Source organism: Pan troglodytes, chromosome 21, assembly GCF_028858775.2.
Source record: "Pan troglodytes isolate AG18354 chromosome 21, NHGRI_mPanTro3-v2.0_pri, whole genome shotgun sequence".
NCBI classification, from domain to species: domain Eukaryota; kingdom Metazoa; phylum Chordata; class Mammalia; order Primates; family Hominidae; genus Pan; species Pan troglodytes.
In genome coordinates this window covers 55,583,686-55,872,043 of record NC_072419.2, presented here as the reverse complement: position 1 = coordinate 55,872,043, position 288,358 = coordinate 55,583,686, and the positions used below count along the sequence as shown (strand labels likewise).

Genomic DNA, 288,358 nt, shown 5'->3' with positions numbered 1-288,358 from the left:
AAATAAATTATTTTGTTTTGTTTTCTCCTTGAGCCTCCATACCGGGGCCCATGATATATGTCCCTGGATGTATATGTGTCCTTGTGAAACAAGCAGAATTATTTTATGATGAATGTTCTGATTTGCAGAGTTCTCCTGTTCCTCACTTGCTTTCCCCGGCATTCTGTTTCCCAGATCTCTGCCTGTAGCTGTGCGTGGCCAAGTGTCTCTCCCCATGCTGAAAAGCCACTTACTTCATTTCTCTTTCTTTCTGGGTGAGCTGTTGCTCATGTGGAACATTTTTGGGGTGGAACATTTTTCAGTCATGAGGAAACTTGGACCCTCAGTCGGTTTCCTTTGAAGCCAGGGAGACACGTGGGGCTGGAGGGAGGGCACCCCAGCTTTCCTGTGACTCATCTGGGTTCTGCTGGGCCACACAGGCAGTTCCCACATGGCAGGACCACGCCTGGGCAGCCCCCTGCAGGCACTGCTGGCCTAGCCTTGGGAGGGGAGCTTGTAGGGGTTGTGAGGGGCGCTCAGAGAGAGGGCTCATGGCCAGGACTATCCCCTTTAAAGCTGCCAGACTTCAGGCCTTCTCTTTGGGGCTCCCCGACACAGCCCAGGGCCCACCCCTCTTTGTGGGCACAGGATGGGTGTGGAAGGGTAGGGGCTAAGTCACAGCTCTTCAGCCCTCAGCATCTCAGCTCTCCCTGAGTTCTCCTCATCAGTAAGACGGGGAGGACCACTGGGGTAGCTGAGTCACCTTTCCTGCCTCCCTTTCCTTTGGCGGCCACAACATTCTACTCCAGCACCCCCGCAGTCACCAAGGGTCTACTGAGCACCTGCTATGCACCAGGCACTGGGCATACATAAAGCAGCAAACCACGTGCCTTCCTGGAGCCAACGCCTGGTGTGTTTGGTGTGTGTGGTCAGCAGACTCATGCGCCCTTCCCCAAGACGTCCTCATCCCTGGAACCCGTGAATGTACAAGGTTACACGGCCAAGGGGAATGGAGGCTGCTGAGCAGTCTCCTTCAGCTGGGGGAGACGACCCTGGATTACCCAGATGATGACATCGTGACCCAGTGTCATCACAAGGGGCTTAGTGCAGGAGGGAAGCAGAGGTGTTGCAGGCGGAGGGATGCAGCATGGGAAAGATGGCCTCGCCGTTGCTGGCTTTGAAGATGGAGGTTGGAGCCGTGAGCCCAGGAATACAGGTGGCCTTGAGAAGCTGGAGGAACGGATTCTCCCTGTGAGCCTCTAGAAGGAACGTGGTCCTGCCCACACCTTGATTTTAGCCTGCTGAGACCCACTGTGGGCTTCAGCCCTCCAGAACTGTAAGCTCACACATTCATGTTATTTCCAGCTCCCAAGTTCATGGCGATTTGTTACAGCAGCAACAGGAAAGGGAAACACAAATAAACACGTGTAACATATGTGTCCCACCATCCTAAGCACAGCAGGGTCAAAGGAAGCCAGATGGAGGCTAAGGACTGTGGGGGATGTTTGCATTTTTAAACAGAGTGAACAGGTAGGGAGGGCCTCACAGAGAAGGTGACATTCAAGTAGAGGTCTACAATAAGCCATCTGCATAATGGGTGAAGTGAACCAGGCAGAGGGAACAGCGTGTGCAAAGGCCCTGAGGTGGGAGCAGGGCTGCTGTGTTCAGGGCTGAGCAGGCACCATTGTGCCTGGGTAGAGAGATCAAGAGGGGACAGAGGGAGGAGAGGCCATGGAGGTTGTGGGGATGCGGGTCAGATGAGGGCCTGGTGTATAGAAGCTGCTGGACAAATGCATTCCAAGGTCCTACGAGCCATGCGGGGACAGAGCTCCCAGCCTCCAATGGCAGAGCATGTTTCTCCAGAAGCAGGGCTTGATCCGCCCTGTTCCCAGCTCTGCGCAGGCCTGCTGAAGGGGTTCGCACATCCCTGAAGTAAGGAAGGGGTGTGCCCACCCCCTCTCTGCCACCAGCTCTTACCTCCTAGGCCAGCCCATTGCTTGGAATGTTTTCTTCATCCCAGTGCCTGATACAGCCTGGTCCTGGCAGGAAGCGGAGGCTACAGTGCACCCAAACAGAGATATCGTGACCTTCCTCTCACCCTGGAACTGCCAGGCCTAGAGGAGAAGGCGGCACTGCCTCCCTTGGGATCAGGGCTCAGGGGTTGCCCTGAGCTTGGGCAACAGGGCTGCAGCCGAAGGAGAAAGGTCACTGTTTCCTCTTCACTTCCTGTGCTCTGTGACCTGGGGCTGGTGGCTCACCCTCTCTGGGCTTTGATCTCATCTGTGCCACGAGCAGTTAGATGAATCATGAGTTGCAAAGAAACGGCCTGCAGCCACATCCCGTCCACAGATGTGTTTAAATGTTTTAAATTAGTTGCCAATACTTAGAAATTGGGAAACTTCTTGTAAATCTCTAGATTTCTGGTTTTTCTTGAGAAACCAGATATGGCAGTGCTTGTGACTAGAGCTGAGTAGCAGCTGCCTCCGTCCCCACCCAGCTCCCTTGGTGGTTTCTGGCTCCTGCCTGGCTTTTGGAGTCTATGAGTTTGCAACCCTGGGCTCTAGAGGCCCTTCCAGCTCAGATTTCACTAATTCATGCAACAGAAATCCTTTGAGTGTTTAACATGTGTAGGACTCAGAGATAAGTCTGTTTTACAGATGATGGAAGGGAGGCTCAGAGAGGGGTTGTGACCTGCCAGAGTCACACAGTCAGTGGCGGGGGCTGCATCTGAGCCACACTGGCAATAGAAGATCGATCCAAAAGGGCTTTAGCCAAAATTCATTGAATACTGACTATGTGCCCAGTGCCAGACCACAGCCCCTAACCAGACAGACAAGATCCTGACTTCCTGGGCCGATATGGCAGTCCCTGGAGCCGAGTGATCAACAGATAAATATGTAATGACACCTGGGCTAGCTGGGAAGGTGCAGATACAACCTGGGGTGGTCACAGGGAGGGAGGGGGCAACGTTAGCGCAGTTTCCTAAGGAATGAGGGTTTGAGGCCAGACTCGGTGTGGACTCCCTTCCTCCTCTCATGTCTAGTATGGATCCTTTGGCAAGGGCCAGGAGACTGAAAGGGGAATCCCTCCTTGTGGCCGATTTTCCACTAAGACGGTGGTGACACGTGGCTCAGGAGCCAGGCTGCCCGCCAGGGTGTCTGCTGCTCATCCACCATGCGACCTCAGACGGGGACTTAATCTCTCTGCACCTCAGTCTCCAAATCTGTAAAATGGAGTCAATTTGAGTGTCTAGCTCACAGGGGCGTGGTGGCAGGATGAAGTGAATTACAAATTCTAGTAAGTGAGTCACCTGGGACATTGGGCTGTGATCTACAGTGAGGTGTGATCCCTGAGGAGAGAAAGAGAGGCTACAAAGATCAGAGTGTGTCCATCCTCTGAAGGACTGGTCAGGGATTAAAGGACTGTGGGAGACGTGGGACACGTGGTAGGTAAAAAAAAGCGGCCGTGTGTGCTGTGTAGTCCGATCTCATGGACAACGGTGGGACTCGAACCACTGCTGACTCTACCTGCAGGAATTTTCCACCTCAGTGGAGGGTGGGACTAACCTCCACAGGAGGCTGGGATTAGTATGTGGTCATCTATCCTCTGGTGAACCCAGCCAGCCTGGGGGCACCTGGGCAAGGGTTTGAGGAGGAGGGAGGAAAGTGGAAGGGAGGGAAGACGGTTGTGCCTGGAGGCGCAGAACCCTGTGTCTCCTGGCAGGGAGGAGCTGGGGTTCTTGGCCAGTTCTGAGCAAACAATAATGTCTTCCCAATACATTGCAGGCTCACCACTGCCATTCTCTGTGTGCCTGACAGAGACAGAGATGCACAGGCCTTTCTCCCTCCACCTCCTCTCTCTCTCACACACACACACGCACACACACCCCACCCGGATGCATCTTCACCTCTGACCCCCTTTTAATGTCCCAGGAGTCCAGCCCCAGCTCAGCTTGCTAGTTCAATGCAGGAAGAAAAACCACAAGTTTCCATTTTGTCCATACAGAGAAGGGACTGGGGCCTCAGTAGAGAGGCAGTGCCGAAGCCCCAACCCCTCACCCCACCACCTTTTGCTCCCCATCATCCTTGGATCTCCCAGGAGAGGAATTATCCCAGATCAGAAGAAGATGGAAGCAGGAATGAGGGAGGGTAGAGGCTGAGAGGGGCCTGTACAGTCCTGCTCTGTCCCTCACCTGAACCTTGCAGGCAGGTAGTGAGCCTTCAGTAAATGTTACATGGATGGATGGATGGATGGATGGACTGGTGGATGAATGGGGGTAGATGGGAGAATAGATGAATGGGTGAGTGAATGAGTATATGGGTGAGTGGGTGGATGAATACATGGGTGGATGGAAGAATAGGTGAAATGAGTGGGTAAATGAGTAGATGGGTGGATGGATGGATGGATGGGTGGATGGATGGATGCATGGGTAGATGGATGGATGGATGGATGGTGGGTGAGTGGATGAATGGGTGGATGGGAGAATAGATGAATGAGTGAGTAAATGAGTGGATGGGTGAGTGGATTGATGGACAGATGAATGGGTGGGTGGGTGAATGGATGGCTGGATAAATGGATGAATGGATGGATTGATAGGTGAGTGGATAGATAGATGGATAGATGGGTGGATGGAAGAATGTACGAAATGGGTGGGTAAATAAGTGGATGTGTGGGTGGGTGGGTGGATGGATGGGTGAATGGGAGAATAGGTGAATGAGTAAATGAATGGATGGGTGAGTGGATGAATGGATGGATGGATGGATGGATGGATGCATAGATGGATGGACAGCTGGATGAATGGGTGGGTGAGTAGATGAATGGATGGATGGATGGATAGATGGATGGACAGATGGATGGATGAGTGGGTGAGTGGGTAGATGGATGATTAGGACTTAATCCTGAGAATACTGGACTTGGAGGAAAATTACTGGGTCATTAGGATCCTGACCACAGAGTCATCCAGGCCAACTTCACCTCCTCTCCTCCTGGTTCCCTCAAGCCCAAGGATCTCCAGGGAGAGGAATCTCCTCAGAGCAGGAGGATAGTAGTGCAAGGTACAAAGGGAGCAGGTAAGGGATGAGAGGACCTGTGGGAACATGGGTCTGGACGAACAATAATCCCAGCCTCTGTGGTATCTGGCTTTGTACAGCTCTGGAGTCAGGCAGCCGGGGTTCAAATCCCAGCTCTATTGCCTTCTTGCTGTTTGACCTTGGACAAGTTACTTCACCTTCCTGGGCCTCTGCTTTTTCATTGGCCAAATAGGGTAAAAATAGTACTTCCATGAGCTAAAGGTTGTTATGAAGACTCTGTGGGAGGACGTGAGGCATTTTGCACTGGGTGTGACATGCTGTTAGTCTCAGTAAACATCAGTGACTATTATTTCATGCTTGTCATTGTTCCATGTGCTTTCTATAAATGAGCTCATTTGATTCTCTTAATCTATGAGGTGTGGGCTAGTATTTTTTCCATTCCACAGATAAGGGCTGGGGAGGAGTCCTTGGATGGCTCAACTGGAAGGAAATCTCCCCAGACAGCTGCTGTTAGCAGGAAGGGAGTTTGGATCTGGGGCCTTCCACAGGGTCTGCGGCAAGTGGGTGTCAGGATGAATTGGAGAAAGATCATTGAGAAAGCCTCGGGTTGGAGTTAACTTGTCTTGAACACCTCTCTGACACCTGCCAATCTCCTTTTTAAGAAAGGCACAACAGCCTCAGGCTTAAATTTTTTTTTTCAAGAGAGTATCGATTTTCTAAAGCCTCAGGCTTAGAAACTACAGTAGCAATCGTATCCTGTGAGAATTTGATAACTTTTTCACGTCTTCATGGAATTTATATGTATAGGGTTTTCCTTTCTTTCTTTCTCTCTCTTTCTTTCTTTTCTTTTCTTTTTTTTTTTTTTTTTTTTTTGCTATTTATAGCAAGTATGTGCTGATACTGGCTTTCTGTTTCTAGTGATATTGTCAAGATTCCTTTAAATGAGTTTCTTTACATAAAAAGAAAAATGCTAAGTTGTAATAGAACAGAGGGTATAAAGATGTGGCAAAAACCAAACTGAACACACACACACACACACACATACACACACAAAACCCCAGAGATCATGGAAAACAGTTTACTTAGCACGTGCACGCAGTCATCCAAATCACGCTGGCTCTCATTCATTCATTCATTTACATGTTTGTTCAACAAGTACTTACGGAGCACCTACTATGTGTTTGTACACAGAGAACAAGATAAGGTCCTCTTCTTATGGAGCTGACAACAACCCGGCAAAGAATCAAACAGAATCATTTCATCAAGTCACAGGTACAATGAAGGAAACTATGAGTCTGTTCTTGCACTGCTATAAAGAAATACCTGAGGCTGGGTCATTTATAAAGAGAAGAGGTATAATTGGCTCATAGCTCTGCTGACTCTACAGGAAGCATGGTGGCATCTGCTTCCGGGGAGGCCTCGGGGAGCTTTTACTCATGGCGGAAGTTGAAGGGGAAACAGGCATCTTCGCATGGCTGATGCAGGAGGAAGAAAGAGAGAGGGGAAGTGCCGCACACTTTCAAACAAGTAGATCGCATGAGAACTCACTATTGCGATGACAGCTCCAAGGGGGATGGTGTGAAACCATGAGAAACTGCCCTCATGATACAATCACCTCCCACCAGGCCCCATCTCCAACATTGGGGATTACAGTTGAACAGGAGATTCGGGCAGGGACACAGATTCAAACTGTAACAGAAACACACATGTGAGAGAGACGTGTAAGGAGATTTGGAGAAAAGGCCTCCTTTGGCTGGGGTGGTCGGGGATGTCCTCTCTGCGGAGGCGACATGTCAGCTGGGACTTGGTTGATAAGAAGCTGGCTGTGGGGAGACCATGGGGAAAGCCTTGGCATTAGGAACAGCAAGTGCAAAGACCCAGTGGCAGGACCCAGTCTGAACGTTTGAGGAGCAGAAAGAAAGTCAGTGTGGCTGGAGCTGAGTGAGTTGGGGGAGAGTGGGAGGAGAAAAAGTCAGAGAGGGAGCAGGGACCGGAAACCTAGGGCCTCGAGAAACATGGGGAATTTTTTTTACAGGGATGTTAGACATTACTACTATCTTTTAACAATGGGCTGGAGGAACCCACACGGGTGGAGAAAGGGTGCCTCAGGGGCACACCACGAGATCTTGGGATGGGGGTGCAGCTCCATGCAAGTGCAGCTGAGGGTACCTGTTGAGGAGTTTATTGTCCTAAGCAACGGGATTTGAAGGAAGGAATGGGGGGTTGAGGCCAGCTGCTGCCCAGGCACCCGGGTTCAGCCCCTTGAAAGATCTCCTTGCTTCAGGGAGCCAGGCTGGGACTGGCTCAGCCCATCCATCTTAAAAAATATATATTTTTTGAGATAAGGTCTCTCTCTGTCGCCCAGGCTGGAGTGCAGTGTCACCATCATGGCTCACTGCAGCCTCCACCTCCCAGGCTCAAGTGATCCTCCCACCTCAGCCTCCCATGTACCTGGAACTACAGATGTGCACCACCACGTCTGGCTAATTAAAAAAAAGATTTTGTAGAGAAGGGTCTTGCTGTGTTGCCCAGGATGGTCTTGAACTCCTAGGCTCAAGTAATAAAAAAATTTTAAATCATCCAAATAACTCATGGAGATATTCTCCTTTTAATACATTAAAACATCATACGTGAGGCTCTGAAGTCCCCACCTGGGCCCCAGCACTCCCAGCTCCCCTCGTCCTACTTTCTCCCATAGTTTTTAGCACATCTTCTGTACTGATGTCTTACGTGTTTGTTTCATGTCTGTCTCCCCAGGGAGAATGGCAGAGCCACAGTGGCAAGGATATTGGCTTGTTTTCTTCCCTGCTGCATCCCTAGCACCTGGCATGGTGTCTGGAACATGGCAGGTGCTTAATAAATATGTATGAAATGGATGAATGAATGAAGTCATAAAGAATGAGAACTCTCTATCCCCATTCCAGTCCTTCCTTATGCCCCAGGAAGTAACTCATCTTACCTCTTTGGAATTTGCTCTTCTACATCTTATCCCCATGGTTCTCAACCAGGGCAGCTTTGCCTCTCAGGACACGTTTAGCAATGTCTGATGACATTTTGGTTGTCACAACTGATGGGGGCGAGGGGTGCTACTGGAATCGTGCCGGTGGGATGTTGCTAACCATTCTGTAATGCATAGGACAGCCCCTTAGCAAAGAATTGTCCAGCCGTAAATGTCAGTAATGTCAAGGCTGTTGTTTAGATCCTGGAATGTTGTACTGCTGTTAATGGGGAGGTTTTTCTCTGCTGACCTAAAAAACCTCCAAGATTGGTTACTAAGAGAGAAAAACAGGCACAGAATGACGCATACAATATGATACCATTTATATTTTAAAACACACCAAAAAAAAGAAAGCCCTTTGTATTTTCCACAAGTCTATATAAACGTGTGTGGGTTGAGTTGGGTTTTTAGCTCTTGCCACAAAAGCAACTGGGAACTGAAGAGAGTTGGACGGGATGGTCTCCAGCATCTCTCCAGCCCGGATGTTCCCTGAATCCTTAAGTGGAGCAAACACTTGCTAAAGGAAGCGCCATCTCTAAGAAGGCAGGGAGACCAGGGCGAGACTTAGCAGCGGGAGGGAAGAGCAGGGATGGCAGGAGGTGTCCAGAGGCAGGGACACACACTGTGTGCTAAGGCCCCGCCACTCCCAGGCATGGCTCCCAGACTGGCGGCTGCTGCGTTGCCTGGGAGTGCATTGGAGAAGTAGCATCCCAGGCTTCACCCCAGACCTACTGAGTCAGAATCTGCTTTCCCACAAGCCCTCCTGGTGAAGAATGGCTTTTGGCTTAAAAACACCCAGAGACACTTTTGTTTTTTTGTTTTGTTTTGTTTTGAGACGGAGTCTTGCTCTGTCGCCCAGGCTAGAGTGCAGATCTCGGCTCACTGCAAGCTCCGCCTCCTGGGTTCAGCCATTCTCCTGCCTCAGCCTCCGGAGTAGCTGGGACTACAGGCGCCCGCCACCACGCCCGGCTAATCCTTTGTATTTTTAGTAGAGATGGGGTTTAATTTCACCGTGTTAGCCAGGATGGTCTCGATCTCCTGACCTCGTGATTCGCCCACCTCAGCCTCCCAAAGTGCTGGGATTACAGGCGTGAGCCACCGCGCCCTGCCCAGAGACACATTTTTTATCTTACACGAGAGAAGAGTGGATAAAACTGCATTTCTCTCTGTTTTCACATCTCTCTTAAACATCTAACACTTTTTCTGCTTTAGTGGAGGAACAAAGAAGGAAAAGAAAATGTAAACACACAAGTGCGTGCGTGCACCCACACACACACACACACCCACACACACACACACACACGCAACATCAACGATGTCATGTACAATCCAAGTGATGGCTAACAGGCACGTATTTCTTTAATGAGCACCATTTCCGATGAAAAACATACCTCATGCTCCGTGCAATTCTTCCACCAAGATTTGCAAGCTCTGGGGTCATCGTAACCTAGAGGTTAGACGTGATGCTTTGGACACATGAACAACAGTCTTGGCAGTAAAACCGTTTGACAGCGTGATGCCCTTATGAGTTCCATCATCTGGAGCAGAATCCATCAGATGGAGCAGAGCCTGTCATTTTTGACAGGGAGCGGAGCCTGCTGCAGCTTAACCTGGCAGGACCTTGACTTTGATTACTGAGCTCATTCAGGGGCTACCTTCCCCATAAATCCATCTTCTTTATCGGCACAAAGTCAGGCCTTTTATAGCAACCATCTGTATAAACAAAGTATTCTTGTGTCTAAAAAAATGACTTCTTCTCTGGATAAGATTTTTTTTTTTTTTTGAGACAGAGTTTTGCTCTTGTTGCCCAGGCTGGAGTGCAGTGGTGCAATCTTGACTCACTGCAGCCTCTGCCTCCCAGGTTCAAGCGATTCTCCTGTCTCAGCCTCCTGAGTAGCCGGGACTACAGGTGTGCGCCACTACATCCGGCTAGTTTTGTATTTTTAGTAGAGAGAAGTTTTCACCATGTTGTCCAGGCTGGTCTCAAACTCCTGATCCGCCCTCCTCAGGCTCCCAAAGTGCTGGGATTACAGGCATGAGCCACTGCGCCCAGCCTTTTTTTTTTTAAACAGAGTCTCGCTCTGTCACCCAGGCTGGAGTACAGTGGCTCAATCTCAGCTCACTGCAGCCTCCACCTCCCGGGTTCAAGCAATTCTCTTGCCTCAGCCTCCTGAGTAGCTGGGATTACAGGTGCCCGCCACCACACCCGGCTAATTTTTATATTTTTAGTAGTGATGGGGTTTCACCATGTTGGCCAGGCTGGTCTCGAACTCCTGACCTCTGGCAATCTGCCCGCCTTGGCCTCCCAAAGTGCTGGGATTATAGGTGTGAGCTACCACACCTGTCCTCTGGGTAAGATTTTTTGACTTAATTTTCCCTTCACCTCCAACTCCCTTGCTTAAAAATATCAAGACTGTGCCGGGCATGGTGGTTCATGCCTGTAATCCCAGCACTTTGGGTGACCGAGGTGGGCAGATCATTTGAGGTCAGGAGTTAAAGACCAGCCTGGCCAAGATGATGAAACCTTGTCTCTACTAAAAATACAAAAATTAGCCAGGCATGGTGGTGGGTGGCTGTAATCCCAGCTACTGAGGAGACCGAGGCACAAGAATTGCTTGAACCCAGGAGGCGGAGGTTGCAGTGAGCTGAGATCGCGCCACTGCACTCCAACTTAGGCAACAGAGTGAGACTCTGTCTCAAAAAAGAAAAAAAAAAAAAGACTGGACCAAAAAAAAACTGTAATTTTATTCCCCATGTCTCTTAAGAAAACAAAAACATATTTTGAATTCTACGCCTCCCCGAGGGAGATGGCTGTGGTGGCAGTGGAGCTCACTCTGGAACGCTTTAGATGCCAGGATGAATGTTTATTCCTGGCCTCTGACTACTTTCTCCTGACCTCTGACCTCTGGCCTGCCCCCTTCCTCTTTCTCTGGATTCTGTCTCCCCAAATTTCTTGGACCCACCTCTAAAGCCCCACTCCCCATGCACGGAGGAAAAGAGCATTCACAGGATAAATATTTAGCCCAAAGGTCTTGAAGAGTGTTTTTGGGAGGCTCCTGGCAGTGGGGCTCCAGGCATAGCTGACCTCACCCAGCTTCTCCTAACAGTGCCACCTTGGTCCTTCTTGCCTGCCCTCCACGTCCCATCTCCCTCAGCCCCTCTGTCCAGGGCAAATGGTGGTAGCCTCTGGAGGGGGATTTGGCTCTCTTATAATCCCCATCATCGCTTCTACAACCACCCCCAACAAACGCTCACGCAGCCCATCTGCTTAGCAGGTGTTTCCAGCTGCCCCTTCGGAAAAGACCACTGTCCCCAAGACCCCCATATAGACCATCTGGGCCTGCCACTGCATAGATGTGGCCTCCTTCACGGCAAAGGTTAACATCCGGGGCTCTGAGTCAGACCTGAGTTCAAATCCGGCCACTTCTTAGCTGGGAGATTGTGGGCAAAGGGCTTTGGCTCTCTGAGCCTTCAATTCCCTCCTTGTAAAAGGAGAATAAAGCACTGGTTCTTAACTAGGGGTGATTTTGCCTCCCGGGAAACCTCTGGTAATGTCTGGAGACAGTTTTGGTTGTCATAACTGGAAGGCGGGAGTGTTAATGGCATCTAGTGGGTAGAGTCCAGGGGTGTTGCTAAATATTTGACAGTGCACAGCACAGCCCCTTAATTAAGGAATTATCCAGTACAAGTGTCACTAGTGTCGGGGTTAACAACCCCTGATGAAGTGCTACCCACACTGTTGGGTGGTTGTGAGGATGAAGATCAGGAAGCAGCTAACACGGGGCCTGGCCCACGCTAAGCACCCAGTCCGTGACTGCGAATATGGGTTTTATGATCAACCTCTTTTGGTTTTTTTGCTCATCCTCTTCTCTCCTGCCCTAGACCAACTCCAGAGAACTTCTTTCGCAATCGAGCATACAAGATCGGCACCACCTGGCACGGTGCAAAGGAGCCACCCCACCCGTCACCATGTCCACACCCTAGCCACAGACCTCTCCCCGGAGTCCCACTGCTGCCTCCTCACTGGCCTCCCTGCCTCCATGCCTGCTCTCCTCCATTGCTTTCTCCCCACTGCTGCCCAAGGGAATCTCTAAAAACCAGTGTTTTTGAGCACTAGGAGGGCTCTGGATCTATGTAGAGCACTTTACCTACATTATCTTATTGAATCCTTAGAACAAACCTTTGAGGCAAATGCTAAGATTGTTTCATTATGGAGGAGAGAAAACAGGCTCAGAGAGGTGCCGTAACTGACCTAAAATCACAGAGCAAGTAAGTGGCAGAGCTGGGATTTGAAACCAGGTTTGTCTGAGATTAGACCTTATAAGTGGGATGTTAGCTGCGTCTCCTACTCACTAAAACAGTGGGTGTGCTTCAGAATCCCCTCAGAGGGGGCCTGCTACAATGGGGAGCCACATCTAGGGTGGACCCCGGGAACCCACATTTTGACAACCTCCCCCAGCTCCTGTCGTAGGCGATTCTGATGCTGGTGGTCTATAAGCGCTTGGAAAAAGCCTCTCAGATCCTGTTGCTCTTCTTCCTAAAACCATCCATGGTTCCCTTTTATTCTCTGAATTGAGTCCAAAGTCCTGGACACGTGGCCTTTTCTCCCATTCACTCTAGTGTTTGAGCTTGCATCTGGTCTTTCACCCCTGAGCATTTGCTCAGGCACGCTCCCTGCCTGTGACACGCTGCCAGCCTTCCTTCTCCCTGGGCCTGGTGGGTTCCCACAGGTGCTGGGCTGGGAGTTAGGACTTCTGGGTTTTAGCTTCATGGGATAGCAGTCTCCCAGCATAACCCTGGACGACACATCCTTCACTCTCTTTGGGCCTTAGTTTCTCCACTGGAGCCACAGAGATTTGACTGGATGCTGGCTGTGTGAACAGAGACGGCAAAGGCAGGCTCTTGCTGCCAAGCCAGGCATCTGGGCCTCCCCATCTGTTTGCAGGTCAGCAGCCTGTGTTCCTGGCAGGTGCTAAACACTCACTCATGTTGCTGAGAAGATCCAGGGAGGTCTGGCTCCAGCACCGTGACTGCAGTTGCTTGGGCCAAATCAATGTTTCCACATCTTATCTCTAACTGGCTCAGTCACAATATTTAGACACTTGGCCTCAAGTTGAGAAATTTGGTGACTCAGGGAGATAGCAGCTGTGGCCGGCTCCTGACCCCTGAACCCTTTACCCCTGATGGGGACACACCCTCCCAGAAAGAGGAATGGACTTTCCCTACAAGAAGCTCTTCGTGAAGGGAGAAGGAAACTGAGGACCAGAGAGGAGAAACAACTTGCTTGAAGCCACACAGCTACATAGTGGCATGTGTGTATTTAATATTTACTGAGCACCTACTATGTGCAAGTCTCCATGGTGGGTGCTATGAAGACAGGCGCGAGCAAACAGGACAGAGAAGGGATTTGTTCTTGTGGGAATTTTAGTCACAGTCAAATCTTATTATTATTATTGTTTTAGAGACAGAGTCTCTCTCTGCCCCCCAGGCTGGAATGCAGTGGTGCAAACTCAGCTCACTGCAGCCTCAACCTCCCGGGTTCAAGAGATTCTTGTGCCTCAGCCCCCTCAAGTAGCTGGGACTACAGGCACATGCCACCACGCCTGGCTAAGTTTTTTGTTTTTGTTTTTGTTTTTGTAGAGACTGGGTTTTGTCATGTTGCCCAGGCTGGTCTCAAATTCCTGGGCTCAAGCGATCTTCCCACCTCTGCCTCCCAAAGTGCTAGAATTACAGGTGTGATCCACCGCGCCCGACCGACCCTTGATATTATAGAAGGTTAACATTTACAAAGCTTTTATCATGTGCTGGTCACCATTCTAAGTACTTATTAAATCTTCATAATTACCCAGTGAGGTGGCTGCTGTCATTTTACAGATAAGGAAACTGAGGACAGTGAGGTTGACACTCACTTGGAGCCACATGCTAGTACAGTGGGATGAATGGTGGACCTCTAAGAAATCAGGTTCTCCTAATCCCAGGAGCCTGTGAATGTTGCCTTATATGGTAAAGTCTTTGCAAATATGATCAAATTAAGGATTTTGTGATGAGGATATTATCTGGGATTATCTTGCTGGGCTCTAAATGTTATCACATGTATTAAAAGCATGCATGTCATATGCTTCGTAAGAGGAAGACCAAGGGAGGGTGGACAGACACACAGAAAAGAAGACAACGTGAAGACCAAGGCAGAGATGGCGGTGATGTGGCTACAAGCAAAGGAATGCTGGCAGCCACCAGCAGCTGGAAGAGGTATGGAGTGATTTGTCCCCCAGAGCCTCTGTGGGAGCATGGCCCTGCTGACACCTTGACTTCAGCTGCGTGAAACTGATGTTCACCCTCTGGCCTCCAGAACTGTGTGAGAATAAACTTCTGTTGTTTTGAGCCATCGAGTTTGTGGCAATTTGTTATAACAGCCACAGGAAACTAAGCCTAATAGCTAGGGAATGGCCATGCCAGGATTCGAACCCTAGCAGCCTTCCAATTTCTAGCTTTACAGATGTGCCTTAACTCTTTTTTTTTTTTTTTTTTTTTGTCATCTGTCAATCCTAGTCCTGCAAGAAGGTAGATAAGATTGCTTAAAAAACAAACTCTGACAGGTCAGCTGGCTGTTGCGCTGTTAGTCTTTGCTGGGGGACCAGGCTCTCCTTAAGATGGTTTCTCCTCCTGCAGCTGGCTAGCCCAGGTTTGTTCTCATGGTGGCTATCCAGAGTTCCAACAGAGAGGGGAGAAGTGAAGAAGACTCTTGAAGCCTAGGTTGGAAGCAGGCACAGCATCACTTCCCTTGGATTCCAGTGGTCAGAGCAAGTCTCAAGGCCAAGCCCAGATTCAGATCATGTGGAAATAAACTCACACTGCAAAGGGCTCGGATGCAGGAAGGTCATTAATTAGGGCATCAATGTGAGAAAACTACCCTAGTCTCTACCTCCAGATCTAGAAGTGGGAAGGCGACGCAGGCCTGACCGATATGAGCTAGAGAAAGAAGTAAAGGGATTTGCATCTGACCTTAATAAGGCCAACCAGAGTTAGTCCCAGAGTCTCCTTCTGCTGGCATCACCAAGCTGCCAGGGCATAAGGACTGCTAAGGCTATCTTGATACAAAACAGGGAGAGGCTGCCTGAGGGAGAAGCCAATACAAAGGAAAGCATTGCTTAGAGAGAGAAGTGAGTCCTGGCAACATCCATGGAGCCCCCGGATCCTGCCATTCCTGAAGCTGTTTTTCTTCCCAGTTCCCTGAAGCCAGGATTTCCCACCACTGGACTTTCCCTGCTTGAGCCATTAAATTATTGTTATTATTATTGTCAATCAGGTAGAGAGAGAGAGAAAGAGTTTTTCCTTTTGGGATCAAGCGCCATGGTCAATTGGAGCACAGATGCCTCTGAATCTTGCCTTATGACCAGGAATGGGAATACACAGTTAATAGGAGCAGAGAAAAGGCAGGCCTCCAAGTTGAACATCCTGGAATCTAATGCTGCCTCCGTTACTTGCAAGCTCCACAATGTTGGTTAAGGGAGTCCTGATTCTTTCCATCCAGAATGGTTATGAGGATTCAAGGAGCTTGCGTACCTATACGGCTTTGTGCAGAAGGGACACTCACTAAATGACATTTCCTAACCTTGACCTCTCTCCTCGGAGCTCAGTTTCCCTGTTACCAAAGTGGTGTTCAGGCAGAAGCTTCTTGAAGAGGAGCAGAGGAAGGTGGGAAACTGATCAATGGAGTTTGTCCCTGAAATACCCCAGGGGAAGCCTGTCTTGCCTAAATAGACAGTTTAAATGATTAGCCTGGCTTAAGATTTTGTATTTCTTCCAGTGTGAGGGCTCATGACCAACATCATACCATGGACACAGAGCAGTAGCAGGGACTTTTGTGGTTTTTATTAAATGCCACACCCGTGTGTACATATGTCCCTTAAAGGAAACTGAGACTCAGAGAAGTTAAGTGACCTGCCTGAGGTCACATAGTGGCAAAGCCAAGATGTAAACCCAGGTTCTCTGGCTCCAGCATGTCTCTTGCTCCTAATCACTGAACTAGATGACATCCATGGAAAATGTAAAAGGCTCATTTTTCTTTGCATATCTGAGTTCAGAGTAAGGAAAAGTTCAACTCCAACACACTAGCATATCTATGTAAACAGACCCTTAATTTTTGTGTGCAGGAAGGAGCATTCCAGGACTTATAAACTAGCTATGCTTGGGCTGCTTCCAGGTCTGGACATATTTTATTTGGTCCACACAGTGTCTTACATATCGGAAAAAATGCACATTGGAAAAATAAGCCTTTCCCCCACTAGCTTCTTTTAAAAACCATAGGGCTGGAGCTGAGCAGTGAGGTTGGATTTGAAGGGGGAGTCTGGCCACTGTAGGGGGAGGGTGGGGAGGAGGCTTCGACCCCTGAATACAGCTCAGTCTGAGGCAGTTTCCTGCGCCCTGGGGTGACCCCATCCGGGTCCTGGGTTTCCCAGGAGGTGGCCATTCACTCCAACAGGGAGAACAATGCCCTCCTGTTCCCCTGCCAGCCTGGAGTCCTGGGAGTGAAGAGAGGCAGCCTGGGCCTCTGACTGGAGCCCAGACTCCACCATTCCCGGTTCTGTGGCCTTGCCTTCTGTCTGGGCTTCCCATTCCTCATCTGTAAAATGGGCACACAGCCGTCCCTGCCCAGCTTTCAACCCTCCCACCCCACTTTCTGACCCGCCTTTGGGGGATCATCCTTCCCACCTTGTTTGGTTGACCATCAAGGTCTGTGGGCAGGCACATGACCCAAACATGGCCAATCAGACTTTCTCGTGGGAGAATCAGAAACTGAAGCGGAATGAATGCTGAGATTGGAAACAGCTGGAGCCCCGAAGACCTGGCCACTGGTTCCTGCTCCCCACACCCCTGGCTCCTGCTCCCCGCGTTCCCGGAGCTGCTTGTTCCTGTCCTTTCCAAGTCCCAGCTGGTCAACTTTTCCTTCCAATACCTCGTCCCCACCTTTTCTTTTTCTTAAATTAGCCAGGGTTGGTTTCTGAGGCTTGAACAAACCCAAGTACTCTGCCTGATGCCAGCATGACAATTTCTGCTTCTAAAGCTGCTATGAGGGTCAAATGCTATGCACTAGAGTATAAACTGTGAAGTGCCATCCACATATGAGGAATTGTCCAGGCACTGGCACACCGCAGTTATGAACTTGGGCCTCAGAATCAGAATTTGATTCCCAGCTCCACCCCTTTCTTGCTGTGTGACCTTGGGCTGCTTGCTTCCCCTCTTTGAGCTTCAGTTTCCTCACCTGGAAAGTGGAGATGATACTGGTATTAAGACCAGCTATATACTTTGTGGGTACCAGAGTAAAGTAAAATCATGGGGACCCTTGTTCAAAAATAATTAAGAATTTCAAGCTGGTGACAGGAGAGCGCTAAGCCGAGCATGAGGCCATTCTGGGTGCAGGGGCCTATGTGAGCACCCAGGTTGCATGTCCATGAAGCTGGACCTGACTGCATAGAGCTTGCTGCGAATGGGGCATCTTATCCAGGCTGGGCAAGGAGTGGAAAGCTGTGTCACTCTAATTCATATCTGGTTGCCTCCCAGAAAGCCCTGGAGAAGGTTTACGAAATGAGAATGTAATAAGGTTTCATCCATTAAGCACCAGGTATGAAACAAGTACTTCACATACTACTTTATTCAGCTTCAGAATGGAGAACTTTCTTCTATTGCAAGTGACAGAAACTCAACCCAAATTGGCTCAAACAAGCAAACAAAAATAATTTAATGGTTCATGTGGTCAGGAGCATTCTGGCTTCAGGCATGGCTGAATCCGAGGGTTCAAATGATATCTCAAGAAACTGTATTTCCCTATCTCTTGGTTCTGCTGCCCTGTAAGTCGGTTTCATTCTCAGACATGCTATCTCCAGGCAGAGGCAAAAGTGGTCCCCCAGTATCCTGCCAGGTCAGAAATCACAGGCAGAAGGTCCTTCTGATCACCAAATAAATGGTTAGGGAGACAGAGAACTCTCTCCAGCGTGTCTGGTATTAGTGGAGGGAGGTTGGGAGGCTATGAAAATAATGCTAATAGCCCACAGTTATCCAAGGCTTTCCATACTTCCAGAGATTAACTCTTTTCATCCTCACAACCAACTCCATTTGACACCTGGGGAAACAAAGGCACAGATAAGCAATATGCCTGAGGCCTTTTAAGTGGGGGGGCGGGTGCCAGGCTTTGAGTTCACATAGTCTGGCCGTGGAGCCCAGGCTCTCTCACTCTAGCCCTCTGCGGACATGCAGGACATGTAGACATTTGGGCTATGTGATTGCCTGTGCATCAGAGTTTGGAGCTGTGAACCATGAGCATGGCTGAACATCCACCAAAGATTTCTATTTTTTTTTTAAAGCAGTGAAATGTTTGTGTGTTTGAGATGAGATTTTTTTTTAGACAGCATCTCACTCTGTTGCCCAGGCTGGAGTTCAGTGGCGCGACCTTAGCTCACAACCTCCGCCTCCCAGTTCAAGCGATTCTCCTGCCTCAGCCTCCCAAGTAGCTGGGATTACAGGTGCCTGCCACAATGCTCAGCTAATTTTTGTACTTTTAGTAGAGATGGGGTTTCACCATGTAGGCCAGGCTGGTCTTGAACTCCTGACCTCAGGTGATCCACCTGCCTCGGCCTCTGAAAGTGCTGGGATTACAGGCGTGAGCCACCGCGTCTGGCCAAGATGAGATCTAACATGATCTAACATGGAACAGACACAGGAGCTGATGCCTGGTGAAGTGGGGCTGGGGGATTATTGCCCTCTGGGGAGGTGCTGGGGTGGGAGGGAGAGGAATGGAGGTCACACAGGCTTGTTGCATTGCGATCTGAGACTATTGTACTTTTATTCTGCTTTTAAAAAAATTATTGCCGTGTTCTTTGTGGCTTACTAGGTAGCCAGTGTTTGTGGTTCACTATGTTATTTTGAATTTCTATTTCCTTTTTTTTTTTCCCTTGGTATTTCAAGAGCTGAGAGAAGTGACTTAAAATGTCCTTGCTCTGTAACTATCTGTTGCTGTGTTATGTGGTGCATGGATGCTCACACCTTTTATTTATTTATTTATTTATTTTTTGAGACAGAGTTTTGCTCTGTCGCCCAGGCTAGAGTGCAGTGGCGCAATCTCGGGTCACTGCAACTTCTGTCTCTGGGGTTCAAGTGATTCTCGTGCCTCAGCCTCCCGAGTAGCTGGGATTACAGGTGTGTGCCACCATGCCCGGCTAATTTTTGTACTTTTAATAGAGATGGGGTTTCGCTATGTTGGCCAGGGTGGTCTTGAACTCCTGACTTCAAGTGATCTGCCTGCCTCGGCCTCCCAAAGTGCTGGGATTACAGGCATAAGCCACAGCACCCAGCCAATTTTCTTTCTAGTCTTTCTAATGTTTTCTTTATTTTTTTCCTCTTTTTCCATTTCTGTTAACCATGTCCTTGCTGTATTTTCTGCAGAGCCTATTTCCTTCCCCTCCAATTTTGTCTTCATTTCTGATATTTTTTTTTCTCTCTACTTCTTTCCTGAGTGCTAACCCTTCATGTTCATTACCTCCTTTTGCCTGCCTTCTTTTTGAGTTCTTCAGTTTCCTTATTGTCCTCCTTCATAGAGGTAGTTGCTCCATTCAGTTCTCCTAAGATGTTTCTTTCTTTCTTTCTTTCTTTCTTTAAATTTGAGACGGAGTTTCACTAGTTGCCCAGGCTGGAGTGCAATGTCGTGATCTCAGCTCACTGCAACCTCTGCCTCCCACATTCAAGCGATCTCCTGCCTCAGCCTCGAGAGTATCATGTTGACCAGGCTGGCCTTGAACTCCTGACTTCAGGTGATCCACCTGCCTCGGCCTCCCAAAGTGCTGGGATTACAGGCGTGAGCCACCACACCCAGCCTCCATTCAATTCTTTTTTGAATTTATGCCAATATGATTTGGACGTAATTTTCATCCATTTTGTGTTAACACTTTCATCTATTGGTGGATTTTTCTGCTCTTCATAATTTATCATAATATCTTTGTATCAAGGCTTTTACACTTTTTCAAAAGCTTGTCATTGGAAGGGCTTGGTTTTCCTGGGTCAGGTATTTTGCTGATTGCTCCTATGGGTGTAAGGAAGAATTAGGGTAGCTTCATGGGCTCTGTAACTGTGGCTCTCCTCTGCTGCCATAGAGACAGACTGCTTCCTGCAAATATGTCTTCTCTCTGTAATTCTTCGCTATACCTCCTCTGTTTCTCTGAACCAAACGAGATCCAGGAGAGCTTCTGCTGCTAATCGTATTCACCCAAGCTTCTACATTCATTTTTATAAAGAAGGAACATAACTTTCATCTCATGGCAAGCCCTCATCCCCAGGAAGTGTAGTTTTGCTGATGCTTTCTGAGATTTGCTATCACTGAGCCCACTCACCACTCCCATGTGGCTTCTGCCCTGTCTTAGCTGCTTCACATGTACTCTGAAGCCGATGAATTATATGTCTCTCCTGGCTTTGCTAAAAATGGAGTTTGTGGTTTGGTTTTGTATATTTGTTTTTCCATTATTCTTGATGCTCTGGTATAATTTCTAGAAGGAGAGGGTAAATGTGGCCTTAGGCAGCCATTTTTCTACCCCCAATATCTAACTGGATCCTCTTTAGTAACTCCGAGACATAATAAGCAAAGCAGCTATGACTGCCGTCCCATTTTCAAGATGAGAAGCCAGAAGTTCTGAGGTTCTTGGGGTGCTTCAGGGTGGCAGGAGCATCAGCACTCAGGGTCTGTCTGGGTGACAGATCAACATGGGTCTCTTTTCTCCTTGCCTTCCATGCTAGGCTGGCTCTCAGGCAGGACAGCAGGGAGTTGAGGAGACTGAGGTCTGACTTCATCATTTTTTCCACTACAAAGTGCCAAGGCAGCTGGTTGGGAGCCGTAAGGCCACCTGTCCCCCGTCCTGGGAAAACCAAAGGATGAGAAGCTTGCTGGAGTCCCTTTCATGTAGCACCCACCACCTCTGGCAGATAGCCTGGGAAGAGGGGCAAGACCACTCCAGAACATCCTCTCACAGGCTAAGACAAGGTCTAGGTGGAATTAGCCTGGGAACGCTGAACGAAAGGCCGCCTAGCCCAGCCATGTTTGCATCTGGGTAGCTGCCCCACCTCTGGGCTCTTAGCCAAGCACATTCCCTACATAATCCTGGCTCTCCTGGGGAAGGATGCTGGAGGATGGCTCCCCTGCAGCTGACATCCTTGCGCTTTAGAGACCTTCAAATCTCCAAAGGCCCAGGCCTGTGCAAATTCTTAGAGACAGTCAGCAGCAAGGCCTGGATGGCAGAAAAGAGGTCATTTCTTCCAACCCTCTGCCTCTGATTCAGACCTGCTTTCTCTTCATGTATAAAAAGACCAAGTGAAAGGTTTTCTGTCTTTCATTTCTTCGGTAAAATTCTTGATAAAGAGGCCTGCACAGTGCTGGCAAATAAATACTTGGTAATATGTGCTGAAAGAATTATGCTTCATCTCTTTGGTTGTTGTTGCTGTTGCTGCTGCTGCTGTGTTGTTGTTGTTGCTAAGACAGGGTCTCACTCCGTCGCCCAGGCTGGAGTGCAGTGGCACAATCTCGGCTCACTGCAACCTCTACCTCCCGGGTTCAAGCAATCCTCCCACCTCAGCCTCCTGAGTAGCTGGAATTACAGGCGCACACCACCATTCCTGGCTAATTTTTGTATTTTTAGTAGAGACGGGGTTTCACCATGTTGGCCAGGCTGGTCTTGAACTCCTGACCTCAAGTGATCCACCCATCTCAGCCTCCCAAAGTGCTGGGATTACAGGCGTGAGCCACTGAGCCCAGCCTTGCTTCATCTCTCTTTCTTTTCTTTTTTTTTTTTTTTTGAGACAGAGTTTCACTCTTTTGCCCAGGCTGAAGTGCAGTGGCGCGATCAATCCCCACCCTTCTGGTTTCACATCATTTTCTGGCCTCAGCCTCCTGAGTAGCTGGGATTACAGGTGCCCACTACTACACCCAGCTAATTTTTGTATTTTTTAGTAGAGACGGGGTTTCACCATGTTGGCCAGGCTGGTCTCGAACTCCTGACCTCATGATCCTCCTGCCTCAGCCTCCCAAAGTGTTGGGATTACAGGCGTGAGCCACTGCAGCCGGCCTAGCATCATCTCTTTTATTAAGTGCCTACTGCATGCACTAGACACAAGATCTTCTTGAATTCGTCCAACCACCGTGGGAGGGGGGCCTTGTCATCATCATCCTCTTGTACAGATGTACCAAGGCTCCAGGAGTAGAAAGCAGCCTATTCTAATTTAACTGGTACAAAGAACATTCAACGAAAAGGATTCTAAAAAGTTCAGAGATAAAGTATACATTAGTCAATTCTTGTTGCTTAAGATCTCAAAATCTCCATGACTTGTAACAACACGTACATTTTTCTTCTTCGGACCTCTGCAGGTCAGCTAGGGGTTCTCTACTTCAGGCTGCAGGTTGAGCTCAGGTTTGCCCTGTGGGTCATGGCTCAAGGCAGAAACCAAGGTCAAGTGGAAATATGTGATTCCTCGTGAAACCTCTGCTCAGAACTGGCAACTGGTCATTTCTTCATCCTCCACTGATCAAATTGAGTCACAGGCCCGAGTCCACCATCACTGAGTCAGGGAGTTACTATTCTTTGCCCATAGTGGGAGGCACCGCAACCCTGCAGCCAAGGGCGTGAATGTCTAATTCTGATATAGGGAGTGGGTAAAAATTGGAGACTATGATCTAATCTACTGCAGCACAGTTCCAGGGGTGGCTAATTAATTGTGTGACTTAGCAAAGATTCTCCTCAGGCTCCAAGGTGGCTGCCACAGCTCTGACCCAATCTCTGGCCACTCACACGCTACGCTGAGGTGCGGTGATAGCGTGACCAACCTTCCTGGTTTACCCAGGACCGAGAGGTTTCCCAGGATGTGGGGCTCTCAGTGCTAAAACTGGGAAAGTCTGGGCAAACCAGGATGCGTGGGTCACTTGACGTGTGTAGCAGATTATTTCTGAATGTTTGGGGGTAACTGGGGCAACATGTGAGTGTGTGTGTGAGAGTAGTGCATGTGTGTGTGTGAGTGTGTATGTATATGAGTGTATGTGTGGTGTTATTCCACAGCCCAAGACAGCAAACAACTAAACACTCAGTATGACACATCACCAATAGAAATGGTCATTTATTGGCTCCTAATTCCACGGAGGATGTCACACTGGGACAGGCCCCCAATCTGTGCTCATGTCGGCCTGGTCTTTGCCCCCTCTTTCAGGCTGCCCCCTAAAACTCTGTTGTCCTTCCTTAATTCTACAGAGCAATTTTGTTCAACATCCCAACTCCAAACCTATTTTGCACACCCCAAATGTTTAAACCACTGGCCCTTGGCACAACTAGACTGCAGGGCTAAAAATTTGGGGGCAGGTGTGTGCTGTTGGTCTATGCAGCGTTTTAAAATAATTGGAGCCATTATTTCTGGCTTCTCTTGAGTCTAAAGATCTGGCCACACTAGGCATGTATTTCTACGTGACTTTAGTTGGCTGGTACTGCCAGAAGCTGCTTCCTTTTGGATGGGGCAGCCCTCTCCAGTTTTCCACTGTTCCCATCCCTCCCTGTTGCCTTCCTGATATGACTGGCTCACTTCATTCATTTGCAATACTTGCTCGAAGACTTGAGTTTACCACTCTCTCTTTAGCAGCACAAAAACACCAGAAACGTTGCAGTTTGGGTCTCTCCTTCCCCTCCACCTCTCAACCTCGTTTAGCTTCTATAAGTGGAAGAATTTATTCTTGCATTGTTCCAATTTTAGATGGCAGCTGTGCTTCCTTTTGTGGCTGCAGCAGCCATGAAAACACACCTCTCGGACCTCCCTTGGTGGAGTCTGATTGACAGATATGCCATGCTTCCCAGGGTTTGCTCCTAGCCAATCACTGGGGGAAGCAGACTTGTTCTTGGGAGACACAGGGCTCCTCAGGAGGCTCAAGGACAACCCGTTAGCCTTGAACTAACTTACTTACTTTCTTTTTCTTTTCGACAGAGTCGCTCTGTCACCCAGGCTGGAGTGCAGTGGTGCGGTCTCGGCTCACTGCAACCTCTGCCTCCTGGGTTCAAGCAATTCTCCTGCCTCAGCCTCCCAAGTAGCTGGGATTATAGGTGCCAGCCACCACGCCTGGCTAATTTTTTGTATTTTTAATAGAGACGGGGTTTTCACCTTGTTGCCCAGGCTGGTCTTGAACTTCTGACCTCAAGTGATCCACCCACCTCAGCCTCCCAAAGTGCTGGGATTACAGACATGAGCCACTGTGCCCGGCCAGACTTGACCTTTCTAAGAATGCACTGCAGCCCACGGTCCCTTCTTTCCTCTGTCCCTTCCTTCTATTTGTCCTCCTTTCTGTCCCTTTCTCCCAGCCCTCTCTGGCTCCCTCTTCATTTTACTCCCTGGCACTCCCTCAATAAGCCTTTAGTATATCTCATCTCATCTTGGCTCTCCTGGAGGACCTGCTCATAACAGATTTGGAAAAATCAAAAGGTAGAGAAAGAGAGGGCTTCCAGGCAGGTACACAGCATGAGCAAAGGTGTGGAGGTGGGAAGGCCCAGGGTGTGTTTGCAGCACCAGGGAGTAAGTTAGCTTGTCCTAAGAACCCATCAAATTCCCATGCTCTAGCTTATCAAAGGAAGTACTACGCGACCTTGGGTGAAGTGACTCTTTCTGGACCTTGATTCCACCATCTGCGAATTCGGAATAATTTTACTACCCATTTTATAGGTTCTTTGTGGGGAATAAATAAATTATTATGAAAAAGTGTTTCAGATGGCTTAAGTTACTAACTAAAGTTAGAACTATCGTTACAAAAAAATATTTAAAACTGCCCCTCTCTGTTGGGACTGGTTTTTAGCCTTGAAGAAGGCAATACACATAATATTTTCCTTTCCGGACACAGTTTATTTGTAGCCTTTAGGATGCAGACATGAATCAGACCTGATCCTTGGAAGAGAGAAAGCAGGGGTGTAGGGTAGAAGGGCTCCCTTTCCCAGGCAAAATTCCCTGTGTTCTAATTGGGTTGGGTCTTGACATTACTCTCACAACCCCACAGTGGCCACGGAAGAGAGCAGAGGCTTGGTGAGATGGGAGAGTTGCCTAGATGTCTTGTTTCTACTGGACAGTGAACATCTGAGCACACTGAGGCTCCTACAGGGAAATGTCTGGATGTTCGTCCCTGGGAGAATAAATATTCCCGGGGGTCCAGTTTCCCTTCCCCAGAGGAGCTTCCCTTCCCCAGAGGAGGGCTTAGATGGCACACTTGGAAGCTCTCTCGGTGGTTCCCTGCTATCACCACTACCAGCAACATGCCCATTGCACAAGTAAAGTAGTTGAGGCTCACAGATTAAGCGACTTGCTTAGGTTTATATGGAAAGCAAAACTTGCTTTTCAAATTCTTGCGTATTCCAGCCCTTTTGCCATGGGCTAGAGGGGTCTTCCTTGGGATGGTCTTCCCTCATCTTCATTCCGAGGCCATATCAGCTCTGTCCTCAGCAGGGTCCTTTCAGTCCTCCCGGGGCAGGGGAATTCTGAATTTCTGCTATTTTTCAAGGCCTGCCTGTTCCTCCAAGATGCCATAGCCAGAGGGTTGGATGTCCTGTCAGCCTGATAAACATAGAAAGCTTACACAGTAAGCAAAGTAAAAATAATAAAACAAAGCAACACTTTTGAATTCTCGCATGGGCCAGTCCTGCAGAGGTGCTCCGGATGCATCATTGCCTCATTTGGTCCTCCCTTCAGCCATATCTAGAAGGCGTCTCAGTTGGGAATGTCTTTGGCTGCAAGTATTAGAAAAATCTGCCTCATGGTGTCCTAGCACAGACGTGTGGTTAGCTCATTAAATGAGAAATCTATAGGCAGGTGGTTCCAGGGATGGTGATTCCGCAGCTCTGGTTTGGGGCTCTGCAGTTTTCTTGGCCTTCCCTCATAACACTACAGCCCCCCTCAGCTCCCCCACTAATCACATTCCCACACAATTGCCCCCAAAGCAGAAGAGAAGGCAAATAGGAAGGAAACACATTTTTCTAGAAGCCCGCAACAGATATCTGGAAGGTGCCCACCTCAGGACAAATCACTAGCAAAGGTGGATTTCCTGGACCAGCTCAGACCCATGGCGGGTCATTCTCTGGGAAGGGGGCCTGGCCACCTTCCTAAACATATGCCGACTGCTGAACAAATCCAGGAAGAACCAGAGGCTCCCATTCATCTCCCTTTGGTGTGTGAGCAGCTGCCTCTCCTTCCCTGGGAGGATTTTGTCTATGGGTCGAGAAGGGAAGAGAGTATCTGGAAGAGATATTTGTATTGAGGTGATATTGGTCTGCACTGAAGCCAGGGGTAGGGAGTAGAAGAACTAATAGTTATTGAGCACCTATTGTATACCAGACCCTGTGCTGGGTGATTTCATTCTCTTTTCATTTAATTCAGTTCTCAAAGCAGCCCCATGAGGAAGGAACTGTTCTTCCCATTTTTCAGATGGGAAAATTGAGACCAAGCCTGATCACAGATAATGGAGAGGAGTGGAACTGGTATAAGCGCTAATTGCGGTTAACTTTCCCTGATGCTCATGGTGTGACAGGCACTCACATAGGTGTGCCCCGTGGACTAGGTCGTTTGTTCCTGACCTCAACTCCATGAGGTTCTCTTTTCCCCATTCTGTCAGTGAGGAACCTCAGCTTAGGGAGGTGGAGCAGTCTGCCTGGGGTCACAAAGCTGAGGATCGGCCAAGCCCAGCTGTGAACCCCACTGCTAGCAGACAGCCCTTTGGAGCTCCCCAAATTTGGAGAAAATCCTCTGGACCCATTCTATGGCCTTCTTGGGATTGTTGGCTTCTCTGGCAGATAAGCTGGAAAAATAAACAAGAGGATCAGAAAACTCCTTTTGCCTCCTGCTGTTCTGAATCTGCTGAGGCCACAAGGGGGTCATCCAGCTGCCTCGACAGCCAACATTAAGCAGGCAAATGAATGAATCTTGAGTATGATAGCAAGACATGTGAAGTACTGCCAGAAAAAAAAAACTATCAAAAAAACAAACAAACAAAAATCAGTAAGAGGAGATGACTGTTTTAGACCAAGTGGCCAAAGACAGCTTCTCTGCAGTGACAGCTGAGCAGAGACAGAGGGACCGGGGACATGGTGGAAAGAGCAGGCTGTGCGAAGAATGCTCTGAACAGAGGGAACAGCACGTGCAAAGGCCCTGCAGTGGGACCTCTAGGGAAAGATGGGGAGATCAGTGTGCCTGGAGCAGAGTGGGTGAGGGAGAGAGTCGGGGGCATGGGGTCAGGGAGGTAAAGGTGAGAAGGGGCGGATCATGCTGGTTCTCGAAGGGCCTTGTCAGGACCCTGGCTGATAAGGATGGAAGCCAGGAGACCAGGAGGAGCAACAGCTTCTCCAGAGCTCTGCTGGGACTATGGAATGAAACGTGCCTAAGCTCACCCGGCACTGAACGGATGGATACAGGACTAGAACAAGACCTCCTGGGTCTTACCTCCAGGTTCAGCCCATGGTTTCATAAAACTTAGTGTGCCAAGCACTCAACAGTTTGTGATTCCTTTTAGTGTCAGGCTCTCATCACTTCCTCACAACGGCCCCAGAGGTAAGCACAACTCTGCCCTCCCTGTTTCCAGATAATGAGGTGAGCTCAGAGAGGTTGAGCTACCTGCCCAAGGCTTCCCAGGGTGGGAATGGGGATGGTGGGGGCAGGGGCGTGGAGTGAGGCTGGATAGACCCCCAGTTCTCATCAGCACCCTGGGGTGGTACCTTGCAGAGCCGCGGGCACAGGGGGCTGGCACCCCAAGCACCAGGTAGCGATGACAATAGCCACCACATCCGGAGGCCCTAACGTGCACCAGGTAGAGGGTGCATACTTCACGGGCACTATCTGTCCCCAAAGCAGGTGAGGATGAGGGGACTCCCTGAGACACCCTTGTACCCCCTGCCCAGTAGTTACTGAAGATACTATAGGGTGCGATATAATCCAGACCAGCCCTCCCAGCCCAGACCACAGAATGGAAAACTCCAGGTCCCCAGCATGCCTGGGGTGGGGGATGAGGTGAGGAGGAGCCTTGGGGGGTTTCCTCTGTCTAGGTGGAATGTGGAATATGGTGGGAAAGCTCCTCCTGACCCCCTTACACTCCTCCTCCATGTTCGTCCCCTCTCACCACATTTTCTCCTCCCACTGTGCCCCCTCCTCCCCATACCTTCTTGGCTGTTTCCCCATCGTCCCTCCGTCTTCCCACATTCCCTCCTCTTCCCTTCCCCAAAAGTCCTCTCCCATCTTCCCCATCCCTCTTCCCTCCCCACATATAATCTCTCCCTTCCTGTACATCCTCTCCCTCTCCCCTCCCTTCCATCACCCCCCAGTCCACCACATCCCACTCAGTCCCCCATCTATCTCCTTTCCCCTTGATCACTCCCCAGCCCACCACATCCTTTCCGCCCCCTCCCCCTTCCCCTCCTTCTCCCCTCCCCTCCCTCCCACATTTTCCATCCAGGCCTGAGCTGCGGGGAGCAGGGGTTCTCCCAGAGCGCCCCGGGCCGACCCCTGCGGACCTCGGAGGGCCCCATCCCCCACCCCCCCCCCCACCCCGCCCCAAAGCGGGCTGGGGTGGGCGGAGTGGGAGGGGCGCGGCGGGTGGGGGCGGGGAACTTTACCTGGGAGTGGGCCAGGCCGCCAGCCCCGCCAGCCCCGCCAGCCCCGCCAGCCCCGCCAGCCCCGCCAGCCCCGCCAGCCCCGCCAGCCCCGCGATGGCTTGGGCCGCGCTCCTCGGCCTCCTGGCCGCACTGTTGCTGCTGCTGCTACTGAGCCGCCGCCGCACGCGGTGAGTGTCCTGCTCCGCTCGGCCCCGCCAGACAAAGGGGGCGGCTCCCGCCCGGGCTGCAGCCCAAGGGTCTCGGAGCCCGCGGCCGGCCCGGCCCGAGTCCCGCTCCAGTATCCCGGGCAAGGCGAGACCCTCGGAGGCGGGAGTCCCGGGGCCCCGCACCTGGGTGAGGGGGCCAGGCAGTGCTCCCCTGCCAAGAAGGTGCAAGGTGGGAAGGTGCGGGGTCCGGTAGGTCCCCCGGGGCGAATCGCCCACCGCGACAAGTCCGAGTCTGGCCCTTAGCGCGGCGGCAGGGACCTAGGAGGGGGTTTCAGGTGAGGGCCGAGGGTTTGGGGGTGGGGAGCCGTGCGGGGACAGCCTCTGCGTGGCCCGGGTGGAAGAAGCGCTCTCCACTCTCCAGCCTCTGCCTGCACCCGGCACCCACCTACGCGCTGTCAAACCCTGCCTTGCTTTCGGCAGTCCTATAGGGGTAGCCTCGCTCCTCAACCCATTACACAGATGGGAGTGTTGAGCCAGCGGAGTGTAGAGCCCCTGGGGGATGTCTTGATCATGCCCTGGAACCACCCATCCCGGGATTCCCCGTCTGGAAGAGGGGGGTCGGTGGGCTTAGTAATTTCATTTGCCAGGGAGAAACTGAGGCCTATGAAGTCTCTCCCTTCCCCTGAGGTCCCACAGCCTGGACAGAACGGAGCCAGGGTCAGATGTCACAGCCTCCTGGTCCCAAAGGTTTTCCAGCTCCATTGAGCATCTGTGATTTAGGAGAAAAAGTAAAGACAGCTTCAAATCAAGGAGATAGCTGTAGCTCTCCTTTTCATAAAATATTTTTTAAGTTAACTTGAATTGCATAAGGAATAGCTGAATACATTCGACTTAACACAAATATTTATCCTGTTATAGGTAAGACCGAAGCCCCTTAACCCTCCCCCAGCCCCTGAAGTCTAGTCCTCTCTCCCTCTCTGGGCCTCTCCTGTTGCTCAGTCTGGGTAGAACCTTCCATATTTAAAAATATATACTTTTTATTTTAGACTAGTTTGGGATTTACAGAAAGTTGCAAAGATAGTACAAAAAGTTCCTGTATTTCTCTCACCCCGTTTTCCCTATTGTTAACATCTTACATTGTTATGGGACATTTGTCGCCACTAAAAACCAACACTGGTCCGTTAGTCTTAACTAAACTTCAGACTTCACGGGATTTTATCCAGTTTCCCATTACTGTCCTCTTTTGTTCCAGGATCCGGCCCCAAGTTACCACATTGCCTTTAGTTTTCATACCTCCTCAGTCTCCCAGATGTTTTAAAAATTACTCTTACATAAAAATTACTCTTACATACATAGACATGAGCTTGTAGCTAATACAGAGCCACGTAAGAGAGAGTTAGTTTACATTCGTGTCTGAAAATTCCGGAAACCTTGGGAACTTTTTGATTTTTAAACAATATGGTAGTTGAATTTTCAAACAATAAGCTCACTGTATTTTTCTTCAACCTCCAGACATCTTTTCAGCTGAAATTTACAACTGTGTAGTCAATCATTTGCCTTAAAACAAGAAAAGAAAAAGACAGTGAATAAATGTCTCAGGGAAGAAATGAATTATTTTTCCTGTCAGGCTTTCTCAATACACCGTATAGAAATGTTTTCAGACATTATGTTGCTTGCTCTTTTCACTCCAGATTTTAGTTTTGACATCTGTTCTTTTTGCTACAAGCAGATCTTTTTGCTACAAGGAGATCGAATCCATTCTTTTGATCCTCTCTGGAGTCTTCCATCATGTGAATACGTTATGGCCTCTTTTGTTTGTTTGTTTGTTTGTTTGAGATGGATCTTCCCTCTTGTTGCCCAGGCTGGAGTGCAATGGCACGATCTCGGCTCACCGCAACCTCTGCTTCCCGGGTTCAAGTGATTCTCCTGCCTCAGCCTCCCCAGTAGCTGGGATTACAGGCATGTGCCACCATGCCCAGCTAATTTTTGTATTTTTAGTAGAGACAGGATTTCTCCATGTTGGCCAGGCTGGTCTCGAACTCCTGACCTCAGGTGATCTGCCCGCCTCGGCCTCCCAAGGTGCTGAGATTACAGGCGTGAGTCACCGCGCCCTGCTGAGCCTTTGATTTTTATACCTGTGGGCACCTTGGAAGGGTCAACAGTGGGTAGTGGGGAGAAGTGTGGGAATGAGGGTCACTGGCAGCTTGAGGGTAGGTGCATGGACCCTGGGGACCCCAGTTTAGATCCCCAATCTCACTTTCTCCTTCCAGCTCAGCTAGGGACACTCTGGTTATCTCCATTTTACAGAGGAGGAAACAGGCTCAGAAAGGCTAAGCAACTTGCTCAAGGTCTGTCTGGATTAAAACTCTGGGCTATAAGAATTTTTAGCTTTTACTTTTAGTGATAGGATCTCACATTGTGGCCCAGGCTGGAGTGCAGTGTACAATTATAGCTTACTGGAGCCTTGAACTCCTGGGCTCAGGTGATCCTCTCATCTTAGCCTCCTGAGTAGCTGGGACTACAGGTGTGTGCCACCATGCCCAGTTAATTTTAAAAATTTTGTAGAGATGGCATCTTGCTATGTTGTCCAGGATGGTCTCAAACTCAGCTCAAGCGATCCTCCCACCGCAGCCTCCCAAAGTGCTGGAATTACCGGTGTGAACCACCACGCCTGGCTTTGCAAGAATTTTTAATTCACAGGAAGAATGAATTCTCATTCTTCCCACACATTATACTGGTAATCTGAACACTCAAAAGTCTTAGAACCATGTGACTTTTAGATACTAAGAGATGCAACTACAAGCAAAAAATTCTTAAAGAAGGACAATGGCCGGGAGGGCGGATCACGAGGTCAGGAGATCGAGACCATTCTGGCTAACAAGGTGAAACCTCATCGCTGCTAAAAAAAAAAAATACAAAAATAATTAGCCGGGCGTGGTGGCAGGCGCCTGTAGTCTCAGCTACTCAGGAGACTGAGGCAGGAGAATGGCGTGAAGCCGGGAGATGGAGGTTGCAGTGAGCTGAGATCCTGCCACTGCACTCCAGCCTGGGCGACAGAGCGACTCCGTCTCAAAAAAAAAAAAAAAAAGGGGCAAACAAGTGAAACAAGTGGGTGACCCTGATGCCGTCTGAATGGTGATCCAGTTTGGGTTAAAATAAGCAAGGCTCTCCAGCTCCCTTGTCTCATTTCTTTATCCTGACCAAGCCTTGAGGTAATTTCCATCACCCTTATCATACAGCTGAGGTTTAAAAAGATGAAGTGACTTTCCCAAGGTCATACAAAAATTATACTCCACATCTAGGCCCCTCCAAAATTCATGCTTATCCCAGTAAGACACCACTACTTCTGGGAGTGAGCAACTCCGTCTTTACCTTTAGAATTTAATTTAAAACTTTTAAATTAGGAAACATTTCAACTATACAGAAAAAGAAAAAGAATACGGTAAGAAGCCCCATGTACCCATACCTTGATTTGACAGTCATTAACATTGTTTAAAAAATATTAGACATAGGCTGGGCACGGTGGCTCACGCCTATAATTCCAGCACTTTGGGAGGCTGAGGCGGGCCGATCACGAGGTCAGGAGATCGAGACCATCCTGGCTAACACGATGAAACCCCGTCTCTACTAAAAATACAGAAAATTAGCCGGGCGTGGTGGCAGGCACCTGTAGTCCCAGCTACTCAGGAGGCTGAGGCAGGAGAATGGCATGAACCCAGGAGGCAGAGCTTGCAGTGAGCGGAGCTTGCACCATTGCACTCCAGCCTGGGCAACAGAGCGAGACTCCATCTCAAAAAAAAAAAAAAATTGGATATCATGATATTCCACTCTTGAATATTTCAGAATGCATATAAAACTGACAACTACAATTCTATTTTCTTGCCCGAGAATATAAAAAGATAATTCTTAATGTCATGTAGTTCCCAGTTCAAATTCAAATTTCTGCAATTACAGCAAGAATTTTCAAGCCCCATTCAGTGAACATGAGGGTGGTGAGCTGAGAGTTAGGAGTATGGCTTGTGGGCCCCTTGAAACTAATTGATTTGCCTTGTGAGTATCAGAAGCATTCTTCCTGCTTCCCAGGCCTCAGTTTATCTGTACTTCGAGGTGGCTCATGGAGGTGGTCTCTCAAGCCCCAGCCATATCACCAGGCTACTGCATCTCTTCCTTTGGGCTTGTGTGACCACCACAGGGAGCACTGAGAGAGATCTCTTGGTTGGGAGGCTCCTTTTCTGGGGGTCCGGAAGGCATAGTGGCATCAAGCGAGGGTCCCTGTGGCCCAGTGGCTGGTCTGGGCCCTTGCAGGACGCAGAATTTGTAGGCACAAATAAATCTGTCTCATTGTAACATGCACTGACCAGAGGTCACCCAACAGTGGTCCGTGACTGGATTCAGCCCTGGATGGGCTGGGTTTGTGCTGTGTGGGACAAGGGGAGAAAATTGGGGGATTCCATACACAAAAATCTAGATTTCCAACTTCTTCTGAAAAATGGGAAGACCTAGCAATACTTTCCTGGGACTCAGTGGTAGCACCCTCTCTAAACCTTGCCACAGTCCCCACTACTCCCTATTGCCTCTCCAGCATGCAGCTTCTCTAGTTACCACTGTACTTCCTCTGCTGTTTTTTCCTGTGTTGAGAAATAATTCTGTGAATTTGTGTCCATTTCAAAAACCAGAAAACAAAAACTAGGGCAAGGCCACGTGCTTTTTCTGCACAGTGGTAGCAGTGCAGGGCAGGTATGGAAGAGCATCTGGGAAACCCTGTTAATGGCAGACTGAAAACCCTGGAGGCCTGTGGGTGAGCCCTGGGGGAAGAATGGGTTAAGCAGGTTAAACAGAATTTGGGGTTGCTCCAGCTCAGCTGTGCAACTAAGCCCCCTTTTGTTCCCCATCAAATCCTCCCAGAGCTTAAGGCCCTGCATTGAGTTGAAATGATTGAACAGAGAGGTTGGGCAGTCTACCCAACATTGCACAGCTGAACCATGCCAGCCTCTGCTCTGGACAATCTAGAAGATGGACTCTGTGTCAAGTGCTTAACCTGCACTGGCTTTCTTAACCCTCTCAGCAACTCTGGGAGGCAGGTGCTGCCCATTGAGCACCGACTGCATACATGATTCATTCAGACCAGCCACTGTTCTGAGTGCTGGAGTGAACAACACGCCCTCCCTTCATGGCTCTTCCATCTAGTGAAGATGCGATACGTCAGGGGGCATGGAGGCGGGTGACATCCCATCCTTGACTCCTTTCCCTGGTTCACAAAGGGTCAAGTGGGAGAGAGATCCAGGGCAGGCGACAGGGGTCAGTGAGTGAGGAATAGGCCGTTTTTAGAGGAACCCATGGGATGGGGCTCCGGTCGGGAATCAGAAAAGATGCCTTGGGATCTGACCCAGGGTGGGCAGGAAACCGGCTGTGTGGGCAGGAGCCGGGGATGGAAAGGTCAGGGCCCACCGCCCTGCCCGCCAGGGCCTGGCAGTACCTAAAAAAAAGTGAGAGTGTCCGTGGGTGGGGCTAGAGCCCACAGTCCCCAAAACAGAGCCTCCTTCGCCCCCGCTGGCTGCAGGCTGAGTCACCCTGGAATGTGGCCACGGCCTGAGTTGGATTGAGGGCCCAAGGCTGGAGGAGCCAACATCAGGGATCAGGCGCCTGGGCTCCGGGCTTCCTGCCTTTGTCTGCGCCTCCTTGGGACTTTTCTGGGGAAAGAGGAAAGCTGCCAGGAATAACACCTGGCTCGCTGGGGAGCTCCGGCCACAGCCAGGAGAAAGGCAGGGAAAGAAAGCCTGCTCCCGCCTGCAAAGATGTTTTAGGAGAAAATTTCAGGGCCTGCATTTGAGTAGGTCTCTGGAATATCTCTGCAAAATGGAGGTGAAAATGCCCACTTAGGGTGACTGGGGGCCAGGGTAGTGTCAAGAGGGTGGGCACTGCAGCCAGATCTGTCTGGATTAGAAACCCAAGTCCTCTATGTTGGACCCTCTGGCATGTGACTTAGCCCTCTGCACCTCAGTTTCCTCCTCTGTAAAATGGGCCTGGCAGTAATAATTGCTTCCTCATAAGGTTAGGGGGAGGATTCATTGAGTCACTGGGATAAAGTCCTCAGTGTGGTGTCTCCCACACCATCAGGGTTCATTAAATGTTAGCCATTATTTCCAAACAAGGAAACGTTTGGAAAATGCCAAGTATAGCTCCTGATGTGTAGTTGGCACTAGGTAAATGGTGCCCAGGAATCTTACTGCTCCTGCTTCTCAGCTGCTCCCCAGCTACTAGGTGCCAGGTGCTCTGTAACTCCTCTCGTCCTTGGCACAGCCCAATGCAGTCAGTAGCATTATTGCTTCCATTTTACAGATGAGGAAATAGAGGCATGGAGAAGCTAAGTCACACAGCCAGCAAGAAGCGTGGCTGGGATTTGAAGCCAGGAAGTATGGTGCTAAAGTTTGGGCTCATGATGACCATGCCCTCCTGCCTCTTATGCAAAAATCACTGCTTCTGGGTCCAGTCTGCCAGGCTCTGACCTGGGCCGGAAGGGGGCTGCCATGAACCAGTTATTCCAAGGCTACTTGGGCAGCACGACATGTGGAGACTTCAGGAGAAGTGGCCTTAGCCCAGGGGCTCACAAAAAGATGAGGCGCAAGGAAAGGCCCTGCACCTCCTTGGACTCACAGAGCTCAAATTTGCAAGTCTCCTCTTTGACTAGAGAAGCCGGGATGGGCTGGGGAGAGGAGGGAATGGTTGGGACAGGCACTTCCTAGGCCCTCAAATTTCATCTTTGGTTCTGCTCCCATCTTTCCCAGCCTTGGCCCTCAAATCTGGCCATTTGCTCCTGTCCACCACCTGTCCCACCCTTTGGGTTATACTGGGGGCAGCCAGGTAGAGGGAAAAAGGGAGCAGGAGACAGGGGCAGAGGGAGGTAGAGAGGGAGGGGGAAAGGAGGAAGAGAAGTGGCTGCTTCCCTGAACTGCTGGGTGTGGAACAAAAGGCCCTGTGCTGAAAGTGGGAGACTCAGATGTGACGTCTGGCCCCCCGGGAACCACGGCCATTGCTTCCACCACATTGCTCTCCTGGGGGGGTCACGGTAGTTCCCTGACACATCTCCTTCCTTCCTCTTGTCTTTGTCTGGTATGACCCTTTAAAGGTGTGGTCACATCACTTACTGGCTCCTGCTGGAAACCCTCCAGTGGATCCCTGCCACACGTGGCACAGGAGCCGGACTCCTACCTTGGCCTTGGCCCTCGTGGTCCACAAAGTCATCTCCAGCATCATCGCCTACGTCTCGCCCCCACATTCTCCACTCCAGCCACGCTGGCTCCTGCTGTCTTGAAAACCTCACCGAGCATGCTCCCACCCCAGTACCTTTGCACTTGCTGTTGCCTCTGCCTGTAACACTCTTCTCCCTGCCCCTCCCAGAGCACTCCCTTCACATCCTTCTGGTCTTTACTCACGTGGCATCTCCTGAGGAGGCCCTCCTTGACCACCTTCTGTAAACTAACCCCCCTCACTGTCTCACACCACCCTGTTTTCTTTTTTCTTTAATGGAATATAATTCATATCCCATTAAGTTCACCCTTTTGGGCTGGGCATAGTGGCTCATGCCTGTAATCCCAGCACTATGGGAGGCTGAGACAGGGAGTGCTTGAGCCCAAGAATTAAGATCAACCTAGGCAACACATCAAGACCCTGTCTCTATAAAAAAATAGAAAAACAAAGTCAGGTGTGATGGCATGTGCCTATACATAGTGCCAGCTACTCGGGAGGCTGAGGCTGGAGGATTGCGTGAGTCCAAACGTTTCAGGTTATAGTCAACTATGATCATGCCACGGCCCTCCAGCTCCCCTTTTAAAGTGTATAATTCGGCCAGGCATGGTGGCTCACGCCTGTAATCCCAGCACTTTGGGAGGCTGAGGCAGATGGATCACAAGGTCAGGAGTTCAAGACCAGCCTGGCCAAGATGGTGAAACCCATCTCTACTAAAAATACAAAAAATTGGCCGGGCGTGGTGGCGGGTGCCTGTAATCCCAGCTACTCGGCAGGCTGAGGCAGAGAATTGCTTGAACCCGGGAGGTGCAGGTTGCAGTGAGCCAAGTTCGCACCATTGCACTCCAGCCTTGGCGACAGACCAAGACTCCGTCTCGAAAAAAAAAAAAAAGTGTATAATTCAATAGTTTCTAGTATATCCACCGGGTTGTGCAATCATCACCATCATCTAATTCCAGAATATTTTCATCACCCCTAAAAGAAACCATGTACCCATTAGCAGTCACTCCCCATTTCCCCCTCCTCCAGCCCCGGGCAACCGCTAATGTACTTTCTGTCTCTATTGATTTCCCAATTCTGGACAGTTCATATAAATGAATCAATACAATATGTGGCCTTTTGTGTCTGGCTTCTTTCACTGGGCTTAATGTTTTTAAGGTTCACTCACATCGTAGCATGAATCAGTACTTCATTCCTTTTTGTGGCTGAGTAACGTTTCGTGGCATTGATACACCACATTCTGTTTATCCGTTCGTCACTCAACGAACACTTGAGTTGCTTTCACTTTTCAGCTATTACGAATAATGCTGCTGTCACCCGAAAGCGGTCCTGATCCAGACCCCAAGAGAGGGTTCTTGGATCTCAGGCAAGAAATAATTTAGAGTGAGTTCACAGAGTAACGTGAAAGCAAGTTTATTAAGAAGGTAAAGGAATGAAAGAGTGGCCACACCATAGACAGACCAGGGCGTTTCCGAAGGCAAGAGGAGGAATGTGTCTGCCTTAGTTACAATTCTTCTTGTTTATATAGAAGATAAAAATCATGGGAGAGGTGTGCTCTTCTACCACAAGGGCTGGGGACAAAGGATTGTTACCTAACAATCTTCCATAAGAATCTATATTATTATCTTTAAAGCAAAACTTATTCTTAAACTAAGAAGGCTTTTGTTCATAAAATATCGGGACATCAGGGTGTTTCCTGGATCTGTTAAGTCTTGGGTCTGTTGGGTAAGCATTATTTAACGTGTTCCCTTGATCGTAAACATCCTGCGCTTAAGAATGCCTAGCTTCCTGGCCCAGCATGGTGGTTCACGCCTCTAATCCCAGCACTTGGTGAAGCGGAGGCAGGTGGATCACCTGAGATCAGGAGTTCGAGACCAGCCTGACCAACATGATGAAATCCTGTCTCTACTAAAAATACAAAACTAGCCGGGCATGGTTGTTCATTCCTGTAATCCCAGCTACTTGGGAGGCTGAGGCAGGAGAATCACTTGAACCTGGGAGGCGGAGGTTGCAGTGAGCTGAGATCGCGCCATTGCACTCCAGCCTGGGCAATAAGAGCAAAACTCCATCTCAAAAAAAAAAAAAAAAAAAATTGCCTGACTTCTTCTTGGGATTGCAGCCCAGCAGGTCTCAGCCTCATTTTACCCAGCTCCTATTCAACATGGAGTCACTCTGGTTTGAACACCTCTGACACTGCTTACGAATAATAGTGTATACATTTGTATAAGATCCAACGTTTTCAGTTCTTTGGGGTACATTGCTGGGTCTTGTAGTAAGTCTATGCTTGACGTTTTGAGGAACTGCCAGACTGCATTCCAAAGCAGCTGCACGATTTTACATTCCCACCAGCAATGTATGAGGGTTCTCACTTCTCCACATCCTTGCTAACACTTATTTTCTTCCCTTTTTTGGTGGTGGGAACAGGGTCTCGTTCTCTTGCTTAGGTTGTAGTCCAGTGGCACAGTCACAGCTCATTATAGCTTCCACCTCCCAGGCTCAAGTGATCCCCCAAACTCAGCCTCCTGAGTAGCTGGGACTACAGGTGCACACCACCACACCTGGCTAATTTTTGTATTTTTTGTAGAGACAGGGTCTCACCATGTTGCCCAGGCTGGTCTTGAACTCCTAGGATCAAGAGATCCTCCCACTTTGGCCTCCCAGAGTGTTGGGATTATAGGCATGAGACACCATGCCCAGCCTTATTTTCCTTTTTTAAAATTTTTGTTTTTATTATGGCCATCCTGGTGGGTGAAGTGGTACCTGTAAACCAAAAAGTGTCTGAGACAGGTCTCAATCAATTTAGATGTTTCTTTTTCCAAGGTTAAGGACATGCCCAGTAGAGAGGTCTGTGCCTTTCTCCAAAGACGACTTTGAGGGTTTCAATACTTAAAGGGGGGAAAGGTGGGCTGTAAGAGAAAGAGGGAAGGTATGGTAATCCACATGTCACAAGAGAAAAGGAGCGGGTAGGGCGATAGTCAATGATGTATTTCTCTCATGCACAGTAAATCAGCACTTTACATAAAATAAGGTGATCATAGAGTAGCTGCCTATGGAGATACTGAAACTTTTATCTGTAGCTATCTGCTTAGGAACAGTAGGAAAGGCAGCTTCTTGCATGACTCAGCTTTCAGTTTAATTTTTTCCTCATGGCAGAGTGAATTGGTGTCCTGAGTTTTTATTTTCCTTTCTCCCTGGTTTTCTTTTCTTTTCTTCTTTTTTTTTTCTTTTCTTTCTTCCTACATGTTTTTTGCTCTGCAGCCTCAACCTTCCAGACTCAAGCGATCTTCCTGTCTCAGCCTCCCTAGTAGCTGGGACTACAGGCATGTGCTACCATGCTGGGCTAATTTTTTTAATTTTTAGTAGAGACGGGGTCTCACTCTGTTTCCCAGGCTGGTCTTGAACTCCTAGGCTCAAGTGATCCTCCTGTCTCAGCCTCCCAAAGTGCTGGGATTACAGGCATGAACCACCATGTATGCCTGCCCCCCTTTTCTATTTAAGATCTTTTGGAGAAAGCATTTTAGAAGAAAATGAATCTCCGGTCTCAGGTTTTGTCTGATCTCTCATGTCTAGGATGGTTTATTTCTAGACGAATAGGTCCCACATTGTTAGGAAAGCTCAGTTTTAGTAGGTTGTGAAGTCTCACGTCGCACAAAGAAAATAAGAGAGAAAGAAAACAGGAAAAAAGGAGGAAATAAGCAGATAAACAAAAAAGAAAGAACGAACCTGGAAAACTGATAGAGGCCATATTACTCTCAAGTCCATATATCAGTAGGCAGGTATGAAAATGATTTATGCATATAAAGAGATTGCTTTTATTTTCTTCCAAAGTTTAAGTTCAGTTTATAGGGCTTTAAGAAAAGCACAGCTTAACTTTTAGTGATTTCACATCAGGAAAAATGAGGGGAGGAAAAAAAAAAGAAGGGAAAACATTGAAAACATTCTTTTGGAGACTTGTAGCCAGGAGAATTTTTAGAATTCAGTCCAAATTGTAGAAAATAATAAAAATGGAAAAACATTAGACAAGTCTAGACTCTAATAACAGGTGTACTATAGTTAATTTTGAAACATGACTTTTCTCTCTCCAATTCCCCAATTTTATTAAAGACAAAATCATAGTAGGACCAACTGATTTGTAAAATAAGTTTTAGTTCTATTATACTTGGCTTGATTATTTTCATAAAATGCAGCAAGACTGATCATTTGCCATGTGAGCTCTCTCTTTTTAAAATTGGCTTTGCTGGAAGCTTTTCCATAAGGAATCTAAGTTTAGACCTTTTTAAAAGCCTCACACCCAGCCAAGGATTTAGCTGTGCCTGCAGATACCTGTATGAATTGAGTGAATTCAGAAAGTGACATTCTTTGCTTTCCACAGGTCAGGACCCTGTAAACGATAGGGTATATGAAGCCAGTTTTTCCAAGGTGCTTTTATTAGCTCTATAGTTCAGCCTTATTTTCTCAAAGTAGTCTGAAAATATGTCATTCCAGTTAAAGCCTTGGTAAAATAACCAGTGTCTCCAATTATGCCCTGTTATAAAAGAAAAAAGATACTTATGCAAATAACTACATTGCCATAAATTAAGAATACTCACAAATAGTTTCCAAGTTTTGGAAAAAATAGGTAAAGAGAAAGAAATTCTGTTTTAAATTTTTCTCATGAGAGTATACTTTACTGAATTGTTAAAAGCTATAAATAGCTTAAAAGAAGAGAAAGTTTTCTTGACTCTGTAAAACAAAACAAAAAGAATCAACAAATGTTTTAAACAAAAACTCATAAAAGATTATTTCAATCTCCTGTTAGTTCAGTTCATGCAATTAACTCCTGTTCTGCTCAAGATTGGATTAGCAATCCTCATGAATACATCAGTTCTCCATGACAGTCCTGGAAGTTTTTCTCTCTATTCCAATGGCACAATCTCTAAGGTTGTCAGAAGCCCATATTTAAGAGTACCCCTCAGAGTTCTATAGCTGATTATAAATCACCTATAAAAAGATCAAACTAAAACAACTGTGGATGACAAAAGTCTTAGAACAGCCATAGTTAAAGACATAATTGACAAGGAAATTTGGTTACTTCTGTGGTATTCAATAGTTTTACATAATAATCATAATTACTACTGATGATGTATACTAAGTCATATCAGAATCACAGGAACCTCATACAATTTTGGAATGCATACTCATTTATATAAGCAACTCATTTATATAAATATAATCCAAAGAAGATTAAACACCATTTCATATTTGACAATGCTTCCTGTATGATTTTATTTTACCAAATAAGCCAAATATGTCTCTTTTGGACTTCAGAGGACCTAATGCCAAAAAATTAATGAGGTCAAAAGGACTGAATTGACTATTTTATTTTGGAAAGTTTGTCAAATATAGAAAGTTTAAAACACTTGACATCACAAAATAGAATCACAAGTTATTGTAAAATAAGTCATTCATTTAGCCAAATGTATAACTCAGAGATTTCAGAAAAAAGGCAAAAACCTTTATTCTTTTTTTTTTCAAGACACTCTCACTTTGTCGCCCAGGTTGGAGTGCAGTGGTGCAATCTTGGCTCACTGCAACCTCCACCTCCCAGGTTCAAGCAATTCTTGTGCCTCAGACTCCCGACTAGCTGGGATTATAGGCACCTGCCACCACACCCAGCCAATTTTTTTGTATTTTTAGTAGAAACGGGGTTTCACCATGTTGGCCAGGCTGGTCTTGAACTCCTGACCTCAAGTGATCCACCCGCTTCAGCTTCCCAAAGTGCTGGGATTACAGGCATAAGCCACCACACCTGGCCTAAAAACCTTTATTCTTTGAGAGAGGAGACTTAATTTTCCAAATAATAAGCTCTAATAAAGACAGCATGAGGCCAATTAAATCCTGTTTCTCAAATCTTATAAACAAATCTATTAAATTTTAATCATCTTGACCCTAAGATGTAATTTCCATAAACCATTTTCTAAACTTTTATAATTTTTTAAAGGGTGGGATAATGCTTCAAGAAAACCTTGTTAATCTGATACAGGAGCCCAGATGCTGGTCTTGCATCAGTGTGCCTTTGATGTTAATGTTTAATTAATAGAGAAACTCTGAACTAATTTAATCTCTCAGAATCAGCCCTTACAATCTCATATGCCCACCTCTTCCATGATAGTCCCTGGGCCTAGAGAGGTTGAATAGTTTTCATTTCTGGCTCCATGTCTCACAAATGCAGCTTATTTTGAATGTCATCTCCTCCTAGGTCTGAAGATGATGCTTTAACTGCTGTCAGTGTTTAAGATTTAGCAGGACTCAGTGTCCTTTTTAGACCCAGGAGTCAAAGCCCTGTAACTAAGCAGCACCAGGACTTTAAAAACATTACAGAAAGTTACATGGATGTAATAACCTTCATTAAAAATTTTTTTATATCAGCTTTCCTAGGCAAATCAAAACACAGAACAATTTAGACATATTAAGAAATGCCAGGAGCACAGAATGTTATATTGGATGAAAACATTTCCTTTAGACCTTTATGATAAAGCATTTTTAGCATCAGGCTACAACAGTTAGGACCTGAGGGAAAAAATTTATATGAACTGACAAAAATGTTGATGGAGAGAATTATTCTCTCAGTCCTTCTCAAAGAGGAGAGAAAGCTGAAAATAGCAAGATGCAATAAAAGTTGAACTTTTGAGTTAAAAAAATTAAAATCTCATGTAATGTTATTAACAGTAAAACAACACCTTAAGAAAATTTTGTTCTAACCAATTCTTTAGTGTATTAGTGCATTTTTAATATCAAAACCCAATCTCTAGAAAGACTATTATAAATAATTTCCTTTTAATTATAGTCAACTTGATCACATAAAATTTTTTTCATAAGTTCTCTTTTTATAAACCTTATTATGACTTACACAGACCATTTACAACATGCTTCCTGTTTTATCCTAAACATCTCTCTTTCGTAAATGATCAATCATTTTATTTTAGGACAAAAAATTTTTACAGGATTCTTTCCATATACAATTATTTTTCTTTTAACCTTTCTTGCCAAAGATACCCCTTTATAATTTTCTTTACATGTCTCTTATTTACTTATTCTTTTTACCTTGTTTAATAAACAACCTTTGAATTAGACAAAACTATTTCCTTTTAATAAGAACACTTTTTTAAGAAAAATGTTTTTCTGTAACTTTTTAAGGAAAAATTGGAAATGACCCAGACATTTAATGGGTATCTATTATTTAATTTAATATCACTTTAGATTCTGAATTATATGACTTTTTTATAAGCATTTATTTCATTACATTTACCTAATTAATTTTTTAAAATAGTTTACCTAGATTACTTATGAAAACTGTGATAGTCACTATTTAAAGTTATTTCCCTGTTAATCATTTTTATAGCTGTGAATTTCAGATGTTTACTTAAGTAAGAACCTTAAAGTTAAATACATGTGTGTTTTTTGTTTTTTTGCCAATAACCCAGGATTTAACTGTTTTCATTAAATGAACAATATTAAATGCCTTATTTATCAAAAAGTTACACAATGATAATTCTCTTTTGGGCTGGATTTATAGCTTCATAATCCTTATGCCAAATTTTGTCACCTTATAATATCTAGCAGAGATAAATATATAACCCCTTGACTAATAAATATAAAACAATAATGTATATTGACAATTCTGAAACCATTTCTAATTTTATTTTACCAATAATTTTAAAACCAGCTTATTTGTTAAAGATTTACTTAAGTCATGTGAGCTTGAAAAACCATTTGGGCTTAAAGTTTCTATTTTTCTGATAAAGTATTTGATTTTTTCTTTAAGCCAATTTATTAGACCTCTTATGTATTTTTTTGTAGTGAAACATTATATACAGGACATATAAATACATAGACATATTAGACAGGCAGCAGTAGATCTGATAAGATTCATAAGACCCCTTTTTTTCTCCTATTATAAAGCTCCTGGCTTTTCTTAATATGTCTAAGTTGTTTTATGTTTTTATTTGCCTAGGAAAGCTGATATAAAACAATTTTAAATAAAAGTTATTACATCCATGTAACTTTCTGTATCGTTTTTAAGTCCTGGTGCTGTTAAGTTATAGGTGTTTGACTCCTGGGTCTAAAAAAGACAACTATCTTAGACTTCCAATTTCTTGATAACCTGTTTCATTACCCTAGGCAATTGTCAGCCAAACTTGCGTACTAAAGGAACAACTCTTGGGTGAAAATCAGATAGGGAAATGTATATCTCTAAAGAGAGAGAGAGACAGAGAGAGAGAGAGAAAGAAAGAAAGAGGGAGAGAGAGACTGGGTGTGTTAGAGGGAGATTAAAAATGGATGCCAAGCCACAAGCCAAACATAAAATTATAGAAATCTACTGTAGGATTTTATGAGGAGACAAACTTTATTTAGATAGGTAGTTTTAAATTTAGTCTCTGTCTTTTAACTGGACCTCTGAGCTCTGGGCAGAGTCCACACTGAATCCTGGGTCTCCAAAAGGAGAGAGATATCATGAGACTAAGCCATGTAATGCTTTTACAGTGCACTTTGTTACAAAAGCATTTCTCTAAGTGTTTTAACCACTCCCTCTCTTAAACACACAAGAGTAGTTCCTGCAGTAATAGCTATTTTAGTTAATAAAAAAAAAAAGAAATCAGATAACGCAATACAAAAACAATCAGTTTAAAATCTGAGAGGAACTTGTCTTTTTACACTCTTAGGGTTTCATAAGGAAAAACAGAGGTTTCTCCCCAGAAGGAGTCTGGCACCTTCTCTGTTTTCTTTAAGGAATCCCAGGCTGTTAGAAATTATTTTAGGTCCCTTATGCAGCAGAGGGCGGCAAGACGAAGGAGAGACAGGCAGAAGTAAATGGAGAAAACAGAATTCAGTCGACTGGGAAGAAAAAATCTTTTTCTCAAAAAACAAGAACCTAGGAGAGAAAAAAGAAAGCATAAAGGCATACACACACACACACACACACAAACATACACACGCATACACACACATACACACGCATACACACACACACATACATAAACACTGCTGACAAAAAGAGTTAAACTCTGTAAAATATTTGAGGAGATTTATTCTGAGCCAAATATGAGTGACCATGGCCTACGACACAGCCTCAGGAGATCCTGATGACATGTGCCCAACGTGGCCAAGGCACAGCTTGGTTTGTACATTTTAGGGAGACAGGAGATATCAAATACATTGACAATATACATTGGTCCAGTCCAGAAAGACAGGACAACTTGATGTGGGGGGTGCTTCCAGGTTATAGGTGGATTTTAAAACTTTCTGATTGGCAATTGGTTGCAAGAGTTATTGTCAATAGAAATAAATGTCTGGGTTATAATAAGAGGTTGTGAAGACCAAAGTTTTCTCATGCAGATGAAGCCTCCAGGTAGCAGGCTTCAGAGCGAATAGATGTAAAGGTTTCTTATCAGACTTAAGGTCTGTGTTGATATGAATGCTGGAGGGTATAATGAGTCATGTCTGACCCCCACTTCCCACCACAGCCTGAACCAGTCTTTCAGGTTAAATTTTATTTTATTTTTTTTTTTGAGATGGAGTCTTGCTTTGTCGCCCAGGCTGCAGTGCAATGGAGCAATCTCAGCTCACTGCAACCTCCTCCTCCTGGGTTCAAGCGATTCTCCTGCCTCAGCCTCCCGAGTAACTGGGACTACAGGCGTGCACCACCACCATGCCTGGCTAATTTTTGTATTTTCAGTAGAGATGACGTTTCACCATGATGGCCGGGCCGGTCTTCAGCTCCTGGCCTCAAGTGATCCACCTGCCTTGGCCTCCCAAAGTGCTGGGATTACAGGTGTCAGCCACTGTGCCTGGCCTGCACTTTACCATCTACAAAGCAGGAAAAAAAACTTCAAACTTGCCTTCCTTGTTGGAAGTGAGTTGAAACTCCAGAATGGAGTTACCTGCTCTCCACCGTCATGGAAGCAGGAAAACTTGCCTTCCTTGTTGGAAGCAAGTAATACTCCAGAAAAGGAGTTGTACAGCAAAATAAAACTTAGCTTTCAAATTGTAGCTGTCTTAGATCTCAAATTTTCAGAGATTCGGGATTCTCTGCAGCGGGGAGCTCCCAGCCCTACTGGTTTGACCAATGAAGACAGATACCAAGCTGTTACCAAACACCAACAGGAGATTTGTCAAAGGCCAGGGCCACCTCCATGGAGTCCCTTCATGGTCGCCAATTTGTAAACTAAAAAGTATCTAAGCTAGGCCTCAATCAATTTAGATGTTTATTTTACCAAGGTTAAGGACAATGCCAGGGAGAAGAAAAACCACAGAATCACAGAAACAGTCTGTGGTCTGTGCCTTTCTTCAAAGATGACTCTGAGGGTTTCAGTATTTAAAGGGGGGAAAAGTGGGCTGGAGGGGAAAGAGGGAGGGAGTGGTCATCCACATGTTACAAGAGAAAAGGAGCAGGTGAGGCAATAGTCCCCGAGTGCTCCATTCAGATTACCTCCCCGACTGCTCCATTCAAAAACACACGCTGCAACCTACACTCTTTATGCCCTTCCTTGCCTTATCAAATGGTGACAAGTGCCATGGCTTCTGTAGGCGACCTGGTGAGCCTCCCCTGGACCTGGGCAGCATCCCTTGGTTGGGCTATGCCTTGGACTTTGGAAAAGATGCCGCCAGCTTCCTCACGAGGATGAAGGAGAAGCACGGTGACATCTTTACTGTAAGTGCCTCTTGTGCCTCGGGAGGGATGGGGATGAGCAGCTGGGCCTCATATCTGGTTTCTGTTGATTCCTTCAACATATGTCCCTATGCCAACCCCCCCACCCCACCATCCAGCATCCATCTGAGTGGTCGAGCCAACTTTCTATCCAGCTGCCTGTCCAGCTGCACACTCAACGCTGACCTAACATCATCCCTTCAGTCTCCCTCTTGCTCTTCCCAGCGTGGAGTTATGCAGTCACTCAATATCTATCCAATACTTGTATATCCATGCAGCTGACCTCCATCTATCCATTCCATTTCCATCCGTTCAACATCCATCTTCCCATCCCATTCTTCTGCCTGTCCACCTGGTGTCTACTACACATCCTTCCATCCTTATATCTACTCAGCATTCATTCGTCAACCTCCGTCTATCCACTCACCCATCAGTTTTTCCATAGATTCACCCGACATCTGTCAATTCATTTATCCATCTTCTATCCCTTCATGTGTCTGCCCAGATCTACCCAGAGTTCTTCCACTCATGGATCCAACGTTCATCCAACTTTCATCTGTACACAGTTGGCCCCCTGTATCCATGGGTGGGTTCCATATCTCTGGATTCAACCAGCCATGAATTGAAAATATTTGGGGGAAAATGTGTTGGTACTAAACTTTTTTAGACTTTTTTGTTGTAATTCTTCCCTAAAAAAATAGTTTAACAACTATTTATTTAGCATTTACATTGTGTTAGGTATTATAAGTAATCTAGAGATGACTTAAAGTATATGGGAGGATGCATGTAGGTTATTTGCAAATATTATGCCATTTTAAATCAAGGACTTGAGCATCCATAGATTTTGGTATCTGCAGGAGGTCCTGGAACCAATCCTCCATGGATACTGAGGGATAACTGGTCAGTTTCCACCAACTTTCATTTTTCTGTTTATCTACGCATCTTTCTGTTCATCTGCCACTATCCACCCAACACTCAGCTATATTCAGTATTCAATGTCTCTCCACTGGATATACATCTATTTATATCTCATCCATCCATCCTTACAACATCTATTCAAATGACCACCACCCACCCACCTTCCATGTATCCTTCCAACTTCCATCCAATCAACATTCATCCTTCACTTTACCCAGTATCCACCTAGCATTCTCTCATCCATGTACCCAACATTTATTGGTACATTTGGTTTCCAACCAGCCTCTAGCTGCCCTTCCATCCATCTTTCCATCCAACATAGATTCATTGATCTATCCTTCCATTTATCCATCTATCTAACATTCTATCCACAAGTATTTACCCAGCAATTTCCTTCCTTCCTTCCTTCCTCCCTTCCTTCCTTCCTTCCATTCATTTATCCATTCACCAATCCATCCATCTGCCCATTTACTCTTCTACAATCCACCCACTGGAATTTACCCAACAGCATCCATCCATCCATCCATCTATTCATCCATGTATCCATTCATTCTTCCTTCCATCCATCCATCCATTCTTTCATCCATCCGTCCATCCACCCATCCATTCATCCATCTACTTATCCATCCATCCTTCCTTCCACCCATCCATCCATCCATTCTTCCATCCATCCATCCATTCATCCATCCATCCATCCATCCATCCATCCATCCATCCATCCATCCATTCTTCCATCCATCCATCCATCCATCCATCCAACCATCCATCCATCCATCCATCCATCCATCCATCCATCCATCCATCCATGATGTGCACAGGATCCATCTGCCGCCTTCTCTCCTGGCTACTGGAGATATGGCAATAACCAAGATAATCATGGCAGGTGCTTAAGAGTGAGGTGGTAGAGAACACAGTCTTTGATTTTAAAAAGGTTCAATATTCCCAAATTCCAGTCCTAGCCCTGCCACTTCTCAGCTATGAGATCTTGGGCACATTTCATCTCCTTTCTAAGCCTCACTTTTTCAGCTATAAATGGGTGAGTGATAGTCCCTACCTCACAGGGTGGTAGGTGGTAGTGAGGCATAGATAAGAGAACATAGTGTGTTACTGTCCAGTGGGGCAGTGCCTGGCACATAGTAAGGCCCTGACCACTGAGAGCGGCTGCTGTTCACAGTGACACTCCTCACTCTATCCCTGGGAACTTCCCACAGATACTGGTTGGGGGCAGGTATATCACCGTTCTCCTGGACCCACACTCCTACGACGCGGTGGTGTGGGAGCCTCGCACCAGGCTCGACTTCCATGCCTATGCCATCTTCCTCATGGAGAGGATTTTTGATGTGCAGCTTCCACATTACAGCCCCAGTGATGAAAAGGCCAGGATGAAACCGTGAGTGGCTGGAGATGGCACCTGTGGGAGGGCCAGGGTGGGCGACTCATTTCTACTCATGTGGCCCAAGTTATTCTTGGTTCCAAAGCAAGTGTTCAGTAAAGACATTTTGTCTTGAGAACACAAACAGAAACAAAACAAAAAACAACCCAAAAGAATTGGGTGGAAGAAGAACTCTTTGTCTCTCATCTCTGGCGGTGTTTGTTTGTTTGTTTGTTTGTTTGTTTGTTTGGAGGCAGCCCTGATTTTAGTAGGAGGAGACCAGGGTTTGGGTCAGCCACACCTAAATTCAAATCCCAGCCCCATCACTCCCTAGCTTTGTGACTTTGGACAAACCTCTTTCCCTCTCTGAGCCTCTGTTTCCTCCTCTGTAAAATGAAGGAGAGAGGTGGAATGATGAATATTTCTGAGTCCATACTCTGCCAGGCAGCATGCATTATCTCATTAGTCTTCACAACAATGCTGGAGGCTAAGTAACTTACAGCCCCATTTCATAGATGCAGCCACTGGATCTCAGAGAAGTGACTTGTCTCAGGCCACAAAGCCAGAAGTGGTACAGCTCCTGAAACATATGGAGGAATCATTTTATTTTATTTATTTATTTTTGAGACAGAGTCTCTCTCTGTTGCCCAGGCCAGAGTGCAGTGGCATAATCTTGGCTCACTGTAGCCTCCGCCTCCCGGGTTCAGGCGATTCTCCTGCCTCAGCCTCCCAGGTAGCTGGGATTACAGGCACGTGCCACCACACCTGGCTAATTTTTGTATTTTTAGTAGAGACAGGATTTCATCATGTTGTCCAGGCAGGTCTCGAACTCCTGACCTCAGGTGGTCTGCCCGCCTCAGCTTCCCAAAGCGCTGGGTTTACAGGCATGAGCCACCATGCCCAGCCACATATGGAGTCATCATATCAATAAGAGAACAGATGAACATGTTGGCTCTGCATTCATTCAGCAGACATCTGAGGACCCATTGTACCCTGGTCATTGCCCTGGATGTAGGGTGTGCAGAACGGTGCCAACCACCATTTGAAGGCAGCTATTATAGGCCAGGTGTCTGATAGGCTCACTTTCATATCTGTGCATTAGCCTAAAGAGGTGGGCATTTTTATCCTTATTTTACAGATGAGGACACTGAGCCTCAGAGAGGTGAAGTGACTTGCTCAAAGTCTACTGCTAGTAAGTGGCAGGACTGGGATTTGAACCCAGGTCCACTGACTTCACAGCGCATTCTCCTTCATCTAAGATACCAAGGCTGATAAGTCCGCCCCTGCAGAGTTCATACAGTCCAATGGCGATCTTCAGTGATCTGTCTCCAGGAGGAATACCCTCTGGAGGTTAGGAAGAGCATCTAGGAAACTGTGTTTTGCAAGACGGTTAAGGCTGAAGCAAGGCCAGCATGATGAAGTGGATGTTGATGAGACATGATGCCTCCTCTGAACCTTGGCCTGGGGGCAGCTGCTTGGAGCCTGAGTGTCCTGGGTCCTGACATTCCAGGGGGACCCTGGGGGTCCCATTAGCAATAGGAATCCACAGCTCACTGAATCTGCCCCTGCTACCCAGGGAGGATCCCAGTTTCCTTCAGTGTTTGCCTCAGGAATTTTCTGGAATTTCTTACAAGCTGGCGTGATGTCTTCTGGGCACAGCAGCCACATCTGTTGAGGGCTTGTCTCTGCTGAGGACCAGCGCTTGGAGTGGGGTGGGGAGAAGAGCTGGGTCAGGGTCCATTGAAGGCCAGATCCCATGTATTGAGCACTTACAATGTGCCAGGCACCGTGCGGAACCCTTCACATGCATTGTCATACATGAGTCATGAGTCATGTCTGTCGTTTTTCCCACTATGTTCCAACTTGAACATCCCAAACCTTTTCATACCCAGGAGTTCATGGACGCCCTGTGCAAACCCTGCCCTGGTGGATTACCCAGGCACTTCTGGCTTACTCAGTCTAAAGGTGTCCATCCTACTTCCCAAACAGCAGGCATGACAGATCAGGGCCCTGATTGGCACTCTCCCACTGTTCTTGTTGCTGCCACTAGGTGTTGCTGTTGACCATGGGCTGTGCACCGCCCATGGACACCCCAGTTCACTTGCTGTAAGGATATCCTTTTTGGTCCAGATCCTACACAAGGAGCAGAGAGGCCTTAGACTTAGATGCAAGATACCCCTTTCTTGGCTTCTAATCATATCCTCAGTCATGGCTCAGTGTAGACTCCATATCATGGAGGCTCAGTATAGGGGAGCTTCCAGCTTCTGCCACACTCTTCCAGACGGGGCCTCTCCTCACTCTGTGCAGGTCCACACAATGAGACCAGATCTCCAGCCCACATCCCTTTTTCCTTGTGTCACTCTCATGTGAGATCATGTCTTTTTTTTTGTTTGTTTTTTCTTTTTTTAAGACACAGAGTCTCACTCTGTTGCCTAGGCTGGAGTGCAGTGGTGTGATCATAGCTCACCGCAGCTTCAAACTCCTGGGCTCAAGCAATCCTCCCCACCTCAGCCTCCTGAGTAGCTGGGACTACAGGCACCTGCTACACATCTGGCTAGTGATTCTTTGTGTATTTATTCTATTTTTGTAAAGGCAGAATCTCACTATGTTGCCCAGGCTGGTCTTGAACTCTTAGACTCAGGCGATCCTCCCACCTCAGCTTCTCGAGTAGCTGAGACTACAGGTGTGAGCCACCACCCCTGGCTAATATTTTATTTTTTGTTGAGATGGAGTCTCACTATGTTGCCCAGGCTGGTCTTGAACTCATGGACTTAAGTGATTCTCCCACCTCGGCCTCCCAGAGTGCTGGGATTACAGGTGGGAGCCACCATGCCTGGCCAGGGTCACATCTTATTGGCAGTCCTGAGTCAGGGAACACCACAGCTATTCCAACAGATCTTCCTATCTTTAGATTTCAGGGAGAGATGAGTTGCTTTTCAGTTCCTTCTCTTCCAGAACGCTATGGGTCCCTTATCCAAGCTGCGTGCCTTAGGGAGGGAAAGACTCTCCTGGTTAAGAATTCAGACACTGGAGTTGGGCAGACCAGGATTTCAGTCCCGTTTTGGCTGTGTGACCTTGGGCAAGTCACTTTCCTCTCTGTTCCTGAGTTTCTCCATCTGTAAAATGGGTGTCATAATAGTAACTCTTATTCCCAGGTTTGTCTGAAGATGAAATGAGATTAGGCTCAGTACAACAGATGGGAACTATTGTTGACAGTGACAGTCATAATAATATCCTCTTATTTAAGCTACTCTTCCGCAGGACCTCTTTGCCAATGGGGAGCTTGAGCTCTGGGACCCTTAGGTTTGGGGAGGGAGGTGCCTGTAGGTGTGTATTTCCCTTTGGAAGCCAAATTTTCATGCTTTTGTTTCCTGCCTCAGGACTCTCCTCCACAGAGAGCTCCAGGCACTCACAGAAGCCATGTATACCAACCTCCACACAGTGCTGTTGGGCGATGCTACAGAAGCAGGCAGTGGCTGGCACGAGATGGGTCTCCTCGACTTCTCCTACAGCTTCCTGCTCAGGTGAGGCTGTGCAGCCCCCACCCTCCTGCTGGGGCCCGGCACTTTGACCTGTGTCAGCCATGAGCAGTGGCCAAGGGAACCGTGAGGACTCTGTGGGTGGGGGAAGCAATTTGAGACACCCAAAGCAAAGACTGTAGGAAAGACGCCATGCACCAGGGCCCCGGCTGTTCATCTGACCTAGCTCATGAACTGTAAAAGGAGACACTGGCTGGAAATGGGATCTTACAGGTCATTCAGAGAGGAAGTCACAGAGCAAGACTTCAGAGGTCATCTTGTCCTGTGGCTTCCAGACTTTGGGATTTCACAGAACAGAAAACAAAATGTTTGGGAGATCAACTTGGGACCTTAACCTTTTATCCGGTCTTGTAAATGTATGTTAAAAACTGCACGACCGAACGTTCCTTCCTTCAGCAGTGCTGGGCACTAATCCAGGCTCTGGGGATACAGCAGGGAACAGGACAGATGAAGTCCCCAAATTCACATGGCTGACACTCCAGTGGGGGAGGCCGAATTGAGTTATGTCAGAGAGTGATAAACACGATGACAGAGATCCACGGGTGGGGTGACAGCATCTGGGGGGCTTTCTTAGGCCGACTGACGAGGCAGGGTCATGCTCTGGGGGTCTGGCTTCTAAGCCAAGACCTAACTGCAAAGTGCCCACCACGCCAACACTCTAGGCAGGGGAAACAGCAGGTGCAAAGGCCCAGAGGTGGGAGGAAGCTCAGAGAGAGGGCCAGTGTGGCTACAGCATAAAGAGCCAAGGAGGGAAGGTGTACAGGAGGTCAGAGAAGTGGGCAGAAGCAGACCTCAGGCAGTCGGGAGGTCAGGGAAGGCTTTGGAAATTATGCTGAGTAAGATCGGGTGACATCAGGGGTTTGCACAGGGGCAGGACATGATCTAACTTAGTTTGAAAGCCCCCTCTGGCTGCTGGATGGAGGATGGACTGTAGGGGTAAGGAGGGGTGGAGAGGGAGGCAGGAGGACCTAGCAGGAGGCTGCCAGGTGTCACCAAGGTGAGAGAATGGTGGTGGCCCAGGGAGGTGGTGAGAATTTGGGTAGCTTTTGGAGATAGAGTTCACTGGCTCTGCCGGAAGATTTGACTGGGGCAGCGGTGGGGATGGGGGAGCGTGGGCGTGAGTGAGAGGGATAGAGTGGTGTTAAGGACAGCTCCCTGATTTTAGTGATGCCCTTAACCAACCAGAATTTAATTTAATTTAAATTAAATTTAAAAAAGGACATTTCAACCCCTCCAAGAAATTAGAGCAACATAGTTCTAGGATAAAGGGCAGTCATTCGTTGACACATATGGGCATGTGGGTATATTTATGACATGTGTGTGCATATGTGTAGACTCGGTGTGTCTCAGCTCTTTTAATGCTCACAATCGCTCTAGGAGGCTAGGACTTTACATATTCCATTTGACAGATGAGAAAACTGAGACCTGGAGAGCCTGAGTCATTTGCCCAGAGGCCTGTGTTGGGGTCAGGACAGGGCTGGTCCCAGAGTCTGCACTCTCAGCCACAGCTCTCTGCACACGAACAGTCCCCATTCTTTTTGTTTTGCCCTGGGGTGGTGCAAACAGTGTCAAGGGCTGTAATTGGCGTGGGTGATGCTGGTCTGGTCCACCCTGTCATTGTATGATGGGGACTGAGGTCCAGAGAGGGCCAGCTGAAACCACCCAGCAAGTTCACAGTAGTGATCCTCCCAGGTCTCCTGGCTCCTGGGTCCCTGTGCAGACAAAGAAGTCAGAGAGAGATAGGCTGGGGGGAGGCAGGCTGGGGGGCAGCTGGGTCTGTCTAGGCTCCATGGTACAGCGGCAGGCACAGGGGAATCAGCTCAGGGGGAATCAGACGTAAATCCATACCTGTAACCCGGTAACTGTGTCTTCAGGGCCTGAGGCCTGGGCTGGAGCTCCTGCCCCCTGGCTTGGCAGCTGTAGGCCTTTCCACTGCCATCAATCAGCAGCCCCTGAAATAGAAAGAGAATGGGCCAGTTGGATGGCAGGGACACAGAGGTGAAAGGGGTGCCGGTTCAGGCAGCCCGAACTGTGAGGTGCCACCTCTCACACCCACCAGCCTGGCCTGTGTTGGCCCTGGCCTCACTGAGTCACACCCAAAGTTCTCCTCTGTCCTCACCTTGTAGCCCTGGCCTCCCCTCCTCCCACCTACCTCTCTGCTGCCCCTTGAGCAGGTCAGGCACGCTCTCTCTTTGTGGCCTTCGCTGTTTCTGTTCCCTTGCCTGGGAATGCTGTTCCCCACATGTCTGCGTGGCTCCCACCCCACTTCGTTTAAGCCTTATCGCGAGCGCCACCTGCTCAGAGAGGTCTTTCTTGAGTCCCATTTTCGTGATGGCTGCCTCCCGTGACCCAGCTTGGTTCAGCTTTATTTTTCTTTGTGGCTCTAGCGCCGCCTGTGGGTCATGTGTGTATTTACATATGGGATTATCCTGTCTGCAGCCGTGCTGTTTTGATATGGAGCTGCCGGCTTCGCTTCCACAGAGCAAAACCTTGTGGTCCTCTGGGTTTACTTTTTCTTTTTGTTTTCTTTTCCTTTATTTTATTTTATTTTATTTTATTTTATTTTATTTTATTTTATTTTAAAGACAAAGTTTCGCTCTTTCGCCCAGGCTGGAGTGCAATAATGGCGTGATCTCTGCTCGCTGCAACCTCCGCCTCCCAGATTCAAGCGATTCTCTCGCCTCAGCCTCCTGAGTAGCTGGGACTACAGGTGCCTCCCACCATGCCCAGCTAATTTTTGTATTTTTAGTAGAGAGAGGGTTTCACCATGTTGGCCAAGCTGGTCTCGAACTCCTGACCTCAGGTGATATACCCACCTCGGCATCCTAAAGTGCTAGGATTACAGGCGTGAGCCACCTCTCCCGGCTGGTTTACTTTTCTGGTTTATTTTTCATTGCCTGTTTTGGTAGAAATATATGTACAGGGAAATGGTTCTCTGAGTTAGCAAAAAACAACAGTGCAAGTGTGATGATAAATGATGACCAGTGTCAACTGCAGTGTCACCGAGACCACAGGGCCTTGGGAGTACCGCAGTGGCCTGGCAAGCACGTGTCTGTCTAAAAGGGGCGGCTGCAACTCTGCTCCTGCTAGGTTTCCAGGTGGGACCGCAGGTCAGCCAGATTCCTTTTTCAAGATGAGATGAGCAGGAAATCCGGATTTTGTGTGAGTTTCCCCAAATGTTTGAAGGAAGGTTTACTTTGTTTTTAGGAACTCCCTTGATAAAACACATTTGTGGACTGAATCCAGTGTGTGGGCTGCACCTTTACAACTTCTGCCACCACTGTGCAGGTGAGGGACAGAGCAGGGACCACGCAGGCCTCTCTCGGCCCCCACCCACCCTCATTCCTGCTTCCATTCTCTCTTCATCTGGGAAAACCCCTCTCCTGAGAGATCCTGGTCTCTGGTCTTTGTCTGCATAGGGACCCAGGAGCTCAAGGGGAGGGTGAGAGGGTGAGGCCCCGGGGCTTTGGTTGCGTCTCTTTGTTGTGACTCTCTGCTGAGGCAGAGATGACAAAATGAAAGCCTGCAGTTTCCCTCCCAGGACTGAGGTCAGCCCGCTGGGCTGGGGCCGGACTCCTGGGGCATTTAAAGGGGGCTGGAGGTGAAGGCGCGTCCTCTGAGCGTGGTCCTGTGTGTGTGCGTGTGCGTGTGCGTAAGTGTGCCTCAGTGAGAGCACATGAGAGCTCATGCTAGCTCCCATGTCTTACCCTTTTTCACACTTGACGAGGCCCTGACCTCCTTCTCGGGCCTCCCAGAGCCCCTCAGATCAAGCACAACCTTCTCACTGCTGCAAATGCCTGCCTTGCGTGGCCAGCCCTGACAGCCCAGGCCCTCCCATCCTCTGCCTCACACCCCGGCTCCAGTGCCTGCACCAGCCACAGCTGGCACCTCTCCCACCAGGCACGGTTGCACTCTCAGCTCTGGGCCTTTGCACAGGCTGTGCCTGTTGCCTGAACACGTTCCTCTTCTGCTTCCCCCGATCATCCTGCAGATCTCAGCTCAGACCCTCCCTTCTCTAGGAAGCCTTCCCTAAATCCCTCCCTGGGAGCAGGCATCTCCTCCCCTTCTCTGTGCCCCCATCTCAGCACCGTCCCCTCGAGCTCTCTGCTGCAGCCTCATCAGCCTCCTTGCTGCTCCCCAGCACCGGGCTCCCTCCTGCCCCAGGACATCACACCTGGTGCTTGCTCTGCTTCCTACCCCTCCCTCTGCTCTGCCCACGGCTGACTCCTTCTCAGCCTTCAGCTGTCAGCTTAACACCAGTCCCTCCCTCACCTGGCACCTGACACCACAGCCCCCACCCTCCCATCCTGCTACCCAGCTTTGTGTCTGACAGTGCCGTGGGGCACCAGCTGGCGCATTATTCATTTTACTCATCCTCTCGTCTGTTGTCTGTCTCCCTGTGCTGAGAGGTCAGCTCCTTGAGGACAGGGATTTTTGTTTTTTTCACTGCCGACTGTTCAGTGCCCAGAATGGTCTTTGGCGCACAGTAGGATTAGTAGTTGCTCACTGGGTGTATGAATGAAGCTCTTGTGAGTAGCTGTGGCCACACACGAGTGTCCCAGGAGGACCCCTGACCCTCTGTCTGCCGCCCCCAGAGCCGGCTACCTGACTCTTTACGGAATTGAGGCGCTGCCACGCACCCATGAAAGCCAGGCCCAGGACCGTGTCCACTCAGCTGACGTCTTCCACACCTTTCGCCAGCTTGACCGGCTGCTCCCCAAACTGGCCCGTGGCTCCCTGTCAGTGGGTAAGCACCATGGGGGCCCCAGTGGGTGGGGGGGAGGATGGAAAGACCCAGAGGGGGAGCCCAACTCAAGGTAGAGGACCAGAGGCAACACAGGCAGAAAGACATCCAATGCCCAGGGAGGCAGTTAAGATCCCCATCACTGGGGGTATGCAAGAGCGCAATGGTGGGGAGCCAGGGCTTGGACCAGAGCTTGGGTTCCTGGTGGAAATTCTGATTCAGCACATTTAGAGTGGGGCTGGAGAATCTCTCTGTGTGTGTGTGTTCCTTTTTTTGTTTTAAGGTTTGAGTTGCTTTAAAAGTTTTTACAAGTAGTTCATGCTGATTATAAAAAATTCAAGCCATATAGAATAATTTACAGGGAAGAATAAAAGAGCGCTCCACTTTATCCCCAGCCTCAGCCCACCACTTCGCTCTACAGAGGCAACCACCATCACTAGCTTGGAGTACATCCTGGGAGCACTTTCTCTAAACAGACACACAGATGTGTGTTATTTTTATTTTTATTTTTATTTTTGAAGCTTTTAACTTCTTGTTTTTTACTGAGGTATAATTTATATACAGGAAAGCACACACATCTAAATGCACTGAGAGGCCAGGTGCAGTGGCTCACACCTGTAATCCCAGCACTTTGGGAGGCTGAGGTGGGCGGATCACTTCAAGTCAGGAGTTCGAGATCAGCTTGGTCAACATGGTGAAACCCCACCTCTACTAAAAATACAAAAATTAGCCAGGCATGGTGGTGGGTGCCTGCATTCCTGGCTACTTGGGAAGCTGAGGCAGAATAGCTTGAACCTGGGAGTTGGAGGTTGCAGTGAGCTGTGATCACGCCACTGCACTCCAGCCTGAGTGACAGAGCCAGACTCTGTCTCAAATAAATAAATAAATAAATAAATAAATAAATAAATAAATGCACTGAGAAGTAGATTTAAACATTTTGTGCTCTTTCCCAGCCAGTATTCACCCCCCGAGGTAGCCACTGTACTGGTTTCTTTTACCTCCAATTAGTTTTGCCTATTCTTCAACTTCCTAGAAATGGAATCACACAGTATGTGCCCTTTTATGCCTGGCTTCTTTCATTCAATTTGATGTTGGGAGATTCATCCAGGTTGTTGTATGGATCAATAGTCCAGTTTTTATTTATTTTTTGTTTTTTGTCTTAAAAACAATTTTTTTGAGATGGAGTCTTGCTGTGTTACCTATACTGGTCTTGAACTCCTGGGCTCAAGCGATCCTCCTGCCTTGGCCTCCCAAAGTGCTGAGATTATGGGAGTGAGCCAGCATGCCTTTTTTTTTTTTTTTTTTTTTTTTTTTTCTGAACCAGGGTCTCACTCTGTCACCCAGGCTGGAGTGCAGTGGTGCAATCTTGGCTCACTGCAGCCTCAATCTCCTGGGATCAAGTGATCCTTCCCCCTCAGCTTCTTGAGTAGCTGGGACTACAGGCATGTGCCACTAGGCTTGGCTAATTTTTAAATTTTTTTGTAGAGATGAGGTTTCACTATGTTTCCCAGACTGGTCTCCAACTCCTGGGCTCAAGCAATCCTCCCACGTTGGTCTCCCAAAGTGTTGGGATTACAGACGTGAGCCACTGTGCCTGGCCAACAGCTTGTTCTTTTTATTGCTGTATAGTATTTCATTAAAGAAATATACCACAATTTGTTTATCCATTCCTGGTTGATAGACATTTGAGTAGTCCCCCATTTGGAGCTGTTAGGAAGAGGTTGTTGTGAACATTCTTGTACATGTCTTTCAGTGCACACGTGCATTTCTCTTAGCTGTTGGCCTGTTTTTTGTTTTGTTTTTGTTTTTGTTTTTTTGAGACAGAGTCTTGCCCTGTTGCCCAGGCTGGAATGCAGCGGCACAATCTCGGCTCGCTGCAACCTCTGCTTCCCGGGGTCAAGCAATTCTCCTGCCTCAGCCTCCTGAGTAGCTGGGATTACAGGCACGCACCACCAGGCCTGGTTATTTTTTGTATTTTTAGTAGAGACGGTGTTTCGCCATGTTGGCCAGGCTGGTCTTAAACTCCTGACCTCAGGAGATCTGCCTGCCTCGGCCTCCCAAAGTGTTGGGATTACGGGCATGAGCCACCACGCCCTGCCTGGCCTGTACTTTTATAACTTAGATATATCACACTAGAAGAATTGTTGTACCGCTTACAGCTTTCACTCAACTCCCTGTCTACAGTATTTCCACAACGATTTGTAAAAATCTACCTCATCTGTTTTTGTGGCTGCAGAGCGTACTCAGTGTTGGTTGAGTGTCCTGGCTGATTCCGTGTGCAGGGGCCGTAGGAACCACTGGGCGGCGCCATTCTCTGGGCCATGTGCCCCCAATTTCCCTGATGAGCAGAATCCTCTCAGGCCCTTCTTCATAACGTAGGTCCCTCAGCCCCATCCAGGTCCATAGGAATCCAGGTCTCCAGGGGAGAGCTTGGAAAACTGCATGTCTGACAAGTGTCCTTAGAAGGTTGGGAAGTGCTGTGTGTGCTGGGCTCAGAGACTTGCAGCAGAGGCCTGGATTTGAATTCCTGCGCTGCTGCTTCCTTGCTGGTGACTCGGAGCCAAGTTACTTCTACTTGCCCCAGTTCCTTTCTCTGGAGGGACCGTGGAGGGGAGTGGCTAAGACAGAGTCTGGGCTCTGACGGCTTGAAGAGCTTTACCAGCTCCCCCTCCCAGCATCTGTGTGTTTTCTCTGTGCCTCAGCGATCTCATCTGTAAAATGGGGGGAACAGCAGGATCTTCCTAGAGGGCAGCTGTTAGAATTGGCTGAGCTAACAAGAAAAAGCACTGTGGCCGGGCGCGGAGGCTCATGCCTGTAATCCCAGCACTTTGGGAGGCCGTGACGGGTGGATCACCTAAGGTGAGGAGTTCAAGACCAGCCTGAACAACATGGCGGAACCCTGTCTCTACTAAAAATACAAAAAAATTAGCTGGGCGTGGTGGTGGGCGCCTGTAATCTCAGCTACCCGGGAAGCTGAGATAGGAGAATTGCTAGAACCCTGCGGGTGGAGGTTGCACTGAGCCGAGATTGTGCCACTGCACTCCAGCCTGGGCGACAGAGCGAGACTCCGTCTCAAAAAAAAAAAAAAAAAAAAAGAAGAAAGAAAGAAAAGAAAAAAAGAAAAAGCACTGTTTGCTGAGCACTTACTATGTGCCAGATACGAGGTTAAGCATTGTCATAGTCAGTGCTCAAACACTTCATCACCCATTTCCTTTTGCTTATATATTTTTAAAAAGCCAAACTTTAATGCATTATTGATTTTGTTTACATTATGAGAGAATCATAATCTTGTGGTTAACAATTCAGAGTTACAGGTTGTATAAAATATAATACCCCTTCTTCCAAGCCCAGCATCCTGTGAAGCCAATGTTAGCATGGTGGTATTATCCCTTCATGGTATTTTGTATGTTCTCACAACTAGAGACAAATATGCACATCTACAGTGTCTCTGTGTTTACAAAGAAAAATTGTATCTGTTATTTACAACCTGTTTTTAACCTAACAATATAGCTGTACATTCTTCTCTGTTGATATAAACATCTTTTAGAGATATTAGCTGATGCAATTAAACAAGAGAAACCAATTACAGACATCAGAATGGGTAAAGAAGTAAAACTATTCCTATTTGCAGATTATCTGATATTGTACCTGGAGAACCCCAGAAAATCAATAATAAAACAAACTCCAGCAATAAATGAATCCAGCAAAGTAGAAGGATATGAAATTAACATTAAAAATACAAGACATCTGGCCGAGGATGGTGGCTCATGCCTGTAATCTTAGCACTTTGGGAGGCTGAGACAGGTAGATCACTTGAGGTCAGGAGTTTGCGACCGGCCTGGCCAACATGGCGAAACCCCATCTCTACCAAAAATACAAAAAATTAGCCGTTCATGGTGGCAAGCGCCTGTAATCCCACCTACTTGGGAGGCTGAGGTGGGAGGATCACTTGAGCCTGGTGAGACAGAGGTTACAGTGAGCCAAGATCACACCACTGCACTCCAGCCTGGGTGACAGAGCAAGACTCCGTCTCAAAACAAAAACAAAAACAAAAAACCAATACATTTTTTTAGCCCTCACATGGCTGTTTCAGTAGTTAGCCATTTCCCTCTGATAGATGTCAATGTTCTATCTTTCTTTCTTTTTGCTTTTATACCATTTCATTGTACTTGTATCTGTTCTACCATCTGGTTATTTCATTTCTCTCTGCCCACTTCTTAGAAGTGGTTTTGCCAGGTCAAAGGCCCTATACATTAAAATTTGTATCTGCTTCTGCCACATCATTTCCAAAACCACAGAGCAATTCATCCGCCTACCTAAAGGGAAGAAATCTGCTCCACCAGATGCCATCAATCTTTCCATTTGTTTGCTAATCTGATGGGCAGAGGTGGGTAACTTATTGTTTTAATTTGCATGTTACCACAACCTTGCCAACATGCAGTTATCAGCCTTTAAATAATTGCCAATCTGATGGAAAAAAGGACATCTGGCTCTATGTGGCATATCACTGACTACTGTGATGAAACATCTCTGGGTGTGTGTGGTTTTTTTGTTGTTTTGAAACAGAGTCTTGCTCTGTCACCCAGACTGGAGTGCAGTAGCGAGACCTCGGCTCACTGCAATCTTGACCTCCCAGGCTCAAGCGATACTCCCAACTCAGCCTCCCAAGTAGCTGGGACTACAGGCACGTGCCACTGAGCCTGGTTAATTTTTGTATTTTTTTGTGTTTCAGTAGCCATTTGCATTTCCTGTTTATGAGCCGGCTGTTTGTGTCCTTTATTATCATTTTAGAGGAACTCATTTGAGCTTATCAAATCTTGCCATCCATGCTGGAAGGTTGTTATTCACATACCCATGTTGCAGATAAGGAAACTGAGGCTCAGAGAGGTGAGATCACTTGTCATAGACATGCAGCTGGTAGGTGGAAACTTGGTCTGTCTGTCTGCAAAAATCCTGTGCATAAAGCACCTGCCACATCCTAGCACTGATTGCTTCCCCAGGAAAAATTGGGTTTCTCCATTACCATTTCCTCCACACAGATGCTCCAGAGGAGTCTGATTAGACGCAGAGGAACTCCCCCTATCACTCTGGGAGCAGCCCTGGGCTGGCTATAGGAAGGATGCATTTCTCAATATGAGCAGCAGGTGGCAATGTGGGACGGCGATTTCTCATCTTAACTGGGACCAGAGGCATGTGGGCAAAGCAGCCCCCGAACCTTGCTGTGGGGTGCTTGAAGCATTGCAGCCTCTTTTGGCAGAACCTGCTGAAACATAAAATAAAATGCACATTCCTTTGATCCTGTACTTCCACTTCTAGGAATTTATCCTACATAAATGCTTGCACATGTCTACAGATACACAAACATATTCATTGTCACATTGCTTATAATTGCAAATGCTAGAAACAATTTAAAGTCCATCAGTAAGGGCTGATTAAATAAATTATGCATTCATCTAAAGACCATCTATGCATCTAAAACAGAGTGGGACATACTGGTAGTGAATGAAATCTACTGTTACAAAAAAGAGCAAGCTGCAGGCAGAGGGTATACTGTGTCACTATATATACATACATACATATATACATATATATACATACATACATATATACATATATACATACATACATATATACATATATATACACATATATATATATACACATATATATGTATGTTTTTGTTTTTGAGACAGAGTCTTGCTCTGTTGCCCAGGTTGGAGTGCAGTGGCACGATCTCTGCCTCCCAGGTTCAAGCAATTCTCCTGCCTCAGCCCCCCGAGTAGCTGGGATTACAGGCACGTACCACCACACCTGGATAATGTGTTTGTACTTTTTTAGTAGAGCTGGGGTTTCATCACATTGGCCAGGCTGGTCTTGAACTCCTGACCTCAAGTGATCTGCCTGCTTCAGCCTCCCAAAGTGCTAGGATTACAGGTGTGAGCCACCACACCTGGCCATTTTTTAAAATGTGGGAGTATGTATGGATTTTTGCCTTTGGGAAGGCCGAGAAGGGGTGGAGAGAAAATCATTTTTTACAAGATGTGGATTTGAACTCTTAGATTCTATATTTTTCTCCTTTTTTTCTGTATGCATACATTATTCTTCCTTCACTTTTTAAAGTATAAATATATTTTAAAAGAAAGTTAATCCTTTGAGAACCCTTAGGCCATTGAGTCTGGTGTTTCTCATACAGTAGGGAGTTGGGGGCAGGGGACAGTTAAACAGACCCCCTAGCTAAGCATAGTGCTTCTGTCTGGAACATTTATTTTACTGGATTGTTTTGGGGGGCTGTTTATTTGAACATTGTTTTGGGGAAAAAGGCATTCTTATATCAAAGAATCACAGAGTCTGATGCAAAACTCTGATGCATTTCAAAGGTAAAACACAAGACTTTAAAGACATGTGTCTTCTGGGGGCCTCTCTGTACTATGCCCCCAAATCTAGAGGGCCTAGAGGGCTTTCCCAGAAAAAACTTAAGAAGTACTCAAGTCTGGGTCCTCATTTTTTGGATGAGGAGACTGAGGTCCAGAGATGGGAAGGGGCTCAGCTGAGGCTACATAGCATGGGGACTCTGGGATTTAAACCAGATACACCAATCTGGTTTAAATTGGTGGGCTGCCAATCACCGTGGGCCTGGCAGCCCTCATTCATGGCATCCAGTTATCACACCAATAAGAAATACCTCGTAATAATGGAGAGAATGTAGCAAGTAGCATTTTACAAACTTCTACCGATACCAAGTGTGTTCTGTGTGTGATCTTTCTGAATCCTCCTGACCATCCTATGAGCTAGATGGCCCTCATTTTACACATGGGGGAAACTGAGGCTCAGAGATGCAAAGTGACTTGGCCAAGGTCATCTTGTTAGAAAGGGAAGAGCTGGGATTTCAATGCTCTCTGTCTTCAAACTTTGTGCTCTGTATTTCACAAGTTATTATTGTTTCTTAATTAAAGAAGCAATTCATGAACATGTTCTCCTTGGGCTAATAATTTGCTAACATTCAGTAAGATTTGTTATTTAATAATATAGCGTTTATTAGGTCTGTGTCAGTCATCTCTGTGCTTTAGATGTTAATAACGCATTCGATCTGTATATAACCCTCTGTGGTGGGTACTTTTATTATCCCAATTTACAGGCAAGAAAACTGAGATGCTGAGATGTGAGGTGACTTGTTCAAGGTCAGGCACTCTGCTACAGCACTGGGCCTCTTAACTGGGCTCCTCTGACTTTTGTTTAAAAAAATCAAATATTTCAAAAAGGAAAATTCTCTTTTGACCACATTCCCTCTAAATCTATCCCCAGGTAACTATTGCTATCAGTTTGGTGTTATCCTTCTAGAACAGTGCTGTACATAGACAAATAATGGGAATCACATTTGTAATTTAAAATTTTCTATTAGACACACTAAAAAAGAAAAATAGAAGTGAAATCGATTTTAATAATACATTTTATTTAAGCCAATACATCTAAAATATTATTAGCATTTTAGCATGTAACCAATGTTAAAATTATTGATAAGATATTTTACATTTTGTTTCTCATGCTGACTCTGGAATCCAGTGTCTCCCCTACCCTACATTAAACATGGCTGCATTCGAGCCAGCCCCATTTCAAATGCTCCATAACTCCCTGGGGCTTGCAGCTACTCTGTTGCCCAGAACAACACTTGGCCTTTATGCAGACATTAAAATACAGCATGAGGCTGCGCACAGTGGCTCACACCTGTAATCCAGCACTTTGGGAGGCCAAGGCAGGAGAATCACTTTCGTTCAGGAGTTTGAGGCCAGCCTGGGCAATATAGACAGACCTTGTCTCTACAAAATATAATAATAATAATTAGCCAGTTGTGGTGGCTCACACCTGTAGTCTCAACTACTCAGGAAGCTGAGGTGGGAGGATCACTTGAGCCCAGGAGGTTGAGGGTGCAGTGAGCCACACTACGCCATTGCACTCCAGCCTGAGTGACAGAGCAAGACCTTGTCTCAAAAGAAAAAAAACAACAAAACAGCAAATCGTACTGGAATCCCAAGTAGACAGCAAGCCTCTGTTTTCCCAGTGGGAAGATTTTTAAAATTTTATCTTTTTTTGATTTTTGGGGCAACCTAAATATTGAAATAATTAGGAATGGAAGTAAATAGTTGCATTTCTCCTTATCTGTTTTGTTGAACGTCTGTAGTGAATTGTATAAATCTGCTGTAACCATTTCGAACATTTGCTTTCTTCCCACGACCACATTTCAGGAGGGGGCTTTATGCAGACTCTCCCTTTAACTACACAGCTTTGCTCATCTGCAGGGCCCCAGGTTGAGCCACCAAGCTCGGTTTTCCAGAATCTTCTCTTCCTCACTCCCATATGCACTGAATTCCTTGAATCTCTACAGTATATGATGTTTCACTGGAAATTATTTTTGGGGGGTTTGCCAGATTTTCTATTATTTTATTTTCAAAATTATTTCACGTGGTTTAAACATTAAAAATATAAAGTAGATTACAAACCACATACCCGATATGGGGTTAACATCCAAAATAGATAAGGAACTCATACAACTCAATACCAAAAATTCCAAATAACAGCTGGGAGTGGTGGCTCACACCTGTAATCCCAACACTTTGGGAGGCCGAGGTGGGCAGATCATGAGGTCAAGAGATCGAGACCATCCTGGCCAATATGGTGAGACCATGTCTCTACTAAAAAATACAAAAATTAGCTGGGCGTGGTGGTGTGCGCCTGTAGTCCCAGCTACTCGGGAGGCTGAGGCAGGAGAATTGCTTGAACCCGGGAGGTGGAAGTCGCAGTGAGCCGAGATCACGCCACTGCACTCCAGCCTGGCGACAGAGCGAGACTCTGCCTCAAAAAACACAAAAATCCAAATAACCTGACTGCAAAATGGACAAAGGACCAGAATAGGCATTTTTCCCAAAGAAGACGTACAAATGGCAGCAGGTATGAAAAGGTGTTCAACATCACTACTCATTGGGGAAATGCAAATCAAAACCACAAGGAGATATCACCACACACCCGTTAGAAATGTCAAAAGATGACAAATATTGGCAAGGATGTGGAGAAAAGAGAACTCTTTCGCACTGTTGGTGGGAATTTAAATTGGTATAGCCATCATGGAGAACAGTACGGAGGTTCCTAAAAAATCAAAAATAGAGCTACCACATGATCCAGCAATCCCTCTTCTAGGTATATATTCAAAGGAAATGAAATCACTGTCTTGAAGAGATATCTGCACCTCCACTTCACTGCAGCGTTATTCACAACAGCTGAGACATGGAAACAAACTAAGTGTCCATCAGTGCATGAACAGATACAGAGATAGTGGTACAACGGCCCCCTCTTAACCTCAGGGGATATGTTCCAAGACCCCCAGTGGATGCCAGGAACCACGGGTGGTACTGAACCCTGTATATATTGTTTTATCTTATACATACATAACTATGACAGAGTTTAATTTTTTTTTTTTTTTTTTTTTTTTTTTGAGGCAGAGTTTCGCTCTTGTCTCCCAGGCTGGAATGCAATGGTGCAATCTTGGCTCACCACAACCTCCGCCTCCCAGGTTCAAGCGATTCTCCTGCCTCAGCCTCCTGAGTAGCTGGGATTACAGGCATGCGCCACCACACCCGGCTAATTTTGTATTTTTAGTAGAGACAGGGTTTCTCTGTGTTGGTCATACTGGCCTCGAACTCCCCACCTCAGGTGATCCGCCCACGTCGGCCTTCCAAAGTGCTGGGATTACAGGCGTGAGCCACCATGCCTGGCCTGATAAAGTTTAATTTATAAATGAGGCACAGTAAGAGATTAACAACATAATAAAATGAAACCAATGATAACAATATACTGTAATAAAAACAAAATAAGGGTTACTTGAACACAAGTACTACCATACCATGACAGTTGACGTGATAACTGAGACAGTGGCTCCTAAGTGACTAATGGGCAGGTGTGGTCTACAGTGTGGATACACCAGACAGAGGGATGATTCACGTCCCAGGCAAGATGGAGCAGGATGGCACAAGAGTTCATCATGCTACTCAGAATGGTGTGCGATTTCAAACTTAGGGATTGTTTATGTCTGGAGTTTTTCATTTAATATTCTTGGACCATGGTTGACCATGGGTGATGGAAACCTTGGAAAGTGAAACTGGATAAGACAGGACTGCTGCGTATGTAAATCCACAAAAGAATGTTATTCAGCCATAAAAAGGGAGAAATCCTGCCATTTGTAACAATATAGATGAACTTGGAAGACAATATTGTAAGTGAAATAAGCCAGACACAGAAAATCAAATACTGCATTATGTCATTTATATGTGGGAGCTAAAAAAGTTGAATTCAGAGGAACAGTAGAACAGTGGTTACCAGGGCTCAGGAGGTGGGGAAATGGGGGTGTGTTGGTTGAGGGTATAAACTTTGAGTTATAAAATGAAAAAGTTCTGGAGACTTAATATACAAGTATACAATGTATTGTATACTTGAAATTTGCTAAGAGAGTGGATCTTAAGTGTTCTCACCATGCATGCATGTGTGAGTGTGCACCTATGTAAGGTGATGGATATGCTAATTAGCTTGATTGCAGCAATCATTTCACACCATATTTGTGTATCAAAACATCATGTTGTACAACTTAAATAAGAATTTTCCTTTGTCAATTATACCTCAGCAAGGCTGGAAAAAAATTAAGTAATAACAGTGGTAAGTCTCCTTCCTTTTCTTGTCACACCCCCTTCCTCCAATTCCCACTGCTCATAATTGATTAGTTTTATTAGTTTCAAATGGATCCTTCTAGAGTTCCTTCACACAAGTGCAAGTGAATGTGACTATATTCTTATTTTTCTTTTTTTCCACAAATGCATACTCAACACGTGGTTGCTGGCACTTTGCTTTGTGCTAACAATATATCACAGCAATAGATAACTCTTGGGTAAGGTTTAGTGTGTCCTCTACACTGCTCTAAGGGATATACAAATGTAAACTGATTTGATCCATGATCCAATCACTGCTATATTTTTTTTTGTTTGTTTTTGAGACAGAGTCTTGCTTGCTCTGTTGTCCAGCCTGGAGTGCAGTGGTGCAATCTCCGCTCACTGCAACCTCTGCCTCCTGGGTTCAAGCGATTCTCCTGCCCCAGCCTCCTGAGTAGCTGGGACTACAGGCGCCCACCACCATGCTTGGCTAATTTTTGTATTTTTGTATTTTTGTTAGAGATGGGGTTTCACCATGTTGGCCAGGCTGGTCTCGAACTCCTGACCTCAGGTGATCTGCCCGTCTCGGCCTCCCCAAGTGCTGGGATTACAGGAGTGAGCCACTGCACCCAGCCCACTGCTATATTTTTATCCTGTGTTTTTTGCCAGGCAGGACAGAGCAGGATGGCACAAGATTTCAACACACTACTCAGAACAGCATGTAATTTAAAACTTATGACTGCTTATGTCCGGAATTTTTCATTTAATATTTTTGGACCATGGTTGACCATGGGTAACTGAAACCTTGGAATTCAAATTCTTTTGTGTTTTGAGTATCACTCTGTCACCCAGGCTGGAGTGCAGTGGCTCCATCTCAGCTCACTGCAACCTCCACCTCCCGGGTTCAAGTGATTCTGCTGCCTCAGCCTCCCAAGTAACTGGGATTACAGGTGCCTGCCACCACCCCCAGCTTATCCTTTTTTTGTATTTTTAGTAGAGACAGGGTTTCACCATGTTGGTCAGGCTGGCTTCAAACTCCTGAACTCAAGTGATCTGCCCACCTTGGCCTCCCAAAGTGTTGGGATTACATGCGTGAGCCACTGCACCCGCCCAGAATGCAAATTCTTTGTTACACAACACTATCTTTGACTCATTTTTGCCAAATGACCTTCATATGCCTTTTTAAAAAATTGTGGTAAAATAATATATAACATAAAATATACTATTTTAACCATTTTAATTGTACAATTCAGTGGCAGTAAAAACATTCACAATGTTGTATAACCATGCCGTTATCTATTTCCAGAAACTTTTCATGATTCTAAACAAAAGCTTTGTGCCCATTAAACAATAATTCCCCACCTGCCTTTCCTCCCAGCCCGACATATCTTCTATTCTACTTTCTGTCTCTTCTATTCTACTTTCTGTCGAATAGTATACTTCTATTGTACTTTCTGTCTCTGAATTTCCTGTTCTAGGATTCTCATTATATGAGATTTTGGAGACAGAGTCTCTGTCGCCCAGGCTGGAGTGCAGTGTCGCCATCTCAGCTGACTACAATCTCCGCCTCCCGGGTTCAAGCTATTCTTGTGCCTCAGCCTCCTGAGTAGCTGGGATTACAGGTACACACCACCATGCCTGGCTATTTTTTTTTTTTTTTTTTTTTGTATTTTAGTAGAGACAGGGTTTCACCATGTTGCCCATGCTGGTACTCCAACTCCTGAGCCCAGGAAATCTGCCCACCTTGGCCTCCCAAGGTGCTAGGATTGCAGGCATGAGCCACCATGCCTGGCATATATGTCAGAATTTCATTCCTTTTTAAGAGTGAATACATTGTGTGTATATACTGCATTCTATTTATCCATTCACCTATCAACCAACATTTGGGTTGTTTCTGCCTTTTGGCTACTGTGAATAATGCTGCTATGAACACTGGTGCACGAGTATCTGTTTGAGTCTCTGGTTTCAGTTCTTTGGGCTATATACCTAGAACTAGAATTACTGGATCATATGGTAATTCTTTAACTTTCTGAGGAACTGCTAAACTCTTTTTCACAGCAACTGCAGTATTTTACATTCCCACCAGCAATGCATAAGGGTTCCAATTTCTCCACGTCCTCACCATCACTTGTTTCCTGTGTTTTAAATAGTAGCCATCCTCATGGTTGTGAATGGTATCACACTGTGGTTTTGATATGCATTTTCTAATGACTAATGGTGTTGAGCATTGTTTCATGTGTTTATCAGCCATTTGTATCTCTTCTTTGGAGAAATATCTATTCAAGTCCTTTGCCAATTTTCGAATCAGGTTGTTTGTTTTTTATTGTTGTTGAGTCGTAGGAGTTCTTTTATATATTTTGGGTGTTAGACCCTTAGCAGATATATTATTTACAAATATTTTCTCACTTTCTGTCAGCTGTCTTTTCATATTGCATTACCTTTTTTGCTTAATTATTCATTGATTGTGCAAATATCGAGTGCCTCCTATGTACTCAGAACTGCTGTAGGCACAGGGGAAAAGTGGAGAATGGTCCTGCCTTGCTTTTTAAAGTCATCTGTAAACGCCGTGTTTACAGTGATATTCAAGATTGCAGTTGTGTGGTCAGACTTCAAAGAATGCCAGTTATTTCTAAAGCTGTGTTAAATTTCTTTGCCTCTTTTTTTAGCCATCCCATCAGATGATGCTTAGAAGTATCCAGAGTTGGCATCAACTGAGGTGGTTTCAACACTGCCCGCGCCCTGCAGGCCTAAACCTCTGGATGCCCAGTTCCCACGCACGTGATTTTGACATGATCAATCTGGGGTTGGCACCTGGGCATCCAGAGATTTAAGAGCTCCCAGGTAATTCTTCAGAGAGCCTGAAAAGTGGAGAAACATAGGAAGATAATGTATTTCAGTTGAACACTTAAGCTCATTGCTTTACATTGAAATGTCACCCGAAATGGTGACATTCATTTCAATGTAAAACAATGAGCTCAAGTTGAAGTCTGAAAGTTAAACATATTCAGCATATTATTTGAAAATGAAGCCAACATACTTAAAAAAAAAAAAACATAGCCTACATTTTCGACCCTTTCAAACGCCCTGTGAGGTGCAGCCAGGTTTAGAATCGCAGTGGGGCGAGTCTTCCTGAAACACGGCTTGTGGTTCAGAAGAGTCAGTGAGGGAGTTTCCAATACTTTGAAACTTCAGAGCAATCCAAAATGACTCTAACTTTTCCAAGGGGTGATTTCGGAGGAAACCAAATTTTATATTTTATATTTTTGTTTTAAACTTTATATTTGTGCATATAAATAGCATTACCATGGAGCTTTGAAACAATGTATATTAAGGCTCATGTATGGTTCATGAAAATTTTTTTTTTTAAAAAAAAGAAGTAGAAAAGAAAACAATATCTAAATAGTGTCATTCTTCAGTGCCCGGCTTTATCCCCTTACCAGTCTGCCCTTGGGAACTCTCTGTGTCTGTATGTAAAATGTACTAATTCACTTTCACTGTTGTATGTTTCCAGAACATAAACACACCATTGTCTGTTTAATGGTGATTGCACGCTAGTGATCTGTGGGCCAAAGTTGACCTTCAGAGATGCTTCTGTGGTCTGAACAGTGATTAAAAACTTTTTACTTGGATGCTAACCTTAAAAAACATCAGAAGTTTATACATAATTGTCTGGATTATCAGCTTCCTTTGAAAGCACAGGCCCTCTGGCCACGCTGGGGTGTTTCTCTCTCCTGCCGAGGGTTGGTCGGTGGGCTAAGTGCCATGGCCCCTTTCTGGCCCCTCTCTCTTTTATTTGGCCTGCCTTCTCTGGAGTGAGTTGAGTTTGAGACTCCAGCCCAATCTGCCAGTTAGGTTGTTGCTGATGTCTTTCTGTGATTGCTGCTGTGCTGAGCCTGCTCACAGTGGCCTCCTACTCATGCACATGGGCTGGCATTGCTCTGGGGTTGGACCCTGGGGAGGGAGAATGCTGCTCAGTGTTTAGTGTTCCTTCTCCTGCTCTGGAAAGAACTACCATTTATTTAATGCATGATATAGTTTTGCTGTGTCCCCACCCAAATCTCATCTTGAACTGTAGCTCCCATAATTCTCATGTGTTGTGGGAGGGACCCAGTGGGAGATAATTGAATCATGGGGGTGGTTTCCCCCATACTGTTCTCCTTGTAGTGAATAAGTCTCATGAGATCTGATGGTTTTGTAAATGGTTTCTCCTTTTGCTTGGCTTTCATTTTCTCTTGCTTGCCGCCATGTAAGACGTGCCTTTCACCTTCCACCATGATTATGAGGCCTCCCCAGCCACATGGAACTGTGAGTCCATTAAACCTCTTTTTTAAAAAAAAAATAAATAAATAAATTACCCAGTCTCAAGTATGTCTTTGTCAGCAGCATGAAAACAGACTAATACAATGCATATTTATTGAGCACCTGCTATGGGCCGGGTGATGGGGACATAGAGGTGATTGAAATAGATCAGGCTCCCACCTGCAGGAGACAAGACCCCTTGCTTCTTTTTACTGGGGGTAAGACAGATAATAAGCAATTTGGTATTGAAAGGGCTTCCCGCTGTGGGCCTGTCCTGCAGCTTCTTTCCCACAGGAACTCCCCACCCTCAACGAGTGACATTCAGAAGACCCTTGGCCTCATGGGAGGTCATGCCTGGCCAGCCCTGGGTGTGGGATGGTGAATCTGTAACCCCTACTCTCTGTGCTCTGTCCCTGCAGGGGACAAGGACCACATGTGCAGTGTCAAAAGTCGCCTGTGGAAGCTGCTGTCCCCAGCCAGGCTGGCCACGCGGGCCCACCGGAGCAAATGGCTGGAGAGTTACCTGCTGCACCTGGAGGAGATGGGTGTGTCAGAGGAGATGCAGGCACGGGCCCTGGTGCTGCAGCTGTGGGCCACACAGGTGGGTGTGAATGTGCAAGTGGGTGTGTGCAGGTGTGCATGTGTGGTTGCGATATGAACGCGTGTGTGTGTGCATGTCTGTGCACCTGTGCAGGTGTGCACATGACTATGCCTGTGTGTGCATGTGTATGTAGGTGTGCATTTGTGAGTGTGTGCTGATGTGAGTGTGGGTGTGTGCACACATACCCACTGCCCAAACCAGTTCCCTGACTTCCTTTACTGTCAAACAGCATAATGAACAGAAACATTCATTCAGTATTCTTTTCTTTTTTTTTCTTTTGAGACAGAGTCTTGCTCTGTTGCCCAGGCTGGAGTGCAGTGGCTCGATCTCGGCTCACTGCAACCTCCGCCTCCCAGGTTCAAGTGATTCTCATGCCTCAGCCTCCCGAGTAGCTGAGACCACAGTTGCCTGCCACCATGCCTGGCTAATTTTTGTATTTTTAGTAGAAATGGGGTTTCACTATGTTGGCCAGGCTGGTCTCAAACTCCACCTCAAGTGATCTGCCTGCCTCCGCCTCTGGAAGTGCTGGGATTACAGGTGTGAGCCACCATGCCCAGCTTCTTTTTGTTTTTGTTTTTGTTTTTGTTTTTAATTTGGAAAAATGTTAAATTTATAGAAAAGTTTAATAAATAGTTTAATGAACTCCTATATATGCCTCACCTTGATTCCCCAGTTTTAAACATTTTACCACCTTTGCTTTCTCTCTCTCTGTCTCTCTCTCTCTTATGCTTTCTTTTCCCCACTGGGTTTATTTTATTGAAATAATTTGGGAATAAGTTGCAGATATCATGCTTTTTTATCCCTAATTGCTTGAGTGTAAGCAAGAACATCTCCTGCATGACCACAGTACAATAACCAATTTCAGGATAATGAGCCCAAATACATGATCATTATCTAATAAACAATCTGTATTCCAGTTTTGCCAGTTGTCTCAATAATGTCCTTTTTGGTTCAACTTGGTCCAGCATCCAATCCAGAATCACACGTTGCATTTAGTCATTCTGACTCTTCTGTTTTCTTTTCTTTTAATTTTTTTATTTTTTTGAGATGGAGTCTTGCTCTGTCGCCAGGCTGGAGTGCAGTGGCATAATCTCGGCTCACGGCAACCTCTGCCTCCTGAGTTCAAGCGATTCTCCTGCCTCAGCCTCCTGAATAGCTGGGACTACAGGCGCATGCCACCACGTCCAGCTAATTTTTTGTATTTTTAGTACAGATGGGAGTTCACCATGTTGGCCAGGATGGTTTTGATCTTTTAACCTTGTGATCCACCAGCCTCAGCCTCCCAAGGTGCTGAGATTACAGGCATGAGCCACTGCACCCGACCCATTTTCTTTAATCTGGCACAGTTTCTGTGCGTTTCATTGTTTCTCATGACATTTACATTTTTTGAAGTGTGCAGACCAGTTATTTTGAAGAATTGTTTAGAAGTTCCATTGAGACACTGGGCATGGTAGTGTGCACCTGTAGTCCCAGCTAGTCGGGAGGGTGAGGCAAGAGGATTGCTTGAGCCCAGGAGTTTGAGACCAGCCTGGGCAACATAGTGAGATTCCACCTCTCAAAAAAAATCCTTTGAGTACTTACCATAGACCTCAAAGATTCTGTGTTGTGTCGATTACCATTTGGGGGGTCAGGGGGACAGGGGGCAGAGAGTCAAGGAAACATATACAAGGTGATTTTAGATGATGATATGTAGAGTATGAAACAGGGCTGTGAATAGAGAGACTTTCGGGTCTGCTCTAGCTGGGGTGGTCAGGGAGGCCTCCCTGAGATATTTGAGATGAGCCCTGGATGATAAGAAAGCTAGATTCAGAGACTTGGAGAAGATGTGGGGATAGAAGGTTCCAAATAAGGGAAGCAGCAAGTGCAAAGGCCCTGGGGTTGGATCTTGCAGAGTAGAGTTGGATCACACAGCTGAAGCAGAGTGAGGGAGGGGGCGTGAGACTGAGGGAAGAGGTCACTGAGAGCCTTGTGGGTCCTCATAAATGAGGACTTGGGATTTTTCTCTGGGAGAGATGGGGGCCTAGAAGAGTTCTGAGCAGAGGAGGGACAGGATCTTGGGGGCAAAAGCAAAAACAGGGCAACAAGGAGGAAACTGTGATGGCAGGGTCAGGTGGTGGCCATGGAGGTGATGAGGACGTGGATAGATTTTGGAAATTTCAGGAAGACAGAGTCAGTGGACTTGGTCATGGACCAGATATTGGAGTGAGAGAAAGATGGTAGCCTTCGATGCTGCACAACTCCAGGCCTGGTTCCTGCCCTCTCTCCTGATCCCCAAGCCCCATCTTTCTCTTGGCCCCACTTCGACAGTGACAGTTGCACAGGCTGACATTTCTGGGTAATTCCTCTCCCATCGACTTGCAGCTTATTTTTAGTTTCCTCAGAGCCATTAACTGTCCTTGCAGGCAGAGACTGGCAAGGGGTGGGGCCTGGGATCAATTGGCAGTTGTCCCCCACATCAGTGCCTAATAACATATTTATGTGCAGAGATGACTTGGAGCTCCAAAGTGTCTCCAGAACCCTCGTGGGAATGACCGGTGTCAGCAAAACTGGATGCTGGCTGAGGGGTTTGAGTGGCAGAAAGTCCAGGGAACATCCTTTGGCAGGGCCAGGAGAGCTGGGCAGGAGCTGGGGACAAGATGTCCTCTGAGGTTGAGTCGTTGACAGCGTCCAGAATTCAGGCAGGTGGGAAAACTTTTCAAGGGCCTTTTGGGAGCGGAGCCAAGAGGGTACTTGGCCTAGGAGTTTCTGGCACAGGCTCTGTGACCTCCCAGCCTGAGTTTGAATCCTGACCTTGACACTTCCTGGCAAGTCAGTCACTTAACCTCTGAGCACCTCGGTTTACTCATCTGTAAAATGGAGATGGTAGCACCCATTTCAAGACGTGGTTGTGAAGATGAAAGGAGGCAGGAATACATGTGCAATTTTGTAACTGTGCCTTGCAGATAACAAGTGCTCAAGAAACATCTTCAACAAATATTTAGAGCACCTACCGTGGGCCAGGCCCCATTCTAGAAGCTGGGGATAGAGCGGTGAGCAAAACAGACAAAAATCCCTGCCCTTAGGGAGCTGGCATTCTGGTGGGAGAAGATAGACAATTAATAAACACATAAGCTGTCATCACAGTGCTTTGGGAAGTTAGAGAGGAACATCATTTGAGGCCTAGAGTTCAAGACCAGCCTGGGCAACATAGCAAGACCCCATCTCTGCAAAAAATACCTTATTTTTTTTGTAGAAAAGCTGGGCGTGATGGTGCTCACCTGTAGTCCCAGCTACTTGGGAGGCTGAGGCAGGAGCATTGCTTGAGCCTAGGAGGTCAAGGCTGCAATGAGCCATGATTGTGCCACTGCACTCCAGCTTGGGTGACATAGTGAGACCCTGTCTCAAAAATAAATAAATAAATAAACAAACAAGTAAGCATCTAAAATGTATTAGAAGTCAGGCGCAGTGGCTCACGCCTGTAATCCCAGCACTTTGAGAGGCCAAGGCAGGCAGATAACTTGAGATCAGGAGTTTGAGACCAGCCTGGCCAACATGATGAAACCCTGACTCTACTAAAAATACAAAAATTAGCCAGGCATGGTCGCACAGGCCCGTAATCCCAGCTACTCAGGAGGCTGAGACATGAGAATCACTTGAACCCAGGAGGTGGAGGTTGCAGTGAGCCGAGATGGCACCACTGCACTCCAGCCTGGGCAACAGAGTGAGACTCCATCTCAAAAAAAAAAAAAAAAGTATTAGAGGGAATGTGTTCTATGGAGAAGAGATGCAGCAGGAAGGCAGGCCCAGGAAGGCCTCACTGAAAGGTGACATCTGAGCAGAGACTGAAGGAAGTGAGGGGTGAACCATGTAAATATATAGAGTGAAGGTTCCCAGGCAGGGAGCAGCAAGTGCAAAGGCCCTGAGGCAGGACTAAGGGTGACATGGTGGGGAGGCAGAGCTGCCGGACCACACAGGTCCCTGTAGGCCATGGGGAGGGCTTTGGCTTTTACTGTGAGTGAGACAGGTGCCTGCTGAGGGCTCTGAGCAGAGGAAAAACCTGGCCTGTCTTTCACTTTAGAGGGATCATTGTGGCTGCAGCGCTGACAAGAGACTGTAGGGGGTGGGGAAGCAGAGGCAGGGAGAGCAGAGAGGAGGCCATTGCAGGATCCAGACAAGAGAGGGTGCTGCTGGGCCAGGGTCAGGGGTGGTTAGATTCTGAACATATTCCAAAGTAAAGCCAACAGGATCCGCTGTTGGATGGGACCCTGGGGGAGGCCATCAAGGATGAATCCAGGTTTGGGCCTGAGTGACAGGAGGGATGGCAGAGCCAAGGGCAGAAGAGGAAGATGGCGGGAGGAGGAAGTTTCAGGGAGAAGATCGGGGGTTGGGCTTTGGGTATGTTGAATTTGAGATGCAGATGGGGGAGTGGACACCTGGAGAAGAAAGTCTGGAGTTCAAGTTTGAGGTCCAGGCTTGGGAGTTGTCAGCATAGAGGAGTTTAAATCCTCAGGACTGGAGGAGATACTGCAGGCGAGGGTGGGTGAAGAAGGGGGCATCCCTGGGGCTCTCCAATGGTGGGAAGGGTGAGGAGGAGGGGCCAGGAAGGTGGGAGGAGAGCCGGGAGTGGGAAGCTGGGTCAGATGCTGCAGAGAGGCTGAAAAATGGTAGCTGTGATTGCTGCTGTCAGGTTGGAGATGATGAGTCAGGAATAATAATCTCAAAAGATACTGAGCACTTACCCTGGGCCAAGCATCCTGTTGAGCACTTTGCAACCACCATCTCATAGGATCCTCACAACAGCTTCCTGAATCCAGAACCCCTGAACCTGGAATCGAGAGTGATGGAAGGGGCAGTGGGAGTCTCAGGCATCCAGGGAGGACCCTGTGGGCCGAGACCTGAGGTCCAGGCAAGGGGAAGAGGAGGCTGTAAGGGAAGGTGGGGTGGGGTGGTGGGGGGCAGACGGAGGAGAGTTTCCAAACACAGGTCAGGCTTCCCTGCCAGCTCTGAGCCCACTGATGCTGGTAATGCCAGGACTGAAACCATTGATTGACATGATGTCCCTCAGCCCCAACCATCACATCTGATCCTTCTCTTCCTTCCCGATATCTGGCTTGGCCTTCACCCCATCACATCCTCAGCAGCCACAGCCACACATTCCTGGAAATTCCTGGGTGGTCCTGAGAGGTAGGGGAGGGGGCCACGGGAGCTGCTGGGCCTGCACATAGCTCCGCTGAGATAGTGATCATCGAGAAGAATCCTTGAGGCATCTGACAACGGAGTAGAAAGCAAAACCACAGTATTGAGAGTCAGACAGACTCGGGTGGAATCTCACCTCTGCCACTAAACTAGTTATGTGACCTCAAACAAGTCACTTTTCTGGGCTTAAGTTTCACCATCTGTAAAGAGGGTTGGTTTTTTTTTTTTTTTTTTTTTTTTGTCTTCAGTAGTTTTATCTTGAAATAATTTTAGATTATAAAAGAGTTGCAAAGATAGTACAGGAGTTCCCAAATACCCTTCACCCAGCTTTCCCTAATGTTACATAACCACAATACATTCATCAAGACTAAGAAATTCACATTGGGACATTGCTAGTAACTAAAGTCTATACTTTATTCACATTGCCCCAGTTTTTCTACTAATATCCTTTCTCTCTTCCAGGAGCCAATCCACAATCCCACATTGCACTTAGGGCTTTTGTTTGTTTGTTTTAAATAGACTCTATTTTTACAGCAGGTTTAGGTTCACAACAAAATTGAAGGAAAGGTGCAGGGATCTCCCTTAGCCCCCTTCTCCCAATGCCTCGCCTCTCCGTCGCTGGTGTCCCTCAGCAGAGTGGCACATTTGTTACAATTTATGACCTACACTAACACATCATTATCACACTTGGGATATTCTTTTATTCCGTTGGACTCTTCTAAATCATAAAAATTAAAAGAAACACAATCTGTGACCCCCATCCCTCAGGTCTCCCTTCTTCTGCCAGGCTGCATCCTCAGAGGGTCTCCCCCTGGGGGATGACTACAATGGCCTCCAGTAGCTCTAGGCAATTTAGCAATCCCATGGAGGAGGGCTTCCCTTCCCCTAAATTCTAGCACAGCTCCCAAGCCTGATACTCACTGGCCCAGCCCACGTCATATGCCCCACTCTGCGTGGATCACTCAGTGCCTCCACCTGGGTCCCATGCCCACACTTGAAGTCTGGAAGGATGGGTCAGTCCTGGATGGCCCACATGGACTTAGACTTAAGAGGAGGTGGTTCTTTGAAGGAAAGTGGGGTGCTGTTACCAACGACAAGGAAGCGGATGCAGGCAGGTGCGGGCAGCGGAAGTCCCCTACTTCCACTGATGGGCCATGTTGTCAGGAGGCAACAAGAAGGAGCACGTGAATCGCCAAGGGTGTGGTCTGGCCCGCAGTCAGTGCCTCCCAGAGGTCAGCCACTGCCATTCACAGGAAAGCTAGAACAGGGGTGGCACTGCTTTTGGGTCATGGCCTTTGGCTGCAGTAGGAGGGAATGAGGACAAACAAGAAGTGTCTTCCTGAGTAAACGGAGGCAAGGCTCCGTGGGTGAAAGCTCAAATTCCAGGGTGGCAAATTCAGGATCTCTTATGGTTGTGTGTACACACACACACACACACTCACACATCTGTGCAGTTGGGTAAAAGGTGGTCTTGGTCACCTCCCTAACTTGCCACAGCTTTTTCCTGCAGGCAGAGATAGCCAAGCGCCCATGTGTTCCACTCCTGCTTGGTAATTAATGAGCGGTGGCCCCCATCTAACCATCTGGGCCAGATAAAATGGCCTTGGCGCTGAGCTAAGCCAGTGTTGAATTATTTATCATCCGCATTTGCCTGGCTATTTAAGTGATGGACAGCAAGTGACCTTGCTGTGTCAGCTGGACCTGAGGTGCTGGCGGAACTCTCAGAAAGGGCCAGAGGCCCCCCTGACTTGTTTTCAAATCCAGGGGAGGGGCCAGTGGGGGAGGAGTAACCACTTCTGAGCACCTACTGTGGGCGCAGCACGTGTGGGATTGCTTGCATTCAGCCTCACTGGACCCTTGCGGCCACCCAGGAGGTGGCAATGTTACCCCCAGTGTTGAGACCCAAAGGGGGACGTGACTTGCCCACAGTCACAGAAAGTGGGGAGCTGGGATTTGAACCCACCTCTACCTGGTCTCAGTCCAGGGATCTTCCAGCCCACCTCCCAGGCTGTCTTGGAGCTCCACCTCTAATCCAAAGGGACGCAGATGTTTATTTGACAAATATCAGTGAGCCTCCACTATATGCTGGGCAGTGGGTAGTGACCAGGGAGTACTTCGTTTTCCTTTTCAGTAAAAGGCCTAATAATGGCACCTGTGTGATGGAAGTATTGAGCAGAGGAGTGTGGTTCCTCCTGGCCTCACGGCCTCACGGGCACTAAAGAGGAAGGCAAAATCTATCTCACCATCACTAATGCTATGGTGCATTTCTTTCCAGCCTTTCCCCATAGGTTTTTCTTCTGTGGTTAAGATCATGCAGCTATTTTAATCTAACCTTCTATTTGGTTTAATATTGTAACATGAGCATCTCTCATGACATTGTACATCACTATAGAAATGATTTGGATACAGCCTGGGAAACACAGTGAGACCTCATCTTTACAAAAAATAGAAAGATTAGCCGGGCATGGTGGTGCATGCTTGTATCAGCTACTTGGGAGGCTGAAGTAGGAGGATCACTTGAGCCCAGGAGGTGGAGGTTGCAGTGAGCCACGATCATGCCATTGCACTCCAGCCTGGGTGGCTTCTGTTTCACTTAAAATTAGTGTGTCCATTAAAAAATTTTGAACAGTTTAAAAGGTATTTGCAAGGAAAGTCAGCCTCCTTCCTCCCTATCCTCTTGTCTTCCCAGCTTCTGTCCCAAGGTAACCTCAGTTACCCGTTTCTGGTGTCTCTTAGAGATGGTCTGTGCTTCTTTGGGAGGCTGTGGCCGGAGGACTGCTCGAGGCCAGGAGTTTGAGATCAGCCTGGGAAACACAGGGAGACCTCCATCTCTACCAAAAAAAAAAAAAACCTAGCTGGGTAGCACATGCCTGTGGCCCCAGCTCCTTGGGAGGCTAAGGCAGAAGGATCACTTGAGCCTAGGAGGTCGAGGCTGCAGTGAGCTATGATTGTGCCACCGCATTCCACCCTGGGTGACAGAGCAAGACCCTGTCTCAAAAAAAAAAAAAAAAAAAAGAGATGGTCTGTACTTCTTCATGTATATTTCTCTTTAAACAAACACACAAATGGCAGCATGCTGAGCCACCACCCTGCACCTTGCGTTTGCATGCTTCTGTGTGTCTTGGCTACAGTCCCACATCAGTACACACAGAGCCAGCTTCTTTTTAATGACTTCCTGCATCATCATCCAATGGATGGATCTTCATTTATCTCATTGATCTCTTATTGATAGACATGAGGTTGTTTCCAGCATTTTTCTATTACATGAGCACTGCAATAATTATCTTTGTGCATATGTCCTTTTGCCCATGTGCAATTATGTCTGTAATGAAATTAGTGGGTAAACATGATATTTAATGATGATTTAATATTCCATTATTATGATTGAATAGGATAGTCACGGCAGACAAAAACCTTCCCCCAAATTGAGATTAGTCGGTATTCTTCCCATATCTGGATCACTAAAGGGTGCCATATACACATTTTAGCCACATACCAAAGAGCTGAGGCTAAAATGTGTATGAAAATGTTCAGCTAAGACTGAAGCCTTGAAGCAAGAAATTCCACTCATTTTCCTAAGTGTTTATCTATTGGGAAGTTTAAATAATTTTTATTCATAGCTTTCAGTCATCAATGATGATTGCGGCTTTGTTTTATACGTACACAACACACACACATTTATTCTTCAAGTGACTGATAGAATTTTAAGATACAAAGCATATAGGGAATTTTTGCTTCCCAAACTACATCAAGAATGATTATATTTGGAAGCAAATCTTTAGATATTGCACCAGTTAGCTATTGTTGCATAACAAACATCCACAACAACTCATCAGCGGCATACACCCAGCAGCATTTATTTAACTCACGGGTCTGTGGGTCTGGCTCATTGGGGCAGCTCAGCTCTGTCCATGAGTCTCTCATCCTCCTCTTGGGATCAGTGGGCTTGCCGAGCAAGTGGAAACACAAAGTCTCTCGCGGCTTAGGCGTAGAGTGGCTGTTCCTTCAATTCCACCTCAATCTATTGGCCAAAGCAAGTCCACGGCTGAGCATAAATTCAAAGGGCAGGGAAAATACGCTCTGGTTCTTGAATAGGAGGAACAGCAAATTCACATGGTAAGGAGCGTGGATTCTGGGATTGGGGAAGAATTGGGGCCAACAATGTGATCATTCTCAGATGTGAACAGTCTTAACTGATACACCCTGCTCCTATTACTGACACTGTTTTGCTGATTAGCTATGAAGATTACCTGTGTGACCTAGGATTAGTGACTTTGCACACAGTCAGGGATGCCACGAGTGGCCTTGAAGTAGGTATTTTGGGCCACAGGGCAGTTTTGGCCATGTCCTGAGGCTGGAGATAGACACTGGTCATGCCTGGGTGTTTGGCAGCAGTGGGAGCCCAGGCCTACTGGCCCCTCTGTCTTGGCCCGAGCTGTGTCCCTGGCAGAGACGAGTCAGCTCTGCCCTCATAATGGCATAACAGGGGCCCTTCTCCTTGCAGGGGAACATGGGTCCCGCTGCCTTCTGGCTCCTGCTCTTCCTTCTCAAGAATCCTGAAGCCCTGGCTGCTGTCCGCGGAGAGCTCGAGAGTATCCTTTGGCAAGCGGAGCAGCCTGTCTCGCAGACGACCACTCTCCCACAGAAGGTTCTAGACAGCACACCTGTGCTTGGTGAGATTGTCAGACCCTCCAAGATAGCCCCTAAGACTGCGTCGTCATGGACCCCCAAAGCCCTCCCCAACATGGGCTCCTGTCTTCCAGGGTCCATCAGTGTCCTCCGACCTAGGGTCTCCCTAAGCCTCCTATCTTCACACACCTGGCATCTCCATACTCTAGCCTCAGCTAGGGGTCAAGTGACAGAAAACCTAACTTCAGTTGACTAAGGTGAAAAGGTACTTTGAGACATGTCACTAAAAAGCCCAGAGGATTGGCTTCAGGCACAGGTGGATCCATGCACTTTAACAATGTCGTCAGGACTACTCAGTTCCTCTCCACCTCTCAGCCCTGTTTCCCACTGGGTTGGCTCCATTCTCAGGCTGGCAGTAGCTGTTGGCAGCTCAAGGCTGACTTCCTCCTGGCTCTGTGAGACTCTGAATCTCTTACAATGTTCCCACCAAGAGTCCCAAGACTGTGTCTCATTGGCTTTCTTTGGGTCATGTGTCCATACTGAACCAATCACAGGGCTCAGAGGGATGCTCTGATTGGCCAGTCACAGCCCCATCCCAGGAGTTGAGCATAGAATCAGCAGTCTAACTCCTGAGAATGAGAGAGGAGGGGTGGACCCTAGAGGAAAATCAGAGGCCCGTTTCCAGAAGAGAAATATATGCCGGGCAGACAGGAACAGAGATTGATGGCCCTACTCTGTCCCCAGCCTTCTGATATCTCCCTAGCTCCCACCTTCCCTCACAACTTCTCTTGGGGTCAGACCTGGATAACCTCATGTTCAAGGGTCTCTGAGGGACCACAGAGACCACATGTCATCATGTGTCCTTTTTCACCTTGCTATGTGACTGTGTGTGTGAGGCAGGCACCCTCTCTGAGCCTCTTCATCTTCCTCTGTAAAATAAGAGCTGGGGTTGGCATATGAGCAGGTGAAGGGATAGCCTGCTGACCCTTCCTTGCACCTGCCCCATGCAGATAGCGTGCTGAGTGAGAGCCTCAGGCTTACAGCTGCCCCCTTCATCACCCGCGAGGTTGTGGTGGACCTGGCCATGCCCATGGCAGACGGGCGAGAATTCAACCTGCGACGTGGTGACCGCCTCCTCCTCTTCCCCTTCCTGAGCCCCCAGAGAGACCCAGAAATCTACGCAGACCCAGAGGTAAATGGCAGGGGCACCTGGTCATATGGGGTCTGTGGGAGAACAATCAGTGACTTTGGGATGAACCAGATCTGAGTGGCAGCCTGGCTCTGCTCTTTGTTTGCTATGTGACATTGCCCAGATTGCTTCACCTCTCTGTGTTTGCTTCCTCACCTGTGAAATGGACCTCATAATAGCACCTGCCTCATGAGATTGATAGGAAGATTAAATGGGATCATGCATAAGCAGATATTGATGGCCCCAGTCTCTCCCCAGCCTTCTGATATCTCTTTGGCTCCTACCTTTTTTCACAGCTTCTCTTGGAGTCAGACCCAGATCCCTTCATGTTCAAGGGTCTCTGAGGAACCCTAGAACATGAGGGGATGTTCATTCACACTGAGTGCTTTGTGATAGCTCAGCCATTTTCCTTATTTCAGAATGTTATAATGTCAGTTTCTCAACACTTTTCCCTTGCCCCAGACTTTGAGAAGAAGTAAACTTTCACAATTGCTAACAGATTGGGTGCTTACTGTGTGTCAGACCCTAAACTACATGCTCATCTGTCCATCCATTCATTCATCTGCCCATCTACTCATGCATCTGTCTATTCATGTATTCATCCATCCATCCACACACTCACCTATCTACCTATCCATTCATCTATCCATCCACCCATCCATTCATCCATCCACCCACCAGTTTACCCTTTCATCCACCCATCTACCCATTCATTTATCCATCCAGCCACCAATCCACTCATCTATCCATCCATCCACTCATCTACCCATGCATCCATCTGTCCATTCATCCATTCACAAACTCACCCATCCATCCATTAATCTATCCATCCACCCATGCATCCATGCATCCATCCATCTGTCCATCCATCCACATACTCACCCATCTACCCATCCATTAATCTATCCATCCACCCATCCATCCATCCATCCACCCATGAAGCTACCCTTTCATCCACCCACCTACCCATGAATCCATCCATCTATCCATCTGTCTGTCCATTCAATCATCTACTCATTTATCCATCCATCCACCCACCCATTTATCTACCCACTCACTCATATGTCCATCCACCCATTCTACTTATCCACCCATCCATCCATCTATCCACCCATCTACTCATCCATCCATCCATTTGTCCATTCATCCATTTATTCATCCATCCACCCATCAATCTACCCATTCATTCACCCATCTACCCATCCATCCATCCACCCCATCTACCCATCCATCCATCTATCCATCCCTCCATTCATCCATCTTTCCATCCACATTTCCATCTCTTAGTCTATCCACTGGTTCATTCACCTATCCTTCCACCCATCTTTCAGTCGGCAGCTACTCCATGCCAAGCTCTGTGCTCAGCTACAACCCTTGCCTTACCACTGTGCAGTGTAACCAAAGGAAATTGGCATTTTCTTTTTAAAAAATATTTTAATTTCTTTTATTTTACATTACAAAAGTAATATATATCATAGAATATAAAGAAATACAGAGAAATATATACTTAAATGTAAGAAATATGTATTTCCCTTCTTCTCCAGTTCTACAGAGTTCTCTGACCAAGGTTTGGAGTGTGCCTTGCGAATTGTTTTCATGGCTTTACAGGCATACACACAACACATTCACATGCCATGAAAAGATTGGTGTGTGTATAGGATCATGCAATATATACTATTCTGAAACTTGCTTTTTTCCCTCAACAACCAATTGTAGAAATTCTTTCCATGTCAGTACACACAAACCTTTTGCCATAATTTTTTAACCAATCCCCTATCAATTGACCTGTATATGGTTTCCAGTTTTTCCCTCTTATAAACATGACTGTCATGAACATCCTCATACATTTTTCTTGGTGTGGGCTTGTTCTGGGAATGGGGTCAGAAAAGGACCTTCTTCCTATTTCAGGTATTTAAATACAACCGATTCCTGAACCCTGACGGATCAGAGAAGAAAGACTTTTACAAGGATGGGAAACGGCTGAAGAATTACAACATGCCCTGGGGGGCGGGGCACAATCACTGCCTGGGGAGAAGTTATGCCGTCAACAGCATCAAACAGTGAGTGGGGGGCCAGGGCAGGGCCAGGGTGGCTCCTGATCCCCTGGTTGGCAGGCGCCCTTCTCTCCTGGGACTGAGGGCTCAGCCAGGAGAATCGTTTGGCAGAGGCTTCACATGGACAGCCCGTGAGCCATCTCTTATTTGTGGTTTTACAACTGTGTGCTTTTATAAATCAGAAGAACTCGTGTAAAAAAGCCAGATTTCGGATTTCTTTTGAAATAATCAGATCTGGCAGCAGGTTCTTCCCTCCAAGACTGGTGTCCAGATTCCAAATACTGGACATTCCTTTCAGCTGACCGTAGCTACCCGTCTGCAGCTGCTGCCGCATGTTCAGAACTTCATGTTAGGAACTGGCCGAACTTCACTGTTCCCACTTGGTTATTTTAATGCCTGTGGGGCCAAGAGCCTCATAAATTATCTCCCTTGAACCCCAGGAGCTTTGGCCACCAGGATCACAAACAGATTGGACCAGGGGTTATGACATCTGCCCTGTCCTCCTGTCCAACCCCTGTGCAATCATAGGCTGGGTTACCTTCTGAGCCTCTGTTCCCTCAACTGTAAAATGAGGGTTCTGATTATAACTACACCCCAGGAGTGTCAGGATAAATGAACTGGATCTTTCTAAGTTCTTAACCCACTGCCTGGCTCACTGTAGGCATTTGAAAAATGTTAATTATTACCATAATTATTAATATCATTATTGTGCATGCATTATGCTGAGTGGGCACGTTACATAAACTTTTAGCCTCAGTTTCCTCAAGAAAATGGAGTCAATTATGAACATAATACAGCTCATATGCATTCCTTAAAATCATCTTGCTGTGTGAAATCATGCAACAAAAACTGCAGGGATTCACGCCTGTAATCCCAGCACCTTGGGAGGCCGAGTTGGGCAGATCATTTGAGGCCAGGAGTTTGAGACCAGCCTAGCCAACATGGTGAAACCCCGTCTCTACTAAAAATGCAAAAATTGGCCGGGTGTGGTGGAGCGTGCCTGTAATCCCAACTACTCAGGAGGCTGAGGCAGGAGAATCTCTTGAACCCAGGAGGCGGAGATTGCAGTGAGCCAAGATCACGCTGCTGCACTCCAGCCTGGGCGACAGAGTGAGACTCTGTCTCCAAAAAAAAAAAAAAGAAAGAAGAAAGAAAGAAAAAACTGCAGGGATTGAGGGAAAAGGGGGACTGGGGCCCAACACTCAAAAACCTCATCAGTGACATAATAAAAAAAAAAAAAGAGAGAGAAGAACCCAGTAAAAAAAATGGTAGTAAAGTTTTATACATGTTACCTGGCTAAGAACTATGTAAGTGCTGTAATAACTGTGGCTATAGATCGATGCTTAGTTGTGTGCATGTGTATATTTTATGGATTTCTGCACACCCAGGTTCAGCTGGGTGCAGTCTTTCGTATTCACCTCATGTTTCTCACAAGTGAAATTGCACGTGAGCAAATGTGAAACTTGCATTATATTCAAATGGTGCCCTAATATATCAATCCTATTGGAACAAATTCACCTGTTCAAACAAGTGTTAGAGCAGAACCGACTGGCATTCCTACCTCATCAAGTTTTTGGACAGATAAAAAGAGATAGCGGGTACTAAATGCTTAGATGGTGCCTAGCGCACAGTGTTCCAATAAATTAGCTAATTTGTTGTTATTTTTATCTCACTGAATTGTCATGACAACCCTGCTGGTTCATCTAAAACCGAGTCTAGACAGGTCAGATCATTTGCCGTGTTCCCAGGAAGTGGAGGTGCAGGAGTTCAAATCCAGGGGTGGGCACAAAACCGCCATCCCTTAGAAACTCACCCTCTAGTTTCCTACAGCCTCAGAGCTGGAAGAGACTCAACCTGCCTTTCCCCTCTTTGACCAGATGGGAGAACTGAGACCCAAGTGGGTAAGAACTTGGCGAGGGCCACATTCCCATAAGTGGCACAGCCCAGATCTGTCCAGAGTGTTAACTCCCCTCTCTCCTCATCTGCCCTCTTCTTCACTCCTTCAGTGAGACAAAAGAATCCCCACCATGTGCTCAGTGCTGCATCGGGCGCCTGGGTTGGGGTAGGGAATAGTGGTGGGAAAAGAGTCATAAGATATTCTCCTGACCCTTACGAACATGGGCATTGGTAAGATGAGGCAGGGAGGCAGCAACCGTTGACATCCCCCGTAGGGCTGCCTCCACATTTATGGGGGCACTGATTACATCATAGGCATGGCAGCTGCGAATAGTTATTATGACAGTTTTCCCAGAAGATGGCAGTAGAGAGTGCTTGTTCTTGCAAAGTTGGTCTATTTAGGACAATTTTCTCAGAGATGGCAGTAAAATGTCTTGAGAGCGATGCCTGTTTCTAATCTCACAAAGACACCTAAGGGTTAGCAGCAGCCCTGGCCAAGATAGACAGTGAGGGTTCCAGGAGTGTGGAGAAAGGCGGGGAAGTGTGTGGGCTGGAGGATCCAGAGGAGTCGCCGTATTAATCAGCACAGGCTCAGCTCTGCACCTGCCGAGTCTCGGTGGCTTTTACCAACAGAGGTGTAGTTCCACTCACACGGTATCAGCTGTGGGATTGGAGGGCTTCCCCACTCTGTGCACAGACTCGGGCCAGGCTCTTTCCCTCTTTCGGCTCCACCGTCTCAATGTGAAGCCTGCATGGCTGCCAGGCAGGAGGGACAGCTGGAGAGCCACACACTGGCTCACGAATGCTTTGACACAGGAGTGACACAGGCCACTTCTGCACACAGCCCATTCACCAGAACTCATCCACGGGCCTGCCTAACCTTACAGGGGGCTGGCAAATGTGGTGAGCAGCAAATGCGTTTCTTCTACTTCCTCACTCCTCTCCTCACTTTACTCAAAGTTGGAGTCAGACTTAGGAGGCAGCCATGGCTCCCCTGCCTTGTTCCCGATAACCCCTTGCCCTACTCCTCTCCTTCACACCTTCCATGCCATCTCTCTGCAGATTTGTGTTCCTCGTGCTGGTGCACTTGGACTTGGAGCTGATCAACGCAGATGTGGAGATCCCTGAGTTTGACCTCAGCAGGTACGGCTTCGGTCTGATGCAGCCGGAACACGACGTGCCCGTCCGCTACCGCATCCGCCCATGACACAGGGAGCAGATGGATCCACGTGCTCGCCTCTGCCCAGCCTGCCCCAGCCTGCCCCAGCCTCCCAGCTTTCTGTGTGCACGGTTGGCCTGGGTGCAGGTGCTAGCATTACCACTTCCCTGCTTTTCTCCCAGAAGGCTGGGTCCAGGGGAGGGAAAAGCTAAGAGGGTGAACAAAGAAAAGACATTGAAAGCTCTATGGATTATCCACTGCAAAGTTTTCTTTCCAAAATCAGGCTTTGTCTGCTCCCAGTTCACCTCGTTACTCTCACCTCGTGATATCCACAAATGCTATTCAGATAAGGCAGAACTAGGAGTCTTCACTGCTCTGCCCCCAACTCCCGGAGGCGTCACCTTCCTAATTCTTATGAGCTAGCATGGCCCGGGCCTTATCCAGTCAAAGCGGATGCTGGCCACAGAAAGGCCACTCAGGATGTCCTTTGTGTCCATTGATGTCATTCAGCAGTCAGTCCCCCAATAATCCTTAAACTAGCTAAAACCAAAGGAGTCCCTTAGAAGATCTGCTTCCCTGGGGCCCCATTTGCCAGATTGCCCCATTGCTCACACTACTTGAGAAAATGCAGGAGAGCTTCCCCCAAGGCTGATGCATTCCCGGTGCAGAACAGGGGCACCCTCCAAACACTGGGCTCTGAGGAGTGGAGTTCTCTGTTCTAGAGTGACAGGCACCAGATGGGATGGGCTGTCTCAGTGTCAGCACTCAGGTAGGGAGCTAAGGAAGACACAGCCCAGGCAAGATGGCTGGAAGGAGCCAGCCAGGACTCCTTAGACTGATCAAGCCAAAAAAGAAGGTGCCGATTTCATGCATTCTAGTGCAGAAGCCCCAACTGTGATCACGATCCAGTCTGCAGACGTGTTTTGTTTGGACTTCACTTTAAAAAATGCCTTAGTTGTTATCATCTTTGGGAGAGTTCATTCAAAATGTCCAGCTTCTCTTGAAAACTTGGTATATCTGGCCACACTGGGCTCACATTCCCAAGGGTAACTCTTGGCCAGAGCTGAGGGGCAGCCGCCTCCCTTATGCAGGACATGTGCTCTCGGCTTCACCAGGGTTCTGACCGGGTCTGCTTCTGCATTCACAGCGCCTCCTGGACCTGAAGGCATCTGAGTGTGAGACCCTGTTCTAACTCTTAGAAGTGACATTGTAAGAGGTGGTGGGGACCAGCTAATTGGTCCAACCCAGCCTGAGTGCACCACCCTTTGAACAAATGTATCAGTGATGAAAATTTGCCTTTGCCCCGGCTTGCCTGTAATCCCAGCACTTTGGGAGGCCGAGGTGGGCGGATCACTTGAGGTCGGGAGTTCAAGACCAGCCTGGCCAACATGGCGAAACCCCGTCTCTACTAAACATACAAAAATTAGTCAGGTGTGGCGGTGCGTGCCTGTAATCCCAGCTACTCAGGAGGCTGAGGCACCAGAATTGCTTGAACCCAGGAGGTGGAGGTTGCAGTGAGCTGAGACTGTGCCACGGCACTCCAGCCTGGGCGACAGAGCAAGACTCTGTCTCAATAAATAAATAATTAATTAAAATAAAAAACAGCTTAAAGAGAAAAATGGCCTGCAAACCTTTTTTATGATGCTATTTTTATTAATATAAAGTCCTGTTTATTGAGACCCTTTAAATGCCTGCGAGAGACCCTACAGACAGTATGTCTACTCCTCACAGCATCTCTGTGAAGAGAAGGAGGGTTGTGCCCACTTCATAGATGAGAAAACTGAGAGGTGAGGTGACTTGCCTGGGGCCACATAGTTCATGAGCTGTAGAACTCTGCAGGCAGATTTACTGTCCCAGGAGCAAATGCTGGATGAGCAACTCCTGTTCTTTGGGCTCAAGGGGACTGGTGATGGGACAATTCTTCTCGACTTCAGGAGCTGACAGAGCCAGAGGCACCTAAACATGGGTACATCTTGTAAGACACATAATGAGGTCCCTCTAGCTTTAGCTGGAGGGAGATAAAAGAACCCCAGACCTCTGAATGTCCCAGAGGCTAGTCTCTTCTCAGAGCAGCACTGGGGTTTGGGGGCTTCCCTGGGCCTCAGCCTCCAGGCACCCCCAGGATTCCCAGAGAGACGCTGTGATTGGCAGGAGGCAGGATATCCCCAGGGAAACCCATCTTCACGCCTGGGTGACCCCCACTGCCGCCTCCTTCTTAACTCTGCAGGAAATCAGAGCTGGCAGCCTCCAGTGGGAGGACAGAGCCGGTTTCCGTGGCAACCCTCAGCTGCCTCATCGTGGCTGGGAAGGGAAGGAAGCAAGCCGGCAGAAATAGCTATGGAAGGTCTTGCGCAGGCTGCAACCCTGGTGTGCTGGGGGAAAACCCTTATGACTCCCCCTTCCAAATCAGGCTGGGTTGTCACTGAGACTAGATTCTCACCTGCCTTCAAAGAAGGGCCAATTCCCTTTAAAGGTCGCACCTCCTTGGAACCACAGTCATTAGTGAATTACACTCAAGGAAAAGACGTGCTCCCACCAGGCAGCTCCAGCTGTTACCTGAGATACTGAAGTGCAGCTCAGGAGACGATTATTTAAACCTGCCCTTGTTTTAATCGTTATTTTTCTCTTTGAAAAAAAAAAGAAGCTATAAAGAAAAGAGGGAGAGATGAGTGGGTTAGCTACCTGCTATGCGCTAGTTAGGAAGTTACCTGGATGCCATTGTATTTCTTCATCCCTTGCTTAAGAATCAAAATTGCTGGACATATGTTAGGAATACTCTTTCTTTCTTTCTTTCTTTTTAAGCTCAGTGGCAAGAATGAAATACTCTTTTTTTTTTTTTTTTGAGATGGAGTCTCGCTCTGCTGCCCAGGCTAGAGTGCAGTGGCGCCATCTTGGCTCACTGCAAGCTCTGCCTCCCGTGTTCACACCATTCTCCTGCCTCAGCCTCCCGAGTAGCTGGGACTACAGGCGACCGCCACCACACCCAGCTAATTTTTGGATTTTTAGTAGAGATGGAGTTTCACCGTATTAGCCAGGATGGTCTTGATCTCCTGAGCTCGTGATCTGCCCGCCTCTGCCTCCCAAAGTGCTGGGATTACAGGTGTGAGCCACCGTGCCCAGCCAAGAATAAAATACTCTTAAGTTGATCTAATGAAGTGTTTCCTTACCATTGTGATTATTGTTACTATTATTTGCTATATTTTAATATTGTTGTTTACCAAATATTCTCCTTTAAACAGACTCGCTTTTTAAACTTTTTTTTTTTTTTTTGAGATGGAGTTTTGCTCTTATTGCCCAGGCTGGAGTGCAGTGGCACGATCTCAGCTCACCACAACCTCCACCTCCTGGGTTCAAGCAGTGCTCCTGCCTCAGCTTCCCAAGTAGCTGAGATTACAGACGCACACCACCACGCCCAGCTGATTTTTTTATTTTTAGTAGAGACGGGGTTTCACCATGTTGGTCAGGCTGGTCTCGAACTCCTGACCTCGTGATTTTCCCGCCTCGGCCTCCCAAAGTGCTAGGATTACAGGCATGAGCCACCATGCCCGGCCTAAACTTTTTTTTTTTAATGAACTTTTTTCCCCCCAATTGCTGCCAATAGTGGAAAACATGTATCACTCACTGCCAAAAATAGAAAGTGACCATGAAAAATAAATTCGCTGGGGAGGGGGGCTCCATGCTGGTGTGGCCAAGGCTGAGAGCTCTCTCTTCTCTGTTACAAAACGAGATAAGCAAGTGTTAGCATTGCCTTAAGGCCACACTGGCATCTCCCTGAGCTTCTCCAGGGACAGAAGCAGCAGTAAGTTTCTCATCCCATGGGCGACCAGGGCCATCTCCTCCCACCAGTGGCCCCCACTCACAGGGAGCTGGCAATGCCCTACCTGCCTGTTCTCCAGATGGAGAAACAGGCTCTGAGAGTTCACAGGTCTTGCCCAAAGTCATTGATTTTGATGATTAAAAAGAATAAACACAGTGTTTCCTGAGTAGCAGTGATTGTTATGCCTTGCTATTTTAATAAAGATTCTATTTTCGTATAACATTGTCAAGTGGAAACATGCTGAAATCTATTAAACCATCTTTGTTTGTGGAACTGCCTCTGAGTGTGATTCTGATGGAGGGCATTGGCCGTGCCTGGAATGGTGAGGTCAGCTCTTGGGACAGGAGAGCACAGAGCATCTACTCTGTCCCTTGCTGTGGGCCCAGGCCTCTCACAGACAGAACTGAGTCACACCTTTACCTACCCTCCAAGGCATAGATGAGTATCCCCGTTTTTACAGAGAAAGAAACTGAGGGTCAGAGAGGTGAAGTGGTTTGCCCAAGAACGTGTGGCTAAGAGGTAATAGACCTGGAATTCAAATGCAGGCCCCTCTGCTGCCTGAGACAGCGTTCAGGATCTTTCTTTCAGTGATCCTCCGGCTGGCAGCAGAGGGACTGGGTACCCATTAGAGCAGGGGTCCACAACCCCTGGGCCACGGATCAGTATAGGTCCTTGGCCTATTAGGAAATGGGCTGCACAACAGGAGGTGAATGGCGAGTGAGTGAGCAAAGCTTCATCTATATTTACAGCCACTCCCCATCACTCACATTACTGCCTGAGCTCCACCTCCTGTCAGATCAGTGGCGCCATTAGATTCGCATAGGAGGGCGAACCCTATTGTGAACTGCACAGGCAAGGAATCTAGGTTTCGCACTCCTTATGAGAATCTAATGCCTGGTCATCTATCACTGTCTCCCATCACCCCCAGATGGGACCATCTAGCTGAAGGAAAACAAGCTCAGGGCTCCCACTGATTCTACATTATGGTGAGTTGTATAATTATCTCACTATTTCAAACAATGTAATAATAATATAAATAAAGTGCACAATAAACGTAATGCACTTGAACCATCCTGAAACCATACCCCCCACCCCCACCCCTGGGTCGCTGGAAGAATTGTCTTCTATGAAATCAGTCCCTGGTGCCAAAAAGGTTGGGGACCGCTGCATTAGAGGACTTTGGGGCAGACCCTGGTAACAAGCAGACAACACAAAAGCTCTCTTTAAAATTCACCGGATGCTGTCCATCCTTCGCCAGAATGCATGCATTCATGTTAAAATAAAAAAGAAGGGGTGAAATGGATTAAATAAGCCTTGGGAGAAATAAAAAGGGAAATTTGGTTTTTTCTCTCAAATCTTTGTATAGAAATAATATCCCAGGGCAGATGTGCCTCACGTCAGTTTCCTCATCTGTGAGGAGGTCATGGAGGCACATCAGGTGGGATGGGATTTGGCAGTGAGTGACAGACTTCTCAAAGTAACATAGCAACATGTTATATATTAAGATGCTTTCATTCAATACCGCAGGCTTTTTTTTTTTTTTTTTTTTTTTTTTGAGATGGAGTCTTGCTCTGTCTCCCAGGCTAGAGTGCAGTGGTGAGATCTCAGCTCACTGCAACCTCCGCCTCCCGGATTCAAGGGATTCTCCTACCTCAGCCTCCTGAGTAGCTGGGATTATGGGCATGTGCCACTACACCCAGCTAATTTTTGTATTTTTAGTAGAGACGGGGTTTCACCATGTTGGCCAGGCTGGTCTTGAATTCCTGACCTCAGGTGATCTGCCCACCTTGGCCTCCGAAAGTGCTGGGATTACAGGCATGAGCCACCATGCATGGCCACATTTTTTTTTCTCTTTCAAGCAGATACAGGAGGCCAGAGGTGGTGTGACATCTCCACAATCATGAGGTTCCCTCCTTTCTGGACCCTCTAGCATCTGTAACCAGTGGTTTCCACCTCAGGGGCCGTTATGGCTGCTTAAGCTCCAGCCATTTTGTCCACATTCCACCCAGCAGGAAAGAGGGTGAAGCAAAGAAGAGAAAAACCCCTGCGTTCATCCCATTGGTCAGAACTCAATCACATGACCACATCTTGCTGGACAGATAGGAGGCTGGGAAATGTAGTCTTTCTCTTCAGGACATCAGTATGTGCCCTCAGAGGGGTACCATACCCCAGTTTGAGAAGTGCTGTGTTATGCTGTCTTGTTTACCAGTCATGGTCTGAACCACATGGCAGGGCCAGAGGGATAGGGTTTGGCTTCTCTGAGCCACTGACCTAGACTTTGTTATAGCCCAGGTCCTAGTGATCTGCAGCTCCAAGACGTTGGCCTTTCATACCCTTGTACCATTAAAGTCAACAGAAAGACCCAGTGTTTTATTTTTCCAGGTAAGGACATTAAGAAATATATTTACTCCTACTGTCAGCTTATGAAAGGATATTTTAATACCCCTAAAGCAGAAAGGTAGGTTTTATATTGGAATTAACACAACCACTCACTCAAAAGTCTATATTGAATAGCCCAAAAGGTGGAAACAATCCAGATGTCCACCAACTGATAAATGGATAAGCAAAATGTGATGTATCCCCCATTCCAATGGAATAATATTTGTCAATAAAAAGGAATCAAGTACTGACATATGCTACAACACAAATGAGCCTTGAAAATATTATGCTAAGAGAAAGAAGCCAGTCACGAAAGGCCACTTATTATAGGACTGAATGTATATGAAATGTCCAGAATAGGCAAATCTATAGAGACATGAAGTGGGCTAGTGGTTTCCAGGGATGGGGAAATAGGGAGAAGTAGGGAGTGACCACTAATGAAACCTACTAAAATGGATCACTGTGATGGTCGTGAAACTCTGTGAATGTACTAGTAAATGGGCAATTTTTTTTTTTTGAGACAGGGGTCACACTTTGTCACCCAGGCTGGAGTGCAGTGGTGTGATTTCAGCTCACTGCAACCTCTGCCTCTCAGGCTCTAGCTATCCTCCCACCTCAGCCTCCTGAGTAGCTGGGACTACAGGCCTGAGCCACCATGCCTGCCTGGCTAATTTTTGTTTTTGTATATTTTTGTAGAGGGGGGTTTTGCCATGTTGCCCAGGCTGATCTCAAACTCCTGGGCTCAAATGATCCTCCCTCCTCAGCCTCGCAAAGTGCTAGGATTATAGGTGTGAGCTGCTGTTCCTGGTCATGTGGGCAAATTTTATGATATATGAATTATACCTCAAGAAAGCTGTTATGCACTCTTTAAGTAAATATTTTGAGCACCTCTCATTGTACCAGGCACTGTTCTAGACAACAGGACCCGGCAGTGAGTAACACAGACCAAAAAAATGATATATCCCTGTCTTCACGGCGCTGACATTCTCATGGGAGAAACTGTAAGAAATGAGGCAAATAAGTAAAATATAAAGCAGTTCAAATGGAAATAAGTGCTTTGGAGAAGAATAAAGGAGTCAGGAGATGGGAAGTGAGATTTGAAAGAGAGTGAGCAGGAATGGCCTCCCTGGGGGAGCTTTGAACAGAAACTCGATGGAAATGAGAGGAGCAAACCATTGGGGCATCTGAGGAAAGAATGTTCTGGAGAGATGCAATGGCAAATGTGAAGATGGGAAGCTCTGGGGCAGGTTCTAGGAGCAGGAGGGAGGCAGTGTGGCCAGTAGCCACGGAAGGCTCTGGGCAGAGAAGGGCCATGTTTTAACTTGTATTCTAGCAGGATCCATCTCACCGTGCATGCTGAGGGCTGGGAAGCTGGAGACCAGGGAGGAAGGGACTGCACTAGTCCGGGCAAGGTCTCTGCCCTCATAGATTTCACATTTGGGCAGCAGAGGCCATCCAGTAAAGAAACAAATCAGCATAAATACAGTGACAGATGCTGAGGACAAGCAAACAGCAGGAGGTGATGGATGCTGACATGGAGGTGGATGTGCCTGTGGCCTTGGAGGCAGTCAGGAAAAGTCTCCAGGCAGGTGGCGATAGGAGTTGAGATCAAGATGAGAGATAGCAGCTTTGTAAAGAACTAGGGGAAGAACATTCCAGGAGAAAGAGACTACAAATCCAAAGAACTCTAAAGAGGCAAGGGGTTTGGTGTGCTGGAGAGAGCATCCCAGGAAGGCTGTGGCTGAGTGAGGGGGTGGCAGGAGCCACTCTGGGAGCAGACCTTGTCAGGAAGAGGAGGCTGGGCTTTATGCTAAGTGCCCTGGGAAGCCATGAGAGAGTTTAAGTAGGAAAGTAAATCACCATCATCCTTTAAATGGAATCAATTTAGCTTTATACAAATCTCATTCCATTGTCCCTATTTTTTCTCATTCATTTCATGATGGACCAGTGAAAATGCAAACACGTTATTGGTCTGGCATTTGGGAGTCATGGCCGTTTGAGACATGGTTCAGAGTGTGTGTCTGCAAGGATGGGAGGGTGATGAGTTGGGGAAGAGCTGGCAGTGTGCTATCTTATTGCCCCAGGACCTTCCGTGGAGCTTCACAGTGGCCTGGGAGAGACAAGGCAGGTGCACCCATGCTATAGTTAGGATGTTTGACCTTTGCAAACCTCATGTTGAAATTTGATTCCCAATGTTGGAGGTGTGGTCTAATGGGAGGGGTTTGGGTCATGGGAGTTGATCCCTCATGAAAGGCCTGGTGCCCTCCCCATGGTAAGAAGTGAGTTCTCACTCTAGTAGTTCCTGCAAGAGCTGGTTGTTGAAAAGAGCCAGTGCCTCCCTTGCCTCTTTCTTGCTTCCTCTCTTGCCATGAGGTCTCTGCACACACGGGCTGCCCTTCCCCTTTCAGCATGAGTGGAAGCAGCCTGAGGCCCTCACCAGAAGCAGATGCCAGTGCCACATCTTGTATAGCCTACAGAACATTGAGCCAAATAAGCCTCTTTTCTCTATAAATTATGCAGCCTTAGGTATTCCTTTATAGCAACACAAATGGACTAAGACAACTCACATTATGCAAATCTGGGAGATTGACCTTTGGGACATCTGGATCCTTGGGATGAACAGGGTCTGTATGTGACTTTATTTCAGGTGTTCTAAGAGCTGACCACTGCAGAAGAGACACTAATTGATTGGCCAACTTCCTCACTAGAAGAAACCCTGGCTTTCTTCAGATATTAGGCAGCCTTGTGCTCAAGAAAATGGGCCCAACCTCCAAATCAAGACAGGGCCAAGCCAAACATGGATATCAGGTTCCCCTTGCCAGTAACTGGGCTAGTGGTGGTCATGTGATCCAGTACTGACCAATGAGATGGCTGGGAAAATCAGTGGGGAGCTTCTGAAATATGGGAGATGTTCCTTCTTCCTCCCTCCCTGGGAGTTGTCATGTGAGGCTGAGCATGGCAGCCGTTTTGTGATGATGTGGACAAGAGACTCTCACAGAAATCAAACAAGGACCCTGAGACAGCTAGGCTGCTGCTGGGACCGGTCCTGGCATCACCTACTTCTGGATTTTGTGTTAAATGAGACCAATAAATGTCATACCTTTTTCATACTTTACAAAGAAGCCACAGTGGACAAGAGCTTGGGTTCTGAGTGGGCTTAAATCTCTGCTGAGCCACTTAATACCAGGGTGATTTGGGGGCATTTCTCTGTGCCCCAGCTTCTTCACCTGTAAAATAGGATAATGGATAATAATACCGTCTCCCTCATAGGGTTCTTGTGAGCATTACATGAGTAAATATTGTCATTCATAGCCAGTGGAAGAAACGGAAAAATGAGTATTGTAGGTTAGTCTCATACAGTTTCCCAGAGGAAAGAGACATTAACTCAGACTATGGGAGGCAGGGAAGGTGATGCTGAATATGGGCTCTGAAAGGTGAATAGGAGTTCACCATGTGGGGTAAAGAAGATGGCTGGGGTTGGAGAAACATTCTAAGCTGCGGAAATAGCAGGAGCAAGGCCCCTGTATCAGATATCTCGTGCTGTGTAACAAGCAACTCCAAGATGTAGTGACTTAACACAAAACTATTTTATTATTTCTCATGGCTTTGTGGATTGGCGCTTTTGGTTTGTGTTTTGAGATGGAGTCTCACTCTGTTGCCCAGGCTGGAGTGTAGCAGCATGATCTTGGCTCACTGCAACCTCCACCTCCTGGGTTAAAGCAATTCTCCTGCCTCAGCCTCCTGAGTAGCTGGAATTACAGGTGCCTGCCAACACGCTTGGCTAATTTTTGTAATTTTTTTAGTAGAGATGGGGTTTCACCATGTTGGTCAGGCTGGTCTCAAACTCCTGACCTCAGGTGATCCACCAATCTTAGCCTCCCAAAGTGCTGGGATTACAGGCGTGAACCACAGTGCCCAGCCAGGTTGGCACTTTCTAAAAAGCTCATGAGAATGAATAGCTCTCATAAGAACTAATAGAAAGAGAATGGGGCTTATAGCTGGATGGTTCTGCTGCTGCTCTCACTTGGGGGTCTCTCATGCAGCTGCAGTCAAATGTTAGGTGAGGCTGGGACGTCCACGATGACTTCATTCATATGCCTGGTGCCTTGGTAGGGATGGCTGGAAGGCTGCATTCAGCTGTAACATTGGGAGGGCTGAGCCTCTGTCTCTTTCCATGTAATTGCAGGGCTTCTCACTTTCCATGTGGTTTTTCCACATGGTCCCTTCCAGCAGGGTAGCCTGGCTGCCTACACAGTGGTTCAGAGCTCCCAAGAGCACAAAAGCAGAAGCTTCCTGACCCTTTCAAGGCTTAGGCCTGGAACTGGCATTACTGCCACCACATTCCACTGGTAAATGCAAGTCACAAGGCCAAGCCCAGAGTCAATGTGGAAGTGAGCTGAGCAAAGCATGGATACTGACAGCAGGTTCCCTAGGGACTGGCTATCACTAAGCCAGAGGTTGGAAAGTTTTTGCTGAAATGCAGGAATGTGGAAAGGAGTGGTGGGTAAGGAAGCTGGAGAAACAGGGCAAGGGTCAGAAACTCGTTTCTGTGTCCTACCATCCCCAAGCTTGTGAGAGAGGAGAGGCACTGAGGAAATCTGTGTTAAATAAATGAACGGCCTTTGCCTTATCTTGGGAGTTTGCCCTTTGTCTCAGGCAATGAGTGGTGAAGACTTATAAATAGGGAGTGACATGGTCAGACTTGTGCCTTTAAAAGTCTACCCTAGTAGCTGGGGGGAGGTTGGATTGGAGGAGGGATAAGACTTGGGGAAAGATCAGAGCGGAGGCAGATGAGATCAGGAATGGGTGGAAAAGGGCAATGGAGAGGCAGTAGGAGAAATATCAGTCCCCACAGGGCAGAAGAACTGGATTTTAATGAAACATTATCTTAGGAGGATCAGTTAATTAGCTCTTGATCTCTGTGGCTTTGATTTCCTCCTTTTGCTGACTCGCCTCCTTTCCATCGCGTCTTGGAGTTCCCAGGCTCCTCTGTGGGAAAGAGATATTAGTTTACCTCTAATTGCTCTGCTGGAAGCATGTGCCTCCATCCATCTCCACCCTATGGTGGAGTGGCTTGGTAGGGATGCCTGGAATGCTGCATTCAGCTGTAACATTGGGAGGGCTGAGCCTCTGTCTCTTTCCATGTAATTGCAGGGCTTCTCATTTTCCATGTGCATTTCATCATTGTTTGGCCACAGACCCTGGAAGTCAGTGGCTTTGAAGGTCCAGGCCACAAAGAGGCTCACTGGCTTATCTGTCTTCCTCTGTGGGGACCCTCTGATGGCACTCACCTTTCCTCCCAGGGAGGGAGCCCAAAACAACAAGCTAGGGATTAGCACAGAGCTTTACTGCAAATGTTAGGTGGTAGATGGGTGGAGATGGCTGGGTGGGCAGATAGATACATGGATAGATTAGAAGGGTGGACAGATGGATGACTGGCGAGTGAGTGGTGGATAGATGCATGAATATTTGGGGTGGATGAGGGAGTAGTTGTGTGGGTGGGTGAATGGGCAGATAGATGGATGGGTGGAAAGACAGATGGTGTATGGATGGGTGGATAGATGGATAAATGGATAGGTAGGTGGATGAGGAGGTAGCAAGATGGATAATGGATAGAATATATGAATGAATGGAAAGAAAGATGGATGAGTAAGTGGGTGAGTGAACGAATAGATGAGTGAGTGGGTATGTAGTTGAATAATTTGGTTGCTGAGTATATAGATGGATGAGGGGATGATTAGGTTGATGGATAGGTGATAGGCAAAAGAAAGGAAGGAGAGATGGGTAAATGTTTGGGTTGGTCAGAAAACCAGGCTCAGTCAGGCACACTGGGTATGTGCCTATAATTCCAGATACTTGAGAGGCAGAGGTGGGAGGATCCTTTGAACCCAAGAGTGCAAGGCCAGCCTGGGCAACATAGACTCCAACTCTAAAACAAATTTTATTTAATTTAGAAAATGAAAATGAAGAAAGAAAAGAAAACCAAGTTCATCCACTTATCAGGAACTTGGGCCAGGAAACCCAGGGCTTAATAAAGACAATCAGGCTAGGGGAAAATAGAACAGGCACTAGAATCAGACATCTGTTCACTCAAGTATCATCTAACATTTAATAGGTCTTGTTTATATCAGAATATTCAGCCTGAGAGTGAAAGAGCTGGAAAGAATCTTAAATGAGATCAGACGCATGCAAAGCATTTAGAACAGGGCCTGGTATACAGGAAGTGCTCAATCAATGTTAGCTGATACTGTCATTGTTAGCATTGCTACTACTCTTCCCTTAATGAGTACTTACTACTTTTAGGCAAGGTGTGAAACACTTTATTTGCATTATCTTTTTACTTCTTTCAGCAACCCTGAGAGGAAGATTCCACCATTATCCTGTTTTTAATTATGATTATGATTATTATTTTGGGGTGTGACAAAAAAGAGATGGGTGAGAAGACTGGAGTCCAAGCTGATGGAAAAATCCCTCAGGCTGCTGGTGCTTTGTCTGGGCAGGGCCACAGCAAAGACCCGTTGTCCTGAGTGACATCCACTCAGAGATGTAATGATTTTCCTTGAAGCTTCGGGTACCCCTATAACCACCCTCATAAAGCAATTATTCTTACCCAGGAATTCATGGGGGAAGGGGGATTAATTAGCCTTGCTCAGTGCCCGGATGTGCCAAAAAACCTGAGTAGGATACTCAGTGGGATTATAAATAAATGATGACAGGTATTATGGAGTCCAAGAGAAAGAAAAAAGCTTGACTTCAAGTGAACACGTCTCTTGCCAGCACCTTTTAAAGGCTATATCACTTGTATTTACATGGACGAATTGGGTTGACTTGGCCTCACTCAGCCTCTGAGAAAAATCTGAACACTTCTCAGCAGAAGATGTCTGCAGAGAGGATTGAGCAGAAAACATTTTCAGAGGGCCTTGGCCTAGAAGTCGGGTGCTCGGGTGTTGGTACTTGCCTCCCCACTCACTGGCTGACCACTGGGATCCTGTTCCCCTAAATCAGCTTTTTATTTCCCTATCTTTAAATGAGATGGCTGTACTTGAGATATTTTATTTTATTTTATTTTTATTTTTTTGAGACAGAGTCTTGTTCTGTCACCCAGGCAGGAGTACAGTGGTGCAATCTCCGCTCACTGCAATCTCAGCCTCCTGGGCTCAAGCAATCCTCCCACCTCAGCCTTCCAAGTAGCTGGGACTACAGGTGCACACCACCACACCTGACTAATTTCTGATTTTTTGTAGAGATGGTGTTTCACCATATTGCCCAGGGCTTAATAAAAAGTGGGCTCAGCCATCCGCCCACTTTGGCCTCCCAAAGTGTTGGGATTACAGATGTGTGCCACCACAACTGACCTGTACTTAAGTTCTCATTGGGATGGTGTGTCCCTTCTCTATAGAATATTCTGCTTTTTATTACTCTTTTTGCCTTGTTTCCTATAAGTATATATAAGTATATATAGGGCTCAAGTAGATTACAACTGCAGTGGCTCATGCCTGCAATCTCAGCACTTTGGGAAGCTGAGGTGAGCAGATTTCTTGAGCCCAGGAGTTTAAGACCAACCTGGGCAATATGGTGAAACTGCATCTCTATTATTATAAAAATACAAAAATTTTCCAGGCATAGTGGTGTATGCCTGTGATCCCAGCTACTCAGGAGGCTGAGGTGGGAGGATTGCTTGAGCCCAGGAGGTCAAGGCTGCAGTGAGCCGTGATGATGTCACTGTACTCCAGCCTGGGTGACAGAGTGAAACCTTGTCTCAGAAAAAAAAAAGTAGATTATGACCTTCTCGTCAGTGGAAAGAGGATTATATCAGTTGAGCTCTTTTGGATGTAGATGACACAATGACAACTCAACTTGGCTTAGGTAAAAAGAATTTATGAGCTCACATAACTGGAAAATCCAGGGGCACCCAACTTTCCCCTCTAATGGCTTTATTTCTAGGTAGTCTCTCCTTTTATGATGGCAGAAAATTGTTAGAAATGAAGGCTATGTGCCTTCAAATAACTTACAGTCTTTTCATTCAGAAAGTGAAAATTCTAAATCATGCACTGTGCAGAGTCTGGGGAAACAGAGAGAGGCAAGACAACCTCTTTGGAGTCCCTTGGTCTTTGCATGCAAGAAGCACAGACTCACATTTATACCAGGACCAGGCAGGTAACATAAATAAAAAGAGTGAGGCCGGGCACAGTGGCTCACGCCTGTAATCCCAGCACTTTGGGAGACCAAGGAGGGTGGATCACTTGAGGTCAGGAGTTTGAGAACAGCCTGGCCAACATGGTAAAACCCTGTCTCTACTAAAAATACAAAATTAGCCAGGCTTGGTGGCATGTGCCTGTAATCCCAGCTACTTGGGAGGATAAGACAGGAGAATCACTTGAGCCCAGGAGGTGGATGTTGCAGTGAGCTGAGATCACACCACTGCACTCCAGCCTGGGTGACAGAATAAGACTCCGTCTCAAAAAAAAAAAAAAAGAAGTGACTTGAGTGAGGGGCTTTAGGGAAAGGTGGAGACTGTAGCAAACAGGAGAGCATGTCCTGCTTTAAAGGAGCAGCTGTGACTCAAGGGCAGCCACAACTCTGTGCCAGCCATAATTGCCATGCCATGCAAGAATGTGGTTCCAGTGTTAATCAGATCCTTTAATTTTTCAAGTGACGCTGCAAATCCATATTTTATGTAAACTCTTCTGATGTTTCACTGTTGATTACAATTTTAAAAAATACTCTCATGGCCAAACAACACAAGTCCACAGTCCACCAGCTCATGCCCTCTGCTATTTGGAATAGGGATTGCCTAGAGGGCTGGAACACTGCTTACGTACCAGCCATTTCTGGTTTTTTTCCCCCCCAGTAACTTTTGCAGAATAGCCATTCTTTTTTTTTTTTTTTAAGATATATACAAATGTCAGTTGAGATACTGAGATCTTAAATGATCTCAGGGGGTTTCCTCATCAAAGCCTTGGAGATGGGGAGGGGCCAATAAGAGAGATCATTGTCGAATTTATTTCTGTATACCTTATCCCAACGAATAGAACTGGATACCCTTGAGATCAGAGATGTGTCTTATTCATAAGCTTCTTCATTTGTTTTATTTTTAATTTTTGTGGGTACATAGTAGGTGTATGTATTTATGGAGTACATGAGATGTTTTGATAGAGGCATGCAAAGTGAAATGAGCACATTATGGAGGGTAGGGCATCCATCCCCTCAAGCATTTAGCTTTTGAGTTACAATCCAACTGCATTCTTTATTTTAAAATGTTCACTTAAGTTATTATTGACTATAGTCATCCTCTTGTGCTATCAAATAGTAGGTCTTATTCGTTCTTTCTATATTTTTATCCATTAACCATCCCGACCTCCCCCTCCCCAAGCCCTCACTACCCTTCCCAGCCTCTGGCAACCATCCTTCTACTCTCTCTGTCCATGAGTTCAATTGTTTTGATGTTTAAATCCCACCAATAAGTGAGAACATGTGATGTTTGCCTTTCTGTACCTGCTTATTTCACTTAACATAATGCTCTCCAGTTCCACCCATGTTGTTGCAAATGACAGGATCTCATTCTTTTTTATGGCTGAATAGTACTCCATTGTGTATATGTACTACATTGTCTTTATTCATTCATCTGTTGATGGATGCTTAGGTTACTTCCAAATCTTAGCCATTGTAAACAGTGCTGCAATAAATATAAGAGTGTATATTTCTTTGATATACTAATTTCCCTTTTTGGGAAGTATATATCCAGCAATGGTATTGCTAGGTCATATGGTAGCTCAATTTTTAGTTTCTTGAGAAACCTCCAAACCGTTCCATAAGCTTCTTATATGCCCTCAAATAAGAGGGTTTATTTATTCATTCAAAAACATTTGTCAAACGTTACTTTGTAATAGGGATTGTGCTGGCCACTGGTGAACAGTATGGCGGACACTGTTGCTGCCCACCCAACTTCTGTCTTAATTTCTTCCTTATTAAAGGAACTTGAATTTTGTTAATACCATAATAATCTCACCCTATGGGGTGAATCCTGTTCCCTTTGCTAGTGATCAGCCTAGGGGTGGCTATATGACCCGGTTCTGGCCAATGAGATGGTAGGGGAAGTTGATAGTGGGTGGCAGGATTACAAAAAAAGAGAGAGAGAGTGAGAGAAGCGAGAGTTATTTTGGCCATCCTTGTCACCTCCTCCTTCCTGCCTTTGAATATGATTTTATGAAGATTGATGCCTGGCATAACAGCAGCCATTTTGTAGCGATGAGGCAGTAAGCCTGGGCATGAAAAGCCCATACATATAGGGAGGCAGAACAAAAGGGTGGAAGAAACCTGGGTCCTTAATAACAGGGTTGAGCTGCTGAATCAACTTTCATGCCACCCTCCTCTTAACTTTTTATGTGAGATAAGTAAGTATCTGTATTCTTTAAGTCTCTATTATTTAAGCATTCTGTTATATGAGATGAGCAAGACAGACCAGCTCCTGCCCTTAGGTAACCTGCAGTTACCAGACAATGAGAGCTGGTGATGACTGAGTGCTTTCTACAAACTCCTTATAATAACCCAATAAAGCTCTTTTTATTACCACCCTGTATTTCAGATGAGAAAATTGAGGCTCAGAGAGGTTAGGGCACTTGCCCAAGGTCACTGCAAGTAAGTAATAGCACCATTCTGACTCCAGAATCCTTCCTCTGAGCCACAGGTCACACTGCCATCTGAGTCATTTTGCACTGAATCCTTGTTGAGTAAATAAATGGACAAGTAGTCACAACAGGGCTGTTAGCTGAAAAGTGACAGAGTCATTCCCACTGCCTGCACTTGCAAGCTCCGGGCGTACCCAGATGTTCTTTATCTGAATCTGGAGCCACACTTTGTAAATATCGGGCCACTAGTGGGGAAGAATCTGAGTGATGTGGAATATCTAGCACTGGCCTTGGGCTTGGGGACCTTTGCCTTCCATTTAATTAATCTAAGGTTTCTCAATCTTGCCACTATTGACATTTGGGCTGGAATTTTTTTTTTTTTTTTTTTTTTTTTTGAGACAGAGTCTTGCTCTGTCGCCCAGACTGGAGTGCAGTGGCGCAATCTTGGTTCACTGCAGCCTCCACTTCCCAGGTTCAAGGAATTCTCCTGCCTCAGCCTCCTGAATAGCTGGGACTACAGGCATGCGCCACCACACCTGGCTATTTGTATTTTTAGTAGAGACAGGGTTTCACCATGTTGGCCAGGTTAGTCTCAAACTCCTGACCTCAGATGATCTGCCCGCCTCAGCCTCCCAAAGTGCTGGGATTACAGGCATGAGCCACCATGCCCGGCCAAGAATTCTTTATAGTGGGGGGCTGTGCTGAGCATTGCATGGTGTTTAGCAGCATCCCTGGCCCCCACCCACTAGATACCAGTCTCCCATCAGAGACTTGTGGCTGTGAAATTGCCCAGCCATCCTTGCCACTATCATCGAGTCCAAATCTCATTACCTTTGCCCTGGACAATTGGAGAAATCTTATCGTGGGTTTTCCTGCCACCATTTTTTATCCTCAAATACTTCATAGTGCACACCAGCAGCTGGAGCCATCGCCTCAGAACATATCAGTGCATGGGACTTCTTTGCTTAAAACACTACCATGGCTTCCCATCACAATTAGAAAAAACTCAAACTCCTCCCTTAACCTTGAGAATAAAATCCCAACCAGGCACTGCATGGCTTGGTCTTGGCATCCATCTGTTCTTAGAACACACCAAGCTCATTCCCACCTTAGGACCCTTGCTTGTGCTGTTCCCTTGCCTGTACCTCCTTCCTCAGAACTTCACATGGTTGGCTTTTCCTACCCACAGGTTCTCAGCTTAGACATATTGCCTCCTCCAGGAAGCCTTCCCTGACTACTCTATCTAAAGTTGCTGATGTCTCTCTCAGTTAGGCTCTATCGCTTCCATTTACTTTTTTTCATTGCATTTATCACAAGCAGAATGACTTATTTACTTGATTATTAACTGTATCTCCCACAAGAATATAAGTCCATGAGCGCAGTACTGTCTGTTTTATTTACACTGTAGCTACAGTGTCAAGAGTAATGCTTGGTACATAGTAGGTGTTTATTAATGGTTGGTTGAAGAATGGCATTTCCAGACTGGGAAACACCTTTGCCTTCCATCTAACTCATGCAGGGTTTCACAATCTTGCCACTGTTGAGATTTGGGGCAGGAGAATTCTTTACAGTTGGGGCTGTCCTGGGCCATGCATGGTGCTTAGCACCACCCCTGGCCTCTACCCACTAGATGCCAGGACAACCACTCTCCCTCTCCCCTGGAGTTATGACAATCAAAAATATCTCCAGACATTGTAACATATCCCGTTTGTTTAACAAACAAACAAACAAACATAATAACATCAAAATATCTGTCTCACTCATTTTTGTGGGGAAATTGCTTTCCTTGGCTTTCCAGCTGATTGGAAGATTGGCCCCAGGTTTCTTTCCAGGGACCTGTCTGTCCACATTTGTATTAGTCAGGGTTCCTCAGGGGGACAGAACTAATAGGATAGAGGTATATATGAAAGGGAGTTTATTAAGGAGAATTGACTCACACAATCACAGGGTGAAGTCCCACAACAGGCTGTCTGCAAATTGAGGAGGAAGGAAGCCAGTAGTGGCTCAGTCCAAGTCCCAAAACCTCAAACGTAGAGTAGCTTACAGTGCAGGCTTCAGTCTGTGGCCAAATACCTGAGAGCCACTGCTGTAAGCCCAAGAGTCCAAAAGCCAAAGAACTTGGAGTCCGATGTTCCAGGGCAGGAAGTATCCAGCATGGAAGAAAGATGGAGGCCAGAAGACTCAGCAAGTCAGCTTCTCCCACCTTCTTCTGCCTGCTCTATTTCAGCCACACTGGTGGTTGATTGGATGGTGCCCACCCACATTGAGGGTGGGTCTGCTTCTCCCAGTCCACTGACTCAATTGTTAATCTCCTTTGGCAACACCCTCACAGTCACACCCAGGAGCAATACTTTGCATCCTTCAGTCCAATCAAGTTGACACTTAGTATTAACCATGGCAACATTCCTCAGGGGTTTCACTGGGTAGAGGAGCTGTGGGTAGGCTTTGGTGGCAAACTGGTGATCAGGATTAGGAAATGAGTGCAAGGAAAGAGAAACTGTCCCATAACAAACTTACTAAAAAGTTTGTAGAGAGGATTAAAGGTCCACAAATAGCCAAGTGTGCCCTAAAAAAGAACAAAGAAGAGAGACAAGGGCTACAGGCACTAAAGCACACTATAAAGCCACACTAATAAAAACAGGACCACAGTGACATAAGCACAAGAAGCCCAATGGAGCAGAGTGGGGAGTGCAAGAGGCTTCATATGACAAAGGTGGCCCACAGATCAGCTGGGGAAAGGACAAGTTATTTCATAGGTAGTTTTCAGAAAACTAGCCAACTATAGGGAATGAATGAAGTTGGCTCCCTACCAAATCACACACACACACACAATTGGTTAAAGACCTAAAGTAAAAAATAAAAATATAAAATTAATAAACAAAACTGTTTGCAACTTAGGGGCAGGGGAGGACTCAAACAAAAACTTTAAAAGCACAAACTATACAGCCAAAAATAGATTATCTTGATCACTTTAAAAAGATTTCTGCTTAATAAAGGACACCGTAGGCAAAGTTAACAGGTAGGTGACAATGCAGAAGAAGATATTTGCAATGTCTAAAATCCACAAGGGACTTAAAATCTGCATTATACAAAGGAATCCTGCAAATCATCAAGAAAAAACCAGGAATCCTGATAGAAAAATGGGCCACTATGTGCACAGGCGATATTTATTCAACAGAACAATAAGCATAAGAAGAGAGTCTCAGACTCATTAGTAATCAGAGAAATGCAAATTTAAATATACTGAGATGTTACCTTGTACGTGTTAGACTGTCAAAACCTACATATCTCGATAATACCAAATGCTGGCTGGGATGTGGAGCTGTAGGAACTCTCAAGCACTGCTGGTGAGATGCAGCCTGGAACAGACATCTGTAGAGAGACTTGGGTGTGCTTAGTTAAATTAAGTGCATACATACTCTGTGATGTGTCAATTCTGAACCTGCAGGAAATGTTTTTTTAAAAAATCATCACACTGGCTCATAAGCAGACACGTGGGAGGATGCCCGTGGATGCATTCATTGTGGTGGTGGGAGTTGGAGGTCTTCTGGGTGACCACATAGCGGGTGGACAGTGGAAAGGGGACATGTGTCATCGTGAACAACTGTGCAGCTATTACGAGCAGCAGGCTGGGTGTACCCACAGCAACGTGGATGGATCTTAGAGAAAAATAAATAGAATGTGATGTATAACACAAACCATATATGCAAGTTTTAAAGTGCACACAAAACACCAAACACAGTTTTCAAGAACTCATATAAACAAAGCAATATACAGGCCGGGCGCGGTGGCTCACACCTGTAATCCCAACATTTTGGGAGGCCGAGGCAGAAGGTTCACTTGAGCCCAGGAGTTTTAGGTTGCAATGAGCCATGATCATGCCACTGCACTCCAACCTGGATGACAGAGTGAGTCCCGATCTCTAAAAGCAAAAGCAAAAACAATCCCAAACAAAACAATATACGGTTGACACATGACAACAATTTCCTATGGGCTAGTGGGAGGGGAATGCAGATAAAAGGGAATTTAAAAATGAAAAAAACAATACAGAAGAAAAACAAGTAACAAGGTTTTCTGTCTGTTCCTGGCCTTGGCAAGAGAGGTGTGTGGCTCCACGAGGACAGGGACCATATAAATTACTCACCCTCAATTCCCAGCACCAACACCCATGCTGAGGCACACAGTAGATGCTCAGTAAACATCTGGAATGATTCCATTAATCAATAAATGAACTGATGGAGAAAGGACTTTGCAGAGAGGCTGCTCTGGTATTTGGATAGCCCGTTGATTTTGGAGTCAAACAAAAGATTCCCATATCTGGTTGTGCCAGCACTTGCCAGCAAGATATTGGGCAAGACACCTTCTCTCGGAGCTTTAGCTTCCACATCTATAAATAACCTCATCTCTTATTTACAGATGTGGAAGCTGATGGATGTTATACCTTCAGAGGACTACTTGTAGTAGGTGCCCAACAAACATGCATCTCCACTCCTTGGTTATATGGAGTAGAGAAGAACCGCACTTCTAGGTGTTATTTTAGCTGTACCTGGAAGGCACCGTAATGCCTGCAGTAATGCCTGGAAATTTCACCATTATAGAGTCATTTTTTCCCTCTCATCAGGAAGGATTTATTGCTTTCTGAAACCTCCTGTGGGAATGCCCAGATCTCTGGAGAAAAGTTGCCTTCAACAGATTAGGCTTACAGAGGGGCCAGCTGAGAACCCTTTCTGACCCTAGGAACACCAGACTGAAGCAGGAGGGAATGTGATTGTTCACTGTCTCTCACACCCCAGGTCATTTGCACTTGCTGTTTCCTCCACCTGGAATGCCTTTCCCTCATTCTCCCCATGGCTAGTCCCTTCTTATCTTTCAAGTCTCTATTAATCTCCTCTGAGACACCCTTCCTGACCACCCTGTGTAACACTAGCAGCTTGGTCTCTCTCTTTCCACCCCATCATGATGTTCCATTTCCTTTATAACAATCACCGTAGCCTGAAACTCTCTCTTTAAAAATTTACTTTTTTAGTTACCTGTCTTCCTCCACTGGTCTACAAGCTCAGAAAGGGGGGCAGGGCTGAATTAGGGCAATAGGTCAGAAGTTTAGGTTTTAGTCTAAAGCAAGGGAAAGTCTTGGGAAGGTTTTAAGCAGATGAGAAACATGGTCCAACATTTCATGGTCCATGAAATGTAGCAGTTGTTTTGGTGGCCATGGGGAGAATGAACTGTAGGAGGCCAAGATGGGAGCCAGGCATGGGAGCCAGGGATGAGGCCAAGATGGGAGCCAAGTTGCAGGGAGGTTGCAGGGAGACAAGACGATGGTACCTTGGACAAGGGTCATGATGGTGGAGATGATAAGTGGACAAGTAAAAAATATATAATAATATTATGTGCAACTCTATGGAAATTATGGAAATGAACCCCTTAATTTTAGAAAGGAAGAAAAGGGCCAGAGAGGAACCTGTGTTGGAACACTGTGTCTTGTTCAGTTTTTGTCCTCCAGGGCGGGGGAGCTCACTGCTGTACCCATCCCCGGCACTTTTTTTTTTCTCTTTTTTTTTTTGCAACAGGGTCTCACTCTGTTATCCAGGCTGAAATGCAGAGGTGCAATCACAGCTTATTGTGGCTTTGACCTCCTGGGCTCAAGTGATCCTCCTGCCTCAGCCTCCTGAGTAGCTGAGACCACAGGTACGCAGCACCATGCCCAGCTAATTTTTTATTTTTTGGCAGAGACGGGGTCTCACTATGTTGCCCAGGCTGGTCTCCAACTCCTGGGCTCAAGCCATCCTCCCGCCTCAGTCTCCCAAAGTGCTGAGATTACAGGCATGAGCCACTGTGCCCGGCCCCTGACACCTAGTTACTTATCATGCAGTAAGTGAATATTTGAAAGAATAAATGAGTAAACACAAGGCCCATCTGTGGCATCCTTAGAGAACCCTTGCCTGCCTCTCCAGGTACCTCCTCCAGTTTTCATTTCTGGGATTATGTGATGGGTTTTGCCTCCCCCACTGGATGGGGAGCTCCAGGGGGAAGACTTTCCCTTCACGGAGCCTGGCATTCTGCTTGCACATAGGAAGCTGTCAATAACCAGATGTCCAACTTAACATGAATAAATGAATGAATGAATGAATGAATCACCAGACTATATAAACCAGCTCACTCTTCACCCTCTCTTCCCCATACCTCGCTTTATTTTTCTTCTTAGCGGTTATCACCACCTGCCACATTGCATATGTACTGATGTGTTCATTGTCCGCCTCCGTCCCCCACCCCCGACCCCCCGCTAAAATCTAGAATGGAAGCTCATGAAAGCAAGGGCTATTTACAGTTCCGATCTGCCCCCTCCCACCCTCTGACCCTTCCTCCTGTTTCATTATTTCCCCCAGCGCTTGTCACCGCCTCATATATCCTTTCGCTTTTTTGTTTATGATCTGTTTCCAACCAGCTCCACGAGGGCCGGATGTTTGTGTTTGATTCACAGCTGTATCTCAGACGCCTGTCACCGTGCCCTGCACCGCGGCTCGCGCACAGGAGGCGTTCAACCCACGTTGTTGACGGGACGAAGGAAGGCGGGATCGCGAGGCCAGGGGTGCAGGTGGCCTGGGTGGAGAGGGATGCACGGCCACGCGCGTCTCCTTGGCCCGATCCCGGAGCCCGCCCCCGGCCTCCCCGGCAGGCTGGGCCGGGCAGGCAGGAGTTAAGCCGCGCGCGCTTCCGACCCGCAGGTGGCGCCGTCCCGCCTTGGTGCCCGGCTCCGGGCGCTCCGAAGTGCGGGACAGAATAGCAGCGAGCGCGGAGCCGAAGCTCAGCCCAGACTTGTTGATCTCGCCCAGGCAGCCGCCGCCGCCGCCGCCGCGGGAGCAGGAGGAGGAGGAGGTGGAGGAGGTGCCGCGCGGCCGCGGTCCTGCCCCCGCGCCCCCGGCGCCCGCCCGCGCCCCCCGCCTCGGAGAGCGCGCCCCGGCCCCGCGGCGCCTGCAGCCCGGGCGCGTTGCCTGCCCGGCCGGGGTAGGCCCGGCTCAGCCCGGCCCCGGGACCGCCGCTGCCCACGGGCGGGGGCGCCCGGGCGGCCGGGACGATGCGCGGTCCCTGGCCCCAGGAGGCGGCCGCCCTGGGGGTGAGTGTTGGGGCGTACGGCCTTCCGTGGGGGTGCATGGGGACACGGACAGGGGGTTTGCCTGCCGCAGCTCGGCCTGTTGGTCTGCTCGGGCTCCGCAGCTCCAGGCTGGAGGGGAGCGGGGTGGGAGGCAGGCAAGGGCTGAGGCCTGAGGGGGCGCGCAATCCCCATTCTGGGGCTAAGGCGTGAGCCCTACATGCAGGGGGTGCTCAGGGGAACCCCCCGAAATCACCAGTGCGCGGTAGGAGGATGGCACCTTTTGAAAAGGCCAGAAAATTTAGCTCATTTCCCCGCCTCCCACCTCCCCCACCCCTTCCCTTCCAAGCCCGGGGAAAGGCGCAGAACCCGGAGTTATAAAAAGCCATCGCAGGAGAGGAACGAGGAGGAGGAGGAGGAGAAGGAGGAGGAGGGGGAGGAGGAAGAGGAGGGGGAGGAGGAGGAGGAGAAGGGGGCGGGGAAGGAGCGAGGGGAGGACGGAGCAGGCGGATCCCGAGGACTCTGCCCGCCCCTCCTGCGGTAGGGTTGGGGGCTCAGAGGGAGAGGCGAGAGCGGGCTTTTCCTCCTCGCGGCTCACCTTGTCGCTGAAGCAATCTCAGGAGATGCTCCAGTGTTTGGGAAGAGGGGTCGCTCCAGGACAGAGGGGCTGTTGTGCACACCCCGTCTGTTGTGACCTCGGACAGGTGGGCACCTGGAACCCCCGGAATTCCCCCAAATCTTTTAAGATTTGGAAAAAAGCCCGCTGCCATTCCCCCACCCCCAAAATCTTGATTATCTCGAGCAGGGGAAGGAAAAGAAGAGAACTCGTTAAAAAAAAAAAAAAAAAAGGAAAGAAGAAGAAGAAAGAAAGAAAAAGATAAAGAAAGAAAGTTTTCATGCAGCTCCCCCTCTCTCCCCATGGCGGGGCCAGGTTCGGGACTCGATCGGGAGACCCATAATGAAGAGAGTTTCAGCACTCTAAGGGGCGGACAGCGCCCCGGGCGGCTGGGTCGCGCCTGGGCCGCAGAAGCCCAGGGTGGGGCCTCCCGGGCTCCAGGGGCATCTCTTGGGGCCCTCTCCCCGCCCCGAGGGGCGGCCCCTCCCTCCATCCATGGGGTGCGGCGGACTTCAGCACCGGCGGGAGGGACAGCGACCATCCGTCCTACCCCACTGAGCCGCTTAAGCGCGGGGGAAGGTCAAGGCCGGCTGGGAGCCTGGTGGAGAGGTGGGGGGCGGGGGGACAGCATGCCCAGCTCACCGTTTGCTGACCCGCGTCCACTTTCGCTTTCTGCCTCGCAGCCGTCGGGATGGAGGTGAGAAGACGGCCGTGACGCGCGCCCGCGGGGCCCCCTGCACCCCCAGCAGCCCACAGCGCTCCCTGCCCCCCTCCCCCGCAGCAGCGGGCCTTGCCGTCGAGTGACAGCGGCCTGGGGGGGCAGGGGGGGCGGGGGCGGCCGGATCAGCGATGCCGGCGGGCATGACGAAGCATGGCTCCCGCTCCACCAGCTCGCTGCCGCCCGAGCCCATGGAGATCGTGCGCAGCAAGGCGTGCTCTCGGCGGGTCCGCCTCAACGTCGGGGGGCTGGCGCACGAGGTACTCTGGCGTACCCTGGACCGCCTGCCCCGCACGCGGCTGGGCAAGCTCCGCGACTGCAACACGCACGACTCGCTGCTCGAGGTGTGCGATGACTACAGCCTCGACGACAACGAGTACTTCTTTGACCGCCACCCGGGCGCCTTCACCTCCATCCTCAACTTCTACCGCACTGGGCGACTGCACATGATGGAGGAGATGTGCGCGCTCAGCTTCAGCCAAGAGCTCGACTACTGGGGCATCGACGAGATCTACCTGGAGTCCTGCTGCCAGGCCCGCTACCACCAGAAGAAAGAGCAGATGAACGAGGAGCTCAAGCGTGAGGCCGAGACCCTACGGGAGCGGGAAGGCGAGGAGTTCGATAACACGTGCTGCGCAGAGAAGAGGAAAAAACTCTGGGACCTACTGGAGAAGCCCAATTCCTCTGTGGCTGCCAAGGTGAGTCTGGGATCTGGGGGCTGCTGGTCTGCGGGGATCTGCTTGCATCCCCATATTGAGGACCACTGCTGGAGGACTCTGGCTTTGTTCCCAACGATGAAGATTAGTAACGGGGAGGGGCTAGGACTGAGTCCCCAGAGGTGAGGACCAACCCCCTCAGACTTTTCCCATGTGGCACTGGTCACTCCATCTTTTTATTATCCAAGACATTATACCCCTACTTTGTTGGAGAGGTTTCACAGGGACCCATAAAAAGCCACAGCAAGAAGATGCACACTGACAAATAAGAGAGAGAGCACAGAGAGACAACAGTGGCTTGCTGGGGTGGAGTAGGGTTTGCTTCCCTGTGAAGTCCCAGACCTAGGCTGGATTGGGTCACCCTGTGATTTTAATATCTCCATATTTATAACCTCACTCTGCCCCAGCAAGGGAATAAAAGCAGCTTACAGACATGCTTACAGGACATTGAGATACTGTCAGATAGTTTAAACATAAGTAAGAAGGGACCCCGAGGGGTGGGTGTGGACCCACATGACACTTGCAGTTGGTTGTGGATGCTTGCGGGTGAGGGGTCACCCCCTGGTTACTTATTTATTTGGTGAGTTTATTTCCAGAATGGTTTGGTGCAGCTTGTAAAGATGCTTCGGCTCTTGGAACAAGATGTAAATTTCAAAATAGGAGAGAAAAATGAGGCAATGTGAAAAATAAAGGAGGAGGAGGAGGAGGCAGGAATGAGTTTGAACACAAAGAGTGGGCCAGAGAGTCTTTGGTGCTGCTGGGTAATGGCAGGGGCTGTAGGGGACTGAGGAAGGCTTGGGGTGGGAGCCAAGGCAGGGCAGGAGGGCACTGGTTGATCAGCAACTTCTCTACGTCAGGCTGGGATTCGGGGTTGCCTGGGAAAGATGGGGCCTGTCTTCATGTGCCTGAAGTGCTGGGTGCTGGGAGCAAATGACAAAACAGTGTGTGCAAGGCTATAAAAGAGGTTCTGTGAGGTTCACGGAGAACCCAGAAAAGAGAGATGTTGATGTTGAAATCCAGCAAGACCAACTTGGGAAACATGGGGAGAATGTAACTGAGTGTGGGGCCTAAAAAAAGGGGTCAGGTAAGTAGATTTGTGGCAAAAGAAAGAGGAGAGGAGGAAGCCTAAATATCCAGCCATATCTTACTAGCTAGGGCTGACTCCTGTCCAGCCCAGCCTTTCATTGTGGGGTCTCTGGCTCAGTTCTCACTGAAGGCCCACCTGCAGGTCCCAGTCTGAAGGGAGACTCCGTGGGGTCCTTCCTCCAGATCTAGCCACCCAAGGAGAGGCCCCTGAGAGTGGATGGAGAAGGGGTGGCTGGTAAGAGGGTGGAGGGAGCCCCCACGTGTTTTTTTCGTTTCCCTGTTGGCCCTAACAAGGATGTAGAGGCTCCTGGGCCTGGCTTCCTCCTCTGAGGCTGTGGGCTGTCTCTCTCCATAATCCCGCCCCCAATTTTGTGTCCAAAAAGCCTCCTCCTAAGACAGAGTCACTCACCCTTAATCAGCTTAGGATCAACAGACTTATTTTGCTATTTCCAGGCATGACACAGGTTCTCCCACTCCACATCCCATTTAGGCCCAAACGTGACTCTCCCTCCCTGTCCCATCCCTAAGACATGAGAACAAGGTACAGGGAACTGGACAATTTGCCCTCCCAGAGAAGAAGCAGGCACAGGGCCATGTTTTGGTCTGGCAGCAAGACCCAAGCACCGGGGCTTGCAAGAGGTGCTGTTTGGGAATAAAGAACCTCTCCTCTCCCTTGGGTTAATCCGCTAGCAGGGACAGCCTCGTGACCTCTCCATGATCCCAGTCTGGGGCTGCCGGCTCACATTCCTGGCAGATGGACCATCTAGGATTTTCTGTAGCCAGAGCTGAAATGGGGAGGGAGGCAGGCTCACTGGCCCTCAGAATAGAAATCCTGGCTGCCAATGATCAAACACCTACTGTGTATGGAGTGTAACAACGCAGCTCTGTTATTATCCCACCTTTCGCAAACAGTGAGGCTGAAAGAGGTTAAGTAACTTGCCTAAGGTCACACCACAGGCAGTCAGGAGTAACCAGAAATCCAAACCGAGTGTTCTTTCTATAATGATCAAGTGCCGCAGCCTCCTCCCCAGTCTCCCGGCTTCCACTTTTGCCCCTGCAATCCATTCCCCACATAGCAGCCAAAGTGAGCTTTTCAAAATGTAAATTGGATCACATTATTCATCTGCTTAAAATCCTCCAGAAGTTTCCCATCACACTCAAAATAAAATTCAGACTTTTCATCCCGGCATACAAGGCCCAGGCAGAATCTGGCCCCCATGACCTCTCTGGGCTCATCTCTTTTGATCTCCTCTGGTTCACTTGGCTCCAGCCCCACTGGCCTTGCTGTTCCATAAACAGGCCAGAGTTTATCTGACCTCAGGACCATTGCACTTGCTGTTTCCGCTGCCTGGAATGCTCTTCCCCGGATTCCCCCTTGGCCAGCCCCTTCTCCCCCTTCCTCATTTGAGCAGGTCCCTGCTCACATGTCCCCTCCTCATACAGACCTTCCTTGACCACTGTTCTAAACAGTTTCCCTCTCCTCACTCTCTGTTGCATCATGCAATGCCTTTCCTGCAGAGGCCTTAAACGCCATCTGAAATTATATTTGCTTCTTTATGTTTCTCTGTTTCACACCCACAAGAATGGGAGTACCATGAGTTGATTCACTGCTTGATTCCCAGCACCCATGATGGTGCCTGGCACTAAGGAGCATGTGGAATGAATAAATGAATGAATGAATGAATGAACGAATGAATGAATCAAGCAAGCAAGCAAGCAGTCAGTCACTGTGTCTCAGGGTTTGGGGACCTGTCACCCCTTCTCACTGCCCACCTGCAACCCAGGTCCCTGTGCCTCTGGCCTCCTTTGAGTCATCTGCACCTTGCCCATCCCATCCCCACCCATCCCCCCAGCTTGGATGCCTTGCTTGTCAAAACAAGCAAAGCCTGTGGAAATTGCTTAGAACTCACAGAGTGACAGGACCAAATGGAGGATCATTTCTAGGTGATTGTAAGATACAAAAGTGGCCATATCTCATATGCTGAAGAGCAAGGATGGATCTGGTTCTGTGCCACTCCCCACTTCCATAGCTTTTAGCTTTAGGTAATTTCTCCAACTTTCCAAGTCCCAACCTTCCACCTGTAAAATGGTGATAAAAGGCTCACCTTACAGGTTCTTCATTAAATCACATTTGTCAAAATTTTGCTCAAAGCCTAGCACATAGCAGGTGGGGATTGTTGTTATAAATGCTAAGGAAAAGAGTCTTTTTTCTAGGGCTGGGTGGGCCGAGTTGCTGCAAACCCTTTCCTTCTGAGAGCAGCAGGGCCAGGGAGACTGAGCTGACACTGTTAATAATTGATGGGATGTTCTGGCAACTCGTAGACAAACCAAAGCACAGGCCCTAGGCTTTGCCATCAGGGGAGCGAAAATCAAAACCCATTAGGCAAAAGGCAGTGTGATTGATTCTTGTTTAGAAGATGGGGACAGCCCCATTGGTGTGACAGGGTTGAGGTGCTGGGGCTACCACGGGGCTTTGGCTTTCTCGGAAAACTCGACAGGCTTTTCTCAGTAGGAGAGACAGGGAACTGATTTGCCAGCCCAGGAGTGTCTGTGATCCCTGGGATAGTCTCAGGGTTAAAGCCCTGAAATAACTTCCTAATTTCCAGGGTAGCTTATGTTTGTTGTGCCCAGCACTGATTAGTGGTGCTTCATATCTGCTATCTCATTGAAATTCCTCCAACAGGGATACAACCAGGTAGTATGCCAGTTAGGGATGCTTTGGGCTGCAAGTAGCAGAATAGAAAACGCAAAGCCCCTTCAATAAGGAGGAAGATGCATCATTGAATATAATATGAAGTTCCAAGGCAGTTGGTTTTAGGTTGAGTTAATGGCTCAGTGATGCCACCAGGATTCTAGATTCTTTTCATCTCTCTGCTCCTCTGCTCCCCAACCCCTGCAAGTGGCTTGGTCCTCATGCTTGATGCTTCATATCACAAGATGGCTGCCCAGTTCCAGCCCTCAGATGTACATTCAGTGATGTTTAACCCATGAAGAGAAATATTTTCTCCTATGCTCCACTTTCTTTCTTTTGTTTTTGAAATGGAGTCTTGCTCTGTCGCCCAGGCTGGAGTGCAGTGGCGTGATCTCGGCGGCTCACTGCAACCTCCGCCTCCTGGGTTCAAGCAATTCTCCTGCCTCAGCCTCCTGCCGAGTAGCTGGGATTACAGGCATGTACCACAATGCCTAGGTAATTTTTGGGTTTTTAGTAGAGACAGAGTTTCACCATGTTGGCCAGGCTGGTCTCAAATGTCTGACCTTAAGTGACCTGCCCGCCTTGGCCTCCCATAGTGATGGGATTACAGGTGTGAGCCACAGCGCCTGGCCCACTTTCTTTTTTTTTCTGAGAGGAAACCCTTTCCCAGGAGCACCCTAGCAGACTTCTTTTAAAATCCCATTGGCCAGGACAGGTCACATGCTCATGCTCTAGCTATGAGGGAACCTGAGAAAGCAAGTGTCTGGCATTTTCAGATGAGAGAGGGAATGGATTTGATGAGTGGTACGAAGACTCTTTTACAGAACAGGAAATGGAGGCTCTGAGAGGCGAAGTCACTTGCCTGAGCCCACACAGCTAGGTTCTCAGGAAATATTTATCAAAGGAATGAAAATTGCAGAGCCAAGGTTTGAACCCAAGTTTGTCTGGTTCCCAAGCCTATGTTTCTAAATCCTGGGACCTTGGGTGGATCATTTTAGCTCTCTGAGGTCCAGTGAATTCATCTGCCTGATGGTGATAATAGTCATAGCTCCCTTTCAGGGCTCTTTTGATGATTCAATGAGATTTCAGATGTGAATGTAATTTGTAAATGGAAAGTACTTTATAAGTATGAAGTATTATTGTATTCAAAAGTGGGAGTGGCCTTTATTTATTTTTAATTTTTTAACTTTTTTCAGAGACAGGGTCTCGCTCTGTCACCCAGCCTGGAGTGCAGTGGTGCAATCAGAGCTCACTGTAACCTCAAACTCCTGGGCTCAAGTGATCCTCCTGCCTCAGCCTCCTGAGTAGCTGGGACTACAGGTGCACACCATCACTCCTGGCTACATTAGAAATTTTTTTTTGTGGAGACAGGGTTTTGCTACATTGCGCTGGCTGGTCTCGAACTCCTGGGTTCAAGTGATCCTCCCATCTAAGCTTCTCAAAGCACTGGGATTAAAGGTGACAGCCATCATGCCCAGCTTAGAGTGGCCTTTCTTTAGGAACAGTGGTCAATATTTTTCCCATCACAGACTTGATTAAGAATCAGCTCTGGAGTCCAACAGATGCGGTTGATTTCTTGTCTCCATTGCTTACCATGAATATGACCTTGAGCAAGCCCCTTTCCTTCTCTGAGTGTCACTTTCCTTATCTAGGAAATGAGAATTATAACAGAGGCAACCATGAAGAGCTGTTAGGAGATGCCCCTAATGTAAAGAGCCTAGCCCAGCGCCTGACTCATGGGAAGCATTCAGTAAGTGGCAGCAACGATTGTTAGTGTTTTCACGGAATTCCTCTGCTCCAGCTACACGTCTCTAGTGTAATGAGGTTCCAGCTTCCTTGACCTGAGCTACAAGGATCTGTGTATTATCATCAAAAGAAATGCGGGAACCAACTCAGAATCTATGGGGCCCCTTCAGTGTGATGAGTCATCGACTTAGGCTCTTGCTGGCCCCAGCTTGGTCAACCCAGATGCCTGTTTTTATCCTGGCAGATAATATGCCAGCAATTCTGAATCCTGATTGTGGGGTCACACAGACCTGGCTTCGAATCGCAGCCCAGCCTTGTCCTAGCTGTGGACTTTGGCCAATTTGCTTCACCTCTCATCACTTCCATTTCCTAATCTGTAAGTGAGGGCGATAATAAAACCTACTCCACAGGGTTGTCTGAAGGATGAAGGATGATAGCACATGATCAGTGTTGAAGCTGTGCCTAAGAAATCCCACATCCCCACAGGATAAAGAAACCCAGAGACCCAGGATGCTCCAGTGACCTGCTGAGGATCACACAGCCCATCATAGCCTTTCAAATCCCCTGAGAGACCAGCTGCTAAGAGATGATCCTGGTCAAACATCCTGGAGTAACAGAAAGATCCCTGAGCCTCAGTGGGTACGGGTGGCGGGGCCAGAAAGGCCTGGGCATGGCCCCTGATCTTCCACCGACTTGCTGTGTGAATGTGAAATGCTAGGAAGAAAAAGAGATGGTCAAATGAACGGGTTGGCCAAAGCTTAACTAACTAGAAGAGAACAAGCATGCATTAGGCACCAACTCCATACCCAGTACTTTATGTACTTCCCGTACTTGATAACGTCATCAGGATGGGAAGCACTTGACCTTAGCACTGGATTGCCCAAGTTCAGAGTTTGGCTTCTCTACTCACTAACCATGTGATTTGGGGTCAACTATTGCAGCCCTCTGTGCCCTGGTTCCTTCAGCCAACAGCAATTTTGGGCCAATCACTGTGCCTGCCTCATTGGATTGAGTTACATGCATTAATGTATGCAAAGCACTTAGACTAGGACCTGGTATGTAGAAAGCTCTCAATAACTGTTGGGTTTTTTGTTTTGTTTTTTTGTTTTGTTTTGTTTTTTTACTGTCCTCTGATGTAATCCTCCTGACAATCCTGCAAGATAAATAAGCTCCTTTTCAAAAAACTGCTCTCATCAAATGATACCTGCTCATTGTAAGGTTAGAGGCTTTCTCTGGCCACTGGAGTCCAGTAAAGGCAGGGCACTAACACCCCAGCAGGAACTAGTGGGATACTCACCTGCCAGCTGATGGGGAAGGTGTGTACGTGCTTCTCCCCTGGCTGGGGGTATAACTCGAGGTGTGTGTTCTACACTGGTACCCAGGGCAGCTCCAGTTGCTCACAGCAATTACTTGTTTGATAACAGACCCTGTTTGACCTCTTTCCTATCCCTGTCTCATGTTCCCTCCCCTCTTCCAGAGTTTTCTGGGATCACTTATCATATAAGCCACTTGTACTCAGAACCTTGTCTTAGGATCTGAGATTCTGGGGAAACCAACCAAAGCTCTGTAGGACATATCATTTATTCAGAATGACCTGGTGTTGTATTATAGACAGCCCACCCCCGATAGAGAGAACCTCTCGGAGGTTGTCGTAAAAGAAGAAATTCTAGGTCTGGCAGGGCACAGTCAGCCTCATCTCTGTCTCTTAGATAAAATGAAAACCACAGTGGTGGCAGCAACAGCTAACACTGAGTGCTTACAATGTGCTTGCCTGGCATAGTGCAAAGGGCATTAAATGCCCCATCACATCTGATTTTCACAGCCCCCCCATAAGGGAGGGATAACTACCCTCATCTTACAGCCGTGGAAACCGAGGCTCAGAGAGGGGAAGTGTCTGGCCCAGGGTCACACAGTGAATGGAAGGCTGGGACAGATCCCACCCAGGACTCCCTGACTGCCCAGCCCATGACTTTGATCTCTGAGTTGTATGAGTGACCTTCAGAAAGTGAGAAGCAAGATCCCAGTATTCCCTTCTCATGCTGGGGCAGTGCTGAGAGGAGAGAGATTTGTCCAGAATCACCCTATGACTTGGGAGTGTTCCTAGCTCTGGATCTAGGATGACTTTACCCCCAAAGGCTCCTGGATGGGACTATGGGAGAGACAGATTTAGCATTAAGCATTATTTTAATAGATAAACTAAATGCATAAGGTCCTACCTTCTCCCTGAGGTGAAATCAACTTGATTTTGGTGTCTCCAGCAGGAGTGGGCATGACTAGGTGGGGCCAGAAATGGGAGGAATCTCTCAGCCCCCATATTGGGAGTGGGTGGGGTGGGAGCTAGAATTCTCATGTTAATATCCAGGGCGCCAATGCTCCTTAAATGTTTTCTCTGATGACATAAATAACAAATAAGATGTAATGTTGCCATGTGAGACACACTTCTGTGGACCTGGGTACAGGCCTGGATTCAAATCCCACCTCCTCTGCTTCCTGGCTATATGAGCCCCCAAGGCGCCTCACCTCTCTGAGACTGGGAGGTGGGGGTAATACCTGGTAATACCTGTGAGGTAATACACCTCACAGAGTAGCGCTTCTCCATGCTGGCTGCACATAAGGATCACCTGGGCTTTGCAAAATACTCATGCCTAGGCCCCACAGTTGAAACTCACCCCCTAAGTGGTTTCTTTTTAGTTCTGGTAAAATACACATAATATGAAATTTTCCATTTTAACCGTTTTAAAATGTATAGTTCAGTAAAGTATATTCACATCGTTGTCCAACCAATCTCCAGAACTTTTTCATTTTGCAAAACTGAAACTCTGTGCCCATTAAATTCTCCTGGGCCCACCTCCTAGGCCCTGGCAACCCCCTTCCTACTTTCTGTCCCTTTGAACTCAACTGTTCTAGGTACCTCATATAAGTGGAATCATACAGTATTTGTCCTTTTGTGACGGGCTTATTTCACTTATCATGCTGTCCTTCAGCTTCGTCCATGTTGTAATGTGTCAGAATTTCCTTCCTTTTAAAGACCGAATAATTTTCCATTGTATGTATACACTACATTTTGTTTATCCATTCATCCATCGACAGACGCTTGGTTGCTTCAGCCTCTTGGCTATTGTGAATAATGCTGCTATTCACATGGGGTACAGATATCTCTTAGAGTTCATGCTTTCAATTCTTCTGGGCACGGATCAGCAGAGACCAACTAGAATTTTTAACAATTCTTTTGGGTATATACTCAGAAGTGGAATTGCTGAATCATATGGTAATTCTATTTTGAATTTTTTGAAGAACTGCTGCTCTGTTTTTCATAGTGACTGTTACCATTTTACATTCCCACCAATGGTGTACAAGGGTTCCAATTTCTTCCTATCTGTATTAGTCCATTTTGCATTGCTATAGAGAAAAACCTGAAGCTGGGTAATTTATAAAGAAGAGAGTTTTATTTTGGCTCACAGTTCTGCGGACTGTACCAGAAACATAGTGCTGGCATCTGCTTCTGATGGGGCCTCAAGAAGCTTACAGTCATGCAGAAGGCAAAGGGGAAGCACGCGTGTCACATGAAGAGAGAGGGAGCAAGAGAGAAGCCAGGCCTTTTTAAATAAGCAGATCTCACATGAACTCATTACCGTAGGGAGGGCATCAAGCCATCCGTGAGGGATCCACCCCCATGACCCAAAGACCTCCCACTAGGAAGGCCCCTCTTCCAACATTGGGGATCACATTTCAACATGAGATTTGGAGGGGACAAATAGCCACTGTATCAACATCCTTGTCAATGCTTGCTATTTTTTTGTTTACTTTTTTTTTTTAGTAGCTATCCAAATGGGCGTGAGGTGGTATCTCATTGCAGTCTTGGTTTGCATTTCCCTGATGATTAGTGACGCTGAGCATCTTTTCATGTGTTTTTTGGCCATTTGTATATACTAGCACCCCCTTATCAGGATGCCTAAACCTCAGATAGTACCAAACCCTGTATATTATATGTTTTTTCCTACACATACATACCTATGATAAAGTTTAATTTATAAATTAGGCACGATAAGAGATTAACAACAAAAACTAATAATAAAATAGAATAATTACAACAAAATACTATAATAAAAGCTATGTGAAAGTGGTCTCTCTTTCTCAAAATATCTTATCGTATGTAATACTTTTGGACCACAGCTGACTGCAGGTAACTAAAACCTTGGAAAGTGATATTGCTGTGATAAGGGGGACTACTGTATTTTCTTTGGAGAAATGTCTACTCAAGTACTTTGCCTATTTTAAAATTGGGGGGTTTTTTTGGTTGTTGTTGTTATTGAGTTGTAAGAATTCTTTATATATTCTGGATAATAATCCCTAATAAGATATACGATTTGCAAATATTTTCTTCCATTCCATAGGTTGTCTTTGCACCCTGTTGATTGTTTCCTTCAATACACAGAAGTTTTGTATTTTGTTGAAGAACGAGTTGTCTGTTTTTTCTTTTGTCGCCTGTGTTTTGGTATTATATTCGAGGAATCTTTGGCAATAGGGGGAAATCATAAAGCTTTTCCCCAAATTTTTTCTGAGAGTTTGACAGTTGTAGTCTTATTTTAGGTCTTTGCATGTGGTGTGTAAGATAAGGAACCAACTTCATTCCATTGCATGGGGATATCCCCATTTTCCCCACACCATTTGTTGCCCTGGGTGATTCTGCACACGGCCAGGAAGCCCAGCCACAGAAGACAACATGGGATGGCGGAGATCAGAGGTGCTAAGCCGTGGAGCACCAAGTGCAGTGCTGGGAACAGAGGGAGTCGCCATCTGGGGCAGCTGCTGTTATCATTGTTGCCAGGATAAGGGGCAATCTCTGACACACCCAGCATGGCTCATCCCTTCCTCTTCCACTCAGGACAGCTTGGCAGAATGCAAGTGAGAGAGTGAGATGCAAGTGTGAGTGAGGTGTCTAGGTTGTGGCCACTTCTTGCCACCCCACTGCTGCCTTCCTGACCCTATCCTCTCCCTCCTGGACCATTGCAGGAGCCTCTAGTCCCATCTGCTGCCTCCAGCCTCCCATCCCCAGTCTGGTCTCCACACACAGCAACTCACGCCCCCGCTCAAAACCCTCCTATGGCTCCTGCCTCACTCCGAGAAAAAGCCCAACTCCTCAGTCCCACTCACAGGGCCCATTATCTGGCATCTTCCCCCTTTTCCCAGCACCCTTACAGCCTCCTTCCCTACCACTCTCCCTCTCCATCACCCTGATGCACCCACAGTGGCCTCCTTGCTGTTCTAGGCACCCTCCCACCTCAGGGCTTTTGCACTTACTGTCCGTCCCTTCTGCCTGGTATGGTCTTCCTGCTGATGCCACGAGACTCGCCCCTCACATTGTTCAAGTCTCAGCTCAAATGTCATCTCAGCAAGGCCATCCCTGACCACCACATATAAAATAGCACTGTTCATTCCCCATGGCTGCTTTATTTGTTTCAACCTGACATATAATTACTTAATTATATGATTCCTTTCTCTCTCTCCCACTTTGATATAAGCTTCAAAGGGCAGGGATTTTGTGTGCTTTGTCCACTGTTGTGTCTTCAGTGCCTGCCATAGAGCAGGCATGAAATACATGTGTTGAATAAATGAATGAATGATGTTATCCTAGAGATAACTGAGAATACTAATTGATGAAAAAGGAATTTGTTTACAAACTTTGGGACTTTCACTCTTATTACTAACACATTGCTAGAAGTCTGACTCTCAGCTGCTTATGCCAGGCTCTGGATGAAGAATGTGTCTGGTTTTTCAACCAGAGCCCAGTTCCTCAACCTTAGTGCTACTGACATTTGGCGATGGAGAATTCTTTGCCGTGGGGCTGTCCTGTGCATTGGAGGATGTTTAGCAGTGGAGAATGGGACATTAGAGAAAGAAGGGATAAGCCGCTGCCAGGAGGATATTGCATTATTCCAGGAAAGAGAAGAAAGATGACAGCCCAGCAGAGGGTGGTGGCAGGGAAGATCGGTGAAAAGTGGCTGGACTCTGGATATAAGGTGTGGAGGCAGCTCCTGGGAAGCCACAACGCCCCTGCCTCCACCAGTGGTCACAGACCCTCAGGCTGTGCAATGGGTCTTAAGCCCTAGCCTTTTTTAAAGCTGTGAGTCCTTGGGTCATGTAGCTGTTTCCTCATCTGTCAAATGGACCTAATCACAGCATATACCTCATAAGGAGAGTGTAAGGATTTGATAATTATGGCAAATAACAGTAACAGACACATAATGCCCAACAGGTCAATAACAAACTTTTATTATCATGATTGGTTGTGTATATTCAATCAGTGGAATTTATTGAGCACCTACTACGTGTCAAGCATTGTGCTGGGTGCTGGGGACAAAGCAGAGATCAAAACAAAGATCCCAGCTCTCATGGCACTGATATTCCAGTAGAAGAAGGAGCAAGACTGTTAAAAAAATAAACATAGATACTGATTGGACCAAAACAACCATGCAAAATAAATCATGAGACTGTAAGACGATCAGGGAAAGAAAGATGAATGCTAACTGAATATTGGATGATATTGAGGAATGAATGCTGTGTTTTTAGATGTGATAATGCTATTACGACTATGTTTTAAAATCTTTATCTTTTAGATACACATACTGAAGTGTTTATGGATGAAATGACAAGATCAAATAATTATGTAATTTTTTTTTTTTTTTTTTTTGAGGCAGAGTCTTGCTCTGTCACCCAGGCTGGAGTGCAGTGGCTCAATCTCGGCTCACTGCAACCTCTGCCTCCCAGGTTCAAGCAATTCCCCTGCGTCAGCCTCCCAGGTAGCTGGGATTACAGGCACCCACCACCATGCTCAGCTAATTTTTTGTATTTTTAATAGAGATGGGATTTCACCATGTTGGCCAGGCTGGTCTCAAACTCCTGACCTCAAGTGATCTACCCACCTCGGCCTCCCAAAGTGCTGGGATTACAGGCGTGAGCCACCGTGCCCGGCCTGATATAATATTTTGGATGGCACTGTGGAGAAAGTTCTGCAGGGAAGGAGGGGAGTGCTGGGGCTTAACCAGGCTGGTCAGGAAAGGAGAAGGTGCCAAGTAGAAAGGGAGGGAGACAGGCATGTGGGCATGTGGGGGAAGAGTGCTCTGGGTGGAGAGAAAAGCAGTGCTAAGGCCCTGGGACAGGAACGTGCCTGGGGCACTCAAGGAACATTCAGGTATTAATGTGGTTGGAGCAGAGTGTACCGGAGGCAAGAGAGTAGGAGGAGGTGAGATCAGAGGTGCGACCTTGTGGGTCACTGCTGAACTCTGACCCTTCCTGGGAGCCTCTGAGCCCCAGAATAGGCTCCCTGCTTCCAGCCTTTCCCATCCAGTTCAACCTCTGCAGAGCAGCCAGAGCCGACTTTCTCAAATGCAGTCTGCTCAACTTCATCACCCCCTTCCCAAAACTTCCATAGTTCCCACTGCCCCCAGGATAGTCCACACTCCTTAGCCTGGCTTTCAACATCCCAACCCAACTCTCCACCTTCATCTCCTCCCCATCCCTTCTTCAGACACCCTCTGCGACCACCACACTAACCTTTCTGCATTCCCCCAAAAGCTCCAGCCTTCCTCAGCGCTGGTCACCCTCTTGCCCAAGCTGTTCCTCTGCCTTGCACCCATTTCTTCCTCTTCTCTGCCTGCAGCCTCTCTCTTTCCACCTTCAAGGCCCAGCTTCCCTACCACCTCCTCTGTGAAGCCTTCTTTAACCACCCCCCGCCCCCCTACCACCACCTACACTTCCCTTCAGGCAGCACTGACTGCTCCCTCCTCTGTGCACCGGAAACCTGACGTTCATACCTTCCTCGCACAAAACATTGTGAAAATTCACTTGTGGGTTGTTCTGTGGATGCCAGGCCTGGCCTACAGAGAAATAGGAAAGCTTAAGCGTGCAGGCTGTGCAGCCTGACTGCCTGGGTTCAAATCCCAGCTCAGCCACTTTTCAGCTGTGTGCCCTTTGGGGAATTACATAACTTCTCTAGGTTTCAATGTCCTGATCCGTAATTTGCAAAGCCTCATAACAACCAGGGTTGTTGGGCAAATTCTATATGAAACACTCAAGCCGTGCCTGGCACTCAGCAGGTGTTCAGTATATTTCACTATTACTATTGTTACTGCAGGTAGGTGTTAGTAAACGTTTGTTGAGTGAATAAATGAGCAAATGTGCATGATCTTGTGATGACTGATCAGAGGGGTCTTCCTTAAAAGGTAAGGGTCTCTCCCAGGTACACCCCGCTCCTTTCACCTTTCTTGTCTCTACCTGCCTGCAGAAAGAAGTGGCCTTTTGCCTTCCATTTACAGAGAGGAGACACAATTAAGTTAGACACTTGAGGTGTTCCCTCACACCCTGACTGTTTTTGAGACAAGGTCTCGCTCTATTGCCCAGGCTGGAATGCAGTGGCGCGATCATGGCTTACTGTAACCTTGACCTCCTGGGCTCAAATGATCCTCCCACCTCAGCCCCTTGAGTAGCTGGGACTACAAGTGTGCACCACCGCCACACTCGGCTAATTTTTGTACTCTTTTTTTGTAGAGACAGGATCTTCCTATGTTACCAGGCCAGTTTCAAACTCCTGGGCTTCAGCAGTCCTCTCACCTTGGCCTCCCAAAGTGTTGGGATTACAGGTATGAGCCACTGCACCTGGCAGCTGCTCCATTTTTGCTCTGAAATGAGACTGGTTTCTACCACAACTGCCCACCATGGGCTGGCAGGCAGACACTGTCTTTGAGAGAATAATATTGCATTTGCCAATTCCACACCATCACTTATATCCACCAGGTAATGGGCCTAGAACCAAACAGTTTCTAAAAACAGATCATCAATTGTCACTAATCACTCCCTACAGGCCATCCCTGAGTCTTTCTAAGCTTTGTGTGATCCTTGGAGCCCTTGAGCTTGGCCAGCCCCACCTCTCAGAGTCTTTGTAGACTCAGTTGTACCGAAGAGACAGCCGATGATTGCCCTGTCAGGGGCATATGAGAGGCAAAAGGAAAGATGGAGACAAGACAAGGTTGAACCAGCCTTTCCTTTGCTTATCACTTGTCTGGAATTCCCACTGTCTCTGTGAATGGATCGAGTTTCTTTTATCTCTTTTCAGTGGATACATTTGCACATCCTTTATTGTTTCTTGAAATAGTGACTGTAATTCGACTCAGTCATTCCTCCTGTTTCTAGATCGTTCTTTCTGTTTCAAGGTGGCTTCCATTCTAGGCTTCCCTGGTCCTCTAAGTTTAGGTGGGAGTATGTGCATGCTTTGAGGACCTGTTTCAATCCTACCTGTGGTTTGTCTGCTAAACAATTTAGTGCATGTTACTGTGGGCCAGGCAACCTGCTGGGTGCTTGAGAAGCACGTGTGTGTCTATTTGTTAGGATTCTTCTAGCTGCAGGTGACAGAAAGGTAGCTCCAATGGACTTAAGCAAAATGTTAAAAAAAAAAAAAAAGTCTTGGGTTGGGTAAGGTTTCCAGCAAGGTTGGATCCAGGGGCTTAAATATGTCATCAAGACTTGGTATCCTACATCTCTAAGCTCTATTCTTCTTTGTCATGGCTTCTCAGCAGGCTGCACCAACATGGCAGGAAAGATGGCCCCCTCAAATCCAGGCTTTCTTCCTGGGGCGAAGCAAGTCTCTTTTCCAATAGGCCCAGCAAAATCCCAGGGCTGATTTTCATTGGCCCAGCCCTGAGCCAATCACATAGCTGCGTCTGGGTCACATGTCAATGGCTGGAGCTGGGATGGGATTGAGAATGGGAAAGAGGTGCTTTCCCAAAGAAAAATTGAAGTCCTCTTACCAAGAGTGGGGAGAATAAATGTAAACCGGCAGAAATAATCCATGGCCATCATAGAGTTTATAACCTACTGGAGGGAGATACGCATTAAACAAATTAAAAATTAAATGAAAGAATAATCACACTAAGTGTAATATGTATGTTGGAAGGACAGAAACAAGGTGTTTTGACAGAGATTAATGGGGCAAGGTCAAAGAGAACTTGTCAGGGTATGTGAACTTTTCTGAGAGCGTGCACTTTTCTGAGAGCCTGAACTCCATGTCTGCCCTGCTGAGCTACAGGAGTGATCTTTCTCCTATAAGATCGCCATTCCGCTTATACTGCACTGTTCAGTGTGCTCTCTCTCGTATTCTATTTTCTTCTTAACTTGTTTCATCTCTCCACATAAAACAGGATGTTCTCAAAGTCTAAGACTGTGTCTTATTCACTTCTGTGCTCAAAACAGGGTGGGTGGGCTGCCTGTTTTGTAAATACAGTTTTAATGGAACACAGCCAGGCCCATTCATTCACCTGCCATGTACAGCTGCTTTTGGATGTATGGCCATAAAGCCTAAAACGCATTTATTATCTAAACCTTTATAGAAAAAGTTTGCTGACCTGTGTTCTGAAGTTGCATCAGGGCCTGGTGCAGAGGAGGGGCTTATTGGGTGTTTGTGGGTGGATTGGTGGGAAGGAAGATGCAAGCTAGCTGTGTGACCTTGAGTGAATCACTTAATTTCTCTGGCCTCTGGCTTCATATCTTGCAGTGTCAGCCAGCCCCTTCTCCTTCTTCAGATCTCAGCTCATAGGTCACCTCTTCAGAGAGGCCCTCCCTGACCTTGAATGGCCAGTTTGGACTTGGTAATGTTTACAGTCTTCCCATCATAACATGTTTCTCTGGTTTATTTTGAGATTATGCCCACTTGGGGCAGGCATCTTTCCCTTTCTCTGCACCAATGTTTTTCCTCCTCTCATGTGCCGTCTCCCTGGCAGGGTAGGTGGAAAGAGCTCTGGTTTGGAACTCTGGAGGTCTGGGTTCATACTCCCCACATATGAGCAATGAGACCCTGGGCGGACCCTTCTTCTCTCTGAGTTTCCATTTCCTTGGCTGGAAAACGGGCATGGTGACTTTACCAAGCAAAGCTACTGGAAAGACAGGTGTACTTACCCATGCCAGAGGGCCCAGCTCTGTGCTGGGCTGAGCACAGGTACTTCATTCGTGTTAAGTTGTTTTTCCTTCTCTCCTTCCTCTCCTCAAGAAAGTCTACCCCTGACCTTGCTTTAGTCCTGCCCCTGATGATACCCTTGCCTGCTCAAACCCTTCATGCAATGACTGTGCCAAGGAATGGTTGGAGAGGAAGTGTTAGATACTTCCTCCACCTCCCACCCCCAGGCCCCATCACACTCCCCCATTCTTTGATGGAGCGTCCTCCATGTTACATAAAGCTCCATGCAAATGCAACCCAAGAAAAGTCCCCTTGTTCCCCTCCCCACCCCAGGTTACTGTCCCCAAGCCCCTCTTGTATAAAAATTTGGGACCCTTGCTGGCCTCATGCCTGGGAGAACTGGCCAATCCAAAGAGGTGGTTTTCTAGATGGATGAGAGCAGTCCTTGGGGGCAGGGTGTATGGGGGACTGGGTGTCCCTAATTACCGAGTGACCTACTGGCAGGGCCAGCTACAGAATTTGTGGGGTGCAGTACAATATAAAAATGCAGTCCCCTTGTTCAAAAGTAAGAAAGAATTTTGAGATGGTGATAGCAGAGTAGCAAACCGAGCATGGAGCCCTTGTGAGCGCAGGGCCCTGTGCAACTGTGCAGGTTGCACACCCATGAAGCCAGCTCTGCCCACAGGGCAGAATGACTCAGAGGTCCTTATGGGTTAGGAGGAGAAGGCCTTAACCTCCCTGCCTAGGCAAGAGCTGGGGCCTCAGACTCTGATGGCTACCGGAGCTAGGTAGGCCTTGTCACCCAGTGAAGCAGTTGCTGGAAGAACTGTAGGAGGGCAAGTTCAAGGAGGACACTGGTCAACACCCAGCCTAACATGCCTATTCCATGGCCAGCCACTTTTCAGGCAGGGAGTGGAGGGGGCTAGTGGTGAACTGGAGCAGAAGCCTGCCTGAGAAGGCAGCAGCCATTCAGCTCCAGACTGGGTCTGGACTTAGCCAGAAATTTTAATTTTCATGGGAGCTATCCCGGTTTTTCAACGTTGGCAAATCATTTTAAAAGTTAAAAACATGCCCAAGTGCAGTGTCTCATTCCTGTAATCCCAGCACTTAACGGAGGCCAAGGTGGGAGGATCCCTTGAGCCCAGGAGTTTGAGACCAGCCTGGGCAACTTAGTGAGACCCCATCTCTACAAAAAGTAGCCAGGTGTGGTGGCATGTGCCTGTGGTCCCAGCTACTCAGGAAACTGAGGTGGGGGGATTGCTTGAGCCCAGGGGGTCAAGGCTGCAGTGAGCCATGATTGTACTACGGCAATCCAGCCTGGGTGACAGAGCAAGACCCTGTCTCAAAACAACAACAAAAGGCCAGGTGGGGTGGCTCACGCCTGTAATCCCAGCACTTTGGGTGGCTGAGGCGGGCTGATCACGAGGTCAGGAGATGGAAACCATCCTGGCTGACATAGTGAAACCCCGTGTCTACTGAAAAAAAAAAAAAAAAAAAAAAAAATTAGCTGGGTGTGGTGGCAGGCGCCTGTAGTCCCAGCTACTCGGGAGGCTGAGGCAGAAGAATGGCGTGAACCCAGGAAGTGGAGCTTGCAGTGAGCCGAGATCGCGCCACTGCACTCCAGCCTGGGCGACAGAGCGAGACTCCGTCTCAAAACAACAACAACAAAAACTCCAATACTGTGGTGACTGTCTTTGCACTTAACATCTGTGTGTGTGTGTGTGTGTGTCTGTGAGTATATCTGTGGGAGAAATCTCTGGAAGTCAGATTTTATAACAGATTTGTGCATTTTACATTTTGATCCATATGACCAAACTGCACTTTGTAGAGGTTGTACCAATTTATTCTCCCACCAACAATGTGTGAGGGTGCCTGTTTCCCCACAACTTCGTCAGCACCATGTATTGTGAACTTTCTGATTTTTTTGTCACTCTAACAGATGGAAGCAGGTATCTCGGTATGGTTTCAATTTCTATTTTAAAATGAAGAGTGAAGCAGGTATCTCGGTATGGTTTCAATTTCTATTTTAAAATGAAGAGTGAAGCAGGTACCTTTTGCTTGTTGAGTGAAACAGCATCATTGTCACATGTCAGGAAGCTCCATTGTTTTCCTGTCTCAAAAAAAAAAATTGAAAACAATTTGAGTGGGCCAAACAGAATATGTTTGGAACCATATGCAGCCCTCGTGGCTCTAATTTTTGACCTCTGGAGCATAGAGCCTTCGCGTGGCTGGAAATGTTGGGGTGCATTTCTTGCCTCTGAGGCCCCCACCTGGAAGGGAGGAAAGAGACAGAGCTTGGATGACAGAAGCAATAGGTCCCCTGTATTAATTAAGGTTCTCCAGAGAAACAGAATCACTAAGAGATTTGTTTATTTATTCATTTATTTGAGAGACCGGGTCTCACTCTGTCATCCAGGCTGGAATGCTGTGGCACAATTATAGCTCACTGCAGCCTCGAACTCCTGGCCTCAAGCAATCCTTCCGCCTTGACCTCCAAAATAGCTGGGTTACATGCGTGAGCCCCCATGCCCAGCTTCCCAGTAAGACATTTATTCTGAGGAGGTGGCTCACGCGAGTAAGGAGGCTGAGAAGTTCCACAATCTGAACATTCAGGAGAAAGCTGGTGATGTAATTTGGTCTGAGTCCCAATGCCTGAGAACCAGAGAAGCCGATGGTATAAATCCCAGTGCAAAGGCAGGAGAAGACCCATGTCCCAGCTCAGAAGGCAGGCAGGAAGCAAAAGGGGCAAATTTCTCCGTCCTCTGCCTCTTTTTTTTCTATTCAGGCTCTCAGAGGTTTGGATGATGTCCATTCACATTGGGGAGGGCTAAGTACTTTTCTGAGTCCACCGACTGAAATACTAATCTCATCCAGAAAAACCTGCACAGACACACAAATAAATGTTTAATCTGGCCACCCCATGGCGCAGCCAGATTCACACATAAAATCAACCATCATATCCCACCTTCCCTCTTCTTATTTCTGGCATCAAGCACAACCTCGGGTGGCAAATCTTTGTTGAATGAATGACTATCCCCCCAAGGCGGGACTTGGCTCCAAAAATCAAGGCAGTTCATGCCTGATGGATGGCAACACAAGTCGGGGAAATTCTCAGGCAAATCGTAAATTGATTAGCTAATGAGTTACAACTTCCCACACCCAATCTCCAACGAGGGCAGGAAGAAACAGCTACTGCAGTGGCTAGAAAAAGCTCTCGATGTCACGTCAGCAAACTGAACTGGCTCTAGGCCTCAGGTTCCTAATCTGTAAAATGGGAATAATAAGATCCCTGGGGTGACCCAGAGGATGGATAAGATGAAACATGTAAAGTGCACAGCAAAGTGCCTGATGTGTAACAGATGTAAGCCAGTATTATTTGTGTTGTTATTATCATCATCATCATCATTATCATCATCGAAGCATTTGGCTTATTTCTAGGGGCTATGGGCCTGTGGGAAAGCTTATTGTGTAGAATTAAACTTTGTATCCTGTGGAGTAATGTCAGCTCTACTATTTCAGGCTGGAAAGCTTGGGCATTGAGAGATTCAGTAGAGATTAGGGGGCCCAGGATTGGGATTCTGGTGCTCAAGATTGCTGCTGTTGTGTCCAGTATGGGAGCAACATCATTCAAGGTCACAACTCTGAAGTTCAAGATCAGACAACTGCCATCCGAGGTCAGAATCCTCTAATCCATCATTGGAGCCAAGGAGTCCATGGCCAGAGAGTTGCTCTTCATAATTAAAACTCTAGCGGGCAAGGTCAGAATGCTGATGTCCCAGGTTGGAACTAATGTACGGGGTTGGAATTCTGAGGTTCAAGGTCAGAACACTTCAGCAGTGCTCATGATCAGAATTCTGGCAGGCACATTCAGAAGACTGGTGTTTGGAGTTGGAAGTCTTATTCCCTGCTTGTTATATTGGGAGTCTCATCTCTTCTGTGTGTCCTTAACCCTTCATCATCCGTCTTCCTGGCAGCAGTTATTGAAGAAATGCAAATCACAGAAGATCCCCAAACCCCCATTTACCCAGCGGGGTCCTGATACATAGGCCTCTCTCTCTTACTGTGTCTGATGCCCATCCACTCAGGTCGTGCTGATAAGGGCGACAGGATCCTCAGGAAGGCGACCAAAGTGTGGCCCCCTTGCCCCACCCCTGCCAAAGACCCTGGAACCTGTTGTCAACTCTGTTTAAATCCACCCTTAAATCCATCTTGTTGGCTGACCTGGAGCAGATCCAAGTAAGCAGCTCTGCCAAGCCCCTGGGGGGCACCTGGATGATCTCACTGCTCCATCATCCAAAGAAAGGCAAACACTGTCAGGCAAGGGGCAGAAGAAAGTGCCAAGGGCTTGCGGCTTTCCAGCCCGGGAGATGGGCTGGCAGCAGAACGTGGGGAAGTGCAACAGTTTGTTGGTCACTGCGGTCACCACAAATGTACTGTTGGTGCCAACTGGAGAGGGAGGTTTATTGCTCATGGGGTGGAGGGAGCTAAAAAATAATCTTTAAACTGTATTTATGATGGTGCAAGTAATGAGTGCTCAGTGGAACAAGGGCGGGCAAGAAGGATTGGCTGGGTCATGTTCCCAAGGAAATTGTTGTAACACACCTCCCGTCCCTGCCTTTATGCTCCATTTCTCGGCCTTCCTTTATTTTTTTCATAGCCCTTTTGCCACGTGTTATCTTATAGGTTTATCTGGCTCTTATCTGTCTCATTTCACTACAGTATCAGCTCCATTAGAAAGGAACTTGGTCAAATTTTACTGCTCACTCCCCAGTGCCTAAAACTGTGCCTCACATAGAGCAAGTAATAAATATTTGTTGAGTGGATGAATGAATGAATGGATGGATGATTATTACCCCTTCAGAGACAGTATTAGAGTTTTCTGAGCTCCCAAATCATTCCATGCATGGCCCACCTCCAAGCCTGTTCGCTCTGTCTCCAGATTTTGTGGATGGGGGTGAGGGGAAACAGCAGGAGGGAGAGGGACTGGTCACTCCACGGCTTCTTGTTGCTCTCGGGATAACTTCCAAAATCTTTTTCTGGCCACCAAGGCCCTGGAAGGTCTACCACCCTACCTTCGTATCACATGCCTGTTATCTTGCCCCCTTTTTTCTCCTAGCTGTACTAGATAGCTTTCTCAGAGCGTCAGCACGTGGTGCTGGGTCACAACTCAGGGCCTTTGCACATGCTGCCATCTGACTAGGATGATCTTATGGCCCCTACCCTGGCTCCCTTGGCCTCCCTTACTCATGCTTCAGGGCTCTGCCTAAACATCCCACCCCTAACTTACTGAACGTGATGTCATTCCCTCCATGATAGGCCCTGGTATTTCTTGCAAGAGTTTATCCATAGATCCCCTTGGTCACTGCTTTTGGGTTCCAGTGTTCATCACTGTGGGGATAAATCTTCCCTGAACTGGAGGTTCTTTATGAGGGAGGTAGCCAGAGCCCTTTCCCTATCACTAAGAAAAATGCAGAAACTCGCTTCTCCTCCCAGAAATGAGGCATTCTCGCTCTAGCAGGGAGGAATTTTGGTCTCCCAGGAAGATTTCTTAGCTGCCTCTCCAAAGCCTGTCCCATACTAGCCCCATCACAATGGGGTTCTCTGTTTCCTCTCACCGTCCAGCTGTCCAGGCTAAGTCTATGGCTTCCCCCAGGACACTGCAGAGGTTAGAGGGCGCAACCCAGCCTCTGAAGACAACAGCAAAATAGCTAACACTCATATACCACGTTTTACACACATCGCCTCATTTAACCCTTACGACATCCTGTAAGGAAGGTATTATTATTATCCCTATTTTACAGATGTGGAAACTGAGTCCCAGAGAGGTTAAGTAACACATGCAAGGATGCAGCTAACAGGTGGCAGGGTAGCATTTGAACCCCAGTTGTTACCCCCAGAGCCCAGGCCCTGAACCACTACACCCCCTCCCCTGTCCACTCCGTTTCCTCCCCACAGCCTTCTCCTCACTTACTTCTTCCTTTTATTCTTAGTCTTCTTGCCTTTCTCTTTGCTCTTCTTCCTTTTCTCCTTAAGTAACTCAAACTCCCCAAGTTATAAGCAACCCCAATTGTATGGATGCGTTGTTCTATTTTTCGAATTGCAAAAATCATAAGAGCAGTGGAATTTTTTCACATCCTTATGCTATAAGCGAGGGTGGATGGAAAGGTGGGAGTTTTCTGTTTGATTTGCTGCAGAACGGGTTGGGAAGAGAGGGTAAATTTCCTCACAGTGGCCTATAAGACTCCATGAGGCCAGAGTCATTTAACACTCTCTGACTTCATCTTCCACTACCATCTCCTGCCTCCCTGTGTCCAGCCATGCTGATCTCATACTTACTATTATAAATTCCTTCCTGCCTTGAGTCTTTGCACATGCTATTCCCTCTGCCTCGAATGCTCTTCCTCTCTTCTTCATCCAGTTATTTGCCTCCTCACCCTAGAGCTCTCAGACAGAATGCCACCTCCTCCTGCAAGCCTTTCCTAATCTCTCAATAGGTCAGATTCCCCCAGTTATGGATTTTCAAAGTTCTCTGTGTCTCTCTTGGGTGGCCTCCATTCCAGTTGTAATTTCACATAGGTTTAAGCAACGATCTGATTAGCGCCTGCCTCCCCATCTGGGCTGTGATCTCCCCAGTAGTAGGACCTTGTCTGCTATAGGCATGTCTCTCCTGCATCTAGCACTTTGCCTACCTCCATGCAAATCTTCCATAAAATTTTGCTGGATGAATGGATGGATGAATTCAGAGGTTAGTCAAAGTTGGCAGAAACCACAATTCACCTTCCTTTGGTTGAGGAGTGGTGAGATGGTCTGAAATGTTCAGCTCGAACTCCAGCCAGAAGTTTCTTATGATCCACTGAAAGCACAGGGCACTAAATTCTTTACAAGTGGCCAAATACCTTCTCCGGTGCCCAGAATGTGTTGAATGATCATTACAGTGTCTTCTATCCGCTTTTCAAAGGTACCTATTTGGGTTATATTTTATGGGGTGCCATTACATTTTGCTTAAGTAAACCCTACGTATGAAGACTCAAAACCCAGGAAACAGAAGTTCTGAGGGAACTATAGGCAGTGGCTCACGCCTATAATCCCAGCACTTTGGGAGGCCGAGGCGGGCAGATCATGAGGTCAGGAGATTGAGACTAGCCTGGCTAACAAGGTGAAACCCTGTCTCTACTAAAAATACAAAAAATTAGCCGGGCGTGGTGGCGGACGCCTGTAATCCCAGCTACTCGGGAGGCTGAGGCAGGAGACTGGTGTGAACCCGGGAGGCGGAGCTTGCAGTGAGCCGAGATAGGGCCACTGTACTCCAGCCTAGGCAACAGAGCAAGACTCTATCTAAAAAATAAAAAAGAAAAGGAAAGAAATAAAATGAAGAATCCCAGGAAATTCACCAGAAATGTGGTTTAGCGGGAAGTTGTACTACCTTTGTGGGCAGGTGGGCCTAGTTCAAATCCCTGCTCCACCACTAATGCCGGTGGCCTTGGCAAGTCATTCCTGATCTCTCAGCTGACATTGCCTCCAGATTCCATCCTCCCAGCATGAAGGCCAGCAGATAAAATGGCCATTTTTTTCCTGACTCTTCCCATGAAGATTGCCTCTGACTGGACAGACTTGAGCCACATGATCATCTCTGAGCCAATCCCTGTGGCCAGAAGGGATCATGAGTGAGGGGACCAGTTTGGGTCAGAGACCACCATTAGGTCCAGGGGAAATACCTGAAATAGGATTTGCTTAATAGTCTTCTTTAGATTAAGTCATTAATTTTACTAAATCGAGTTGTTTTAACAGGAAATTTGATATTATGAAGAACTGGTGCCATTTGCCATAAATCATGTCATAAAATTCCAGCCAGATGCTGAAGCCTGATACCTACTCTCTGGGTTAAAAGGGAAGATGTGTGTTAGAGAGGTGTTAAAATGTCACTGGCTTCATACTGGGACTTTCCACTTCAGGGAGTCTGGGGGTCTGAAGACAATTGGAAAGGGTAGCACCTTCTCACTCTGTGAATCAATGTGATTCTGATGGCTTGTCCCTGGGCAGCTAAACCAGTCTTGGCTGCACATGAGAATCAGCTGAGGATCTTTGAAAAATCCCAATGCCAGACCACCCGCCAGACCTGTGAAATCGGGATCTCTGGGGATGGGACCCAGGGATTGGTGTTTTTCAAAGCTCACAAGGTGATTCCACTGTGCAGCCAAGGTTGAGAAATCCAGATTTCAATGTATCTAATACTGGTGGTGTGTGCCCCACAGTGCTACCCACAAGGGTTCAGCAAGTCCATTGGGCTGCAGGAAGGGGCTTATTGGAGACTGGGGTGGCCTGGCTGGCCAAAGAGTGTCACAGAGAATGGGCTCCTGTTTCTCCAAAGCATTAGCTGAACAGGAGTCTGGGAGAGTCATTTAACACTCTCAAATGGGAAGAAACCACATGTCTCTCTCCCAAGTCCAGAAGGATTTGATTCCCAAAATGAAATTCAACTCTGACCTGGATCCTACCCGCACTGTCTGGATCCAATTGCTTGTTACCTGAACCAGCTGTTACCTTTCCACCTATCCATCAACCATCCCAGACCCAGCTCTGCTGCTTCCCAGCTGTGTGGCCTCAGGCAAGGCACTCGGCTTCTCTGGTCTTCAGGTTTCTCATTTGCCTAACGGGGGTAGGCTGCTGGGCTCTGTGATCTTTAAAGGTATTTCCACTTGGGAACCTGCAAGTCTTGAGAGGCAGCCACAGGCTCTTTAATTGGACACCCAAGCCCTAGGTCAGGAGTTCTCAAACCCCAGGCAGTTCAGATTCCAGGTCCATCGCCCAGACCACAGAATCAAAGTCTCTAGAGGCAGCCCAGGATCTGCATCCCTAACAAGGATCTCAACTGATTCTGATGCAGGTGATCCTCAAAACACTTTAAAAGCATATTTCGTATGCCTCAGTGTTCATCATAAAAGCCCCTTATCCAGAGATCCCGCCCACACGAAACATGCCCTCCTTTTTGCAGGTGAGGAAACTGAGGCTCAGAGAGGCAAGTCCTTCTTTACCCAAGGTTCTGCAGTGAGTCCACGGCAGAGCTGGGATTCAAACACTGACCCTGCCTAACTCCAAAGCTGGTGTCCTTCCCCTGTCTATGTGACATTCCTCAAACTTAACATCTCCAAAACTAAGCCCCACGTCCTCCCACTGCGAACTCGCTTCTGCCGATTTCCCCCCATCTCAGTATCTCTTTCCAGCCACAGAGGCCAAAAACCTGGGAGCTACTCATGACTCCTCCTTTGTTCACACTCCGTGTGGGACCTCTGCATAAATCCCAAGGCCCTGCTTTCAAAGTGTATCAGGCTCCAACCCCTTTTCATCACCCCCATGAACACTCCTGACCAAGAGTCGGCACGCTTTTCTTGAAAGGGCCAGATAGTAAATATTTGAGGTTTGCAGGCCAAGAGGCAAAATTGAGGATATTTTGTAGGTACTTACATAATCACTTAAAACGGAACCGTTTAAAAATGTGAAATCTGCTCTCAGCTTGCTCTCAGGTTGTACAAGCAGGTGGCAGGTTGCATTTGGCCTGTGAGCCATAGTTGGCTGACTCCTGCTGCAGACCAGAAGTTCTCAACTAGGGGTGATTTTTGCCCCTCAGAGGACACTTGGCATTGTCTGGAGATATTTTTGGTTATCATACCAGGTGGGATGGTACTATTGGCACCTAGTGGGTAGATGCCAGGGATGCTGCTAAACATCCATCGTGCACAGGACAACCCCACAACAAAGATTTATTCAGCCCAAATGATGATAGTGCTGAAGTTGAGAAACTCTACTTTAGGACCAGGTACAGTGGCTTGTGCCTGTAATCCCAGCACTTTGGGAAGCTGAGGCAGGAGGATCACTTGAGCCCAGGGGTTCAAGACCAGCCTGGGTAACATAGTGAGACCCCATCTCTACAAAAAATAATTTCAAAAAATTAGCTGAGCATGGTGGCACATGCCTGTGGTCCCAGCTACTTGAGAGGCTAAAATGGGAGGATCACTTGGGCCCCAGAGGTTGAGGCTGCAGTAATCCATGATTGCACCACTACACTCCAGCCTGGGTGAAATAGTAAGACCCTGTCTCGCAAAAAAAAAAAAAAAAAAAAAAAATTCTACTTTAGAGCAAGCCACTGTCATTTCTCACCTGGACTATTACAGTGACTTTCTCGCTGCTCACCTGCATCCACACTCACACGCTTCCCTGAAAGCCAGAGGGATCCTGTGAGAACCCAAGTCAGGTCATGTCACCTCTCACTCAAAGCCTTCCAGTGGCTCCCATATCACTCAGTGTAACAGCAAAGTCCCATGGCCCTGCAGGACCTGCCCCCACAAGGCCTCTCTGACCTCATCTCTCCGTCTCCCATTGCAAATCTACCTGGGGGAGCTTAGCATCGGCTATTCCCTCTGTTCCCTGCACGACTTCTCTCACCTCCAAGTTCTTATTCAAGCATCATCTCTTTAGGAAATGACACCTTCCCTGACCCTCTATTTTCAAATGGCAGTTTCCACCCCCTGCCTTCCTTTTTTTTTTTTTTTTTTTTTTTTTTGAGGCAGAGTCTCACTCTGTCGCCCAGGCTGGAGTGCAGTGGTGCCATCTCGGCTCACTGCAACCTCCGCCTCCCGGGTTCAAGCAATTTTCTCATGCCTCAGCCTCCCGAGTAGCTGGGATTACAGGCAAGCACCACCACATTCTGGCTAATTTTTTTGTACTTTTAGTAGAGATGGGGTTTTGCCATGTTGGCCAGGCTGGTCTCAAACTCCTGGCCTCAAGTGATCTGCCTGCCTCAGCCTCCCAAAGTGTTGGGATCACAGGTGTGAGCCACCGCGCCCAGCCCTCCTGCCTTCTTATCTCCCTTCCCTGCTTCATTCTTTTTCTCCACAGCAATAATTACTTCCTTCCCCAACCCCCTCCTCGCCCACCTGAATATGTGCTCCATGTGGGCAGGGGTTTCTCTTTTGTTTACTGAAGTATCTCAGGACCTGAATTAGTGCCTGGCACAGAGTAGGTGCTTCATCAGAATTTGCTAGTGAAGTAAGTTAGTGCACTTCTCTAGGCCTCAGTTTCCCCCTGCGTCAAATTTAGCCCCCAACTCACCCACCTCCAGATGCTGAGCTATTAGATTGTTTGCTCACTGTAGAGTGCTGTACCCAGGTGAGAGGGGTTCAGTTTGGCATGGGTGGTGTTGAAGTGTGGCCCTGCTCTAAGCGCTGCTCAGAGCCGAAGCATCCAGGTCGTTTTGCAGCTGGGGTCAGGGCTGCAGCCAGGTCCTCATCTACCCCAAGGCTGCTCCACTGGTACCTAATTTCCTGCACCTTCTCACAATCTCAGGTCTCGCCATCCTCTCCACGGTCTGTCGTGGGGCCTCCCGTGAGACCTGGTCAAGCCACCTTGTCTTTCCTCACCTTGTAACTTCATCTGCCCAGCTTGGTCCTCGAGCCAGGCCCCATTCTGTCTTCCCCTGGGGAGGCCCCCTTTGTGGGTACATTAGCTCAGAGAGCCTGAAAGCTACAATTCTGAAGTTCTGCCCTCAGTGTCTTGAAGGTTCTAGAGTCCTACAACTGGAATAGGCACAGCTTGCATGCTGTGAGCCTAGATGTGTGAGCAGGGCTGTTGTTTTGTTCGTACACTGGATGCAATGGCCTGTGATGGAGGGTGGTGGAAACTGTATCTTGGTTCAATTCAGTCTCCCTTTTCTTCTAAGGGTTGACCCTAAGTTTGGGAGGTTTAGGTAGTGATGAATTAATACAATAAGAGGACACCCAACATTTTAAAATAACTAAAAGAGTGTAATTGGATTGTTTATAACACAAAGGTAAATGTTTCAGGGGATGGGTACCCCGTCCTCCATCATACGATTATGAGGCATTGCATGCCTGGATCAAAACATTTCATGTACCCCGTAGATACCCCTACTAAGTACCCACAAAAATAAAAAATACACACATTTTAAATTTAAAAGAAAAGAGGACAGCCAGTGTGGTGGACACTGTGAGTTCCTCACCTATACTCCATTTATGAGCTGGTGCACCCACACCCCAACTGCTGGCATTCCCCGCTGCTAACAGCTCACCACTGCCCCCTTCTCACGACTCCTGCCTCTCACAATTGCCCTTGGCCCATGGGAGTCGCCTGCCAGGGGATTTTAACCTGTGGCAGCTCTCCCCTCCTCCCACCAGGCAGACTGTGGACTCATTGAGTCAGGGGTACAAAAGCTCAGCCCTCTTTCTGCAAGGTGGGATCAACACCTGGTGCAATTCAGGCCGAAGCTAGACCTCAGCTGAGGCTACATCCTGGCTTAGCTCCTTCCCTATCCTGTCCTGCTTCTCTCTCTCCCCTATCTCCTAAAGGAGACGTGGAGCAAGAATGAATCATGTGCCTAAGAATCCCTGTCTCAGGCTCTGCTTTTAGGGATGCCCTGACATGAAGGGAGGTGATCGGTGTTATTATTATTTTTTTTTTTGAGACGGAGTCTTGCTGTCTCCCAGGCTGGAGTGCAGTGGTGCAGTCTTGGCTCACTGCAAGCTCCGCCTCCCAGGTTCACCCCATTCTCCTGCTTCAGCCTCCCAAGCAGCTGGGACTACAGGCGCCCGCCACCACACCTGGCTAATTTTTTTGTATTTTTAGTAGAGACTGGGTTTCGCCATGTTAGCCAAGATGGTCTCGATCTCCTGACCTCGTGATCCACTGGCCTTTGCTTCCCAAAGTGCTGGGATTACAGGCGTGAGCCACCGTGCCCGGCCAATCAGTGTTATTTAAAACTGACCTCCATGCCCAAGGGCTGGGGACTGGCAACTAAGAGTTACCCTCAGGATGGGATGGTCTCCCCCTACCTAGCTTCACCATCTTCCTGCCTTTTCCCTTCCATCTTCAGGGTGGGCTCTCATTGGCACTGTCCCCACACCCACAGACTCCAGTCCATTCTCCATTTTCCCTGCTAGACTGAAGAGTTTGGCTGTTTCTGCTGACTTGGAGGGGACAATGACCAGAGCAGGCTGCAGTCCAAGCATTTGTTCATGAAGGGCTTTGAAAGGCTGGCCCGGTCCTCCCTCCCCACCTTGTTTGCCAGGAATGGTCCCCATCCCAGCGCAAAAGCTCTGGCAAGCCTTGTTTCCTTTCAGCCGGCGTTTTCTGAGGTTTAGCTTGGCAGGCTTCCGTGCTGACCTTGGATGGCTTAATGAAGTTGGGAGAGGCTCCATGCCAGCTCCCCATTAACGTGGCCTTTGAGAGAGCCTCAGGGGCTCCCAAATCTTTTGGCTTGCTCAGGTCCAAGGGTAGAGGAGGTGAGCCAGGCAAGGGAGAAAACAATAGCTTCAACGGCACCAAGATGCTGTGTGACCTTGGACGAGTCACACCCTCTCTATAAGTCTTGGGTCCCCCAGCTGTAACGGGAGGGCATTGGGCTGGGTGATTCCTCCCAACTCCCTGCTGTACTTATTCATTGGAAAACATGTATTGAGTGTCAAGTATGTGCCAGGCACTCTTCTAGGTGCTGAGGACATAGCAGCAAACAAAACAAAGCATCTGCCTTGTGGAATAGAATATCCCCAGCTGGCAGAATAGAAAGAATGTGGGATTTAGAACCAGAAGACCAGAATCTTTTGCCACTGACTTCTGAGCCTCAGTCTCCTCATCTGTAAAATGGGGCTGTTCTGAGGCATCAGTGAGATAGTGGATGTAAATGTTCTTGGTAGTAACCTTATGCAATACTTATTTAGCACCTACTGGGTTCCAAGGCATGGACATAATCAATAATTCTCATAATGCCTTCATAAAGAGGGATAATGGTGGCAGGTGAAGGCTCTGGAGCTGGACCGGGTCCAAATCGCAGCTCTGCCCCTTCCTGTGTGACCTCAGACAAGCTGCTGGGCCTCTCTGTGCCTCAGGTTCCTTTCCCATAAGACAGGTAATGATGATACCTGGATTATAGGGTTGCTGGGAGGACAGAGTGGACTCGAACTTGCGCAGTCCTTAGAACAGTGCCTACTGCATAATAAGTGCTCAATACAGGGGAGTTATGAGCTGTATGTTATTATGATTCATTTCATTTCACAGGAGAAAACAGATTTTCAGTTCTTGTCTGAGGTCACTCAGTAAGGGAAGCTGAAGAAGATGTGGAAGGAGCCCCCCACGGTGGCTGGACCCAGCATCAGGGGCTCTCCCCATCTCCTTTAGTCCTCTGAACCCAGAGAGGCTTAGCTGAGCTGCAAGCTGAGGCCAAGGGATTTACAGCTCAGAAATCCCCATTTCTGAATGAGTCTGACTGAGTATCCATGCACATGTGTGTAAGTGTGAGTGGCTGTGCACACATCTGAGCATCCATAATAGGCATTACCAAGAAGGACACACCATATGATTCCATTTATATGAGGCTCAAGAACAAGCAAAATTCAACTATAACAAGAGAAATCAGAACAGTGATTGCTTTTGGAGGTATTGACTGGAAGGGAACCCGAGAGAACTTCCTGAATGATGGAAATGTTCTGGACCTGAACTGAGTTGGTGGGTACACAAGTGTATCTATTTATCAAAAGGCACTGCACTAAACGCTTAAAACTTGTGCATTTGATTATGCGTAAGTTATACCTCAATAAATAAAGGAGCACTGGGAAAAAATAATAAGAAATCTAATTTACTGAGGAGTAATTAACCACATGCCGGGTGCTGTTCAAGACGCCTTACAGGTGTTCTGTAATGTAATCCTAACACAACCCCATGTAGCATTGCCTGTTATGTACATGCATGTACTCCATCCTGTGCGTATGTGTCTGAGGCTGCTTCTTAGCCAGCGTATGAGTAGTTCACAGAATGCATATGCACACGTGACACTGACTCATTCCTATACTTGGGGGCTAAGTGGGCACGTATGAGGGTGCACGTGTCCACAGATTTGTCCACGGGAATAGATTTCTGCCAGCACCTGTTTGCTCCCCTCAAGAGCATTAATGAACCGTGCTTCATGCGCCGTGCTGGCTGGTAGTTAGATGCTAACAGCATGCATGCAGGGGCCCTGGTCTGTGTAGACAAATCAAGCACTGTTATCAGACAATAATGGCAGGGGATCGACAGCCAGCCGCCTGTGCCAGGGAGGGGTGGGGACGCATGAGCACTGGGCAATTAGCATCTCTAAAGGGTGTCTCTGCTGAATGGTGGCTAATTTGCCGACATGGCCCCATCAGTCAAACTCAGCAGTCACTGAGTGGGGAATGCCGGGCCTCTCCAAAGATTTGTGAGTTGCTGCTGTTGGTGCCAGCTTTTGCACTGGGAGCAACTCATACCTTAAGACCTCACCCTTAAGAGGATAAGGGTGAACAGAGCCTGCCTGCCCACAACAGAGCCTGCCTGCCCTCTGACCTCTCCCCACCTCTGAGGATGGTTGGCCTTGTGAGCTTGGGATGATGTGGAGGCTCGGAGAGGGCAAGCAACCTGTTTAGAGTCAAACGGCCAGTGGGCCACCAACCCAGGAACTGAGCTTGGGTTTCCAGACTTGCAGGCATTGTACATTTCTCAACACCATCACTCACTCACATGACACAGTATTCACAATATTTTTGCCATTTCTTTTCACCAAAGGTACTATTAGTTTCTTGGTATTTTCCCTCAAGTGACTCTCTTTTTAAATTTTTTAAATTATTTTGTTTTATTTTTACTATTATTATTTTGATGCGGAGTCTTGCTCTGTCGCCCAGGCTGGACTGCAGTTGCACGATCTTGGTTCACTGCAACCTCCGCCTCCCAGGTTCAAGCGATTCTCCTGCCTCAGCTTCCCGAATAGCCGGGATTACAGGCGTGCACCACCACGCCCGGCTAATTTTTGTATTTTTAGTAGAGACGGGGTTTCGCCATGTTGGCCAGGCTGGTCTCAAACCCCTGGCCTCAAATGATCTGCCCGCCTCGGCCTCCCAAAGTGCTGGGATTACAGGCGTGAGCCACTGCGTCCGGCCCCTTTTTAAATTCAAATGTTTATTTTAAAAGGAAGCTGCCATTAATGGAAAACCATTCACCTGTGAACTTTCAGTTTTAAAACCTAGATGGTTCTGGCAAACTGTATGGAGTTAGTCACCTTAAATTGAACACAGGTTTAAAAATGAATACCACGAAAATAAACTAGGTTATTAAACTCGAACTGGCAGCTCTGAGCCTGGAGCCTGTCCTTACCTGTGCTGAAGGCGGAGCTCCATTAGAATGCTGGAGCTTCTCTTTCCGGTAGTCCCATGACAAGTCCCAGGGTTCACTCTGATTGGCTTGATTGGGGTCACATGCCCAGACTCTGCCAATCGTTGTTGCCAGGGGAATGCACCGTTCTGATTGGCCAGACCTGGAGCCAGAGGTGAGGCCAGGCTACAAGCCACGTGGCTTGAGAGCTGGGAAGGGATAGTTCCCCCAAAGGGTGAGATGGTTTGTTGCTAAAAAGAAGCCCCCTCTTCCTCCAGGTATGAGCAGCAGGTGACTCCTCTGCCCTTGCAGGAACAATGTCTTCTTGCTGTCCTAGGCTCTGGCTCCCAATCTGCCTCCTGCTGCCTGTGTCTCTTCCCTGCTCTGGTCCTCAGTCTCCTCATTTGTGAAATGGAGGGTTGTGCTGAATGATCTCTAAGCGTCTTCCAGGCTTTGATGTTATGTGATTGGTCTTCCCTGGGATGATTATTACTGGAGTTTGGTGGTGGCTGTTACTGTTTTACTCCCTCCCACTTGCCCAGAGATAGATGAGAAAAGAGAAGGTCTTATAACATGGTGAGAAGAGCATAAGGCATTTCCAGGTTCAAATCCCAGCACTGACAGTTTCTGGCTGTGTGATTTCAGACAAGTCACTTCACTCTCTGAGCCTCAGTTTCCTCATCTCTAAAATGGGAAGAACAATAGTATCTATGTAGAAGAGTCACATTGAGGATTAAAACTGGCAATAAGTCTAGACTGTTGGGGTGTATTTGGGTCTTTTGGGGTGTATTTGGGTGCAGGAAACTGAAAGTCAAATGAAAGTGGCATGGACAATAAAGGGCATTTATTGGATAGTGCAACTGAAAAGCCCAGGCAGTGTGTAGCAAGGGTAGGGAGGGGATCATGATGTCATCATTGTGTCAAGGATTTACTCTGCTTTGTCCTCCTCTGTGAGCCAATTTTTCTCTTGGGCTGGCTCCCCTCATGGGAGTCCCAAAGGCTGCAGCATTTCTAGGCGTCACACATGCACTCTATGTTATCCAGAAGAGAAGGGAACTCCCAGCATTCCTGGCCAAAGCTCAGAAGTCAATAAATTGGCTTAGCTTGAATCACATGCCCCACTCAGCAAGCTCTCTAGCTGGGGGATGCCATGTGCTGACTGGCTTATCCCTGGGGCAGGGGGCAGGGTCAGCTTCCTCAGAACCACAGGGATCCCCACGGAGTGGTTGGGAAGGGCACCTGCATGCTGGGAATGATGCAATCAAGCATTGAGGATCACCAGCGACTCTGGCGCTGAGGCTCTGAAAGGGCTCTCCAGACATCTCCTGTCCCGAGCTATCATTTTACACAAGGGGGACACTGAGGCTAAGAGACGGGCTGATTTCAGGAGGGTGTCACTTGGAAAATGACGATCAAGATCTGCCTTGGCTGATTGCTGTAAGACCCCAGTGAGATGAAAATAATGCTTTGAGAAAGAAGGAAAGAAAGGAGGAAGGACTCAAATAGATCACAGACCTACTAGGTGCTAGATTTTCTGTACCTGTCATGTCATTTAATCCTCGTAGCCACCCCGGGAAGCGGGTTTTGCCATTACTCCCGGTTTACAGAGGGGAAATGTGAGGCTGAGAGAGCTGAGGTGACTTGCCTAGGGTCACACCCTAGGAAGCAGTGCCAAAGGGCTGCGAAGCTAGTTGTGTACGATTCTGGTCCAAGGACACTTGCATTTAGTGTGCACCTACTGTGTGCTAGGTGCTTCCCAGGCCACCATCTCTTATGTGAGTGCTCAGTGGGTCTGCCCATAGCGGGGGATGTGTTCTCAGGAGAGAGCAGGGATCCCTTCTTGGCCACCAGAAATGGTCCATTTTTCAAGTTGTCTTTGCCAGTGGAGACTCTATGACTTCTTTCTTGTTCTTTCTGTAACCTGGTCCCCTCCCCAATCCCGAACATTTTCTGGCCTGGCAGCTCCACTAAGAGTCTCGAATCTTCCAGGTACCTGTACCCAGCCCTGGGACTAGATGAGGAGGTTCTTCTGGAGACACCCAGGCCTTTGTATCCCTGGGCCCCAGGGCTCCGTCCCACCCCTGGCTGCCCCCTCCTGGGCCCCTCCCCAGCACTGGTTTTGTGCCAATGTTTGGGCTGCTACAGCCCTGGCCAGGCTCGAAAAAGGAATTATTTCTGTCTCTTGCATAGTTCTCAGCCCAATTCCCAAAATGGGAAGTGGCCTGGGAGGGCCGCCCAACCCCCACTCCAGTGGAGGAGGGAGGGGAGGAGAACTTGGCAGAGCTGAGACACACACACACACACACACACACACACACACACACACACACAGCTCCTTCTCTAGGCCTGTGGCCTGTAGAGGGAGGCCAGGCACTTCAGAGGGAGATGAGGGATGGCTCTTGGAGTGGGGTGCCTCTTCCCTCCTCTTCCAGAATGCTTTCCCTGATTGTTGAGGGGCTGTATCAGGCTCTTGAGAGGGGTGTTGGGACCCCTGGTTATTCTGTGAGCTTAGGACCCCCATTTCTTAACATTCCTCATAGCATCCAGTGTTTGTCTCTGCCCAGCCTGGATGTCTGTCATAATGGCCAGCTGCATCACTGGCCGGAAGGTAGGTTGGTTCTGACGGACACTGACTGACTGACTTGTCCACCGCAAGTCTGAGAGCCTGACAGACAGGATAGCTGACTGACTGGATGAATGGCTGTGCCTGCCTGCCTGCCTGCCTGCCTCCATGTCTGACTGAATGTCCCTCTCTGAGACAGAGAGACTCTCTCCCTGTCTACCTGGCTACGGCTCTTGTACCTGACTAATTAGATGCAAAACAAATTGCCTTTCTCTCCATCTCCTCATTCAAATGCCTGTTGGAGTGTCTGTCTGTCTGTCTTCCTGGGTGTTTGGCTGGCTGTAATTAGATGAATAACTAAGACTAGCTGTCCATCTGCTGTCTGACTGACTGACTAGCTGTCTCTATAGCTGACTGACAAGATGGCTGATGGACAGCCTGTCTGTCTGTCTGTCTGCCTATGTCTGTCTGTCTGCCTGTCTGTCTGCTGGGTATCTATTGTATCTGACTAACAGATGAAGAAGCCTGTCTGTTCATCTCCTCCTCTGACTGACTGACCGTCTGTCTGTCAGCCTGCTTGTCTGACTGCAGGCCTGATCAAATGGCTGAGTGACGGCCTGCCCGTCTGCCTGTCTCTATGTCTGACTGACAAGATGGCTGTCAGGCTGATCACCTGTTTCCCACCTCGGTGTCCGAATGACCAGCTCACTGGATACTTGACTCTTGACTCTCCTAACTAGACACAACTCCCAGGCTGTCCTAGATGGTCGGAAGGGCATGGGTGACACCCATCTGGAAGCCCCCACCCAGCCTCAGCAACCATGCCTCTCCCCTCCCTCCAGGGCTCCCTGGCCCAGAGGAGCAAAAGTCCTTTCCCTGCCAGAGCAGGGAGGGGGAACTGAGTGGAAACCTCAACGCCTGCCCATGTGTTCATGTTTCACATGTTTGCACTGCCTGGAGATGGGGGTGGAGGGTGAGCCCTGTGTTCCTCATCCATCCTGCACCCCTGTTTTCAGGGGTCTTAAGGGGGAAACATCCTTCCCCGAAGAGGCCACAAGGACTCTCCCAATATGTAAGGCCCTACCCAGGCCCTGCAATCCTGGAAAGCACCTTGGGGAACCATTTCAAACTCTTCACCCCTGTGTTGCTCAGACACTGGGGCGGATTCCCAGAACAGGGGCCAGGTCTGGGGCAGCCAGCCACCGGTGGGAGCACGGGCTCCCTGGTCAACATCAGCAGACGTCCACCACCTTCACCTGTCAGGAACTCCACAGCCCTTCAGAAGGAAGCCAAGCTGGGGAGAGTGAGTAACACTTTGCCGGGAGGGAGGGCACAGTCCTTCCTGCTGGCTGCATTTCCTCCTGATAATAGAATTCTGCCCAGCTGCTGGGCTGGCTGCTGTCTGACCTCCCTTCTTAAAGACAGAATTTGCTGATGAATTTTGTTTCAGGAGAAATATGTGTGTGAATGGGGGAAGAGACGAGACAGAGAGAAATAGGAAGAGTTTGGGAGCCTCTAGACGAAAAGCAGCATCTCGAGAATTTAGCTCTGTCTAAATCATGCCTTCCCTGTCTTTTTTAGAGCCCTGTAGGTCCCCCAGATGGGCCCCGGGGATGACAGGCTGGGTGACCTCTGCACAGGCCAGTGGAATCACTTTAAGCTCTGGGGAAAGGTGGGAAGAGGGCATTCTGGGAGTCTCTGGATCCCTGGGCAGTAGACAGCAGCAATTGGAGATGGCTGGGCATCTGAGGCCAGGGCTGAACTCAGTGTATGACTAGGGTTAGAGATCAATATGTGACAAAGATTATGGTTCACCCTAGGACCAGATTATGGTTGACTCTATGGCCAGGATTAGGGATCAGTCAGTGAGGAGTGCCAGGACTCAGTGTCTCTCCAGGGTCAAAGCTCAGTCTGTGTCCTGCGTCAGAGCTCAACCAGTGAGCAGGGTCAGGACTCAGTGTGTGATGAGGGTCAGGGCTTATCCTTGACAAGGATCAGGGTTCAGTCTGAGACTGAGGTCAGTACATGACCTGGGTCATAGATCATACTAGGAGTTAGTCTGTGATCAGAATCAGGGATCAGTATGTAACTAGGGTTAAGGATCAGTGTGTGACCAGGGTCAAGGCTTAGCCTAGGACCAGGGTTATGAAGGAATGTGCGGCCAGGGTCAAGATTCAGTGTGACCCGGGTTAGGACTCAGTTTGTGGCTCATTCAGGGGCTGGAGTTAGAATCAATTCTGGACACTTGGGCTCTAGGAGTAACCCAGATTCTTATGCCTGAAGGACAGGCAGACGGGGGACCAGCGTATACCTGGCTGGCTCCTGCTCCCCCTCGTCCCCTCTTCTACTTGGGCTCCAAGGGCAAAACCAGGACACTTTAGGAGCCCCTGGGACAGGGGAAGATTGGAGAGTGTCCTCCAATCCTTGCATGTTCTGCTGCAGCTGGGGCCAGAGAGGGTCATCCTCATGTCTGGGGAGGACAGGGAGACAGAGGACTGGCTCTGATAAGCAGGGAAGAGGAGAAGAAAGTCATGAAAGGAAGTAGTTATAAGTATGGCATCTGTAGCAGAATACCTGGGTTTGAATTCTGGTTCCGCCACTTACTAGCTGTGTGGCCTTCAGCAAGTTACTCAATCTCTCTGTGCCTTGACTTTCTCATCTCTAGAATGAGCATAAAAATAGTATCCATAGGGTTGAAGTAAGGATTCTAAGTTAATACATGTAAAGTATTTACAGTGTGCCTGTTGGCTGTATGTATTCCATCAATTTTAGCTGTTTTTGTTTGCTCTGAAGCCATGGAGGGGTCCAACCTTGTGAACTGCCCAGGCTTGAGGATAGAGGGCTGGAGCCCAGGCTCCGATCCCTGGGCAACTCCCTAGACCTGCAAGCCTCCCCTCTGTTAGGTTCCGATGCCATCATAATCCCCAACTGTTGTAACACTAATGACATTTGCAGTTACTTCTCTGATTCCTGTGTCCCCCCACCTAGAGCACCTGCTCCTGAGGACCAATATTTTTATCTTTCTTGCTCACTACGTATCTTCAGCACCTAGCAAAGTACCTGGCACACAGTAGGTGCTCAAAAGACAGTTAATAAATGTTTTATTACTATGATAATAATAAAAGCAACCATTTGCATTGAGCCAAACACTGCTCGTTGCTTTCTCTCTCATTTTTTTAATCCAGTCTTTTAAAAACTGATCATTAAAATAAATGCATTCAGCCGGCCACAGTGACTCACACCTGTAGTCCCAGCACTTTGGGAAGCTGAGGTGGGTGGATCATTTGAGGTCAGGAGTTTGAGACCAGCCTGGCCAACATGATGAAACCCTGTCTCTACTAAAAATACAAAAAAATTAGCCAGGTGGCGCACACCTGTAATCCCAGCTACTCGGGAGGCTGGGAGAATAGCTTGAACCCGGGAGGCAGAGATTACAGTGAGCCGAGATCATGCCACTGCACTCCAGCCTGGGCAACAGAGCAAAACTCCATCTAAATAAATAAATAAATGCATTCAACAGTAAGACTAATTCAAATACCAGAGGGCATACAATGGAAAGACAGAAATCTCACTCCCACATCTCCAGGCTCAGAAGAAGCCATTTTCTTGCACGTCTTTATATTAGGTTGATGCAATTGCTTTTGCACCAACCCATAGAACCTCCACGTGTTTGTATATTCGTCTTCATATTCCACCAGCTCCATGGAAATAGGAGTTTTGTTTTATCCACACTGTATTCCTCCTGCTTACTCCAGTTCCTGGCAAGCAGTAGGTGCTCAATAAGGCTATGTAGAAAGATTATTTTTATTTCTAATACCAATGGGATTATGTCATATATACTGTTGGGTACCTTACTTTTTAACTATTAATAAATGAATAAGCCACCGGGCGTGGTGGCTCACACCTGTAATCCCAGCACTTTGGGAGGCCAAGGTGGATGGATCACGAAGTCAAGAGATTGAAACCATCCTGGCCAACATGGTGAAACCCATCTCTACTAAAAATACAAAAATTAGCCAGGCATGGTGGCGTGCGCCTGTAGTCTCAGCTACTTGGGAGGCTGAGGCAGGAGAATCACTTGAACCCGGGAGGCAGAGGTTGCAGTGGGCTGAGATTGCACCACTTCATTCCAGCCTGGGCAACAGAGCGAGACTCCATCTCAAAAAAATAAATAAATAAATAAGGCTTAGAGATCTTTCCATATCAGCAAAAACTAGATTTACCTCATTCATTTTAATGGCTGCATAATCTTTCATGGCTTAGATGTACCATACATTATTTAACTAGACTCTTCGTGGATATAGTTTTTGGTTTTGTTTTTCTTCACCCATCATGACAATACTTTATTTAAGCATCACACCTCAACTCTACAAGGGTTAACTCTGATTTTGGCTGAGAAGACTGCATCTCAGAGAATCTAAAGCACTTGCCTAAGGTCAGAGAATCTCAGCACTTGCCTAAGGTCACTCAGCCAACCTCCAAGCCCATTCCACCACCCAAGCTTTTTCTTTGCTGCCCGCCAATGCCCCTCGCTGAGTTGTCCCATCGCCAGCCTCAGAGAAGGCTGCCCTGTGATGCTTCTATCACCTGCACAGGGCATTGCCCTCTGGCAAGGTTCTTCTCTAGGCCTTTGTCCGTGTCTTTCCAGAGCCTGAAGCAGGCTCAGAAGGGTTAAGAATCAGCTGGGTGCGGTAGCTCACATCTGTAAGCCCAGCATTTGGGAGGCCAAAGTGGGTAGATCACTTGAACTGAGGAGTTCAAGACCAGCCTGGCCAACGTGGCAAAACCCCATCTCTACAAAAAATAAAAAAATTAGCCAGGCGTGGTGGTACATGCCTGTAATCTCAGCTACTCAGGAGGCTGAGACACGAGAATTGTTTGAACCCAGGAGGTGGAGGTTGCAGTGAGCTGAGATCGCACCACTGCCCTCCAGCCCGGGCAGCAGAGCAAGACTCTGTCTCAAAAAAAAAAAAAAACCCAAGAGTCCCCAGATGGGCCTAGAATCCACATCTCCAGAGCTGTGTTAAGATAGTAGTTCTCAGCTGGAGGTGATTTTGACCTCCAGGGGACACTTGACAATGTCTGGGTCATTTTGGTTGTCATACCCAGGGGGCATCTAGTGGGTGGAGGCCAGAGATGCTGCTGAACATCCCAGAATGCACAAGGCAGCCCCCTACCTGAGTGAGCCAACCCAAAACGCCAATAGGTCGAGGTTGAGAAATGCTCGGTGAAGGGCACAGATTCTTGCACCAGACTTCCTGGGGCCAAATCCTGGCTGCTGCTTACTGGCCGAATGACCTCAGACAAGTTGATCGATCTCTCTGTGCCCCTGTTTCCTTATCTGTAAAATGGGGATAAGAGTAGCCCCTCTCTTCCAGATTAGATATGTAAATCACTTTGGAAAATACTCAGTATCTGAAACCATAACTGGAATATTTGTCCTCAGAATCTGGCTGTCAGAGCTGGGAGAAGATGTACCCTACAGAGAAAACAGGGCAGCGGACTGCTGCCCCACCATGGCCCAGCCTCCCCCAGGGAATGTGACCTCAGTCCACAGATAGAAGTAGATGCCCCTGACGCTGCTGACCTCTGCTCGGTCAGGAATAGAGGAAAAATCGCTGTTTCCATTTTGAGGTCTGAAAAGCAGCTCCCAAGAGACCCTCAGACTTGGGGATTTTCAAGAAGCCTAACATTAAAGGATTTTAGGAACCAGCAACTCCAAGCCATCCATTTGACAGGTGGAAAGACTGAGGCCCAGAGAGAGGGTAGGGGGCAGGACTTGCTCACACAGCAAGGCCATGACAGACCTGAGCTGGGACGCAGCCCAGGACAAACACGGGCCTCCCCACAGCCCAGCCCAAAGGCTCTTCTCAGGTACAGACCAGCGCCTGGGTCAGATTCGTTCTTCCCTCTTTTCTGAGAGTCTCTGGAATCCAGCCTGCCTGAAAAGCAATGTCATGTGTTTACAAGCACAGCTTTGACATCAGACAGACCCTGGTACAAATCCCCATCTCACCAGTTGCCTGTGATGACTTTGGGCAGGCCATGTACAATTCTCTGAGCCTCAGCAAAATGGACACCATCTAGTTTGTTGTTGAAAGGATTAGAGACAACGTGTGGGTACACTCCCACATTGCTGGTGGAATGCACGTCAGCCAGACTTCTTTGCAGGGAAATTTGACAAAATCTAAGAACACTGAAAAAGCATCTGCCCTTGCATTCAGCAATTCTTCTGAAGACAAACCCTCACATGTGGGATATGAACAATGTCCCTGTTTTGTCTCTGCAGTATTATCTGTGATAGCGAGAAGTTGAGAACGACCCACACCAAGAGGGACTTGTTGGAACGCTCTAGGGAGCATCTGTACAAGGTCTTAGACACATTCATTTAAAAGTTCAGGGCAGCTCTGTGTGTACCTATTTGTAACAACCTTCAAGATATATTGTTAAGTGAAGACGTAAGATCCTGAAGGGTAGGTGGAGTATATGCTACCGTTTTTGTGGGGAAGAAAGAACATAGATAAATACAAATGCTTATTTAGGCACGGTTTCAGTTAAGAAGGCATGTAGCTGCAAGGATGAGAAAAATCCAACAGACGATGGCTTGAACAAACACAGTGAGTCCAGAGCCGGGCAGCGCAGCACTGGTGCAGCTGCTGAAGGACTCAAGCATCGTTCTTTCCTTTCCCCATTCTGAGTACGTGTCTCTGATCCTTACGGTCTCAAGGTGGCTGCTCCTCCACCTCCAGGTATCAAGTCCACATTCCAGGCAGAATATATATATATTTTTTTTAATTGAGATGGAGTCTCACCCAGGCAAGACATTTTTTTTAAGGGCAAAGGGCAAAAGCAAAACAAAAACACAAAAGTCTTCTTTTCCGGGCACTTTGACTTTTGAGGGAGTGAAAAGAAATTCCCTGCCCGGGGACTTCCACCTACATCTCGCTGTACGGACCAGGTCACATGGCTGCTGCTAACTGCAAGGGAGTCAGGAATGTGAGTGTTTTTATCTGGGCATATGGCCACCTGTGAGCAAAATTGGGGTTCTGTTAGCAAGGAGGAGGTGGAGGATGGATACTGGGTGGGCAACTAGTAGGTTCTGCCATTCCTAGTCTGTCACTGGAAAGATCCCTAAGAAACAAAATAGTAGTCACTTCTGAGGCAGAGAGCTGGTTGACAGGGGACAGGGGCGGGAGGAAGATCCCCCTTTTTAACTGTGTACCCTTTTGTACCTTTTTGATTTTCAAACTGTGTGCAGGTACTGCCCTTCAAAATTAATATAATTTATATAAAAAGTGAAATTTTTAAAAACTCAATGCAGGCTGAGCACAGTGGCTCACGCTTGTAATCCCAGCCCTTTGAGACACCAAGGCGAGCCAATCACCAGAGGCTGAGAGTTCAAGACCAGCCTGGCCAGCATGGTGAAACCCCCGTCTCTACTAAAAATACAAAAATTAGCTGGGTGTGGTGGCACATGCCTGTAATCCCAGCTACTTGGGAGGCTGAGGCGCGAGAATCACTTGAACCTGGGAGGTGGAGGTTGCAGGGAGCCGAGATCGTGCCACTGCACTCCAGCCCGGGTGACAGAGTGAGACTGTGCCTCAAAAAATAAATAAAATAAAATAAATAAATAAATAAATAAATAAAAGCACAGTGCATACAAAGATGCCTGGAATATAACATGCACTCGATAAAACTGGCTTTCCTTCTTTTATCACCTGGCTGAGCATCAAATGCACATTGAATTCTCAGCTCTGCTACACCTAAGTTTTGTGACCTTGGGCCTGGTTCTCCAGCTGTCTGTGCTTTCATTTCCTCCTGGATGCGTTATGAGATGCAGGTCAAGCATACTGTTTTAGTGGCTGTCAGGAGAATTCCTCCCAGGGGCCCACTTTTGTTGAGGAGATGGCTTCTTAAGACCTGCTGAAATGGGAGAGCCCCATCGGATGTGGGTGGATGGGGCCAATGTTTCCCAGAAAGGGAGCTACCTACCCAACACCCCTTACACTAGCCACGTGATAATAACAGAAGCCAGGACGGGGCACGGTGGCTGTCACCTGTAAGCCCAGCACTTTGGGAGACTGAAGCGGGAGGATTACTTGAAGCCAGGAGTTCAAGACCAGCCTGGGCAATATCACAAGACTCTGTCTCTTAAAAAACAAACAAACAAACAAACAAAAACTTAAAAATTAGTCTGGTGTGGTGGTGCGTTCCTGTAGTCCCAGCTACTCAGGAGGCTGAGGCGGGAGGATGGATTGGGCTCAGGAGTTCAAGGCTGCAGTGAGCTATGATCGCACCACTGCACTCCAGCCTGGGTGACAGAGCGAGATCCTGTCTCTAAAAGAATAACAATCTGCAGCCATAAAAAAGAACGAGATTACATCCTTTGCAGCAACATGGATGCAGCTGGAGGCCATTATCCCAAGCGTATTAATGCAGAAACAGAAACCCAAATACCACATGTTCTCACTTTATAAGTGAGAGCTGAACATTGGGTACATACGGACACAAAGATGGGAACGATAAACACTGGGAAGTCCAGAAAAGGGGAAGGAGGGGAGGGAGAGGGGGAAAAGGATTGAAAAACTACCTGTTGGGTACCATGTTCACTGCTTGGGTGATGGGATCGTTAGAAGCCCAAACCTCCGCATCACAAAATATACCCGTGTAACAAACCTGCACATGTGCCCCCTGAATCTAAAATGAAAATAAATAAATAATAGGAGTGAACATTCATTGAGTGCCAACCATGTGCCAGGCACTGTTCTAAGTGCTTTTACATACATTAACTCATCTAACCTGGAGAAGAATCTTACAAGGTGTTTACTACTATTGACTCTTCAGTTAAGTCTGCCAGAATGATAACATGTTTGATGGGTTGAGTTTCTCATGGAAATTGGTGGCAGAGGCTGAGACAGCATCCAGATGGATTCAGGACATTTGAACCCAAGGGACAGAAGAAACAAGGACCCCGGCATTTATAGAGTTCTGGGGAGGGGCTGTGATTGACCTTGGCGATTGGGAGGCATTCAAAGACTGTTCATCAGGTAGGAAGCTTTTGATCTCAGCTGACATCTGGGTCAAGTTAAATGGCAATAAAAATCCCTGCAAGTGGAGGTTCCATGGATAGAATTGCTAGTCCACAACTAGCATCTGACCACTTCACACCTCCGCCTCCACCCCCTGGCCGAGCCCCCTTCGTCTCTCACCTGGTCTATTTCAGTAGCCTAGTCACTGGTCTCCCAGCTTCCATCCTGCCCACATCCACCCCACAGTCCATTCTCCACTCACAGCCAGAGAGATTTGGTGCAAACCTAAGTCAGAGCATGTCCCTCTTCTGCTCAAAGCCCTCCATGGCTCCCACTTCACTCAGAACCAAGCCATGGGTCTCGGCAGAACCTCCCTGGCCCTCCAGGGTCCAGCCCCCATCAGTTCTCCCTCCTTACCTCTTAGCTTCCTCTGGCTCAGTGCTCCCACCCCAGGGCCTTTGCACTTGCTATTTCTCCTGTTGCAAATACTCCTCCACCCAATTTCTGTGCCCCACCCCACCCAATCTCTTCATTCAAGTCTCTGTTCAAAAGCTACCTCCTCAGTGTGTCTTCCTTGGATCACAGTGCCTCTCCTCCATCTAAAGCAACTCCAGTCCTGGCCAACCCTAACCCAGCCTGCTTTATTTTTCTTAAAGTCAAATTGCACTTTTCATATTTCGAGTCAAATTGCACTTGTATTTGTTCCTCTGTCTCTTCATGGTTAGCTTCCTGAGCAAGCAGAGATTTTGTGCTCTTCACTTGGCTCATATTAGATGCCCTATAAATGCATTTTATTCAAATCCATACACACATATACATATAACAGCTTTATTGAGGTATTATTGAGATGTACAATTTACCCATTAAATTAAAGCTACAATTTACCCCCATTAAAGTGTACAATTCGATGGTTTTTAGTACATACACAGAGTGGTGCAACCATCATCATAATCAATTTCGGAACATTTTTATCATCCCAAGAAGAAACTCCTACCCCTTAGTAGTCACTCCCCATCTCTCCCCACCTCCATCCCAGTCCTGGGCAGCCACTAACCTAATTGTTATCTTTCTACATTGCCCTATTCTGGACATTTCATGTAAATGAAATCATACAATAAGTGACCTTTTGTGTCTGGCTTCTTTTGCTCAGCATAATGTTTTCAAGATTTTATATCCATGTTGCAGCATGCGTCAGTACTTCATTCCTTTTTATGGCTGAATAAGCTTCCATTATATGGATATACCACATTTTGTTTATCCATTCATCAGCTGATGGACATTTGAGTTGTTTCCACTTTGGGCTATCATGAATAATGCTGCTATGAACATTTGTGCAAAAATTTTTATGTGGACATATGTTTTTCTTCCTCTTGGTATGTACCTAGAAGTGGAATTGCTGGATCATATGGTAATTCTATGTTTAACCTTTAGAGGAACTCCCAGACTGTTTTCCAAAGTGATTTTTCCATTTTACATTTCCTCCAGCTATATATGAGGGTTCCAGTCCCTCTACATCCTTGCCAGCACTTGTTCTGTCTTTTATATTCTAGCCATCCTAGTGGGTGTGAAGTGGTATTTCACTGTGATTTTGGCTTGCATTTCCCTGATGGTTATCATAGTATTTCTTGACGGAGTGGATTGAATGACATGCTGTCAGGTGAGAGTCCACACAGCAGTCTGAATGGCTGAGCCCCCTCCACCGCCCTCCAGGCCAGGACCAGGCTGAGGTCTAGAGCCCAGGTGATCGCTAGGAAGGATGCTCTCTGAGGCTGGGCAGCCTCCCAGGTCAGGCCAGGTGGTTGGACTAACCTTCTATGCCATCTGGTGGCCAGTAGCCAGCTGGGTGTGAAAATCCAAGGTGGGCACCAAGTTATGGCACCTTAGCCGAGCCTGGGCTGTTGACTGGCAGCTGTGGCCAGATTTGCAGGCCGGGCTCTAGGAACTGTGATATCGCTGCACTCCCTCACCAGCTCACAGTGCCTTTGCAGGGTGTGGCCTCCTTTCGTCTGCTCCTCAGCCTTTGCAAGAGCTGCTGTTACCTCTTTTTTACAGGTGAGGAAAGGGAGACTCAGAGAGGTGGCTTCCTGGCCCCAGGACACACAGCATCCCTGCCCACCTTTCCAAGATTTGTGTGTACATTCTACAAATACCTATTGAGTGTCTTTGATGTGCCAAGCCCTGTGCTAACTCTGGGGTTCCAGAGTGAATAAGACAAAGTCCCTGTCCTCGTGGAGTCCACCCTTCGGTCTGGGAGACAGATAGCACACAAGCAGATAGATATGCACTATAATATCAGGAGGGGACAAGGGCAGTGAAGAAAAGTAAAGAAGAAAAGGGAGGAGCTGAGTAATAGGAGGGGGCAGAGTTTGCAAATTTAGATAATAAAAATAATAATAATACTCAATACTTCTGCAGTGTTTAGTTTGGAGGCTATGCTGGCCATAAGCACCTCCACTTCTGCCAACACAAAAACCATAGGCCAGGAGTAAAATAAAGGATCACTCTTTCTGGGGGAAGGTGGAGGAGGGAGGAGAGAGAGGATCCAGGGCACAGCCCCCTGGAGAGGGATCGTTACCAGGTGCCAAGCCGGGCCCAGTGATCCAGCTTCCACCCTGGCGGGGACAGGCCTCATCTGCCATGGTAGGCCCTGTGTTAGGGGAATGAGAGAATGAACTAGAACTTCTTAGGCACCTACAACATGCCAGGCACTGTACTAGGTGAAGGTGGAGTTGGGGGAAATCAAACAGCATCATCATCATTGCTGTCCCCTCCCCGGCCACTGCCATACCCGTCCTCCCAGCTGCAAGCTAACAACAGGCTTTGTCACGGCTGTGCAACCAGTGCAGTAGCACCAGACGCCACTCTCAGAAGGGCCCCACACTTTGTTTGAGGCTCTGCTGTCACTGTCATGAAATCCATAATTTTTGAACAAGGGGCCCCGCATTTTCATCTGCACTGGGTATTGCAAACCCCAGTGTGTCCAGTCCCAGCAGTAAAGGAACAAGGAGGCCCCCAGCTTCCTCCCCTTGCTGGAGCCCGTCATAATGGCTGCTTTCTTTCCGTTGGAATTTAGAGGCATTATTTGATCCATCTAGTATACTCAAGTGCCTTGTGAGTTTTCTCAGAGGGTCAAGAAAAGCATTTGCTCTTTAGAGAAACCAGGGAGCCCAGGAAGATGACGGGTCAGACCCCAGAGAAGGGTCTGACGGTGCATTTAGCTTGGGGAGCCCATAGGGAGCATTACCAGGGACTCCATCCACTGAGATTTTCAAATACATCACCCGCCCAACTCCCAGGATCCCAGAGCCTCCTGAAAAGGAGGCAAACACCACTTTGTGGCCAAAGCTTTTTCCAATATTATTTTACTTCATCCTGCTTGGGAAGGCATCACCATTATTAGCCCATTTGCAAAGGATGAAACCGAGACTCCATAAGGCAATGCTAATTGCTTAGGGCCCCATGGTTAGTGGGAGGAGGGGTGGGGAGCAGAAAGTAGGGCCATGTGATGAATTTTGTGGCCCCCGGGCACTTATGCCTCTCTCCATGAAAAAAAAACAAACATGCTATATTATGGCTGCATTGGTATAAAGATGAATATATTAATATCACATACAGTATTACAATATTTTCTTCCTGCTGAAAGTTCTTTTTTTCTTCTAATTATAAAAGAAATTAAAACATTGGAGAAGGGGCCCTAGAGGTAGTGTGAACCCCAGGCTGTGTCTATTGGGCCTAATGGAGAAGTCAGCCCTGGCAGGAGGAGAGGAGAGGAAGAGAAGGAAGATGGAGAGGAGGGAAAGGAGGTAGAGGAAGAAGAGAATGTCTGTGTCGCTTAGCAAAGGCGCCAAGGTCTGCAGTGAAATGCCACAGGCAGCAGCTCAAAGCATGGCCCTCTGCTCTTAACCCAAGTGTCTGAAGTCTTGGTGCCACCTCCCTCTGAGACACCCTCTCCCTACCTACCCGGCCCCATCTCTCCACTCCTACCTACACCTAGTGACCCTGGGAGCTTCATCTGCCCCAGATATCACCTGTATAAAGCAGGTCCCTGTTGGGATCGGTCCAAGGGCCTTGCGTGGGATGTGTGTCTGCGGCCACACTCTGCCCCGTCACTCCACCTGCCCCCATGCCACTGCCTGTCTTCACAGATTGGACCTGTCCTTCCTGATTTATACTGTCATCCTGGCAGGCATCAACTGGCACGCAGCCAGCAACGCCGTTACCTTTTGCTGCCATTAACGCAGCTATTTACTCCACGGAAAATGACCTTAATTTACAAGGCATTATAACTAATACTGGATGATTACGGTTATTAATATTTATGGATTGACACTCCCAGGAGGGGACCTGGGTGCTAATTGGCACTCCTCTCTGTGCCTCTTTTCTCAATGAGATTTCTTCTGATTTCTGCTGCTGTTCCAGCTCTCAGCCTCTTAGTTTCAAAGGAAAATACCGCACGGTGCCCTGCCTTATTTCTGGCTGATTCTTTTATTTCATTCCCTTATTTCCTTCAGGTTCTGTAGGTAGCCTAGAAACAGGCCTGCTGCCCTAGGGGCTCCTGGGTATTGGGAAAGGTCTGGGGTCCTGGCTGAGAGGAATTTGGCTGTGAGGAGTGGTAAGGAGAGGGAGTCTATGCTTCTACTTAGAGGACGTGGAGAGAAGAGAGGCATCAGGGAATGTGTACATTTGCCCAGAAACAAAGCACTGTCTCAGACTCCCACACCTTCCTCCATCACTAATCAAAAATGTTCTGGTCTTTTTATATAAGATGGAATCTAAATCAACCCCTCCCAACGCCTCATCTCTGGGTTGGTTGAACAAATGGGGGTGTTTGGGGCATCTGCATTTGGGGCCCAGATTGGAGAAGACAGATCACACTCCCCCTTCTCGCTCTTAGGTTTTGGGGGGTGCCAGGAGCTGATGTTGCCTGGGCTGAGAAGAGCGATGTACTTGTCATCTCCTCTCCTTTTCAGGTGGAAGATGTGTTACAAACAGCAGCATGTTGCTATGGTAACCAAGGTGCTTCCTTCCAAGAGAGAGGGAGAGTGTCCTGCTTGTGGTCCCTGCATGGCCTCACCACTCACGCCTGTGTCCCATCAGCTGGGGCTGGGCTGCAATCTGAGACTGTTTCTTGGGGGCCAGGCAGCCCTGTACGAGAGTGATATAGCCAGGAGGGCACTGGGATGAAATGGGGCACTTGTATCCTGACAAAAGGAGCAGCCACTGCCCAGCTCCTGTAAATAGCTGCCATGCAGAAAAATGGGCACAATGCTGTCAAACCTTCTGATTACCGAAGAGAAGTGGGAAATTTGGATTAAGGCACACTGTCCCAATTATTTTTATTGTTGGCAAAGAATGCAAATAATAATTTTTTTTTTTAAGAATTAAACAAACATGGGCCAAACAAAACGTGTCCATGAACCGGCCATTTGGGTTGGGCAGTTTGGTAGCCATTTTGCCATCTGAGCAGAGTACACACTCATAGAAGGTGGCCCCACTCAGCATCCTTCTGGGGTCCCAAGGTAAGTGAATCCAGGAAGAAAGCTTTCTAAGGAGATAAGAGGTGGGAAACGCCCAAATTCAGGAACTCGGAACTGTGTTCAGCTGGACCGTGAGTCTCTAAACAATTGTTCAGGATCCACCAGCTGATGTTGATCATGGGTTAAGAAAGGGGCACATGGGTTCTGGCTGTGTCTGCCCCCCTTTCTGAGTGACCTTGAACCATTTTCTCCCCTTTTGTGTGTCTTAGTCTCCCCATCTGTACAATGATAGGACTGAACCAAATGTTTTCTTGGGGTTTCCTCATGTTGACTGATATCCTCCTATACTTATTCCAGAGTCATTGCCCCCAACATTCACTCTGTGTGACTTCCAGGAATTTTCAAAGTTGGGGCTTCAGTCTCCAGAGAGGGTTTCTCCCCATTTTAGTCCCTCATTCTTTGACAACAATGTGTTGAACAACTATGGTAATGGGCATCAAATGGGAATGGGGATGGAGAAGTGAATGGGTCAGGTGAGGTCCCTGACCATATGGGGCTCACATCGACTAGAAGAGGCAGAAAAGAGGGAAGGGCTGCATTTTTGCTCATCCACATGGCCAGCTGGTTATTACCTGGATTTATTTAGCCAGTGTCCATCTTTCAAGACTCAGTTGAGCTATTACATCATCCAGGAAAGCTTTCTTAAGCAATTCCCCTACGCCTTTCTACTGTGTGCCCCATGACTCAGGATTTTGTTCTAACTGGTCTAAAGCAGGCACTATTGACATCTGAATAATTATCTCTCATGGGGTCTGTACTGTGCACTGTAGGATGCCTAGCAACATCCCTGGCCTCTACCCACAAGATGCCAGTAGCAATGCCCCCAAAACACACACATAATTATGCAACTGAAAATGTTTCTAAACATCCCCTGGGGTGCAAAATCAGGGCCAGTTGCAAACAGCTGATCTGAGGCAATCATGGTGGCCCCATTCCTTTTGCTCATGATGGTCTGAGTATGAATGTGGGCATGTCTTCACCTGATGGCCAGAGCAGAGGCAGCTATCTTGTGTCCATGAAGTAAGCCAGCCTGGGAATGAAGCCAGTCCTCTGAGGGTGGTAGAGTAGATGGTAGAGAGTCTGGATACTTAACTATGTTGTCAAGTCCCTCAGTGATGGGGTAACCCTATTTCAGGACTTTTGGTTATGTGGGATCATAACCCTAACTGCTGGAGCCTCTTTTGGTTAGCATTTTCTACTTCTTGAACCAAGAGCATTCCTAACTGATAAATCATAAATCATACTTCAGATCTCATCTTAAATGTCAACTTTCTCAGAAAAGCCTCTCCCATCTCCCAATGGAAATTAGGCATCTTTATCATTCTGGACTTTGTTTTGGTAGCATTCATCCCAATTTATGCTTACATTTTGTGTGTCTATTGAGGCCTATCTTCCTTCAGTGGACTGTGAGCTCCATGAGGAGAAGAACCTCATTTTGTCTTTTCTTCCACTGTATCCATTGGCCAACATGGTGCCTGGCATATAGTAGGCTTTTGGTAAATATTTATTGAATTAATGAATGAATAAAGCAAATGGGAAAATAAATGAATGGGTAGATAGATGAGTAGATGAATATATGATTTAATGGATGCATGAGTGGATGGATGAATGAGTGGATGAATGGATGGATTAGTAGATGGATGGATGGGTGGATGGGTGGGCAATTGGATATGTAGATGAGTGGATAGATGGATGGATGGATAAATGGATGGGTGGATGAGTGGATGGATGGATGATGGATGGATGGATGGATGGATGGATGGATGAGTAAATGGATTGATGGGTGAATGAATGGATGGATGGATGGAGATATAAAAGGGTGTGTGTTTGCATCTCTGCCTGTACGCTTTGATGGAAAATTCTCTGCAAGTCTACAAACTCCAAAGTTGAACCTAAAGCATCAGAAGTAAAGGAAGGGCCCCACAAAAGCACCTTATTTAGTGCTGAAGAAGAAAGCCTGTGAAATCACATCATCTGCCTTGAACCCAATGGCAGGCAACATCAGGGTTTTTTGAGAAGTGGCGCAGTGTGCCAAGAACTGGAAGGACAGAGTGGAGAAAAACAGCATAGATGTGGACTAGGATCCCTGGGCAGGTGAGGCACTGAGAAAAGATGTTTGGCTTTGTTCACATGAAATCTGATGAAATGTGAAGCATCATTATATCAGAGGCAGGTGGTGATGCTCTGGCTGAAGCCCCCACCAGGACAATGAAGGAGTAAGCTGGGATTTAATGGAACAGATGGGGAAACTAAGGCCCACAGTGTCAAGGAACTTGCTTGGGTTCCCTCGGAAAGTGGCCTCAGGCCTTACTCTGGGTGTGTCCCACGCACTATGATGTAGCTGAGAGAGCCAAAAGCTGTGTGACCCCAGACAAGTCATTTTATCTCTGTGAGCTTCCATTTCTTCACCTGGATAACAAGGGTGATGGTACTACCTCACATTCAGCAAGGTTGTTGCATGGCTTCAGTGAGATATCACAGGCAGAGCACCAGGGCACTGAGTGGTGCCCAGTTATCATAATGAGTTCATTTTCTTGTCCGTGGTTGGGATATCTGGGAGAGTTACCAGGAGGAGGTATCCTACAGATTCTCAACTCCATAGGAACAAGCCCTCAGGTGAATCCTTGAAGCTGGGGGTTGAAATACTTTCTTGAAATTCTTCCTGGGACATCCAAGAAGACAGCATGGAGCTGTCCATGCTGGGGACCCTTCCTCATTTGTATGTTCCCCCTTCTAAAACTCCCTTGCCATGGAAATGCTCCTCTTGGTATTTTTTTTTAAGGGTTTGATTGGGGTATAATTCAAATGCCATAAAATTCACCCATTTAAAATGTATAATTCAATAGTTTTTAGCATATTCAAAAAGTTGTGAAGCCATCATCACATCTAATTTTAGAACATTCTAATCACCCCAAAAAGAAACCCTGTACCCATTAACAGTCACCCCCCATTCCTTCCTCCCCTCATCCCCTGGCAACCAGTAATCTATACTTTCTGTCTCGTTAGGTCTACCTATTCTGGACATTTCTCATAAATGGAATCACACAATATGGGGCCTTTTGTGACTAACTTCTTTCACTTAGCAAAATGTTTTCAAGGCTCGCCCACAGTGCAGCTTGTATCCGTTTTTGTTCCTTTTTATGGATGAATACTACTTTATTGTATGGATAGGCCACATTTTATTTATCTTTCATCAGTTGATGAACATTTGGGGTGTCTCTACTTTTTGGTAATTATGAATAAAGCTGCTATGAACATTCATGTATAATTTTTTGCACAGACATAGGTTTTCAATTCTCTTGGATATATACCTAGAAGTGGACTTGCTAGGTCATATGGTAACTCATTTGAACATTTTTGAGGACCTGCTTTCTTGTTCCCCTCACTCCAAATGTTGTAGTATAATTAAAGTCAGAGTTGTCCTTGTAGACCAAGGCTTTTACCTCCCGGCTGGACATTTCCAAGGTCTCTTCCTCTACCAAAATTTAAGGGATGCCCCAGCCTGCATCAAGATGACATGGATTCAAATTCAGTCTCTACCTAGGCTGTGTGATCTCGGATAGGCAACTAAGCCTCTCTTAACTTCCATTTCCTCACCTGCAAAATAAGGACAAAAGCAATTCTTGGCTACAAAGACAATCATGACGTTGAAATGAGGGAATGTGTGAGAGAATTCTTTGTGAAAGCTGAAAACAGCAGTAGAGATGTTGTTCATTCATCCAATGTATATGAAGGGCCTATTATTTGCCATGTACTATGTTTTGTGATGGGACACGATGTTGACCAAGACAGATAAGGTACATGCCCTCCTAGATTTTATGTTCTGGTCTTTTTGGTCATAGATTGCCACCAAATGTTCTATAATCCTGAGCAAACTACGCTTCCTCTTCAGGCCTCAGTTTTACCATCTGTAAAATGGGTGGGCTGGATCCACCCATTTGCCGTAGAATTTCTACTTCTGCTTTCAGCCCAACAGTAAAATGAGCACAAGTGTCTCATACAATGCAGACTTCTAAATTCTGTCCCTCAGGGGATAGCAAGGGTGGGCTCTTCCTAGCTGCTCAGGATAGTCGAAAGGGACAGATCAAAAAAGGCAGTCCGTCTGGGATAGGCATGTGGACGGGAATGAGCTACCTTCCCCCTCACCTCCACGTCTTCTGGAACTTAATGATAACATCATCCCCACGCAGCTCCTGGCCTAATTGGCATGATTCCATTACATCTGCTGGTTCTTTCCCATAACGGAACCCAGCCTGGTGGTCCAGACCCGACTGCCAGGCCACAGCTGAGAAAAGGGCCCCCCGGGAGTGTGTGTTCCTCACGAAGAACAAAGATGTAGGCAGCAGCCTAAAATAGACACGGAAAAACACTGCTTTTTGTTTTCTCCCTGGAAGGGTGGCTGAGTGATTCGCGGCAGGGAACCCAGAAGGTCTGCATTGAAAACACTGTTATTATAAGACAGTCAGGAGGGACTGGAAGCTGCGGGTGCTGAGGGAAGACACCCTCTCTCACCACTGCATGCACTCTGGGCTGGAGTTGGATCCCAGGAGAACCCTGAACCAGACTTAATATCCAGAATAATCCTCACTCCCACTGCCCCACACCATTGCCAACTCTGGCAGGTCCTTTCCCATGGCTCCCTGTTACCCTTAGGATAAAGTCAAAGTGACTTAGCAAGGCATTCAAAGCTCCTCAGGTTCTGGCTTTAAGTGAGTTTACTGGCCTCTTCCCACTGCAGGTTATTCACTGGAAATCCCAGAACTTGTTCTGCATTTTCCTGCTTCTGGGCCTTTGCTTACCCAACACCTTCACCTACCATGCCTGGATGAATCCAGAATTTTGATTCTAACTGATCGTAGCAAAAAAAGAGGAAGGCAGAGGGGACTGATTGGCTTATGTAACTGAAAAGCCCAGGGGTACACGCCTTCAGGCTCAGCTGAATCAAGGTGCTCAAATATGTTCTAAGGTTTCTGTTTTCCTCCATCACCTGGACCTTTTTTCCTTTGTGTTGGCATCCTCTCAGGCAGCTCCCCAAGTCATAGCAAAAATGGCTCTCAGCAGCCCCAGGCTTGTATCCAACCAGCCCAGCAGCTCCAGTGGGTACCAGTAGTTCCTAAGAGCCCTGTGGTTGACATGCATTGGCCTGGATTGCATCATATGGCCATCTCTGAGCCAACCACTGTGGTCATGAACCACATGCCCACACCTGGAGCCATTTCCTGGGGATCAGAGGAGGGATGGTGCCAGGGAAAAATCAGGGAGCTGTTACAGATAAAGGGCAAGTAGATACTGGGCAGTTAAAAGCAAGTGTTCACAACAATGCCCATAGCTCTGGCCCACACTCAGCCAATTCCAACTTTAAGCAAATTTCACCGGGAAACAAATACCCAGGGGAAGAATGGTTAGAAACTCTTCTGGGCAAGACTCATCCTCTGGTCTTGGTTTACTCACCCGAGAACAAAAAAGGTTAGACTTGAAGCTTTGTCCGAGGTCTTTCCTGCTTTGACATTAAGTGAATTGCAGCAAAACAGCCCTTCCTTGTCTCCCAAGTTTCTGATCGAAGAGACCTAGTGAGTCAGATCAAGGAATGGACTGTCATTAAAGACCAGAAAAAGCTTTTTTTTAAGTTTCCACTTATTGTGTTCTATTTCCTAGGCTCTGTGTTAAGCATTTTTCCAGGTACATTGTTTTGTTCAGTTCGCACATTAACTCTCTGAGATTCCATACTATATGTGAGGAAACTGAAGCTGTGATCACTGAAGTGAGTGAGGATTGCAGCCCCATCCGCCTGACTCTTAACCGCTATGCCACACTCTTTCCATCCCAAACCAAAGACCCTTAGAGACCTCAGATTAGAGACTTGGGCTGCAAGCCCAAAGACTCCCATAGGTAGAACATGGCCACATAAATGAATGAAGAGGGCCACATAGGGCCTTTGGCACTGGAATGTTCATGCCTCAGCCAGTTGCTTTTACAGATGCAGAATGCACAGCTTAATATTTTTCTTTGTTTTCTTTTCTTTTTTTTTTTTTTTTTTTTTGAGACAGGGTCTCACTCTGTCTCCCAGGATGGCGTGCAGTAGCATGATCATGGCTCACTGCAGCTTCAACCTCCCAGCCTCAAGTGATCCTCCCACCTCAGCCTTCCAAGTAGCTGGGACTACAGGTATATGCCCCCACACACAGCTAATTTTTGTATTTTTTGTAGAGACGAGGTTTTGTCCTGTTGGCCCGGCTGGTCTCAAACTCCTTGGGCTCAAATGATCCACCCTCCTCAGCCTCTCAGAGTGCTAGGATTACAGGCATGAGCCACCACACCCAACCTTAGTTTTTCGAGATAAATTGAAAATTAGCATTCTAAAACAAAATCTCTCAACTTTATAACTGTTAGCAACTTGTTCAGTTCTTGAAACACTATGTAGACCAAACAAAACAGGTCTGTGAGCTAGATTCAACTTACAGGCCACCAATTTTCAGCTTGTCTCTCTTTGCTACGTACGGATGGGGGAAACTAAGTCACAGATATATGTCATATTATACCTATATATATATATATATATTTGGCCTTATCACTGAGGCTGAATTAGGTGCTTTCTCCTAGGGTGGTCTTGGTAGTGTGTCTCTGAGAAGGTGACATATGAGCAGAAACCTAAAGGGAGAGCTTCCCTTCTGGGGGAAGAGCTTTCCAGGCAGATGGAGGAGCAAGTGCAAAGGCTCTGAGGCAGAAAAGCACCTGTATGTTTGAGGAACAGCAGTAAGACTAGTGAGCTAGAGTAGAATAAGAGAGGGGGAGTGAAAGGAGACGAGGACGGGATAACCAAATCCACTTCTACATAGGGCCTGTAGGACCCAGGTTTTAATTAAAATGAACAACTGAGAGGACAAGGTGATGAATGGATTTATGAATGAATGAATGGATTCCAAGCTGCTTTCATGGGATATTCGTATTTGGTGTTAGTGTGTGGGTGTGGCTGATTCGCCCTAGGTTCTGAAGTCTTCAGAATTATCCTGGAAGATGATCTTGGTTACATTCCCAAGTTGCTGTCAGTCTTCAGAGGTTGTGACACTTGGATAGAAGCCTCAAACTGGGCAGGGCCTCTGGGAGAGCAATTATGAGAGAGACAGACAAACCAAGAGGAAGCAAGGCAGGAAGAGATGGTGCTCACCAAAATATCCATCATGCCAATTGTGCTCATTCCCACCAGCCAGGGACCCCAGGCTTCCATAGAGTACTGTGACCTGGACAGTGAGCCCATGAATCTCCCTTGTCACCAAGTCCTCACATCCCTCCCATCAATCCCTGGCAAACCCATTGGGGATGCCGTGCAGGGGGCCTGCTCCTGTCCTCGGCCGCACTCAGCCTGTGAGACTATTTTGTGCCTTGGTTCAGGCACTGGCATCCCAGCTGCTGGCAAGCGACTCAGATGGCGTTGTCATGGCGACCCTCAGGCACGGATTTCCAGAGATGCTCCCTGCATCCTCCCGAGCCTGCCACTGCTGATTGCTGGGGGAGAGCGTGACTCACCGTTAAATATATCACGGTCGTCCCAAATTGGCTGCTCAGCCCCAGCAGCCGGATGTAGGGACAGGCAGCATCTGGGGGTGTGTGGGTTTGGGAAGCTGAGAGGCACGACCTTCTGTGTACCTTTGGGGCCTTCAGCTCCTGTCATTTCCAGCGGTTCTCTTCTCCAATCCCCTACTCATCTCTCCTGCCTTTCCCAATCGGTCTGCATCTTAACAGTCCTAGCTTTGTTACTTGTTAGCTGTGTGATCTTGAACAAGAAGCTTCAATTCTCTGGGCCTCAAAGTCCTCATCTGTAAAACAGGGGTGATGTGAGTATGACGGAAGAACTACGAAGGGTCTGAGATTTTGCACTGCTCACAAGCTAATGAGTTAGCCTGCCACAATGCCATACATGACGGCAGAAGACACGAGATCCCAGGTCAGAGACAAAGGACTTTATTAGTCACAGTATAGCAGGCAGCACAAGCTTCATATTTGCGTCAGTTCTAATTGTCTCCCAAGTTCCGTGAGAGCAATGCAAAACAACCCAAATGGATTCTGCACACACAGCAGCAGATCTGTGTCACAATGGAGGATCCCAGAGCTTAGGAAACCTGCAATCTTATAAAGGGGCTATTGCCAAACCTGTCTAGCCTTTGCCTCAGATGGAGACATTATTGTACTGGTTGGGAAACAACTCTATCCTCTTCTTTCTGCTCCAGAGAGAGATATTGTCTCTGTCCTCCAAGTGTGTTTGCTACACAGATGTCCTTGAGATGATAGTCTAGAACAAAGGTCTCAGTGTCTTTTGAGCTGAAGACATGCAGACCTTGGAGAGACCCATGGAGAATTATCTCCCAGTACCACTTCAAAGGGCTTCTTGGAGGAGCAGATGGGTTCATACCTGTAACATGCTCTGCATAGTTGCCTGGCATGTGCCTGGCACTTAATCAGTGTTAGCACTTGTCATTATTACTCTCAGCTTTTATCACTTGTCAGCAAGTAGGAACTCAGAGGCCTCCTGTTCTGGGATTTCCCCAGTTAGGTGACTAAGAAAATCACAGCTTCTATCCTTTCCAGCCAGTACATATCCATTTATCTCCTATGCCCCATGAAGCTCTAACAACTCCACCCTCCACCCCTTGTCTCCTCCCTCTGACTCCCCTCTGTTCTTTTTTTTTTTTTTAATAGCTTTATATCATAAAAATTTTTAAACAGCCTTATGGAACTTTATACCATAAAATTCATTCATTTTAAGTGTGCAATTCAATAATTTTTAGTAAATTTACAGCATTGTGCAGCCATCACTACAATCCAATTTCAGAACATTTCCAAAAGAAACCCCATGCCAATTTGCATTCACTCCCCACACCCCTTTCACCCAGGCCTAGGCAACCACAAAGCTGCTTTCTTTCTCTATGGATTTGTCTCTTTAGGACATTTCACGTAAATGGCATCACACAGTGTGTGGCCTTTTGCATCTGGCTGCCTTCACTCAGTATCATGGTTTTGAGGTTCGTCCATGGTGTGGCATGCCTCAGTAGCTCACTCCATTTTATTGCTGAGTAGTATTCCTTTGTACAGGCATACCATAGTTTTTGTCCAGTCACCTTCACTGGATTCCTGAAAGGATATTCCAAGGTCATGAGAATAAAAGCTCTTGTGCACCATCAAGTGTAGAGCAGACATTGACTGCTATTGCCCACATCACCCCTTGGAGCTTGTCCTGCCATCCTGGCCCCTTGGGGTGTTCTAGCTAACATAAAATAAGACAGATGGATACTTTGGCAGGCAGAGTTTTAGAGACTTTTAAAATCACATGACAAACCCACTTCGATGAAAAGCAAGCAAAGAACCAGTCCAAACCCTACTCCAACAAAAAGAGGCATTCACAGTTTTTTTTTAAGAGAGGGGATCTCAGGCTGGGCGCGGTGGCTCACACCTGTAATCCCAGTACTTTGGGAGGCCAAGGTGGGCGGATCATTTGAAGTCAAGAGTTTGAGACTAGCCTGACGAACATGGTAAAACCCCATCTCTACTGAAAATACAAAAATTAGCCAGGCGTGGTGGCATGCACCTGTAATCCCAGCTACTCGGGAGGCTGAGGCAAGAGAATCACTTGAACCTGGGAGGCAGAGGTTGCAGTGAGCTGAGATCGCGCCACTGCACTCCAGCCCGAGCAACACGGTGAGACTCCATCTCAAAAAAAAAAAAAAAAAAAAAGAGATGGGGTCTCATTCTCTTACCCAGGCTGGAGTGCAGTGGTGCAACCAGAGCTCACAGCACACTTGATCTCCTGAGCTCAAGCACCCCTCCCACCTCAGCCTCCCGAATAGCTGGGGCTACAGGCATGCGCCACTGCACCCAGCTTCACAAAGATTTTGTAGGCTGAACTTCCCCTGTCTCTTCCCAGCTCCATCTCCATGGCAGCCCCACACAATAAATAAAACAGGAAAGGAATAGAAGGAGAGGTTTCTGATGCTTGCCTATAGAGCAGCCTTATTTCCTTTGATAGTCCAAGTAGGACGATAGCCACCAGGTAATTCCACATTCTGTGAAAAATATATAAGATCCTGAATTAAGGGAAAACATTTGTTCTCCACTTTTGCCACCTCCACCCTGGCCATAGAGGATCCCGAGGTGTGTTTGATTAGCAGAGGATTCTATCTCAAATAGGGAAGACTCCTAGACTGTTCTCAGCTATTCTTATTGACAAGGCTAGGGAGTCCCAGAGGGAAGTCAGCAGATGATGTTTCCTGACCTGATTTATTGGTCTTCCTTAAAATAATCCCAGGCCTCTCTGTTATTATTAAAATCCTACATCTGGATTGGGTTCCTGCAGGGCCCAGGAAATTCCTTCCCAGTTGGGAAGATGTTCTATTTCTCTACAGCCACATAACACACCACCCTCCAAAACTTAGTGGCTTAAAACAAAACATTTATTTGCTCGTGAATCTGCAGTGTGGGCCAGGATGGACAGGGCTGGTTCATTTCTGCTCTGCACACAGCCTCCACTGGGGCGGCTCAACTGGGGCTCACTTGCTCGCAGGGCTGGAAAGATGTTGCTGTCTGACAGTTCCCCTCCATGAGGTGGCTTGAGTTTCCTCACAGGAGGCATCTGGTTCCAAGAGTGATCATACCAACGAGCAGGAAGTGAAAGATACCAGTTTCTCAAGGTCTGGGTCCTGAAACTGGCACTGGGTCATTTCTGCCATATTCTACTGAACAAGCAGTTGCAGAGCCCAAACTCAAAGGGAAGAGACAAAAGCCTTGCTCTTGATGGAGGAATGTCAGAGAATGTGGGGATTATGTTTTGAGACTCACATGGTTGGCAAGTCCATGGCATGTCAGTAGGCCAGAAGGTTTTGGAAGAAAATGCTCTGCAGGACTGTTACACCATAAGTGCTCATCCCAGAACAAGATATTTCTTAGAACTTCACACTGGCCAAAGTTGGTTTGGGCCAAATATCACGTTGCCTAGCAGGCCAAATGTGAAGTGGTTCCCCAGCTTGTCTGTTCTCTGTCCTCAGGCCAGTGTCCCTACCCCCCACCTCCTTGAAGGGCTGTGCAGGAAATCCAGACCTTCTTGCCCAGCCTTGGCCACGTGTTTTCTCCGAACTGGGGAGACCCACAGGTGAGTCAGCAGGACATCATGCACATGGTGGCCTGGGTCCCGAGAACATCTGCTTTAATGGAGTCCAGAGAATGTTTCCAAACACGTCTTCCCTCTCCTCTCACCAAAGCTTTTAGGAGAAAATGTCCAGAGCTCTCTGGATGTCTTCCAGGAACACATTGACAATGAGTTGTAACCTCACCCTGAACTCATGGTGCTGCATGACTGGCCACCTTTGTCATTTGGAAGACCTAGAATCCTTGTTTTTTTCAGGCCCTGGCCAGCAGGGCTGTGCTTATCTGCATGGTTGTCTTAACAACAAATCACCAGTGCCAGTGTCCTCTGAGGATCTTTTCTTGGCTTCATGGTGAGAAGACCAGAGTTTGAGGGCTGACTTTTCCTGTTAGTGGTGTGAGACATTGGGCAAGGTATTTCACTTCTCTTAGCCTTGGTTTCCTTTTCTGGCAGGAAAGTTTGGAGCTCACAGTTTCCTTCGAGCTCCACATAGTTCTCATGGTGTTTGTTTGACTACCTTGAGGAAACAGAGTGTACCTTGCCTTCAACCACAAAAATACACTGACTGATGAGTATTGTTGCTACAGCCACCTGGACATGTGGCCATAAACTGCCCAACCCATGGTGTAATGCTGGGTTTGCCTTTCATGGAGAGAGAGATTCATGAGACATTTCAGAGGACTCTCTGTTGTCCCGGAGTCCTGAGGAGTCTGCCTGGAGACCTGGAACTCATTTGTTTGTTCTTTAATTTGTGTCTACTGTATGCCAGCCCCTTGCTAGGCATGAAGGACACAACAATACAATCAAGAAAAAGAACAAAGACCTGTGGCTCTTAAAGCTTGCATTCTAGAAGCAAAAGGAGAACACTAAAGAAATAAGAAGACAATTAAATATATAATATCTCTGCATATATGTAAAATGTCAGGAGTAAGGGGACTGGTATTCATGGGGTGTGGGTGCCATTTGAAATAGAGTGGTCAGGGAGAGCCATTCTGGGGATGTGAGATTTAAGCAGAGACCTGAAAGACACAAAGAAAGGAAACAGGCCTATATATGGGGCTGGAGTGTTCTAGGCAGAGGGCACAGCAAGTGCAAAGGCCCTGAGGCCAGACCATGCCTGTTGTGCTCCAGGAACAGAGGGGAGGCCAGCATGGCTGGAGGGGAGTGAGCAAGGGGAGGAGTAAAGGGGATCAGGCCAGAGAGATACAGAGAGGCCAGGCCCTGCAGAGCCTTGCGGGCTGTTCTAAGGACTTTGGCTGTTGTCCTGAGTATGCTGGGAGATAGGGAGGTGTTTTGAGCAAAGAAAAGTGCCCTGGTCTGGCTTAGGTTCTAACAGGATCCATATGGATTAATCTGGAGAATGGACTGTGTTTTATTGTACGGGCCAGGATGGAAGCAGAAAGACAGTGAGGAGGCAACTACCATCATTCAGGTAGAAGAGGATGTGGCCTGGCCCAGGGCAGATCTCTGGGGGTGGTGAGAGGTGGGCATGTTCCAGGTGCCTCCTGCAGGCAGATCTGGAAGGTCTTGCTGATGTGGTAGATATTCTGAGACTCCCTGTAGCTGGTGGCTCAGCGAGCCTCCCCCATCACCAGCCTCAGCAGGACAGTCTAGACTAGAGTCATCCGCCTCTGCCCTGCACTCTGCCTGCCTGGTGATGAGGGGCCTCTCCCATCCATGCTGTGGGCAATGAGGCACCGAGCTAGGCCCACCCCAGGCTTCCCCAGGTGGTGAATCAGAGGAAGCTCTGGATTGGAGACTTTTACTCTATGCATGACACTCCTTAGCTCTGTGACCTTAGACAAGTTCCTTCCCCACTCGGAACCTCAGCTTTCTTGTCTGTAAAATGGGAATAATGAAACCAACACTGCTACCTCCTAGGGTGGCTGGGAGAATCAAGTGAGATAGAGACTGGACATAGGGTTTGAAGACAGCGCAGGGGGATGGTCATGAATGAGTTAAGCATGTGTACATTATTAATAGTATCATTTCATCCTTTCTACCATCTCATGGGCTGCTGGGAAACTTTAACGTTGATTCAGATCAGGCCATGGCTACACTAAGTCAACATCTCTCACTTTGATTTAGCGGCTAAAAAGCCTGGGCTCTGGAGTTGTTCAGAACTGGGTAGCACTCCTAGCTCGGCGCTGTGAGATGCTGTTTCCAGAGGAGACAGCTTAAAAACCACAGACATTCCCCTCCAGTCCACAGCAAGACCAGCTTCACAGGCTGGGAATTTTCTCTTGCCCATGTTCAGCAGAGCTACATCCCCAGGGGCAGGCCTGGCCCTGCCTCTGTGCCTTGGTCAGCCTGTCCCCATCCCCTGGGAGCACCTAAATTGGGACTGTGGGCTGCTGTTCCTCCTGAGAACTCGGGTTTACTGTCCCTGTTCTCGGGCCTCCCTTGTCTCTCTCGTTCCCTAAGGAGAATTGGGACAGGGTCCCTCCAGCGGAGAGAAGCCTGGAAGACTTCTATTTTTTGAGACTCCTGGAATATTAATTTATAAAGAAAACAACAACAAAATGAAGACATCCCTAAAGTTGCGGTACATTTAAGATGTAACATTGAGCAAATCGTGACAACCTGCATAAAATCACAACATAATATAAATGTGTAACTCACAAGATAACCCCAGGATTTATTTGATTTGTTTATATATTCGTATTTTAAACCCATGGCATTCTCTAGGAGTGGTTCAGTAAGGGATGCAGGAGTAGCGTTGTTTGAGGAATGCAGTCTTTTTTCATTGTTATCATTCTGTCCCTGTTTGTGTACATAACCCATTTAGAGATAAGGTCAAAATTCTAAAAATACTGGAATGTCAGTTTTCTGAATAGCTACTATATTTCCCTAGTATGAAAGTCAAAGTGTTCAAAAGGGCACACAATGAAAAGTTCTCTCCCACCCTGTCCCCCAGCCACCCCGTCCTCCTCCCCAGGGGCAGCCACTGTTACCAATTTCTTGTGGTCGCTTCCACAAATAACATATCCATATATAAGTGAATGCATATATGTACGTATTCTTTTTTCCTTGTTTTATTGAAATGGGAGTTTGTTATACATTCTGTTCTCGTGGTGCTTTGCTTGCTAACAGCATACCTTGGGGACTGTTCCCTATTTATGCATATTGAGCCATCTCTGTTCTTTTTTACAGCTGCGTAGTGTTCATATTTACAGCTGCATATAAATGACCCTCTGTCGAGTTAACTTTTCCCTGTTGATGGACATTGAGGTTGTTTCCAAACTTTTTGATCGAATAAACAAGCTGCAGTGAATAATCTTATACCTATATCATGAAAACTCTTGTTTAAGATCCTTAGAAGCCAGGCGCCTGGGTCCTGCCCATAGTCACATCTACTCAGGAGGCTGAGGCGGGAGGCTCCCTTGAGCCCAGCAGTTCGAGGCTGCAGTGAGCTATGATTGTGCTACTGCACTCCAGCCTGGGTGATGGGGTGAGATCCTGCCTCTAAGATAACAATAATAAAATAAAATAAAGATCCTTAGGGATTGTGAGGTCTGCAAGGAATGGCACTCCCTTTTGCCCACATCAACCCCTTCCTGGGAGCTGAGGCTTGAATGAGGAGGGCAGTCCCAGAGTGGGGGAAGAGCATTCCAGGCAGAGGGAGCTACAGTGCAAAGGCCTGGGGTAGAAATGAGCTCAATCTATGGGAGAACAGCAAGAAGGCCATTGTGGCGGCATGGGACCATGGGAGAGAAGGGTAGTAGGAGATGAGGTTAGAGAGGACTTTGGGGGACAGGTGAGATTTGGTGAGATGGGAGGGAATGAATGAATGAAGCCTCCAATACGATAAGCGAAAAAACATGATATTCCAAGAGATAGGCGTGGTCCTCCCCCAAATTTTGGTTGCTGGGAAGACTGGCAGTCCCTCCCCAGCTGGATCCCCTAGGCCTTTTGCCAGCATCACCTACAGAGAGGAAAGAGCCGTGGGCTCTGTCACAAGGCTGGGGCTCACAGCCTCACAGCCCCCACCCCCTGCACCACCCCAATAGCTTCCTTCAGTGGACTTAGCTATGGCCTCTCCCAATACCCACGCTGACCTGGGCCAATCACATTTTAGGTGGACGGGAACTCGCGGGGCCACCACTTCAGCCACCTTGGCCTCTTTGCCGTATTTATATTCTCAAGGCATCTGCTGCTTCCCTTATTCCTCCCCTGTCCTTACATGGCCAGACCCCCTGTTCAGCTCACAGGTCACCTTCTCAGGCCACGGAATATCAAGTTGCATCCCCACCTTCTTTCTCCCACCACCTACCCAGCCTGTCCCATCCCCTCGATGTTTGGAGCCACTGTGAAGGGCGATGATTAACAGCTTGAGTTCCAAAGCCAGGCTGCTCAAGTGGAACCCAGGAGAAGCTGTGAGCAACCTACTTTCCAGCTCATCCCCTCATGAGGTGGAGGTGATAGAGCTTCCACCTCTCAGACCGGAGCAAGATTCAACAGGTAAATACACACAAGCCATTCTGAACAGTGCCGGGCAGATAGTCCTCAAAAAGCTTAGTCCTTTGCCTTTCCACCTGGTGCTGATCCCTGTCTTAAATGATCTGTCTTGTTTTTTAGTAGAGACAGCGTCTCACTGTGTTGCCCAGGCTGGAGTGCAGTGACACAATCATAGCTCACTGCAACCTCAAACTTCTGGGCCCAAGTGATCCTCCTGTCTCAGCCTGCCAAGTAGCTAGGACTACCGGCGTGTGCCACCACACCTAAGTGTGTTTTGTTTTGTTTTGTTTTGTTTTTAGAAATGGGGGGTCTCACTATGTTCCCCAGGCGGGTCTCGAACTTATGGTCTCAAACAATCCTCCTGCCTTGGCCTCCCAATGTGCTGGGATTACAGGTGTGAGCCACTGTGCCCGGCTGATCTATCCTTTTATGCGTTTATGTATGTGTTGTCTGTCTCCCCTCTGAACCATGAGCACAGGAAGCATGTATTATCATTTGGGTTCAGCTCTATGCCCCAAGTGACATTTAAACAGGCCTTCAAGGAAGAGCTGGAGTTAGCCCAGGCAAGAGGAGTAGGGAGAGAACACAGCCCATGTGAGACCCCTGGGATCGGAATGGTGTGGGAAGCAGGGAGCTGCATGGCAATAGGGGTGCCGTTAGTAGGACTCAGAACCCGTAGGGCCTTCAAACCTCAGTGAGAAGTGTGGATTTATTCTGAAGGCACTGGGGAGACATAGAAGGCTCTAAAGCAGAGGAGCGACAAGATTAGATCTTATAGAAAGATCCTTGGGATTCTCTGGAAGGAGGAGTCAGAGGAGACAAGAGTGAGAGCAAAACCACATCGAAACATTATTGCCTTTCTAGAGTCAGACAGACTCTCTCCCTCTGCTCGTGCTCTCCCTCCGCCCCTCTCCATGAACAAAACCGTAACTCATTTTCTCCCTCTGGCTGGCCCTGGCGTCCTTCCTCTAATACCACTCATTATTTTAATTAAACTCTGGGATCTGTTTTACTAACCTGACATCTTGCTTAGGAAAACCAAAAGAGGAGTTGCCCGGAGCCAAGGAAGGGAAGTTGCCAGAGGATCGAGGAAAGGTTTCCATCTGCCCTGTGGCAGGAGGGGGCCCCTCTTACCCAGGTCCAGCACTTAAAGGGGCAGCCATGCACCATGCTTAAGGATATGAGCACTGCGGTGGCCTCTGAGCTCCATCACTTACTGGGGAGAGTGACGCAACCTCTGAAGCTGCTTCCTCATCTATAAAATGGGGATATTAATAGTTCTTCTCTTATAGGGTTTTGTGAGGTTTAAATGAGTTAACACAGTGCTTTTCAAACTGATGGTCATAAAATCAATCTAAGGGATCACAACCACCACTGAAAACCCAAGAACAGAAAGTATCAGAGTACATTATCATCATGAGGCTACGTCTTGTGGGTGGAGCGTTTATTTCAGGGTATGTGTACTCGCCGGGTTTTTTTTAGAACTATATTTATTACTCTGGTCCCCAGTCCAGAAGGCTTGAAAGCTACAATTAAAGTACTTAGGCAAGTGCATGCAGCAGGTGCTCAAACTGTGGTTGCTGATATTTCTTGTGGTAGCAAGAAGATTTTCTTTTTTATTTCCCTGCAATGTCATTGGGTTTTGCTCCATCTTACTCATGGGGAGACTGAGGCTCACAGAGAGAAGAAGCCATTCCAAAGCTACATGACCACACTGAGCTGTGAACTGTGGCCTGACCCTGCCTGAATATGGCCTGAACTCCCACCCAGAATCTTCGTGAGGTCGAGGGAGGGTCTTGTGGCTGCCAATGGCATAATGAGAGCTCCGGGCAGCCAGGGTCTGGCAGGATGCAGGACAGAGGCTGGTAGGGGCATCTGTGGCTGGGCCACCCTTGGCTGTGGCCCTGGAGGCAGCACAAACCCCTACCCTGGAGATCTCTCCTCTCCACACCCCCACCTGCCCACAGCCCATACCCCACAGTTACCAAGGGAAACAGGCGCCAGAGGGGAAAGGCTGCATTTCCCTCCTTCCTTGTGGGCTTTCCAGAAACCAACCCATCTAGAAGAGCTCTCCACGTGGAGCAGGGGAAGATGAGCGGCTGAAGTAGGGCAGATCTGCAAACTTCGGGGGCTTTCAGGAAGATTCCATGAGGCAAGGACTGGGAACCAGTGCCTGCCTGAGAGGCTGAGGGGCAGAAGATCTGGGTCCCAGCCTTGGTTCTGCTCTGGCAGGGCTATGTGCCTGGGGCCCCGTTCCTTCCCTTTCCTTCTGGACCTCAGCTTCCACATCTGTACAGTGGGTGTGGTAGCTCCCATGATCTTTAGGGGCCACACCACTCAGATGTCTCGAAAATGCTCCCGTTGAGTGTGTTTCTAGTTATGAGAGGTCGCTTCAACATCCCCACTAGGGAAGGTATTGTGTACTCATTCATCCAGCAAACATTTATTGAGTACCTACTGTGTAACAGGCAGCTAGTGTTGCACAGGGATCAAGACAGACATAGTTCCTGTCCTCTCAGGGAAACTTCATTCTAGTGAATGAGACAATTACCAAGTCAAGAAGGAAATGATGAGTGCTTCCAAAACCCTGAAAGAGGGTCATGGGATAATAGATGAGGATAAAGTGGCTAGGGTGGCCAGGGAGGTCCCTCTGGGGATAACACATGAGCTGAACGCTGAAAGATAAGAAAGACCTGCAGAGATCTAGGAGAGGAGCATTCCTGGCAGGAACTGTAAGTGCAAAGGCCCTGAGGCTAGACCCAGTCTGGGATATTGGAGGAGCAGCAGGGCCAGTGGCTGCAGCAGGTTTAGCTCAGCTGGTGGAGGTGAGTGGAGAGAGGTAGCTGGGGCCAGATCAGACAGGGTCTTGAAGGCTGTGTGAGGCGCTGGCTTTCATTCCAGGTGCACTGGGACTCCACTGGGGGCTTTTGAGGAGGGCAGTGGCAGGATCAATGCATGCTTTAAAAAGAGTGTTCTGATTGGAAAACAGACTGCGGGGGTGAGGGAGGACATAGAGACAGCACAGGGACAGCAGTGAGGAGGCCACTGCAACAGTCCTGGTGGGATACATTAGGGGCCTGGCCCAGGGTGATGATCGGGGAGGCAGGAGAAGTGCTCAGACTATTTTAAAGGTGGAACCCATGGGATTTGCAGATGAACAGAGAGGAGTCAAGGAGGGCTCTTGGGTCACAGCCTGAAGATCTGGGAGGATGGAGGCACCATTTGCCAAAAAAGGCAAAACATAGTACAGAGCAGGTAGTGGGGGATCAAGAGCTCTTTGGCCTTGTTAAGTTTGAGAAGCCCAAGTGACATCCAAGTGTCAAAACAATCTTCCTCCCACCCAGCAAGGCCCGAGAGCCCAGATAGAGGGTGGAGGGGAGCCTGCCTGGGGTGGAGATTAATGCACATAACCCAGTTCTGTCTGCCCGTGGCTATTTGGGTCACTTGGACTGCAGGTCCTCACCCCTCTGAGCCTGTCAATCACCCCCACCCCACCCCACCCTGTCCCTGTCCTTTTCAGTCTCTGGAACCTGCTGCCAGGAGAATGCTCAGGGAGGGAAATGCTCGGGGAGGCACACCTCTCCCACTGGCTCCTCGATGAACCCTAAATTTCCCTGCCCCTTTGCCTTTGCTCTTACCGTACCCTCTGCCCAGAATTCCCTTTCTCCTCTTCCAATCTCACACATCCAAATTCTTTTCATCCTTTTATGTCAAGCCCAGAAGCCTCCAAGAAACTTCCCCAGTTCCCACATAGACTAATAAGAAGAGTATTTTGAATGCCTGCTGTGTGCCAGGCTGTCTAAAAAGTGCTCTACCTTTCTGATCTCATCGAATCTTCAGAGGCAGAGATTATCATCTCCATTGTATTCATGAGAAAGTTAAGGTTCAAAGTGGTAAAAAGTCACTATCTTGAGGTCATATGAGCAAAGTGGCAGAGTGGAATTTGAACTCTATGATTTCTGTTATGTTTCATAAAGCAACTTAGGTGCTTACTCTGCTGAAGGGGCTCTGGGCTTCTTAAGGGGATAGATTGAGTTTACTTAGTTTTTGCATCCCCAGAATCTGCCACAGGCTCTCCATAAATGCTTGCCGAATGGATGGATGGATGGATGGATGGATGGATAGATAACAGATGAACAAATGGACAGATTACTGAACATATAGATGGTGCATAAGTAGACAGATAGATGGATAGAGTAGGAAAAGAGAGATAAGAGAGGTGTGAGAGAGAGAATTTCCAGCTGGTGGAAGAGGGAAAGAGCAAGTGCCAGGCGCACGCTTCTATGCCTGTGGACACGTAAAGCCCCAGGCATCTGCTCACTTCTACCATATCCATTGGCCATGCCTAGCTGTAAGGGAGGCTGGGAAACAGTCTTTATTCTGGGCAGTATATTTCCCAATGCACATCAGTGGATCTATAACACTAAGAAAAGGAGAGGATGGATAACAGGGACATATTCTGCCCCACTTAATATCCCAACTCAGTATTTTTTTTCCTTCATAGCACTTATCACAATCTGCTATTACCTTGTTTATTTGTTTATTGTCTGACTCTCCTACTAGAAAGTAAGCTTCATTGTGGTAAGGAATCTTGACTATCATGTTCACCACTGTATCGCCAACAGTACAAATGAATGAAAATTAATTAACTAATTAATTAAGGCAGCTTGAGCTTTTTCCTTCCACACTAAATTTTTTCAGAGTTTTCTTTTGTCAACATGTAATTGCACCCTGGGGGAGATGTCAGACATGTGGCTGTCATCATGAATGCAGCAGTGCCGAGAGGGTGGCAAGTCCCTATTCTACAAAAACACAGTTTAGCTGAATGTCACTTAGGGAATGTCATGTCAAAATAATGTAATAAAAATACCAAACATGAATAAGACGGAGGAGAATGTTGGGAGCGTGGAGTCCTCAGTGGGCCTGCAGCAGTCAGACCTAATTACTCAGGCAGGCTCACCCCTACCAGATAGGGTCAGCACAGGAAAGGGGACTACAAAGCGTGCCCGGGGCTGCAGCTCAGGTGGCCAATGGCCCTAGAAGCCCCCTCCACCCTCTAAGCTCAAAAGACTGTCTTTCCTGCCTGACCAGCCCGGCCTTTCCCACCTAGGCTCATATGAAGGCAGAGATTCTGGTTTTAAGAGATGAGGTCACTGGTTCTGAAATGTGGTGTATCTGTGGCCTGTGTGGCTTCCACGAGACAGTGTACTGTGGTTAATAACAGGGGCTCTGAACCCAGCTCTGCCTGAGTTCAAATCTCACAGTTATCTCTTGCAACAGAGACCAAATGGTACACAAAGACTAAAATATCTACTATTTCTGCTGTGGAACCTTGCCCAAGGATTCCAGTCTCTCTGAGACTCCGTTTCTTCATCTGAACATAGGGCTGCCTATCTCATCAGCGTCCTATGAGCTAAGACATGTAAAGCCTCTGGAGCGGGGGCCAGCAATCCAGGGCCTGTGGGCCACATCTAGCCCACCCCGTTTTGGTACAGCCCTCAAGCTAAGAACAGTTTTTACATTTTCAAGTGGCTGAAAAACATCCAAAGAAAAATATTGTTTCGTGACATGTGAAAACCATATAAAATTTAAATTTCAGGACCATCAGGGTTTTTGGAACAGAGCCATAACTCACAAACTCATTTCTGTTTATCTGTGGCCGCGTCTGTGCTGCCCTGCAGAGTTGAAGTGTTGTGACAGAGATCATGTGGCCCCCAAAGCCTAAAATATTTACTCTCTGACCCTTTTACAGACAAAGTTTGCTGAGCCCTGGTTTAGAGAGCATTGCCTTATTCAGGCCCTTAGGGAAGCAAGTGTGGAGCGGGCCCCAGGCTGCATTTATTAAGCACCAACTGTGGGCAACCTCTTGGGTTAGGCACATTATATTTGTCATCCCTTTCACAATACTCTGAGGTCAGTGTGACTGTCCCCACCTTATAAATGAAGAAACTGAGACTCAGCCAGGTGCGGTGGCTCACGCCTATAATCCCAGCACTTTGGCAGGCCAAGGCAGGTGGATCACCTGAGGTCAGGAGTTCCAGACCAGCCTGGCAAACATAGTGAAACCCCATCTCTACTAAAAACACAAAAATTAGCCAGGCATGGTGGCAGGCACTCGTAATCCCAGCTATTCAGGAGGCTGAGGCAGGAGAATGGTGTGAACCCAGGAGGTGGAGGTTGCAGTGAGCCAAGCTCACACCACTGCACTCCAGCTTGGGTGACAGAACAAGACTCTGTCTCCAAAAAAACAAAGAAAGAAACTGAGGCTCTAAGAGGTGGTGGAAGCTCCTCACCCTGGCCTTCAAAGCTCTGCCTGATTTGCCCACAGTCGCCCAGCTGGGTAAGTGTTAAAGCTGAGATGTGAACCCAGGGCCTTCTGATTCCACTGAGCCCCCTGCTTCTCCCCCTCACACATACTGTGTGCCCTGCTGCCTGAAGTAGCTCTGGAAACATGCCAGCCAGCAGCTATGTCTCTCCAATGCTGGACAGAGGAATCATATGGAAGTGTTTGTAAAGATGTGAACTCCTGGGTCCTAGCACAGGCCACCTGAATCATTATCTCTGTGGAAGACCCTGGGATCTTCATTGCCAGCAAACTACCCCAGTGGATTTCAACACCAGGAGGGTGGTTGGGAGGAGGAGGGCCCCATAGGCTCTAGCTGCCAGGGAAGGTTTCCTGAGGAAGAGTGGGCAAATCAGGGAGAGGAGAGGCCACCCCAGGCAGGGGATCCTGTCTGAGCAAAGGTAGGGAGGCAGGAATGAGGCTGCTGTGTGCAGCGAGGTGTCGCTCGGCCCCTCCTGATGAGGGGACAGGCTGCATACAAGCCAGCCAGGTTTCGGGGGTTGAGTGATGGTCAGGTTCTCCCATGAGCCCTGGTGCTTCCAAGAAGTAAGGCAGCTCATCCACCCAGGGCCCAGAGCCTCCTCTTCCTCTAGGTCCTTAAAATAAATTGCAAGTTCCTCACCCCGGCCTTCAAAGCTCTGCCCGATCTGCCACCCGCCTGCCTCTCCATTATCATCTCTGGCCACTCTTTCCTTTGCTTCTTCCACACCGGCCACACTGGCCTCCTTTCTGGTGCCCAAACACGACCGTTCCTATCTCAGGGCCTTTGCACACGCTGTATCCTCTTCCCCACAGTGCTTGGCCTCAGACCTCTGCTTAGCAGGCATCCTCAGAGGGGCTTTCTTAACCCTCTGCCTCCCTCCCATTGGCACTCTCTCCATCGCCCACTAACTCCCTCCCTGCCATTTCATCTGTTTGTTGGCTTCTCTGCTGTCTTGGGGACAGTGACTCCCAGAGCCCAGCACAGTGCCTGGCACACAGAAAGCACTCAGGACATGCAACTGAATGGACATGCAACATGGAGTGTGTCCAAGCCAGAGAAGGGCTGAACGGCGGCTCAGGACTCCCCTCTTGGTTACGTACTCAGCACCCAGGGGACTGCTGGTTAAAGGCTTGGGGTGATAACTGTGGCATGAGAGTGGACAGAGGGGAACTGGGGAGAATTCTCCAAGGATAAAGCAAGGCAGTCAGAGAGGCGCTTGCCTTCGTCCACCCTCCAGAGAGGAGAGCCCACTGTCATGTTCTGGAATCCACCAGAGCATCCCCTGCCTCCACGGACCCAGGAGCTAATGGCCACCCCAGGTCCCCTCATTGAACAAGCCCTGGGCCAGCCCTCCACATCCATGTTCCCATTAAATATTCACAGTTCCACGATTAAGGAAGTCTCACTGTCTCCCACTGCAGATGGGGAACGCGAGGCTTGGAGCGGTGAAGGAATTTGTCCTGGGTCTAGCATGAAGCTCCAATGCTGGAACCCAGTGTGGAGCCTGTTTTTCCCACCATTGTGTTGTGGCTGCCACCTCAGTTCCCACCATTCATACCATTCTTCCATCCTCCCTCGTGTGACATTGTCAGAGAGTCCTTCTGAGACCGCAGCACATCACCCTGGGAGACGATCTCAAAGACAGCTTCTGTTTCCATTTCCAATGTAACTTTGTGGCTCAGTTCAAACCAGGAAGGCAATGAATGTTGAGGAGAGGAGGCATAGAAAACCCAGACCCAAAGGAAGTGAATTCTCAGAAACAAAACTGCAGGGAGGCCAGGCGTGGTGGCTCACGCCTGTAATCCCAGCACTTTGGGAGGCCAAGGCGGGCGGATCATGAGGTCAGCAGATCGAGACCATCTGGCTAACATGGTGAAACCCCGTCTCTACTAAAAAATACAAAAAATTAGCCAGGCGTGGTGGCGGGCCCCTGTAGTCCCAGCTACTCCAGAGGCTGAGGCAGGAGAATGGCGTGAACCCAGGAGGCGGAGCTTGCAGTGAGCCGAGATCGCGCCACTGCACTCCAGCCTGGGCAAAAGAGCAAGACTCCGTCTCAAAAAAAATTTTAAAAAAATTTTAAAAATTGCAGTAAATGGGCTGGGGGCGGGGGGGCTCAAGGTATCTGGGTTCAAATCCCAGCCCCAACACTCCCTTTGCTGTGCGACTTTGATCAAGCTAGTGACACTCTCTGTGCATCTGTCTGCAACTGTGGAAAACAGGAGTCTTAACAGACAGGCGCCTATGTCCAGGGTGCTATCAGATTTGACCCAGTATAGTCAAAATGTGAGCTGGAGAGGCAGGCCCTGCCCTGGAAAGCGGAGGCTACAGGGAGCCAGGGCCTAGTAGGGAGAAAGCATGGTGACGGTGCAGTCAGAGGACAGCTCCAGACAGCGGCAGGAAGGCTGGAGATCAGTCACCAAGTACAAAGACCACGGGGTCCTGGGGCCTTCCCAGGAGCCAGAGTGGCCCAGAAGGACTGGACTTTTAGGCGGGGCTTCTCAAACCTCTGCACTGGTGACATTTGGGGCTGGAGAGTTCTCTGCTGTGGGGCCGTCCTGTGATTGTTTAGCAGCATCCCTGGCGTATACTCATTAGAGGCCAGTAGCAACCCCACACACAACCCCCACCCAGTGTGACAATCAAAAATGTCTCCAGACATTGCCAAATGTCCCCTGGGGGGTAAAACCGCCCCTGATCAAGAATCACTGCTTTTAGGTGGCATCTAATTTACAAAGTTGGTAACCTTCACACAGGTCTCAGCTCAAACACCTCCTGGTCTCTGGCAGGTAACAGCCAGGAGCAGGAGAATTCAGCCCAGGAGCTGCCAGTTTGAGACTTCTGTCCCAGAAGGTGAGGCTGACCCTAGAGGTCATCTCATTGTACAGATGGGAAGACTGAAGAAGAAAGACTTGGCCAAGGTCATACAGCGGGACGGTGGCAGAGCCGGGCCTAGAACCATTCTCAGTTTCCCCACCAGTCTCAGTTTCCCCATCTGTAAAATAACGAGCTGGACCGTGTGGTCGGTGGCTGCTTGGCAAACTCTTCTCCCCACAAGACTCAAGTGGTGTTTCCTGCAGGAAGTCTTCCCTCACCTGCCCCCAGCTAACGTAGACGTGTTTCTCCCAAGCAGTGGGAGGGTCCCTGTCTCCCTTGCCTCAGCTTTGCATCTGTCTCTCCGCTGCTAGGTGGAGAAAGACTAGGTCTTACTTGCTTTCGCAGACCCTCTCTGTGCTGACCCAGGGCTGATCATCTTTTAGCCTTGCCATAAATTTAAAATTTATTCATTTTTATTTGCCTGTGATGTATATGAAATATACAGCCCTTCACTCATTCAATCAGTGACTAAAACACACCAGGCACTGCGCTAGGCACGGCAGATATAGCAATAAATGCAGCAAGCACAATCCCCACACTGGAGCGCCCAGCTTGGTTGGGGAGATGGGCATTACAGCTAATTCTACAAATAGCTGAAGCTAGTTCGCAGGACCCAGAAGAGGGTGGAAGAGTGAGGTGCCCAGGATGCAAAATTGAAGGAGGAGCTCGCTCTCAGGGTGGTGCATGTGCACTTTGGTTCTGATAAGTGCCGCAAAGAAAAAAAGTGCAGACGCTCTGAAAATATGAGCAGAGAGTTGGAGCCTAATCAGGGAGGTAGAAGACAGCCAAGGAAGGCCACCTTGCATGGGTGAGACGTATAAACACGTGCACCTTCCGGGGTCACAGTTTTCCACTCCCAGAGCCCAAGTCCGCTTTATAAATAACAAATATTTTGTTAACTTCTCCCACCACTTCGTACTCTAAAATGAAATTCACAGATAATATACTATATATGTAACTTCAAAAAAATCAATATCATTCCCTAACTTTAGAACGAATAATTACAAGGACATTTGTATTAAACTTGTATGTGTTTCAGTATGCAAATGCCTGGTCACGACAACGACACCAGAAAACACCATGAGGTTGTCAGATGCTTCCACTATACATAGAAGCACCGTGAGTGTGACCGTGACAAAAACAGAGGTACAGGTGTGCTGGCAGCTCTGATATCCCAAGCAGCACTGACATCAGCTGCATGACTTTTCCAATACGATGAATAACTCCTGGTAAAGTTCTGAACAGAAGAAAGTCCAGTTCTTCCCTTGCTTCACCAAGCGTTGCCATTTCTGGAAAATTCAGGGTAGATTAAAACATTGGCAAAACATATTTGGCGGGTTTATATATAAAATGAAGTTAGAGTCTAAAATTAATTTAAACAAGTTGTTGTTCACCTACCTGAGTATCCACTGGGACACTCCAACATTGAGCAGGACAAGAGAAGGTTATCCATGAGCAGGGCTGTCTCATGCATTACAGGTCGCCTGGTGTCCTCAGCCTCTGCTCACTTCATGCCTGTGGCATCCTCTCCCATCCTTGTGACACCCTCGCACATTTTCAGGGCATGTCCTTATGGGTAGTGCCACCCTGCTGAGAATCACTGGATCCAACCTCCAGCTAACAGTGGCTCCTGCTCAGAAGATCTTGTTTTTTGTTTGTTTGTTTGTTTGTTTGAGACACAGTCTCGCTCTGTCACTCGGGCTGGAGTGCAGTGGTGCGATCTCGGCTCACTGCAACCTCCACCTCCCTGGTTCAAGCAATTCCCCTGCCTCAGCCTCCCAAGTAGCTGGGATTACAGGCACCCACCACCACACCCAGCTAATTTCTGTATTTTCAGTAGAGACAGGGTTTCACCATGTTGGCCACACTGGTCTCGAACTCCTGACCTCAGGCAATCCGCCCACCTCGGCCTCCCAAAGTGCTGGGATTACCAGCTGTGAGCCACCACAACTGCCCACGGATCTTGTTTGTTATCTGTTGATCTTTGCATTCCTAATGGTTTGTTTACTTACACTGTCACGATCAGGGTCCTTTGCACCCTACGAGTGGCTTGTCTTTGCCTCCAATTTGTGCACCTCCCTGGTAATTATCCTTGGAAGTAGAGGAGGCAACACAAGCACAAATAAAGATTCCCAAGGCAGCAGCCCCTGGCTAAATCCACGGTGATTGTCTCGGCCACTCCAGCCTGACTCCAGGGACATTAGCCAGCTCCCACGTGTGATTACAGCCAGAAACAGGCAATTTGTGTGGTCTGGAACCCCTGCTGATTGTTCCTTGGAAAACCTGAACCAGAATGAGCTCTTCTACATGCCAGAGAATTTTAGCTAGAACAGAGTTTCACACCTGAGCATCTAACGTATGAGACTTGAGAAGGAAGAGAGACAAAGAAAAATTCTTTTATTTTTCTCCTTCACCTGTTGGCCTTTCCCTAACCATCCCCACCCTACCCTCTGCATTAGCTGGTTACCTTCCTGCCTCAAACAGAGAGGCCACATCTGGGATAAAATGCATCATTTCCTGGCTTCTGAGCTTCCAGTTTTCAGGTCCTCACAATATAAAGGTAGGGATTTTCAAAAGTAGGTGATAGATATTCATCTTACTGGTTATCATTGGAACCAAACCCATGAGGATATGACTCTACTGTCCATTAATCCTAATCTTCCCCATCACCAGCAAGGTAGGTGTTCTCATTCCCATTACACATGAGAAAGCAGAGGCTCAGAGAGGGCCGTGACTTGCTCAGCCCCACACTGCCAGTGAGTGGTGGGGTGGGGTTTGTCCCAGAGCTGCTGCCACCAGAGCACACCCTTGTCATAGCCACCCCACTGTAAAGCCATTTTCCCTCTCTTAGGGTACAAATAGCTGTTTACCCTATTTTCTATGAACAAATTTCCAAAGATGCCTCCGGGATGTGTGTGATCAAGCCAGTGAATTCAAAAATACAGTGCTTATTACGGAACTTAGTATTATGGAACTTAGTATTAGCTGGCCACCCACCCGCCTGGCTCTAATTAAAGGCCTGTCCGTCTTCTGCTTTAGAAATCATGGCTTTCTGGAGCCTGTAATTTCACCATTCGTGCTGAAGTCCTGGAGCACTGGGAGTGGAAGAATGGACTCCCCACATCTTATTGAGGCTGGTGAGACAGAGACAGATACAATTAGCATGGCCTGCCACTCAGGGACAAGACTAAAGTGAGTTAAGCGAAGCACTCACCTTGGGCACAAAAATCCAAGATCAGGCCAGGCACAGTGGCTCACGCCTGTAATCCTGTAATCCCAGCACTCTGGGAGGCCGAGGCGGGCGGATCACCTGAAGTCAGGAGTTAGAGATCAGCCTGGCCAACATGGTGAAACCCTGTCTGTACTAAAAATACAAAACAAAAAAAAATTAGCTGGGCATAGTGGCGCATGCCTGTGATCCCAGCTATTCGGGAGGCTGAGGCAGGAGAATCACTTCAACCCGGGAGGCAGAGGTTGCCTGCCATGAGCTGAGCTAGTGCCACTGCACTCCAGCCTGGGCGACAAAGCAAGACTCTGTCTCAAAAAAAGAAACGAAACAAGATCAGTATTAATTTTTTCCTTTTCCCTTACACTCCCATATGGCTTAGCACACCACTGTTGCTGATCCTGTCTTTATTGAAAATATAGATATTTTGTTCATCATGGGGGGTTTTACATTAAGTTTGATTTTTTTAAATGTTACATTAAAGTAGTATTTATCTTGCTTACTGAGTTATTTGGCAATGCCTTAAATTTCACACCCTTAATTTTTTTCACCCTGGACTCAGCCCTGCTGCCATTTCCCAGTTCATGTGACCTTTGTTAAGTCACCTCCCCTCTTTGAACTGCAGTTTTCCCATCTGTAAAATGGAGATACTAAAAGTACCTACCTTATTGGACTGCTGGATCTGAAGTCCCTGGCATACACTAGGCACTCAATAATGGCTGCCATTGTGGGGGAAGAGGGAAAACCACGGTACTATTAGCATTGGGAACAAGACAAGACTTCACGACACAGGACTGTGCATTGCAAGACGTCTCTTATCCCTGGGTCCCACTCACTGAATGCCAGTATCACCATGATAACCAGAAACACCTGTCCTCCCTAACATTTCCAAAATGCCTCCTGCGGCAAAATGCCACCACCACTGGGCTAGATCACTGTCTTTGGAGTCACACAGCCCTGGGCTCAAATTCAGTTTGTCACTTAGCTGTGTGACCTTAGGCAAGTTCCTTAACTTCTCTGAGCCTTTTGTTTTCTTCATTTGTAAAACAATGATAACAATAGAGGTGACTTGAGTACTTGGATGTTCAGTTTTGGGTAGCAGCTATTATGAGTAGTATTTTGTTTGTATTCAAAGCAATAAGCTCTTCTTGGAGTTGAGCTCTCTTGTGGCAATTTGCAGGGTAGGGAGGGAAAGAGGGGGCCAGTGACCAGAGGGGTTGTAAAGAGAAGAGAGGCAGCTCTAGCCTGTAAGCATGTATTGTTTGAACTGAACTGCATTTACATATTTTAATTAGTTATCCACATTAACAAATTGGGAAGAGTTCACCAAAAGAACCCCTAGACTTTCACTTGTTTGTTTCTACTGAGAAACTGGAAAATTAGACCACTCTGGGCCACATCTATTCCCTCTTGGAGCTGGTAGTGGCCGCCCACTTGAGAGGTGGCCCATGCACTCCTTCCTGGAGTTCGATATCCTGTCTGCTTTGGTCATTTGCACTTCCTGCCTAGCCGCAGTAGCTGGTTAGGTTTTCTTTTCTTTTTGTTTGAGACAGGCCCTTGTTCTGTCACCAAGGCTGGAATGCAGTGATGCAATCATAGCTCACTGCAGCCTCAATCTCCTGGGTTCAAGCAATCCTCCCACCTCAGCCTCCTGAGTAATATTAGAAATAAGTTTTCAGTGCTGCAAAAGAAACAGCATTCAAATATAAATTTAATTTTCTCAGCAAGGCAATTGTACTTCTATAGAAGGGTGCATCTCGCAGAAGGAGCAACGGGGAGAGCACACCAGACAAGGGAGGGGAAGGGATTCTCATCCCAACGCAGCTAGTTCCTGCTGCTGTGTCTTTCCCCTATTGGCTAGGGTTGGACTGCACAGTCTAAGGTAATTCCGATTGGCTATTTTAAAGAGGCAGAGGTACAAGCTGGAGTGGCGGGGTGAGTAGTTTGGCGGGAAGGATGGTTACAGAACAGGTGACTCGGGATGATTAAGAACAGAGCAGGTGACCCAGGATGACTAAGAACAGAGCAGGTGACCAAAGATGACTAAGGTCAGAGCAGGTGATAGAGGCTAGGAGAAGATTGTTTGCTGAAACTAGGGGCAAGGAGACGTAAAGAATGAGGAAGTTAAACTTTAAAATGAAGAACAAAGAACAGGGGAGCTGAACATACTGATACATTGGTTCTTTGGAGAGGATCTCAGAACTCATTGTACTTAACAATTTACAGGCTAAAACCTTTGAAGAGGAATTTATTATATTCTACAGTAGCTGGGACCACAGGTGTGTGCCACCACACCCGGCTATGTTTTTAATTTTTAGTAGTGACGGGATCTCACTATGTTCCCCAGGCTGGTCTCAAACTCCTGGGCTCAAGCAATCCTCCTGCCTTGGCCTCCCAAAGTGCTGGGATTACAGGGGTGAGTCACTGCTCTGGCCTGGTTGAGTTTTCAATCCCAAACTGGCAGTAGAGGGGAGGAGAGAGAGCACACTATGCAGGAAACCAGAAAAAAGAGTTTTAAAAGTAAGCATAGGATTGGGACTGGGTTGTTAGGAAAGATAAGAAATCTAGTAGGAATTCGGAGTGCCTCAAAAAGTGGATGAAGGCTGGGTGCGGTGGCTCATGCCTGTAATCTCAGCAGTCAGGGAGGCCGAGGTAGGAGGATCACTTGAGATCAGGAGTTTGAGACCAGCCTCGAAACCCCATCTCTACAAAAAATACAAAAAGTAACTGGGCATGGTGGCTCATGCCTGTAGTCCCAGCTACATGGGGGACTGAGACAGGAGAATTGCTTGAGCCCAGGAGGTGGAGGTTGCAGTAAGCCAAGATCATGCTACTGCACTCCAACCTGGGTGACAGAGCAAGACTCTGTCTCAAAAAAAAGAAAATAAGTGGTTGAGAGAATTCGGATTTTTGTTTGTTTGTTCAGTCTCCCAAGCTCTTTGCAAATTGCTAAGAGCCAGGAAAATGTTAACATCCTGGGGAAGGAGCCTTCGGAGTAGCCACAGCAGGAGCAAAAACCTGGAGGCTGGACTAATTCTTCATTGCCCAAGGAGAACAGGGGAGGGACGGGGAGAGAAGGAAGGAGGGAGGAAGCAAGGTAGGAAAATGCACGGATGGACAGATGGACAGGTGGATAGGTGGGTAGGTGGATGGATGGATGAATAGAAGAAGGAAGGAAATTGATAGATATTAGACAAATAGAAGAATAGAAAGTTGGGTAGATGGAAGGAGGCCTAGTTCTGCCTCTGAGCAGCAATCCATTAATAAGCACTTACAGAGTGTCTACTCTGTGCCCAACCCTGTGCCAGGCACTGTAGCAGAGACAGAAAAATTAAGTCAGGACCCTCCTTGCCAAGGAATTCACTGTCTTGTTGGAAGGCTCAAAGGCTCGGTCTGTTGCCCAAGGCAGCTCAGGTAAGAAGTAAAATCCACAGCAGTGCTTCAATTCTGCTCACAAACTGGGCTCCTCCACTCTGGTCTCAGAATTCTGAGGAGAACAGAACGATCCTGGCCTGGCTTCCTGTGGGGCCTGTGAGGGAGGCTCTTGGAATGTTCTGGAGCCCACCCAAAGGGCAGCTCAGCGAAGGCAGGAACCATGTCGGTGTTGTTCACTGCTGCGTCCCAGCATCTAGCAGAGTCCATCCTCATACCAAAGGCGTTCAGTGCCACCTCGTCAATAAATGAATGAGTAGGTGGGTCTGAGTCCCATTGGCTATGGCTGCAAGCAGTTCCTCTCACTTCTGCAACCTCGATTCCCCTGCCCCTACGATGGAACTAACAGTAGTGACCGTGCCCCACTCATGGGGGAATGTGGTGAGGTTCAGAAGAGAATGAGAGGATTTTGAAAGTGCTTTGTAAACTCAGGAGAGGTTTACAAATGGGAAGTGCGATGCTAATAGCAGAAAGAGTAGTAGAAACAGCATCGGTGTAGCAATAATGGCCCCTGTGGTCACTGTGTTAAAAGTAGGATGATGCTGTCATTCCTGGCAGTGGCAATAGAAGTATTCATGAGAATAGTCGCTGTACTGGCAATGGCGGTGATGGTCATATTAATGGTGGTCATAAGAATAACATTACTGGGGCCAGGCGCGGTGACTCATTCCTGTAATCCTAACACTTTGGGAGGCTGAGGCGGGCAGATCACCTGAGATCAGGAGTTCGAGACCAGCCTGGCCAACATGGTGAAACCCTGTCTCTACTAAAAACACAAAAATTATTCTCTGGTTTCTCTTCAGATCGTATAAATCTTTTGCCTTTTACTAAAAATACAAAAATTAGCCTGGCATGGTGGTACACTCCTGTAATCCCAGCTACTTGGGAGGCTGAGGCAGGAGAATCGCTTGAACCTGGGAGGCAGAGGTTGCAATGAACCAAGATTGCACCACTGCACTCTAGCCTGGGCAATAGAACAAGACTGCATCTAAAAATAAAAAATAAATAAGAGTAACATTAATTGGTAGCAAGAGAGAAAAGAAGGAAGAACATTCCAGGAGGAAAACAAGGTTCTGACTGCAGTTATAAGAGACAGAAATCCAATTCAAATTGGCTTAAGCTTGAAAAAAATGGGAGGGGTGATGCAACTGCGAAGTTCAGAAGTGGTTCTGGCTCTGGCCCAGATACACAGGCCTCGAACAATACCATCAGTGCTTGTCATTGCAACTCAGTCTCTCTCCATCTTTTGTCTCTGCCCTCCTCTATGAGGGCTTCACTCTCAAGCAAGTTCTTTGGGCTCCAGGCTTCCTATCTCCCAGCTAGACAGTTTCCCTCAAAAGAGAACTCCTGGCCGGGCACGATGGCTCATACCTGTAATCCCAGCACTTTGGGAGGCCGAGGCAGGCAGATCACAAGGTCAGGAGATCGAGACCATCCTGGCTAACATGGTAAAACCCCGTCTCTACTAAAAATACAAAAAATTAGCTGGGCGTGGTGGCATATGCCTGTAGTCCCAGCTACTCAGGAGGCTGAGTCAGGAGAATTGCTTGAACCCAGGAGGCAGAGGTTGCAGTGAGCTGAGATTGTGCCACTGCACTCCAGCCTGCACACAGAGTGAGACCCCATCTCAAAAAAACAAACAAACAAAAAACAAAAAAACAAAGAGAACTCCTCCTCCCCCATGGTTGCAAAGTTCCAAGATCCACTCTCATGAAGCCATCTTGTGTCACATGCCCATCCCTCAGTCAATCACAAAGGCTGGGAGGGTTGGTCTATGCTGATTGGACCAGGCAGAGCCACATGGCCACTCCTGGAGCTGGAGGTGGCCTCAGAGTAGAGACATCAGAAGAGGGTGAGAGAGAGGTGCAGGGCAGAGGACCAGCGGGTGGCCTTCAGAGGTAGGACCAGATAAAGACGCCATGGGTCCCAGGACCTGGTGCTTGGTAATGCTCAACAATTAATGTTTTTAATTGTAAAACATTAATGTGCTGTAAGGATAGGGAACAACCCATAGGTTGTGAGGTAGAGCAGCCCTGGGTTCAAATCCCAGCTCTGCTACTTGTTAGCTGTGTGGCCTTGGGCAAAGCACTTGACCTCTCTGTGGCTTGGTTTCTTCATCTGTAAAATTGGATGACAATGATCGATTGTTTTGAGTATTAAATGAGTTATTGCATTCAAAGCACTTAGAAGAGGGCCTGACACATTGTCGGTACTCAGTAAATGTTAGTTATTATGTTCATTATCTATTCAGTGTACTCAATGGTGCCAACTTATATGACTCACTAGGATTAAAATCTCTTCCCTCCACCTGGATGCTCCTTTCCCAGATCTTCATACAACTCGATACTCCATCTTTGGGTCTCAGCTCAGATGTCACCTCCTCAGAGAAGCCCTCCCTGACTACCATAGTTGGTGATGTCCCTACAGCCAGTCTCTATCCCATTAGCCCATTTTCTTGCATCTTGAAGAGATCCTTTTTAATTTACCTATTTCCTCATTTCATGTCTGCTTCCTCCACCCAAATATCAGTTCCCCAAAGACAGAGTCTGTCTTGATCACTGCTGTGTCCTCAGGATCTGGAAAAGTGTTTGGCACATAGCTTGGCTCCATAAATGTTTGATGAATGAATGCCCCTTTTCTTCCCCGATAGTATTTCTGTGCCGCATCATCCATCAGGGAGGACACTGGGGCAAAGATGTAGCAATGGGGGAGGGGTGCAGAGATGCATACCCCAAATAGCTGGGTTGGAGCTTCGGGGGGAGACCTAGGTGAGCCTGCCACCCCTCTGTCCCCCAAGAAGGGTCTTTTAGATCCCTGTCCCCGGTTGTGTAGAGGGTCTCAGCTCTGGGTGGCCTAAGAGGACAGGAGCGTTCTTGACTTGGGTCATCCTAGCCAAGGTCAGGCTAAAGCCAGCAGGCCTGGGATTACACACCCTTGCACATCCAGCTGCTTAGCCGGATTAGTGCAGACGCCATGCCCACAGGCCTAGGCCCAAGACAGGGGCCCCGGGAGGGTGAGTCACAGGCCACCTCACCCTCCTACTCCTCTGGCCTTTCCTACCCTGGAGAAGCCTCAAGACCTACCAGGGACCTGACAGAGTGGCTGTATTTTCTGTGTATATTTTCATTACTGTTTATTGAATGTCTACTGTATACCAGGCCCTGAACGGGGCACTTTACAGGCTCTCAGTCAGTCCTTCAGTCTGAGAGACTAGGGCTCATTTATTTATTTTTAAAATTCAGTTCCTCAATAGTTATTAAGCACCTACTATGTACCAGACACAGGTCTAGGCATGAGAGATGCTGAAGTTACAAAGATGAAGTTACAAAGCTCCCTGCTTTCATGGAGCTTTTAGAGGAAAAGACAGGCAGGGAGTAAATAAATATTTTCATTTTTTAATATTTTTAATTTTTTTTTTTTTTTAGAGATGGGGTCTCGCTCTGTCACTCAAACTGGAGTGCTGTGGCGGTGACATGGTTCACTGCAGCCTCGACCTCCTAGGCTCAAGCGATCCTCCCACCTCAGCCCCCCAAGTAGCTGGGACTACAGGTGCACGCCAACTCACCCGGCTAATTTTTGTATTTTTTGTAGAGACGGGGTTTTACCATGTTGCCCAGGCTGGTCTCAAACTCCTGAGCTCAGGCGATCTGCCTATCTCGGCCTCCCAAAGTGCTGGGATTACAGGCATGAGCCACTGAGCCTGGCTAGAGCTAGGGGATCTTTAAACCTACATTAGGCCATGGCCCTGTGGCTCCCAGGATTCTCAGGTTAAAAACATCCTATCAGCTCTTAAAGGCCTGCCTCTCTTCTCTCTTTGACCTCAACTCTCACGCCCTTTGTCTTCCTCCCTAGCACCAGGGACACTGGTCGCCTTTCTCCTCCTCTTCTTGCCAATCTCTTCCCTGCCCCAGGACCCTTGCACTTGCTGTGACTGCTGCCCGGACCGGCCTTTCCCCAGATCTTTGCGAGCTGGCTCCTTTGCATTCCTCAGATCCGCACTCACGCATCACCTCCTCAGTGAGGCCCTCCAAGGCCACTTGAGCTAAAGTAGTCCCCTATCTCCTGCCCGTCTTTTTTTATCCTCTAATTCTGCTTTACTGAGGTGTGGTAGGATGAGCGGTGGGGACTAGGAGGAGCTTCAGAGCAGTCTAGAAGCAGGAGAGACGAGAGGAAAATGCAGCCAGGGGCTCTAAGGAAGCAGCAACATGGCTACTCTGCAGCCATATACGGATGGATGAGGGGCTGGCCCAGGCAGGGATTCCATCCGCATATTCCTGATCCAGGGCATCTCGTGGACCCAGCTCTTGGCCCAGCATTCCCTAAGGAACCCATGACTGCTTCTCTGGCACTGTTTAATCTTTTCCCTCATCGCTGGCTACACGTCTAATGATTTATTCCTGGGCTCCCAAACCAGATTCCTGCAGAAGCCAAGTGAGCCTCATAAACAACACGCACAGGGTGCACGTGAGATTTTAGAGTACAGGACTGGACTTAACACCGCGCAGCGGCAGCCTGGGCTTGCCACGGAGCAGCGTGGACCAAGAATACCCAGAGCTTCAGATTTTTCTTGAGAAGCTCAAATGTGAATTCATAGGGGAAATAAATATTGGCAACGAATTCACTGTGTGGGCCAAAACTCCCTGCCGGTGGATGAAGGGGGCGCCGTCCTGCTGGCAGGGTGTCCTCGGTTCACATGCGTACCCTGGGGTACGCATTTTCCATGCATGATTTCATTGCTGCCTGACAACCACCTGTGCAGGGGGTATTATTCTGAGCCCCATTTTACAGATGAGGAAGCTGAGGCTCAGAGAGTTAATGTGATCATCCATGCCAGAGTTCAACCTATATCTAGAACTAATCTGCTTGCCCAAAAGCTGAAGAGGTTCCAAACTCTGTACTAAGAGTGTCTACCTGTTTTGTCTGACTTCATCTTCCGATTCTGCCTGTTTCACACGGGAGACTCAGAGAGGTTAAGTAATGTATCGAAAGTCACCCAGCTGCCAAGGGCCAGGATTGGAACCCAACTTTGTCCAAAGTCAAAGTTTGTAGGCTAACCCCTTACTCTCTATCCGGTTTCAATATGAAGGAGCTTTGAGAAGTTCAAGTGACCACAGAATCCTTGGTGGTACTGAAACAATTATCTGTACAAGATCCTACTAAGCGTAAGCCCTGAGAAGTGCTAGGACTTCTGGCCCTTCTATGGAAACCCTGTGTTGCAGCCAGGACTCTTAGATGACACTTTTTTGGAGAGAGTGGGATCCTCAGGAATTTTGTTCAAATGCTGACATCTGACCGCTTGTTCACTTTATGTGTCAACTCCTGGGCTTTGGTTGCTCCTGCCAGACCCCAGTGCAGGCTGGGAGAGTTTGGAGGATTCCAGATGCAATCTAGAATCTGCCCAGAAGCTTGCGGCTCATGGGGGAGCTTCCACCAGTGGGTATACCTCCTCCCGTCCTTCTCTCCACCACTCCTTGATCTATGGAAGAAGGGAACAGGCATTTCTTGAGGACCTGGTAGGTGCCATGCACTTTCTTTGTGATATCTCAGTGTGATTCAGCCCCTTCCTTCCTGTGGATCCTAAACGCAAGTCATTTTACCTCTATGAATCTTAGCTCTCTCACCTGTAAAATTAAGATAACAATTTTGTTAAGTCAGATCACTTTTTATTTGCAAGGGTCAGAAATCCAGCCCAACTGGCCTAATCCAAAAAGAGCATTCATCAGTTCATATTGTTGGAAAATCCAAAGGGATGGCTTCAGGGATGGCTGGATCCAGGTGCTCAAATAATGTCATTAGAAACCTGTCTTTGTGTCTTGGCACAGAGTCCCTCTGCTTTGGCTACACTCTTGGGCAGATTTTTTTTCCCCAGAGAGCCAGAGTTGACCCTCCAGCCACTTCTGGTTGATATCCTGTTAACTCAACAGCCCCTGATGAAAGAGACCACCTCTTTCCCAATAATTTGAGAAAAAGTTCCAGGATGAACCCTGATTGACCAATTTTAGTCATGCCCACACTACTAAAGTAATCCCTGTGGCCAGGGAGATGAATTATCCTAACTGGTAAGCTTGGATCTCACTCTTACCCCCTGAAACGGAGAAACAGGGTCAACTTCACTTAATGCGTGATTGTGGAGGAGGAACAATTCCCAAAAAATGATGCTAAACTATCCAAAAACATATCTACCACACTAATACCTACTCCCTGGGTACTTGTGAGGATTAAATGAGATAGTATGCTGTGCCTGGCTCCCAGTACCTGCTCAGTTACTCCATAGCCAGCCTTGTCAACTCCTTCCTGAACCTCTGACTATCCATCTCTGACCCAGCCTCAGAGTGAGACAGGCATGAATTCAAGTCCTAATCCTGCTGTGTGGCTCTGGGCATGTTATTTAGTGGCTCCAAGCCTCAGATCCATCCTCTGAAAAATGAAGGTGAAAAGAGGAGCTACTTCCTGGGATGATGGTGAATAAATGCTTTGGTACCTCACATGTCGCAGGTGTGCAGTAAATGGTGGTCTCCCCTCTTGCCAGTTTTCTCTCTGTGTGCACACCTGCCCTAGCCAAACTGGCTTGACTGTTATTCCCCACCTCCAACCCTTTGAATATGCAGCTACCTCTGCCTAGAACACCCCTACTCCCATCTCTGCCTGCTGGAATCCATCTCTAGCCCTCAAGCCCCAGCCCAAATGTTTCCTCCTCCAATGGAACCTCACCTTTTTGAGGCTTGGTTTTCACAACTGCAAAGCAGGAATTACGAGAGTATCTACCTCCGGGGGTTGATATAAGGAGTAAATGAGATCGGTCATGCAATGCAGTTGGCGCAGTGCCTGATTTGGTGAGAAATCAATAAATATCAGCTGTTATTATATCGTTAGTATCAGGCATTCAGCTGCTAATTCAAGCTTGCATTTTCCAATAGTGCCTTGCATAGGAGGGGTGCTCAGTAAACATATTGCATTTGGGTGGTCCAATTGGGGTCATGGCTTCTAAACCCATCCATCCAACCTTCCATCCATCCATCCATCCCTCCCTCCAACTGACCAACTCACAAACCATTCACCTATTCATTCATTCAGGCAGTCATTTAGTGCACCAGTATTTGTTGAGTGCCAATGCCATATCTGGCTCTGTGCTGGGCAGTGGGGATCCAGCCTTGTGAAATAGACACAGTCCCTGCCCTTGATGTGCTAACCTGGGTTGGTGGAGAAGCAGAAAATAAATAAGTAAACAAACAAATAAACAAAATGATTTGGCCAGGCATTGGTGGCTCACATCTATAATCCCGTCCTTTTGGGAGGCTGAGGCGGAAGGATTCCTTGAGCCCAAGAGTTTGAGACCAGCCTGGGTAACACAGTGAGATCTTATCTCTACAAAAAGAAAAAAAAATAGCTGGGCATTGTGGCGCACATCTGTGGTCCCAGCTACTCGGGAGGCTGAGGTGGGAGGATTGCTGGAGCCTGGGAGGTCGAGGATGCAGTGAACCATGATAACATCACTGCACCCTTTTGAGACCCTGTCAAAAAAAAAAAAAAATGACTGCAGATTGTGACAAATCACCAAGGAGGTAAAACAGTGCAGCAAGAGTGAGTGACTGAGGAAGAGGTTATTTTTAATTAGGCAGTGAGGGACAGTCTCTCTAAGGAGAGACTGTGAGGGATAAGAAGGAGCCAGTCACAGACAATCTGGGATGAGGATGTTCTAGACAGAGAAACAGCAAGTGCAAACGTCCTGAGGCAGGAGTGGGCTTGGCACGTGGAAGAGCAGACAGGTGGCCAGTGTGGCTGGAAGGGAGTGACTATGTGCAAGAGCACAGAGAAAAAGAGATCAGAGAGGTCAACAGGGGCCAAGTCAGGCAGGGCCGTGCAGCCTCCATAAGAGTTTGGACCTTGTTTCAAGTGCAGCAGGACACCACTGGAGGACTTTAAGAAGGAGAGTGATGAAACTTCACAAAGACTGCTGTGACAGGGCAATGAAAGGGCTGACTCAACTTAATTCAGTCTAGGAAAAGCTGGTGACATTGCTACTGAGTCCCGAAAGAAGGAAGAAAGCAAACTGGTGAAGGGGCAGGGGAGGTGGCAGGAAAATATCTCTCCAGGCCAGGCCCAGGGAACAGCAAATGAAAAGGTGCCGAGGTCTCTGTTGACCTCCCTCTTAGAACAGGAAAATGAGAGGCTACTGAGAGTCCAGAAAGGGAAGGAAGGAAGGGTGTGGAGTGGAGCCGGTTAAGGACACAGGGAACTACTCAAGTTCCATGGAATGGAGTTGTTTTCAGAGCAACTTGTTCCCAGTCCATTGCTACGTTATTCTGGGCAACCAGTGTCTTTTTGCCTGTGTTACTATCAGATGGGTTGGCAGTCCATGTGTAAGTTGTACTCCATATTCTCCATGTACTGGAGAATTACTGGGCTAACCACTGCAGTGCTGATTAGAATCTAGGCCTGGCTCTATAACAAAGTGAGACCCAGGGAGAGAAGTATATTTCTCTCATCAGTCCAGATGAAAATAGTCCACGACTAGTACCATGGCTCTATAAAGTCATCATGGCCCCAGCCTCATTCCACCTTTCTGCTCTGCTTTTCCCAGAGTGGGGTTTTCAGTCTCACGACTCTCAGTGGCTGCTAGAGTTCCAGCAATCATGTAATCATCCCTGGCAGCAAGATGGAGGAAGATCTAAAAAGATGAGGCAGCCCTCCCTGCTTTAAAGAGATTCTGGGGCTGGGTGCAGTGGCTCATGCCTGTAATCCCAACACTTTGGGAGGCCAAAGCGGGCAGATTGCCTGAGCTCAGGAGTTAGAAACCACCCTGGGCAACATGGTGAAACCCCGTCTCTACTAAAATACAAAAAAATTAGCCAGGCATGGTGGCACGCACCTGTAATCCCAGCTACTCTGGAGGCTGAGGCAGAGAATCGCTTAAGCCTGGGAGGCAGAGGTTGTAGTGAGCCAAGATCGTGCCACTACACTCCAGCTTGGGCGATAGAGTGAGACTCCTTCTCAAAAAGAAAAAGAAAAAAAAATACAAAAAACAAAAAAGAAAAAAGAGATTCTAGAAGTCCCACACAACACTCCGACTCCCATCTTATTGACCAGATCCAAGCATGTGACCTCCATCCAGCTGCAGGGGAGGCTGGGTGGTGTGATCTTTAAGCAAAGTAGTCACGTAATCCAGTTGTAAATCAGGATTCTGTGAAAGAGTAGAAAATGGATACTTGTCTCTTGCACGCATGGCTTTCCTCAAAGTGGCCCGAGGCCCATAGAAATCTCACCCCTGAGCCTTAAGAATTGAGAGAATGGGAGGTGGCAGGGTGAGGCCCCCAAAGGTTGAAGCCAAAGCTCAAAATTGCATGACCAGAGTCAGCTCCTTGTCACTTTCCTGGACAATTAATGCAATTATTCCTTACACTCTAGTGAGTCAACCTCCCCTTCAACAACCAGACCAAGGACTTGGAGTGTTGCTGCCCTGAATGTTTTCATGTGGGACAGTTGAATAACTGAAGGGATCTTCCAGGAGAACCACAAGAATGGATGTCCTTGTTTTCCAAAGCAGGTCCTTAGTGGGGGACAAACAAGAGAGTCAGAGGAAGACTGCTGCTAATGATACTAATAATAATAGCATGTTCTGCACTCATTGTGTGTGGCCTGGAGGCGCTCTAAGGTCTGCCCCCCTTACCACATTCCTTACTCTCCCCTCCACTTAACCTACTTCAACCACACTTGCCAAAAACGTTCTTACCTCAGGACCTTTGCACTTGCTGTTCCCTCTGCCTGGAATGCTTTTCCCACTGATGGTCATGTGGCCAGCTCCTCTTTATCATTCAGGTCTCAGCTCAAATGTCACATCCACAAGGAGGCCCTCCTTGATCACCCCAGCTAAAGTAAACCATCTCATAGTCATTCTCTTTCCCCTGACCAGCTTCATTTTTTCATAGCCATTATCGTAGCCTGAAATGATCCTGTTGACTTATTATTGTTCACTGTGTGCCCCTTCCCTCTACAAAACCATCAGCTCCGTGCAAACTGGGATTTTTGCCTGAATTGTTTATTGCAGTATCACCACGGCCTAAAAGATTACCTGGCACATCCCCACATGAATGAATGAATGAATGAATGAGGTAAATCCTTATAAGAATCTGACCATGTGGGTATTAATAGTCCCTTTTTATAGATGAGGAAACTGAAGCTCATGGAGATGAAGTTCCTTGTGTAAATTCAAACAGCCAGTAAATGTCAGGGGCAAGATTTGAACCCAGATCTTGCTGATTCCATCCTTCTCTTTGGCCTCCCTCCATTGAATGATAACAATAGCTCATTGTAACAGCTCCCACCATTAGAACGGTCTTCCTTACATCGAGGCGAAGTACTCCTCACAGCTTTAAAACAAATGAACATCTAACATTCATCGAGGCCTTACTGCGTGCCAGGCACCCCACGCATTATCTCATTGAATTCCCACATGACAACCCAGTGAGGGAGGAACTCTGGTGATCCCCATTGCACAGATGAAGAAATTGAGGCTCAGGGAGGTTAAGAAACTTGTCCGAGGCCTCACAGCTGGAAAATTGAAAACAGATTAAAATGCAAGTCCTGGTTCTTAACCAACACATTCTAGTGCCTCCCTCCCCCTGGATCTAGCTCGTTCATTCCTTATCAAATTTCATTTATCCTGCCTTCTTTCTTTCTTTGATGAATGAATGAGAATAGGGCTCACTGTAAAAGAGAGTAGATGAAAATTCACATACAAAGAGTCTTCCTGATCATTTCAACCCTTTTCTGGCCAACCTCTTGTCAGATCTGATGAGATCATCATTATTTTTAACTTTGTGTTGTCACTGCCAAAGGGCTCAGACCACCGGGGTGGGGGAAGCATCAGTTCAGCCACTGTCTTGATGTTCTCCTGTGTTTCCATTACTAATACCACCCCCAAACCCTTGTGGCTTTACCAAGATCTTTATGTTTTATTTTTATTTCTTTAGAGACAGAGGGGAGGGAGGGTCTCACTATGTTCCCCAGGCTGGTCTCAAACTCCTGGCCTTAAGTGATCCTCCCGCCTCAGCTTCCCAAAGTGCCAGGATCATAGGTGTGAGCCACCATGCCCGTTTTCCAGGATCTTTGTAAGCCATTCATCTTTGTCTGAGAGGACTAGTTAGCTTAAAATCAGAGAATAGAATCTGTAACCTGACTCGACCAGATGAATTAGTGAGAAGATGCTAGATTGTGCTACAGTAATGAAGAAATCCACAATCTCTTGACTTTACCCATCAAAGTTTGTGTGTGAAGAACTCACACCCACTCTTAAATGCCTCTGCCAGTACCCACACAGAACCCATGCAGAACCAGATATCCCCACCCCACTGCCTCGAGGAAATAGACATTATCCCAGGAAGAAGACTGGAACCAGACACCCATGAGTGCTAGAAGTCTCTTCACCCCAGACACACATACATGGCACTGCGGCCATCAAACAAAGATGTGAGGGCTTCCTTGCCAACCCCGCTAAGCTGAAGCACCCCTACTCTCCCGCCAGGGGACTTCTCCTTTCTCCGTGGCTGCCTGACATACTGAGTGAACAAGGATCCCGATGTTAATTCATGGACTTAACATCAGGAAAACTTGATTTCTTGGTTTGTTTGTTTGTTTGTTTGTTTGTTTGTTTGTTTTAACAGTAAAGGGTAGAAATGCCAGTCATTTGTTTCTGCACTCCAGTGTGTCATATTGTGCACACACCTATATTGGGGACCATCTCCTTAGCCTGTTATAAAGCGTTTTGTAAGTTTCAAAGCACTTACTGTGTCCCCCTGGAGGACACAGTAAGAGACCAGAGGCCTCACTGTTGAGGGAGGGAATGGTGTGTATCACTTTTGGGTGCGGGCATTTAAGAGCAAGTGTGACTTGTCCACACTGTCCCTTCCTCTGCCTTGGCAAGACTGGAGGCTACCAATTGAGATGGTAGAGCCACTAGGTTCTTGAGTCACCACCTAGAAAGGAACTGTACTGGAGACCCATTAGACTCTCAGTGGATCCTGCATGAGAAAGATCAGAGATGTGACGACACTTGCCGAAGGATGCCCAGCCAGAATTAAAAGTAGGTCTCCCAACTACCCACGTGTCCATTTCACCTCAATATGAATCTCTGGTGAGACTAAACTGCTATAATTTCATAATAGATGAGAAAGATCTATTGTTAAGCCACCAAAATGTCTCTTTCAAAAAGTAGATTGGACATTAACCAGTAAATCTGGCTATTGTCAAAAAAAGACCACTCACAGAGCCATTATTCTGACATTAGCCAGAGTACTACCTAACCCCAGCATCTCTCCAGACTCATATAATTAGCTTCCATTAGCAACCCCAGCCACCTTGGTCAAGCTCTCAGAGACTACCCTCCCCAGTCCCCTCCAGCCAGACTCAGAGGACAAGGAAACCGGTTTGTGGCCGGCAGAACCTGGGGACACTGTCCTTGCCTAACACTTCCTGTGCTCCTCATTTTTCATTCAATACATTGCTCTCTACAACAGGAATGGACCCGTGCCATTCATCACGGTTAACACTGACAGTTCCTCCCCCACCTGCTCATGTCCTCAGCAAATATAGGGAATTGGCAACCACCCAGGCAGGGAGCACACTGTCTCGCATTTCTCCCCTTCAGAGACAAGCCTCCTCATCCCCTCTTCCCTCTGCAGGGATCAGTTTTGAGTCCCTCTTCCTCCTCCACCAGAGACCATTGTCCTCAGGTTGGCAGGAGATGGTGACATCACCATCTCCCAGAATTCCTGCCTTTGGAGAGGCTTGTGGGAACCTGGCTGGCCTGTTAGGAAGAGGTTGCCCAACCCAGGGCTTGTTAAGAAGAGTGCAGTTACCTCAGAGAGACGGTTCAAGTGAAGGCATAAGTTAAAAACCAGACCCCAGGATACTAGGATAAGAAAGGTCCCAGGTATATACATTTTTTAAAATAAAGAAGGGCATCAAAGTCTAGTATACATCAATTTAAACTCTCTCTCTACTACTTTCTTCTTCTTCTTTTTTTTTTTTTTTTTTTTTTTTTTTGACAGAGTTTTGCTCTGTTGCCCAGGCTAGAGTACAGTGGCATGATCTCGGCTCACTACTCTGCCTCCCAGGCTCAAGCGATTCTCCTGCCTCAGCCTCCTGAGTAGCTGGGATTACAGGCATGTGCCAACACACCTGACTAATTTTTGTATTTTTAGTAAAGACAAGGTTTCACCTTGTTGGCCAGGCTGGTCTCAAACTCCTGACCTCAAGTGATCTGCCCACCTCGGCCTCCCAAAGTGCTGGGATTACAGGCCTGCACCACCATGCCTGGCCGTCTACTATTTTCTTAATTGTTCCTCTGGACATTTGTTCTTAAGCCTCAGTTTCCCCAATTATAAAACAGGTGGAGGCACAGCACAGCCTGTAGGATTGTTATCAGGATGAAATGAGATCCTTTGTTCCATAGATATGTATTGAGCACCAACTATGTGCTCTAAGGATTCAAGATTGAGCAAAATCAGATATAACCCCTGCCCTCACACTGCTTACAGTCTGCAGAGGTGGACATTACTGCAAAATTGCAACTTGAACAGTGTTATGAGGAGAAGGATAATAGTACTATGAGAGTCTGTGACTGGGATTTGACTTGGTCAGGAAAGTCAAGGATGGCTTCCTTGAACAGGTGATCTTGAGCTAAGAAGGATGAGTAGGAAGTAACCAGGCAGAGTGAAGGGAAAAGCACTCCGGGTGGAGGGAACAGTGTGGGAAAGGCCCCGTGGCAAGAAGATAGTGAAGACTATGAACGACCAAAGGAAGGTTACTGGTTAATGTACCTGAGATGAGAGGGCAGAGAAGAGCATGGAACAAGAGAAGGCTGGAGAGTTAGGCAGGGAGAGACTAAGCGGCTGTAACAATGAGACCCCAAAATACAGTGAGTGGCTTCAACAAGATGGATGTCATGAGATAGACCAGGAGCTGGCAAACTTTTTCCATAAAGGGCCAGTCTAGCACTGAGATTCGCTTCCATCTCAGATCCAAGACAGTTGCTCCAGCTCTGCCCAGCACATCTGCCTGCCAGCCAGCAAGGAGGAAAAGGAGACAGGGCTTCTATTATTTCTGCTCACCTTCCATTGGCCAATGTTAATCACATGGCCACATCTAACTGCAAGGGAAGCTGGGAAATGTAGTCTTTATTCTGGGCAGCCCTGGGTCCAGCTAAAACTCTATGACAATGCAAGAGGGGAAGAATAGATGTTGGTGACAGCTAGTGGTCTTTGCAATAGTGGGCCAGAGAGTGGTTTTGGGGAGGCCAGAAAGAAGTCCTGATGCGGGAGGGTGGGGACTGTGCAGGTGGAGAGAATGGAACAGATGCGCAGATGTTGGTGAACTTGAATTGATCAGACTTAGCAACCACTATCTTCTTGCCATGGGGCCTTTCCCACACTGTTCCTTTCACCTGGAATGCTTTTCCCTTCACTCTGCATGGTTACTTCCTACTTATCCTTCTTAGCTCTTAGCCTGCCCCCTGCAAGCTCCTGTCTCCTGATCCCTGGGTATGGGGATAGGGCAGGGTATAGCAAGTGTGACCCCCATGTTCCTGGCTTGTGGAGTCCGATGCAGATCTTGTCTGGAAAGTTCTTCATACCCTATGGCAGGTGTTGTCTTCATTATCGCCTCAGGTGGGTCAGTGACTGCAAACCCAGCTGCCTGCAGAGACAGATCACAAAACAGGTGAAGGGCCTGTGGCACACTAGGGAGCTGGTTCACTCTCCCAAGGGGTTGCTGTTCCTTAGCTCTAGCCAGTGGTTGCCACTGGGAATGCAGGTTGAGTGAAGACGAGCATCTAATTTTCCAAAAGAATGTGAAAATCTGGATTTTTATGTAAAATCTCCCAATTTTGAAACTCGGTCAACCAAGTAAAAATAAACTTCCCAGCAGCAAAGCCTCTGGGTTATAAGGGCTAGGGCGCCCTCCACAGTGGCCCTCCATCCTCTTTCCATCTTTGTGACTGTTTTCTTCTCATGGCAAAGCCCTCTGCTTTCATCCTTTGTTGTACACGCACAGGATTCCTGTCCCTTTGTGCCCACGAGCGCCCCCTGCAGGCTTCTGACTCCAATGTCTTACCAATCCTCTGCCAGGGACCCCTGACTGTAGGGGATGCGGGCAACCCCATCAGCCTGCTCCCAATCCCCTTAATCGGATCTGCACCAGTGACCCTTCTAATTAAAACTCCCCAGCTGTAATCCCCCCTTAAAGCTGGGGGAAGCGGAAGCACCATAAAAGGACCGAAGGTTTGATGGGCCAGCAGCCGCCTCCTCCTACGTCCTTGAAAACGTCTTGGGAGACCCACAGACCTGAGATCAAGTCCATGGGTCTGGAACCACCGCTTACAAGTTCCGAGACTCTGGAAAAGTCACTTCATTCTCTCAGCCTCCATTTTCTTTATTCGCTTGTTCATTCATTTGTCAGCTATATAGAAAGCTCCCATCTGTACCAAGCACTGTTTCAGGAGCTGAGGACACAGCACTAGACAAGACCGATCCAGTTCGGGCCCTCATGGAGGTGACACTTTAGTGTGGGACAGAAAGGAGAAAACAATTTCAGCTCAGCAGCACCAGGGCTGTGATCAGAGATGTGCAGGGGCTGTGTGAGCTCAGAGAACTGATGTACCTAATGCAGACCGGGGGCCCAGAGAGGGCTCGCTGGGGCAAGTGGCCCCAAAGCTGAGGCCTGAATAGGCAGTAGGAACCAGCCAGGAGAAGTGGGTTTGGAGTAGGAGGAAGGGTACTCCAGGCAGAGGGAACAGCAAAGATCTAGAGGTGGAAGCACCCATGGTGGTGAGTTTGGGAACTGTAAGTGGTTTCTCCAGGATTCAGTGTGGGATACAGTGGGAAATGGGGAAATGGTCAGGAGAGAGAAGAAAAGTGATCTTAATATAAAACCCAGATCTCTTCATCAGGTCTCATCAGGCCCACCCCGCTCTCCCGCTCTCGCTCATGCAGCCCCAGCCATGCTGAGCTTCTTTGGGTTGCTTGATATACCAGGCTTATTCCCACCCAAGGCTTTCATACGTGCCGTGCCTTCTGCCTAGAATGTTCGCATCTTTGAATGACACACACTCCTTATTTTTAAGTCTCAGCAACGAGACACCTCCTAAGAGAGGCCTGCCCTGACCACTCTGCCTCCCGTGGACACCCCTAGTGCTTCTGCATCGATCCCCCTGGTTTGCTTTTCTCAATAACTCACAGCATCTAACACTATCTGACATCACCTTGCCTCTTTCCTGGTTTACGTTTTTGGGTTTTTTTGGTCTGCCTCTCCCTGCTAGCTCCATGAGGCTAGGAGATTTTCTTCCTTATTCATGCAGCACCCTCAGCAACTAGCATAGCACTTAGTAAGTGCTCAATAAGCACATGCCAACTAAAGGCACAGGAACTGGAACTTAACTGGGAGAATGGGGAGTCGCTGCAGGGCTTACAGCAGCTCTGTGGCTTGCTCAGCTTCTTCTCTCCTATGAACTATCCATATGTTGTGGGGATGGAAAGCAATGGGCTAACATGGGCAATGTGGCAAAACCCCATCTCTACAAAAAATACAAAAAGGGAGGTTGAGGCTGCGGTGAGCCAAGATCACATCCCTGCACTCCAGCCTGGGCAACAGAGTGAGATCCTGTCTCAAAAGAAAAAAAAAGGCCCGGTGCGGTGGTTCACACCTGTAATCCCAACACTTTGAGAGGCCAAGGTGGGTGGATGACATGAGGTCAGGGGTTCAAGACCAGTCTGGCTAACATGGTGAAACTCTGTCTCTACTAAAAATATAAAAATTAGCTGGACGTGGTGGCCTGTAATCCCAGCTACTCAGGAGGCTGAGGCACAAGAATCGCTTGAACCCGGGAGGCGGAGGTTGCAGTGAGTCGTGATCGTGATACTGCACTCCAGCCTCGGCTACAGAGCAAGACTCCGTCTCAAAAAAAAAAAAAAAAAGAAAGAAAGAAAGAAAAAAGAAAAGAAAAGCAATAGCAATGGGCTGCCCTTTATGGAAAGCAACTTTTTATATAACTTTATCGAGGCTTACTTTACGTATCATATAATGCACACCCATTTCCAGCATACAATTTGATAATTTTTATTAAATTTTACCAAATTGTGCAGGCTTTGCCCTAAATCAGTTTTTAGAACGTGACATCCTTTATGATCATTAACTGTTAATCCCTATCCCCCACCCTGGCAACCACTAACCTACTTTCTGTCTCTATAGATTTGCTTTATCTGAACATTTCATATAAATGGAATCATATAAGAAGTGGCCTTTTGTGTCTGACTTCTCTCACTTATCATAATGTTTTCATGGTTCGTCTGTGTTGTAGCATATATCAGCACTTCATTCCTTTTTATGGATGAAGAATATTCCATTGTATGGATAGCTGCATTTCGTTTATCCATTCATCAGTTGATGGACATTGGGGTTGTTTCCACTGTGGGGCTATTATGAATACTGCAGCTATAAACCTGCATGTTTATGAAGAGCAATTTGCAAGCCCTAAACACTAGGTGCAGCTTCCAGCTTGCCAAAGCTTCTAGTGTTACTGAACAGTGTTGACAGCAATGGGCTGTGTGACCGTGGGCAAGTCACTTCCATTCTCTGCTGGAGTTTCCCCATCTTCCCAGCGGGAAGCTTGAGCTCTTTTCTGCATGGACAGTCTGTGCCTCATCCACATTCCTGGAACAGCAGGGAAGTGTGCAGAGGCCACGATAAACAGTCCGTAGGCCTCTCTGTGATTAACCACCAGAGCCGACAATTAGGATGAGGAGGGCCTTGGTCCAGCACTCCTGAATTCCACCCTGGGGATCCCCACCTGCCAATCTCTTCCCCCAGAGGACCAAAGCCCCCTCTCCCATTTGGTGCAGACAGGTAGGCTCCAGGATCCAGAACCTCTTCACAGGGAATTTGGGGACAGCCTCCCAGTCTCTGGAGCTGGCTCCTGCCTCTGCTCCCCGGGTTCCTGGAGTTCTGCCAAGCCCAACTGGGCTCAGATCCCAGAAAAGCAGAGGCCTGTCCAGGCCTGAGCTGGGGCTGGGAGGACTCCCAGGTGGTAGTCGGTTCCCCACTCCTGGGGCTTATCCCAGAAACCAAATCAACACAGTCCATCTGGGTCCACGAGCTGTTTAGAGGACGCACGCTGCCTTAGGCAGTCACTGGGGTCTACACAGCTACTCCTGGCTTCCAAAAGCAACCAGTACAGAGGTTAGGGATGGGGTTGACCATAAATTACCTGAATAATAATTTATTTATTTGAGATAGAGTTTCCCTCTTGTCGCCCAGGCTGGAGTGCAGTGGCTCAATCTTGGCTCACTGCAACCTCCGCCTCCCGGGTTCAAGCAATTCTCCTGCCTCAGCCTCCCAAGTAGCTGGGATTAAAGGCACCCACCACCACACCCGGCTAATTTTTGTATATTTAGTAGAGATGGGTTTCACCATGTTGGCCAGGCTGGTTTCAAACTCCTCAGGTGATCTGCCCACCTCGGCCTCCCAAAGTGCTGGGATTACAGGCGTGAGCCACCACACCCGGCCCTGAATAATAATTTAATAACATTATATATTAAGTGGCTTTTAGGTGAGTACTCAGTTACCTTCATCTTCATTTCAGAGAAAAGGAAATAGAGGCTCAGAGAAGGGGAGTGGCTTGTCCAAAGCCACACAGCTGGGGAATAATAGCCTTGGGACTCAAACTCAAGTCCAAAACCAGCTATAAATAAATGTAAAGAAATGTGGAGAAATAAATACAATTAAAGTTTAAAGTGATTGTGCCACTAGCTAAGGGCATTTTGAGTTCATTGAATTTTCATTGCAGTCTTGCAATGATCCCTGTCTTACATATAGGGAAACTGAGGCACAGAGGGCTTAAATCACGTTGGGAAATTCCCCAGGCAGGAAGTGTGGCCCTGATTCTAAGGGCCTCACTGAGTCTGGGAAAGAAAAAGCTCTTGCAGGTGGGGTCAGGAGGGGTGGGGCAGGGGAGACTCCCCACACTGCATTACCGCATATGCTGTGTGATGCACATTCACACAGACCGATGGCAGGTGTGCTCTGACCCTCCCAACCCAACCCTGAGCAGCAGGCACTCCCCCACACCCCCCACCTTGGAGTCCAGTGGAGCCCCTCCCCCTGCTTTGCTCGTTTCCTAGGCTTCCTTGGGCTGAGGGAAGGGGAGAGGGAGGGCACAGTCTCAAGTACAAAAGGGGTGCCTGCTTTAGGTCTGTACAATAGCTGGGTGCATAATTCATGCATCTGTCGCCAGAACATCAATTATGTGGGCCTTCCCTGGAGTGGTCTGGGGGTTAGAAACCAAAGCAGGCTTCCCCTGCTAGCCTTTGGGGGAAAATAAGACCGCCCAGCTCTTAAAGGAACAGACTCCCAGGGAACCCATTCCTCCCTGTGCAGGCGCCCTCCTGCCAGAAGTCACCAGATGAGAGCAGCTTCCTGTAGGGCTCAGCCCAAAGCCCACTGGCTGCCCACTCTGACCCACTCTGTGTCCCCAGCTCCACAATTGTGAGGGGCTGACTATTGGCATGTCCCAGAGCTTCTCAATCTCAGTACTGATGGCATTTCAGGCTAGATCATTCTTTGCCGTGGGAGCTGTCCTGTGCATTGTAGGGCATTTAGTGACATCCCAGACCTCCACCCCAAGATGTCAGGAGCACCCCTCCCACCAGTTGTAACGACCAAAAATTTCTGCCAAAATTGCCAAGTGTCCCCCAGGAGTAAAAATCATCCCCTTAAAAACCACTAGTATGTCCTCATTTTACAAATAAGGAAACTGAGGCAGTGAACATTTGGATGCCCAAGGCCATTCCACCAATGAATGGCAAGAGCTAGAATTTCAACTCCAGGACCCACACTCCTCAGCTCAACACAGGAGCACCAAAAAGTGTGCTGCCAAGATGTTATTCCAACAATCACATATTTATTTTGGTGAATATTTAATACATATAGCCCTGGCATGAAAAATCAGCAATTTTGCATATGATTTCTTAGAATAAAGCTAAAATAAAATAAAGAAGGTGAGTGGGCTTTTTTGATTTGTTTTTACCATTAAGGAAAGAGTGATACAAGTAGCAAAATACATACAGTATAACGTCAAAACTGAGCAAAGTCCAGGTGCAGTGGCTCACGCTTGTAATCCTAGCACTTTGGGGGCCCTGGTGGGAGAATTGCTTGAGGCCAGGAGTTCAAGACCAGCCTGGGCAACATAGTGAGACCCCATCTCTACAAAATATAGCCAGGCATGGTAGCATGCGCCTGTAGTCCAAGTTACCTCGGAGGCTAAAGCAGGAGGATCGTTTGAACCTAGGTATTCGAGCTGTGATTGCACCACTGCACTCCAGCCTGGGCCACAGAGTGAGACTCTACCTCTTAAAAAACAAACAAAAAAAAAAAAAAACACAACAAAATGACAATTTATGGACCCATATATTCTTATTGAAAATCATACAGAGAAATAAAGGGACGAAAAACTGCACACAGAGGTTATCTCTGGAGTGGGAAAGACACAAAGGAAGTGTCAGTGTTACTGCTGCCTGCTCTGTCTCTCCATTTGGGTGGCGGGTTCTAGGTGTTCATTTGATTATGGTTCATAAATTATATATAAATTAGGTCTACTTTTGTATATATCAAACGTTTTACTTTCTTTATTTTATTTTTGAGACAGAGTTTCGCTCTTGTTGCCCAGGCTGGAGTGCAATGGCATGATCTCAGCTCACTGCCACCCCCACCTCCCGGGTTCAAGCAATTTTCCAGCCTCAGCCTCCCGAGTAGTTGGGATTACAGGCGCCCGCCACCACGCCTGGCTAATTTTTTTGTATTTTTAGTAGAGATGGGGTTTCACCACATTGGCCAGGCTGGTCTTGCACTCCTGACCTCAGGTGATCCACCTGTCTCAGCCTCCCAAAGTGCTGGGATTACAGGTTTGAGCTACTGCACCCTGCCTCAAACATTTCATTTATAAAGTATTACAGAATCTTTCTTTTTCAATGGGTGCAAATCAAGAAACTCAAACCTTTTTTTTTTTAAACATAGGATGTGTCAGACTTAACTATAGCAAAAAAATCAGAAGTTATGGAACCCCTGAGGCTGGGGAGGCACCACACCTTGGAACATTCCCTTTCATCTTCAGAGCTGGCCCATCAGGGCACTGGCACTCTCTTGCCCCCTGTGGCATCCCCAATGTCTGGCCTAGTGCCTCACGCAGAGTAGATGACCAAGAAATATTTCCCAGGCCAGTGCAGTGGCTCACACCTGTAATCCCAGTGCTTTGGGAGGCCAAGGCAGGAGGACAGCTTGAGCCCAGGAGTTCGAGACCAGCCTGGGCAACAAAGTGAGATCCCATCGTTACAAAAAAAGGTTAAAAATTAGTTGGGCTTGGTTGTGCTCTCCTGTATTCCTAACTACTTGGGAGGCTGAGGTGGGAGAATTGCTTGAGCATGGGAGTTTGAGGCTGCAGTAAGCTATGATCACACCCTTGCACTCTAGCTTGGGCAACAGAGAAAGATACTGTCTCTAAAAAAAAAAAAAAACCTGAATTCTGGTACTGACCCTTCTACTTCTAACTCCATGAACTTGAGCAACAGCCAACAAATACTTGGTGAGCGCCTGTCAGGTGTCCCACCCTGGGTTAGGTGCTGGGGGCACATAGATAAACCTCAGAACCCATCCCCATCCTCCCAGTACTCACCAATTCTGGGCAGCAATAAGCACACTCACTCACGTGCACACACACACACACACACACACACATACGCACGCACCTGTGATGGGATATGAGTGGTAAGTATCCCCAAGGTATGGTAAAATGGTGAGGAAACCCAAGGATGGAGCAGTCAACCCTGCCTGGGGAAAGCAGGGAGAACTCCAAAGGGAAGGGGTCACATGGGCTGGATTTGAAAAGATGGATTGGAGTTCACCAGACAGCAAGCAAGAAGCTCGGACATGCAGAATTGACCAATGATAGTGTGCGGCTAGAGGAGTATGAATTTTGAGAACCGATGGCAGGAGTGGCCAGAGAGAGAGGTCAGAGTCAAAATGAGAAGGACTTGACAACCAAGTGTCCTTACTGGGGATTCATTGCAGGGCCAGAAACCTCCCACACTCACCCATGTAGCAATTGGGTTGACTTACAGGATACAGCAGACAGTCTCAGAACAAGGACAGGAGGCAAAGACCGAGACCGGGCCACCCCGAGGCTGGTGATCTGAGTGGGTGGGGTGATGTGGGCTGAGATTTCCCCTGTGATGACAGCTGGCATCTATTAGACACTCACCGTGTGCTGCTGGAAGCTGTCCTAGCACTTTGCCTGTGCTAACACATTTCATCTTCACAGCAGTTCTCTGAGGTAGATACTGTTATTATCAGCCCATTTTCTAGATGAGGAAACTGGGGCTTAGAGAGGTTAAATAACATGCTCAATGTAAGGAAATGGCAGAGCTGAGGCTTGAACCTCAAACAGGCTGACACCAGAGCCTCAGCTCTTAACTGCTGCCCTCGGCACCCTGCTATGACCCTCCTGCGGTCCCCACTCCTCCTTCATCTGCACCTTCCCTTCATTCTCTGGCTTCTCTTGAAGGTTCAGCTTTCTTTGTCTTTTTCTTTCGTTTGTTTGTTTGTTTGTTTGTTTGTTTTTTGAGATGGAATCTCACTCTGTCGCCCAGGCTGGAGTGCAGTCGTGCAATCTCGGCTCACTGCAACCTCTGCCTGCCGGGTTCAAGCCATTCTCCTGCCTCACCTGCCAAGTAGCTGGGAATACAGGTGCCGCCACTATGCCCGGCTAATTTTGTTTCTTTTTTTTTTTTCCTTTTTCTTTTCTTTTGTTTTCTTTCAAGACAGGGTTTCTCTCTCTGTCACCCAGGCTGGAGTGCAGTGGTGTGGTCATGGCTCACCACAGCCTCAACCTCCTTGGGCTCAAGAGATTCTCCCGCCTCAGCCTTCCAAGTAGCTGGGACTATAGACATGTGCCAACACACCCAGCAGATTTTTTTATTTTTTGTAGAGACGGGGTCTCACTGTGTTGCCCAGGCTGGTCTCGAACTCCTGGGCTCAAGCAATCCCCCCACCTTAGCCTCCCAAAGTGTTGGGATTACAAATGTAAGCCACCATGTCTAGGCTAAGGCTCAGCTTTCTCTGATGTTTTTATGGCATCTCTGTCCCCTACATTTGGGAGACAGTTGCTTGAGGGTTGGGCTTATCATGAAGCTGATTCAAGCCTAGATTCTACTTAACATTTAATTCAGGGACTTACCCTCCCGTAACCCACTCACCGCCTGGGTTCCTGAGCTCAAATTTCTCAAAGGTAGGCTGGCTAAGCCCCAGTGTACGGATTGGCTTAACTTGGATTTTTTTATCCAAACTTCATGCTCTGATCATTGGCAGGCAGGATCAAATGATACAACCATGGTGACCAGGCCCCCCCTTCCCACTTAGCAGGGGCAGAGGAAGAGAAAGGGAAAATCTACAAAAGCAAGACAGGTATAGGGGACCCAATAGACAGGTTTAGGGGTTTGGATTTTTTCATGAGGAGCCCTGGAGATTTATTAAACAAAGGAATAATGTGATTGGATTTGTATTTTTGGAAAAAAAAAAAAAAGACCCTCAGAGCAATTGATTACATCTGTTTGCTTTTCTGCATAGTCTGTAGACTGGCCTACTGGCCTAGATTCCATTAATTTCAACATATATCCATTGAGCCCTTTCTCTGGGCCAAGCTCTCTTCTTGATCCAGGGGACTCAAAGGTAGTTAAGCCAAGGTCTTTAGCCCCCAAAAGCACATAGTTCCAATCAGGAGTTAACATGGGCCCAGAATGTCTGTGCCTCCCTAGGAATTACCTGCAAAATCTTGAGTGTCTAGGCATTTTTCTAGCAAAAGGTTAGCTTTCATCTGATTTTTTTCCCCTTTGTTCTTCTATAGAGACAGAGTCTCACTATGTTGCCCAGGCTAGACTCGAACTCCTGGCCTCAAACGATCCTCCTGCCTAGGTCTCCCAAAGTGCTGGGATTACAGACATGAGGCACCATACCCAGCCAAATCTGATTTTTAACACAGCCTTAAGAGCTCATGTTCTTGGGTCACACAGACCTGGGTTAAAATGCTGGCTCTTCCACTTACTAGCTGTGGAAACCCAAGTGTCCGCATCTGTTCAATGGAGCTAATAGCACTGAACGGGGTTATTATAAGAATGAAATGAGCTATTTCATGGAAAGTGCCTAGCACACAATGAACACTCAATCAAGGATAGTTATTATCATTAGTATCATCTCTGTGAAGGTAGTTCCCCATCCAGTGTGAGCCACTGGTCTAGATCAGAAGTCAGCAAATCATGGTTCACAGGCCAAATTCAGTCCACTGCCTATTTTTGTAAATAAAGTTTTATTGAAACACAGCTATGCCCATTCATGTATGTATTATCCAAGGTTGGTTTTATGCTACAGCTGCAGAGTCGAGTCGTTGTGACAGACAATGCAGGGTTTCAGGGCCTATAAAATGGTTACTATCTGAAAAAGTATGCTTGAACCCTGGGCTTGCTGATAGCTTTAAAACATTTCATTTCTCTGGGCCTTGGTTTCCACATCTAGACAATAAATGGATTACAACAAATTCTCTTTTTGGCTCATTAAATGACTAGTGAAATGTGAAAATGCTCTTGAACATTGAGGAGTGCCCTGTAGATCCAGGATATTATGATGATCATCCTGTGGGGTGGTTGATAACTAAATCCCACTCTCTTCTCCTCACAGATCCTTGCCATAATTTCCATCATGTTCATCGTCCTCTCCACCATTGCCCTGTCCCTCAACACGCTGCCTGAGCTACAGAGCCTCGATGAGTTTGGCCAGTCCACAGACAACCCCCAGCTGGCCCACGTGGAGGCCGTGTGCATCGCATGGTTCACCATGGAGTACCTGCTGCGGTTCCTCTCCTCGCCCAAGAAGTGGAAGTTCTTCAAGGGCCCACTCAATGCCATTGACTTGTTGGCCATTCTGCCATACTATGTCACCATTTTCCTCACCGAATCCAACAAGAGCGTGCTGCAATTCCAGAATGTCCGCCGCGTGGTCCAGATCTTCCGCATCATGCGAATTCTCCGCATCCTTAAGCTGGCACGCCACTCCACTGGCCTCCAGTCTCTGGGCTTCACTTTGCGGAGGAGCTACAATGAGTTGGGCTTGCTCATCCTCTTCCTTGCCATGGGCATTATGATCTTCTCCAGCCTTGTCTTCTTTGCTGAGAAGGATGAGGATGACACCAAGTTCAAAAGCATCCCAGCCTCTTTCTGGTGGGCCACCATCACCATGACTACTGTTGGGTATGGAGACATCTACCCCAAGACTCTCCTCGGGAAAATTGTTGGGGGACTCTGCTGCATTGCAGGAGTCCTGGTGATTGCTCTTCCCATCCCCATCATCGTCAATAACTTCTCTGAGTTCTATAAGGAGCAGAAGAGACAGGAGAAAGCAATCAAACGGCGAGAGGCTCTGGAGAGAGCCAAGAGGAATGGCAGCATCGTATCCATGAACATGAAGGATGCTTTTGCCCGGAGCATTGAGATGATGGACATTGTGGTTGAGAAAAATGGGGAGAATATGGGTAAGAAAGACAAAGTACAAGATAACCACTTGTCTCCTAACAAATGGAAATGGACAAAGAGGACACTGTCTGAAACCAGCTCAAGTAAGTCCTTTGAAACCAAGGAACAGGGATCCCCTGAAAAAGCCAGATCGTCTTCTAGTCCTCAGCACCTGAACGTTCAGCAGTTGGAAGACATGTACAATAAGATGGCCAAGACCCAATCCCAACCCATCCTCAATACCAAGGAGTCAGCAGCACAGAGCAAACCAAAGGAAGAACTTGAAATGGAGAGTATCCCCAGCCCCGTAGCCCCTCTGCCCACTCGCACAGAAGGGGTCATTGACATGCGAAGTATGTCGAGCATTGATAGTTTCATTAGCTGTGCCACAGACTTCCCTGAGGCCACCAGATTCTCCCACAGCCCTTTGACATCACTCCCCAGCAAGACTGGGGGCAGCACAGCCCCAGAAGTGGGCTGGCGGGGAGCTCTGGGTGCCAGTGGTGGTAGGTTTGTGGAGGCCAACCCCAGCCCTGATGCCAGCCAGCACTCTAGTTTCTTCATCGAAAGCCCCAAGAGTTCCATGAAAACTAACAACCCTTTGAAGCTCCGAGCACTTAAAGTCAACTTCATGGAGGGTGACCCCAGTCCACTCCTCCCCGTTCTAGGGATGTACCATGACCCTCTCAGGAACCGGGGGAGTGCTGCGGCTGCTGTCGCTGGACTGGAGTGTGCCACGCTTTTGGACAAGGCTGTGCTGAGCCCAGAGTCCTCCATCTACACCACAGCAAGTGCTAAGACACCCCCCCGGTCTCCTGAGAAACACACAGCAATAGCGTTCAACTTTGAGGCGGGTGTCCACCAGTACATTGACGCAGACACAGATGATGAGGGACAGCTGCTCTACAGTGTGGACTCCAGCCCCCCCAAAAGCCTCCCTGGGAGCACCAGTCCGAAGTTCAGCACGGGGACAAGATCGGAGAAAAACCACTTTGAAAGCTCCCCTTTACCCACCTCCCCTAAGTTCTTAAGGCAGAACTGTATTTACTCCACAGAAGCATTGACTGGAAAAGGCCCCAGTGGTCAGGAAAAGTGCAAACTTGAGAACCACATCTCCCCTGACGTCCGTGTGTTGCCAGGGGGAGGAGCCCATGGAAGCACACGAGATCAGAGCATCTGAACTGCCCTGCCTTGGAGGACAGACTTTTGGGTGAGGTCCAAAGAGGAGAGCTGTTCAGCTTACCTGCCACAGAGCTTTTCTGCATGAACTCTGGAACAGAAAGGCCCTGTAAAGCCCTCAGAGAGAAGAGAGACTCCAGAGAAGGCTCCCTAAGACCTTGAGAGCCATGACAGGTCCATCAGCATGAAGTTGGCCAAGCCATAGGGCACAGCACCTCCTTGTAACAACTCTATTGCCCTCTTTGGGAGATGACATGAGTGGAACTCACAGCCACCACTACCACCACTTTAGACAGGACTGAGGCCACATACTCCCCATTCTCTCGTGGCTTTCCATCTCAGCCTCGGAGGGCAACATTGACAATCCTCCTGGCTTCAGCTAGAGAAGGATGCTGGAACAAGCGGCTGGTGTTGAAAGAGTGGGTTGACCAATTTGGTATTGAATGTTGCCCAGCCACCCCTAGGAACACCTGTCCATCACCTCCTGGATGGATTCCACTGTTAGACAGCTACAGGGAATGATTGGTCACGGGGAAGTCTCTGCGCCATAAGCCACGATCCCAGCGCAAAACCCTTACTCAAATGTCTTCATTGACTTCGGTATTTCGTAGTACCTGAGATTTTATTTTGAGATACCATCAGGGTGAGTTGCACCACTTGTACTCAATTCTAATTGCCCCCTGGCAATCTGGGAAGGGTTCAGAAGGTGGGCACCCAGCCAACAGCATGAACTCAGAGCATTGTTTTAGGGTTGGAGGAGGAACACGCTTTCTTTACATCACTAGTGTAGACTCAAAAGATATGCAAGTGTCAAATATGCAAAAGAAATAGTTTATTCAAAGAGACTGTGTGTTACTGAAGAACAGCATAAAAATATGATTTTTTTACTTGCAAAAATGAAAGGAAAAAAATACCCCGCATTGAAATGCCCAGTTCAGACTGAATAATTCCTGCTGCAGCAAGGAAAGTACCTACTATAATAGAAATTCTGTTTTGTTTTCTGTGGTTTTCAAGTTAAAAAAAAAAGTTAAAATAAAAAGCACTTTATGTTTTTCAAAAATAGGTTCTGCCAGGGACAGTGTCAACATCTTGCACTTTAAAACAAGCACTATTTCCCGTAGCCCAATTGTTGGGACTGTAGTTGGATTGTTGCTACCTGCCCGTTTCTGGCCAGCATGGGTAATATTGTGCTGGTATTACTGTCTGCCATATCAAAGTCTGTGGGCTCCTTCCCTGCCCCTCTGAAACCTTCCCTTAACCCTCATGGGTCAGAAGGGGTTCTTGCCCCTTGGGTGGGGCCTCTCATGAAGTCAAGTATACAGGAGACATGCACATCTCAAAAGGACACAGTGACAGTTGGACATTGGGTGTTTTACTCTGTTCTCTTTCTTGTCAACCAGCTACTGGTTTTTCAGTGTCACTGTCTGTACTAAAAGCTCAACTCTCCTTCCTGCAGCCATCGATGCAGCCAGTACAGACAAAAGCAATAAGTATTTGTGTGCATCCTGAGTGGTTCTGGTGTATTTCTTGGTGTTTGATGTCCTAGTTTGATGACCTGGCATTGTCCTGCCTGCTTTTAGTCCAACAGCACGGTGTTGTTGGCCGTTCCTCAGTACAGTGGCATTAGGTTGAACCACTGATGAATACAATGCTATAGTGTTGGCTCACCTGTCAGTAAAGATGACATGTTATTGGTCTGCCTGTCTGTAGTACAATGGAACAATGTTGTTCTCTTAATGTAATGTTGATGGATGATGTCCCAAGTACAATAGTGTAGTTCTGTCTATCCTCAATACAGTAACAGGCATATGTCTTCCCAATGGAAGAAAGATATGGTATTGGTTCACCTAGTCTTAAGTCTCAATATCATCTGTTGCTGGTCTGCCTGTTAGTACAATGGCATGATCCACCTCTCAGTACACAAATATCATGGAGCTGTTCTGCCTGCTCTTCATACATAAGGCATAAGGTTGAGCCACCTGCCACACATATGATGAGATGGGATCATTCCACCACCCTTAAAAATACATCTTCTCTGCTGTATACAAACCCAATTCATAACACTTCTCAGCATCTCCAGAGACTGTAGATCCCCCCAAGAGGGTGCAGTCCTGTTCTTTGCCGCATTAACAGAGAAAACGAGAACGTCACTCTTCCTAGGTATCTTCAGAGTATTCACGCAGCAACTGCAAAGGGACTTAGGGGCAGGGAGAGTGTGAGGTCATCCCGTGCCAGGCAGAGGAAGCAGCACTCCCAAAACACTTTGCTGAACACGCAGTCTGAGCTGGGGGCCTCTTGAGGAATGACTGTGGGACAGTTCTCCGCCGACCATCTCACATGTCTCTTCTTTGTTTTCATCACCATTAATGTCCACCATCAGCACAAATGTGAAAATTCAGGGAAAAAAACAAATGCTTTTTGATAAAAGTAAATAGTTGTGATTTCCAATTCAGATATTTTTAGAGCTGATGCTATCTGTAAAAAATAATAATAATAATAATATAGTCTATTTTACATATCAGGAAAGTGAACATGTTTCAATATAGCCATATATATTGAGAAGGAACTTACCACCCCTTCTTCCAATCGAGGCATTTCATTTGTTGGTTGAAGCAGATGAGAAGTGTACAGATTGAAAATGATTTCTTTGTTTTTTTTTTTAAAAAAACGAAAACAAATTGGTGCAACTCTCCTTGTAACCAAAGGCCCTTTCTGCCTTCTGTGGTCATGTAGGACCTGGCCCTTCCTTCCTTGTGTATTTTGTCCAACCGTAAAGTAGCATTTTATTGAGTCACTTTTGAAGGATGAATTCAGAAGTATCATTAAGAACCTACCTTTTCAGGCTTCATAGCCAGAGTCCTATAGAGTTCTTATAGAAACAGAATAATTGAAATTCAGCATATACTATGCTTAGAAAGTATTCCGTTTGGGTTTGATTGGGTTTTTTTTTCTTTTACTTGTGTGTGTATGTATTGGGGGAATATAGCTTTTATTCTGTGCTCAATTCGAAATAGAGTATTATAAGTTTTCCCAGCCCATCCACCCACTAAAAAAGAACATATCCAAATTTTAATATGCATACACCCAACCTGTACCTATGTACGTGAATATACATGCACTGGGAAATCTACCTAAGAGTCTTCACTGAGAAGTTCACTCGATAGAAAGGTCTTGATAGAGAAGAGAAGAGGAAAGCAATGGTCTGAAGGCAAATCCTGCTTTAACTTGGTGGTCCATTTCCCATTCATTCCTGAACCAATGAGAGCAGAAAGAAACAAGTCAACCCAAACAAGCAAACTAGGGGCTGGACGCGGCGAATGGATGCTGGTCAGTTTGGCGAATTCACTGAAACTCATCAAGAACCCAGCTGAACTTGCATTCCAACTTCCACCATTATCAGAAAGGGCTAGGGACCAGGTAGCCATGTGTCCCAATCACACAGGGGAGAGTCTGCCACCAGCGGTGAGAGAGGTGGGGAAGCTTTGGAGGAGACAGTATATTCACCTTTTTATCTTTGGGTAAAAGAAACCAACAGGACTTTGGTGCAGTAGATTTCTCAGTGCCTTCTTTAGGAATTCTATCTTAAGCACACTTCAAGGGGAAAGAAAAAAGGAGGAGAGAACATTTGTTCCCGTGAAGTCCCTTTCTCCAAAGGACTGGGGATCAAGAAGGAAGAAGAGTAAGACGGAAAAACAACAAAATCCTGAGGAGGCCATTTCTTTTAACCCACCCAGCTTGCCCCTGAAAACTGCTGGTGATACAAACTTTTTCAAACTGACTTCCAGCTTCTCCATGTGTCTTGGTAACTGTAGCCTCGTCTCTGCCCTTTCTCCTAATAAGATCCATGTTTCTAAGGAGAAAAACAAAACAGTATTCTCTTCTGTAAAACTGTAATGTATTGTTGATATTTGTAACTATTGTACATTTCTGTCTTGCTCCAGTCCCAGCTGGAGTGTCTAGTTCCATGGACAAGGGGATATTTAAAATTCACCACGGACAAGGGCCACTAAAGCCAGGTCTCTATCGCTAATCTCTCTCCTATTCTTATTTCTCTACCAACTAATCTCAAGTAACAATACCCCAGGCTTTTTTTCAGCCTCAATTCAAGTAACTTTGAATCAAAAGAGAGCAAGGCAAAAAGCCTCCGGACATGCTTCTTTGGGAAAGGACTTTTTCTGTAGCTGCAGAGTGGGCAGGAGGGAGAAGGGGCTCCCCTGAGACCCTGGCAGGACAATGGAAAGCTTCCAGCCCCGAGCTGATGTTTCCTCACCTATCACTGCTTATAGGACAGCATCCAAATGCTTTCATGTCACTCAGCCCAGGCAACCCAAACCAGTCCTGGCTACACCCAGAAATAAGAGTTACCTCTGCATTTTCTGTTGCCATTTTTCTGGCTCTAGAAGTATCTGATGCGCGACTATGTCATAGAATGTCCACGCATCTCAGAGTAGTCTATTTTTCTGTTCAGATAAAATATATATATATATGTATTTTTAGCAAATTTATAATAGGGCAATTGAGTCTAATTTCTTCTTTTGTAATACAGAACAATATCTTAGGAGTTTCATTGTTGGTCATTATCGTAGCTGATGTTTTCTGGTCTTTTGCAGTTCCTACCATTGTCCCTTGGGCTGTTTGGGTTTTCTTCCTTTTGATTCTGATTTCTTGAGGGTGGGGAAAGACTTTGGGGTTTGACTTCCTTGTGTAGGCATTTCTTGACACTAGGCCTGGACTCTGTCAATGCTGTGACTTTCCTCATTCATTTCTGTGTGTTTCTCCCATTCGTTGTTCTTAAGAATCCAGGGCATGAATGCAGGAATGAGACCCAGGGAAGCAGAGCTACAGATGGCCCTCAAAATCAGGATGGGATGTGGGCTGGTTTCGCTTATATCCCACACCCCTTTAGGGATCTGAAGGGACTGAGTTTTCTCATCCCCAGAGATCTTGGAACCAAAAATCTCATGCAAGCAAACTCATCACTGGCATTTCTGAGATCCAGAACACATGTGAGTCCCTCCTGGCTGAGCTGCTCCCACATGTCCAGCACCCTGTCGGCCTGTAACATCAATCAGAGCTGAAGGTCAGAGGTTTTTCAGGTTCTCGTGAACCTCACAAGAACATGCTGGGCCTCCGATCTCACCGACTTGTTTATCAGTTCCTTGTTTCGATCTGTTTATTTATTTATTTTTTGTTATTATTATTTTGAGACAAAGTCTTGCTCTGTTGCCCAGGCTGCAGTGCAGTGGCGCAATCTCGGCTCACTGCAACCTCCTCCACCCAGGTTCAAGTGATTCTCATGTCTCAGCCTCCTGAATAACTGGGATTACAAGAGTGCACCATCACGCCCAGCTAATTTTTGTATTTTTAGTAGAGGCAGAGTTTCTCCATGTTGGCCAGGCTGGTCTTGAACTCCTGACCTCAGGTGATCTGCCTGCCTCGGCCTCCCAGCGTTACGATTACAGGTGTGAGCCACCACTGCACCCAGTCCATTTCAATCCATTTCTAACAGCTTCACCAAAAAACAGTGGCCAGACACCCTTGCAGCCAAACCCTGAGAAGAGATGTCCCCGAATCTGCTAGCTCATCTCCCCTTCCCTTGCCAGCTGCCTGGCTCCATAGAGCAGGAGGTGTGTGGCAAGGACAGGGGCAGTTTTCCAGCTTCCACCTATCCACGCCTGGGGGAGTTTTTGGACTGTCCTGATAATTAATTCCAGAGGCAGTTTTCAGTCCTGGGTGGGTGGAGGACATCTCACTAGGCAGGATCTTCAGCAGAAAGTGATTCTCCATCCATCAACTCATGCAGGAAGATGAAGAAAGCCCAGATAATCTCCAACTTGCATTCGTTTAGGTTTTGGTATACCACCCACCTCACTGTCAGCTGCAGGGCTTGGGGCTCTGCCTAGAATCAGAAATTTGAGCCAAACTGGGACCCTCAGATGGCAGTGAGCCATCCCATCAGATAACTCCCAAGAGGAAGCCAACTCAAATATGAATTTTATTATTCTGGACTATGACCCTGATCAGAGTTCTCCCACCCCGAAAACCTCTGATAGTCTGGTTTGAACCAGAGTCAAATAAAACAGACAAGATTTTTTTTTCCTCTGCACAAAAGCAAAAAAACAAAACAAAAAAAAGTCTGCCAGTAGTTTCCTGGGTTTGATGCCCAGATAAGCAAACACTGTTGCCTATGGCTGTTGCTGTTTTCATCAAGAAAGAGGTTATATAGTTTGCACTTCCATCCACTCTCCCTGATTTTATCTTAACCTAGAATTTCTCCTGAACTTCCCCAAATGCCAACTTGAATTTGGGTAGGGCTCTGTTAATCGAGGGAACCCTCATCTTCACTTATAAACCTAATTCTCTGTTCCTCCCTCCAAAGATCCTGAAAAGATCTCCTAAAGGCTGGCCAGGATGGGGTGGAGTGGGGCAGTGCACCTGAAGAAAAAAACCACTTAGCTGCCAGCTGGCTGTATGCAAGTTCTCCGAAAATTTCTATTATATGAAAGGGATGGGGTCAATTGCAGCTCAAATTAAGGAAGCCCTCCTAACAGGCTGGGTTGTCTGACCATGGAGCTCAATGCCATGGTGGACAGTGAGCTCCCTTATATCACAGGTGTTTAAAGAGAGGCTGGCTAGATGGTGTAAAAAATGGGCATTGCAGAGGGGCCCTAGCATTGCATGGAAACTGGGCTGAACAACCACAGAAATTCCTCTTTGTTTCTTGGAGTGTGTGTGTGTGTGTGTGTGTGTGTGTGTGTGTGTAGGTGGTTTCAACACTCTGGATATAAGCTCAAGCCACTGAGGCAAAGGCATGCAGCACAATTAGCAGGAATGCAACTTCTGGGCTTTGGAGCTCTCAGAGGGGGTGTCCAAGAGACAAGTCTGCTTCCTTCCGGCTCCGTCTTGGAACATTTTAATGACTGTCAGTCACCAATCCAACCCATCCCCAGTGGCCTACCAGGTACCACATTGGGATGAGACTCATGCTACCCTTCCCCAGGCCAGCCAAGGAGCAATCCACACTGTCCCTCATCCCTGGCTGGCTGTCTTATGGTGCTTCAGCCCCTCCGCCCAGCTCCTGTGCCCTCATGAGCCTGGGGCTTTCTGTATAAAAGATGCAATGATATCTGTTCCCCACTAGCCATCCCCACAATGAACAACTTCCCAGGCAATAGCAAATGGCTCCATTCCAAAAGGGCTTGTTTTTTTGGTAAATCAAATAAGAGACCCCACTCAAGACCTTTGAAAGTCCCCGTCAATGAAAAAAATCCAGAAGGGTCAAAAGAGAAAGGCAGCTTTTAATCCAGTTTCACAGCAAAACCAGGCTCTTAGCTGCCTCCAAGCAGAATGCCCACTCTCCTGCAGCTGTGGCCTCCATCCCAAATCATCCTGCATACTGCATTCTCTAAGGAAAGCATTTGACAAGAGAGGGTTTATGTATGGTGGATTGGGAGGAAGTGAGACTTCAACCTCAGGATGAACCGAAGACTGGTTTGTCTTTGGTTGTTTTAGTATGAGGTTGGGCAGGATGATATGTTTGGATGGGTAGAATGAGCAGCCGCCTTCCTCTGAAACCAAAATAAAATAAAAACCAGTTTTCAAGATTCCTCCCAACTCCTCACTGGAGGCTCTGCCCTGCAGAATCACTCAAGTTGCAACAACACAAGGAGACAAAAATAGGATATTTCATGAAAATATAAGAAACTCCCAATTCCGTCCCATTAGGATGCCCTCAAGGGGCCATGCAGGGATCTTCCCATACTTCCTGCTTCCCTGATCTGAACCAAGATTGGAAAGAGGCAGGCAGCAGAGAAGATGCCCAAGAAACTCTGACATATCCACAGCTTGGCTCTGCCCCTTGGGCTTCACTGGGGTTTGGGCCTCCCTCTTGGTTGAGCTGAGTGTGCCTGAGTGGGTGGGGACAGGGAGGATTCTCCAGGTCTATCTTGATTTCATAGGTCCTTCTCAATCCAAGGTCAAAAATTGAGAATCTTATTTTCTGCACCAGGAACTCAGGGTTATCCCCAACCTATGCCGCTGGCACATGATGGTCATCCAACCTGTGTTTTTGTGAGTGAGTGAATGTGTGACTGGTTGGCCTCTGAGTGGATGACTGGATGCGTGAATGTGTGAGTGAATGGGGGAGTTAATGAATCCCTACCTAACTGTGAAGAGAAGAAAAATGAGGAGCCCCTCTCCCACTGAAACCCATAACTGCCCCATCAAGGTCATCTTTCTTTGACTCAAGATGACATCTCAATTTGATGCTTGTAGGCCCCAAGCTGATAATGGCCACAGCCCTCTCAGAGCCACACTTCCTGGGGGCCCACAGAGCAGCTCTGCCCTCCTTCCTCTTCCCCTACCCTGCATTTCTCAGCCTCATGTTCTATTTTAGCTCACACACGACCCATGGGGGGGACCACCAAGTGGTTTTCCAATGGACTAAGCCAAGGGTTCGAAGTTGGGACTTCCCTTGGTCTGGGACTTCCTGGGGCAGAAACATAGGAGCCAACATCTGGAAACTGGATCGCATTCCCTGAGCCATGGGAGTCCAGCTGGATATTAAGGCCAGCCTGCCCTCCAGCTTTTAGAGCCGAAGATCTTTTTTCTGAGCCCCAAAGCCGTCATGATAGTATGCCCCCAGATCCCATCAGCTAAGACCCTGTCTCTCCCAGGAACCCGTCGTGTGAGGTTGGGGCTTTTCTGCCAGTAAAGCCATTCTGATCACCTCACCCTTGACGGGGGCCAAGCCAATCACATTAGCCATAAATGACCAATGTCCTCAGCCACTCTTTTCTCGGGGGTGCATTCGTGGGTCCTATTCATCTCTCGTCAGTTAACGTCTCTAGTCCTTCCTGTAAAGGTGAAAATAAGCATTGCGCATGTGCGCAACACACACACACACACACACACACACACACAAATCCCAGTGTCTTTTTATGCATGTGGTGAGATGAAATTGTGATCTTTGTGTGACCTCCAGCTGCTGTCTTGTCTTGTAAAATATGTCCAAATGTTTAAGAATTTCTAAGCAAATGGTCCCTTAATGAAGTCTGCAGAGTTCAATAAAAGGTATGGAAAAAACAAGCCTGGTGGAGTTTATTTTTTGGAGGGCACAGGGAGGCGAGATGGGAAGCGCTGTAAGGGGACTTGAATCAGGAATCCTGTCTGCAGGCGGCATCAGCTTTTTCTCTTCCCCCCAGAAGACGGAGGACATGAAAATATAACTGGCTTTTCACCCCCACTATGCAAGCCAGTGGTAACCCATCCTACATGATATTCATGAATCAAAGTTCCAACTCTGGTCATTTAGTTCTCATGTCAACTATGCCTGGGCATCTCATTAAAAACTGTCTCACAATAGAAGGCATAAGCTCAAATGACTACTGGGGCAGAGGAGGTAACATAAATGAGTAAAGCAACTTAACTAAGAGACATAAGGGGGTGGTGGTGAGTGCGATAAAAAACAGAACACACACCCTGTCTAAAGGGGTGAACACCATTCATCTCCAGCTGGTTGTTACCCCATAGGGATGTGGGCCCAGCAATATTAGATCTTTCTAAGAGAAGTCAGAAATCTGGATTTTTACAGGAAATACCCAACTTTTAAATGTTAGCAACTATGGCTGGGCATGTGGCTCACAACTGAAATTCCAGGACTTTGGGAGGCCAAGGCGGAGTTCGAGACCAACCTGGCCAGCATGGTGAAATCCTGTCTCTACTAAAAAATAAAATAAGTAAAAAATAAAAATAAACAAACATTAGTGATTAATTCCATTTTTTGTAGTCCTGTACTGGCCAAAGGAAATATATCTGTAGGCAGACCAGAGCCCATAGGCTACCTTTCTGTGATCTCTGCCTTACTGATAGGGCTCAAAGATTTCTATATTTGTTTTGGGGAGGTTTTTTGTTGTTTTTGAAACATAGTCTCACTCTGTTGCCCAGGCTGGAGTGCGGTGGCACAATCTCTGCTCGCTGCAGCCTCCACCTGCCGAGTTCAAGCAATTCTCGTGACTCAGCCTCCAGAGTAGCTAGGATTACAGGCACGTGCCACCACATCTGGCTAATTTTTTGTATTTTTTAATAGAGACAGGGTTTTGCCGTGTTGGCCAGGCTGGTCTTGAACTCCTGGCCTCAAGTGATACACCCACCTCAGCCTCTCAAAGTACAGAGATTACAGGCATGAGCCACTGTGCCCAGCCTTCTGTATTTATCTACTGCTGTGTAACAAATTACGCCCCAAACTCTAGCAAGTTGAACCATTTATTATCTCATGGTTTTTGTGGGTCAGGAATTCAGGAGCATCTTTAGCTTAGTGGTTCTGGCTAGGGGTCTCTCACAAGGTTGCAATCAAGACACCAGCTGCAGTCCTCTGCTTGACTGGGATGGAAGACCTGCCTCTAAGTTGGCTGAGGAGGCCTCAGTTCCTTACTGGCTGTTGGCAGGAGGCCTCAGTTGCTCACCAGGTGGACTTCTCCATAGGGCTCTTGAATATCCTCACAGCATGGAAGCTGGCATCCCCCAGGGGCAGAGGTCCAAGAGAGAGGGGTAAGGAGAAAGGCACAATGCGTCTTGTGGCCTAGTCTCAGAAATCAGAAACCATCACTCGCACCAAATTCTATTTGTTAGCAGTGAGTCACCAAATCTGGTTCACACTTAGAGAGAGGTAATTCTACCTCTTGGGGAAAAAGGATCAAATATTTTGTGGACATATTTTAAAATCATTACCTTTCAAAAGCCCATTGAGTGAAAAGGGTAGTTTCCAGACTTTAGGATTTCATAGCCCAGTAAAAAAAAAAAAATTTATTCTTATTTGTCTAGAGATGTGGTCTCACTCTGACACCCAGGCTGGGGAACAGTGGTGCAGTCTTAGCTCACTGCAGCCTCGAAATCCTGGACTCAAGCCACCCTTTTGCCTCAGCCTTCCAAGTAGCTGGGACTACAAGTGCCTACCATCATGCCCAGATAATTTTTTATTCAGCTTAGGGAAGTGTATAAGCCTTGCTGACATTTTATTTTGCCAAGTAAAGATGTGGAAAAAATGACTATCATGTACTATGTATTATCTTAGTAAAACAAAGGATATATCAAACTCATAAAATATACAACCTCAGAATAAAGACCATCCTGAAAAAAACAAAACTTCTATTCTTTCTTTCTTTCTGTCTTTCTCTCTCTCTCTCTTTCTCTCTCTCTCTCTCTCTTGCTCTCTCTCTCTCTTTCTTTCTTTCTTCTTTCTTTCTTGAGACTGAGTTTTGCTCTGTCGCCCAGGCTGCAGTGCAGTGGCATGGTCTCGGCTCACTGCAATCTCTGTCTCCCAGGTTCAAGCAATTCTCCTGCCTCCTGTAGCTGGGATTACAAGCACCCGCCACCACACCTGGCTAATTTTTGTATTTTTGGTAGAGAGGGGGTTTCACCATGTTGGCCAGGCTGGTCTCAAACTCCCGGCCTCAGGTGATCCGCCCGCCTTGCTCTCCCAAAGTGCTGGGATTACAGGCATGAGCCAACACACCCGGCCTTATTATGTTTTTTAATAGATCAAACCTTCTCAAATTCAGCACTACTGACATTTAGGGCCAGCTGTTGCTCTGTTGTGGGGTCTGCCCTGGGCACTGCAGGGTGTTTAGCAACATCTCTGACCTCTACTCACCAGATGCCAGTAATACCTCCCCCCAGTTGCAACAACCAAAAATGTCTCCAGAAATTGCTAGATGTCCCCTGGGGGACATCACCTCCAGTTGAGAAGAGGCACAAAATCTCAACTCCAAAAGATGCAATGAAAAGTGAAATTTCCCTTACACCCCTGGACCCCTGTCCCCCTGTCCCTAGAGGCCACCAGTTTCTCACGTATCCTTCCAGAGATCATTTTTGCAAACACACACACACACACACACACATACATATAACCGATGTGTAGCGTGCGTGTGTTGTTTTGTTTTGCTTTGTTTTATTTTACCCCATACAAATAGTAAGAGTGCCATATACACTGCTCTGCATCTTGCTTTTTTCATTTAATGTATCTTGGAAATCATTCTGTATTAATACACGAAGAGCCTCCTCATTCTTTCATAAGCCTATGTTGTGTTCTATTATACATGGTAATTGCCAGTCTCCTACTCCTGAACGTTCAAGTTGCTTTCAACTTTTGCTATAACAAACAGTGCTGAAATGAATGGCCTGTCAGCCGTTCCTCTGGGCTCTGCCTTCAAAATAGATCTGGGATCTGCATTTCTTGCTCCTCCACTGCTGCAGCTTGGGGCCAGGCCACCATTGTTTATTGCCTTCATATTGTACCACGTCCAGACCAGCTTCCCTATTTCTGCCCTTGATCTTTCAGGTTCTTCTCAACATAATGGCCAGAGGTGTCCTGTCAAGCTGTCAGTCTGATCATGTCACTTTGCCATCAAAACCTTCCAAAGGCTTTCTGTCACATGTTAAGTAAAGTCCAAAGTCCCTGGCTTGGTCTGCAAATACTTACATCCACTGGCTCCTGCATGCTTCTCTATTTCATCTCCCACAGCTCTCACCCAAGGGTGCCTGCTCTAACATCCCGGTCTCCCCACTCTTTCTCAGACACACCCACAGTGGACCCACCTAATGAAGTAGCCACATTCTGATCCCCTTCCAGTCCCCTCTGCCCTCTTTAATCTGTGTATAGAGCATTGAGATGACTGGCCCAAGATCACCCAGCTAGGAAGGGGCAAAACTGAATTTTTTTTTTTTTTTTTTTTTTTTTTGAGACAGAGTCCCGCTCTGTTGCCCAAGCTGGAGTGCAGTGGTGTGATCTCGGCTCACTGCAATCTCCGCCTCCCGGATTCAAGCAATTCTCCTGCCTCGGTAGCTGGGATTACAGGCATGCGCCATCATGCCCAGCTAATTTTTGTACTTTTAGTAGAGATGGGATTTCGCCATGTTGGCCAGGCTAATCTCAAACTCCTGACCTCAAGTGATCTGCCCACCTTGGCCTCCCAAAGTGCTGGGATTACAGGCGTGAGCCACTGCACCCAGCCAAAACTGGGGTTTTAACTCAAACCTATCTGATTTTACCAGTTTACTACCTCTACCAAAAAGATCAAGCATGATAATTCATGAGGCTGGCTGTGCAGGGTTTAAGAAAGATGGGGCTGGAACTCAATTGCCTGAGTTCAAAATCCTAACTGCTCCACTTACTGGCTATTGGCACCGAGGGGGTCTTTAGCATCCTTGCTTCAATGTCCCCATCTGCAAAATGAGACTAATTCACTTTAGCAACCGTTAGGTTTTAAGCCCCTCAGGACCAGTAACAGGATAAGGAGATCCAGGCAGTAATGTACACATGCAGGAGGTTGGATCCTATCTTTACTTGAAATGTTGATATTTTGTTTATGGGTTTGGGGCATTATTTTTTATTTTTTAAAATATTACAGACAGGGTACAGTGGCTCATGCCTATAATCCCAACACTTTGGAGGCCAAAGCAAGGGGATCACTTGAGCCCAGGAGTTGCCAAGACCAGCCTGGGCAACGTGGTGAAATCCCATCTCTATAAGAAATACAAAAATTAGGCTGGGCGCCGTGTCTCACGCCTGTAATTCCAGCACTTTGGGAGGCCGAGGTGGGCAGATCACGAGGTCAAGAGATTGTGGCCATCCTGGCCAACATGGTGAAACCCCATCTCTACTAAAAACACAAAAATTAGCTGGACGTAGTGGTGCACGCCTGTAGTCCCAGCTACTCGGGAAGCTGAGGCAGGAGAATCGCTTGAACCCAGGAGGCAGAGGTTGCAGTGAGCTGAGATCGCGCCACTGTACTCCAGCCTGGTGAAAGAGTGAGACTGTTGTCTCAAAAAAAAAAATTAGCCAGGTGTGGTGGCGTGTGCCTGTAGTCTCAGCTACCTGGGAGGCTGAGGCAAGAGGATCTTTTGAGCCTAGGAGTTCAAGGCTGCAGTGAGCCATGATCACACCACTGCACTTCAGCATGGGTGACAGATCGAGACCCTGTCCCAGAAAAAAAAAGGCAGTAAAATGTTCCTTATTTCGATTTCTGAGGTTGTGGGTGTGTGTGTGAACATGATATGTGACATGGCATGATTCCTGAGTTTTTGGTACCCCCTTAAGTCTTGCATATTTTGATATTTTGGAGATGAAGCACTCAGCAAAGCAAATCCCTGCCTTCAAGAGACACACACCCCAGTGGGGGAGGCTGCCAATAAACAGATAAAAATATATGACACTTCTGGTGCTAAGAAGAAAAATGAAGTTGGGTAAAGAGACAGAGACATGGGGCTAAGAATAGTACCCCTCACACAAGAGTTGGTGTAAAGATTAAAAGAAATAATCCATGCGAAGGGCCTCGTACAGAGGCTGGCACCATATGTGCTATGGAAACATTGGCCACCGATGTGATTTCCATGCTGGGCTCGAGGTTCAAGACTCCGGAGCTCTGCCCCCCAGGAGCTTTCAGCATGGGGTAGCGTTTCATGAACTGTGTATCAGGACCCACTGGGGCAGCAGCTCTCAAACTCTGTGTGCCATGGACCCTCTCACAAATCCAGTGAAACCCACAGACCCCCTTCTCAGACTCAGAATAATATTTAAATGCCAATACATAAGGGTTTTTTTTCCTCACGCTCCTTTTTTTTTCTTTTTTTTTTTTTTTTAAAGAGACAGGGTCTCACTCTGTCACCCAGGCAGGAGTGCAGTGGCATGATCACGGCTCACTGCAGTCTCGGTCTTTCTGGTCAAGCGATCCTCCCACCTCAGCCTCCCAGGTAGCAGGGACTACAGGGGCTTGCCACCACACCCAGTTATTTTTTAAAAGACGGGGTCTCTTATCATTTTGTGTAGAAACAGGGTCTCACTATGTTGCCCAAGCTGCTCTCCGAACTCCTGGCCTCAAGCAATTTTCCTGCCTCGGCCTCCCAAGTGCTGGGATTATGGGTGTGAGCCACTGCACTTAGCCAAATACATAGGTTTACAAAAGAAACCTACTGAAATGCAATTTTCAAAATATTTTAGATGTGTGATGTAGTAATACAAGTGCTTCTTTATTAACAAATTAAATAACAAGATCGGGCCAGGCCTGGTGCTCACACCTGTAATCCTAGCACTTTGGGAGGCTGAGGCAGGAGGATCACTTGAGGCCAGGAATTCAAGGCTCCAGTGAGCTATGACTGAGCCACTGAACTCCAGCCTGGATGACACAGCGAGACCCTGTCTCAAATAAATAAAAAGTTCCAGCAATAAGTATAGTAACGACCACAATTTTGAGGTTGTGAAGATCATAAATGTTATTTTGAGACATCTGCAACAAACATAATGAGATACAAAACAATCTGTGATTTTTCTTCTAGAGACAAGATCTTACTCTGTCGCTCCAGCTGAAGTGCAATGGCGTGATCATAGTTCACTGCAGCCTTGAACTCCTGGGCTCAAACGATCCTCCCACCTCAGCCTCCTGAGTAGCTGGGACTGCAGGTGCATGCCACCACTCCCAGCCTGTGATTTTTGTGTGTGTGAAACATAATTACTATGAAACATATTACTATGATTTGTTGCCTATATTCATACCTAAAGGAAGTGCTGTATTTCAACTAGAGGTCAGTGAAAATAAAATTATATCGTTTTGTTCTATACAAGTTTGTAGACCCAGATTATGAACTCCTGCATTTGGGGGTTTTGACATATTTCATGGGTCATGACTAGCAATTTTGTAATGAAAGAATAAAATAGACTGGAGTAGAATAAACTAGAATCGAATCGAAGTCAGCATGCATTGCTCATAAAAGGTAAGTACAGATTCATGAAACTTTCATGTCAATTGTGTGTGCATGTGTGTGTGTTACAGGTCATGCTGCAAAATATACTTCTTCCTGCAACTTAACAGTCAAAAATATCTGAAACACAATGGTGTACAGGCACACAGGCCCAGCTCAGCCACTGCCACATTGCAGGCACCCGCAAACACCCGTGTCCTTCCCTCTGATCCCTGTCAGCCTTGGCTTGGTCCCTGTCTGCTCTCCTGCCCATGCACAAGTATGCACATCACATTCAAGCTTATAAAAGGCCACGTTGTCTGTGACTGCACAGCTTTCCCCCCTCCTTGGGGAGAGGAGCAGGTGTGGCAATGCCCATGTCCTGAGCTCATCGCCTGTTTGAGGACCTATCCCTCCTGATGACCACATGGCCCCACAGCAAATATTAGGAGAGCCAACTGGTGGCATGTCTGAAGGTGCCAGGCTGCAAAGGGTTGGGGCTAATGAAACCACCTCTGATGAGACACTGTAGGGAACTAAGGCAGGGCAGATGTTTCTGTGCTTTTCTGTACATGTGTGCATTCTTATTCCCAATCCTAGCTATTGAAGGGGATAGCCTGGGAGAGGGAACGTGAATCACAAGAACAAACTTCTAAAGGAATCTACTCTCCAGTCTCCCGAGTGCAAAGGAGTTTGACATTCTGCAGATAGGAGGTGAATGAACTAATGATTGCACTCAGATGTGTGGGCAATTAACTCTGTACTAATAAGCAGGAAATTGGTAAAGGGAAAAGATAAGCTTTGTGTCAGGGGTGGGCGTGGGGGATGGGGAGCCAAGCTGCAGCTCAGCCTAGTGGTTCAGAATAGAAACTTTGGGGTCTGAAACATCTGAGTTCAGATCCTGGCTACCCCACTTCTTCGGTGTGTGATTTAGGGCCAGTCATTGTCTCTCTCTGCACCTTGATTTTCTAGTCTGTCAAATGGGGAAATAATAGCATCTACCTCAAAGGGCTGCTGCTGAGGCTTCGATGGAAGGATGTGAAGTGCTTATGAACAGGCATTGAGTGAGTGTTCAACAGCGGTAGCTCTCATCCTAACCATCTCTATTATCCCACTGCAGCCTGGGGCCTAGCTATGTTCCTTAATGGGTATCTATGCCAGGTGCTGTGGCTCACACCTGTAATCCCAGCACTCTGGGAGGCCGAGGTGGGTGGATCACCTGAGGTCAGGAGTTCGAGACCAGACTGGCCAACATGGTGAAACCCGTCTCTACTAATAATACAAAAATTAGCCAGGCATGGTGGCACATGCATGTAATCCCAGCTACTTGGGAGGCTGAGGCAGGAGAATCACTTGAACCCGGGAGGCGGAGGTTGCAGTGAGCCGAGATTGTGCCATTGCACTCCACCCTGGGTGACAAGAGCAAGACTCTGTCTCAGAAAAAAAAGGGGGGCGGGGAATCTATTGTTCAGGCTCAGCATCTCACAGTGCCAGAAATAACAAAGAACATATAATCAAACCAGTTAACATTTACTCAGAATCTACTGGGTGCCAGACACTGCTCCAAGCACTAATTAGCATTTGCTAATTTCTTAGCAACAACCGTATGAAATACAACCTATGAAGTCATCATCAAAGGAGTCATCATGAAATTATTATCATCAATGACACTGTGAAATTACCACAATATTTAGTTTACAGATGAAAAACTGTATTCATTACCTATTGCTGTGTAACAAATTATCCCAACACTTAGCAGCTTAAAACAACAATCATCACTTACATTTCACACGGTTTCTGTGGCTCAGGTATTTGAGAGTGGCTTAGCTGGACGGTTCCTGTACAGACTCTTGCGAAGTTGCAGTCAAGACAGACGTCAGCCGGCGCCAGGCACAGTGGCTCATGCCTGTAATCCCAGCACTTTGGGAGGCTGAGGCAGGAGGATCACTTGAGGCCAGGAGTTTGAGACCAACCTGGGCAACATAGTGAGACCCTGTCTCTACAAAAATAAAAATAAAACTAGACAGGCATGGTGGTACACGCCCGGAGTCCCAGCTACTTGGAAGGCTGAGGTGGGAGGATAGCTTGAGCCCAGGAGCTGAATAATATTCCATTGTTAGAATATCCTTTATTATCTAGCTGTGGAAGTCACACACACTGTCACTTCCAAAATACCCTGTTGGTCCCACAGGTCAGCCCTATTCACTGCCAAAGAGGGCCACACAAAAGAGTGAGCGCTGGAAGGTGAGAGTCATTGGAGCCATCTTGGAGCCCAGCTATCACAGAGCCAAGGCCCAAGAGGTTTTGTGATTTACCTAAGGTCATGCAGCAGGCCAGGGACAGCCCCAGGATTTGAGCCCAGATTGTGTAACACCAGTGTGACGTGTGACCACCCTACTGTAGGTGATAACTACAGAGGTATCACCACCCCTCTGTCCACACCTCGGCATGGCTTCCGCCGGTAAAGGAAGAGGTACCTGGAGAAGTGGAGACCCCCTGGACAGGTTAGAAGGCCTGGAGTAGAGTCTCAATTCTTTGTTTGTTTGTTTGTTTGTTTGTGATAGAGTCTCGCTGTGTCACCCAGGCTGGAGTGCAGTGGCTCGATCTCGGCTCACTGCAACCTCCATCACCCAGGTTCATGTGATTCTCCTGCCTCAGCTTCCCAAGTAGCTGGGACTACATTGCACGCCACCATGCCTAGCTAACTGTTGTATTTTTTATTTTAGTAGAAACAGGGTCTCACCATGTTGCCCAGGCTGGTCTCAAACTCCTGGGCTCAAGCGATCTACCTGCCTCAGCCTCTCAAAGTACTGAGATTACAGGCGTGGGCCACTGCACCCAGTGGAGTCTCAGTTCTGGCACTAATTCACCATGTGACCTTGGGCAAGGCACAGCCCATCTCCAGTCCTCAGGCTTTTTTTGTTGTTGTCAGGCAGAGGCAATAATAGCTACTTCCCACATTTGAGGTAAATAAAGAGAATGAATGCATCATATAAAGCTTAGTCCACAGACCGATATGCAGAAATAATACATTAACTTCTACGTTTTTTAAAAAAAAGTTTTTTTTAAACTCGGTAATAATTTCACATGGTGCCCAATGGGAAAGGTATAAAAGGATCTTCAAAGAAAATCTCCTTTTTTTTTTTTTTTTTCTTTGAGACAAGGTCTCTGTCACCCAGGCTGGAGTGCAGTGGTGCAACTACAGCTCATTGGAGCCTGAAATTCTCAGGCTTAGGTGATCCTCCAAGCTCAGCCTCCTAGGTAGCTGGGACTACAGGCATGCACCACCAGACCCAGCTAATTTTGAAGGGCTTTTTTGTAGAGACAGGGTTTGGCCATGTTGTCCAGGCTGGTCTCGAATTCCTGGACTCAGTTCAAGGGATCCACTCGCCTCAGCCTCCCAAAGTGCTGGGATTACAGGTGTGAGCCACCGCACCTGGCCCGAAAATTTCCCTCTTACCCCATCCTTTGGCCACCCAGTTTCCCTCTGCAGAGGCAACCGCTGTTCCTAGTGTCTTGTTGAAATATCACATTTCTTTATTTCCTTAAAACAACCTAATTTCCAAGGACCTGCTGAGCTGGAGATAATGTAAGCTCAGCCCTTCTTGGGGCAGAGGAGCCTGGATCTCACCTGGCATCAAGACAAGGATGGTGGAGGGGGCAGGCACTTCTAGTTATCCATTATCTAGCCACGTTAGTGACTTTGGAGACGTCCCTTGTTCCAGGCATGTAGAATCCTCAGAGCCAAGTAAAGGGAGGAGCCGAAACCTGAGCGCTACATTACTCCAGTAAGTCCAGGGTGTTGGTCCTCAAAGCATTAAAGAGAACCTCAAAATTGCAAGCATGAAACTCCCCAACAGTGATGGATGGTGCTGCCTCTCACTGGAATAATATGCATTACTTAAAATTTTAACTGTGGACAGCATGGAGATATTAAAAGTTCTTAAGCTATAATGTAAAGTTAAAAATAAATACATTCTAGACACAACTAAGGTACTGCATCTTTCAGGAGGCTTTGCTCATCTTTTCTCCCATCAAAAGCTATTAGGTTGTGAAAAGCAATTGCAGTTCTTGCCATCACTTTCAATGGCAAGAACCGCAATTACTTTTGCACCAACCTAATAGGTCAGGTGCTTTTTCTGGGCTCCCACAGCCTTCAGAGCCTCCCCCATCACAGGTTTCACAGCACAAGGCTTTAACTCCCAGTGGCTTCAGTGAGCTTGTTAAACCAGCAGAGTGGGGAGCCAGATGGCCTGGCCACAATCTTGGCTCCTCTGTTTTCTAACTGTATGGCCTTGAGCAAGCTATTTCACCTCTCTGTGCCTCATGAACTGGTACAAATAATAGTTCCGAGGGCTGTAGTTAGGATTAAATGTGATGTCTCTTTGTAAAATCCTTGTCACACTCAATAAATGTTCGTTACTATGGTGTTTTCCTCTCTGCGCCAGACCACGAGTTCCATGCAGCCAACAATCTTGTCTTGTTTTTGTTTTTTTTTTAATTGAGACAGAGTCTCACTGTGTTGCCTAGGCTGGAGTGCGGTGGCACGATCTCGGCTCACTGTAACCTCCACCTCCTAGGTTCAAGCAATTCTTGTGCCTCAGCCTCCTGAGTAGCTGGGATTACAGGCACGTGCCACCACACCTGGCTAATTTTTGCATCCTTAGTAGAGACAGGGTTTCACCATGTTGGCCAGGCTGGTCTCAAACTCCTGACCTCAAGTGATCCACCCGCCTTGGCCTCCCAAATTGCTGGGATTACAGGCGTGAGCCACCGTGCCCTGCCTCTTGTCTTTTTCTTAGCTGTGTTCCCAGCACCCAGAATAGAGCCTGGCACCAGGAAGGCACTCAGAAAGGGTTTGCTGAATGAGTGCAAGCATTCATTCCACAAATATTTATTAAGGTGCTTAAGAAATCTGTCTCTCTGAGCCAGATCCTAGGGGGACAAAGCTGAAGGAGTCACGTAGTCTGTGCTCTAATGGGTTTTATACTCTCACGGGAAAGACAGCCAATAAATAAATAGGCAAATAAGTAAACAAGAAAATACAAACTATTGCTCAGTGTGATGGAGAAAATGAAATGGGTGTGATACAGAGTAACTGGAGAGTGTTTCTCCAGATAGGCAATCAAGGAAGGCCTCCCTGAGGTGCTGTCCGTGAGACAAGCCATGGAAGGAGCTAGCCACGGGATGAGCTAGGAGAACAACCTTTCAGGCAGAGAGCACGGCAAGTGCAAAGGCCCTGAGGCAGGAATGCTCTCAGGAGGCCAGCCAGACTGAAGAAGGATGAGGGAGGAGAGTGGTGGGCAGGAGCAGGGAGGTTAGCAGGGGTCCATCACGCAGCCCCTTGTCAAGCAGGATAAGCAGACTGGAGTTCCCTCTGAGAGAGTGAGCAGCCATTGGGAAGTTTCAGTGGGGGAGGGGTGACAACACCGCCCTTGCATCCAGGAGCTCCCCACACAACGGGAACAGTCCCAGCCTAAATCTGGAGGCATCTGCTTCTCGAGGCAGTGTCTGAGCTCAGCCTGGAGGGCGGGCCTAGGAGCTGCTGCCATCCATCCTTGTCTCTGCCACGTCTCAAGTCAGGCTCGAGTCCCCATTAATATAAATGAGGCCCTTTGCTGACTCGATTTCCAAATGAGTCCAGACGTTCAAGCTCTCTATTCCAGGAAATGTGAAATTTATGTAACGAAAATTAAAAGAGAAAGCGGGGAAGCGCCTCCTTAAGTGCCTGCTTCCCGGGTAAGCGAGCCAGTTCTGTGTGTCTGGCAGAAGATGGATGAAGGTGCCATCAAGGGCTGCTGGGAGCCTGTGGCCATCGGGGAGGATGGGAGCAGGGTGGCCGGGGAGCCCCCTGGGTCCCCTTTCTTCCCTCAAAGAGGGAGCCATGGTAGGAATGGAAAACCAACATTATGTTCTCACTCATAAGTGGGAGCTAAGCTATGAGGATGCAAAGGCATAAGAATGATACAATGAACTTTGGGAACTTGGGGGGCAAGGTGGGAAGTGGGTGAGGGATGGAAAGCTATAAATTGGGTTCAGTGTATACTGCTCTGGTGAAGTGTATACCACTCGGGTGATGGGTGCACCAACATTTCACAAATCACCACTAAAGATGTAACCAAATACCACCTACTCCCCAAAAACCTATGAAATTTAAAAAAAATTTTCTAAAAAAAAAAAAGAGAGCCATGGTAATAATAGTTTATGTTCATTGCTGCATGTCTAGCCCTGTTCTGAGTACTTTACTTTCATGGATCATCTCACGACAGCATGATGGGGTAAGCACTACCATTTTTCCAGATGGGAAACTGAGGCTCATATTGGAGAAATGACTTGATCAAGGTCACAGAGCAAAACAGTGGCCATAACAGGACTCGGGTCTATGTCACTAATACTCACACAAACCCTCTTGTCCAGAGCTCAGACCATGTGGAATGGCAGAAAGGCTCAGGAGTAGAGACCTGGGCTTGAATTCAAGCTCCAACTACCAACCTGCTGTGTGACCTTGGATAAGTCACCTCCCTCCCTGAGGATCAGTTCTTGTACAATCAGAGCCCCTTCCCCATGGGATTCATCTCTGAATTAAAGGAGATAATGTACAAAGATGCCAAGCACAGGACTTCAGCTTCCCTCTCAAACTGGCTTTTAAAAAGAAAAACAAGTATAAACTCATAGAATTGAAAAATCTTAGGGTAACTGACTTCAGGTGTGGCTGGATCCAGGGGCTCTAAAGATGTCATAAGGGATGAGTTTTTCCTCTCTCTCTCCATGTAGTAGACTCTCACTGGGAATTCCAGGGTTACAGAATTCTCACAGCTAGAAATCCTGATGAAAAGAGAGCTCTTTTTCCCAACAGCGCAGCAAAAATCCCAAGATTCACTCTGATTGAACGAACTTGGGTTAGATACTCGTCCTATAACTAATCTCTAGAGCAAAAGGAATGGAGTATGCTGATTGGGTCGCCTGGATCACACCCCCACCCCTGGAGTCTGAGGGAGGGGTACAGAAAGCCCAGGTGAAACCACTTGGACAGTAAAGGGAAGAGGGTAGGTTCCCTAAAGGAAAACTGGGGTGCTTTTACCAGAAAAATCAGGAGTGGCTGCCAGACCAGCACAAATGCCAGCTTATACTCTTGGCACATAGTAGGCCCTAAGCAAATGTCTGTTCAATGGAATGAGCAAATATCTACCCCCAGAGATGGTGGTAAGGATAAAATAAAATAATGTATGCAGAGTCCCTGGCGCACAGTCAGCACTCAATAAATCTTGTTTTAAAGGAACAAAATGTGTTCAGATTAGGTTTGGATTCTAGTCATGTGCTGATGAGCCCAGATGCTGGAATGAGCCAGAAGGAGAGGCTTCCCTTGCCTCATCCCTGCCTCCCGCACATTCATTGCCCAACTCCAAGGCAGGGCGAGGACCAGCATAAAGAGAGTGAGGCACTTGCCTCTGATGCAAATGTAAGATGCACCCAAAAACTGAGTAATCAAGAGAAATAATATCTTAATGCAATATTTTTTAAAAATCAATACTGAAGCAAAAGTCCATGAGGAATAAAATATCAACATCTTAAAGACATTCATATACACATATTTGCATATCGTTATATTTAAATATCCAGACACATACACATGTGAACATTTTCACAGACATTTTACATTGATTTCCTTATATATATGCTCGGGGCCACTGCGCTGCACTACACCAGGGGGTCCCATTTCATGGCAATCAGTGTGAATGCCACTCCCTGAATTGTTCAGGCACAGCCTCTGCGACTGAACACAGCAGCTCTGTACATGAACAAACATGTATGTGCATTGCCACCCATGTGGACAGGCATAACCACCTATATGCCACCAATGTGTGCCACATAACATCACACACACAGACTTGCCAAGAGATATGACTATACGATACAGTCACATACATGCTCATGCTTCTGCCTCAGGGCCTTTGCGCTTACTGTTCCCTCTGCCTGGAATGCTCTTGCAAATAACCTGTGACTCCCTCTTTTACCTTCTTCAAGTTGTACTCAAAGGTTACTCTCTCAGTGAGGCCTTCCCTGACACACTCACATCCCCATGCATCAATTTTTCTAAAATTGCAACAGCTCCCCTGCAGTTGGAATCCTCCAGCCCTGCTTTCTTTTTCTTCTTATTGTCATCTGATATAATATCTATTTTCCTTTTTGTCATATTTAATGTCTATCTATCCCTACTAGAATGTTAGCTCTACTCTGCCAGGGATTTTTGTTTGCTTTGTTCACTGCTGTGGTCTCAGCCTCTAGAACAATACGTGGCACGCAGTAGGTGCTCAATAAGTATTTGTTGAATGAATGACAAAAGCCAGGGAAGTAGGGATCCCTGAGGATGATTGAGACCAAATTTCCCACTACCCCAGCAAGAAGGCAACCTAGAGTCAGATGTAGATTGATGTCAAGAATTAAGGCACAATGCAAGGTGCATTGTAAGTGCCGTGAGAGCATTATCTCATTTAATCCTCATAACAGTCCTATGAGGTACTACTGTCCACCTTATTTTACATTAGAGGGAACTAAGGCACTGAGAGATTAACTCACTTGCCCAAAATGCCACGGCACAGAAGAGGCAAAGCTGAGATTCAGACCCAGGCAGCTTGGCTCCACACAGCCCAGACACTACACACACACACCCACACACACACACACACACACACACTTAGGTAGCATCACCAGGCCCTCCCAGCCTTCAAGCAACTCTCAGAAATGAGAACTCCCGGCCAGGCATGGTGGCTAATACCTGTAATCCCAGCACTTTGGGAGGCTGAGTTAGTCAGATCACTTGAGGTCAAGAGTTCCAGACCAGCCTGGGCAACATGGTGAAACCCCATCTCTACTACAACTACAAAAATTAGCCGGGCATGGTAGCGCACGCCTGTAATCCCAGCTACTCAGGAGGCTGAGGCAGGAGAATCACTTGAACCCGGGAGGCGGAGGTTGCAGTGAGTCAAGATCGCACCACTGCACTCCAGCTCGGGCGACAGAGCGAGACTCCATCTCAAAAAAAAAAAAAAAAAAAAAAACAGAAATGAGAACTGCCTCCCCCCAGACTGAGTGTTTAGGGTCCCCCCATTTCCCAGCCCCCACTCCACTGTCCCCACTGCTTCCCAGCCAACAGCAAACCTGCGTCCCTGGTGACGCAGGAAGCTGTAGGCTGTCCGGTTGTCATGGCGACAGCCGCTAGCCCCTGTAAACAGTCTCGCCTCCTGGCTGCCTGGGTGAATCGCTCTCACCACCCTCAGACGCTGTGCTCTGGGCCTTGCTGCACACTTGACCCGTTCTTGGTGGCTGGGCGAGCCAAAGATCCAAATGTCCCTGCTGCTTCCCACCTGGGGGGTTGAGGGGACGGGGGGTGTAGAAGCAGAAAACCTAGGTCCTCATCACCCTTTCTGCCCCTTCTGGGCTGTGCAACCTTGAGGAGTCCCTTCTCTTCTCCATGACTCAGTTCTCTTGTCCCTGCTTTACAGGGTGGTCATGAGGAGTTGATGAATTCTTTTCTTCCTTCCTTCATTCATTCAACAAATAATTATCAAGCATCTACCATGTGCCAGGCAATGGCCTAAGTGCTAGGGATATCACAGTGACCAAGGCAGACCTGGTCCTCTGGGAGATACACAACAAACCAGTTCTGGGAAGAAAATAATATAGGCGAATGTGTATGACGGGGGAAAGAAAACAGGGCTACTTTTCTTAGGCGATCAGGAAAAGCCTCCCTGAGGAAGTACCATTTGAGCTAGACCAAAATGAGAAGATGGCCAAGCAAAGCGATGGGAAAAGAAGTATTCTAGGAAGCAAGTGCAGCGTGTGCAAAGGCCCTGAGGCAGGGATGACTCAGCCTATTTACAAGACAGAAGGCCCTTTTCTCAAAATAATGCTAGGAGGGCGGGCCCAAGGTGTGAACTCTGGTGCTGCAGGTGGAGGGAGAGAAAGTGGACATTGACAAGGGCTGTTGTGTGGGACAGCGGAAAGAGATGCTCTCATAGCCAGCTGCCACAGGTGCAGCTTCCAGCTCCCAGAGGGGCAGCCCTCAGACTGGGGGTCTGAGCTTCTGCACCAGGATAAAGCAGAAAAGTAGCAATAACAGTGCAACATATTCCAGATGCTTTGCCTATATTAACTAGTTTAATCCTTACTACCCTAAGAGAGAGGTTACTGTGATGATTAACAGAAAAGCTGAACACATACCTGACTGCAAAGCCCATAATCCCAGCTATCATGCTGGAAGCTCTATAAATGAGCAAAGAGACTCAGTCCAAAGCCTCCAGGAGTGGTGGGGACAGTGGCGGATGTGGCCTGTATAGAGGACTCCAGCTCCAGCCCATGTGGCAGTGTGTGGGAATGCAGACTCACAGTGGCAAGATGTTCTAATTTTCTAAAATAAGCCAGACTGTTGTGTGAACTCTCCTGATTTTAAAACGTTGACTCTATTGTTATTTTAAATATCAGACGGTCAAATAAGACATAGCATCATTCTAGACCTCCAGATGAGACCGGCTGCATAATTTGTGGGGTCCAGTACGAAATGAAAATGCAGGGCCCCTTGTTCAAAAATTAAGAATGTCAAGCCAGCGACAGCAGAACGCTAAACCAAGCTCAACATGCTTGTGAGTGTGGGGCCCTGTGCAAATGGCTGTGCATGTGCATGATGCCAGCTCTGCCTCAAACGTGGGCACTTCCTAAGAACTTGTTGAATTAAATGGAAGGAAGGGGCTGGGCACGGTGGCCCACGCCTGTAATCCCAGCACTTTGGGAAGCCGAGGCTGATGGATCACTTGAGGTCAGGAGTTCCAGACCAGCCTGGCCAACATGGTGAAACCCTGTCTCTACCAAAAAAAAAATACAAAAAATTAGTCAGGCGTGGTGGTGCATGCCTGTAGTTCCAGCTACTCAGGGAGCTGAAGTGGGAGAATTGCTTGAACCTGGGAGGTGAAGGCCGCAGTGAGCTGAGATTGCACCACTGTGCTCCAGCCTAGGCAACAGAGCAAGACCCTGTCTCTAAATAAATAAATAAATAAAGGGAAGGGAAAAAGGAAGGAAAATGAACATGTGTTGGCACCTACTATGCATCAGACATAGCTTTATAAAATAGCAACACTTTATAAAGCACTCACCACGTGCAGGCACCGTAGGCATTAATGCATTTAAACCTCACAAGATGGTGCTCTTGTGAATCCCATTTTCCAGATGAGGAAATTGGGACTCAGGGAAGTGAAGCCACTTGGTCACTGCTAATACTGGGGTAGCAAGGGGTGAGGGAGAACAAATGGAAAAAATAAGAGGAAGACCAAGGCAAGAGGAAAAGAAGCCACCCCAAGCCTGTCTCCCAAGCTGGGCTGCACTCAGGTCTCTGCCAAGACCGCGTGGAATTTGGGGAGGCCGCCACGCCCCGGAGAAGGGCCCGTGGCATTTCTGAATCACGGTGCCATCCGCCCCGGTTTGGCTTCTCTCCGGCGATCCAATTACTAAATGTAGCCGCATTCTTTAAAAATGTCTTTCCTCTTATGTAATGCAATAGTGACAAACGCCAAACAGATGGTGCTGTGACAAGCTTTTTAAAAGTTGATTAGGAGCTCATCTTTCAAAATTAATGTATGGGCATTTAAACAAGCTTCAGCCGGCCACAAAACTCAATCGAGAATCCATATGGGACAAATCGCTTGATGGACTGGCTGCATTGACTACCTTCCCGGCCAGGGTTTGATGTGAAAAGTTTGGGGAATGGTAATAGCATGGGTCACGTTGACTTGTGAGCAATGGGCAAAAGATACCTGGTTTGGGCAGAGGGGAAAAATGCCTTGGGCCTCCCAAAAGCCCAGGAGGCTGGAGCCTCCTCAATCTATTTACCAAGACTTTTTTTTTTTTTTTTTTCAAAATTGTACATTGTCTTCGAGAGAGCGGACTGTCTCTCCCTGCCTCGGGAGGGAAGCGGGTTAGTCATAAACTATGTCAGATGCTGCCAGTGAGCAGCTTCACCCCCACCCTTTCTTCCTCAGTGTTCAGGGATGAGATCATTTCATTTGGAGCCAATTATAGATGGAGAATGCTGGGGATGTGCAAAGAAACCTCCTCAGAACCCTTCCCTCCCACATCACAAGCTGTACCCTGCCAGGATGGGCAAGAACAAGAGGCCAGGCGCCCAGCCCCAGATTCGACCCCAGGGTTTCTGAAGGCCATGCATTCCTAAGCCTTAGCTTGGACCTGTCAAGCTAGGATGCCAGGCTGTTGGCTAGACAAACCCTGTTGGCCTCAAAAGTTCAGGGCTGTATGGGCCCTTAAAGATCATCGCTGTTCAGATGAGGAAACTGAGGCTCAGAGAAGGGAAGTGGCTTGCTCAAGGTCCCATGGCAAGTTGGCAGCAAAGCCACAGAGATGAATGATGGCTTCTCTGCCACCCACGAGGAGGATGTCTGTGGCCTGAAACATTCCCAGCATCCATTCCCCTTGCTTCTGATACAAGGGTCCCGAGTTTTCCTTCTTGGTTCACGTGGTTCAAGTAGGACTGACCATGCCTCCACTTCCAAGGATATGCACCTGACCCAGCACCGGCCAATCAAAACAGTGCATTCCCCCACCCTCCCCCAACCCATTGATTCAGGAATATGAACCAGGGGTGTGAGATGAGCCTGGTCAATAAGCAGCAACCCCAGACCCGTAGCTGAGACTGAGACCATTGGAAGTGAGATGCTGTCTTCAGCTTTGTGATGCAGAATGGGAAGGAAGAAAGCCTAGAGCTGCTGGCAGCCATTAGTGCCACCACAGGATGCCTACCTAAGCACAAAGTCAACAGAGAGGAGAGCAAGGCCAAAAGAAAGTGAGGCAGTGGCTTCAACCTTTCAACCCCTGGATCCAGCCATACCTGAAGGCAGTCTTATCCTGGATATTTTCTTTACATGAGTCAATAAATTATCCTTGCTCGAGCTGGTTGAGTTCTTTCACTCATTTCCCAAAGGGCCTTGACTGATAGACTTGGAGGTCCTCGGGTGTAGGACAAGGCTCCAAAACATAACACTGAGTGTTCCTCGTCTCCATCCCCAACACATTGCTGGCCTCTTCCCCACAAGATTCCCTAAGTCCCTGCACAAGTTCCAGCAACACACTCCAAAGGGAGTACCCAAGGTAAATGTCCCATTTTATGGTACGCAAGAAACGGCTCTGCCTTCTGGGTACCCATAACCAAGCTGCTCCCCACCACAGCCTCTGCCTTCCTATTTCGTCAAGAGCACAAGCTTTGCAGTCCAGTTCAAAGCCCAGCTCCAATGTTTCCTAATCATGAGAACTTGGACAAGTCATGTGACTATCCTGAAGCTCAGTTTCCCATCTGTGAATGGGGAAAAGATCACCTACTTTACACGATCCATGACAGGATTAAAACAGGCACCACCACTATTTAGAGGCTGAAAAAATGGGTAGCTACCAAGAGCTACAACAAGTCTATCCTGCAGAGCTGGGGCAATTGTCGAGCACGGTGTGTTTGGGAAGACAGCACCTACACACATCAAATGATTTCCACCTAAAACAGCTTCCTGCAGCAAAAACAAGTGTACGGGTAGAGGCAGGGAATGCTGGCTGCGGGGTATGAGTCGGACAGCCCCTTGCTGGCCTCGTGGCCATCTGCTTCTTTCTCCTCTCCGCTGCCCCTTGGCCCAGGATTCTCGCCCCAGACCAGCACACACAGGTGCTACTGACATTCTCACCCAGTGATTCATTCACACTCCCAGAGAGCAGGAACAGACAGTGATTCCCAGGAGCGTCCAGAGTCCTGATTTAGGAAGGAGGATAGAGTAGCAGTAACATTTGAACAAGTTCCTGCCCAGTCCCAAGGACAGCTGAAAGATAAACCTCCTGCTCCAACCCCACCTCAGGGAAGCCTGAACCTGCCCGCTTAGAACCAGGAAGAGATTGAGCTATGATTCCCCCAAAAGGTTCTTTATTCATTACAGCGGCGCTTCCTGAAGCGGGGGACTCATATTTTAGGTCGTTTTACCCGAACCCAGGATGTAGCATTAAATAACTGACTCCAGTACTGTTCCAGGCTACAAGATGGGAGAACCTTGAAAACATTCTGCCAAGTGAAAGCAGCTAGTCACGAAAGACCACATATTGTGTGATTCCATTTATATGAAATGTCCGGAATAGGCAAATCCATAAAGACAGAAAAAGATTAGTGATTGCTGAGGGCTAGAGGGGTCGGAGGAAGGAGAGGCTGCTAACGAGTACAGGGTTTCTTTCAGAGGGGGATTAAAATGCTCTAAAATGGACTGTGGTGATGGTTGTACAATTTTTTCTATATACTGAAAAGAATTGAACTGTACACTTTAAATGGGTGAATGGCGTGGTACGTGAATTCACTGTTAAAAATGTTTATAACAGCTGACTCCTAAAGGAAAAAAATTAGCCTCCTTTTAAGCCTTTTTTTTTTTTTAATTTATTTTGAGACAGGGTTTCCCTCTGTTGCTCAGGCTGGAGTGCAGTGGCCCGATCTCAGCTCACTGCAACCTCTGCCTCGCAGGCTCAGGTGATCCTCCCACCTCAACCCCCTGAGTAGCGGAGACTACAGGCACCCACTACCACACCCAGCTAATTTTTGTATCTTTTTTTTTTTTTAGAGATGGGATTTTGCCATTTTGCCCAGGCTGGTCTCAAACTCCTGGGCTTAAGCAGTCCTCCTACCTAGGCCTCCCAAAGTGCCAAGATTCCAGTATAATTTTTCTAATTTGTCAAGGAGCAAGTATCCATTGGCTATGAGTGTGTTCTTCCTATCACTCCACACTGGCTGGTTTCTTGTCTGAATCAGGAGAACAGACTTCATGCTCAGCATCTTGAGCAGGCAACAGTGGACTTCTCCGGTTTCCATTGTATTTATTTTTCTGATTGTCTTTTTTTTTTTTTTTTTTTTTTTTGAGACAGAGTCTCATGCTGTCACCCAGGCTGGAGTGCAGTGGTGGTGCCATCTCGGCTCACTGCAACTCCATCTCCCGGGTTCAAGCAATTCTCCGCCTCAGCCTCCCGAGTAGCTGAGATTACAGGTGCCCACCACCATGCCTGGCTCATTTTTGTATTTTTAGTAGAGATGGAGTTTCACTATGTTAGCCAGGCTGGTCTCAAACTCCTGACCTCAGGTGATCCACCCGCCTCGGCCTCCCAAAGTGCTGGGATCATAGGCATGAGCCACCACCCCCAGCCTGATTGTCTTCTTAGTATAGCAACTGATCATTCATTTATTCATTTGTTTTTATCAACAAGTATTTATTGAGCATTATTATGTGTCAGGCACTATTTTAGGCCCAGGGACACAGAAACCAAAACCCCTGCCCTCATGAGACTGATATACTGTGCAGGGAACCTAAGCAGTAGGTGCAGCTCCTGAGTTCGAATCCCCACTCTGCCACTCACTAACTGTGCAACTTCCAGCAAAGTGGCCAAACCTCTCTGAACCTGTTTTCTCACATGTAAAATGGGGATAATCATTGCATCTAACTCAGAATCCAATGAGTGAGTATGTGTAAAAGGCTGAGACAGTGCTTGGCACTCTTATGGGTGCTTAATAAATGTTTGCTATTATTGTTTATTTTCTTTTATAATTGTGATAAAATGTTTCCTCTTTAAACATATATTTAAGTAGTTTTCTTTTAAAATAAATTTATTTGAGTAAAGAAAAGAAGGCTGGGCATGGTGACTCACACCTGTCATCCCAGCACTTTGGGAGGCCGAGATGGGTGGATCACTTGAGGTCAGGAGTTTGAGACCAGCCTAGCCAACATGGTGAAACTCCATTTCTACTAAAAATACAAAAATTAGCTGGGCATGGTGGTGTGCACCTGTAGTCCCAGCTACTAGGGAGGCTGAGGTGACAGAATCGCTTGAACCTGGGAGGCCGAGGTTGCAGCAAGCAGAGATTGTGCCACTGCGCTCCAGCCTGGGTGACAGAGAGAGATTCTGTCAAGAAAGAGAGAAGGAAGGAAGGAAGGAAGGAAGGAAGGAAGGAAGGAAGGAAGGAAGGAAGGAAGGAAGGAAGGAAGGGAGAGAGGGAGGGAGGGAGGGAGGGAGGGGGGAGGGGGAGAGGGAAGGGGGGAAGGGGGAGAGGGAAGGCGGGGAGAGGGAAGTGGGGGAGGGAGGCAAGGGAGGGAAGGAGGGGCTGCGCACGGTGGCTCATGCCGGTAATCCCAGCACTTTGGGAGGTCGAGTTGGGCACATCACCTGAGGTCAGGAGTTCAAGACCAGCCTGGTCAAATGGTGAAACCCCATCTCTACTAAAAATACAAAAATTAGCCAGGCATGGTGGTGCACGCCTGTAATCCCAGCTACTCAGGAGGCTGAGGCAGGAGAATCGCTTGAACCCCGGGAGGTGGAAGTTGCAGTGAGCTAAGATCACCCCACTGTACTCCAACCTGGGTGACAAGAGTGAAACTCCATCCAAAAAAGAGAAAAGAAAGAAAGAGAGAGAGAGAGGGAAGGAAAGGGAAGGGAAGGGAGAGAGTTCATTAAAAAATTAAGTATACAATAAGGAGAATAGGGCAAGGGCCAGGAGAGTGTGTCTGGGAGATGAAATGTGGGAAGCCCTGAATGGGCAGGAGATGTCGGTAGGACTGTGACTCAGCTGGCACTGAGTGGAAGCATAAAGCTATTTTCAGTGTCAACATAATGACAAGGCTTGTTCCTTCAGTCTCAAAATTGCAGATTTCTCCCAACTCTTTGGTTCTGCGGGATCCCAAGCCCTGCAGTTTCCCTGCCATCCCCGAGGCTTTGGAAAGAGGGGTTCTGGACAGTTAGGGGGTGCAGACGCTAGATGAAGACGAGGCTGTGGACCACAGGGCAGGAACAATGCCGGAGCTGCCCTAGCTTCTCCCAGGTCCCTCGGCACCAGGGATGGCCGGCCGCTTGCCACAGCCACATCTTGTTCCTGCAAGAGATGGGGCTGGCTCAGTCGAATGATGGCTTTCCTGGGCTCCAGGGATGTTTGCTTTCAGGGACCCTCCCTCTAGCTTGTGACTGCACTGTATAAAGACAAGTAAAATCCAGGCTGGATTTGTGATCCACTAATATTATTATTATTATTATTATTATTATTATTATTATTATTATTGCATCAGTTTTTTTCTTCTGGTTTTAAAAGGAATTAAAATTAAAATGTCTTTGTGGGCCCTAAAAGTGTATGGGCACTGGGCCCTCGTAAGTCACCCTGGGGATGGCCACAGAGCCAGCGACCCTCAGAGGCCACAAGGGCATTCCAGAGTCAGTTCTGAGGGTCTGGGGAGGTGGCTCGATCACGTCCCTGCTGGGCAAGGCTGGGCAAGTTGCTTAACTGCTCTGTGCCCCCTTTTCCTCCTCTGTTGAGGGGCCACACCACGGAGTGGCTAAGAGCACAGGCTCTGGAATCAGGTGGGGTTTGGGACCTGGCTCCTAGGAGCCTCTCTCTCCTCAGTGGAAGATGGAGATATCAATAATCTTTGCCCCTCTGAGGTGTTGGCGGGGAGGTCATCTGAGATGCTGTGTGCAAAGAAAATAAAAATGATCATAATAATAGCTAACCGACTGGGCGTGGTGGCTCATGCCTGTAATCCCAGCACTTTGGGAGGCTGAGGCGGATAGATTGCTTGAGGTCAGGAGTTCAAGACCATCCTGGCCAACATAGTGAAACCTCACCTCTACTAAAAATACAAAAATTAGCTTGGCATAGTGGCACTTGCCTGTAATCCCAGCTACTCAGGAGGCTGAGGCATAAGAATCTCTTGAACCTGGGGGGTGGAGGTTGCAGTGAACTGAATCCGTGCCACTGCACTCCAACCTGGGCGACAGAGCCAGACTCTGTCTCAAAATAATAATAATAATAGCTAACTATTTCAGCAACAAGAATGAACCAGCTAATGCTGCAAGTGCAACCACGTGGATGAACGTTGGAAACCTGATGGGGAACAAAGGCAGTCGAATTCCAAAGAGCACATCCTGCATGGTTTCACTGATGTAAAGTTGGAAAGAAACAAAACAAAACGAAATGAAATGGAACTATAGTGTTGAGGGCTCCACATCGAGTTCCTAAAGCTGGCAAGGATGTCGCACAGTGGATCACCAGAGAAGTCAGGGCAGAGGCCTCCTTTATGGGGAGGGAGGGACTGAGGGAGGGGGCGTGTGCAGGTCTGGGGGGCTGGCCAGGCTCTGTTCCTTGCCTGGACAGTGTCTACCTAGGTGTGTGACCTTCCCAAATGTTTGTGAACCTGTTCATATATTTTAAAGCCAATTTTCTGTAGGTGTAATCCAAATCTTTTTTAAAAATGCAAAATAATATCAATAATGACAAACACTGGGCCTGGTGCAGTGGCTCACACCTGTAATCCCCACACTTTAAGCCAAGGCAGGCAGATCGCTTGAGCCCAGGAATTCCAGACCAGCCTGGGCAACATAGCAGAACCATGTTACTACAAAAATACAAAAATTAGCCCGGCATGGTGGCATGCACTGTAGTCCCAGCTACTTGGGAGGCTGAGGCAGGAGGATGGCTTGAACCCAGGAGGTGGAGGTTGCAGTGAGTCGAGATCGTGCCACTGCACTCCAGCCTGGGTGACAGAGCAAGACCCCCGTCAAAAAAATAGAAAAAAAAAAAAAAAACACTGATTAAGCGCCTCCCACGTGGTGCCAGGCACCGTTGTAAGCCTCTAAGCCCAGTACGTGGCAGATAATAAGTGTTTTACAAATGATAACATTTAAAGTTACTATTATTATTGCCATCATCATTATATAAAATGGAGTTCATGTCCCTTGTCTAAAAGTGCCCCTAAGGCCTAACTGTGAACACACGTGTGAAGCACCTGCTTGGTGCGTGCCCAGCACGCAGTAGGTGAGTAGCTCATGGCAGATGTTCCTTATGCTTGACCCAAACTCAGGGATACTTCTTAAGCTAAATAAACCCTCCAAAAATTCCCAACTGATAGGCTAATCCCTCTCCAGGCCCATGCCCTTGGCACGCCCGCTCTCACAGCTGCCCGTGGAAAGAATTCGGCTGACGGCTCATGCCTCTCCTCTCTTGGATCCCCCTGCTCCGCCAGTCCTTCCTGGTGAGCTCATGCCCCCATCAGACCTTCCGTCACCTGCTCTGCCAGCCTGGCCCCAGGTGGGGAGTGTGGAGAGATGCCTGTCTCGGACACAGCCCTGGCTCTCCTTTCTGTCCCTTCCCATTCCTGGTGGGGACTGTGGCCCCTGGGACCTACATCTCAGCCTTGCCAAAGTGCCATGTTTCACATCCCAGAGTATTTGTGTCCAAAAAGAGAAATTTGGGATTAATCAGAGTCTTAAGACTAGAAAGTGTTTCCAAAAATTGATGAATAAACTGAAGCTCTAAAAAGTGAGCGCCTATCCCAAAGAATGAATCTCTAACAGTGGAATCTCAGGTCTAGGACAGGTAAGTGGGAGGGAGGTTGGAAGGGAGGCTGGCAGGAAGGGCCACCCTATAGTGTGATAATATTGTTGGACGTGTATTTACTGGGAACCTACTATGTGCCAGGTTCATCACATCCATTACATCTCATTTTCACAAACTACGTCTTATTATATCTATTCTGCAGATTAGAGATAATGACAGCAGCCCCCACTAGTGGGTATCTACAAGGGGTCAGGTGCTGTGCAAAATTGTGGGTGCTCCCCACAATCGTACGTGGTGGTGACTGTCCGGGTCACGTGCAGGCCTTGCCCAGAGTCACATAGCCAATCAGGGCCAGAGGCGGAATCTGAACCCAGATCTGTGTAATCCAATGCCTCCTGCCTAAATGCGTTTCTCCCTAACACCCTAACTGGCCTTGGCATTCCCTGTTCTAAGTTTACAGTGAGCAGGGCTGCTTAATTTTTAAAAGAAGGAAATTAACACCCTTGGAAATGGTAGAACTCCCTGTACAGACCCCAGAGAGAGCTCATATTCCAACAGTGTAATAATCCCTGCACCAGAAAAGCATGTTCAGTAAGAAACAGTCTAGACTAGAGTTTAGAGCTTGGCTTGGGGGTCTGAACAGTTCAGGGTCAAATCTCATTTCTGCCATTTGCTAGGTGTGTGACCTTGGGCACCTCTTTGTATCTCAGTCAACTCATCTGGAAAGCAGAGATCCTAAAAGTATCCATGTTAGATTCCTGCAATGTTTCATTGGCATACGGTGTGTTAGTGTGACTTCACCTCCTTCTACGCTCTCCCTCACTCACTCTGCTCCTGCCCAATGGCCTCTCTTGCTCCTCAGTGCAGCAGGCACGCTGTACCTCAGGGCTTTTGCACTCGCCGTCCCTCTGCCTGGAAAGCTATTCCTCCAGAGATCCACATGGCTCCTCCCTCATTTCCTTTGGGTGTCCATCCAAATATCACCTCCTTTCTGTTACCCTCCTTGATCAGGCTTTTTAAAATAATGGCCGGGCACGGTGGCTCACACCCATAATCCCAGCACTTTGGGAGGCTGAGGCGGGCAGATCGCTTGAGCCAAGGTGTTCAAGACCAGCCTAGGTAACATGGTGAAACCCCGTCTCTACAAAAAATACAAAAATTAGCCAAGCATGGTGGCGCATCCTGTAGTCCCAGCTACTCGGGAGGCTGAGGTGAGAGGATCACCTGAGCCCAGGAGGTTGAGGCTGCAGTGAGCTGGGATTACACCACTGCACTTCAGCCTGGGCAACAGGGCAAGACCCAGAAAAGAAAAAAAAATTAACAACCCCCAGGACATCATCCTCACTCTGCTTTCTCTCCTAACATTCATCTCCCATCTGACAAATTATAGATTTATTTGCCTGATGTCTGCCTCCTCCCAGCAGAAGGGAAGGGACCTTACTGTCTGCGTAAGGGAAGGGACCTCAGCTGTTTTCTTCACTGCAGAATCCCTAGTGCCCAGAACAGTGCCCAGCACATGCTCAACACTGAATGAATGAAGGAATATAAAGAGCTTGGAATAATCCCCAACTCATAGGAAGCGCTCCATCAATGTAAGCCAGTATTATAATTAGTATGTGTGAAGTGCTTTCCAAGATACCCTCACCCCACGGGAGGCAGTCTAGAGGGATAATATAAGCCAAATCTGGGTCAAACCCTGCTGTGTGACCTTGACTAAGTCACACTGCCTCTCTGAGTTGGTTTGCCCATCTATAAAATGAGAGTAACCAAATTTGCCCTTTAAGGGACTCGTGAGGGTTCAATGACCATGCAAGCTCCCTTTTCTTGGATACTTTCTGGATGTCAGAAACTGTCCTAGGTCCTCACCTTGCACAATCTCACTTAGCCCTCACCCCTGACCGATGGGGAAGTCCTCTCATTATCTGTATCTTCAGATGAGGCACTTAGTGATCCGAGAGGTGATGAGATTTGTCCAAGTTTACACCACCGGAAGTGGCAGGAGTCCGGCTCCTAACTGGCTGGTCTCTTTGGACCCTGGGATTGGGACCCTGCTGGCCCCCGCCCTGGCCAGGGAGCAGCATCTCTCTCCCAGGGTGCTATCTCAGGCAGCAGAGATGCCCTGGGCTCTACAGCCACACCTGCCCATGCCTGAGTCCTGTCGCTCACCCTTTGGCCCCACCACCGTCCCCGTAGCAGCGCCGGCTCCTGGTGTCCTGGGCAGGCCATTCACTCCTCACACAGACCATGTAGCCCTGGCTCAGATACCTTGTCCACTGGGCATGGGGTGCCCTCGCCTGCCCGCAGCTCCCTGGAATGGACCCCAACTGGAATTGGACACAGTACCTGCAGCCACACAGGGAGATACCACCTCAAGTACCCATGAGCATTTATGAAGCACCTACTGTACACCCAGCCCTATCTTAGGCCCAGGTTGGTACAATTTCTCCCTGATACAGGAATCTTTTGTGCAACCCAATTGGCCTCAACAGGTTGCATACAACAAGATTCAACTTCTGCTTTTCAAGTTAACATTATTCAGGGTTTACCATGTACCAGGCAGACCCTATTCTAAGCACTTTATCCAAAAGACTGAGTGTTTTATTTTTCATCTGTTTTCCCCATTAGAAGGCTGGCTCCATAATGCCAGGAATGTTCATTTGTTTTGTTTACTGTTGGGTCCAACTCCTAGAATTATATCCAGCTCAGTTTTTAAAATGTTAAATAAGTCATTGCGGCCGATGGAATATGGAACCCCTGCAAGGTAGGTGTTTCCCCTAGTTTACAGATTAGGAAACTGAAGATCAGAGAGAAAACTCGCCCAAGGCCACATACCTAATAAGCAGTGGGATGTAAAATGGAACCATCTCTGCTGAAAATAAGCCTAAATGGATACTCTTAAGCACTCCACTGCGTTTTTTCTTTTCTTTGTTTGTTTGTTTGTTTGTTTGAGACGGAGTTTTGCTGGTGTTGCCCGGGCTGGAGTGCAATGGCGCGATCTCGGCTCACCGCAACAAACTCCACCTCCCTGATTCAAGTGATTCTCCTGCCTCAGCTTCCCGAGTAGCTGGATTTACAGGCATGTGCCACCATGCTTGGCTAATTTTGTATTTTTAGTAGAGACGGGGTTTCTCCATGTTAGTCAGGCTGGTCTTAAACTCCTGACCTCAGGTGATCCACCCACCTCAGCCTCCCAAAGTGCTGGAATTACAGGCGTGAGCCACCGCGCCCGGCATGTTCTTTCAAAAGATCCTATTTTATTAAAAAGACTTGCCAAAAAAAAAAAAAAAAAGAAAAAGAAAAGAAAAAGATTTGCCTCAAAAAAAAAGAGAGAAAAAAAAAAAAAAAGCCAGGCGCGGTGGCTCACTGCAGTGGCCAACTTGATGAAACCCTGTCTCTACTAAAAATACAACAATTAGCCAGGCGTGGTGGCTCACGCCTGTAGTCCCAGCTACTTGGTAGGCTGAGACAGGAGAATGGCTTGAACCCCGGAGGCAGAGGTTGCAGTGAGTTGAGATGGCGCCACTGCACTCCAGCCTGGTCAACAGAGTGAGACTCGGTCTCAAAAAACAGAAGAAAAAAAGATTTGCAATGAGAATTCTTTAAAAGGAAAGCCCCCCCATTCAAGGGTATCTGAAATAAGACCCAGAATTTGCCAAATTTTACTTCCACCCAACTTTTTCTACAAGGAGCAGTAAATAGCACCCCCTGCTGGAGGAGACGCGGCGTGTCAAGGACTCGTGAATGACTCTGTGTGAATCTGCTGCCCCCTGGTGGCCAGAGGAGCCCACGGTTTTCTTCCAGGTGCAGCCGAAAGCCCATCCCCAGTCCTTCCCTCTCTGATCTGCCCCTATATCCCCTCGGGAATCTGTCCCCTACCAGAAGTCTGTGATAACTAGAAATTGCGTCTTCCCCATACAATTTCTCTTCCCCTTTTGGCAGTTTGTTTGGAAATTTCTTGCCCTCGCCCTATGGTCTTGGAGGGGCCATCACTCAGCCGGCCTGGCCGTGGCTCCCACAGCTGCCACTAAGGCAGGTATGTGATTGGAGTTGACCGACCAGAGTTCCCCATCTTCCTGGCCACGACGACTGGTTCAGGGATGGGCCCAGGATCCAAGCAGACCCAATCGGGGTCTCCTCCAGATTATGATCCGCTGAGACTTCCAAGAGGACACCTTTGGGGTTACTGATCTGGGAGGATGTGGGGCTGCTTATCCCCACAATCTCTTCAAGATGCCCATCTTGACCACCACAGGGAAAGAGCCTGCTTGAGAATAAAGTCAACCCATGGAGCGAGTGACAGAAAGAGAGGGGACGAGAGCCAGCCCTGACGGCCTTACACACACCGTTGGCGCCAGCCCTGCTTGAAGTAATGTTATTTCAGAACTTCCCTCCTGGTTATCTAAACCAATACTTCACCTTTTCACTTGACGCAGTCTGAGCTAAGTTTCTGTCACTTGCAATCAAAAGAATCCTAACCCTTTTAGTTCTCCTGTCCATCTCCATTGCCACTGACTTAGTTCAGACCTTATTCTTTCAACTGATATTTACTGAGTACCTATCACGAGCCAGGCACTGTCCTGGAAATTTGACCTCAGCTCCGCGATCCTACAACACACTGATCTGTCGCCAGTCCCCACAATCCATCCTTCACAAGGTACGACGAAACCACCCTGGTCCAAACCACCTTCTTCCCTCGCCTGGACCACTGCAATTGCCTCCTCATTGGTCTCCCGAGTTACCCCCTTGCTTCTCCCCTATCCATTCTCCAAATAGGATCCCAAGGAATCCTGTGAAGACTTAAGTCAGATCATGTCACTCCTCTGCTAAAAACCCTACCATGACTCCCACCTCATGAGAGAAAGTGCGCAACTCCTCAACACAGCCTACAGGCCCCACAGGATCTACCTCCTACCCTGTTATCTTTTCAACCTCATTTCCTACTCTCTCCCTGCACTCAAACTATACCCGCCTTCTTGCTGATCCTTGAACACACTAGGCATGCCCTGCCCCAGAACTTTTGCACTTGCTGTTTCCCTCTTCCAGGCACACTCTTCCCCCAGATCTCCTCCTCCAGATCTTAGTTCAAATGTCAACTTCTCAGGGCACCCCTACCCCCTTCCCTGCTTTATCTTCTCCATGGCACTTAGGCTCCAACATGTTATTTGTTTGTTTTTTGTCTCTCTCCTCCCACTAGACTGTCCACTCAATGAGGACCAAGTATTTCTGTCTTTTTTGTTCCTTGCCATAACCCAAGGACTAGCACAGTACCTGTCACATAGTAGGCACTCAATCAAAGTTGAATGAATGGGTGAATGAATGAAGTTGAATGGAGACCAATCATTGGGGACTTTAAAATCCATGTTAATGAGCTTGCAGGTGTAACAAGGTGAGAAACGGGGAGATATGGATGTTGCCAAAGTAAGAGAAAGATGTGATAAATGAAATTTTGGGCCGGGCACGGTGGCTCACGCCTGTAATCCCAGCAATTTGGGAGGCTGAGGCAGGCAGATCACCTGAGGTCAGGAGTTCGAGACAAGTCTGGCCAACATGATGAAACCCCGTCTCTACTAAAAATACAAAAATTAGCCTGGCGTGGTGGTGTGTGCCTGTAATCCCAGCTACTCAGGAGGCTGAGGCACAAGAATGGCTTGAACCTGGGTGGCGGATGTTGCAGTGAGCTGAGATCACACCACTGAGCTCCAGCCTGGGCAACAGAGCAAGACTCCATCTCCAGAAAAAAAAAAAGAAAAAGAAAAAAAAGAAACTTAGTTCAAGGAAACATGTTCACAAATTTTAGTTTGACTTTAGGTTGATTGATTTTCACTTACCCTGCTGTTGCCTGTTTCTTGGGACTATCTCACTTTTCCCACTCTTTCCCGTAGCTGCCTGTGGTTATCAAAGCAGGGACTGTGGGTCAAGGAGAAAACAGAGTTAGGGCGGACCACATCCCAGGCTATGGCACCACAGGGACACCGAGCTTGGTACCTCTGGTATCCAAGTCACTTACAAGACAGCCCTAAAGAGACTGTAGGATCTTTGAACTGGGTAGATAATCCCTACCAGTTCCCTTTATAGTGCTGGAAGCAGGATCATAGTTATCTCTGAGACTCCAGGGCCTGGTGTGGTCTCAAAAATTATTTTTGAATGAATGATTTGCTGAATGAATAAGTGAATGATTTTTTTAAAAGAGTAGATAAAAGAGTTAGTCAGCCAGGAGCAATGTCTCATGCCTGTAATCCCACCATTGTGGGAGGCTGAGGGAGGAGGATTGCTAGAGCCCAAAAATTTGAGACCAGCCTAGGCAACATGGTGAAACCTCATCCTGCAAAAATTAGCCAGATGTGATGGCATGCACCTGTAGTCTCAGCTACCTGGGAGGCTAAAAGGGGAGGATCACCCGAGCTCAGAAGATCAAGGCTGCAGGGAGCCATGATTGCATCACTGTCCTCCAGCCTTGGGCAATACAGCAAGACCTAGACTCAAAAAATAAAACAAAACAAAACAAAAAAAAAACAGAAAAAAAAACAAAAAAAAAAACAAAGAAAAAAGAGTCAATAACTATCAGCACCATAGGAAAGGCAAAAAATTAATTAAATAATTTTAAAAGAAGAAAATAAAATGTTTAAAGTCAATGACTAAATGAATAAATGGATAGATAGCTGAAATGATGGAAGAAAGAAAGAATGGATGTATAATAGGTAGATAAATGGGAAGATGAGAGGCTGGAAGAAAAGGAGAGACAGATGAGTAGAAAGATGGATGGATGGAAGAGAGGATGAATGGAAAGGATGGATGGAGAGTTGACAAGTGGATGGATAGGTGAATGAATAAAAAATGGATGGGTAGATAGATGGATGGATAGCTGGATTGATGGATGGATGGGAAGATAGAAGAATGGAAGAAGGTAGAATGGAAGAAGATAGAAGAATGCAGAGAGATGAGTGGAAATGGCTAGATGAACGAGTAGATGGATGGATGGATGGATGGATGGGAGAATAGATGAATGAGTGAATGGAACAATGGAAGGATGGAAGAAAGGAGGTATAGGGGGATGGATTGATAGAAAGACAAATGAATGAATAAAATTATTTTACTTGGCCAGCTTCCAAGTTTCTTCCTTTCTAGATCAAACAGAGGAGAACATAGAAGAGAATTGATAATCATTTCACAAGAGGTTCGTGATTCCTTAGGAATCCCTAACACACAGCCTCCCTTCCCTCTTCCAACAGCTGTAGTTGTACTTTTAGTGTCACCTAGAGCAGTAAGGAGAGCCCCAGCTAAGCCCAGGCTAGTCCCAACTCCCCTTGTTATAGCTGAGTGACCTTGATCAAGTTACTGCACCTGTCTGAGCCTCATTCTTCTTAACTGCAAAATGGGGATAATATCAGTATCTACATCCTGGTGTTATTGTCAGAATGTAATGTAACATCGGTCGAGGGTCTGGCACAAGGCAGGTACTCAGTGAGTGTTTCTTCCCTTTGTAATTTGCTTGACATTGTTAGCTACTGTGATGCAGCTGTTGCTCTCATGCTATGGTGAAGGGACAAGCCCTCCAATACAGAGGTGAGATGTTTTGAAAGAAGATTCAAGGGATCAGTCATAAAGATCAGAGCCTCATAGCTGTAACGGTGAGCAAAGAAAATAATTCAGCTGCTGTTTATTGAGCACTTATGTAGTAGGTGCTCATCATATATCACCTTACTACATTCTGACAGCACTTGGGGAGGCCGAGGCAGGTGGACCACCTGAGGTCAGGAGCTCGGGATCAGCCTGGCCAACATGGTGAAACCCCGTCTCAACAAAAAATACAAAAAATTAGCCAGGCATGGTGGCGGGTGCCTGTAATCCCAGCTACTCGGGAGGCTGAGGCAGGAGAATGGCTTGGACCCGGGAGGAGGAGGTTGCAGTGAGCTGAGATTGCACCATTGCACTCCAGCCTGGGCAACAAGAGCAAAACCTTGTCTCAAAAAAAAAAAAAAAACAAACAACAACAACAAAAAAAAACAGTACAACGAAAAGATTGTAGGTGGGTGATATCAAAGGTCAGAATGGGAGGGTCCTGGTCCTCCAGTCAATAGCCATGTGACTTGGACAAGCTTTGTCACCTCCTTGAGCCTCGGTTTCCCTGTCTGTAAGAAGAGAATAGTAACACTGACCTCACAGAGTCAGGTCATGTGGTGAGGCACTTGGCACATATTAGCAAGTCAGGATGATCTTCCCGATCTTCCTCAAGGAAACTGACATCTTTACAGGAAGTGATGACCCAGGAATGGCTGGATGGGAGTGGCTGGGGGTAGGGAGAAGGATTTCAAGCAGAGGAAACAACACTCCCACTTTTCATCACCCCACTGCCACCTCCCTGGTCCAACCACCATAGTCTCTTGCCTGAACCATTGCAGCCACCTCTTCCCTAGGCTCCCTGATTCCCTCTGACCCCTCTCAGTCTGCTGTCCACATAACAGTCAGAACGACCTTTTGATTGATTGACTGATTGATTGATTTCTAGAGACAGGGTCTTGTAGTGCAATCAGTTCACTACAACCTCAAACTTCTGGGCTCAAGTGATCCTCCCGTGTCAGCTTCCCGAGTAGCTGGGACTGCAGGTGTGCTCACCACCACAAATATCCTAGGATATTTGCTGGAACTATGGGGAAAGAGGCCTTCTCTTCAGCTGCTAGGCTGGTTAGAGGGAAGCCTGAAGCTGTCAAAGACCATTACAGGGAAAAGCCTGCCTGAGAATGAGGCCAACTGAGAGGAAAACAGACCTGAGACATGGAGAGAGATTCCTGGCAACATTGCTTGAGCTCCTGGATCCAGCCATGCCTGAATGCAGCCCCTGGAATTTTAGTTACAGGAGCCACACAGTTTTGCTCAGTTCAGGTTAAGTTGGGTCTCCTATCACCTGCATACAAAGTCCTGACTGATTCACACAGGGAGAGGAGCAGAAAGAAGACTGAGAAGCCCAGTGGAGTTCAGAGCTTCTGAACTCATTCGCAAGATGAGAAGGGGGATCAGGGCAAAGGAAGGCAAAGCCCCATTCCAAACTCAGACCCTACCCAAGAACTCATGGAGGGCCCTGCAGTCCAGCCTGACTGTTCCCACTGAGAGCCACCCCTGGGGCCCATCCCCACTCACACAATGACTGCTGGCACTCCACTCCCTGGTGGCTCCAGTACTCCACACAGCCAGCCCGCTCTTCCAGCAGGGGGAAGGGGACACCCCCATTCCTCGGCTCCTGCAGGACACGCCTCCGGTGTACACGGTAGGAGACCTGGCAGGTTTCACACAGCGACTGCAGCCACTCCACTGTGCCACAGTGCAGGAGACCGCTGGAAGAGAAGGTGGTGTCTGCAAGGGAGACCTCTGTGGGGTTTAGCTAGCCAGCATCCAGGTCTTCTCCACCTTCCCCACAATCTGAACCCCCAAAACACCACACCAAGTGCTAGAACTCTTGCAAACCTCAGTCTATGCCTTCCTTGAAAGTTTCCCTATGACAACTCTTCATATGTTCACCTAAACTTAGAATTCCACCTTTATCCAATCATCTTATTGATGATCACTTAGGTCGTTTTCATCACTCATTCCTTCAATAAACATTTCCTAAGCACTTAGGGCAACTGATGCTTCAATTTCTTCTTTTGTCAAATGGGAATAAGAATAGTATCTAACTGATAGGGTGGCCTTAAGGGTTCAACCAAATATGAAATATAAAGCATTTGCTCCCAGCACATAGCAGGTGTTTAATAAGCACTAACTATTCCTCTACATCAGTGAAAATGAGCCACAGCTACACTGTCAGTAACCTGAAGGGGAAATAAATTACTTGCAAAAGGATTCAAATGTCTAATGTGATGCTTTTTATATACAGTCTTGTTTGTTTGTTTGTTTGAGATGGTGTCTAGCTCTGTTGCCCAGGCTGAAGTGCAGTGGTGTGATCTCGGCTCACTGCTACCTCTGCCTCCCAGGTTCAAGCGATTCTCCTGCCTCAGCCTCCTGAGGAGCTGGGATTACAGGCACCCACCACCATGCCTGGCTAATTTTTTGTATTTTTAGCAGAGAAAGCGTTTCTCCATGCTAGCCAGACTGATCTCAAACTCCTCACCTCAAGTGATCTGCCCACCTCGGCCTCCCAAAGTGCTGGGATTACAGGCGTGAGCCACTGCTCCTGGCCTATATAGTTTTTTAAACCTGCAAAAGGGTACTATAAAGTATTTAGGCATTCATACAGGCATAGTAAATACATATATATGCAGCCAGTCCTCATGATTTACAGATTCTGTATTTGCTACTTTGCTTATTTGCTAAAATTATTTTTAACCCTAAAATCAGTACTTGCAGCACATTTATAGTTACTCACAGACAAGCGAAGATTAGTGAAAAATTTGAGTCACTCAATGTGCAGGTTCCAAGCTGAAGTTAAACAGGGCCCCACTCTGTCTTCTTGTTCCAGCTTCATACAGATGTTACCAGAGGACAGAGACAGTAGGGACAGGTCTATGTAGTGCAAGAAGCTCCAGCCCTGGGCCAGTTGGATGGGGTTTGAATCCCAACTCCGGCAACTGTTAGGGAGGCAGCCTCGGGCGAGTCTCTTAACACTTCCTAACACTCTTTGGTAAAATGAAGAAAATGGAATTGACCAGGATGAGTTGTTTTTAGGATCTAAAGTATAAACTAAGTGAGATATGTGTGTACATATTTCCCCTAGGGGCCATTGGTTAATTCAATATTGGTTAATTCAGTCTTTGTGGCAACTTTACAGAACATAACTACTGTGAATCACAAGAACGTCCTGTAGCCAGGCGCTATTACTCACACCTGTAATCCCAGCACTTTGGGAGGCCAAGGCAGGAGGATCGCTTGAGCCCAGGAGTTTCAGACCAGCCTGGGCAACATGGTGAAATCCCATCTCTACCAAAAAAGAAAAATACAAAGACTAGCCAGGTATGGTGGTGCATGCCTGTAGTCCCAGCTACTAGGTAAAGTGAGGCAGAAGGATCACTTGAGCCTGGGAGGTAGAGGTTGCAGTGAGCCAAGATTGTGCCACCGCATTCCAGCCTGGGTGACGGATCGAGATTCTGTTTCAAAAAAAAAAAAAAAAAAGAATGTACGGTGTATGTTTATGTACATAAACACACACATACCCCCATATATGCATGGGAATTTTAAATGTCAAATTCAGCATTGTGACAATCTCTGGGGAGAGTGGGACAGCAGGTGACTACAGGAGGGAAACAGACACTGCAGTGGCAATTGTCAAGGTTTGTTTCTTAGCTTTTCCCGAGGTTTGTTGTATTATCTCTCTACATTGGTGGTGTATGTCGGAAATATTTCATCATCACAAAAGGAACGTGCTGGGTTCCCCCATCCTTGAGGTGCTTCACATGTCTACCACAGGTGGTATTTCTAATGATGTCCCCGCTGGGACCGACACTTCTTCATTCCAAGTCCACACTTCCAGATCAGGACCAGAGCAAATCAGACAGGGAAAGGCAGTCTAGCAGAAACAGAATCTGGGCACTTCCCCAGCGAGAGACTTTCTACGGATGTGCCAGCAAGTTTTGTCAGCGGCACACACATATTTGCCGCACATGCAAGGCGGCTACCACCGTCAGAATTAATTCACTCATACCCCAAATATTTACCGAGCATCTGCAGCGAGCCCAGAACTGTCTTGGGTGCTGGAGACACAGCGTTTAACAAGAAAGATGAGGTCTGTCTTCAGGAAAAGCCCTCCCAGCTATGAGACATGTCCTAATTCAGCAACATGAAAATGTGAAGGGGGAAAAAATCATGTGCATCCTTGATGAAGGAATGGCGTTATTGTGCCGAAGACAAGCAGCAGTGCCTCTGGAAGGTCAGGAAGTCACATATTCTTTGCATAAATCTCAGAGGTTTAAAATTTTTTTCTTGGAGCAAACAATCCTTCAATCTGCCCATCTTAGCAGAGTTGAAAAGCTCAGAGGGAAGGAAGGAAAAAGAAAGAAAGGAAGGTAAACAAGAGAAGAAAGGAAACAGAAAGAGGGAGGGCAAGAAGGAGGAGGGAGGGGAGACACCCAGTGTGGCAACCTAAGACTGATCAAGTGCTTTCATCATCCATCTAGTAAGCCCGTTCATTGTGCTTTGGATGCTAAACCAAGCAAGTCCCATACATGACTTCATTTAATTCTCACAACATCCATCTAATAACCCCGTTCATTGTGCTTTGGATGCTAAACGAAGCAAGTCCCATACATGACTTCATTTAATCCTCACAACAGTCTCCTGAAACTCTGTACTCCCTCTCCATACTCAACCCCCAGCAAGCCTGTGCATCTCCCAGCCTCTCCCTGGCTGCCAGTAGAGTTGAACCAGCGGGGAACACCAGCGGGGATGAGAGGAGCAGAGGGCAGGAGGAGAGTGCACCCAAGGTGTTTATTGTCCCCCATTTTGGGGAAGGGGGCCTTGGCTACGGATCCTACTCTCACAGGCTCCAATAACACCATTTCCTCCTGTCCTGTACTGCTGCCCCCACCTCTGTGAATAGAGCCCTTGTTTTCTATTATACCCTTCTGGGGGTACCATCTGTCACTTGCCAGGTCCCCAACTCCTAATGTGTTTGCACTATTGTCAAACCCAGCTCAGGGATGAGGCCACTGGGGCTTAAGAGGCAGAATCCCTAAGTTGAGCCAAGGATGTAGAGTCAGACAAATCTGGATTTGAACCACAGTCTCAGGTTTGGTGCAATGGCGAATGCAAAGCACTGGCCATATTGTAAATGCCCAGTTCAATGGTCTTTATGCATTCGTTCAACAACAATTTAGGACCTACTGTGTGCAGAGCACTGGGCTGGGTGCTGGGAACACAGATGACCAAAACAGGTACAGCCCTGCCCTCAAGTAGCTGACATTCAGTGGGGGAAACAGACAATAAACAATAACATGCAATCATGTAATTTCAACTAGTGATCTGTGCTTTGAGAAAAAACAGCAGGTCAAGAGTGGCCAGGGTTGAGGGAAAGGCAGGGAAAAAAAGAAAGAGTGCCAAGGGTGGTGTAACAAGAAACTATTTTAGGCAGGAGTCAAGGAAGTCCTCCAAGACAAGGACATCTGAACAGAGCCCCCAAGAAAGTGATGAAGGGAACTGTGTAGGAATCTCGGGGAAAGTATTCCAGGCACAAAACAGGCAGTGCAAAGTCGCTGAGGCAGGGTAAAGGTAGGATATCAGAGGGACAGTGAGGAGGCCAGTGTCGCTGCAGGAAAATAAGCCAGAGGAAAAGTGGTAGGAAGTGACATCAGAGAGGGAGGGGACAAAGATAGCATATAGGGCCTTGAGGACTGTTGTAAGGAGTTCAGATTTTATTCTAGGCATGACGAAAAGCCATTGCCGAGTTCTGAGCAGAGATGTGACATGGTGATGCCAAAGGTTTCAAAAGGATGACTGCCCATCTCTCTGGGTGGGGGTGAGGGCAGAAGCATGATGGCTCCTGCGGTTTCCCAGGAGAGAAAGGATTATCTACAGTAGAAGAAGCTGCTAGAAGAATGAGTTTTGTGTCACTGAAAGTGTTCACAATGTGGCTAAAAAACCTGGCAGGAAGACTGCAGACCAGATTCAGGCACTGGCTGGACAGCTGGACCAAGGGGGATCCCCAAAGTCCACCATGATCTCCTGCCCTGCCTGCCAGGCAGGTGAGAGATTTTGCGGAAAATTAGGCAGGCACCACCCTGCACGTGTTCTACCCGTCTCACTGGCAGCACGCACACAAGAGGGAACCATCATCACCCCTCGCATAGGCCCAGGATCACAAACTCAGTACATCTGTGGTTATTCTCGTAGTGTCTGCCTCCTCCATTAGAGTGTCAGCTCCACAACAATAGGGTCCTCATTTGTCATGTTCCCTGCTGTATCCCATCACCAAGCACAGGGCCTGGCACACAGCAACTCAGGAAGTGATGTGCCACTGAACACTGAGTGAGCAAATCTTGCCTTAGCAACAACAAAGGAAATATAACCACAGGCTGACATTGCAAAAAGGCACCACCAGATAGCGGTGTTTCTCAAAGCAAAGCCCGACCCACTTTTCCTGACTAAAGGAGAAATTCTAGCTTCCCAGCCTTACAGAAAGGGGGAGGGCGGTGGTAAGGCTGCTCACTGAGTCCTGGATACCCAGATAACATCGTGCCAGCTGAGCCTGCCATGGCCAGACCACATTTCCCACAGACCCCTTAGAATCGCTGCACCCCACCCTTACAGGCCCAGGCTCATGAAGGAACACCTTTTTTTTTTTTTTTTTTTTTTAAGATGGAGTCTCTCTCTGTCGCCCAGGCTGGAGTGCAGTGGCACCATCTCGGCTCCCTGCAACCTCCGCCTCCCAGGTTCAAACGATCCTCCTGCCTCAGCCTCCGGAGTAGCTGGGACTATAGGCATGTGCCACCACACCCAGCTAATTTTTGTATTTTTAGTAGAGACAGGGTTTCACTATGTTGGCCAGGCTGGTCTCAAACTCCTGACCTTGTGATCCACCCGCCTCAGCCTCTCAAAATGCTGGCAAGAGCCACGGGGCCCAGCCAAGGAACGTCTTTCTGCATTATCCAAACCCTGCTTTCTCCTCTGAACCACACTGCCCAGCCTCCTTATCATCTGCCCTCCTTATTGTCTACCAAAAGGATTTTCTAGAATACAGTTCTGGCCTGTTCCCTGAAATCCCTCAGTGGTTCCCATCTCCTATTGAGGGGGTTCACGAAGGATCTTTTTTGACAGTGGATCATAGATGGAGACCCCCAAGCTCAGCGGCTAAAAATCTACATTTTCCTGCAACTCATCCACAGTCATTTACCGCGCCCTCCTCCTAGTCAACATCTCAGCACACTTTACCCAAAGTTTCCCAAAGCACGTGGTCTCCCACAGCTGAGTAGTACCCTCCCAGCCTCCTTTCCCCCATCTTCTGGGAACACCACCTCAGTTTTCTTCTGAGAAACCAAAACTCCCCACTCTCAATCCACATGGTTTGGACAGGGCTGATCTCACCCTCTCATTCCTGGTATGAGGCAGGTGACCCCGACATGGCCAGTTGATATATTCCTTCTCCCTAGGCTCAGTGATTGATTGGGTCAGCAATTACCATTTAATCCAAACTGAGCCCATGAGAACCAGCCCTGGGATTTTGGCTGGAACTGGGGAAAAATGCTCTCAATCCATTAAGGATGGCAGTTTACAGCTACTATCTTTGACCACTAGCTTTGCTACCACTTGGTGACAGCATGGCTGTGAATGAAGTTAACATAAGAAAAGCCGAAGAATGGAAAGAGATAGAGTCCTGATGACATCCTTGGAGCCCCTGGATCCAGTCATGCCTGAAGCTCTGGAATCCCTGGGTTGTTCTTTAGTTACCTAAGCCAATAAATGTCCTCGTTAACTTAAGTTAAATTGTGTCACAACCCTAAGAGTACTAAGTCTACAGGAAACACATAAGTGTATATGTAGGGACATCAACCATACAGGGTTGAGATGATATTTAAGAAGCATAGAATACATGGAAACATTCTGTAAATAACTTGGAAAATACAGTGGTGTCTATCTTTCAAGGCCTTACTAATCACTCCAGCCCCACTCTCTCCCTGCCTCCACGCCATCCTCACCAATCATTTCCAAGCTTCACCTTGCTCAGATTGAAATTATTTATTCCTTTCCCAACTACCTTGTCTCCCAAAAATAGACAATAAGCTTGAGGGGTACCAGAACTCCAGCCTTGCTTCCATCCCCCAGTGCTTCTAGCTGAATTGGGCACACAGAAGGTGGCCACCAATTTTAATTGAGGCTGAGTGCGGAGGCTCATACCGGTAATTCCAGCACTTTGGGAGGCCAAGGCTGGAGCATAGCTTGAGCCCAGGAGTTTGAGACCAGCCTGGAAAAGATGGTAAAACTCCATCTCTACAAAAAATACAAAAAAAAAAAAAAAAAAGCTGGGTGTGGTGGCCCACACCTGTAGTCCCAGCTACTCAGGAGACTGAGGTAGGAGGATCACTTGAGCCTGGGAGGCAGAGGTTGCAGTGAGCCATGATTGCACCACTGCACTCCAGCCTGGGTGACACAGTGAAACCCTGAAAAAAAAAAAAAGAAAGGAAGGAAGAAAGAGAGAGAGAAAAAGAAAAGAAAAGAGAGAAGGAAGGAAGGAAGGAAGGAAAGAAAGAAAAAGAAAGAAAAAGAAAAAAAGAAAATTTTAATTGAACTAAATGGGGAAGATGTCAAGCGGCCTCCTTACACCTGTAGACTCAAGCTTCCCTCTCCTAACATTCTTGAGTCTCTGCCACCCTTGAGCTGCTATACAATATTGAGGTCTGGAGTCAGACTGCTGGAGTGCAAATCCCAGATCTGCTGTTTAAGAGCTGTGCAACCCAGAACACGTCACTTAACCGCTCTGTGCCTTAGTTCCTCATCTGTAAAACAGACATGATAACACTGTTCCATAGCGTTATTATGAGGCTTAAATGAGACAATTTACTTCAAGCACTTAAAATAGTACCTTCCTGACATTTGGTATTTCGTAAATATTAGATTTGTTGTTTGCGGATTTTGTTTGTTTTTTAAGTCATCTTCAACATCTCCCTCTATTACAATTGATCACTTAAGGCAGTTGACTTTATCTTCTAAAAATAGCCCATGAAAAAAGCAAATACTTCTCTACATCTTTTGCCTCCTAACTAGTCCCCTCCTGCCTGCTCCCCTGGGAGGTGGAAAGTGAACTTTTCCCTGCGTCTCTTCACAAGACCCTGCTCCAGATAAGGAGGCAGATCCCAAAAGAGCAAAACAAAGGTGAAAGCAAAGCTTTGAGGCTCCTGGTTCCTCCAGCCCCCACTCCGTATAGAAAGGACATCTCTTGGGAGGGGCTAACATTGTGTGATTCTGTGGGCGTCGGTCAGACCATGAGAAAGTATCACTGATGCCTTTGCCTGGACCCGTCCTGGGCCCCCACTCCTGCGCTGTGGCAGGGGAGCCCCTGTTGGTGGTGCTAACCTGGGACTTCAGCTCCAATCTGTACAGACCCGCGGCTGCATGAACTCTCTGTACAGAAAACCAACCAGTACAAAAGCACCCCCAGGCAGTCCTTCCCCAAATTTAATCTGGAAGGAGTTCTCTTTTGCCTATGGCTTGAGAAGACACCACATCCAAAATTACTTTCTCATCTCACTGCTGCCTGAATTTCCAACGTTGGCCACTCCTGGCAGCAAGGAGCTAGAAGACTCAGAATCAGACCCAGCTCCTCCACTGGCTGGGAATTCTTGACTGCCCAAAGCCCTCTCCTCTCTGAGCCTTGCTTTTCTTGACTGCTAAACAGGGATGTTATTCCATACCTGAACCCCAGAGGGCAGGGAGAATGTATTCAGGTTCCAGGGGACATCCAGCCCAGCTTCTGGGCACAGAGGGATAGGTGATTAATGGATGTTAGGTCCCTTACATTTTTATTTATTTATTTATTTATTTTTGAGACATGATCTCCCTCTGTCACCCAGGCTGGAGTGCAGTGGCATAATCATAGCTCACTGCAGGCTCAACCTCCTGGGCTCAAGTGATTCTCCCACCTCAGCCTCCTGAGTAGCTGGTGCTACAGGCAGTCATCACCATTTGAGGCTAATTTTTTTTTTTAATTTTTTGTAGAGACTGGGTCTTCCAATATTGCCCAGGCTGGTCTCGAACTCCTGGCCTCAAATGATCCTCCCGCAGCCTCCCCAAGTGTTGGGATTACAAGCATGAGCCACTGTGCCCGACCTATTATGCATTTTTTTAAAAGCGCCCTCTCTGTCTTTTAAAACAAATTTCTGAAGGAAGCTCTAGTGATATCACACGGTAGAGGGGCCCAATCAATCACTTTCCTCCCTGACATAGGAAAGTTGGGTCACAACCGTTTTACAGGGTGACAGAATTTAGATTTTTTTTTGTCTCCAGTGGGTGTGAAAACTTTACTTCTGGGATTTAAAAAGGATAGAGAGCCAGACATGGTGGTGCGTGCCTGTCATCCAGCTACTTGGGAGGCTGAGGCAGAAGAATCGCTTGAGCCCAGGAGTTCGAGGCTGCAGTGAATGATGATCGCACCACGGCACTCCAGCCTGGGCGACAGAGCAAGACTCCATCTCTAGAAGAAGGCAGTGGGGTGGCGGGGGGGGAGGGGATAGGCAGCGTCCTTCCCACTAATGACGCAACTAAAATAGCCCTTAATAGAGCGCTGTGGGTACCACTCTGGAGGAGCCTTTACCGGGAATGCTTGGACTAGCCCGGTGGCCACGCCCAGCACGCGGACCACAGATGGACTTCACCTGCGTATCTGTCAGGCCCCTCGGCTTCTGGACCCGCCTGCCTGAGTTCTAACCAGCTTGGACACACTAGTTTTGGAATCACTCAGACCGTTCCGCCTCCGCTTTGAGCGTCTTTCCATCCTTGCTCTCCAAGCGTTAGCCCTTTTCTTGGTTTCTCCATTCGCCTTGTCACCTTCTCCATTCGCCTTGTGACCCTTCCGCCCGAAAGAAGCTTGCAACACCTCCTCCCTCGCAGCTCTCTGGCCCCGCGCCCGTCCCCAGCTAGGGCTTTCAGATAAAATACAGGACTCCGAGTTAGATTTCAATTTCAGAAAAACAACCAATAATTTTTTAGTGTAAGTATATCCCATGCGATATTTAGGACATATTTTTCTCTAGAAAGATTTGTTTATCTGAAATTCGAGTTTAACTGGGTGTGCTGTATTTTGATTTGCGAAATCTGGCACCCTACCTCAACCCAAGCGCCTCCCTCCCCTCGAAGCCCTCCAAGCTTCACGACCCCCCCCCTCCCCAACCCCTTACCGGGTGCGCTCCTTCCTCCCTCGCACCAGGCGCTCTCCTTCCTGCCTGCGCCTCTTGTGCTCATTTCCCTTCCACCCGCTGCGTCCCGCACCTGGGCCGAATCCTCCACCTTCCTGCCGCCCTTCAAGTCCTGTGAGCAGTCCTTGCGCCCCTCCTCCAATACACCCCTCAACTCTCCACGAGTCCCTCTCCTTCAGGTCCCCCGAGATGAACGCACCCAGGTTCATAACCTGCGCGTCTTTCTCGGCTCGCAGCTCCACTGCCAGTGCTTCCCCTTTAGGTCCTGAGTGTCTACGTCCCTCCTTGCCCGCGCGACCCCCTGCACGTCCCGTCTGCCCCGCGGCGCACCCTTCCAGTCCCCAAGCGCCGCGCCCCGCCCTCGGCTCGTGTGCCCCCTCCAAGCCCAGAGCCCCCTAGGTGCTGGGCTCCCTTCCTCCGCTCATCCCCCTCCCCAGCTCCCCTCCGCTCCGAGCGTTCCGCTAGAGCCTTGCCTTTCCCCGGGTGCACCTGGGCAGACCCGCTTATAGTCTGCGCAGCAGTCCCGCGCCGCGCCGCACGCTTGGTCACAGAAGCAGCGCGGGGGCCCGCGGGCGACAAACATCGGGTCACGGCCAGGACAGCAGCGGCCCAGCGCGGCGGAGCCCTGCCAGGGCAAGAGCACGCCCAGCGGCCCCCGCTCCCAGGCCCCCGTGGCCACCGCGGCCAGGACGAGCGACAGGGACAGGATCCGCGCCACGCCACGCATGCCCATGGTCGGGCTCAAGCTAGGTACCGGGACGCCAACGGAGACAGATCCTGTGTAGCCTGCCTTGAGTTGGGGGCGGAGGCTCCCAGACCCGACCCCTCCTCGGACCCACCTCCTACCTGTCACCGAGCTGATGTCCACCCCGATTCGTACCGTCCAAACTTTGCGCAGCTCTTTGTAGTGGTGAAATACCCAGATATGGTCATAATAATCTCAACAACTTTGCAGAGCTCCTCATTGCCTCCAGGTTCCAGGAAGACAGGGGAGATACAGCCCCTATGCCATTAATTGTAATAGCAAAAATACCAACCGTAACCGCTAATATTATTAAAATAGTAGTAACCGCCATAATAATTGCCAGGGAACCAGGCTTTATGTGTCATCAGTATTGCCCAAACCTGAGTCTCTTGGGTGCCCTTTCATTTTTTCACCATATTCTACCACCTTGGCTATTATTTCCTGGGTGTTTCTCTTTAAATGGACTTGCTTTTTAAACTTAAAGTAATTTTATTTTTTTAAATGCCACATCACTCAAGACAATGGGAAGACAAACCCACCAAACCCACAGAATGGGAAAAATTATTTGCAAAAGACACACCTGATAAAGAACTGCTGTCCAAAATATATAAAGAACTTTTAGAACTCAATAACAAGAGGACAAAAGACCTCATTAAAAAATTGGCAAAAGAGGCCGGGCACCATGGCTCAGGTCTGTAATCCCAGCACTTTGGGAGGCCGAGGCGGGTGGATCACCTGAGGTCAGGAGTTCGAGACCAGCCTGACCAACATGGTGAAACCCCATCTCTACTAAAAATACAAAAAATTAGCCAAGTGTGGTGACGGGTACCTGTAATCCCAGCTACTCAGGAGGCTGAGGCAGGAGAATCCCTTGAACCCAGGAGGGGGAGGTAGCAGTGAGCCAAGATTGCACCATTGCACTCCAGCCTGGGCAACAAGAGCAAAACGCCATCTCAAAAAAAAAAAAATAGGCAAAAGAACTAAGCAGATACCTCAACCAAAGAAGATATACAGATGGCAAATAAACATATGAAATGATGCTCAACATCACATGTCGTTAGGAGATTGCAAATGAAAATACTAATGAGATAACACTACATGCCTATTCAAAGGATTAAAATCCTAAACGCTGGTGAGGACGTGGAGCAACGGGAACTCTTTTTCATTTCTGGTAGGAAAACAAAATGGTATAGCCATTGTGGGAGACAGTTTGGCAGTTTCTTACAAAATGAAATGTACACTTACCATATGATCCAATATTCATGCTCCTTGCTATTTACCCAAATGAGCTGAAAATTTATGTCCACACAAAGACCTGCATACAGATGTTCCTAGAAGTTTTATTAATGATTCCCCAAACTTGGGAGCAACCATGATTTCCTTCAGGAGGTGAATGGATAAATATACTGTGGTAAATCCAGGCAATGGAATACTATTCAGCACTAAAAAGAAATAAGCTATCAAGCCACGAAAAGAAGTGGAAGAAACTTAAGTGCATTTTATTAACTGAAAGAAGACAATCTGAAAAAGACTACATACTGTATGATTCCAACTACATGACATTGTGGAAAAAGCAAAACCATGAAGACAGTAAAATTATCAGTGGTTTCCTGGGGTTAGGCTGGAGGGAGGGATGAATAGGTGGAGCACAGAGGATTTTTAGGGCAGTTAAACTATTCTGCGTGATACTATAATGGTGGATACATGTCATTGTACATTTGTCCAAACCCATAGAATGTGCAGCACCAAGAGTGAACCCTAAGGCAAACTATGGGCTTTGGATGATAAGGATGTATCAGTGCAGGTTCATCGATTGTAACAAATGTACCACTGGTGTAGGACCTTGGTAGTGGGAAAAACTGAGGGGTGGGAGGAGCAGGGAATATATGAGAACTCTGTACTTTCTGTTCAATTTTGCTGTGAACCAAAAACTTCTCTAAAAAAATAGTCTATTTTAATAAGAAAAGGAAAGGAAAAAATATATCACTACTATAAATGGAAAACCAGCAATATTTTTCATAAATAAAGAGAAGAGACCAGGCACGGTGGCTCACGCCTGTAATCCCAGCACTTTGGGAGGATGAGGTGGGTGCATCACCTGAGGTCAGGATTTCAAGACCAGCCTGGCCAATGTGGTGAAACCCCATCTTTACTAAAAATACAAAAATTAGCTGGGCTTGGCAGTGGGCGCCTGTAATCCCAACTACTTGGGAGGCTGTGGTAGGAGAATCACTTGAACCTGGGAGGCAGAGGTTGCAGTGAACCAAGATTGCGCCACTGCACTCTACCCTGGGCAACAAGCAAGACTCTGTCTCAAAAAAAAAATAAAAATAAAAAAGAGAGAAGGAAGGAAGGGTAGAAAGATAGAGGAGGTGCAAGGATGACACTCTAAGTGAGCTAAATCCTCATGTATTGGAGCAAAAATCAATAGATAACACCTAAAGCTGATAAATCAATGAATGGCTACATTCAAATATTATTTAGCTCTATGGAAATAAACAACTAGAAGAAATCGCTACAAAGGCTAGAAGTGGTTGCCATGACAATTAAGCATATGAAGATGCTCAACCTTCTAACAATATATTTCAAATGTAAAAGTACAGAGATACATTTCTTACCAATTCTGCAGCACAGATTAAAAATGTTGATTTTTATTTGAATAGAATTGGGGAAGGTGTAGGGAAAGGGGCACTTAAGTATGAAGTCTGCAAACAAGAACATCAATACAGTCTCATTTTGTCAATACCTATTAAAAGTACAAAAGCACAGCCTATAATCCCAGTATTTTGGGAGGCTGAGGCGGGAGCATTGCTTGAGCCCAGATGTTTGAGACCAGCCTGGGAAACATAGGAAGACCCTGTCTCTACTAAAAATAAAATTTAAATATCAGCCAGGCATGGTGGCACACACCTGTGGTCCCAGCTACTCAGGAGGCTGAGACAGGAGGATCACTTCAGCCCGGGAAGTCAAGCTACAGTGAGCCATGATCGTGCCACTGCAATCCAGCCTGGGTGACAGAGTGAGACCCTGTCTCAAAAATAAATGAATAAATAAAATTTTAAAAAATGACAAAAGCACACATCTTTTGATTCAGGAATCTTTACTGAGAGAGGCATACATGTGCAAGAAAACATGAGTACAAGATTATTTGCTGTTTCACTGTAATATCAAAAGGTTGGCATCAACCTCAGTGTCCCTCAGTAGGGGCTGGTTACATGAATTACGGTCCATCCCTACAGTGGAATATTGTGCAGTCCCCTAAAATAATAAAGCCGTTATTTACCTACTGATATGGAAGACGTTCAAAATATATTGTTAAGTGGAAAAGCAAGGTGCAGAACAATATTTGTAGCAAGTTGCCCTTTCTGGGTTGGTGGTGGTGGTGGTTGTTTTTGAGACAGTGTTTTCCTCTTGTTGCCCAGGCTGGAGTGCAATGGCACAACCTTAGCTCACTGCAACCTCCACCTCCCAAGTTCAAGCAATTCTCCTGCCTCAGCCTCCCAAGTAGGTGGGATTACAGGCATAAGCCACCATGCCCAGCTAATTTTGTATTTTTAGTAGAGACAAGCGTTTCACCATGTTGGTCAGGCTGGTCTTGAACTCCTGACCTCAGGTGATGCACCCATCTTGGCCTCCCAAAGTGCTGGGATTACAGGCATGAACCACCATTCCCAGCCCTTTCTGTTTTATTTTTTAAGGCTGTTTATATTATATGCTGACATATGCATAGCATATCTCTGGAAGGAGATGTAATACACTGGTAAAAGTGGTTGTCTTTAGGGAGAGGAGCTGGGTGGGGAGATGGAAGGAGGCGGACTTAATCTCTTTACCTTTTTTGTACCTTTTGAAATTTTTAGCACATGCCTTGTGTTACCTATTCCAATAAATGTGAAAGAAATGTTAAGCAATTGCCTCTGGGGAACTGAACAGGCAGTGGGAGAAAAGGACAGGTTTTTTTCTGTTTTGTTTTGTTTTGTTTTGTTTTGTTCAAGACAAGATCTCACTCTGTCACTCAGGCTGGAGTGTAGTGGCACAATCACGGCTCACTGCAGCCTGGACCTCCCAGGCTCAGGTGATCCTCCCACTTCAGCTTCTCCAGTAGCTGGGACTACAGCCATGTGCCACCACATCCAGCTAATTTTTGTATTTTTTGTAGAGATAGGGTTTCACCATGTTTGCCAGGCTGGTCTCGAACTCCTGGCCTCAAGTGATCTGCCCACCTCAGACTCCCAAAGTGCTGGGATTACAGATGTGATCTCAGCTCACTGCAACCTCTTTCTCCTGGGTTCAAGTGATTCTCCTGCCTCACCCTCCCGAGTAGCTGGGATTACAGATGCCCACCACCATGCCCGGCTAATTTTTCTACTTTTAGTAGAGATAGGGTTTCACCATGTTGGCCAGGCTGGTCTTGAACTCCTGACTTCAAGTGATCTGCCCGCCTCGGCCTCCCAAAGTGCTGGGATTAAATGCATGAGGCATCGTGTCTGGCCTGATTAATGCGTACTTTCCAAAATGTTTACAAAGAAAGAGAGAGCTCTCTAGAAGAGAGGAGGTCCCTATGACATAAGGGTCCAGAGAGGGCAGGCAGCCACTCTCTGGTGGCTTGTCATGGTGTGTCCCCATGACAAGCACCAGCAGCTTCCTATGAAGTTCCCAGTCTCCTTTATCTGATGTTTCTCTGTTCTGCCAGGTTTGAAGCATCTAAGTAACCGGTGACCCAGTTCTCAGAAAAATCTCCCCTGCAGTCCTTTTGTAAGGGCCCTGGGGACAGCAGGGCACTTGGCAGTTGCCAGCTCTCTGGGCACAAAGAGAAAATTATTCTTCTTGCCACTAAGGCAGGAAAGGGGGAGCCTTCAGAGTGTGGAGGGCTGCCCAGCTGAGGTCTGCTCAGCCACCTCTCCATGGGTCTGGGTGAAGAGGGCTGTGCTCTGTTGCGGGCAGGGGACTGGTCAGTCTCCCTTTGCAATGAACTCCTGTCTCCATTATCCACTGTAGAATGAGCCACCCCAGAATGTAGAGCCTTCAAACGACAGTGTGTCACTATCTCTCCTAGTCCTGTGGGTTTCTCCCTCAGGGTTTCTTATGCTGGTGCAGCTGTAGCCAAAGTCATGGCAAGGTTTGATTGGACTGGATGTCTAAAACAAATTCTTCACTCCTGTGGCTGGTGCCTCAGCTGAGATGGCTGGAACAACCATGGCCCTGGTTGGCCATCTTTTCCCTCCATCCTGGGCTTCCCACATGCTTAGCTTGGGCTTCCTCACATCGTGGTGGCTCAGAATAGTCAAACTTCTTTGATGGCAACTGGCTTATCCCAGAGCAGCATTCAAAAACACTAAGGTAGAAGCTGCAAGATTTCCCGTGACCTGGCCTCAGAAGGCAGGCTGCCACTTCTGCTGCTTTTTATTGGTTCTATGGTGCCAGCCCAGAGGAAAGTGGCTGGGGCTGAGCAAGAGTGTGAACCGCAGTGTGCAGTTTTTGGCGGGCCATTTCCCATGGCCAGCTACCATGATGATGCTTGTCATTCAGCACTTTCTTCTCTTAGTTCTCTTCCTACCTCACTGTCCACAACTTCTTAGTCTTTTCAGGTGGTTCTTCCTCATCTTGTGGCTTTGAATTAATCAAGTGCCCAAAGCTCAGGCTTGGGCCTCTTCTCTCTCTCCCATCTCATCCAGACTCATAGCTCTAAACACTAATAAGCTGACAACTTCTGAGTTTACATCCCCAGCCTGGACCTCTCCCCTGAAGTCTAGACTCTAGTCTCCAACTGCCATCTTGGCATCTCTGCTCGGATGTCTCACAGGGACCTTGATGTTAGCAGCGCCAAAGCCACCTTTCAGCCAGGCGTGGTGGCTCACGCCTGGGATTCCAGCACTTTGGGAGGCCAAAATGGGAGGATCACTTCAAGCCAAGAGTTTGGGACCTGCCTGAGCAACATAGGGAGATCCTGCCTCTACAAAAAAATTAAAAAATTAACCAGGTGTGGTGGCATGCATCTATAGTCCCAACTACTCAGGAGGCTAAGGTAGGTGGATCTCTTGAGCCTGGGAGGTCAAGGCTGCAGTGAACCATGATTGCGCCACCACACTCCAGCCTGAGTGACAGAGAAAGACCCTGTCTCAAAAAAAGAAAACAAAACAAAACAAACAACACACATACACACACACATACAAATAAAATAAAATAAAATAAAATAAAGGGGCCTTTCATCCTTTGCTCCCAGTCAATGTTCGCCTTACAAAGTTTCCCCAAATCAGTTACTAGCAGCTCTATCTTTCCAGTTGCTCAGGCCGAATATCTTGGAGTTGGCCTGGATTCCTCTGTGTTGTCACCCTTAGCAAATTCTTCAAATATCCATCATGGCTCACTTGAACCAGGTAAAAAAAAAACCTCACAATTTGTTTTCTTCCACCTTTGTCTCCCAAGGTCTGTCCTCCAACCAGCAACCAGGGACTCTATTAAATTTAAGTCAGATCACATCCCTTCTCTGCTCAGAAACCTCTAATGTTTTCTCATCTCACTCAGTGGCCCTACAAGGGCCTACATGACCCGACGCCCTGTTATCGCTTTTTTTTTTTTTTTTTTTTTTTGAGACACAGTCTATCTGTGTCACCCAGGCTGGAGTGTAGTGGCGAGATCGCAACTCAGTGTAATCTCCGCCTTTTGGGTTCAAGCAATTCTCGTGCCTCAGCCTCCCGAGTAGGTGGGACTACAGGCACCCGCCACCACACCCGGCTAATTTTTGTATTTTTAGTAGAGACCAGGTTTCACCATGTTGGCCAGGCTGGTCTCGAACTCCTGACCTCGGCCTCCCAAAGTGGTGGGATTACAGGTGTGAGCCACCATGCCCGGCCGCGCTGTTATCTCTCTAACCCCATGACTTGGTACTCTCTCTCTTGCCATCATCACTGGAGTCACACTGACCTTGACTGTTCTTAGAACACTTCAAGCGGGTTTGTGATGCGGGGCCTTTGCTCCTGCTGTTCTTGCTGCTGGAATGCTCTTTCCCGTATCCTTTTGGCTTGTTGTTTCATTTCCCTCAGCTCTCTATTCAGATGTCTCCCTCTCACCGAGGTCTCTGCGGACCACCTGATATAAAGTAAGAATGCTTAGTCTCCTCCTGCACCCAGCCCTCCGTAACCTCCTCCACATGATTTTCTGCAAGCATTTTAGCATCATCTGATGTGTTATATTTTTATTTATTTGTTTGCTTTTTGTGCACTTCCCCTGACTAGAAGTTAAGCTACATGAGAAAGAGACTTAGTTTAAGTGGTAGGCAGGCTTCTCAGATGACTCCCACTGACCTGGGCATTCACAAACTTGTTTTCACTTATGTAATTTCCTTCCCTGAAGTGTGGGCTGGACCTAGTGACTCACTTCCAATGAATAGAACAAGGCAAACATGATGGGATGTCACTTCCATGATGAGGCTACAAGATACCATGACTTCCTTTCTGCTCACTTTTTCCCACTCACTCACTCCTTTGATAAAACCAGGTGCTATGCTGTGAGCTGCCCAAGGGATAGGCCCATGTGGCAAGGAATGGACCTCAACCAAGAACCCTCAGAACTGAATCCCTCCAACAAAAAAGAGAGAGAGCTTGGAAGCAAATCCTTCCCTAAGCAGATCCTTCCCCAGTCAAGCCTTAAGATGAGAATGCAGCCCCAGCCAACACCTGGACTGTGGCCTATGAGAGGCCCCAAAGCAGAGGACCTAACTAAGCCACACCTGGATCCCAACCTACAGAAATCATGAGTTAATAAATGTTGTTTCAAGCCACCAAGGTTGGGAAGTAATTTGTTATGAAGCAATAGATAACTAACACAGTTTATTTCAGAGGTATCTGCCATGCCTAAGCAGTGTTTGTTGTGGAAAAGTTATGTTCAGTTTGCAAGGAAGCATTTAGGGTGGTGAGTAAGAGCACAAGCTCTGAAGTTGGACAGCCCCGAATTCACATTCCAGCTCTGCTCCTGACTTGCTGTGCGATTTGGGGAGAGTCATTTCACCTCTCTGGACCTCAGTTTTCTCATGCACAAATGTAGCTTCCTACATTCACTCAACAAGTATTTATTAAGTCTCAAGTTTCTATTTCTCCCACATCCAGCACGCATCCAGTTCCTCAGCAAATCCTGTCATCTTCACGTTCAAAATACACGGATAGGCTATACCAATGCTGGGGACTCAAGAGTGAACAAAAGAGATGCAGCCCCAGTTTCATGGAGCTTGCAGTCTAGAGGGCAGAAATTTATTACACAGGTAATCATACAAATATTTAGTTAATAGCTGTGATAAGTGCTGTGCATGACAGATCAGCCAGCTAACTGAGCACATCAGAGATGCCTCATCTCTTGTGCAAGTCAGGGAGGGCTTCTCTGAGGAGGTGGCTGAGGAAGGAGGTGGCTGAGGAGGAAGCTGAGACCAATACAAAGAGTCACTCCAGCAAAAGTCCTAAAGTTGAATCCCATTGGATCCATCCGAGTTACATGCACATTACAGAGCCAGGAAGATGAAAATGCTGATTGGCCAGGCCAAGGTCATACCCCTCCCCAGGAGCCAGGGTTTAGGGTCAGCTTCACCCAAACCGCAGGTACTAAAAATGGTGGAAGAATGATTCTTCCTTGAAAACATTGGGGTGAGTTGTTATCAGAAAAGGTGTAAATGCTGGGCAGAAAGAAACAACAGCCATCCTCAGCAGGACTTAAAATTTTATCTAGAGTTTTTATCTTAGAGTTTGAACCTCACCTTCCCCATGGACGGGCTTCCAGAGCACAACTCCTCCCCGACCATGATAAAATTAGATAAAATTCATCACTCCCACTTTGAGGACACCACTATATTAAAATGTAGCATTTTAGACATTTAACATATATAAAGAACCCTTATTACTCAACAATAAGAAAACAGCCCAATGAAAGAAAGAGCAACAAAATTTTCAACAGACACTTCACAAAATAATACATGCAAATGGCCAATAAGCACATAAAAAGATACTCAATAGCGTTAGACATTAGGGAAATGCATGTTAAAATCATAATGAGATACCGCTTCACACTCATTAGAACGGCAAATATTAGAAAGACTGATCATCACAGGGTTGGCGAGGATGTGGAGCGCATAAAACTCTCACCCAGGGCTGGTGGGAACACAAAATGAGATAAACCACTTTGGAAAACAGTTCGGTAGTTTCTTGAAAAGTTAAATGTACCTACCATGTGACATGACTCAGTCATTTCACTCCTAGGTGTCTGCCTAAGAGAAGCTAAAATATCTGTCCACACAAAGATTTGTACACAAATGTTCAGAGCAGCTTTATTTGTAATCACCATAAATTAGAAGCAACTTAAAAAGTCCATCCACAGATGAATGGATAGACAAATTGTGATATATCCATACCATGGGATATACTCAGCAATTAAAAGCAACACATTGTTGATTTCTACAACATAGATGGATCTCAAAATCATTATGTTGAGTGAAAGAAGCCAGGCAAAAGCATATACGTATGCTGCATAATTCCATTTCCATAAAACCTAGAAAATGCAAACTAATTTATAGTGACAGAAGTTATTCAGTAGTGGAGGGGATGCAGGTAGGAAGGAATCACAAAGGGACACATGGAAACTTTTGGGGGTGATGGATATGTGCTCTATCCTAGTTGGAGAGATGGTTTAATGGGTCTATGTCAAGAGTAATCAGGAGAGTGGCGTGAACCAGGGAGGTGGAGTTTGCCGTGAGCCAACATCGCGCCACTGCACTCCAGCCTGGGCGACAGAGCAAGACTCCATCTCAAAAAATAATAATAATAGGCCGGGCGCAGTGGCTCAACCCCAGCACTTTGAGAGGCCAAGGCAGGCGGATCACGAGGTCAGGAGATCGAGACCCTCTTGGCTAACACGGTGAAACCCCGTCTCTACTAAAAATATTTTTAAAAAAAAAATGTAGCCGGGCGTGGTGGGCACCTGTAGTCCCAGCTACTCAGGAGGCTGAGGCAGGAGAATGGCGTGAACCGGGGAGGCAGAGCTTGCAGTGAGCCGAGATCATGCCACCACACTCCAGCCTGGGCGACAGAGTGGGACTCCATCTCAAAAAAAAAAAAAAGAGTAATCAAATTGGGGCTGGGCTTGGAGGTTCATGTCTGTAATCCCAACACCTTGGGAGGCCAAGGCAGGAGGACTACTTGAGCCCAGGAGTTCCAGACCAGCCCTAGGCAACAAAGTGAGGAAGGAAGATTGTTTTATTTGTTAAGGAAGATTTATTATCTCTGCAAATAATAAAATAATTTCAAAGACCAATCAAGTTATATACTTTAAATATGTGCCACCATCCAGGCACAGTGTCTCAAGTCCTGTAATCCCAACACTTTGGGAGGCCGAGGAGGGCTGATCACTTGAGGTCAGGAGTTCAAGACCAGCCTGGCCAACATGGTGAAGCCCCATCTTTACTAAAAATACAAAAATTAGCCGGGCATGGTGGCAGGTGCCTGTAATCCCAGCTACTCGGGAGGCTGAGTCAGGAGAATCACTTGAACCCAGGAGGTGAAGGTTGCAGTGAGCCAAGATTGTGCCACTGCGCTCCAGCCTGAGCGACAGAGTGACTCCATCTCAAATAAATAAATAAATAAATGTACTATAATTATGCCCCAATAAAATTTGGGGGGAAACTTTATCTGGAGAAGAAAACAAACAGAAAAAGAAATATATTTGGAAGACTATATGCCAAAGAG

General features: G+C 47.5%; 2 protein-coding genes and 3 long non-coding RNA genes across 7 annotated transcripts; 3 read left to right on the top strand and 2 right to left on the bottom strand.

The window, feature by feature from the left end:
• Positions 1-24,888: 24,888 nt before the first annotated feature.
• LOC134809143 (uncharacterized) lies at positions 24,889-28,346 on the bottom strand. Its single transcript, XR_010154076.1, has 2 exons — positions 26,067-28,346; positions 24,889-25,611 (listed from the first exon to the last, which is right to left on the bottom strand). It is a non-coding gene; the product is annotated as an uncharacterized LOC134809143 (long non-coding RNA).
• A 348-nt stretch (positions 28,347-28,694) lies between these two features.
• PTGIS (prostaglandin I2 synthase) lies at positions 28,695-93,086 on the top strand. Of its 2 annotated transcripts, XM_063802588.1 has the most exons (11): positions 28,695-28,822; positions 46,613-46,736; positions 48,863-49,041; positions 52,404-52,547; positions 55,770-55,850; positions 57,158-57,309; positions 72,713-72,894; positions 82,574-82,742; positions 83,709-83,890; positions 85,796-85,947; positions 88,900-93,086. In XM_063802588.1, exons 1-11 carry the CDS (start codon positions 28,749-28,751, stop codon positions 89,042-89,044), a joined length of 1,584 nt encoding a protein of 527 aa, XP_063658658.1. In that variant the 5' UTR covers positions 28,695-28,748; the 3' UTR covers positions 89,045-93,086. The 2 variants fall into 2 exon arrangements, with proteins under 2 accessions (XP_063658658.1, XP_016793607.1); XM_016938118.4 differs by lacking the exon at positions 55,770-55,850 and having other exon boundaries at positions 28,696-28,822.
• Positions 72,893-82,147, bottom strand: LOC107970052 (uncharacterized). Of its 2 annotated transcripts, none has more exons than XR_001712287.3 (5): positions 81,939-82,147; positions 77,613-78,140; positions 76,152-76,269; positions 75,885-75,968; positions 72,893-75,740 (listed from the first exon to the last, which is right to left on the bottom strand). It is a non-coding gene; the product is annotated as an uncharacterized LOC107970052 (long non-coding RNA). The 2 variants fall into 2 exon arrangements; XR_008541334.1 differs by having other exon boundaries at positions 77,613-77,698.
• Positions 93,087-114,185: 21,099 nt separating the features above from the next.
• KCNB1 (potassium voltage-gated channel subfamily B member 1) lies at positions 114,186-232,030 on the top strand. Its single transcript, XM_016938115.4, has 2 exons — positions 114,186-114,939; positions 220,935-232,030. Exons 1-2 carry the CDS (start codon positions 114,373-114,375, stop codon positions 222,942-222,944), a joined length of 2,577 nt encoding a protein of 858 aa, XP_016793604.1. The 5' UTR covers positions 114,186-114,372; the 3' UTR covers positions 222,945-232,030.
• Positions 232,031-284,601: 52,571 nt separating this feature from the next.
• LOC134809182 (uncharacterized) lies at positions 284,602-285,414 on the top strand. The gene is made up of 2 exons (XR_010154277.1): positions 284,602-284,733; positions 285,132-285,414. It is a non-coding gene; the product is annotated as an uncharacterized LOC134809182 (long non-coding RNA).
• The last annotated feature ends 2,944 nt before the right edge of the window (positions 285,415-288,358 follow it).

What these genes read in the sequence shown, in the direction of transcription:
- PTGIS (XM_063802588.1), top strand. Translation starts at nt 28,749, where the DNA reads ATGGCTTGGGCCGCGCTCCTCGGCCTCCTGGCCGCACTGTTGCTGCTG. An exon ending in AGCACGGTGACATCTTTACT is followed by an intron (nt 46,737 to 48,862) that starts GTAAGTGCCTCT and finishes AACTTCCCACAG; the next exon opens with ATACTGGTTGGGGGCAGGTA. An exon ending in CTTCTGCCACCACTGTGCAG is followed by an intron (nt 55,851 to 57,157) that starts GTGAGGGACAGA and finishes TGCCGCCCCCAG; the next exon opens with AGCCGGCTACCTGACTCTTT.
- KCNB1 (XM_016938115.4), top strand. Translation starts at nt 114,373, where the DNA reads ATGCCGGCGGGCATGACGAAGCATGGCTCCCGCTCCACCAGCTCGCTG. An exon ending in ATTCCTCTGTGGCTGCCAAG is followed by an intron (nt 114,940 to 220,934) that starts GTGAGTCTGGGA and finishes TTCTCCTCACAG; the next exon opens with ATCCTTGCCATAATTTCCAT.